The 251,655-nt window shown below is 35.4% G+C and overlaps 1 protein-coding gene across 2 annotated transcripts; it reads right to left on the reverse strand.

Moving 5' to 3' along the window:
- Positions 1 to 56,523: 56,523 nt before the first annotated feature.
- Positions 56,524 to 211,555, reverse strand: LOC149564727 (MADS-box transcription factor 23-like). Of its 2 annotated transcripts, none has more exons than XM_089818279.1 (7): positions 211,333 to 211,555; positions 130,557 to 130,635; positions 61,109 to 61,170; positions 60,899 to 60,998; positions 60,718 to 60,759; positions 57,564 to 57,599; positions 56,524 to 57,473 (listed from the first exon to the last, which is right to left on the reverse strand). In XM_089818279.1, exons 1-7 carry the CDS (start codon positions 211,512 to 211,514, stop codon positions 57,354 to 57,356), a joined length of 621 nt encoding a protein of 206 aa, XP_089674405.1. In that variant the 5' UTR covers positions 211,515 to 211,555; the 3' UTR covers positions 56,524 to 57,353. The 2 variants fall into 2 exon arrangements, with proteins under 2 accessions (XP_089674405.1, XP_089674404.1); XM_089818278.1 differs by having other exon boundaries at positions 57,564 to 57,605.
- Positions 211,556 to 251,655: the final 40,100 nt, after the last annotated feature.

A 251,655-nucleotide genomic window follows, 5' to 3' on the forward strand; every position in this document is an offset into this window, starting at 1 on the left:
CCTTAATATCCTTAATCATATCCTCAAGTGAATGTAGAAGAAAAAATGGAATGGAAATGAAATCCCTATTTCTAAAATGATTCAACAAGGGAAAATGATAGTAATAGCACACTCCAAACCTACCTTCCAGGGCGAGATACTTCATCAGGACCAGACACACATCATCCCAGGGCTCAGGTAGCTTATCCCTTTTAAACCCTCCTCTATAGCGAATTGGCTCCTCATTCTCCACAAAGAATTTTTTCATGCTATTCTCATCCGAGACTTTAGTGACTTTCTTCCACTTTTTTCCCTTCATTGTGAGTCCTGTTGCCATGGCAATAACCTCCTCCGTGACTTGAAAAGTAATGCTGTTGATTGTGACCTTCCTATCATCCCAATTATTCACAAATTGTAACACACAATTTTCATTGTGCCCAGCCATGGACAACATATATGGCAAAAAACCCCCTTCCTTCAGGAGATACCAATTCTTCATCCTATCCTTGAAGTTCTCAAGTCTCGTTGGTTCCAACTGATTCATATCACCTCCCATATCAATTTCACCAATATCCTGCCTCTCTTCCTCAGAAATACTCATCAGAACTTTATCGCTTTCCAATTCTCTATGGCTGCTCTCTTGCTTTAATCCTTTGGGGGAATAGGGATCAAAATTACAGACCCACGTATGATGAGCACCAGAATCCCATAACATCTTATTATGAGATTCGTGGTATTAAAAAACCTAAATTTCTCTCCACGTTGATTTCTGACATCCCAATCCATAATATCTATCATACTTCCATTTGGGAAGCGATTTGAAGCTTGCCCTGAGTTACCATAATTGCGAAAAGACAATTTCCTTAATTATAACATTGTTATAACATTGCTACGATTTGAATTATTATGTTATTATTAATACATTAAATAAATTATTGATATACCTTAATTGTGCTAAGAGTTAGTTAAATATTAACCAATGAAGTTTTTGTAAAGTTTCTCTAGATCAATTAATAATAGTTTTGATGAGTTTATTATTTATTAATGTTTGTTGGGTCTAGCAAACGATTATGTAAATAATAGTATAAATGGTTTAGATAGTTATTAATTAATCCGATTAAAGTTAATTTAGTTGAGATTAATTAATGATTGAAGTTTTGAAAAGATATTAATCAATCTGAATTGGTTAATAATTGGAGGGGAATAATTAATTAATTTATCAATCAACATACATAGGAAGAATTTATTTGAGATATTAATATTTGGTATTGGGGATTTATTATAACTTGTTATTATTAAAGTATTAATTTGAACATTGATGGAATGAAACATAGTTGACTCTTAATGTAAAAAATTATTATCAGATGATAATCATGTAGTTATTGACATAGCTACTAGTTAATTTAATCGTAGAATTAATTAAATTTAATTGATAATGGAGTTTTAATTGTTTAATTGATAATAACAAATTCAACAAATTTGTGGGTCACTTAATTGAAGGTGATAAGTCTTAATCTTAAAATTTAAATATTGAGAGATGCTTTAGGGAATGATTGGTGGCATTGATTTTGAGGAAGAATGCAAATGATATAGTTAAGTAATTATCTTCGTATTATTCTAGAAAATTATTTTAAAATAATGGAGAGATAATTCTATATTTTAATAAATGGGTTGACTTGGAGGTTAAATGAAGAGATTTATACACTTGAAATATACTTGGAACCAAAATTGAATTTTAGCTTAACCATGTGATTTTAGCAAACCAAAACATATGTTTGGATTGTGTTTTCTCTATGCTTCTTGTTTTAGATTTTTTGGTTGACTAGTGTTGACCAGTTATAGGACGTCTACCAAAGGCTCGAGGGTTATGATTGTGATGTCATGATGATGTCTTTTGATCTCAATTCTTTATAAAGCCAATCATGGTAATGTGATGGTATGCTCTATGAGATGTTTGTATTTACCGATTGTTATTGCTCATCAGTCTTCTTGAGTGAAGTTGAGTTATATGTACCTGAGACACTTGACTTAACCATTTTTTAGTCATTGATCAGTTATCCTTGGATTACTTTCTAGTCGCCATGATGGGATTGAAATGTTGATTTATTTCTTGATGATGTCATGTTGTGACATGTTTTGACTCAACCATTTTGGAGTCTTCGGTCGGTATGATTTTGAGATATATTTTGGTTATTGAGAACCAATCGATACTTTTGATTATCAGTGATACCCTCAGTTGCCAATAGAGAACTGTTGTGGTCATGATTATTAATGGATGCTTTTCAGTTGCTCATGGAGATTTGATACTCTTATTGTGGATTATATTTTGGTATTTTTCTAGTCACTTGTATAGGACTATGGTGATTTTGAGATTTATGATTCCATCAGCTTAGGGTAGGTTATCTACTTGTAGTGTCAGGAAGTGGCTTGTAATGGGAGCCGGGGCCCTAAGTGGCTGCCAGGGTAACTCATTGTAAGTTGTTTTAATAAGTGAAAACATTTACATTAAATGGAGATTAAATGAACCTAATAAGATAATTATATGTTCTCGCCCATGCCTCGAGTGCTAGTACATACTAGTATGGGAGTAGAGAGAACGCTTGGTTGTGATGTTGCATTCCGTAGTATGCCTTGTCAGTATGAGAGGATACTAGTGGCTGCACAAGGATCACTAGGTGGCCAGGGTCTATTGAGAGACTACCAGGGTAACTCTAGCGTGATCCGTGTGTTGACACTTTCTCGCTTGCATAGTAGGTTTCCTACATGTCTTTGTTGTGCCTCTGGGATTAGATGTCGATTTTGTGTTAGAACCTTTGAGTTAGTATACTTTTAGGATTCCTGGACTTAGAGAGTATTTATGCTATGTGATTTTGATAACCTATTTGAGACTTAAAATTATCTCCTTAGCGTGGTGGGAGTGGACCATTTAGGTTCCACGTAGTCAGGTAGTAGTGCTTTTTCACTCTTACCATTTGAGATTCGTTTGAGACACCATGGCTGATGCATTCCTTGTTGGTATTTATCTTCATTCTGTTCATGGATTATGATGGTGGACATGTATCCTTAAATTGATGATTAGCATATGATAGATGATGTTGTTTACTTATCTTATGCTTTATTTTGAATGATTAGAATTCTCATGTATAAGTAGTAGCATGTTAGATTTCTTTTTGCATATGATGTAGTATGATTTAAGAGTGACATTCCTACTATGTTAATACCGATGATCTCTTCGATGATTTGGAATGTTAAGCACAGAGGGATGGCTAGGATCCACGATGGTCTAATGATGCTATTTACGGTTGGGAGGAACCGTGCACTTAGTTAGTTGTGTTTATGATGTATGTTATACTTTACGATGGATGTTTATATCTTCTATGTTGATGTAACATGTATGATTTGTGGTTTCATTTATGTTATTGCATCATGGATTAGAGTAGGATGATGTACTTCATTTTCACACATGTATATTCTTATAAGCCTTTCATACCCTGTGGCATGTACAGCGGATGATTGAGCAATCAAAAATGTAATTTAAGAACATTGGACTTTTCATTATTATTTTATGTGGATGTAGTATTAGATGGATTCAATAATAGTTGATTAAGATGTAATTCAACGTTAAGGGATCCTTAAGAATGTAACCTGTTATGTTTGTATGTTCATGTTTATTTTTAATTAAATGATGTTGTTTCTTTCACTACTATGGTATGAATGGTCTTACTTTCATGTTTAAAAAAAAAATGCTACCAAACTTAGTGAAACTTTAGGTTAATTCTTTGGATCCTTTGGTGGGGCGTTACAAAAATCCTTTAATCAAGGTCGCATTTAATAGTGTGCATTGTAATCTTTAACAAGGCTAGCTCCTCATAGAGTTCACTTCAGAAGAGTGAAAAATGGTAGCTTGTTACTATTAGTTTTTCCAAAATTGGGTTTCCATGTAAAACCCTTGTGTCAAATTGTGTGAATGATTTTTTGGTATTTCATATTTACATTTTTGTAAAGTTCATTTGAGCTAAGACAGTAATATACTATGGTTTGAGATATTGGATGATCAATGCATGCTCATGTATTTGTTAAGTATTAGAAAGTTTTATTTATACATTTGGACCTTGGATAACTAAGTCACCCCCTCTCAGTTATTCTAAAGCATTCCAACAATTGGTTTTAGAGCATCAACAATTGGTTTTAGAGCATTTGGTGCTTGTGGAGGAAACAAGTTTGAAGGTACTTGAAGTTAGAAAGGAAAAATTTCTTGCATGGAATTTTTTGATGAAGATGCATCTAGGAGGACTTAGAGTTTATACATAGGCAACTATCACTGTTGAATATGTTGCAGTAGTTGGATCCCCACCTACTAAACAACTCAAATAGAAGAAAAGAACACAATTAGGCAATGTTGGAGATTGCATCTACCCTACGCTATTCAAAGTTTGAAGACATTAAAACATGTACCACTTCTAAAAGAATGTGGGATGCCCTATAGAAGATCTATGGAGGAGACAAGAATATGCTAAGAGCCAAAGTAGAAAGTCTAAGAGGAAAAATTGATGAAATGAGAATGCAAGAAGGTGAGACTATAGTCCAGTATTATGCAAGAATCAAAGATGTTGTAAAGACAATTAGAGGAGAAAATGGAGTTATTAAAGATGTGACTGTGATCAACAAAGTGTTAAGAACCCTACTTCCTATCTATGCTATTAGAGTCTTTGCTATACAAGGATTGAGGTGTACTCTTGGTAGTGATCTAATACTTGAAGGACTGGTTGGTAGACTCATTGCTTTTGAACTTGAAATTTTTGATAATTTCAAATGTGAGAATATTAATTATGATTTTAAAGCTAAGCTGACACTAAAAGAACCTAAAGGAAAGAAAAAGGTCAAGCATGTTGCTAATGAGAATGATACAGATGATCAAGATCTAGAAGAACTAGAAGCATTGTTGGATAGGAGATTTCATAGAGGCAAAGGAAAATACAAAGGTAAATTACCCATCATATATTTTTAATTGTAATGAAGTTGGTCATATTGCAACAAAGTGTCCTAAGAAGAAAAATAATAGAAATGAAGACAAATTCAGAGGTAGAAAAGATGAGAGTAGCAAAGGCCATAAAGACTAGGGAAAGAAAGCTTGTTACCTTTCTAAAGAAGAATGTAATGATGAATCAGATGATGATGATGATGAAGTTGTCTATATTTTTATGAAAGATGATTAAGATGAAGATGGGGCAATTACATTAGTATCTTATATAACCAAAGGTGAAAAATGGATCATTAACAGTGGATGTTCTCATCACATGACTAGTGAAAAAAGTAAGTTCATTACCCTTAAGCATTACAATGGAAATAGTGTTAGATTTGGTAATGATGCACAAAATATTATGTCATCTAAATTTTGACAACTTTTTTAGTATCTGTAAGATGAAAAGTGTCAAAGGTTTGCCAAAGTTGAAGAAACTCGATAATGTGATTTACAAACAATGTTAGCTAGGTAAGATGATAAAGTCTTTAAGCGTAAGATTCATACTTCAAAAGAAATTTTGGAATTAGTTCATACTAATCTATGTGAACCAATTGATGTGCAAAGCTACAAAGGTGAAAAATATTTTCTTCTATTTGTTGATGATTACTCAAGAAAGATGACAAATATGTTTTTGAGAGAAAAATTTCATGCTTTTCAAATGTTTAAGTGGTATCTGGAAAAAATTGAAAAGGAAACTGGTAAAAGCTTGAAATGTTTGAGATCTAACAGAAGTGGACATTTTACATCAAATGAATTCAATAACTTCTCCAATGACAGATGAATCAAAAGAAAAAATTTTGCACCTAGGATCCCTCCACAAAATGGGATAGTTGAAAGGACAAATAGATATGTGATGGATTGTGCTATAACACTAATGATGGAGAAGAATGTTTCTTTAAAATACTGGAGAGAAGCTTTCAATCTAGTACAATTGTTATACCTTCAACCGAGTACAAGTCAAGAAAGGTACAAATTTCACACCTTATGAATTATGGTATGGATACTCACCCAATGTCAAATATTTTAAGGTATTTGGAAGAAAGTGTTACATTCTTAAGGACAACAAAAATGGTAAACTTGATGCTAAAAGTGAAGAAGGTATATTCCTATGTTACGATACAAGAAGTAAAGCTTATAAGTGTTTAAATATTAATACTAACAAAGTTGTGGAAAGTGCCAATGTAAATTTTGATGAATATACAAAAATACATGAAGATGAACAAAATTAAAAAACCTAAGAATTACAAAACCTTTATGTACTACTATGAAGGCATGTTCGCTAATGTTGATGATAATGTATATGCTAATCAACAAGAATTAGTGACTGTTGAGTCACAAACAATGGATGTTGAGTTGCATTCAAGAGTCATGTTACAATCAGAAGCTAAGGTACATTTTGATGCCAGGATCAATTTACAAGAGAGTAATTTCAAATTACTTGATAAAGAAGTACACAGTGAACCTAAGATTAAACTTCATGAATGACCTATTTTTGAAAGAAGAAAAGAGCCAAGATTATCAAAATATGTCAGAAGACATTATCCTATTGAACAAATCATTGGAGAAAAAGAGGTTGGACCAATGACGGGGAATATATTAAGGAATGAGATATGTTTGTTAAGCATACATGAACCTGAATCAAAGAAGGATGCATTAGAGAATGAAGACTAGAGTCAATCCATGAAAGAAGAAATCGATCAAATTGAGAAGAAAAAAACATGGACATTAGTACCAAGACCAAAGGACAAGAATTTTATAGGAACAAAGTGGGTGTACAGAAATAAACTAGATGAGAATGGTAAAGTAATGATAAATAAGGCAACATTAGTTTGCAAAGGTTATGCACAAGAAGAAAAAATTTACTATGGAGAGACATTTGCCCCAATTGCAAGATTGGAAGGAGTAAGAACTCTTCTTTCTTATTCTTCCTATGAAGCATTCAAAGTTTATCAAATGGATGTTAAGTCAACATTTCTGAATGGTATACTGGAAGAGGAGGTTTACATTGAGCAACTTGAAGGATTTGCCACTCCAAAAAATAAGATCATGGTGTGTAAACTGCACAAAGCTTTATATGGTTTAAAGCAAGCTCCCAGACCATGGTATGAAAGATTACATAATTATCTTGTGAAGATTAGTTTTGAGAAGATTGATGACAACAACAATCTGTACTTGAAGACAAAAGGAGGTCAAATAATTTTACTAGCTGAAATATTTGTTAATGATATCAAATTTGAAGGAGAAAATGCATTATGTAAGACATTTGCAAATGAAATGATGAAAGAATTTGAGATGTCTCTGTTTGGAGAAATAAAGCTCTTTATTAGATTACAAGTTTATCAGATGAAATATGGTATTTATCTTACTCAATTCAAGTATGTAAAGGAAATCTTGAAAACTTTTGGTATGGAAGATTCAAGACCAATTAGTACTCTCATGGTGACAGGATATACACTATCCAAAACTAATGATTTTGCTGAGGTGAATCAAATATTGTATAGGTCTAAGATTGGAAAATTATAATATGTAGTTCATAGCACACCTGATATTACACTAGTTTTTGGGATTGTTGCAAGATTCTCTTCAAATCCTAAGGAGAATTACTTAATGGTGGTTAAAAGGATTATGAGATACTTGAAAGGTACAAAAGACTATGGTCTATACTGCAATAAAAAAATGACAAGTTTGAATTGAGGGCCTATACAGATGTTGATTGGACTGGAAATATTGATGAGTGAAAAAGTACAAGTGGAGGAGTATTTTTCTTAGGAAAAAGATTGATTACCTGGAATAGCAATAAATAGAATTGTATTTCACAATCTATTGTTGAAACTAAATATGTGGTTGTTGCAGTGAATTGTACAAATGTGGTGTGGATCAAACAATTACTCAAAGGAATGAAGGAAGAAATCAATTGAACCTATGCTAATTTATTGTGACAATACAAGTGCTATAAATACATGTATGAACTCTATGATGGATACAAAGAAAAAGCATATTAAAATCAAGTATCATTATTTGAGAGAGTTGGTTCAAGACAAAAAAGTGAGAATAGAATATGTGAGTACAAAGGAACATATAGTTGTTATATTTACAAAACCTTTACCTAAAGATGCACATGAATATCTTAGAGGTAAACTAAGGGTGATACCCCTATCCAGAACTACTTAAGAAGAAAGAGTAGTTCCCTACATCAACTGAGTTGAATGACATACTTTACAACTTGATGTAGTGGATCTTACTTTAGGAACTACCTGGAGTAAGGAAGGAGCTGGAATAGAAAATTGCTAGTCACATGCAAGGTGAAAGAGGGAGAACTTGAATTATTGATATCTACATGAGAAGATGTCAAGTCTTGGGCATTGTTATCAAAGTGGGAGATTATATTGAGGGATAATATACAAAGAGATTTGTATTAGCAAGTATGAGGGAGAGTTAGTACCAAAAAAGAGAGAGATTTGAAAGAGGATGAGTTACACTGAATATCTGAAGAAGAAGAGAGATCATAGCGTATACAGAAGAAGGACAAATACTGATAGAGGGAGAGATTTCGATACAAGGTATTAAGTTTCTTTTTGGTATTTTTGTTGGTATAGGTTTGCCATCAATACAAAAGAGGGAGACTATTGAAGAAGGTTGTTGAAGTATATAAATGAAGAAGATTGATAAAACCTATTATGGGACAATCATTCTTTTGTCACTGATGTCAAACCTCCTACCTGTTAGCGAGATAATTGCTAATTTAATCTGAATGCTATCATTTGATTGATTGATGAGCAAGATTTGGAAAGAAAGGATAACAAGACTACCTAGAGAAAGGTTGAGTTATATGGTGTATAAAAGAAGCACTAGGACCAATTAAGACTTTGATGATATAGTGTATTTTTTATCTAGTTAAGGCTACAATAAAAGGATACTTGAGATAAGACAAGAAGGTGGCTAAGCAAATAAATGTGTCTGCTAAGCCTGGCCGAGAAAATAGTGGAAGCTTAGCAATTTAGTGTAGGTCGAGCAAAAAGTTAGTTGAATCTGAGCAAAGGAAATTTAGTATATACCAAGCATAGAGAAATCTAGTAGGTTCTAAGCAAAGGAAGTTTAGTGTGTTCCAAGCACTAGTTAAACTTAGTGTATGCTGAGCAACCTAGTGTTGATCAATCATAAGAAGTCATATATTGTCTAGCAAACAAAATATTTTTTTCAAGTGCTATTAAAATGAGTTTGATTGAAGATTTGACAAATTCGAGTTGATAAAGTTGATTTATTGAATTGTGTGAAGTGTGTGGAAGAAAATTATAATGAGTTGATGGCATAGAATTCAAGATAAACCATTCTGAGATGAATTTGAAGAGGATTGTAAGAGAAGTTTCTAGAGGGAACAAAATGGAAAAGAGGATAGATTAGATCAATCTGGACTAACCCTAAGATGGACAATTGTGGTTAAGAGACAAAATATCTAAATTCTCTCTATAAGGAGATAACAAGCCAGAAGCAAAGTGTCATAGCACGAACTAGAGATAGACAAGGAGTCTTGAGGTGTTGCTTCATTTGGTGGCCGAAGGGATGAAACTGTAGTTGGAATATTAAGAAAGAAGGCTTAAGGAGGTGAAGGATTGAAGGGTGAACAAGCTGTCAAAGACAAAGGAGATTGAATGCCAAATAGAATGGAAGATTGAATAAGAGATCTATAATATACAAATGAGTTATTTTGTTATCAGATTAAGTCCTACAATTACTTTCTAACAACTATATCAGTCCGAATAAATCCTTTGGATTAAGGTTGACCTAATAGTTATGAGTAAATCCTTTAAGACGGTGACATTCTAATGGAATGTTCTAAAGTACTCTAACAAGACTCACTCCTAATAGGGTGATTGAAATATTTTAATCAATGTGATAATTAACAATGTGCATTGTAACCTTTATTAGGGTTGGCTCCTCACAAAGCTCACTTAAAAAGAGTAAAAATTGGTAGCATGTTACTCATTTTTTTTCCCAAATTGGGTTTCCATGTAAAATCCTTGTGTCAAATTGTGTGAATGATTTTGTGGTATTTCATGTTTACATTTCTACAAAGTTCATTTGACCTAGGATAGTAATATATTATGGTTTGAGATATTGGATGATCAATGCACACACATGTATTTGTTAAGTACTAAAATTTTTTATCTATAAATTTGGTCATTGGATAATTGATTCACCCTCCTCTCGGTTATTCTAAAGCATTCTAATACAAAATATTAGGAAGGCATATTAGTTTCAACTTTTTAAAAATTGTCAAACTTGCAAAAATTGCAACTTGATAACTTTTTGCAAAATTTGTTAAATGGAAACTTTTGGAGTGTAAGATAGAAGAGAAACAATCTTGGTGCCTTATTGAACCTTCCAAGAGTTGATTGTTATATATTTTTGATGTAGAAACATTGAGGTCGTAGTTTTGTGAAGGATTGAAGAAGTTTGGATTAGTTTTGTAAACAAATAGTTTAAGAAACACTAAATTTCCACATATTTTGTTGTTTGAAATCTTGGTACGTATGTGTACAAATTGTACTTGTTCATGGGGAAAATGACATCAATGACAACAATACAAAGAAAAGTAGGAAAGTTCAACACTTTCTCCCTAAGCTATTCAATACAAGAGAAAGAGGGGCTTCCAAGAATAGCTCTTGATAAGACCTAAATTTGATTATCAAAAGCCACAAAGAGAATAAAGGGATGCCAATACAAAATGTTCAAACTCATCAGGGAAGTATGCTAGCAAGTTATCTTTCATAAAATGTAAATAAGAGATATGAAAAATATAGATCTCAAATACAAATAAATAACCCAATAGATATTTCAAAGGAAATGTATTCTAAGAAGGAAGATAAAAGGTGAAGTACTCACCTTGAAAATGCATAGAGGAAGAGGTATTTTTTCTCAAAAAATATAGATCTAAACTACTTCAAAACTTTTGATCATGGATCCCAAAATAAAATGACGAAAGGAACAAGATCTAGAAATATCTCTAGAAATGGGCATTGAAAGTCTAGGTCAACTTGGAAAGGCACTCTTCTATAAAGTTGACATAGTCTGATGACCTATAACCAACTTCTCCAGAAAGCTCTTGAAGAGTAGATTCTAGATTTATAAGCCTCCTCCCACTGATATCCTTCAATTTTTTAACAAGTTTTGTGTGTGTGTGGGTGGCTATAAAGGGGTTTTTGTTAATCAACCCCCCATTTTGATGATATCCACCTCCACAAATAGCCATTACAAAAAGTGTTGTAGCAAGTAGTCCCACAATAATGGTTCCCACTTTTTGGCCAACTTTGACACTAAAACATAGTTTTTTTTTAAACTCTTCACTTCTAGATGCATATTACTAAAAACCAATAAAGAATTTAAAAGTTGATGTAAACTAGTGATTTGTAGCATTTTTTCTAGTTTCTAACAATTTTTTTTTTTAAAAATTGATCTTTAATTTTTTAAAGAAGTGGTTGAAGTCTTTTCTTTCTCCTTCATAAAGTGGTATATTTGAAAAATTAACATTTTAAAAGAGTGATGGTTGTTTTGAACATAACTTTAAAAAAAAATAAGATAATGACAAAATTATTTTAAGGATAGAATGGTAAAATCAATACTGTACGAATTTGCCTAAGGGAAAAATTCACCCAGGAACTAAAAACTCAAACACAAGCACACAGTAGACCAAAGAGAGAGAGAGTATGATCAGAATAACAATGTATTCAATAACTGGCTCATGAGAGTACACTAAGAGTGCCTGTATATAAAGGCCTCAGGAGAGCTTCTAGAATGTATAGAAGTTAGCATCATGATATGTCATACAACCAAGTACATGTCCACCAGATATGGGTTATCCTCCATTAAGCACGGAAGTAAGTGCAGTGATGAGAGGATAAGCCTACAAGGGTGTGACACGCAAAATAGTGTTGTAGACACCATCTGCTTAAATAGAGTTGCGTACTCCTGTGTTGTCAACATGACAACTTAAAAGGTGTGCAAACTCTTAAGTGTCTCACAAATAAAAATAATAAAATAATGCAAAATAATTAAATAATGCATTAACCTAAGTAAAATTAAATAAGTGTAATAAGTAAATACTTATTTAACCCAACACCCCCCCTTAAGTGCAACTTAGGAGAATGCCCTTAAGCTTACAAACTAGGATGAAGATGCATAATGGGTCCCAGCTACTAGGCCATGTTAGATACCCATGTACATAATGAAAATGCAATCTCCCATAAAGCGGGGAAAGAGGGAAAACCTCATGGGAAAAACCCTCCCCCAAAAAGAGAGATAAATATGGATGCATCGATGGATGGAGTAATCAAGACCCCCCCATTACGACATACATCCAGTATATACATAAGAGAATGAGAGAAGGAAGAGAGACAAAATAGGCTCCCCCCCCAAAAGAAGAATGCCGACAAGTGAAAGTTGCTCCGATGAAGAAGCTGGTCCATGAATGCAGAACAGTGTTCCTCCCCTTAGGAAGAAACAATGCCAAAAGTACACTCCTGAAGATGTATGGTGGCCCTGAAACCTGCTCAAGTATCCTTGTGCTAATGTTAAAGGTCACCCCTTCCAACTGTGTTGAAAAGAATGAATGCAGATCTAGCAAGGATGTCTGCTGAACCTGTTCCATTGAACCATCTGTCTCCTCAACTGACAAAGAGATCTCCATTAATTACTATTCATAAGGATCCACAATCATGCCAACCTAAGTAGATTGATCATGTAGAGAATGGACATGAGGGTCAAAGTGAGCCCTCACAACAACTGTAGAAGAGTCATCATCAATGAGAAGATGTAAGTCCTCAAGTCTTTCTCCCAAGTCAAGTGAAGCTGGAGCTGGAAGATGAGATGTACCATGATGTGATGGACCTTTCACTATGGTAATATAAGCACGTGGACTGGATTGATGTGACCTCTCATTGCAACTGTCGATAGAACCCCACGTGTCTGAACCTGTTGAAGCACTATCACTGGTGTCACTATCAGTTTCCACTGTGTATGATGTGCAAAGAGGATTAGAGGATAAGCTCGAAGAACTTTCCTCAAAGTGTACATCCTTCTCCACAAAAATCTCATGAGTCTCTGGATCCATGAGTCTGTAAGCCTTCACATTGTCTTCATAATTGATAAAGGTACAAGGCCTAGGTGTCGATGCCTTGCAACTCCAAGAAGAAAGGTTTGCCCATGCTGGACAACCAAAGACTCTAAGGTAACTCACAATTGGTTTTTTGCCACACCATGCCTCAAAAGGATTCTTGCCATCTAAGGATGGATGAGGAGACCTATTAAGTATGTGAGTAGCACTGCTAATGGCTTCAACTTCAAGTGTAGGATCAAGAGACTTGGCCTTTATCATGCAACTTGCCATGGTCTTGAGAGTCCTAATCCTCATAGTTGCAACATCTGTCTTGTGTGGACTAAATGCTGGTGAGTGCTGAAGATCAATCCCCTCAATTCTGCAAAAGTTCTTAAGTCTTCTGTCTACATATCTGTTCTCATTGTCCACCCTTAGTACCTTCATGGCTTTCCTTGACTTGTGTTCAACATGAGTCTTCAAGTCTTGAAACTTATGAACTACTTCATTCTTATGATGAAGGAAGAAGACCCAAGTGAATCTTGAAAAGTCATCAACAAATGTGAGTATGTAGCGGCCTTGGCTGACTGAAGTCACTGCAAAGGGTCCTGCTAATACCATGTGAACTAGCTGAAGAACAACTGGAGCTCGAGAAGACTTCCCTTTATCATATTTCTCCTTGAGATTCATATCCATTGAACAAGATGAAAACTCCCCCTTAGAAAAGTTGATATCAGGTAGACCTTTGACCATGCATTTTGAGCAAAGTTGCTAAAGAGAGCAGAAGTCAAGGTGACCAAACCACTCATGCCATAAGTTCTTTGAAGTAGAGTGAGTCAACAAGGCTTGAGAAGGACTCTTAGGCACAAAGTGGGAGAAGGAATAAAGCCTCTTGTCATCATTGACTTTCCCCACTGCGACCAATGAATCATCTTTGAGACTTCACACCATCACTGAATCTGGAAGGAACTCAACTTTATGACCATCTCCAAGGTGAGTGATTTGGTAAACTGATAGGAGATTTGAGCTTAGATTTGGAACGTAGAGAACATCTTTGAATTCCCCATCTTCCATTTCAACATGTCCTTTCCCTTCAACTTCCATCTTAGCATCATCTCCCACGAAGATGTGTGGCACCTTTGACTCCATCAATGAAGAAAAATCTTCCCTTGAAGAACTCATGTGGTAAGAGGCACCTGAGTCAAGTATCCATTTCGAAGAAGAATTTGTGTTTACCATAAGTGCTTGACCTTTAACCTTCGAAGAGGATGGAGCTGAATCCTTGGAAGTACTTGCACTTGAATCTTGTTCTTCTTGAGTAGATTTTCTAACTCATCGATTCTTTTTGTCTTGCAATGATGTTTGTCATGATTTGGCTTTTTGCAATATACACAAAAGAGTTTGTCCTTCTTTTCATTACTTCCCTTCTTATTTGAAGAACCACCTTGTTGAGAGGAGGATTTTTGTGTCTCAGATTGTGTTTTCTACTTCCACTGCTTCTTCTTGTTGTTGTTTTTTCCTCGTTGACTTGATTTGTGATCATCACTAGCCACCAAGGCTTTGGTCTTAGATGACTTGAGAAGTCCAAAATCCACCAAGTGAGATTGTTCAACAATCAACATATCTACAAATCCATCAAAGGAAGGCTTCTGGTAAGAAGATCCCATGGTTAACCTATAAGTATTAAAAATTGAAACAAGGTTGGCGTACTTAGAAGGTAGCTTCTTCAGGATGTGATGAATCAACCTGTCATCCTTCATGGGATTTCCACAATGTTTTAGAAGTGCCCTATACTCATTGACTTTAATGATATAATCTCGAAGTGTGTCATAATTCTTAGGATCCAAGAGAAGTAGATCATCCTCAATCTGAAATCTCTTTTCTTCATCTACCTTACCATACAACTGTTCAAGTTTATCCCAAGCTTCCTTAGATTCTGAACAATTTTTAATGTGAAACAGAAGATCCTCATGTACACAACTCCTAATTACACCTAAAGCTTGTCGATCTTGTCTTTGCCAATCAATGAGTTCTTTAGAATCAGTAGGTTTGGTAATTGTACCATCAACATATAGACTATATCCTTTTTCCATTAATCTACTCCATGCAATATCTTTCCATGTAGAATAGTTGTGTGAAGTTAAAGGAGGACATGTAAAACCCATGATGCAGAAATGAAAGGGGCACAAAATAAAGAGACACAAAAAAAACAATACACACCCCCCCTTTTCACTCAATCAAAAGACCCCCCCAAAAGAGATGCTTTGGCACTTTATAAGTAGTGTGTTTACAATGGGCCACTTGTCAAAATGAACAAAGTGGACTTTCTAATTTTGCTTTTACAACTACCTTATAAGGCTGAAATTTGTCACTTAAGCACTATAGCTCAGATTTACAAGAATTCTGAAAAAGAATCAAATCTTTACAATGCCAAAGAAGGCCTAATTATGAAAGTGAGAAATTGGTCCACACAACCCTAGAATCTAACTTCAGATCTAGAAAGTAGACGAAAAAATACACACTTTCAAAAAAATAGAACCTGAAAAAGTGACCAGATGTGCTCGTACGGAGCTTCTGAAGTTGCAAAACATAAGATTATGCAGGTACAATCACCAAAAAATGTAATTTCTACAAAATCTGCGCACCAAAACCAAAAATCAACACAACCACTTGAAAACTCAAGAAATTTTACTTGATTTCAAAAAAAATTGCACCAAAATCGGAGTTCGGATGTTTGAGTTATGGGCTCGCAAAGTCAGGCTGCCAAACTGGAAAGCAATCTAGAGAGGGGTCTGGAAGGAAAACTGCAAGTCTAAATTTGATGGTCAAATGACCGTCATTACAGTTGTAAAATACCCTGGAATGACGTTCAGGCGGGCGTCACTTTTAACCCAGTGTTCTCCTGATGTTAGCAAAAAATTCACGCCCTAAGATGACGTGGCAGCTGATTTAGTTGTTCGTACAATACAGTTCAACTTGTTTCTATCCGTACAGATGATGAGTTGGATATGGATATGTCCGCATGGTAGAACTGACACAGGGGTCTGTGGGCAGGAACCAACTATGAGCTTTTCACTGTTTCCACATGGAGCAACATGACAGGTTCCCAAAATTATGAACGTGGAAGACTTAACTTTGCAAGAGTTTAAAAAACTCACCGAAAATTGCCCTCGAATCAAAAAATGAGTGCTGGAGAAAACATGCACCGAAAAACTCGCAGATGCTGGAGTGTTTTGTGTGGCCAAAAAAAAACTGCAGTCACCGGAGAACACCCAGCCGCGGCCGAGAATGTTCCTGTTGCGGATGATTGTGCCTAAATGCAGAACACAACGTCGAAAAATGAATGTAGGATGCGGCGCTGGGATGTAGAACGGTTGCAGGCAGGAGTCTGAGAACGACGTCAACGGAATATGCGCAAAGGATGCCGCCTGAGTTTGACAGCAAGATGCCGAAGTTTACAGACGGGCGGGTGGGCTATGTATATAATCCCACATGCAGCAGGCATGATGTATTTCAATGTTTAAAAACAACCCCGCCGGAAAGGTAAAACAAGCAGCGAAAGGCTGAGTGGAAGCCGCCAGTGAGTGGTGATTCCTCGGTTGGGTCACAACGCTTTATGAAAGTTGGTCGACCGAGTTATTTGACAGTGCCAAACCAATGAGATACGCCCGCCAATTAAAAATATAAGCCTTGTGAACAAAAAATATACCCTCCAAATTGGTAGATCCCTGCTAAAAAAAATTTCTCTATGGGTTCCAAAAATACTGACAGAAAAAAACAGATTAAAATAATTTATCCAAAAATTAAATTACAGGTTTAAAAACAATCATACCCATACTGCAAATCGAGGCCTCCAGGGTCCAAATTGCAAAAAATTTTTGCCTCACGGTCGACTTTGGGCCAAGGTAACCAAGTTTATAGTCGATTGTCATCGGTTTAGCATTTCAGACGCAATGGCAAGGTCAGATCTGGCTCTAGACGCTCCCAATTTCAGCAATACTCCAGATTCAGGCTGAGGAGATGAAGCAAGCAAGATGTCTCGAACGACTTGTGATGAGAAAATCTCCAAGTTGCTCTGATACCATAAAAGAATTTGCCTAAGGGAAAAATTCAACTAGGAACTAAGAACTCAAACACAAGCACACAGTAGACCAAAGAGAGAGAGAACAATGTATTCAATAACTGGTTCATGAGAGTACACTAGGAGTGCCTGTATATAAAGGCCTTAGGAGAGCTTCTAGAATGCATAGAAGTTAGCAGCATGATATGTCATACAACCAGGCACATGTCCACCAGATATGGGTTATCCTCCATTAAGCACAGAAGTAAGTGCAATGATGAGAGGATAAGCCTACAAGAGTGTGACATGCAAAACAATGTTGTAGACACCATGTGCTTAAATAGAGTTGCGTACTCCTGTATTATCAACATGACAGCTCAAAAGGTGTGCAAACTCTTAAGTGTCTCACAAATAAAAATAATAAAATAATGCAAAATAATTAAATAATGCATTAACCTAAGTAAACTTAAGTAAGTGTAATAAGTAAATACTTATTTACACCAACAAATACCTATCAACTTTAGTTTGTTTCATTCAATTTTGTCAAAATTTGTAGATTATATTCAATGGTAAAGTGACATTAATGATAAATTATACATAAGTTGATTTTGATCAATATAATTTCTTTTGTACAAATCAAAATGGATTTTTTTTTGTTTTGTTAGAAAGATAACACACACACACCTTTGTACCACATATTTTCCAAAAAAATATTTTCTCTCTTTTCTATTTTTCCCAAAGCTTGGAACAAAGACAATGTATATTAAAAGTATAGCCATTGGAAATCTTATTTAGAGTACAAAAATATGGTATATTTAGTTTTTAAAGACAAACCTATTTAGCCCTTGTGTAAGCCCTTGTAAGGGAAAATTTTGATAGAAAAGTTAAGAAATTTGTAAGAATATGTATTTTGGGTCCTTTGAATGAAGCTCTTCTAGAGCCTTCGAATGAAGGGCGTTTTGAATGAGGCTCCTTGGGGTTACACAGGTGGCTTGATGGGGGTTACAAATGAATCCCCCATAGCACTTTTTGGCAACAATAGGGGAAATGAGGGCTTCAAATAAAGCCTTGGGGTGCTTATATAAAATAAGGATTATGAGTATGGCTTAGAGTATTTTAGCCTTGGGGGCTTGGTATGTTTTCTAGGTTATCCTCAAATCTATACATTGTTGCTTCATTATCATTCAAGTCCAAACTTTAAGCTAGGTTTAGATCTTTCTATTGCCCATTCAAATTGCATACATGAGTATCACATACAATACTATTGATTCAATGACTATTCATGGAGGTACAAACCACCAAAATTAGGGGGTTCACTAAGGAAATCCCTTACATAGTCACCAAAACACCCCATTTTTAGATATCAATATGTTGGCAATATGGTTAAGTCAATTGAACATTTAGTTGATTTGGTGTTGTCATTTATGGAGACACATATTTTGGTATTTTATTGTGAGATCAGAGACAAAAAAATGTGTAAGTGTTAGACAATTTGCATCATTACAGAGATAGATTCTATGAGTATGAATGACAAAGCTAGAGTTAACATGTATGCAGTTGAGGACAAATAGCTGATAGTATCATGATGATGTGTGCTAGTGTGCAAATGTGTATGAATAGTACGACGAAAGTTACAAAGGATTTACCAATATAGGTAATTAGTAAGGCATAATAGAAAACAATAGAAGATTGATTATTATGAATTAAGGAATTATTTTGGTAACAAAATAATTATTTAACTATGATGAGATGACATCCTAGATATTAAGCCTGAGTTAGTAGATGCTGACTTCAGAATTAGTCAAGTGTGTGGAAGCATCAAGGTCAATAGGACAAAGTTTTGCTAAAAGGCAAAGGTATAAGTAAAGATCTTAGCTTGTGAAGTTAAGTGTGGTTGTAGATCATATGAAAACTTATGTGAAGATTATATTTGTGATATGTAAGCCTTGTATGATGCAAAGTTTGATGTATGATTAGAGGAATTGTGAAGTACGACAGTGAGAAAATATTGTATGTATCTCTACTTTTGTAAAGAAGATTAATTGTATATTGCATATTTGCATAGTGGGCTCATCTTACATACATTGTATTTATATCACCAACTCCTAACAATGTTGAATCAACTCCTAATAGGGTTGAGGCTTTTAACAGGGCCTAGTCTTCTAACAAGGACCAAGAGAATATATGTAATAAAAGACTCCTAACAGGATCAATATCCTTACCCAAATATTTTTTTTAGAATCATTTTGTGGGTACCATTCCCACTAGGGTTTTCCCTTGGCCAAAGTTTCCCTAGTTAACAAAATATCATGTTATGAGTTCTCACTATGTATGTTTATCTTTACTATTTTGTATTATTGGTTTACTTTCTTATGCATGGTTTAAAGTAAGTAATAATATCCTCTTGTGGGAAATTTTTTGTAGAATACTGATTTGCCCCCCCTCTCAATCTTTCCTATTTCCAACAATTGGTATCATAACACAAGTACTCAAAGGAGGCTTAACATCTTGAGTAAGATCCCTATGGATATGGAAGAGTTACAAAAGAATCTTGAAGAAGCTCTTGGGCAGATTGATATTCTAAATGACAGATATGAAGATGCTAAGGTATATATAGGAAAGTTGAAAGATAAGATAGATCATCTTAGATCCAAGAAAGAGATAGAAGAACCTATCAAATAAAGTGACGAGATCTCAAGATAACAGAAAGAAAATGAAATTATGAGGGATGAATTAGAGATTATAAATATGAGAATGTAGATCTTAGATCCAATCTTGAGAAAGTCACATATGAATTTGAAACTACTAAGTTGCAGCATGCAAAACTTGAAAATCACAATATCATTATGAAAGTAGAATTGACACATACTAAGAAACAACTTAAGAATTTGTATACTAGTAGTGAGAAACTTGATGAGAAGATGTCAATAGAGGGACCTACTTATGATAAGACAGGACTTGGATATCTTCTTGGTATGTCAGCCAAGAAAATTGAAAAAGAAAGGAATAAGATCCAATTGTTGAAACCCCTAAAACTTCTACAAATAATCATGATGAAGGAGAAGCACCAAAATAAGATGAGCAAGTAAGTTAACTTAAAGAATGTATTGAGCTTAAGCAAGCAGAGCAAGTTGAACCACCTAAAGAAGTGAGACATGAATTCAAATGTAGATGTTTTACATGTGATGAAGTTGGACACATGAAGAGAGATTGCACAAGTAAGTCATTTAAGCATGTTAAAGATTTGTATTGTTATAATTTTCATGATATTGGTCATAAAATAGTTGATTGTAGGAAAGCTAAATTCGATAATGATAATAGGAATAGTATAGTGTTTAGAGGTACTAACCCTATAGGTAGTAATGAAAGAAGAAGATCCAGTGAAGGAACATCTAGAGAAAGAAGATCTAATTATGGAGAAATGTAGAAGTTGAGAAATCCAACTTCATAGATCCTCAAGAACACCTACATGCAAATACCCTGCAATGAAGAAAAGCCATAAAATGGAAAAATCAAAGCTTAGAAGTTCTCAAGAATGTGAGAGCAAAAATGTATTCTAAGTTATGAAAACAAAATACGAAAGTTCAACCTTTTAAAGTGAACGAAACCCTAAAGGAAAGAAAACTAGAATTGTGCAATATAAATAATATAAAATATGAATTATATGCACCTAAGAGAGCTAAAGCAACTAGAGTAATAAATGAATTACTCTAACACCTCCCCTTAAGCAAAGCTTAGGAGGAAGATAACCTAGCAAAGCTATGAAAGCAGGAAAATGGGTCCTAGCAACAAGGCCTGATTAGGTACCCAATACAAGGAAATCTTCATAAACTAGAGACAAAGGAGAAAACCCAATGAGAAAAACCCCTCTCCAAAAAGAGATGAAAAAACAACAAAAATAAAATGGCTCAAGAGACTCTTTCAAAACCATAAACAACCCCCCCATGAGAGAGAGACGAGACATCAAAGCCCCCCCAAAATGATGAAGCCGCTGTAGAAATGAACGAACCAATGGAACTCCAATGTGGAAGAAACAAGGACATAGAACAAGGAAACCACTGAATGATAGGAAGGCCTAACTGATGCTCAAAAGAGTAGACATGAGGATCCTGAAAAGGAATCCCTAATGCAGGTGTACTGACACTGTCATGAAAGAGGAGATGAGTGGAGCTGGAGGGTCTGGTAGAGCTGAATAAGAAAAGACTTCAACGGAATGAGGTGTGGTGAACACAGGAACCATACAAAGGTTCATGTGTCCTGACTACACCACATGATGCTCTTGTGAAAGAGAAGAAGTATTCTCCGATAATAGAGATGGTGGACCAAAGTGCGAGAAGGTGTAGAGATGGGTGGTATGATCAACTGTCCCTGTAGCAATAAGGCCTCCTGTTGCACTATCCCAAATGTAGATTGAATCTCCAGTGAACTCAATTGACTTCCCTGATCCACTGTGTGACAAAATAAAAAAGTTAACCTTTTAAGGTGAACGAAACCCTAAAGGAAAGAAAACTAGGTTTGTGCAATATAATTAATATAAAATATTAATTATATGCACTTAAGAGAGCTAAAGCATCTAGAGTAACAAGGAAGACCTGATGGAACAAGGAACTATATTGTATGTTATAAGTGTAACAACTTTAGACATATAGCGAGGAATTGCAGAGCACTGGGAAATTAGAATGAAACCAATCAAAGAAGTACACTTGTATGTCAGTTATGCAATAACTTTGGACACATATCAAGATTTTGTAGAATGTACATGAGGAACTTTAGTATAAATCAAAACTTTAGAAGGAATAACAATAGAAATGCCAGAAGGAATGATAGCATTAACAACAATTAGAAAGATGAAATAAAAGAACATGCAAAAGAATTCAAGGAAATTTGTTAAAGCTAATGAGTCATCAAGCTCAAACACAATATTAGAAGAATAATTATTTGATGCACCTGATGGAAGACTAAAGTCAACTATTGTATATGATTCATCCTACTTGAATTAAGAATTTCCTGTAAAGAAAGAACATCAATTGGTCAGAACTGAAGGCAAAGTTTGAATAAGAAGTTATAAAGTTAGCAAAAGATAGAAGACATGGTGAGGAAGCTATGGTTAAGTGTGCATACGTTTTCATAATCACAAGAAGTCTTACAAAAGAAATCAATCTTACTAGTAATCATAAACAATTTTTACGAATGAAGAAGATACACATTTATTGCAAAGTTAATTTTGAAGATATTTAAGGAATCTGAACTTGAGTAAGTGTACCATTCTATCATGTAAGGAGTTATAGAGCCTTTGAGAGAAAATTGATAGAAAATTAAGAGAATTCACAAGTGCAAAATCCAAGAAGCCCTAAATATGCAAGAGCGAGTATTTTATGATCTTTTAGTCAAATTTTCATGCATTAAAGATTGGAATACTGGAGAGTCCTACATTATATGATGTTAGTTAGAGGATGAGGTAAAAATTCAAGAAGCATCCATTTGTATCCTTAGTTGATGATCCTTTGGGGGCATTTTCACAAATCTTGCCCAATGTGTTCCATGTAGAAGATGTTAGAAGTTGCATTCACTGTAAATTTGAGTGTGTTGGAGATGAAGAGATTCAAAAAGAGTTGAACACAATTTTTAATGGAGATTTATCATTGGAACCAGAGTTCCCACATTTAAGTGAGTTGAATTTAATCAAGTATATGTTCTACACATAATTTGATAACCATGAATGGAGTAGGATTATCTTGATTAGAGTTCATGATGGAATATTTTGGGTAGGTGATATACCTGTCATGATTAAAAATGACCTAATTCACAAAGTTGCAAGACTGAGGAATGAGGATTGTAAACCTGTTAATGAGAAAAATGTCAAGAAGCTAGTTGAAGCCAATCTGAAGATCAAGTTTGATGGGACAAATATGAGACTTGACCTAGTCAAGGATACTAGAGTTAGATTTTTGAGAAATATAATTGGTTATAAGCTTAATCACAGTTCAAGGATAAAATTTGTGCCAACAAGATTTTTTACATGCAACATATTTGATGGTTGTTGAGAGGAAAAGGGTGAACATGTGTGAGATAGTCAGATTTGAATCTTTATTAACTTACTTTTTTTCCAAGATGAAGAAATCCAACAACATAGAAAAGCTAAAGAAATCCAAGAACGCAATCTTTAGATTTGAATCTTTATTGACCTACTTCTTTTCCAAGCAACTAGACAGTTTCCTAGAATAACAAATAGTGGTTGGGATATTGATTAATGTACCATGAAGTTGATCACTTAGTGTTATAGAGCCAAAGTTGAAGTAGTAAGAGATGAAGACATTGGTAGAATGATGAAAAAAAATTAGTTGAAAATGAAACAAAGATTTATAATTTCACTTTCTATGGTAGAGAAGTATAAGGATGAAATTTGTTTTATGGTAGAAATAGATACAACTTGTATGGAGGTTGTAGAGCCTAGAGTAGAATTCATAGAACCCATGAGTTATGAGATGAGTGAAGAAATCATAGAAGGTTATGAAATGATTATCATTGAATCTGAGAAGGATACAAAATGTCCTAGGTGGGGCACATATGGAGAAAATATGAGAGAAGTTCATATGAGACTTCATAGTAAACAAGCTGAAAAGAATGTGGAGAAGAAAATACAAGAGATTCTCAAGGTATCTAGGATAACTAGAGAGGAGTACAATGAGGCTTTGGGTATTGCCAATAAAATGAAAGCCAATGGATAGAATGAGATATTGGTAGCTACACCTCTTGCTGTAGTTGGACCCTACAAAGGAATCACTATAGTTGGACCATCAACACAAATTCCTAGTGTACCTTATGTTGTAGTTGTACAAGTACAACCTATCACAGTGCCACCTAGATAGAGAGAGAAGTTTGATGAAGATATTATTATCATATCTTCTTCACAGAGAAAATTAGAATGGTTGGTGAAGGTGAAGCAAGAACCTACACCATCTCATAGAAAGAGAACTAAGAAGACCACTAGTAGTCCAAGAAAGAGAAGTAAAACAATGTAGATCAATGAATCTAATGATTCAAAGGAGGAAACAAAGGAAACAGCAATAGAACAAGTATTTGGTGAAGGGAGAACACCATCTAGTAAGAAATCTTAGAAACCGAAGATTGAAAATCTGATTGTACATATTATAGAAAATGATAATTTTGTTTAATTGAATAAATATTATAGCCTATATAGTAATAATGACAAAAGGAAATTAGAGAATGCAATTATAAGAAAAATTATTTTGAGAAATAAGAGATTTGATCTTATTCAAAATAAGATCCCTGAAGACTTGTACAAGAGACTACTGAACAAAAAGACAAGAGTAGTAGAGGAGGATAGGAAATTAAGAGCAAAATTGATTAAGAAATTGTGTGAAGTAAACACTAATAATGATATAAAGAATATTTTGAAAGGTATTGAGCCTTTGTTGAGAAATAAGAGATGATAAATTGTTCTTATGGGAGGAAAATATGAAGAGGTAAATGAGGAGACTGAAGAAGCTATAGTTAGTTACATGACTTGTATCCCTAAAGCCAGTAAGAAGAGTTCACAGATAGAGGGAGCAAGCCCTGTGTATGTTGAGGTCAGTACACATATTGTTACTGAAGAACAGGTTGAGGAAACTCATAAAATTGACTCAAATCCACATAGAGTTATTGGGATTGAATACATGTAAGTGGATAACACTCATATAACTATAGATGATAAATAAGATCTCTTTGTAGAGTATGGGAGAAATATTGTTGGCAATATCACTACCTACTCTACCACTGATGAAGAGGATGATGAGAAGAGAAAAGTTGAAGTTTGAAGAAGAGGAAAAGTAAATTAAAGAACAAGAAAAAGAGATATAGATAGAAGAGGAAAGAAAGAAATAAGACAAGAGAAAGGAGGAATAAAGAAGGAAAGAAGGAGGGAAGGATAAAGAGAAAAAAGAGGAAGAGAGGAAGATCACTGAACTATAGCAAAAATGGAAGATTGCAGTGCAAGAATCAACATTTTTTCCTATTCTGAAACATGTGAAGACATAATCTGGTAAGGTAGACTTTTAGCATGAGGATGAAATAACTTATGTTGCACCAATGATTACTTCTATACAAATAATTCCACCTATTCTAGTAGCTACCCTAGCAATAAAATTTACTACATTGCCTATAGTATCTAATGATGATGATGATCAGAAGGGTCTGATGACTTCTTTAAGAAAAATTATTGGAGAAGAAAAAGTCTATCAAGACTTTAGAGAGAACTTTAGAATAATTTATGAAGAGGATACAAAAGACAATGTAGACTACTATTGTAAAGCCTAACATTCAGAAGAAGGCTAGGGACATGATAAGAACATTTGATGCAAAGTTCACTACTTTGTTTGGTATTGCTTTGGTGCAAGCTCAGACTAAGCATGATGCATCATTGTTTGATACAGTATGCACAAATTTTATAAATGATTTGCAGACCTTGAATGTGTTCATAAAGGAGCCGAGGAAAGCTATAGATGAAGGAAATAAATCGTATAGATAATGTACTATGTCATACAATTACTTGAAGGAATTTGATGATAAGATCAAAGTCAGAATGAGTGAGCTTCAAACACTCACTATTAGATTGCAGTAGCTAGATGTGAGCATTGAAGACATTGAAGCAGAAATGAAGGTAGCTCATAATGCTATCAAAGGCATTGAATTTGAAAAGGAGAAGGTAATAAAGAGATTCTCTGTCCTTAGAGAATAGTTATCTCCTAAGGTTAGTATTTTACAAATGCAATTGGATGAGTTTCTTACATCAAAGACATCCTATGAAGAATTTTCCCATATAGATGTGAGCATAGTGGAAGCGACATCATCTACATTATGTGCACTTCTTAGCATATCAAATGTAGTGAAAGATAACTAGAGGAAGCAACTTGAGATGCTGAAACGTGATATTGTAGATTACATATCAAGAATCTCAAGTTGCAACAGAGAAAGGTAACACAATTTTGTCTTGTACATATACTTTTGGACACTTTTTTCATTGATGTCAACTGGGGAGAAAAATGTAAAGGAAAATTGTATAAACTATATAGATGATATATGTATAAATAAAAGAAGGAATGTAAAAGATGCATATATATGTAAGGGGAAGTTTAGCTATGTATATAGGAAATCATTGTAATAGGAGAGATAAGGAAATATGGTAATATATAATCATCCAAGTTTTGAATAAAATTTTGAAGTTTTTGCAATTATCTTAAGGCCACATTTTTTATCAACATTTTGGGACTTAGCCAATTTTCCCATATGTTGCCATCAATGCTAAAGGGGGATTTTGTTGGAAATAGGGTTAAGTTAGTTGAATATTTAGTTGATTTGGTATTATCATGTATGGAAACATATATTTTGGTATTTCATTATGAGATTATAGACATAAAATTGATTAAGTGTTAGATAGTTTGCATCAACACATAGACAGATTATGTGAGTATGGATGATAGAGTCAAAGTTGACATGTACGAGGGCGGGGGCCCTAGCTCGGTTGGCTAAATCTTCCCTGTTGCAGGGGGTTGGTCACAGGTTCTAGTCTCCCCCATCCTTGTGGTACCAGTGGGCGTGTCGCGCCAGCGCTACTGGTCACGTTAAAAAGTTTACCAGGTGCACTGCAGTTTATAGGGGGCCCGTGTTGCACCGATTCCTGCAGTCTAAAAAAAAAAAAAAGTTGACATGTACGCACTAGAGAACAAATAGTTGACAGTGTCATAATGATGTATGCCAGTGTACAAACAATATGATGACAGTTACAAAGGATTTACCAGTACATGTAATTAGCAAGGCATAATAGAGCACAACAAAAGATTGAGTATTACGACTTAAGGAATTATTTTAGTAAAAAAATAATTAGTTAACTATGATGGGATGAAATTCTAGATGTTAACCCTGAGTTAGCAACTGCCAACCTCATAATTAGCAAAGCGTGTGGAAGCATCAAGACCGACAAGAAAATATTTTGCTAAAAGGAAATAGTATAAGTAAAGATCTTAACTTACAAAGTTAAGTGTAGTTATAGATCATTTATGAACTTATGTGAAGATTGTATTTGTGATATGCAAACCTTTTATAATGTGAAGTCTAATGTATGATTAGAGGAGTTGTGAAGTACAATAGTGAGACAATATTATGTGTATCCCTACTTTTGTAAAGAAAATTAATTGTGTATTGCATGTTTAGGCAGTGGGATCATCCTACATGCATTATATTTGTATCACTAACTCCTAACAGGGTTGAGGCTATTAACAGGGCCTAGTCCTCTAACAAGGAATGAAACACTATATGTAATAAAAGACTCCTAACAGGGTCAATATCCTTAACTAGATACTTTTGTTTAGTGGATCATTTTGTAAGTGCCATCCCCATTGGGGTTTTCCCTTGGCCAGGGTTTCCCTAGTTAACGAAATATGGTGTTATGAGTTCTCATTGTGCATGGTTATCTTTACCATTCTACATTATTGGTTTACTTTCTTATGCATGGTTTAAAGTAACAATATCCTTATTTTAACCCAATGAGTCTCAGAAGGAGGAATAGAGTACAAATTTGGATACCCTTTACACAAAACTTTGGAATTGTGAAATTAGATTCGGGGTTGAACACTACTTATCGGGGTCATATTTCTTCGCTACTAAGAAAAGTGACCTCTACTTAAAAAGATTAACTCTATCTAAAGGGAAAGATATTTTTGGATTTCGTAGATTTGATAGTTTTAGGCCTAGATTCATCACTAGGAGTAGAAAAACCATTAGAAATCCAGATTCAATTACTTGAGTTCTTCTTCAAGGTAAGTTCTTTATTTTCTTTTTGTCAATTCAATAATTTGTACTTTACTTTTCATTCTTATCACATAGATTTAGAAGTAATTTACTTGAATCTAACAAACATAGTGCATTCTTGGTTTGAGTTAGTGTGTCACTATCATTTGGATTGCATTGAACTACTGAGATTTAACATTCTTAAGGATTGGTTGGAAACAATTATTCTCCTTGATCACATCCTCTTGAGGTATTAAGCTATGTAATGAACTTAAGGTTTATCTCCTTGCTTCACATTTTTCCCTACATATTTTTGGTGAACTAGCTTGTGACAACTCTTTCTTTTATGGTGTTAGATTTAGTCTTGCATTTCATTTTATATTAGATATTACATGCATATTAGATTTCATTTCTTATATGTTTTTGCATTCTTTATATACACATTTAAAAAAAGAATTGAAAAATAAAAATAAAAATTGCGCATTGGTCATTTAGTGTACTTTCAAGATGTTTGATTCTTTTTATGAGTACTTTTATTATAGTTTTATTGTGTATAAGGATAATACTTTAGATAAAGACTTCTTATAAAAATGATATGTTGGATAAGGTTTTTCATGATCCTATTCTACTTTATTCCACATCTTTTTCGTCCAAACTCCATGGAATGTTGTGTGTATGACTTCCTTTTCCCATAACATTTTGATCCATTGATGCACCTCACATACACTATGAAAAATATTTGATAGTTCTTAAGGGTTTTCCTATGATTACTATTAAAGGTAAAACTACGAACCCTTTAAACTATTTTGTTGATCTAGATTATGTTGCTCATGCTTATTGCATAGTGAATAATCCTCAACCTATTCTTCCAGTTTATTGACCACCTTATCAACATGTGCTTCCTTGAGAACCTCAACTACTAAATAATTATGAGGAGTATGACTTGGTAGAACAATTGCAAGCAACTCCCGCTAAGATTTCTCTTTGAGAAATACTTCAAACTTCATCTACCTATCATGAGTCTTTGCAAAAGGTTTTATCTACTCTTCTCATTCCTTGACCAAAGAAAGATACTATTAGTTCCTTTTTTAAATGTATGTATATTGTGTCATCCATTCTTCCTATTGTCTTTAGTGAATATGATCTTCCTCCACCAGAAATTCAAAATAACTATGATGCTCTTACGGTAGTTGTGTTTATCAATAGGAATACTAACGTTACACTCCAATTGATAATGGTCTAGGATTAAATGTTTGCAACATGGATATGATAAAATCTATACATTATGATCTTTCCACTATTCAGACTTAACATATTCCTATTTGTGGATTTGGTAACATTGCTAAAAAAACTTTAGGTATTATTACATTACCCATTAAAGTTGGTCATGTGATCTTAGATACACATATGCATTTTTTCTTGAATTCTTGAACTATAACCTTTTTTAGGGTGACCTTGGTTGCATTCTATGCATGTTGTTCTTTCTACTCTTTATTGCAAGGTTTTTTTTGTTACAATAATCTCATGTATACTCTTCATGTTGATGATGCACCTAATCCTTGTCTAAATGTAGAATATGATCAACCTTCTTCTACACAAGAGCCTAAGACATTTGAAACAAAAAATGAACCTACAAAGAATATTCTTCCTCTCTTTCTGAGGATGATTGGGGTGCTTTATATTTCAATCTTATATAATTTATTGGATACTATAAGTATTCAAATTTAAATTTCAAAAAAATAAAATAAAAAATCTAACCATGAAGATAAAGCATCTAATTCCACTCCTCTTTGGGGAGAGTTGAAAAACACCTTTGTACATGCTTCTACTAAAGAAATGATAGAGACTATGAAGCTTGATTGCTATGATATAGAGACTTATGAATGACCTGTATCTCCTAAATACATGGCTTTGTGTTATGCTCCTAATTATAATTTTATGAGGAAATATAGATTTATCCTATATTTATACCCCTCTAGCAACCCCTACGTTAAGCCTCATTTGAAACCCCTAGTCTCAAGGCTTCAAAGGAAGCCCTAGGGGGCCTTCATTCAAAGGTAAGGCTTCATTCGAAGCCTTTGAAAAATGGAATTCACACTTTCCATTTGACTCCTTCATGATGGAAAGTGGGAACCATTATTATGGCCTCACCCCGTGTGTATGTGTGTATTCTTAGAAGTTTATATCTAAAATGGAAATATGAATCTACTTCGCAAGTGAAACCCTAGTATGTAAGTGTGCATTTATGTAAATGTATGAAGATGCAAAGAATCAAATCTGAAGCATGATGTAGAAATCATGTGAATCCCCCAAGGATAAATTACTCAAACCATCTTTAAGATCCCTTGGCAACTCCATGTTTGATATATTCACCTTTAAATTCTTGATCAAGAATAATGGCCTCAGTTAGCAATTAAAATAAGAGACCAACCCTTTCATTCACCTTGTAATTGCCCTAAGTCAAATTGGGGAGTCCACACGTTCTTTCTCCTTAATCATCTCATATAAAAATGAGGGATTGAATACCTTTTTATAGTAGATTTTTGGAATATTCGTGAATTTACTTCATAAGGGATGACTCACAAGTGAGATTTTACCAAAGGAGTTAAATGTGACCAAGCCTAGAATTACTGGAAGCTTCAAGACTAGGTCGACTTGGGTTGACCTAGTCTTGTCTAGGTCCACCTAGGTTGATCTAGTCTAGAAGGTCAACCTTTAAGGTCTTCCAATTCCAAATTCTAGAATAGTAGGGGTCAGCGGTGAAATATATGTCTTGTACTGTCAACTAGAGATCTAATCTAGGAGTTTGGGGTCCTAAGAAGAGAGGGATACTCATACATTAAGTCTTAATATAGTGAATGTGTGGAAAAGGGAAGTTGAGGAGAATTCATTAGGTCCTACCTTTGTTTCACCGAGGAGGAGAAGAAAAGAAGTGAGGTGTGTAATTAAGGTCTGAATTTATGAAATACAAACACAATAAAGAGGAGCTAAAACATCTTAAATCAAGGTGTGTCCAATTTAAGATGGCACAATATTTTTCTTGGAAGCATCATGCATGTATGGAGGATCTAGTTATCTCTAATTTACAACAAGTTTAAGGTCTTGATATGCCAATATACACGAGAAAACCAAACCCTTTGGAATGTGGTCTGAAACTACCCTGTGACTAAGAGTTTATTAGAAAATCATAGATATATCCATTATTCACCAACCAAAACTCATTGCCTCTTGGAGTTTAGTAAATTGGAGGGTTCTCTAATGGATTCTTAAACCCATTTTTTGTTCATGATGTTTCAGAATTTTGCCAATGAGCCCTACTAGGATGTCATCCCTATTTACTAGGAAAATAGAACTAGAAACACAAATATCTCTCCTATATGATCAAATCAGGGGTTGAAATTCATGAACTAAGGTATTTTTGTGTTTTCCTAACTAGTCCAATTATTAGTTTGGAAATTTCAAACCTTTTATTAGTAGTTGCTTCAATAACGAGGCCTAATTAAGCAAATTAGGTATTTGAACCCTTGTATAATTAATAAGGTAAATTGTAGAATTGGAACTTGGAATTTTAGAATGTGTTTTAAATCCTAGAAGTGTAGTTGTAACACCAATTTTTTGCATAGGTTAACTAGATACTTTGTGAACAAATTGAAGAAAGTTCTTTGGATAAGACTACTAGGAAAGTGGACTCCTAAAGAATAAAGTATTGATGTTTGGATTGGGAAGTGAAATCCATTGCTTGGAGCTTATTGTTTGGGTGGATTTGAGATTTTTAACAAGTTTGTAAACTCGTGTATGAAGTGGTAGCTAAGAATTGCCAATTTAAGCCATTATGCTTGCAATCCAAAGGAGTAATAGTTGCTCTACATAAGTCACAATGCCTTTCAGATTAAAGAATGCAGGTGCAACTTATCAATCCACTACATTTCATGGTTACATTCATAAGATCCTTAAAAAAGATGATGAATTAAATTTTAAGGTGATAAACTCCTTAGATAATAATTATGAGGATGATGAACTTAGATTTGTTCCTAATAAAGAAGAAAGCCTTGAGAAATAAGAAGTAATAATGAGAAAGCCTTAGTGTCACATGTTGAAAACAAAAAGTATGATTGGATTATAGACTATAGTTTCTCTCATCGAATGTCAAGAAGTATGAAATTGTTTTTTGGTTTTAATAGTTATGATGGAGGATTAGTTAGAGTTGGAAATAATGTACCATATCAAATTAAAGAAAAATCATTTATTACCCTTGATGAGAAAATGAACAATGTAGATGTCTACTCTATTGATGGATTGAAAAATAATATTTCTAGTGTTGAACAACTTGTGGATAAGGGATATTTATTACAATTCATAGAAAAGACTTGTGTAGTCAAAGATTAAGAATTTAAGATAATTCGAACAAGTACAAGGACAAGAGGTAACATTTTTCAATTGATCCCTACTGATCTGACATGTTTAGTTGCAAAAGTTGATGACAATTGGTTATGGTGTGAGAGATTTTTTTTATTTTAATAGTTATAATGGAGGATTAGTTAGATTTGGAAATAATACACCTTATCAAATTAAAGGAAAATTATTTATTACTCTTGATGAGAAAATGAACAATGTAGATGTCTACTCTATGGGTGAATGCACAAAGTTGGGTCGCAATTCCGCAGCAGTAAATTCTGTAGAATGGACCTCTTTGGAAATGGGTTTGGGTACTTGATCCGTATTCAAAAATCGGGTACTCAATTTTTAAATACGGATCAGGTACCCAAAGTGTGATTTGAAAATCGGGTACCCAATTTCTAAAAACTATAAAATTAGCTTTTTGCAGGGTTTTCACCCATTTTCGTTGGCATCAGAAAAGGAAGCCCAATTTAAGCTTAGAAACAAGAGCCTATTTTTGGATTTCTTCTTATCCCAAGCTACTTTTTTTTTTTTTCAGTGTACGAGGTATTTTACTTTGTTTTCTAGTATTTTATTTCATTGTTTTCAGTTTTACGCTTTATAATTCTGTCAATTTATTGTTTTTTTTCATGTTTAATAATTTTTAACATTTAAATTTCTATTGTTAATAGTTTTCTATTTAGATTATTATATCTATTAATTTAAATAGTTTTGTATCTGTTCATTTTTATTTTTATTTTGTAAATGTTCATTTAAAATTTATTATTTTAGATGTTTCAATGTATTTAATAAAAGTTTTAGCGATGAATGATTAGATAGATGTAAATTAGATTGTTTAAACATGTAATTACATTGATGTTTTAGAATTATTTCATTTAAATAGTAATTAATTGTAAATTAGTTTGTAAACCATATAACAAAAAAAGTAAAACTACTATATTCCTAAATCTAACCTCAACCTAACCATAACTTTACAATAATTTAATCTAAACCCTAAACATAAAATTAAGTATTTAATGTACTCCATTTTCTTAAAACTATAATTTGAACTCTAAACCCTAGATTCATGTAACTCTAATTGTAAGCCCAACTCTTTAATCCTAACAATAACTAAAAACTCTAATCCTAAACACTCATGTAACCAAATATTTAACACAACCTTAGCCCTAATTATGACATATAAATGTAGAATGTCTTATTTATTCTATTTGTGATTTTCAATAAGTAATTTTTCCCTTCAAATGAAATGCAATTTTAAATCCCATACTCCAAATTTTGTGTCCTCATATCCATTTATCATTTCATTGTTTAGTTAGATATACTTTACAACAAGATTTTCAATAATTAATGACCATATCTTTTTTTTATAAAACTACACACTAACCCTAAACATAGTATTAACCTTGATGTAAAATCTCACTCTCACCATAATTCTAAGCCTAGCCCTAACACTAATTAATTTATTTTAACCATTATATAATTAAAAATGAGAAACCTAACCCTAATCATTAATTCAAAACCCTAATACAAGTACCCTAACCCATTTCTTTAATGATAAACTTAATACTAAATGTTAAACCCTAATTCTAATTGTAACTTCAAATCTTAAACCTAACACTTGATTCCTTGCCAGGTAACCATAACAATAACCATAATGGAAAGTAATCTTAATCCTAACCATAATTAAAAATTGTAATCCTTAAACCTAGCACATGATCCTAAAATGTAAACCTTAATTCTAATCCTAATTTTTAAACACTAATTCTAAGTGCTAAACTATAATCTTAAATTATCATCCATCAATCCTAAATCTAAACCTAAACCATTATTCTAAATTCTAATGCCTAATCTTAAATGATAAGCCTTAAAATAGTAGGCTCTGTAATCCTAAATCTTATATTTTGTGCCCCAATTACTCTACCTTAATTCTAAATGGATAACCCTAAATCCTAACCCAAACCACAATCATATTTATGTTAAATCCTAATTGTTTTAATATTGAACTTTAATTGTAAATGTTTTAAAGCATAATCCTAAACATTGAAATATAAATGTTAAACACTCATATTAAATTTCCTAGAAAATATATACCATAATCCTAATCATATTTCTAATTTAATGATGTAAACCCATACCATAATCTTTACCCTAGCCCTAATTCTAAATGTGAAACCATGATTATAAATGGTAAACCCTAATTGCTCAATAATTGCCCTAAATGCTAAAATCTAGATTGTTAAACACTAAATTATCTCAATCTTAACCATAATTAAAAATTGTAATCCTTAAAGCTAGCATGTGATCCTAAAATGTAAACCCTAATTTAAATCTTAATTTTTAAACACTTATTCTAAGTGCTAAACTATAATCTTAAATTATCATCCATAAATCCTAAATGTTAACCTAAACCATATTTCTAAATTCTAATGCCTAATCTTAAATGATAAGCCTTGAAATAGTAGTCATAATCCTAAATCTTATATTTTGTGCCCCAATTACTCTACCCTAATTCTAAATGGATAACCCTAAATCTTAACCTAAACCATAATCTTAATTATGTTAAATCCTAATTATTTTATTATTGAACCTTAATCATAAATGCTAAAGCATAATCCTAAATATTTAAATATAAAAGTTTAAAACTCATATTAAATAAATCCTAGAAAATACATACCATAATCCTAATCATATTTCTAATGTAATGGTGTGAACCCATACCATAATCTTTACCCTAGCCCCAATTCTAAATGCCAAACCATGATTAGAAATGGTAGACCCTAATTGCTCAATAATTGTCCTAAATGCTAAAATCTAAAATACTATACACTAAGTTATCCCAATCTTAACAATAATTAAAAATCGCAATCCTTAAACCTAGCACATGATCCTAAAATGTAAACCATTATATAATTAAAAATAAGAAACCCAATCCTAATCATTAATTCAAAACCCTAATACAAGTATCCTAACCCATTTCTTAAATGATAAACTTAACCCTAAATGTTAAACCCTAATTCTAATTGTAACTTCAAATTTTAAACCTAACACTTGATCCCTAGCCAGGTAACCATAACAATAACCATAATGGAAAGTAATATTAATCCTGTTGGTGCTCAAAATTGCATTCTTGTTTTAAGTCTCTATTCCAAATTTTGAGTCACTTTGAGCCCCCTATGAACACTTTTCTTGCTTGTGTACCTCGCTATAGAATTAAGGCCTAAGTGGTGTTTTATGTTTCTAACACCCTTCATTCAGCCTATGCATATTTTTCGTGATGATAAACTGACATCTCGAACCATTCTACGAAGTCCCATTTTGAGTTGTCTTCAGTTCTGCATTTTTTGCTCGAGTATCAAACATCGACAGGAGGGCATGTTTTCCTTTGAATATATTTTACCTGGTTATGTTGCATGACTCACTACTTTGAGGATATGTAGTATGCATAACAGAGAACCTATGTTCCAAGTTTCAAGTCGTTTCAACTTGTTTTGACTAGGTTTCGAACCCCTCAAAGTTGGTCAGTTACCTCTGTTGTAAATCTGCATATTGTTCATGATTCCAGGTAGCCCTGTTTGACAAGCTATAACTTTTGACCAATTGACCCAAATAAGGAAATTCCTTTTGCATCATATTCTAGGGGTCAGAGACTTTCTACGCTCTAGTTTTGAGCTTATGAAAAATTTGTTTGTACAGTTTTCAAACGCAATTTCATTTGCAATTTTTAAAGTTTCACTGGTAACCAGAAGTGTAGATTGATTAGGAGCCCTCTTCGGGATGTCATAACTTTAAGTCCATGATTACTGGATCAAATGGTTCATTCCCTTGTATTCTACTCTAAAAATACTACAAGCATGCCAGTTTTCAAGTCTTGACGAATCCATCTGCACACTTTTCCAGGGCCATTCCATTCGCAAAAAATACTATTTTACTGATGTTCACTATCTTGCAAATCTAGGTAGCCAACTTCAGACGCTCCCCAAATGTGCTCCGTGATTCGTCATGAGCCCAAATCATAGAATTACATTCTCCTCATGACAATGAACCAATGTCCCAATTTTCAGAATCTCAAGTGCCCATTTGCCTAGTTTTCAAAGCTTCAACTATATGCAATTTCCAACTTTTTGACATGTTTATCTATAGGTGATTTTAAGTAGGCATGTTCGGAGGTCGATATATTTTGAACCCGATGTCATCATGAGCTACGATTTGGCAGGCCTGTTGAACGTGTCAAAGAGAACATAAGTGCAGAGTTTCGGAGCTCGGGCAAGTGTTTATGTCAATTTTTAAAGCCAGTCGACATGCCCTATTAGCATAGGATTACAGTTTGTAGAAGGGGGTGAAATGTGTTTTAAAGTTTCATTTAGGGGTTTGAATTTGATTCCAGTCAATAATAAGGTCTCAATGGAATAATTGGAGGAGTCAATTGTTTTAAGTTCAAAAAAAAAATTTAGTCGGACCCACCCTGGGGCCCAACTGCTTTTGTCAAATCGATAAGATAATGAGATAAAAATGATATAGTTCTCAAAGAGGCCAATGATATGATAATTAATTGTGTTTTACAAATCTTTTGAGTTCAAGCGGGATTTGCAAAATGAGCATGCCAATGTGGTTCTTCTACCACATTAATATTAAAACTACGTTTTTCCATTGGTCGACATGTTAATGATATTTTTCAAGAGAATAATGGTGTGCTACATTTTAGAGGGCGAATGGATTGCCATCAATGTGGGATCTAGTCAATCAAGGGCATGAGTATATCCCAGCAATTGAATTGGTTTGGGGGGCTTGATATATCCAATTTGATGTTTCCATGTTTTCAATTTGCAAGGACACATAATAATAATAATTGAAGGGATCATTCTGTTTCAAGGCACTCCAAAGGAGGAGTAATCTCCATGGTGACACCCATGATGAAGGTAAGGACTTAAAAAGCATTTATTCAAGAGCCCAAAGATCACAACAAATACAATAAAGCTGTTGAAGCAGGGACGCCAATAAAGTATGTTGAGATGCATGATAAAATAGGGTAGCCCATGCAATGGGCAAGAAGAGGAGGCTGCATGTGCAACAAGAGGATGATCCACATTTTTGTAGTAGCAAGGAATGCCGAAAACTAGGAAAACATGCACATTTGCTTTAGATGGAAGTCGTAGCTAGAGGCAAAGGTAAATGAAGAGGGAGCTTTGAGCAACAAGGGAGCCGCCCAAAGATTAAAGAAAGCCCACGACTTGCATATAGCTACCCACGTTTTATAGCAGGGATGACTCATGTTTTTTGGCAACAAGAAATGAAGAAAAAGACACCCCACACATTGTATGCAAGCCGCTATATAAAGAAACATCCATGGCGACATAGGCAATAGATAAAATAGGCCCTTGCACAGGAAAAGAGACCAAGCCATTTGGAGGCAGGAGAAGCTACAACCCACACCCAATAAGGAAGAAGGTAGGGCAGCGTGTAAAAAGAACCCCAACCACTGCATAAATAAGGAGGATCCCACACACAATAGAGGCAGTCAATGTTGTGAGGGTAGAGGAAGCAATCAACAGGGACTACTCACAATGTTAGGAAGCTAAGTTCATGCCTGAGCCAGAGCAATGGTCCGCGCATTGATTCGCTATTCAAAATGGAGCAGGGCGCAACGTTTACACAGAATGAGATTTTAGTTGGGCGCTTTTGTCCCACATACTAGGCAAGATTAGATATTTGTCATTTTATAATATGAGCACTTAGATCAGTTGGCTACTCAACCAGTCCACTTGTGGACATGCGGGCACATGTACTAGGTCCCATTCACAGCCTGTCATGGAGTCAGCATGGTTTGACCGCTCTTGTATGGTCGGGGCACATATTTTGGGGCCTTGCAATGTTATGAGGTCGTCGGAGGATCGGGACGTGAAGAGAATGGATGTCCGATGTCATGACCATGCTGTGTGATTGGAGATGTTTAATTTGAAGGCTCCGATGCTACGGTTGTGTTGGAATATTGCATGAAATAAGTTAAGGGTCCCTGATATTACGACATTAGATTGTCTTAGGATCAGGAGGATTTTTCAAATAAGATGTGATGCTATGAGGAGTTTAATGGATTAATATATTAATTTAATATATGTTCCTCCGACAACCGTGAGATCGTGGAATGACAACATTAAAGGCTTTGCAATGCGATATTACAATTTTCTCTTCATGGCGTGATCAGGAATTTCAAATAAATGGCCTATGATGTTAAGATTTCATCGTAATATCATAGACCCATAATATATTCAAATTTTCATACTTTTCAAATGGAAATATGAAGTGGGGCCCACTCAACGAATCGAGGATCGACAAGTGGACTTGGAGATATAAGAGGAAGTGTAAAATGATTATAAAAATCAAATTTTCAAAAGATTTAAATGCTGAGAATCTCAAGTCATAAAGATTTGAATTATTTTTAAAAGTTTATATAGTTCATACTATATGATTTTTAAAAAATTTCAATTTTAAACATGCTCTATTCAGTCCGGGAGGCAAATTTTCATAATAGTCTCAGAGGGGAGTTTTTAATCCAAAATGTATAGTGTAATATACCATCAGAACTGGAAAAGAGCGAATTTTTCATTTTTGAAGTTAGATTTAGAGTAGGTATCAGCCGGTAGCAGCTACATGAGGTTTTTTGATTTCGGGAGCTTCACAGTGAATTGTGCAAATTTAAAGTTGCAGATGAAATTGCAATCAGATATAGATATGTTTTCATCTGATTTGACTTCTTCAGCAATTGTAAGAATGAATTGAATGTTTTTGAAGGTGGTTGAAGAAAAAGTGCTTTTAACATCACAAGTGATTTTCACGGCAAAGGCAAAAGTGACATGCAAAGATTGAATTTTGAAGCCTCAGTATAGATCGTGATGATTTCTTGATATTTCTCCATGAGATACTTTGCAGATTATGTAGGTGAGATATATTAGATATTTTGGCATTATTTATGGTTTTCAAGTGTAGGCAGTTGAAGGAAGTTTAGTTTCAACAAGTTCAGATTGAGGATATTTTCAGTGGGACAGATGTCAATTCTAGATTACATTTCCTGAAAGATCTTCTCTCCTATATATCTTCCTTTGCTGCTAATTGTAAGGGGTCCAATTCTTTCGAGATTTTAGGAGGATTGTGAGACTAGTCTGGTTCCAATTTCTTGAGACTTTCTCATAGTTGTGATACCAATTTTCTTAGTGTTATCCTATTGTGAACAACATATTGTATTCCTTTCGAGGCATTTTTAATATTACACAGTCATTCTTTGTGTATTTTTTGAGTTTTGATATGCAGATGATGTATTGTTCTCAATGAAATTAATACAAGAACTTCACCTTTCTTAGTTTCATTCTGATTCTCGTCTCCTTTTGTTATTTGCAATCTTTTGTGTTTGAGAATAAGAGCTTGAACTCAGTTGCAATCCTTTAAGGTTGTATGTCAGAATGAATTTGTTGTTGGAACAAAGATCCATGTAAATGCTTGTTTATATTGACAGGGTTACAGGTTACACCAGAAGGATTTCATCATAAGTATGAGAGTTGTTATGAAGATTGATGTTTGTTTGCAAGTCAAATAGATAGATCATATGCCTGAATATATGAGTATACTTTAGGTATCCATCTGCATGTTAAGGTTTAGTTGATGCCTAATGGATAAGGGACTGGTCAGTTTGAAGGATACATGTTCTTTGTTGTTGCATACTCGGGTTATGCTAAGAGATCAAAACTTAAAATGAACATCAATTTCCCTTTTTATGTTTGAAGAACTAGAAGTGTAGGTCATGGCTTGTTTGCTATTACTTTCTTGGGTTGTGATTAGCTACTGCAATCAGGAAGTTTGTCAGCAAATTGTAGAAGAATATTGACCATTTCTGCTATAGGGGATAGTCTTGCATAGAGAAATATCAAGTTAATTAGACAGATCCCTTAGGTTTGCCCGCCTTGGCTTAGCAGTCTGATGACTCTGTTAATTGGTCCAGAACTAAGATGTAGCCTTGTTGAATATAGGATTTAGCTCATCCTTAGGCTTGTCCCTGTCTTTGTTTCCTGGTATCATGTTCAAAGCCACTTAATATGTTCTTTACAAGAAAGAACTCCAAAAAATCCTAACCATAATTAATATCGTAATCCTTAAACCTAGCACATGATCCTAAAATGTAAACCCTATTTCTAATCCTAATTTTAAAGCACTTATTCTAAGTGCTAAAATATAATCTTAAATTATCATCCATAAACCCTAAATCTTAACCTAAATCATATTTCTAAATTTTAATGCCTAATATTAAATGATAAGCCTTGAAATAGTAAGCTCCATATTCCTAAATCTTATATTTTGTGCCCTAATTACTCTACCCTAATTCTAAATGGATAACCCTAAATCCTAACCCAAACCACAATCTTATTTATGTTAAATCCTAATTTTTTTAATATTGAACCTTAATCGTAAATGCTAAGGCATAATCCTAAACATAAATATAAGTTATTTTTAGAATTCACATTTAATTTGATTTATTAATAGGATTTTGGAGTATTATTTTATGATTAGGCTTAAATTTGGTATAATGTTTAATTAGCCTTAACATTATAGCTTACTTAAGTATTTAACTTTATTTATATAATTGATACATGGTTTTAAAGATGCACATTTATATATTTCATATTTTAGATTTATTTTATTAAATAGTAATTTTGTGATTTTTTATGTTTATTAAACATATATGTAGATTATATTTAATTGACCTGCCCCCACCCCCTCCATCTCCACCTCCACCTCCACCCCCACCTCCATGACCACCTAGTCCTCCTCCAACACCTACCGCAGAGGATTTGAGGGAGAGCATGAGGCACAACCTTCACGACCTCATGAGCAATATTCAAACCATTAGGTGTGAGGCCTACCCTCAATCCCCCCCTCTCACGTACTTAACCTTGCACATAGTATGCAAGGCATTGTACACTCTATCAAACATTTGGATGGTGTCATCGATAGCTTTAGATTATGGAGGCAAAACATGTGTGCCTTCTATTCTGATGGCCTATCCTATAGAGAGGTCCATCAACTCAAATTAAATAAAGGACATTTTAAAAGATATTTTGTAAAACCTAAGACGAATCTTGAGATTAGCGATAAGAAGCCTCACATTTCTATTAGATGGTGTACACATCCATGTATATCAGTGCACTTTTGGGAGCAGTGGTGGATGGTATTTTACCATCCACCACACGCAAATTGTGAGGTCCAACTACTTTCTTAAGAAGCTTTGGGTTGAGTTTGAATTGGGTTTAAAACCCAATTATTTTGATATTAGATCATTTCAAGGGGTTGGTGGAGGAATTCCTCAGGATAGGCCTGGGGCAAAGTTGAGCGATAATACAAGGAATCACATGCGTCCTTAACCTCTTGTACCTCTTCTTGCACTAGTTATCCCAGTGCCTCACCATCATCGAGCAGTGTCATCTTCTCTTACTTTATTCAGTTCCCTTTCGGGCAATTTAGTAGAGCAGTTGACACAGGCGACATATATTCGTCCACTTGGATACATTTGTACTAGTTGTGGAGGTATATGCAGAGGCCCCCAGAGCGATGTCGATGTGGCACATGATGGCCATGATGCTGAGAGTGCTGATTTTGATGATGACACGTGCGATGTTCATGGTGATGGTAGTGATGATATTGATGTGTCATCATTTGTTGATCTTCTGTTTGGAGAGAGATATAATCAAGAGCAACATGTAAAAAATTGATTAAAATTGATTAAGTACATAATTATTTACTTTCTACATATATGCGTAATTGTATTAACTATATTAATGTATGCTAATTTTCAAGTAATAGAGGATGGATGATACTATTCCTCCTAGGGGGTAGTATAGTCTTTTTTTGAGACCTACAGACATTGGCATTCCTCATACGGTATGCACTTTGAATTACATTGTAAGTAATGTACATTCAAACTCGAATTTAGTAACATGTGCTCATATTGTTCTTTTTATCTGATTTTGTAGGGATTGTCGTCTGTTACATAGTGATCCATCGACCACTGAGGCACAACCTCAAATACCTACGGTATGAACTTTTGAAGACAAATAATTTTTACTATTTTTATGCACACATTGTTATTAACTTATCTTCAACTTTGATTCATGTATAATTTTATGTATTTTGGTTTTACGAATAGGAGATGGATCGTACTTATCCATATAGGCCTCAGTATAGTTTATTTTCAACTCCATCTTTTGACCATTTGAGACATGGCTATGATCATCATGGTAGCATATCTTTAGACACATTTGTGACACTAGCTACTACTTAGGTACGATATATATGTTTTTATTTCAAAAAAATGTAGTGTAACTTATGTTATTTTTTATTTACGTACTTTGTAATTCATGTATATATAATTTTGACACAAGGTTTATGTATCCATAATTTTAGGACTATGTCGCCATGAGTGTTCCTGAGACTATAGGACTAAGCCAGATGGAGGTACATATATCATCCTTTGAGGTTAGTATGTGATTTATGTACATACATAGTTCATTATGATTTTTATCAAATTTTAAAAATTTATGTATTGTAAATTATAGAACCTCACCACTGCCACATTTGGTAGCTTTCACAGTGCACCTCCTACTGTTACAGAGGGACACCCATCTCACATAGTATTATTTTTATTATATACTAAATATTTAATTTATTTGCAAGCTAGGATTTTAAACTGATTTCAATTAAGCATGTACATATTTTCTTCTTAGGATGTGACATGCAATGCCCCACAGGGTGTCCCACATGATGAGACACCTCATGTTACACAAGATGATCCATCTCAATCCTCTTTGCATGGAGTAAAGAGGACTACAAATCAAATAGTTTAGGTCTTTTGGCACCTTTAGATGGTGTTTTTATGACACATTGTTTATTTTGATACACTTTGTATTAGGACAGTTAACTGTATTATATGTATCTTTTAACTTCATATTATGACATGTTAGACCATGTACTATATTTTTATGACTTCTTATCATGCTAGTGTATGCAGTATAAATTATTACGTTATCATGTTGTAAGTATGAACCGTTTTATTTATTGTGACATATTTTATTCACGTTATGACACATTTTGTAAGTATATGTTACATGAACAATAATTTTAATTATTTATATAGAAACATTAATTTAAACATGTTTGAATGTAAAAGTAATGGAAAACAATAGGAGGTCATTACTTGAATTGATAATTAATTTTTAATATCAAGTGCACACTTGTAACTTTCAAATAGAAGTGAACTCTTGTTTTTAAATGTTTACAACATGTTTCACAATATATGTAAGACAATGTGAATGGCATAAATAGAAGTGAACTCAAAATATAAAATTGGTTCAACACCGTTCTTCAAATGAGGTCCTACAAAATAAAATTGTAAAACAAAAACATGTGTTAATAAAAGCATAAATTAATATGAGCTATCTGAATTATATAAATATGTGTAATGTATGTACTTACTATGTGTAATTGCACAAGATGTTGATGTTCAATCCACCTTAAACATTTAAATTTGCATAAATTGTAATTGAGACCTGAATAAGAGGTATATATAAGCTCTCTAATTTTCTATTGACGATGCATACATACATTTAATTTAATTTTATAAGTACATATATAAAAATAGCACAATAAAGAAAAAACTTACATGTGTTTGATTTAAATGTAGTCATCCCACTGTACCATCTGCATCCTCTCTCTTTTGCAATGCATCTATGATTGTCTTGTGATCATCCATTGAAATTGTCCATAATACCTTATTGGTAGGTCTCCCTTTGTATCTTTCTAATTTGATATTTGTTTCCATAACCAAATGAGAATAGTGTAAATCTTCTTTTCGGGTTGGTAGTCTTCAAATGTTGGTAAACCATTTCTTCTTGTTAGGTATGTACGTAGCCAGGTGCCAGCTACAACAATAGACCCAATTGGATACTAAAAACCATCACCATTTACTTGATGATATATCAATTTTTTCTTAGGTTCCACACATCTAGCTAGCCAATACTCAGTATGTTCATCGTTATCATTAGGTGCAATAACAACATAAATATGTCCTACAAGATAAGATAAAGTACATAAACACTTTAATCACATGTATACATATATAAATAATATATTAACAACATGTACTTGAATTATATTAATGACATGTACATAAATAAATAATATAAATTGAAGCATGATCACAATAAAATTTAATTAAATTGTGCATACCAGGTTGTATGAGGTCTAAAATACGACCATAGTCTTTTGATGCAAAAGTAACATTCCGGCCTTCATTTACTATATCATCTTGAAAATGTGTGTCAGGAGGTGCTAATGATTTATGTTGTCAATCTTCAACCCATTTTGTATTCTCGCATTCTTCCCATTCACCTACAATACAAAACTAACAAAAAAAAAGAAAGCTCCCTAGTCCATATAGTCCAAGTGTTGAGTCTAAAATCCTAAATGAATGGCATTTAGCTTACCTGCTGATTGTATCACAATCATATCTTGAAAGGATATTCTTCTCTTCAACTAGGTCGAAGAAACATATGATTGTAGAGTTCTGACTTGATCCTGTGTATAAATATTTCTTACTCCATTCCATAATCTCATGTGCATTTTTGAATTTGATTTTTTCCTCAAATTCTAGTTTCTCTCTACTAAGGGCTCTCTTCACACATGCAATGGCACCATCATATTCTCCTTTACCATGTCCAGCCTTAAAAATACTCCACACAAGTTGGATATTAGCTTGCTTATGTGTCCTACTCAACCAATAGAACATTCTAGCATTTTTGAATTGTCCTGTACAATTATCTGACCATATCTAATGTTGTGTCATTTGAATTTGTCTCTCTTTTAAATTATCATAAAAGACCTTGAAACAATATTGGACAAAATCATATGAATGAAGTTTATTATCACTCATATAGAAATGGTACTCTCTCAATATTTTTGATCCTGCTCTATACTATCAGGTGCATGCATATAAACTATATGAACATAAATTGTTACTTGCACTGAATTGTAATATTGCAGTTGTACCTCATCTTGTGGTGCAAGTGTGTTGTTATCTGCAAAGTCAACAACTAAAATTATAGTACTAATTGGAAACATATTCTTACATATGTGAAATTGTCCATCAAGCCATCTAGCATATTGAGAGTATTTAACATATTTTGGTATGACCATACTCTTAATCTCATCCATAAATGCATGACAACTAACTTTATCTGTAAGTAGATCACACCTTCTTCTAATCTTCCCATCCTTCAATGGATATTCAATAGTTTTGAATCTTTTTACAACAACTAATTGTTGTTCAAAAGTAGTCAAAACATTTTCATGAAACATTCCTCTAACAAAGAAAGATTGCCACACATATCACATGTACTAGGAAGACATGCATTGAAAAGAAACTATTGGTCATTAGGTGGCTTACAAAACAACCCTGATATGAAATTCTTTATAGTTTGAGGTGGTATTTTTATTCCACATTCCTAAAACATTTCTTTACTATTCATGGTACAAGGTATAGATCGAAATACATCATAATGGTAACGAAATTGAACATGAGTTTTACAACAACATGTGATTCTTTCCTTGTTAATCCTTACATACCATGGTTTACACTTTTCAAAAGATCTTTGGCTAATGGTAAAAAGTTAGCACCTTACCATCTAATTTTTTTTGAACAATTCAGTTTGAGTCATGTCCAAAAGGTGTTTAGGATGTGGATCACGTATTTTTGAATCAACTCTCAATTTAACATCTCTTGAATTAGGTGATACTCTTGTATTATCATGCCAAAAAATTTCAACCAAACTTTTGACTTCACTAGTAAGTTTCATATCAAATTTTGAGAGTCTACCACTAGAAGTCCGCAAACTATTTGCTGGATCAAATTCAAAGTTAACCCTTCTCTTTACAACTCTTTCTAAAGTCTTACGATTCACATTAAGATATCCACTTATGTTACTAATCAATCTTTTGCTAGTAGTTCATTTGTTAACTAAAGTTGTTGTTATTGCTCATCGTTTTGCATTCTTATCTTTAGAGTGACTTCTCTTTCCGATAACATCAAAGGCACTAGCAATAGTGGATACAGCTTGTTTTAAATACTTGTTTTTCTTACTTGGGTTTTGTATACATTCCTAACCTTTTCATTATTTTTCGTATTTTAAACATTTTAATTAGTTGCAACATCAACTGACATTGAAACCCAAATTTCATATTATAAAAAATGTCTATATAATCTATTAGCATGTGTCCTAAGTTGTCTCCAAGAAACCATCCATGAAGATTGTCTAGCACATCATTAGAAAAATGAAAATTATGTTCATACACTTCAGTATCATTCAGACATGTTTGTTCGGTACTTGGTGTTTCCATGTCTAAATTAATACCATTGTTATTTTCAATTGACATTTCATTTTCAATGTTATTTGGAATTTTAATCTCATTTTCATTTTTTCTTGATATTTATTTCGGGGCATGCATTTCGCTTGGAGTTCGTTGTGCATGATCATTTAGTAATATATTCTCATGAAGAAAATCTAAATAATTTAAATCGTAACTTGCTTCTAAAAAATTACCAATTTCATCATAAGAAAAAACTCAAGGGTCTGGAGACACACCTATATTGAATATTTGATTAGAATTTGCACTTGAATCTCCCTGTATAGGGTTCTCTTCTTCAACCTCTTCACCCATCGTGGTATCCTCAATGTCTTTCTCCTCTCAAACATTGCTCAACTCTCTAATTTTTTGTCTTCTCTCTTGTTGACATTTTGCTTCATTCTCTTCGTTTCTTGCAATCTCCTCATTTGTCATAACTTTTATTTTCTTCTTTCTTCATTTTTTTGATCCCATGTTTGCACTAGTTTTGAATTCGAATCAATAGCTTACAAATTGTAGAAGATGATAAGAAAACATAATAATTATGACAGAAATTCATTGTTGCATTTCAAAATTGCCATTCAATTATTGCTATCATTGAAAAATGCTTTGTGGGGCATCTTTTGGGGCCCAATGGGTACATTAGAATCGGGTACCCAGTTTTAAATTGGTCACCCAATTTTTAACTAACGACTAAATTCAACTTGGGCACCCGATTTTGGTGCCATGGGAGGGAATTCAGATCGGGTTTTGGCTTGGGGAAAGGCATGGCATAGGCTTGGTGGGGCATTTAATCGACAATTTCAAAGATTGTCGTAATTTTTATACAGTCGTCCCCATTGAATTTTTGACAAAACACAAACCCATTATAGGTCTTACTATTTTGATTTCAAAAATGTAAATATTATAATGTTATGAGTTCATTTGCTATTTTTCCATTATTTATTAATCAAAAGTATCTCTTAAACATAAAATAATGAGATTCACTAAAACCTTAATAATTTTTTAAATTTTTGATATTTTAAAAATTAATTTACATGTCAACAATTGTCACACAATTCTTTTGAAAGTTTAAAAAAAATCCTTTTTTTTTTTATTAAATTATGGCATCCGTACATGAGAGGCTTTAGAAACTAGCTTAATCGTCAGTTAAAAATTAATAATAAAAAATATATTCATTAAAAAATTCAAGAAATTTATTCTTATCAATCTTTGGTGTGTAAGGTAACTTCTTTTAAAAAGATTCACAAAAAATCATTTTGTTGTGTCAAATTATGGTGTCTGTACAAGAGTGTGGTATGGTCCTGAAACAAGCATTTTGAAAAAGTGGTTATTAAAGATCCATACCAAAAAAAATTCTATCATATGGGTATACAAATAAATTACATATTAAAAAAAGATATTACAGGCACTACAATTATTATTTCTGAAGTTTTTTGAATATTTAATCTCTAAAAACCTCAAATTTTGGCATCAATTGACAATATATTTCAAAAACATGAAAAACACCTCCACTTTTTGGCCAAAAGTGAGACCCAACTTCTTGCACTGACCCCTATTGATGGATTGAAAAATAATATTTTGAGTGTTAGACAACTTGTGGATAAGGGATATTTGTTAGAAATCATAGAAAAGACTTGTGTAGTCAAAGATAAAGATTTTAAGATAATTGGGACAAGTACAAGGACGAGATAACATTTTTCAATTGATCCCTACTGATCTGACATGTTTAGTTGCAAAAGTCGATGACAATTGGTTATGGTGTAAGAGATTTTGTTACATTAACTTTGATAACATTGTGAATATTAGTACTACACATGTAGTTAGAGATTTACCTAAGATTGTGAAACTATCTAACATGGTATGTAAAGAATGTATGATGGAAAAATAGAAGAAGAGTCCATTCCCCAGAAAAATATTTACTACATCAATAAATTTGGAGATTTCATATGAAGATTTGAGTGGTCCTACAAGAACTAGAGCATTCTATGATGAAAGGTACTTTATGTTTTTTATTGATGATTTTACAAGGATGATGCAGGAAGCATTTCTTAGAGAAAAGTCTTAATATTTTGATAAGTACAAGTTATTTAAGAATAGAGTATATAATGAATCAAGTTTGAGGATAAAGTGTTTAATATTAGACAAGGGAGGAGAATCCATTTCAAAATAAGTTAACATCTTTTGTGAGAACTATATAATAAAGAGAAAAAAAATAGTCTCTAAAATACCACAACAAAATGGAATAGTAGAATGAAGAAACAAATTAGTTGGTAAGGCGAGTACAATAATGTTTGAGAGCAATGTGTCACATATCTTTTAGAGAGAACTAGTGAAGACTGTAGTATACACCATGAATAGAGTACATGCCAGGCAAGGTATTGGTAAGACACCCTATGAAGTATGGTTTGAACATACACATGCTATAAAATACTTAAGATTCTTTGGAAGTAAGTGTTATATCAAAAGAGAAGATGACATTGAAATTTTTGACTCTAGAAGTGATGAAGGAATGTTCCTTTGATATCATTTGGATAGTAAGGCATATAAATATTTTAATCAAAGATTGAAATGTATTTTTGGAAGTGCTAATGTGAAAGTTGATGAGAAGTTCATAATTTAGGAAAGATTAGTTGATTATGATTCGAATGAAAATACTAATTAGAGGCCTAACAATTAGAATGTTGAACATGAATTATTTCATGAGACTAACATTGAATTACAGGTAGAAGAACCTAGATTTGAACCTGGAACATAAGTCATGACAAAAAAAGGAACACCTAGATTATATGTTGTAAGAAATCACCATGTGAATCAAATAATTAGAAGTGCAAACAAGGGGGTGAGACAAGAAATAAGGTATGTAAAGAACTATGTTTGATATCTCAAGTTGAACCTAATACTGTAGATGAAGCTTGTAAAGATAAATCTTGGATAAATGCTATAAAAAGAGGAACTTGAATAGATTAAAAGAAGACATGGAAATTGGTCCCTAGACCTAAACATAAGAATGTTATTGGCACAAAATGGGTATTCTGAAGAAAAAGGAATGAATGGGGAGAAGTGATAAGAAACAAAGCAAGGTTAGTATGCAAAGATTATTCACAATGAGAAGGAATTGATTTTGAGTAAATTTTTGCTCCTATTGCTAGACTTGAAGTAGTAATAATATTTTTTTCATATGTAGCTTACAAGAATTTCAAGGTTTATTAGATAGATGTTAAGTACCTGATGAATTTCCCCTAACAGAAGATAAACACATGGTTTGTAGATTGAAGAAAGAATTGTATGGATTGAAGCAAATACCTAGAGATTGGTATGCAAGATTCAACAAGCATTTATATAATTTCGAATATAAATAAGGTAATGCAAATAGTAACATGTACTTGAGGAAGAGTGAAGATGACTTATTGATTATTGTTGTATTTGTTGGCAACATTATTGTTGAAAGAAATGATGAAGCTAGCAACAAATTTTTAGAGGAAATGGATAATGAATTTGAGATGAGTATGATTAATGAGATAAAGTATTTTTGGGGATTACAAATAACAAATAATAAGGATATAATTTTCATAGCACATATTAAATATCTTAAGTATTTATTAACAAAGTTTGGTTTGAAGAATTATAAACCAGTTGGAACATCTATGGTTACAAGATGCAAATTATCAAGTAAGAATGAATCTCCTAGTGCAATACAAACCAATATACACATCTATGATGGGAGGATTGTAGTATTTGACTCATAAAAGACTAGATATAGCTTATGTTGTTAGAATTGTTGCAAGATTCCAAGAAGAGCTTAAAGAGATACATTTGGTATTAGTAAAGAGGATATTCAAATAATTGAAGATCTATTATTTTATATGCATGCACTAATATAGATTAGGCTAGAAATGCCGAGACAAAAAACTAAAAGTGGTGGAGCATCCTTTTTGGGAAATAGATTCATTTCATGGCCAAGTAAGAAATAAAATTGCATATCACAATCTACAACATAAACAAAGTATGTTGAAATAATAAACAATTATAATTAGATTATATGGAGAGTCCTAATAGAAGCAAAAAACTTCCAAAGAATGTGACTAAATGCATTTACTCAACAAGGAAAATTTTGTATCGACTATCAAATTGAAATATGAAATAGGAAAGAACGATATACTTAGAGGTTGCTATCTCTATAAAACAGATGTCTATAATAATCATGAAAAATAACTAGAAATGTATAATCAGTGTAAGACATGAATAAAGAATTTATATTTTATTGTCAACTATTTTCAAGTAATTTCTTTTTATGAAGATCAAAGCATGAAAAGAGATTCTAGGTGTCTTTGATGCTTGGAGGTTTCCTTGAAGATAGTGATATGATAATTTCTTTTGAAAAAGAACTTAAAATTGTAGAAGAGAAAAAGATTGTGGGTATTATTGGATAACTCTTACATGTCTTTAACTCACTGCACATGCACTTGTCCACTTTATTAAGACACCATGTAGAACATATCCTCGACAATGCTTGACCTCATCATCAATACAAAGTTTGTACAACCTCACTCTTTGTTTTCTACCCTATCACTCTTCATAGAAACAATACTATGTTGACATCAATGACAAACATAGTCATGAATGCAATATGTCAATTATGTTAACCATCTCTCCAATGCCTAGGATACTCCCCCAAAGGAATACCATTTTCATTCATGCTAATAGTGGACTTGCTCCTTACAATCCACAACATAATGGAGTAGGTGAGAGCAAGGACCATTCTATATTGGAGCCAACAAGGGCTATGTTACATGACCATGACATGCCTTGCTACTTATAGGAAAAGGCGTGTAGTAGAGCAGTATACATATAGAATAGGATTCCACACAAGGTACTAGGGAAGACACTAGAGGATTCCTTTACAGACAAGAAGCCAGATATTGGTCACTTCAAGATATTTGGAAGTTTGGCATATTGTGATACACGTACCAAATTAGATCAGATTGCAGAGAGAATGTACTTTGTTGGGTACAGTGAAACCTCAAAGGCATATAGCATATTTATTCTAGGGACCAAAAGAATTATAGTCAAATGTGATGTTAAGTTCATGGAGGATAAGGCATTTAGAAGGTCCAAATATTTTCCAACAAATGATCACCATGAGCAGCCAATAGAAGCTCCAAGGCCAAGTCAAGGATAAAAAAGCTCAAGTATAGTTACTAGTACAAGTATAGGCTGGAGTGGGTAAACATTCACGGAATATGGAGCAACCAGTGCAAGAGGAAATGCATGAAAAAGATATAGAGGCTAATATTTCATCCTATATAGTTGGCAGCAAGAACCGTGGGGTTGAAGATACACAAAGGGATACTCAAAAATTTGTGGGAGCTCCTAGGAGGACTACTAGAAAATAGAGACAACCAAGTTCAATGACTGTGGCATTACTCAATCATTTGGTAGATAGCGAACCTTATACATATCAAGAAGCTACACAACATCAAGTATGGTGAGATACTATGGTTGAGGAATATACCTCAATAATGCAGAATAATGTGTGGGAGTTGGTGCCTAGACCAATAGATAGGACAGTAGTTTGATCATGCTGGACGTATAAGATAAAGCGTGGTGTAGATGGAAACATCAAGAAATACAAGGCAAGATTTATGGCAAAGGGATTCTCTCATAAAAAGGGAATATACTATGAGGAGATATTTGCTCCAGTGGCCAAGTATACTTGTATACAAGTTGTGATCTCATTTGCAGTACATATGGGATGGAAGATCCATTAAATGGATGTAAAGACAACATCCTTTAATGGTGAATTGAAGGAGGATGTATACATAGAGCAACAAGAAGGATTTGTAGCACACAACAAAGAGACCCACGTGTGCAAATTGAAGAGAGCCCCATACAACCTCAAGCAGGCTCCCAAAACGTGGTATGAGTGCATTGATACATACTTGTAAAAGAGTTCAAGATGAAAAATTTGGAACCTATCCTCTATGTTCTAGGCATGGAGGTGTGACAAATAGATGATGAGATTTTCCTTAGTCAAGGGAAATATTGCATTGAAATCTCGAAGAGATTCAAAATGGAGGATTGTAAAGCCATGTCTACACCTATGATCACAAATTGGAGGAAGGTAGATACATCCAAGGAAAAGGATATAGATCCCACCCTATATAGGCAGTTGATTAGCTCATTCATAAATTTGATCAACACCAGGGCAGATATAGAATTTGCAATAAACTCTCTTAGTTAATTCATTGGACAACAACAAAGCATGTGTTGTGTTATTTGTGTAGTACAATTGAGTATGTGATCAAATATGTTCAAGGTGAAGGAATCAAGTTGATAGGCTATACTTAAGTAAATTGAACAAGCAGCCCAACGAACAAAAGGAGCACTTCAGGGTGTAGTTTCAATTTAAGATCAGGAGTTGTATCTTGGTTCAGCAAGAGGTAGAAGTATGTGGCCCTAAAAGTTCAACAAAAGGAGAATTCATAGCAGCTAGAATGGAAAAATGAAGCTATATGGCTTTGAAAGTTGTTAGTAGCCTTGTTTGGTCAAGGGGTTGAGACTACTATGATACACTACGACAATCAAAGTTCCATCACGTTCTCTGAGAATTAAATGTTTCATGATAGGTGTAAACATGTAGACATCAAATATTACTTCATCACAGATTGTGTATAATGAGAAATTATTCAGCTATAATACATACCTACAAAAGAGCAGGTAGCAACATTTTGACTAAGGCATTGGGGAAGGATAAATTCATCTTCTTTTGGGATAAGTTGGGTGTCATACAGAACAACTTCCTCGCTAAGAGGGAGTGTTATTTAATGTAGCTTGGACAATTGTTTGTCTAGTTGTAATTATTTTGAAAATAATTGTTTTCCTAACAAATTTGTTAGAGTAGGGACAATTATTTGTTAAATAATTAACCTCTTTTAGAAGCAAATAGAAATTAATTTTTTATTGGTTGCTGAATTGTTTTTAATCTCGATCGTCGATTGAAAATCAACCTCTGCAATTGGTTTTCCAACAGTAGTAGTATAAAAGGTGGTCAAGGGGCATTTTGAGAACACAAGTTTGAGAAGTATTGTAGTGATAGCAAATAGTCTTGTTGTGTTAGGAAGGGTGCAATGATAGTGTCAAGGATAAGGGAATATCAACAAGAGAAATTGGGAGATTGTCGAAGTTTTTCCAGTTAGAGGCAAGGAAATTTGTATCTCTTGATATGCTAAAGTTTAATATAATTCCTCATTTATAGAATTGATTTTCCCTTGGGGGCTTTTCCATGGACGATTTGTCTCAAAACATTGTGTTCATTGTCCTCTTCCTATATCTTCCTTCTCTTAAATTGTTTACTGTGTTTTTATAAGTTGCACGTGAATTAGGTATTAAATCCATCGAATTCAAGAAATGATGTTTTTATCAAATGTTTATATTTTAACTTTTGCAACTTTTATCAAAATTATAAATAGCTAATTGAAATGATTTCCTTTAGTTTATAGGCTTGTTAATTTTTGCCATAAGGGAAGAATATTAAAAAATTCACTTTGAATTCAACTAAATTGTATTTGTTAATAACAACTAAATTTTATTAGTTAATTATGTATTTGTTTTATCAATTTTATTTAAATTCTATTTATTATTAGTTTGGAATCCAAAAAAATTAATTCTAAAGTTAGAAGACTTTTTATATAAAAAATTTATCCTTAACTATTTATTTCTAATTTTGATTGGTTATTCATAATTTAGAAAAAAACAATTTTGAAATAAAGGAGAAGAGTAAATGTAATAAATTTTTCATATGTTGGAGTTGCAACTGCTAGGGTATGCACAACAATGTAGTTTCCTTTGGTTGATTTTATGTTTTTGTTCTTATTTCTTTTTGCAAGCCATCTCACCAAATTCATTTACTAAGTATCCTTCGAACACATGGCACAATATTAGAATAAAATTTAATATTTGATGTCACATTTTATTTTCTTTGTCATTTTGCAACCCAACCTAGAAAGCTCATGAATGACTCCTATAGCAACACCCTGTTCGTATTGACCAAATCAACAGAGTGGCACTGGCCTTAACCTGCTACTTTTTTCACCTTTCACAACATTGGCTGGTATCTTCTTCCACTTGATACACCAAACTAAACTTTACTTTAATTATTCTTTCCATTTTTTCCTACTTCCAATTTAATCTTCTCATTTTCACACACACACACACACACACACCTATATATATATATATATATATATATATATAATCACTAGAATTTAAAAAAACAAATAGATCATTATACTCCACATAAAATTCAAACTAAATATAAAATTTCATCTATCAAAATTCAATAAATTTAACTAAACATTCATTATTTACTCTCAACTATTAAATCCTAAAATTTTAAACTATTCAATTAAGTTCTTCCCTTATACACATTCTTATATATGCTAAAAGATATTCCTATCTTAAACATCTAAAGAAATTCTCTAAGAGGGCCTTTGTGTTAGTATTACCACAATCTTTGGTTTATTAGTATTACTCATTAAATCAACAATTGATAATTAGAGTTGTGTTATTGTAGATTGTATTTTTATCTTATTTTAAACAATAATTTAACCATTCACCAATATGCTAAAAGATATTCCAATCTTAAACATCTAAAGAAATTCTCAAGAGGTCCTTTGTATTAGTATTAAACATCATTTTCACCTACAATGATGAAGACAAAATTTAACGATTGTATAGAGGCGTACAATGTTGGTTTCAATCCATAATTTGAATTGAAATATGATTAAAGCTTTGGCCACAAGTTTTTTTTTGGTTGATGATTGATATCTGGATGGTAGGGTAACTCTGTCAAGAATATATAGCAGGAAAATTTGATATGATTTTTAGTGTGGAGAACTCGGAAAAATTAATAAGTGCACAACCTTTGAAATATAACTACAATTACAGAGAAGAAAATAAAGTATCTTAATGTGCCTCAGGAATAAGGATAGGTATATTTGGAGGAAGAAACATTTTTATTTTATTAAACTTGGCTAAAAGTTGTTGGCTTCAAAATATTCAGTGATTAGTTCTTCAATATTGCAAGGTTAAAAAAACGAATCAACAATATGGATTCAGAAGCATCAATTGAATAGAATAGATCAAAATGAATAATGGAGTATATTTGGTCACTTGTCTATGAAAATGGAACAAGAATGGTTAAGGGAAGATTTATAGAAAATAATGTTGAAGATATACAGATTTTTGAAGCAATGAAGATAATCTTATCCAATAGCTTATCGCATGAATTCATGCTATTAAAGTTATTTCCTCTCATCTACCAAGGGGAGGATATTCTATATATGTCAGATTCACGTCCAAGTAATCGACAATTTCAGATTCAAGTTCAAGTAAGTGGCAATTTCAGATTCATTTTTATATGGACAAAACAAGTTCACAACACCAGATGTGTGTTATTTTATTGCACCCAATGTGTGCTATTATCAAATTTTCATATGGACAAAACAAGTTCACAACACCCAATGTGTGTTATTCTATTGCACCCAATGTGTGTAATTTTCAATGATTATGCACCCAAAGTGTGCTAATTCCAAAGGGACAAAATAAGTCTCAAACTGAGACCTATCAAAGCTATAGACTCATTAACCCTCTCATTAACATATATATCTTGCTAAATGCAGTTGAAATTCACAGCGATTGAAATGAATTACAAAGAACCTCGTGAACAATTTAATGCCTTGTTCAAGCTTTCAAGAAAAAGAAAAATCAGTTAGCAATTATCATCATAAATGTATCAGAAATTCAGATGGAGACGTTGTGGCAATTACAGTATCCCTTTTGCCTATTAATACAAATAACATGGCATAGGCACAAGCTCTGTTAGCTAGTCTTATTTTAGCAAAACAAGGTAATTTTCGGTTGCTACATATTGAAGGGGACTCCTCTGTCATTATTAATGCCTGTATTCATAGGACTATCTTCTCTTGGAAGTTAAAATATATTCTTATTAAAATTTGGAGGCTCTTAGATGAGTGCTTGGATGTTTGTATTTCACACACCTATAGGGAAGGAAACCATGTTGCGGATTTTCTTTCGAATTTGGGTTGTGATGGGTTGTTGATTTCATCAGTTCACCCTTTTCCATAATTGAGAAACATGCTGCCCTCAAAAAATTAATTGAGGAAGATAAGTTTGCTGGATCGTGCTCATGTATACCAGTTTGAAGCAAGGTGATATTCAGTTCTAGATATACTGATGGGTGGTACTTGATTCACCCTTTGTAATTATTTGTTCAAAATATCTAAAACTATGTATACATTAGGGACGATGCTGGGTTTTCTTCACTGATTCTTTCCCAGTTGACCTCGTTGAATCAGATTAATAAAATATTACAGTGGCTTGCCACTTTTGCCTTTAAAAAAAAATTTATCATCATAAATGTCGATGAGGCCAATTACTTTAGTAGAATAATTTTAATTTCCTAATAATCTATGTGCTGTATAAATCTTGTTGACTTCACACAAACTTTGGAGATCAACAAGAATATATTAGCAGAAATTATCATCATGAAAATTACGTTATGTTAAGGTTAGTTTGAGACAATCTTGGCCAGTTAATGCAGCATCTATTTCCAATTTATCTTTGAATTCTTCAGTCGTGTCAATGGTAAGGTGGCATGCCTCGCGATTTCTACGAATCTGCATCATATATAGAAATACATATACAATGGTCAAAAGCGAAGGAAAGCTTATAATGGCAGTGAGGGGAAGGATAGGAAAGTTTGTTACCTTTTTATCCAGCCCGTCGTTTTCCAGCGTCAGTAACTTTTCCTGCGTTACAGTCAAATCATCAGCCATTGTCAAAAATGGCGTCAATGAATTGTGGCAGTTATAGCAAATTTAGACTTTAATTTATAAGGGCAGCAACTAATTTATAGTCTGTTTATAGTTTATTTTCTTTGTAAAAGCTGCAGCTTAATCTGATTTTTTTCTTTGTATTTGCTTATTGTAAGAGGGGCAGCTCTCTTTTTTGCGACTGAAACCAGTTTTGTGTATCTTTTCTCAAATTCTTATAGTCTCTTGACTTGCAATATGCTATATTTTCTCAAAAAAATTCTCAAAAGGACATAACAATTATGTTTTTAATTACAGGAAAAACAGGTTTTGAAACAACTTCTAATCATGAAAAAAAATCATAGATAAAACACAAAGTACCAAGAATAACAGCAGAGCATAGAAACATAACAAAACATAAGAAAGACCTTTAATATGTAGTTCAGAACCAACAAAAGGACTCACATTTCGATAGACTTAGTTTTGCTACTTATGCAGCGACCTTGTCTTTGATTCGGTCAACTTTATTATGAACATTGATTATAGATAAGCATGCTGGCCGTAACCAAAGGCTTAAAGTGTATTAGTTCTGAAAGCAAATGAACTATTTCATCTTTTTTTTTTTTTTAATTCATGCACATCAGGTGCTATCATTTATTCAGACCCGCATAATCATGTACAACATGACTCCATTGTAATTGTTTAACAGTCACTTGTAAAATGCATATCATGTACATAATACAGAGTTGGTTCCATTATATTTTATGAGGTCTACATCTGACTTATATAGTGGTATCACCCATATGCCATTGAGATAAGAATCGGATTGGAGGAATTATTCTGAATGAAAAGCTGTATGTATTTTTACTCAGAAATCTCCCAAGATGCACCCAAGACCAGAAGGGTCAAGCATAAATGGGTGAAGAGGAGAAGTGATGTAGAGGTGATCAGCACTTTCTTCTTCCTAACCCACAAACTCCACTTGTACCCTTCCTAGCTCCTTACTCTTTTGGGATATTATGTTTATCACCTATCTAAAGTGATATGGTCTTTTGGTCTTTTGTCAATTCCTCCAAGATGAGTACTTCTCCAATCAAGACTTTGCACCTTTGTGCTTTAGGGACACTAGCCCTATTCTAAGCAAAAGCTAAAACTCTTCACCAGTGGCTTTACCAATCCCAAGTTGCTAATGGGACACCCACCTTATGTTGTATAGACCAAGAATCAACTCTTGGTTTGACCCTCCGCTTGTCGTACAGTACGAAATGTTGACTGTACTAGAAACCCTTGTAGGTCTACTCCTCTGATTTTCTGGACATAGATTCCTCTTAGGCTGGCATCTAACAAATCTAAGGGTAGATTCAGATTGAACAGGCAGTCCAATGGACAAAAGGAGCACTTTAGGCTGTAGTTTCAATTTAAGATTAGGAGTATCTTGGTTCAGTAGGAAGCAGAAGTATGTGGCTCTAAAAGTTCAACAGAAGGAGAATTCATAGCAGCTAGAATGGCAACATGTGAAGCTATGTGGCTTTGAAAGTTGTTAGTAGCCTTGTTTGGTCAAGGAGTTGAGACTACTGTGATATACTACGACAATCAGAATTCCATCATGTTGTGTGAGAATTAAATGTTTCATGATAGGTGTAAACATGTAGACATCAAATATTACTTCATCGCAGGTTGTGTATAATGAGGAATTATTTAGCTACAATACATACCTACAAAGGAGTAGGTAGCAGACATTTTGACTAAGGCATTGGGGAAGGATAAATTCATTTTCTTCTGAGATAAGTTGGGTGTCATACAGAACAACTTCCTCGCTAAGAGGGAGTGTTATTTAATGTAGCTTGGACAGTTGTTTGTCCATTTGTAATTATTTTGAAAATAATTATTTTCCTAACAAATTTGTTATAGTAGGGACAATTATTTGTTAAATAATTAACCTCCTTTAGAAGCAAATAGAAACTAATTTTTTATTGGTTGTTGGGTTGTTTTTAATCTCGATCGTCGATTGAAAATCAACCTCTGCAATTGGTTTTCTAACAATAGTAGTATAAAAGGGGGTCAAGGGGCATTTTGAGAACACAAGTTTGAGAAGTATTTGTAGTGATAGCAAATAGTCTTGTCGTGTTAGCAAGGGCACAATGATAGTGTCGAGGATAGCAATGGGGAATATCAACAAGAGAAATTCGGAGATTGCCACAGTTCTTCCAGTAAGAGGCAAGGAAATTTGTATCTCTTGCTATGCTAAAGTTTAATATAATTTCTCATTTTTAGAACTGGTTTTCCCTTGGGGGCTTTTTCATGGACGTTTTGTCTCAAAATATTGTGTTCATCGTCCTCTTCCTATATCTTCCTATATCTTCCTTTTCTTAAATTGTTTAATGTGTTTTTAAAAGTCACTTGTAAAATACATATCATGTACATAATACAGAGTTGGTTCCATTATATTTCATGAGGCCTACATTTGACTTATATAGTGGTATCACCCATATGCCATTGAGATAAGAATCGGATTGGAGGAATTATTCTAAATGAAAAGTTGTATGTATTTTTACCCAGGAATCTCCCAAGACACACCCAAGACCAGAAGGGTCAAGCATAAATGGGTGAAGAGGAGAAGTGATGCATAGGTGATCAACACTTTCTTCTTCCTAACCCACAAACTCCACTTGTACCCTTCCTAGCTCCTTACTCTTTTGGGATATTATGCTTATCACCTATCCAAAGTGATATGGTCTTTTGTCAATTCCTCCAAGATGAGTACTTCTCCAATCAAGACTTTGCACCTTTGTATCAAATTAAGTCTTAGATATCAAATTTGACAATGAACAAGTCATTCAAAATTGAAAATATAATAAAACTTCTTCAATGAGATCCCAGACAGAATCTCTCTAATTTCTTGAAAAAAAAAATATCAAACTTATTAATATAGTTAAAAATTTGTTATTGATAAATCTTAAATAAAAAAATCTTCAAATAAACAAATTAAATTCATTAAATCTCCTCTTTTCCAAATGTATTTAGCTTGTACCATTTATAATCACAATATTTTTCAAAAGTCAAAATAATATATAAATGATATACTTCTTTTAAAAATAGGATACGCTACCTTCATTTTCAGATATTCGACATTCTCCAATAAAAATTTATCCTGCAAGATTTAGATTTATTAGACAATCTAATCTGATCGAAATTAATTAAAAATACTGTAACTTTTTAATTTTTTCTTAAAAATATAATTAAAACAACCTATTAAATTTTAAGCTAAATCAAAAGACTCTGTAAGATACCTTTCTTAAGCGTATCTTTTTGACACTCAAACTAATTTTCTTTTCGAGTTCTTGCAAATGGTTATAATTAAGTAAATGCAAGTCTTCCCCAACGATATGCCTGTAACAAGAGCAAGGTGTTATATATCTAAACTAGGTAGAAACATTTCTTGAATTTCGTGATTTATAAATTAACATTAAAATTTTAAGCAAATGATTCGAAGTTCTTACTTGCATACGGTTTCTGAATGTATTAACTCTTTTCGTAACTCCTCCAATTCCAAACGCAATACCTGTGAGCAGATAGAATGTTAGTCCGTAACCTACCAATAACTATTTAACATATTATAAATAAATTTGTGGCTTATGCATACAAGATCTAAAGCATATATTCATAATTTAGGTGAATAGAATTCATACGATTATATTATTTTTTTGCTTTTTGGGCTTTTGTGAATCTCTCCTCTTGAGTTTACTATCTCTCATACTGCATTTAGTGTGGGAGTATTTAGGGCTAGTTTATAATGGCCCCGGCCAACTACAACCCAGTGGTGCTTGCGTTGCTGCTTTGAATAGCCAGAGCGCCTCCATTGAACAAACATCCTCGCACATTCATCCCGAATGTCTTCCACAAGGTAATCCTGATATTATTCTTCCTCTACAAGAATTTGTTGCTACATGTGAATGGTTAGAACAACATACATTGATAGGGTATTTTGTGGGTAGGACTCCTCCTGAAGCTATGTTCAAATAATGAGTTACCAAGAGCTGGACTTCGTGAGGAGTCTACCTTGAGGCTATGCAAAAACTTACCAAAGGTTTTTTTATTCCACTTTGCTAACCTGTCCCAGGTCGATGCAGTCTTTGGCAATGGCCATTGGTCAGTTCGTTCCTCCTTGCTTGTGTTTCAAAAGTGGTCTTGAAATTTTATAGTCTCTGATGACAAAAAACTTAGGGATCCTGTTTGGGTTGAGTTCCCTAGTCTCCCCCTACCTTGTTGGTCGTTTATTGAGTCCATTGCCAACACCCTTGGCAAAGTTGTTACTAAGGAACATGATAAATTTTTCAATGCTTGCGATCAAACAAGCATTTGCGTTGAGGTTGATCTCTCCAAAGATCTCAAGGATTCTGTGGAGATTCATATTGGTTCCCACACCTTCTCCCAAAAGGTGTTTTATTTAAACCTACCAAACACCTGTTATAGGTGTTAGTCGGTGGAACACAAGATCAGGGATTGCCCTTTGGCAATATCTAGGGTTAAACCCCTACCCAAGGATACCTCCTGTCAAGCCAGTGGAAGGAAAACAAAAGAACTAGACCACTGCTGGGTGCAAAGGCAAGGCTTCCTTAGCCCCTAAACAATTGGATGTAGCATCAGTTTCCACCCATCCTGTACAATATAGAGCGCAAACCCTAGTCATTGCAAGTTTGACAAAGTTTGACAGGAGTCAATTCCTATTGTTTCACAAGTTTCAAACCCTGGTGCTCCTCAAGGGATCAAGGCGGCTATGAGGGCTACCACTCTTGTAGTGGTTCACACTCTGCTCGCTACGTCCTCCATTGAGACATAGACTTTGCGGCGTTCTCATAGTCCACCCAGGCATGCTGAGAAACCAAAAGAGAAGTGGCAGGTCATTAGTCCTGGGGGTTTCCCTCTAATTTTAACCCACTTTATACCTTCTTGCAAAATAGTTACTCCTCCCTTGAGGACGAGACAAATATGGAAGAGTTTTCATGAATTTTTAATCATGGAATGTGCGGGGTCTTACAAACCTCTCCAGAAAGCACTATGTTCGAGATACCCGTCATAGACTTGGTAATCTACATTTCCTTTGTATGCAAGAGGTTAAAATCTTTGGTTTCATTCTTTCTTCTGCTGCTTGTGTCATTTGGCCAGATGGCATTATGTTTTCTTCTCAGCACGAAGTTGGTAGAGGTGGTGTAGCTACTCTCCTTTCACCTCCTCTTAATTCTATTATTATTTCACATGGTTCTGACCCTATGCACAAAATTATTTGGGTTTTGCTTTCTATCAATAATCATTCCTTTGGTATAGTTGATGTTTATGGTCCCAATGATGCTATGGAACAATCTCAAGTTTGGTGTTGGATGGCTGACAACTTGCCTCTAGCTACTTGGTTTATGTGTGGTGATTTTAATATGATTGAGTTGGCTTCTGACAAGGAAGGTATTTTGCCTTTTGGCTAGACAAATGGGGAAAGAAAAGCGTGGTACTTTATGCGCAACAAATTGGGCCTTTTTTATCGCAATGCTAACCACCGCTATGTTGACATTTAGTCAAGTTTGTTATTAGTGACAACACTTATTCAGGTTTTGTATGGCTACCAAGTTCATTGAACAATCTACAGTATTTTCCATGTAATTCAATAGCCATCGAGCACTATAGTTCCTACCTAGCATTTCAGTGGTTACCAAGTGAATTCAGTCAGGGTGAAGTCCAGCAGTTCAACTCGAGCACTTCAGTGGTTACCAAGCTTTGCTGTTTCTACCAAGCTAGCAGTTCATGTAAAGCGAAGTTAGTGTTAACCGAATTGTATGATGATTAGTGTTTATCGAGTGTAGTCATGGTAAACAAGTAATTTAGTTTATACTAAGTTACACAATATCTATCGAATCACCAATGTAGACCAAATTCAAGACTACATTGAAGTGATTAGTATGGACCGAGCTTCTACTTCTACCGAGTGCATGACGATGCCAAGTAATGACAGTGGACGCCGAGTATCAGAACTTCACCAAGTCAGTCTTTACTCTTTAGAACCCGAGTATCTACATATGGGCCGACTTTATAATATTGGTGTTAACTTGTGTGATGGCCGACTTTGTAATTATGTAAATTGGATTGATATATATGTAATGTATTGTATCATATCCAAGTGTGACAATAATGTGAAAAAGAAGCATGCGAATGTGAATCAACAACAAACAAAGTATATTGTAAGGCCATATCAGAAAAGGAGCAGCAAAAGACAAATCCATCACATAAAGGTGATCAATACTTCAAGGAATCTCTATCAGCAATTTAGTTGTAAGTCAGAAATCCACTGCTTCATCCTAACAAGTGAACCAATCTAAATCCTTTAACAAGGTGGACTTAATAGTCTTTTCTCAAATCTCTTTACTGAGTGCATACTTCATTGTGTTTGTAAAACCTCTAACAAGGTCGACCTAGCAGTCCTAATTGCTCCTAACATGGAAGATCATCAGAAGTGATCAATGTAAGCCTTAACTGGCCAACTTTATGCTGCAATATTGAAGTTTAGTGGGTATCATCCCCACCCCAGTTTTACTTTCAATTTGGAAGGTTTCTAGGTCACCAAATCATTGTGTTCAAGTGTTATGAATGTTTTATGTTTCTCATGCATGCAAGTAGATCCGATTTGATGAACTAAATGGCAATTGGATTATTACAATTAAGATCTAAATCTAATGAAGTTTTTGAGGTTACTGATTCACCCTCCCCTCTCAGTAACCTAGCTAGCCTTGAATATTTCCAACAATTGGTATCAGAGCTTTTTGGTTCTCAAGAGAAAGTTTAACAGCTTGAGCAAAGATTAAGAATATGGAGATATTCAAACCTGATAAGACAATTGACAATGAAAAGTTGGATCTAGAAATGGCCATTGCACAACTCAAAAAAGCTAAGGAGCAACTTTCCCAATCCTTAAAAAGAAGGAAGGAACTTGCAAATCAAATGAATGATCGTTAGTACATTGAAGAAAGAATTGAAGATTGTTTCCCTTCAAGCAGTTCAGATGAAGCAAATGATGCAATCAAAAAACTCCTAGAGAAGAATGGTTTCCTGCAAGAAGTAAGAAAGCTCAAAAGAGAACAAGAAATTCAATCAGTAAGGCTATGTGAAATCTTGGAATAGAGGAACAAGATGAAAGAAGAAATAGATGGAAGAAACAATGAAATTTAGAAACAATCCCTTTAGCATGTAGATCTTATGGATCAAATCTCCAATGCAAATGAGGAAATCATGAGCCAAAGACAGATTAATGAAAAATTAAGAAATGATCTGAATTTGGAAAGACAAATCAATGAAAGAATAAGAAATGAGCTGAGGTCTGAAAAGCAAATCAGTGAGATTGAAAAATGACCTAAACACTAAAAAGCAAATCAATGAAAGAATGATGAAATCTCAAGTAGACATGAATCAATTAAATCAACTGAATGAGCAAAATCTCAATAGGCAAAAGGGTAAAGCAGGAATTGGATACAAAGAAGAAAGTCTAAACAAAGTACTCAAAGGAATCAAAGACCTACTTGCAATCACTATGGTAAGATAGGTCATACATCAAACAAATGTTGGAGTAATGGTAAAGCAAAATTCAATGGTAAATGCTACAATTTCAGTCAACATGGTCACAAGGCTAATGAATGCAAAGAGAAACCAAAATTTGAAGGCAAGTGTCACCAATGAAAGAAACAAGGTCAGAAGATATCTGAATGCAGATCTAAGTCATTCAATCCAACAGAACAAATTGTGAAAGCAATATTCGGTTGGGACTACAGCACTTGGTGTAGATGTCATTACTGTAGAGAATTTGGACACATTGGCATGACTTGTGTTAAACATCACATGAGAAGAAAAGATACCACCATAAGATGTTTCACTTGTACCAAACTTGGTCATCTAGCTAAAAATTGCATGAACACAAGCAGAATTGAAAATGAAAAGAAGACAAAAGTAAATATCATTCGAAAGAAGATGAGGCAACAATGGATTCCTAATACTACTGAGGAAGCTAGTTCAAGTAATGATGGTCATGTCACTCAAGAAGTGGGTGACTCCACCATTTTCAACTAGGTTTCCAATGGAGAACTAGAACTGCACTATCATGATCACATTCAAACAGTTCCAATTGAAAGGTGACAAAGATCCAAATCAGTATTCAAGATACAAAAGGATCACTAAGGAAGATCGGTATCAGTTATCATCGAGTTAACTTTTCTACCGAGTAAGGTTGGGTCATAGACTCTATCGAGCAAGGTCGAGAGTAACAAGTCACACATGGTTACCGAGTCACGAAACCTTCACCGTGTAATCAATTGAATAGTGGATGACAGGATTTCGCGCATAATGTCAAGCACGATGTCATCACAGCTACCTTCATACCAAGCATTAATGGCAAAATTTTAACAAAAAGTAGGAAATCAAATTCATTTTCACCGAGAAATCTAAGCGTTATTGTGAAGAAGCGAATTGCAAAGTGACCAAGCGACTTCGAGCGAAATTTGCAGCTAAGTTCTTCAAAGTTTTCACTGCTTAAAGCAAGGAAAGGGTCAGAGATGTTGGCCCGAGGAGTAGAATGGAAAGCACCTGATTTCAAACTTGTGCCGGCGATTGCTGAAACCCTCAACCCAAACGGAGCGCAATCACAAATTCCTCCAAAGGTACTTCTCATTAATGACATCCAAACTCATTTTAAGTGTGCAATTCAGGAAATTGGAACCCTAGAAATGGATGATGCCCTAGGTGAACTGTGTGTGAACGAGATCCTCAAACCTGAGCATAAACATTTGGAAGACAAGGGTTTAACCCACATTCCCCACCCCAAAGTTTTCAAATAAAATGGATCAAATACATCCTAAGCCGAGTTCACAACGGTTAGTTATGGCTTGAGCAACCAGTTTTGATTACCAAGAAAATGATTCATCTTATCACCGGCCTCCCCATGCTTACTAAAGCCAAAACCACCAAAATCCTAGGTTGGGTGGGGTTGGAAAAGAAAACCCTAGCCAAGTGGGACGACAGAGGCATAAAGATTAGTAGTGTAACTGATGCAAACTGAAATTCGGTATACATGTGATGGCCCACAAGATTTATAGTTCAAGCCGTCTCAATAGTGTGTCATGTGAAGCTGTTGACTTGGCATACAAGGTTGTGAAGAACAATCTGTCATATGACCTTGCAGATCTATTGTTGAAGCAATTCAACAAAAACATGTAAAGTATTAGAACTTCCAAGAACAACCCTTGCAAATTCAGTTCTGTGTTGACATGTTTATTTTTCTATGTTTAGAAATCCTTCCCTTCAAAAGGCATGGTAGTATGGAGAAAAGATGTGCCAGTATTATATCAGATTAATGAATATATTTCTGAAATGTGAGAGAATTTTGTTAGCATTATGGATAACTATTTTGATGTCTTCAAGGAGAAAATGAATAATAGATTCAGGATACCCAAGAAATTGGTAGAAGATTACAAAGATGATGTTTGCTTCATGACAGAGTGTGACAAAGTTTACATTCAAGCAGTAAAACCTAGAATTGTATGGGTAAAACCTCTTCCCTATTAGGTGAATATAGATGAAGCAAAGGACATAATTGAAGCCTTGATTAATGAACTTGTTGATCCAAAGGCATCACACTTTGGAACATATGATGAGGCAAAGACAAGGATAGAGCTTGAAATAAAACTTCCACAAGCGGTTAACAAAGGCAAGAGGAGGATAGCAAAACTTAAATCAAGCACACCTCTAACGTTAACCGAGGGCAAAGTAGAAGATATAGATGAAGAGGTAGAGGATGAGTCTGAAAAGGAAGAAGAACCTTTGAAGAAGAAAGGCAAGGTGATCATCACCAAGCCATCCACTGCAATTTTTACAAGGAGATCTAGGAAGAAAGGCAATGAAATTGTCTTTAGCAAACCTCTTCCCACCTTCCATAAAAAATTGAAACAACTGGAAGAAGGTGCAGGTATAACAAACTTCAAATCTTTGAAGTATGAAACCAGGATAGAGGTAGAAAAGAAACAGGTTGAAGAACTGGTGTTAACCAAAATGGGAAAATGGAAGTATTCGCTAGATCAGATAGCCTCCCAAATCTCTAATGAATTATTAGAGAAAATAAAGCTAAGATGGGACTTTGCTATGCAAACAGCAAAAGATATCTATACACAAACCCTGAGGCAATTGCTACCTAGCATGACAGATGCCGAGGTAAAAGAGTCCTTAAAGAAAAATGAAGATAAGATGACTCCTAGATTTAATACTTGTTTAATTTTGATCAAGGATATAGAGCATGTGGTTAAGAATGCCACAAGTATGTGGAAGAATGTTTATCATTTGCATAAACAAAGTGACTTCCTAGTAGATGTTAAGGATGATGACAATGATGATGAGGAAGAAGAAACTTACACTAAGCCCACACATTTTGACAATGAGGAAGTTGAAGAAGATAAAGAGGAAGAAGCTACCAAGGAAGATAAAGAAGACGATGAGGAGACTGACCCTATGAAGATAGCAGCCGCAGTCATTGCCTCACTTCCTCACTCTCTAGGTAAATCAGCAGCCATATCAAACTCAGAGACAACTTCAACAAGTTTGATTGTGACAACTATAAGTACTTCAAACGTCCAATCACTCTTCGCTCCCTCACAGCTCAACACATTACTGATAGAAGTGTCTACCACTTCATCTACCGAGCTGCAACATCCTTCTTCTTCAGCCACCGAGTCAGCATCATCAGCAATTGATATAGTATGCTCTACAATTTTGACTACTACAGTTTTGGATACTTCTGTAAGTACTTCAGTTTTGAATTCAGCAAGCATTCCTATTAGCATTCCATCTATTGGCACTGTACAAGTTTTCACTGCTAGTCCTATTATCTCTACTATTGTTTCCATTCTGGATTCAAAGGCATTAAGTACAAGGACAGTTGAACCTAAGGCTCAACCGAGTACAAGATTTTTGAGTAAAGGAAAGGAGATAGAGGAAGATATAGATTTAGATGAGGAGATTGAAATTCCCAAATGAGACTTTGATAACCTCACTGTGGATCAAATGCATATAGCTGGTCAACTCCTCCAAAAGAAAGCAAAACAGAAGAGATTGAGAGAGGAAAGAGATAGGGAATATAAAATTAATGATGATGCCAAGAACATTTTGTCTGAGGTAATAGGTATTTAGATAGATTCTTCTCAACCTATTTTATTGCAATTAGAAGAGGCAGTCCAAAAGTGCTTGAGAAAGCAGAAAAGAAATTTGATAATAAAGTGCTTGAGCACATTGCTCAGCAAATAGTTATCCAACAAGTGGAGCTTTCCTCAATTTTGACCAATCTTGAAACCTCTTGCACAAATGTAACATCACTTTTCGAAAAGTTGTGTGATGTTACCTAGTTCACGAAGGAGATAAAGAGCAAACTGACAAAGATTGATGAAGATCTAAAAGCCAGTGCACAACAATTGCAACTTGACCCTAGTTCATGCTCTGCACATCATATGAAAATCAGATTCTTGTCAGACATACAGGCAGAGTTGTTGAGAGAAGAAGCAAGGATCTGATCTACACTGATAGATATTCAGAATATGATCCTTCCCTCATGGATACAATGCAGAAGCACATTGTTTATTCAAAAACATTGCTCTATGACAACAACTTCTCCATTGCAAATCACATGATACAACTATCTGCAGAAGTGCAAGTTGCTCTACATATGTGCAAAGTTTTGCAAGAGAATTGAGATAAAACTCTAGCACTTAAGGTACATTCTGAGTTTCTTTCTCATTTTGGTGTTTCCGTGTAAATAAGTTCTGAATAAATCTTTGACATTATTGTCAAAAAGGGGGAGAGATACTTAATATGCTATATATGGGGAGAGATACTTGTTATGCTATGTATATTGTATGGGGGAGAATCATGCAAAGGGAAGAAGTGTTAGGATAAACTACGAATAGAAATAAAAATTACATGCAAATATAACCAATAACAAAAAATAGTAGATCACACAGAAATGAACACAAGGCACCAAAATTTAACGTGGTTCACCCAATCCCTGGGCTACGTCCACCAAACAGCAAGTCCAATATTATTACAATCCAATGATTACAACCTGATTACAATCTGAAATCCCTTACAGCTCAATACCGCCGCAAGAAGCAATTTCGCATCACAACATAATGAAAATACCTAACCCTAAACCCTTTTATACAAGTATTTTATCCGTTTTAGGGTTACAACATGTCGGCCATAATCTAACAGAAAGTGTATATATCAGAGAATTTGCAGATATAGTATACTATATATACTTACAAAGACAAATTTTGAAAAATCTCAATAAAAGTACCATACCGAGCTAGTATCACATTGTGATGTATACAAGTTTTGGCTGATAAGTGTTTTTGTCACTAATGCCAAAGGGGGAGATTGTTGATATTTAGTCAAGTTTGTTATTAGTGATAACATTTATTCAAATTTTGTATGGCTACCAAACTCATTGAACAGTCTACAATGTTTGCCATGTAATTCAGTAGCCACCGAGCACTATAGTTCCTACCTAGCATTTCATTGGTTACCAAGTGAATTCAGTTAGGGTGAAGTCCAGCATTTCAACCCGAGCACTTTAGTGGTTACCAAGCTTTACAGTTTCTACCAAGCTAGTAGTTCATGTAAAGTAAAGTTAGTGTTAACCGAGCTGTATGATGATTAGTGTTTACTGAGTGCAGTCATGGTAAACAAGAAATTCAGTTATACCGAGTTACACAATATTTACTGAGTCACTAGTGCAGACAGAGTTTAAGACTACATTGAAGTGATTAGTATGGACCGAGCTTCTACTTCTACCGAGTGCATGACGATGTCGAGTAATGACAGTGGACGCCGAGTATTAGAATTTCACCAAGTCAGTCTTTAGAACTTGAGTATCTACATATGGGCCAACTTTGTAATATTGGTGTTAACTTATATGATGGCCAACTTTGTAATTATGTAAATTGGATTGATATACGTAATGTATTGTATCATATCCAAGTGTGACAATAATGTGAAAAAGAATCGTGCGAATGTGAATCAGCAGTAGACAAAGTATATTGTAAGGCCATATCAGAAAAGGAGCAGCAAAAGACAAATCCATCATATAAAGGTGATCAATACTTCAAAGAATCTCTATCAACAATTCAGTTATAAGTTAGAGACCCAGTACTTCATCTTAACAGGTGAACCAGTCCAAATCCTTTAACAAGGTAGACTTAACAGTCTTTTCTCAAATCTCTTTATCAAGTGCATACTTGATTGTGTGTTTGTAAAACCTCTAACAAGGTGGACCTAGTAGTCCTAATTGCTCCTAATAGGATAGACCATTAGAAGTGATCAATGTAAGCCATAACCGGCCAACTTTATGCTGCAGTATTGAAGTTTTTTGGGTATCATCCCCACCCCAGTTTTACTTTCTATTTGGAAGGTTTCTGGGTCACCAAACCATTGTGTTTAAGTGTTATGAATGTTTTATGTTTCTCATGCATGCAAATAGATCATATTTGATGAATTAAATGGTAATTGGATTATTACAATTAAGATCTAAATTTGATAAAGTTTTTGAGGTTACTGATTCACCCCTCCCATCTTAGTAACCTAGCTACTCTTGAATATTTCCAACATGCTGGTAGAGTGGGGTCTAGCACACATGGTCCAACTTTAGAGCTAGCTTAGACCATATATTAAAATGTCTCGATCATGCCATTATTACTGCACAATCATTTTTCTCTTGTTCTGAAGATCGAGAGTTACCTGTCATTCCCCTATCGATTGTGATGTTGTCAGACCACTATCCCATTTATTTTACCATTTCTTGGTAAAGTTTTCTTCACTGATCTGTCAGAACACAATTTTTCCTCAACACATCACTGTTGACACATGCTTCTACTATTGCTCACATTATGTGTGTCTGGAATTTAGAGCCAAGACCCCACTCTCAAACAACTTAGATTCAATGGTGGAATGATGCTATTACCAGAACCGCTAGGTTTCTTCGCATCTATGGATGACAATTGGTTATTTTCAAAAGGTCTTATGAAGCCAATACCAAGGCTCTTAGGAAGGCTTCTGAAGCTCTTTCCCTTAACCTATTTGATTCTGATTCGCAAGTCCAACTTGCCAAGCTTCACCATGATAACTATGACACTCAGGGTGCCCAAATCAAGGCTCGCCTCCATTGGTTGAAGATTGGTGATAGAGCTTCCAAAGAATTCTTCTAGGCTCTCAGGGCCCATCATACCAACTTTGGGATTAAAAAGATTAAACAAGGCAATTCTTTTCTTTCTAATCTCCTTGACATCCTGCAAGCTTTTGTGCACTATTTTGAAAATGTTTTTGCTTCATAGGGAAATTCGTTTGCCCGGGAGGAAGCTCTCAGAAAGTGTATTTCTGTTACTCCAAACGACCTAGCGCTAGAGCAATGGGCTTTCTATGAGCAGCTTCTCACCATCAGGGACCTCAAGGAGGTTGTCTTTTATATGGCAGATGAGAAGTCCCCTGGGTGTGAGAGGTTCCCTTGTGGATTTTACAAGCACCTCTAGGAGTCTACTGGCCAAGACCTACACAAAGTTTATCTTGAAGCATATCATACTAAGAGTCTTGGAGCCATCATTAACAAATGAAACATAAATTCATACCTAAAGCTGGTGACCCTAAGGATATTTGCAATTGGCGGCCCATCACCTTGCTTAATGTGTCATATAAGATCGTTGCTAAGGCCTTAACTCTCAACATTCAGCATCTTCTTGCCTTAATTGTGTAATCTGAGCAAATTGGTTTTATCAAATCCAAGTATATTCTTGACAACATCATTGTTGTTTGGGAAGGCATTGAGTGAGCTCATAAGTCCAGCCAGCAGAATGTGTTTTTGAAAATTGATTTTGCCAAAGCTTAAGATCGAATTGAACAACCCTTCATTTTGGCTATGCTCCAGGCTTTAGGTTTTGGCCCTAATTTTTTCCAATCTACGGAGATGCTTTTTGGAGATGCTAATGCTTGTATTACCATCGACAACTTGCAATCCGTCGGGGTTTCCCTTTGGCTTCAGCTTTGTATATACTTGCTACTAAAGATTTTGGATACTTGCTCACTCTATTTCTTCTGGTTTGGTGTGTGGCATTTCTTTGCCTGAGTCTTCTTCCTAGCTTGTCAATGGTCACTTTGTTGATGACTCATTTCTCACTCTCCTAGAGGATGAAGAGAATATCACTAATGCCTTGCAATGCTTGGATACCTTTTGTCAAGCTTCTGGTTCGGCTATTCAATGGCACAAGACACTCTATTACAAGCAATCCTTTCTTCCGGCTCCGCCTAGGCTTGCTCAATTTGAGTGGGATTGGCTCATTTGTGGGGAGATTTTTTTCTTTGTGGGCGTCCCCTTTGCTTTTCAAGCTTCTCCGGTGAATTTGTGGAATGTTGTGCTCATGAAAATTGAGAAGAAACTTGACTAATGGATTACCAAACCCCTCTCTCTTGCGGGGAAATTACAGATTTTCTAAAAGGTGTTGGCTGCTACTCATGTGCATTGCTCCTCTTGTTGGGCTCCCTCGAAAGCCTCCTTCCTCAAGCTAGGATGCTTGCCTCATGACTTTCTTTGGGATTTTGGCTTTGATCATCATGGATTTCACAGGGTTAGCTAAGATTGTGGCTCTGATCATCATGGTGTCTCCCTAAAGAGTCTAGAGGTCTTGGCCTTCTTTCCACTCAGAAGCAAGGGTTTGCTCTTTGTGCTAAGTGGATTATTCATGCTCTCACTAGTGATGAAGCTTGGAAAGTGTTGGTTCAACACTGTATCTCCTCTGGATTTCGTGTTAACAGGCTTGCATAGAAGGGGATTGGTCTTCAGACCCTTCTCATTACACAGGAACCTATTCATATCCAGGGCTCTTTTGTTATCAAGAGTATTCGGAAAGCTTGGAGAACTATAAAGCCTTGGCTTCGCTGGGATGGTGATGGGCTTTCTTTGAATTAGTAGAACCTTTGGTGGTCCCCGTTGTTTGCCATTCTAGGTTTTCCTCTGGCCAAGACTCAAGGAGCCAATGCTTTGCATTTTTTCAAACATGACATCAAGACTCCTAAGGATCTTTTCTCCAAGGTCTCTATGAGTCTCAGATCTTGGGGGGATATGTAGGTCCAGTCCTATCTTGCTCATCCAGATCATCAAACTTTTAATTTGTTCCTCTCTGCCATTCTCAATCATTTGCTTCACAAGTTGGAAATCCAGTTTGTGCGACCTTGGTGGAAAGACTGGAAGTGGTATCCTGCGACGTCCTTCACCAGTTATAAGCTCAGCTTAGGGTATTGATGGCTTTTTCCCCATCTCCCTATGGTTGATACACCCAACTAGCGATGGCATCTTCAACCTTCTCCTCATCATTGGGGGGTTCAATTTGATACTATTTGGGATGCTATCACTAAGCCTAAGATTGCCAATTTTACCTGGCACCTGCTATTTCAAGGGCTTCCCCTTGGGTCATGGCTCAAACATCTTGGTGTTCCTAATCCTCAGTGTCCTTTTTATGGGCATCCTAACTCATTTTTGTAAATTTTTTGGTTTTGTAGGCATGCTCAAAATGACTGGTAATGGATACATGATATTTTTAAGCCTTTTAGGCCAGAACCCTTTTCTTGGCACATGATTGTGCCGGGTGATTCCTCGAGGATTCCTCATCAATTACCCAAATCTAGCATACTTTCAAGATGGAGATTTTCTTTACTTTGTGGAAAGATAGGAATGTTGTTCTTTTCACTCACATCTTTCTTGATATCAATTTTGCTATGTACAGTAAAGGATGCATATGTAATAATGTCATGTTGCAGATCCAGGTCCATGCCAACAAGGTGGCACTAGAGGTGGCCCACCTCCAAGAATTGCTCAATCATTGGGGTAACGCATCGTGCACAGTCGCGAGAGTTCTAGACTCTTCGGTTGACCACACTGTGCCCCGGGGCCACCGTTGGGGTACAATTATTCCGCTTGTCACTCGCATACACTATGCTTGCAGACTCCTCATCACCGCTCTCCAAGTGGTTGCGATGTTGGTTGGCAGCGACGCTCGGCTTCTCCACCTCACTGTGGTTCTGGCTGGTCCGCGGTTCCTGTTGCTCCTCCTGTTTCTGGTGGCTCCAAGTGGTCTTCCCTCGACTAGATCTGCCAATTTCTCCACTACTGGAAGAGGAGAAAGACAAAGAAAATGTTTCTAATGAAGACGTTGTTGATGGTTGGACTATTCCTAGTCCACTTGCCAATCCCAGGGATTCTTGGGGTTATAATGATCGTGATGAACCCCCTCCTTTGGTTGGCACTGCTCTTGCAGCCTAAGGGAGCTGCTTATATGTTTTTTTGGTGAATAGTTTTTGTTTCTGGCTTCTGTTGTGTGAACTTTTGCAGGGTGATTTTGTATCCCCCGACCCTTTTTTTGTGAATATGTAAAGTATATTATTTTATTAATAGAAAGGGACTATTCACCAAAAAAAAAATATTAACAAAGTTATAAGCTGAAAATTCTTTATTTAAGTTAAAATTAATTGATATCTACATTCATGAGGAATAAATTAGAATACATTCACACACACACACACACACACATATATATAATCAACAATTATTATTTATTAATAAATAAAACACAAGGTAATAATACTTTTATTCTTTCACTGGGCCATCATGGGAGAGAAATTTTCTTAGTGGAGAATTCTACCTTGAAAAGATTAGAAAAACTAGACCTTGGTTCCTTACCTAAGGAGGAGATAGGGTGTTTTTATATCTCATCCATCACTTGAGTATTCAAATTTAATCCAGTCCAACCATTGGATCTATTTTCCAATTAACACCCCGAGAAGGCTTTAGGAGAAATTTGAGACAAAATCCAACACTACAAAGCAAAAAGTCATTTTATACCTAAGATTTTTATCAGGCCAGATTTGAACTAGGTGCCAAGATGGTGGAGAAAAAAAAAAGAGGAATCATGTTGTCACAATCAAGCATGGCAAAACTAGGTGCTAAGATGGTGGAGAAAAATGAAAAAAGAGGAATCGTGTTGTCACAATCAAGCATGACAAACATATGATCTCAAAATGGCCTAAATGAATCCTACTAGAGAATCTAATTATGAGTGCTAACTATTTAGGACTATACAACTACCATCTATCTTTTGTATGATTCATGAACTATTCAAGTTATCATCTAAAGCTTATTATTTTTTTATGATTTCAAAATTTATATAATGTCTAATTGAGATCGATATTTAAAATAAATAATAAAATTATGGTGCTTGATCACAGTAGTCAAATATCATTAGAGTTATATTCGGACTTCAAATTATTATTATTATTACAATATGAATGATGTTATTATTAGTAAATGCATCCTAATTGTGATATTTAATTAGTGTGATTATTCCCATAGATGAATTGATAAGATATTTATCATCAGTATATAATATAATAGCTCAAGATTTCAAGCACTAATGCATTTGTGATATCTTAGTCTAACAAATAAGAGAATGTCCACTTATGTCCCTATTTATACACATCCCTCGAAAAAAGCACACACCCAAACATATTTATCTGCATTAAAAGACACCCATGTATCAACATGAGCCCCTAATTATGGGCCCTAATATATTGGCAGTGGGCCTCTACAATGTCCCTTACAAACCTCTACAAATTAATTCCATATATGTTCTTGTGTATCTTTTTAATTTTTAATATTTCTTTGTATGCTTTGTTATGAGAAAAGATGTCTTTTTATTTAATTAATTTACTATTTTAATTTTTATTTATATTACTATTATTAATATGTTATTATTTATCAATGGTAATAATATAATTATACATATAATTATATCATTATTTATATTAATTAAATTCATTTATAATTTAATTACTTAAGTCTTATTTTGGTCAATATATCACAATGTCTTTCCACGATTCATGACATGGTTTAACAAACCGTTGTGTATTCTATCTATCTAGTCACTATATCAAGCATTGGCTCATCGATCTTTTCGTATGACAATAACCCAAGATTCTAACAAGTTGTATCAGAGCTTGGTGACAGGTTTGAATCCACGTAGGCCGCAATAAGTAATGCGTAGAGGGATATTGTTGGTAGTGGGTCAACATCTTCTGAGGATTTGCGCGATAGTTTAACAACCTCTTGTGTATTATATAAGTCCAATGGTCGTATCAAGCATTGATATGTCAATCTTTTGATGCAACAATAACCCTAGCTTCTAACATAATATCAATTCCAATACATGCATAACTCCATTGCCTGCTGAAATATTAGCACATTAAATGCAAGCTCTCCAACAACAATTGTGTACTATACAAACTAGAAAAAGAAAGAAAATGTACACAATGGAAGACTTAAGTCCCTATTAATTATAGATAAGAAAGGTTAAGTACTGAAAGGGGAGGTGAATTAGTACTTAAGAAACTTTTTAATTTCCTTTCAATGTTTTAATCGACAGTTTATTCCTTCATTAATTCGATAGATCACAGATATAAGTCATTGTGTAATCATTAATTATTAATAGTTCATATGCATGAAAGTAAATAACAATACATGGAAGAAATTGATATGCACATAACACACAAATTTAGTATCGCAGAAAACCGTTGGTCAGAGGGCCAAACTGCGGTGTGGATGGAACCCACAACTTTTTTGCTACAGTAAAAAAGGATTGTCGATTAAGCATACAATAGTACTTCCTTCTGAGAAACTCACCCTGTGAGGAGTGATTGATACAATGATAATTGTATCATTAGTCTATTAAGACTACTCAACTAAGAAATTTGATCCTGCCTATCTAAGCATTCACCATGTTAGAGGATTTAAGAAAAGTTCATATGAAAATTTAACTAGCCCTGTAAATGACTTTACAAATTTTGTAGAAAAATTGATTAAGTATTTGTACAAGATAACTTCACCTATTTCGTGCTTCTTTTTTAAGCTCATTAGATCCCTATTTTCTTATATCCTCTCTCTATGATGACCTCTTGTTGTTCTCTTTGTTCGGCATTTTTACATGTCTCTCTATCTCTGCATATCTCTCTTTGTATCTCAATCCCTTTTATTATCTCATGTTTGCTTGCTAACCCTACACAAAATCCTAACCATAGTTCTTAGGACTAATCCCACTCTCCATCTTGTTGTTAAATTCAAAACCTCGCTCATAAGCTCCCAATAATATCAATGATACACTTCTCTGATAATACAAACTTCTAATAGTAACCCATATACTTCAATAATAACATTTCCTTAGTAATACCGACAAACAATAAACTTATTTGATTCATGAAATTCACCTTAGATATCTGGCATCAATGACAAAACTTGATCATCATACTTATCCATCTCCATGCAAATGCCAACATTCTCCAACAATCTCCCCATTCGACATTGATGACAAAAAAAAAAAAAAAAAAAAAAATCTTGTAAACTAACCATACCACCTTATTCATGTTACTCTTTGTATACAACGATCTTTGTTCCACGTTGAACTCTCGATTCCTATGGCCCTACCCTCTTTTGATCCTTGCTTTTCCTAATGATTCTTTCTTCAATTGAGATATCTGCATCATCTCCCCCTTTTTGATTATGACAGTCAATGCCAATAAACATGACCAAATAAAAATATGCAATAAATTTTTTTATAATCATCTACAATCTTCTCATAATAAATGAATACTTGGAATTAGTGAAATGCAATAGTATTTCCTTTGTCTTCTTCAAATCTTGAAGAGTGAGAATATGTTTTTGGAATTTTATAGTTGTATTCTCCATTCCACTCATTGTGTTTTGCTCTGGTGCCTCTACAATATTTTGCGTTTCTAATAGATTTTTCTTCATAACATCAATATGCAAGCTTATCATACCTTGTAACTCTTGCAATTATCTTATCTCTCTCAATTGTGAGGTCTCGTTCTTGTGTAACTAACCAGTTCATCCTTAATGAATGTTGTACAATATTTGTCGATGAGTCTAATCCTTCGATATGATTGAATCTTCCATTTTAAAATCTAATAATGTGGTTGTCTATCTCTGTAGTAAATGTGTCAAGATTACATTACAAAGTAGTATACTTGATGATTGTTGTATTTGCAGTCTCTTGTACTCCAATAATGTCTATTTGCAATTTTCATTTTAAATATGTAGGCTTGGTCAATAGAGTTTGCTCTGTTTGCTCTTCCAACTTGCATGCAGCTTCCTTGGCTAATTGTCCTTTGAGATTTGTTCATGCTGCTTCCATAGTGTCCAGATAAACTTTCAATTGTCTTTGAACTGGTTTCGCCTATGTTAGAGTGATTTAGAGTAACTAAGAGGGGGGATGAATCAATTATCCTCATGTCTAGATGTACCAAATAAACTTTTCCACACTTCAAACAACTTAGATCTAAACATTAAGTAGTTCAGTCTCTATATCAACTTATCAATAACATAAACTTGCAGCCCACCATCCCAATAATAACTAACTTGCAGAATGTAAAACATTAAACAATAAAAATCTCAAATAACATCCACACAAGTAAGAGACCAAGATTTAACATTGTAACCCGATTTGAGAAAAACCACGATAAACATGTCGCCAAATTTTCACTCTTCTAAAGTGAGCACTATTAGGAGCCAATCCGATTAAAGGTTACAATACATATTGTTAGGTGTGACACTATTAAAGGATTTAATCACCCTGTTAGGAGTGGCCTTATTAGAGGACTTAAGAATATTCCATTAAAATGTCACCTTAATTAAAGGATTTACAAATGATTGTTGGGTCAACATTGATTAAAGGATTTTAATTAATACAATGGTTAGAAAGTAACATCAGGTAGATCTAATAAATACAAATCACTTTGCAAATACACATTATAATTTGGTTCAATAGCTAATTCATTGGATGGCCTCTATTACCATGTTCACCACTGATTTGCTTGGCAATCCTTTAAGCAATCACTCTTCACCTCAACACTTCACTATTCAGCCTTTTGCTTAAGTTTGGTAACCAACAGAATCGACACTTTCTCCAACCTTATTAGGTTAGCCCTTATGCCTCCTTAAGTAGGTAGCTTGATATTTGTCGCTTAAATACCAATGTTGATCTTGTTTAGGTCAGATTCATTGAATCCTTATACCTTTTCATTTCCTCGTCCTTCTAGAAACTTCTCAAAACTTATAGTTAAATCCATGCTTAGAAATGCTCAAACACAGTTTCTCTTGCATTAAATATTCTAGCTCATCAATAGTTATCTTCAACACACTTTACATACTTCAAGAATTCAACTATGTCGGCAAGGAATCTCAGTTCCTTCACAACCTTTAAAATGCTAACACTTGGCCAATATTGTGTTCCTTGGCCTCAGTCATCACTAGATAACTCGGTCATCCCTAAACTGTCTTTCTCATATTACATTGTCTCCGCTCTATCTATTTTACTATCACTCAATCCAACTTTTATATTACTATATCTTTTACTTGTGCTCGATCAACAATACATTTGCTAAGCTTCTACTATTCACTCTTTCAACACTAGTACAACTCGACTTCAACTATAAGTTCCTTAATCTTCTGCTTTGAACTCAACTGATCACCTCTTCTAGGCTTCAACTCAACTATCTTCTCTACTTAGTATTATAATTAAACAATACATTATCTTGTCAAAGTCCAACTAATCAAGTGCCCATTGTAATTCCTCATAACTCAACCTTTCCACTAGGTCCTCTTGAACTATCTCTTCTTTTCAAATCCTCTTCATCAATCATCTTGATATGGCACTCTACTCAAGTAGCAATTCTCTCACTAATAAGGTTTGACATAAATGACAACATAACAATTGTTCCAATTATAATTTCCAACATCCTTATCTATAACAACATCTAATATAAGTCATTCAAACATACGTAGAGTCTTGTTTAATACCTGCTTTTAGATTCTCTTTGATCTTCTTTGAGCAATCTCGGTCTTAAGATCTAAAATCTTTTGAACTTTGCTTTGTCATTCTTCTACAATGTTAACATAATTTCTTTCAGTATATCAAATTAGTGGTCATTGTTAAGCGGGTCATTATCCTCCTCTTCTTTATGTTCTTCAAGTTTCCTCATACCTTTAACACCAATTTCTTGTAAGCATTTTTCATGATCCTTCTGCCTATCTTTGTCTTTGTCCTTTTCATCATCTTTTCCTTTGTCAGTTGTCTTCTCTGCTCAAATAGCTATCGGATTGGATTCGCTATGAACTTGGGTTTGAGTGCTATCGCTCTTCCCTTGTTCTTGTTGAGTTCCAAAATCTTTAGATTGACTCTTGTATGACCACTATCTTTTTGCTCATTAGTATTTCCTTCAATAACTATCAATAATTTTGTTTTTAGTGTTGAGTGTTGTTGTTCAGTGGAAGTAGGATTATTCTCTTTGTGTCTTCTCATAGTGTTCAATCCTTCTTCTGTTGATATCAATGATTGAGTAGTTAGATGAAGTGGTGATAGACCAACACTACTTGTCAATACAATTGCATGTTGGCTTTATGTAGCCTTGTTGACTATATCTATTCCACTTTGTTCATCACTAGCAATGATCCCAGTCCTTGTTTCATGTGTCCTCACCTATATTTGTGCCAAATATGCTTGTTCATTTCCTGCTGAATCAAATCCTACTGGTTTGTTAGTAATATCCTCAATGGTGACCTTTTCTTCCTCAAACTTCTTCTTGGGTTTTGTCATAGAGGTGCCAATTCGTTCACTGACAGTGAATACATTATTGACATTTAAAGGTCTTGCCTCTTCATAGGCTTGGTTTTGCTCTTTGTGTAACTCTTCATTCCACACATCTTTAATATTTTTAATTAAAATAGGTTCCTCATCAACTAATACCATACTAGTCAATACCTTAGTTCTAAATGCCTTGTGGTACTTATCCATCCAAATTTTGGTATCAATGATCGATACATCAGGACGTAGTTCTTGTAATATATTCTTTCTTAGTTCTTCTACTCTCTGATTTGCAGAATGTCATCTTGCTAGCAACGTAGCATACAATTTGTGTGGCACTTTATCCTTCACATCTCCACAATACTTGCAAGCTTCTTTGAAATACTTAATCAATTAATCTTCGATCATTTTCTTGTCAACTTCTATTATACATTGCTATGATATATTTTGCTAATTCCTTGGGGTCATAACGAATCTTATACATTCTCCTACTAGATTTTCTACCTCACGAACTCACTTCCTTCTCCAATTCAACTTCTGATTTCTTTGACGTTGATAGAGTCTTGACTTGACTACGAACTTAATTCCTCTATCAACACCACCAGCTTAAATCTTCCTTCTCTTAAACACTTTATCCTTGTGGGTTTTTATAACTCTTTCCTCGGTTGCCTCACCAGGTGCACTCATCTCAATTTCTTCTCCATTGCCTTCTTCACCATGCTCTAAAATAACAACAATAGCTTGTCCAGTAGACTGGATATCTTTCTCTTTTGTCTTCCTTACCAGGGTGGATAGTTGAAGTGACAACGTTGCTTATATGACCTCTTATCCGATAGGCTTCTAGATGCCTTATGTGCAATATCAGATGTTTTATTCATCCTATTTTCTTTCTTGACTATTGGGGCCTCCGAAGCAATGCTACTAAAAACTTCTTCATACGTCCCAAATTGTGTGGTTGAAGTATTCTTTGGCAAGCTCAGTATATAGTGAGCATAACTGACCAACTCCTCTTATGGTTCTTCATAATCTAGATATGGAACCCAGAAAATCCTTGGCTCAACTAACTGAATCATGCAATTGTCATCAACAAAGCATTAAGTATCTTTATACCTTTGCACTATGGCGCCTGGAATTTGATAGCTCTTCTGCATTCTCAGTTGAAATTCTTTGAAGTAACTCTACACGATTTCCTTTAATTCTCCTCTTGATTGCACAACATACTCATTAATTTGATAAATAATTGGTCTATTCTCATTCCATTCTACCACTTCTATATCATGGAAAAACTTCTTAACATAGAAGTAAATACATACAAGTGAGGCTCCAAATTTAATATCTTATTGTCAGTCCTTCAAACGTTCAATATTTACACTTAATTGATTAATAATGATACCTGATAGATCATATACTTTACCCTAGGTTGTGATTTCATGTGTTGTCTTGATAGTTGTTCTCATCATGTTGGGGCACCTTGATTGATATATCTTATAGCCTATTATCATTGCTGCAAATCTTGTACCTTCATGTTTCACCCTATCTATCCTCATGGATCTCTTGTCTAATGTTGTCTCCATTATTTGCCTCGGCTCATTCATATTACTAACTCTTAACAAATATTCATTTCCTTGTGCTAATAGGCTCGTGACTTTGTCGATAGTTTTCATTGTAATATTTACTCATTTCTCTCTGTCCAGCCAAAGTGCTTCATCGTGTACTTGGCTAAGCATCTATCTGATACATTCATCACCAAAACCCTTAGGCATGTATACTATATGCATAAGGCCTTTCGTTTCCAAATGCTTGTAGTCATCTTTTAGTGCTTCGTCTACACATAATAACTTGTGATACATCTCTTCGATTTCTACATTACCCAATACCACAATCTTGCTATGAATAAAGGTAATAATATCCCCAGTGAATATCACTCAGTGGTAGAGATGATAGAGCTCTTGTATCATCTCGTATGCTCAAATCCATTGGATAAATATTGCATTCTGGCTCTGGTCTTATATTAACACGCACGATTAACTCACATTTCTTTAGAAATTTGCTTGCTATAACGTATACACCAAACGGAGTATTTTCCTACTGCAAATGTTCAAGCACAAATCACTCTATGCTACTTCTTGCCTTTCAACACTTGTAGTAAATTGCTTCGCAGTTTTGTTACACTTAGTAACTTTTTGAGAGCAAGGTGTTGAATAAATTACCTTAGTAACTTTTTGAGAGCAAGTTGTTGAATAAATTACCTTTGCATGTACTTATAATCCTAAAAGTAAGCAAACAGTTAATAGCGTAATTAATGCTTTCAAAACAATAACATGCACGATTAACTCCCATTTCTCTAGAAACTTGCTTGCTATAACGTATACACCAAACGAATGTTTGAGCACAAATCACTCTATGCTACTTCTTGCCTTTCAACACTTGTAGTAAATTGCTTCACAATTTTATTACAGTTCGTAACTTTTTGAGAGCAAGGTGTTGAATGAATTACCTTTGCATGTACTTATAATCCGAAAAGTAAGTAAATGGTTAATAGTGTAATTAATGCTTTCATGACAATAACTTTTCCTTGATATTCTTCAAACAAATAGAATTTACCTTTTTCTTACCGATAGCATTGTAGTTTCTTACCTATTCTCATTTCTCTATCTTGTAGGGGATGCAATAGAATTTTACCATTATTAACATTCCCTGAGGGGGGTGAATTAGTACTCTAGAAACTTTTAAATTTTTTTTCAATGTTTTAATCAATAGTCCGTTCCTTCATTAATCTGATAGCTTATAGATATAACCGATAGTGTAATCATTAATCATTAACAATTTGTATGCATGAAAGTAAATAATAATACATCAAAGAAATTGATACACACAACACACAAATTTGGTATCGCTAAAAACCCTTGGTCATAAGTAAAATCCGTGGTGGGGATGAAACCCACAACTTTTTCGCTTTAGTTAAAAACAATTATTGGTTAGGCATACAATAGTAACTTTTTCTGAGAAAATCACCCTATGAGGAGTGGTTGATACAATCTTAATTGTATCACTAGTATGTTAAGACTACTCAACTAAGAGATTTTATCTTGCCTATCTAGGCATTCACTTGTTAGAGGATTTAATAAAAGTTCGTACACGAACTTACTTAGTCCTGTAAAAGACTCTTGTTGAACATTAATTATGCATTTGTACAAGATAACTTCACCTGTTTTGTGCTTCTTCCTTAAGCTTATCAGTTCCCTATGTTCTTCTATCCTCTCTCTATGATGACCTCTTTAGTTGTTCTCTTTGTTCGTCATTTTTCCGTGTCTCTATTTCTTTGTATAGCTCTCTTTGTATCTCAGTGCCTTTTATTATCTCATGCTTGCTTGCTACCCCTACACACAATCTTGACCATAGATCTTAGGATTAATCCCATTCTCCATCTTGTTGGTGACTTCAAAACCTCACTTGGTCATCTTCTCTGTTAATACAAATTTCTGATAGTAATCCATATACTTAGATAATAACCTTTCCTTCGTAATACCTCCATCACCCGAGCAAATGGGTTATAAACTAAATCAGCTACCGATAAAGAATAAACTTATCAGACTCATAAAATCCACCCGAGATACTTGGCATCAATGACAAAAACCTCATCATTATACTTAACTAAAAATTGCCATGCAAATGCCAAAACTCTTCAACGGTCCCCATCCCTTTCACAAAATATTGCACGTCACTGTTTCCTCCAAATTTTGAAACACCTAATTTTGACATATATAAAGAAAATAGTAACCCAAACCACCACCATTTGAGATTTGTTTACAACTTGCATTGAGGTTGAGAACAATGATACTTATTTAATGTGACTATTTCACCAAAGTCTTAGTGATCCTTCCATAGAATGGTTTTTATGTCTACCATCCTTAATACAATCATGGAACGAATTGGAAAAAAAACACCTATATCAAACTATTTTCATAACATTGTCACAGAAGTCTCATAACACTTTACACAAAGGGATATCTTGGAGATTGCTTCTAATATGCTTAACTTCAATTGGTAACAATAGAAATTCTTGAAAAATGATTCAAAAACATCTAAACATTGTATTAGAATGAAAATGAAAATGACTACTTACAATCATTCAGTGATGCCCAAGACACTTGGCTTACAAAGGAATGTTCTTTAGAAGCTCTTTCATACCAAGTTGATCTCAATGAAATCATAACACAATTATACAAATGTGAAAGGTTTATTATCTGTCACCCAAATAACTGCAACCCTTCAAGGGTTCTTTCACCACCTCAGTTATGCTTATCAATGGGGTGATCATTCCCAATGACTACGGTGTAACTTCGCAGAAACCCTTGGCTCTACAAATGAACATGTCAAAGTAATTGTCAAGAAACAGATGCTCAAAATCCTAGTTGTCTCCCTATTTATACCTTTCCTCCAAGAGGAGGTGGTTCCTTCAAGAAGCTTCTAGGAACATGAGGAGGTGGAATTTCAAGACGCTTCTAGAGAGATGATGAGGTGGATCTTTCAAGAAGCTTCTATGAACATGAGGGGGTGGATCCTTCAATAAGCTTCTCGATTCATGAGTTGGCTCTTTGGAAGAATCATCTAGAACCATAAGGAGAAGTGTCTAGGAATATGAAGAGGTGGATGCTTCTAGAGACATTTTATTTGTTTCTTTATAACATTAATTAAATATAAGGATATCTTTTAATATTCATTTAATTGACAACCTTACAAATAATTAATTTATTTCTCCCTTGTTTCTCCTCTTAGCCTTCAGAGAATAAAAGGTTAAGAACTCTACTAAGAGGCTGAAAACATGGTGATATTATAGTCTTCTGTTCCAGAAATTGCTTATCCCCAACAAATCTAGACTCTGAATGTTGCAGAAGCTCTTCACTCTCTCAAGTAGCATCCTCAACTGGCAGATCCCTCCATTTAATCAAATATTCCCTGATAAATCACCTTAGAGACTAATAATAACTTAACCTCATCATCCAAGGGTGGTAGAATAGTGGAAGGAATCACATGGTGTCCTAACGCCTTCTTGAAGCATGATAAATGGAAAAAATTGTGCACTCTGATGTTTGTCGGCAACTCTAGCTCATAAAATACCTTACCCACATGCCTAATTATCCTGACAGGTCCATAATATCATGGCTTGAACTTCTTTGCACCACTCTTCTTGAGAGTCAACTATCTATGGCAATGCAACATCAAGTATGCCATATCCCCAACTTCAAATGAGCGCTCAACTCTCTTATGATCTTTATACAGTTTCTACTGATTATGTGCCTTCTTGACAATCACTCGGATGCCCTCGTGATATCTTAATTCTTCTACAAGATATTCCTAGTACTAGACACTCTATTATCACTTATCAACAAATCAAGAAAAGTAGGTGCTTCATAATCATACAAGGCCATAAATGGTGTCATCTCAATAGAGATATGATAAATGGTGTTGTAACAATACTCACAAAGATATATCCACTTAACTCATCCCTTCTACTACCCTACAATATAGTTCCATAGATATCCTTCCATCCATTTGTTAACTGTCTATGTTTGACCATCTGTCTATGGGTGGTAACTAATACTTGGAGTGAGCTCAGCCCCACAAAGTCTGAAAATCTACGGAACAAAATAACTCATAAATAGATTGTCCATGTCACTAACAATACTCCAAGGCAATCCACGTAAAAAAAATATCTCACAGAAGAATAACTCTCCTATCTGTACAACAACTCTATCATAGCCAAGTCGCACTTGAATTCCGTGGCAAAGTAAGATTCCATTTAAAGAATGCCCAAAATTGTATGAAGATGTGCAATATGTTCTTCCCACGTTTTAGTATACATCAAGATGTCATCAAAGAAAGCTATCACAAATTATCTTAACTATGAGTGGAATACCATGCTCATTGTGGATTGAAAAGTTGTAGGTATATTGGTTACCAAAAACTCAAAATGCCCACAATGAAAACAAAAGGTTGTCTTCTCAATATCCCACTCCCTAACATGAGTCTAATGGTATCATGTCCTCAAACATATTTTGGAAAAATATTAGGAACCATGAAGCTCATTAATTAACTCATCAATCCTCAGAATAGGATACCTATTCTTGGAGTCCTCTTAATACAAACTATAGTCAATACACATTCATAAAGTGTTATCCTTTTGTTTGAACAAAACTACAGATGAAGCAAATGGTGACTTACTAGGTCTTATATGTCCTATAGCTAGCACCTCCTTAATTGTCTTCTCTATCCCATTCTTGATCCACTTGGGGTGCCTTTAAGGAGTGACTATAACGGGTTTAGCACCCTCCAACTCAATGATGTGCTCAATTCTTCGGTCTGGGGGGGTCTATCTTGTTGAATATCATTAAATATTGTCCTGTGCTTAATCCTCAATTCTCATATGTCTGAATGATATACTAGTTTATGTTGCTCCTCTTGTATTGTAATCAAAATACAGTTGGCTACCAACTCAACCATGTCATGATGCATTAGTCGTTCTATCATCCTGAAAGAAATGGCCCTACAACTAGTGTCTCTAAGTGCCTTCAACACATCAGTTTTCCCATCCATTTGAAATCTCATCTCCATCTCATGAAAGTGGAGGGTGAATATTCCTATGTCATGTAGCTCTATCATTGCCAAAACCATATTTGTGTCAGCCATGTTAGCCACTTAAAAATCTTCCTTGAACTCATGGTTATTCAAACACATGGGTAATTTGGAATCATTTTGTCACACTTTATAGTGTAACCATCACCTTAACTCTAATTCCTTCAAAGTTCTTTATTTGTATACCACATCTCCAGGGGAATCTAGCATCAATAAAATTATGGGTGGCACCTATGTCAAGAAAAGTGGTGATTTTTTCTCCTACTAATCTTCATGCATCTTGAAAGATCCTTCACGTTGAATGCTCGTAAGATGTGCTTCCTTAAGATTCACCTCAATCTCTACTTCTCCCTAATATTTGGACTTCTTTGACTCAGAATCTTCATTATTTGTTTCTTGATCCGAATCAGATTCATAATAAAGATCCCACATAGCTCAGTTGGCCTTCCACTTAAGTCTCATTGGACATTGATGATTTGCATCATAAGGAACTTTCCAACAGAAGCACAACTTCTTTCTACTCAAATTATTAAATGTCTCAAGGTCTAGTTGAAAGGTTGATTTCCTTTTTGGCTTATCTTCTTCCATGAGAAAGTTTTTGTTGTCCCTATACAAGGTAGATCCTTTTGATGAGAAATTGTTGGAAGGCGTTGCAAGTTCCATGCCTCATGCCTTCCTCATAGCCTAACATAGTATCGATGGATCAAAGGCTTTGAACCATCCCTTCAAGGGCTCCATCAAACCCTCAGTTGACAAGACCACCAATCGCCTCTCACTGATATCCAAAACCATTGCTAATAACATCAAAATCAGCAACGTATGTTTTAAGAGTTCCTTGTTGCTTCAATTGTGCTAAGTCTTGAAAACTTACTTCAAGATCTTTAACATCAAATCTCTCAATCAATCTATTAGAGAATTCATCATAACATGTAATAAGATTATGACGAAGAGTGGCAAACCCATGGTACCAACATTCATGAGCGGCTCCCTCCAAGTGTAGTGCCGTGAATTCATCTTCTTCGGGCATTAGTCTCAATGAAAGGTAGTTATCAAGTTTTTGTACCCGTGACCTAGTTGTACACATGTTACATCCATCAAAAGGAGCTAATGTACTCTTACCAAGAGCTTCTTTATAATTCATTCTTGCTAGAGATTGTTGTTCATTTCTTCCACTATTTTTCCCATTCATTTGATTCATGAACTGATCAAAGGTCCATTTCTCTCTCAAATAAGGAGGTAATATGCTATACTCCAAATATGCTTACCTTGATTCATCGCCAAAAGGTACAATTGTTACAGTGAGATGTTCTTCTCTTGCTATGAAGGTAGGAAAGACAGGTCTAGAGGTTGATCCTCTAGTAATTGTAGCACATTGAACAATTCTTTCTCTTCAATGTTGTGATGTGGCGGCTGCTGATATTGAGTTGTTTGCTGGTCCAATTTTTCCATTAAGTGTGGCATCATGTCAAGCATTGTATCAACTTTCCTTTCAACCTTTGTATCTTTTCCTTTAGTTGAAACTATTTGTTCTTCTGACATGTTCTTCCCCTAATTGCCCCTGAAAGTGTGCTTTCGTCTAGTGCTAGTGGAATGTTGTACTGCTACCTTCTTTTTTTATTATAGTATTTGATTTCTCTCTCACTAATTAGATGAATCACAGGTTGGTAGGAACTTGGTTCTGATACCACTATAATATCCCTTACTATATCATCTTAAGTTGGAAGCACTCCAATTTAATGAAGGTTTAGCACCTATTTAATGTGAAATCAGAAAACTCCTTCTTTCTTTCATCTCTTCTTCCCTTTTTTGTCCTTTCTCCTAGGTGGAATTGGGGTGAAACCTAATAGATAATCTTTAAATCTCCTACTTCATGGTGTTAATCTTGAGGTAGGATCTATTTACCCTAGGTTCTCCCTTCCTTTTATCTATCCACTCAGAATCTACTCTTTGCATCAAAATTGCTATATTTTGGACTTTGTACCTAATTTCGGGGATGTACAACCTATTTTGGGATCTCAGATGTTCTGGAACCTGGTCATCAGGGGTGCAATGCATCTCTGATGCATCAAGGCCACAGTGTGTCATATTTTGGGTCCTCTTCTTTGATCATGTGTCCAGTTAGTTTTGGGGTGCAAACTTCTAAGGAGATCGTCCTACAAGAGTATGCTATTCCGAGCCCTTTATAAACCCACCTATCTGCTCCATTCCTCATCCAAAAGTATTTGACGATCAAGAACTCGCGCTCAAGCTCTCAAGTTCTCAAGCATCCTTCAAGCACTCAAGGCATTCAAGCTCTCTCCATTCAAGGTCAAGGATTCATGCATTCAAGCAATGAAGGAGTTATGCAAGATTTGCCATTTCAAGTTTCAAGATCATCTTTCATACATACAAGGCATTTCTTCATATATTCAAGATCCTTTGTTGCATCTTCTACATTCATCTACATACATTCATAAGGAAAAGTTCAAGCACATTCATTCATTAAGATTTTGGTTTCACTTTTACTTCCTCTTTATGGTTTTGAAGTTGAGTCAAATCTATTACGTCTACCTACTTAATTACATTCCAAATTCAAGAACATATTCATAGATTTACATTGCTTCATGTTACATCTATCACTACTACTTGCTAGCATTCTATTTCAATTATTTTAATGCAAGGTTAATTTCTAAACTAGGGTTTGACTAAAGCAAACCCTCAAAAAACAAACTAACAAATCATTTAATTTGTAGGTTTTGGATCTTGGATTAATGAATAGGTTATAAATCTGAATACCCTTTTTGTCATTTATCAAAATTGCAACATCAGAATCAACATTAAACACATTTCATCAATGTCCCACTCCACCCTTGATGCTCATGTTTGCCCATGATGCACCAATTCGCCCCTAAAAGATCGTCGAATGATTTTTGGGTTTTGTTTGTATTGCAGTTTTTAATCTTGTATGTGAGAATGAACCCTTTCAAAGGTTGGTTGATAATTGGTTTTTAGGTTTTTCTCTCGCAAGGTGTTTCATCTTACTCTTTCATTTCTATACATTTCATCATTTTGTCACGTCTTTATATCTCAGCTCTATATTTTATTTCTTCTTGCTGAAATCGTCTTATGCTAGAGGTGAGAGGTAAATGAATCCAAGTTATTCATTCTTTCGTCCATTGGGTTTGCATTGATACTTCCTCTGGCATTGATCTAACCTAATCTAAGGGGTAGATCTTAATCGTCCCCCTTCTAAATGTGCTATGATAGTTGATTCCATTTTACCTTAGTACAGTTACTAATTCCAATTTGAATTTTAAGATTTTTGACCTTATCAAACACTTTAGAGAAAGGGATATCTTGTAGATTAGTTCTAATATGCTTAACTTTAATTGGTAACAATATAATTGCTCGCAAAAGTCTTCAAAAATATCTAAACATTGTATTAGAATGAAAATGCAACTGACTGATTACAATCATTTAATGATGGCCAAGACTCTTGGCTTACAAAGTAATATTTTTTAGAAGCCCTCTCATACTAAGGTGAACTCCATAAAATGTGAAAATTATTATACCAATGTGAAAGATTGAATATCGCTCACTTGAACGGCTACAACCCTTCAAAAGATCTTTCATCACCTTAGTTATGCTTATCAATGGGAGTGATCGTTATCAATGACAAATGATGTAACTTTGTAGAAACCCTTGGCTCAACAAATGAACATATGCATGCAATTGTCAAAAACTCAATGGTCAAAATCTTAATTGTCCCCCTATTTATATTTTTTCTCCAATTGAGGCAGATCATTCAAGAAGCTTCTAGGAACATGAGGAAGTCGATCTTTCAAGAGGCCTCTAGAGACATGAGAAGGTGGGTCTTTCAAAAAGCTTCAAGAAACATAAGGAGAAGCTTCTAGGAACATGATGAGGTGAATCCCTCAACAAGCTTCCAGAGACATAAGGAGGTGGCTCTATTTAAGAAGCTTTTAGAACCATGGGGAGAATCCTCTAGGAACATGAGGAGGTGGATGCTTCTAGAGACATTTTATTTTGTTGATTGATAACGTTAATTAAATATAAAGATATCTTTTAATATTCGTATTTTTTTTTTTTTAATTATTGGTAATCGGCCGAAGCCTAGATTAATTATTATTATTTGTTCGAATTAATTAGTATTATATGTTAAGCAAAAGCAGATTCAAACCCAAGACCTCCCACATAAGAGGCTCACAAGTTACCATTGTGTTGTAGGCTATTTCCTTTTTCATATTCGTATAATTAGTAGCCTTACAAATAATGAATTGATTTCTCCCTTGATTCTCCTCTTAGCCTTCAATGAATGAAAGGCTAAGAACTCAGTTGAGAGGCCAAAAAGATGGGGATATTGTAATAAGCTAACTTAAAATAACAAAGACACCAACAAGACCAATTAGTATAACAAAACTTCTAATATATCTTAATATTTTTTCTCAGAACATAAATATCCACCTGAACTAAATGTCCACCTAAACAAGAAGGATAGTAATGCATAGAAGGAAAATACTGATGGCCCAAGGAAAAGAATGAGGGGAAGACTTTATAGAAAGGAGACCATGATGCTAAAGAACACTGAAGATGATCCAGAGGTTATGGAGATTCATTCTTCTATGACTCTTAAGGACCTAGTCTAGGTTCGGTTTTTTTATTGTTTTATGATCTTAGTCTGGGCCTTGTCATTGGGTTTTTGTTGGTCTTATTCAATTGTTTGTTGGATATTATATTGAATCATCTATTTTTCTAGCATAGTTCTAATTTTTAACTCTATTGTTTATCTCATGTAAGTTTCTACTTTATAGGTTTCAGGTGCCCTATAAAACTTGCTTTTACCCAAATCCAAAAAAAAAATCCATATTTAACATGTTGCAACTAATACCTAATCAAAAAGTGGTCCTTCCCAAAGCTTTGCAAGAGTATTCTACTATGAATAACATAAACATCAATGCATTTTAGGCCATGGTCAAAAATATTTTCACTAGCTATTATGTCACATTCAAAATGTATGACATACCCACCCATATAGAGTAGGTCTCAATTTTTGTACCCTCAACTTGTTTAAAATGTTACGAATCTCTACAACTTGTGCGGACCCTTCAAAGAAAATAATTATCGAAGCTTATGAAAGTCTAGAATGTCATTCAAAGGGTATCATCAACTTACCTCTCAAAATTGGATAAGTCACAATGAGACAACATTCTAAGTACTTGATCTTGAGCTCAGCTATGATATGCAACTTAGTCAACCTTGGATACACTCCATGCAAATTACGATCCACTTATTATCTATTAGAGTAATTAGATATTTCTCAATTAACTCTAGTTTGCTTAAGCTAAACTTTAGGCATCTCATAATTAATTCATTTATTAATTATTATGATGCAACCTAGAATAGGCCTTTTTAGGGTTTCAATCTCTTTAATAAGGAAGATCTCACATTGTAAACATTCATTGAGATTAATTCATTGTTGATAATAGTAATCTCTTTTTTGCTTATCAAGAGTGTCTTGTCTATGGATCTGACAATTTCCGTCTCAATAGCTTTTGCTTCTTTCTTCTGTGATAGGTGTTTGCATGTAAGTGATTCTTGGGAGTTGTGGGGTTGATCTGTCGTCAACTTCAACATGGTATTAGAGCTCCAAATCTTCATGCCTTTGTTTTGTTCGTGAGAGATTTGGCATTGGTTTTCAAATCTGTGGCTTTTAGAGAATTTTTTTTTTGGATTTAAGGGAGACCTATTTTCTTAGCACTTTGAGCCCAAACGAACATCACTGTTGAGCTCAGAGTGCTTGAAAATCCCCATTACCATATCAAATATGTCCACTTTGGACATTGTTGAAATCCGAGGCAAAAAAAACTATACCCAAGCCATTTTAGCCTAAGCACACAAATTAAGGCGATATTTTTTAAATCTCTTTTAGATTTAAAAATTCTAAAAAGAAGTATTTTCTTTGTGTTTAAGAGGGTGATTTTTTTAATAGGGCTGCACATGTGATTTGGCAGGAGTTGGTTTTTCGTCCCTCACGTGGCTTTGCTTTGCATTGGAGGGAGCGACAAATCTGTGGTTCCCGCACCAAAGAAGCTCCCATTTCTTAGGTGTCATCCTTGGCCTCTCGACTTTAGTGGATTTTGGCGTGCTCTATTTTTTTAGGTTCTCTCTACTTCTACTCAAGGCTCTACATCATTGACAACTGAATTCTCCACCAAACGTGTGCTTGGAAGCCCGGCAATTTTTTAAAATAACTTGCTACATGCATAAGAACTAGTTGAGTCCTTGTTCAACGAGCCTCTTAGGCACACTACACGGGCCCTCTCCCGCATTTTTTGGTTTTTTTCAAAACCAGTGTAGTGGTATCTCGGGCATGGCATATGGACATTTTTATCATACCGTCGTTTTGAATGCATGAAATCATCGGGAATTTACTTACTTGGTTCCATGGTCTGGGGCTTGCAACTAGCCTGTTTGTACCTTTGAAAGTGGCATGTTTATTGGGCTCCCATGACGTGACTCCATTTGGCCAACTCCACCTTCTTTGGAAGTTTATGGCTCCATGTTTTATGGGGTCCCGTGCTTTGTGCTTTGTGCATCAGCGATTTCTTTCGCCTCTTTCTGCATATTTGGGAGCTCTGTTATAGATCGCCATTTTGGAAATTAATGGAATATCAACGATTTGTGGGTTGAGACACCTACAGGTTCTATGGAGTCTATGCTGTTTTTTGGAGTCTTGTCCATTGATTTCTGCACTTTAACTAGGCCTCCTTCCTTGCGTCTCTCACCAAGCCTTTTTAAGTCTCTCCACATGCGCTTAGCAAAAATTTTAATCGGGCTTGTTGCTGAAGAGTTTTTTGTTTGGGCGAGAATGGCCCCTCATTGGTGCTAGTGCAAATAATTTGGAGGCACAGTTTGTCCGTGCATGGTGGTCTATGATTTATTGAGTGGAACCCTTATTAGTAACCTTCCATTTTTTATTGGCATTTGGCACAAATTTTTCCTTGATAGGGCATTTTGGGATTGAGGCACTTTTACAGGTCCTTCCAATTGGACAATATTTCCTCGGAGATTGCGCAACATGTTTGGATGGTTTTTCCAAAACCAATTTCCCTAGTGCATGTCATGCTCCGATTCAATACTTGGTCACCTAGCTGTTGGCAACGACCCCACTTTTGCTTTGGTAGTCTGCCATGTGGCCTACTCCAACAACCTTTTATTTTTGGCAAACACGTGTTTTATAGATTTTTACTCTAGCACTGGCTCTTTGTTCGTCACAAATTGTTTTTTCGCCATATTTGATGTTTTATTTTCTGACATCACGAGTCATTTTCTAGCATTTTTGTGCCTTGACAATCATTTGACCATCAAATTTATGCTCGTCATTTGCTGATGTCAACATTGTATCAGTGCTTCTTTCAGGCTCTGTTGGGACCTACCTTCACATTTTTACTCATATCTTGAGCATACGGACTCCGTTTTCTGAAAATGAGATATCACCGGAAAGTTGGTTCTAAGTTCGTCTCAATGGTACAATTAGTTTTCAGTTTTGATGCTTTTTTGATGGATTTTTCTGTTGTCAAAGTTCGAGGTACATTTTTGCACTCCAAGGGGCATATCTTGAGCATCTGTATCTCCAATTTGGGAAATCTTTATATCGTTGGAAAGGTCTATCCATTGATGTTGGTTTTTTTTTTCAAATTCTGCTCCAAACACATTTTATTCAGTCTTTTTCTTTTTTGCATTCTATTGGATATCTTGTTTGTTCCAGGTCCAGGGATCAATTTCGTTGCTTCAAATGATTCATCATGACTTGTACTATCTTTTCTATTTGTCTTATGTCTATTTTGGTCTATTTAGACATCATTTGTATGCATTCTTCCAAACACACTGAGACAAAGTACCATGCTACATTTGTATTTTTGTTTTAGTTATTTTGTCTTGTTTTGCCTTCTGATTTAAGCAGTGTCATCTAAGGAGACTCATGCAGATTACTGTATTCTTGAGATTCACCATATCTTGTGCCTTATTGTACATACACTACTCTGGTTAAAGTGTCATGGGGGGATGATGTTTTTCCATTGTTTGTCATCTTCCTTTCTCTAGTGAGTGTCCCTTCTGTACACACATATATGCTCTTTTGTGCATCTTGATCATGGTTCCTTGACATGCAGTTCTTTTGGCCCACTTTTCCAATTATTTATCACCTCACCCTTGACTGCATTATGGGGGTTCTTATGTTGTTTCTCGTACTTCCTTGGTTCGATTCATCAGCTCTTCACACTTTGGTGTTTCATGCCATATGTATCTTTAAGTTCAATTGTTTGCCTTTGTGTGTCTTTTGATTCTATGCACATTACAATGTTCTCTACCTGGTCAAGTTCTATTTCAGTGGAGGTTCTTTAGATCAACGATTAGTTTTGACAGAGCTTTGTAGCTTCTACATACTTCAAGTGTTCTTCTTGATTATCTTTTGTTCCAATCTTCTGGGACATTCCCTAGTTTGGAGGCTTTTTCAGTCCTTCACTAGTTTCTTTTTAGCATGTTTTCCATCTCCTTTTGGAGTAGGGTTTTTTCCATGTGGTTTTCTCTATTTTTCCTCTTTTCAAAGATTTAATTGTGCTTAGGTACCTCATTAGGCCTTGTTTGCCGGGACCCAAATCTACTTTTAGTAGTTTCTAGGTTTTTACCTACTCCCTAAGTTTATGTTAAGGAAGGTTGTTAGAGTAATTAAATATTTCCTAATTAACTCTAGTTTTCTTAAGCTAAACTTTAGTCATCTCATAATTAATTATTTTATTATTTATTATGATGCAACCTAGGTTAGACCTTTTTAGGATTTTGATCTCCTTTATAAGGATGATCTCTCATTGTAAACATTTATTGAGATTAATTCATTGTTGATGATAGTAATCATTTTTTTGCTCATTGAGAATGTCTCGTCTATGGATCTAGCAATTCTTGCCTCTATAGCTTTTTTTTCTCTCTTTTGTGATAGGTGTTTGCATGTGAGTGATTCTTGGGAGCTATGGGTTAGATTTGTCATCAACTTCAACACTATCAATCCTTTTAATTTCCCTACAATGGGTCAAAAATTACAATCCCCATCGACATATATCCCTTTTAGTATTGTACATCAACCTAAAGGGGTCAACTATTAATCAAGTTCCTATCAATCAAGCAACTTCTGCTTCATTGCCTAATTATGTTGACCTGTCCACTTCGTCAAATTCATCCATGTCTTAATTTGAGCTCAAGATGAATGCCCATGTTAAAGGTTGTGTTGAAAACATGAGTTGATTCCCTTTGTGTGGGAAGGTTGCCTATCTCACTACCCACCTATGAAAAACCCAAAAAGTTCTAAAATACAAAAAAAAAACATATAGGCATACATGTAACACCTTTAGGTTTTAGGATATGGCAAGATCGTAATGAAGAATTGAAAGAGAAAGATACATCAAATTGCCTCTATATAAGTGCAGAACCCCTACACATAATACTTGTAAATGAGTATAATAGAGGCTATACTATAATGTAGGATTAGGGGTATAATAGGCATAGTGGCCTTGTTGTGCAGAAACATGGAGTAATAGACCCAATACTCCCAATCCTAATCCAAAACATAGAGGGTTAGAATATTCGTCATTGGATGAAAGAACCAAATTTACCTAGTTTCCTAATAAAAAGGATGTTTGTGCTACTCATATTAATGTCGAGACAAATGTGGAAGAACTATATGAAACCAATTCACGTGACTATGAGTGAGACGCCCCTTGTACATCGAGCATATATGAGTTAAAATCTCTTTACCAAGTTCACAGACCTATCATAGTACTAGGATTTTTGGTTAATGTTTCATGTTGTAGTGTATAAAGTAAATTATCAAATGAAAAAATCATATAATTTTTTGATTGTTAATAAGATAATTTCTATTCATATTTTGAAGAGAGGTTACATATTATGATGTGCCATATGAGGCATCAATACCTATACATGAACCATGATCATACCAAAAACCAAATAAAACCAGCCCAACAGAATAACAACCACCCCTCCTCCCCAAAAAAATACATCAAAGCATCTCATAACACGTAGCCAAATATGACCACCTATATAACAAGACTGTGATCCTTTTACCAGCCCACCAATGACATTATAGAAAAGGAAAAACCCACCTGAGCTTGGTTCACTTGAGCCACTGTGTTGCATCTTCTTTAGAGAATATATGGGATGCAACAGTCAACCCCATTAGTGCAAATCCAAACATGCACCCTCCTACCACTAAAAGTTGCTACACCACCTAGGAGCAACGAAATATCAACACCCATTTAAAATGCATACACCAATGGAGGAGCATCCTAGGGTTTTTAGCAATCTTGAATGTTGGAGATTTGGGCTTTGGAGTTGTGGACTCAGTCAACAAACAATGATGTGCTCAGTCAGTGAACGGTGTAGTTCTGGCCGAGGAGCTCGGTTGTTGAAGCGGGCTTGGTCGTTGTTGGAGTTTGGTGTTGTCTGTGTGCTCGACATGTATTGGCTGCTCGGTATGTGTTGGTTGCTCAGCATGCACTGGGTGCTCGACATGCACTAGGAGCTTGACAATGCTTGTGGTTTGGCTGATGCTCAGCTTGATTTTGTTGACACTCGGTCTTGTCTTGGTTCCTGTAGGTGCCAAGTTGTCTATGAGCTGACTTTGGGTATTTGATTCATGTTGTAAAAGATTTTGGGTATTTAATTTCTGTTGTAGCCAACTTGTGGCTCAACATGTATTTAATGTATGGATTTTAATTTAATTTGTAATGAACTGGGTTGACTTGTCGCTTTACATATATATTTAATGTATGGGTTTTAATATAAGTAGGGGGTCATGTGGAGTCTTTTAAAAAAGGGTGATCCATCTTGTAGAAGAGGATGCAAACTTTGAAGAGCTAGTAGTTGTGGCTTGAAAACTAGGAGATTTCTTGGTGTGCTTACGAGCACTAGTTAAGATTTCCTTAGGGGTTTTCTTCCATAGTGCACATCTGGACTAGCTGGGATTAGTGTTTGTGGTTGGATCTTATGGGATCTTCCAGAATTGGTATTATAACTTTTGTTGTAGTTGGCCCTAAACCAGAAGGCCTTATAGTCAAGCATATTACATATAATCAGTTATTTATGAATAAAGAGTTGTATTTGGTATCAGACCTTGCATTATTGTTGTGTGGTTATTTGCAAGGATCCAGATTACCTCCAATAGGGGTACCCTCAAATTCTCACTACATCAGATGGTATCAGAGCGAAGGTGTTCCTGAGTGTGTAGAAATATCGCCAAAGTTGAGGCAGTTTGCACCAAGACATGGTTGACGATTGGAAGAGAAAGTTGATCTAGTGGAACTAATTGATCTTCTAGATTTGTGGGGATCTATTGCTTTGGGTTTACAAAAATATTGAAAGATGCCTCCGAGAAGATTGGACCCTAGGGCAATTGATGTCCTTAGTGATGTTGTGGAAGAAAGGATCTCAGAGAAGGTTAAAACAGATTTTAGATATGAGATGGAGGAGATTAAAGCCAGTTTCAGATCTAAGATGGCACTGATGAAGAGTGACATGATTGCTGAAATTGTGAGTCCTTTACGTGGTGTACCTAGGCATGTGGGTACTGAAGATGGTTACAAGGAAGTTGTTGAAGATGTTGAAATTGTTGGATCCAATGGTTAGGACAGAATTTATCGTGTGGAGAGACCTATAGGAATTAGGGCTGGTCAATTTGTTTGACATAGATCTTAGTTGAGGCTGAAGCATAAGATGGAGGTTTGTAATTTCTCAGGTACTTTGACTCCTGAAGACCTGATTGATTGGATTGGTGAATTGGAAGACTACTTTGAGTTAGAGGATATTAGAGAACCACTCAGAGTAAGATTGGCACAAACTAAGCTAAAAGGACATGTTGCTCTTTGGTTGAAAGAACTACAAAGAGACAGAGAGAAGGAAGGTGAAATGAAGATCACTAGATGGAGATTGATGGTGACTAAGTTGAAGGCTAAGGTCATTCCTATTAATTATGAACTTGAGTTGTTTATAAGATTGTAAAATCTGAAACAGAAGGATATGACTATGAAAGATTATACTAAGGAGTTTTACAAGTTGACTATTCGGTTTGGGCATAGAGAATTGTCAAAGAAGAAGGTAGCTCGATGCATAAATGATTTGAGACTCAATATCCAAGATGAGGTTGGTATGCTGAATATTTCTTCAGTAAGGATGCTTATCAGTACGCCTTGAAGGAAAAAGATAAGTTGAAGAGGAAAAGTCAAGGTAATGCTAGAGGGAAGGAGAAGCAGGATAGCTTAGCAAAGGCTAAAACAAGTGCAAAAGGAGAACCAAAACCTATTGATCAGAAAATGAGGATAGGTGGAGGTAAGTTCATAAGTAATTTCTTTAGATGTGGCGAAGAAGGGAATAGAGCTTTTGAATCTCCTCATTGTAGGAAAGATCTTATTGTGAATGAGGTTGAAGTCCAAAATAGTCAAGATGAGCAAGGGGAGAGTTTACTAGCTCAGTGAGTACTGATTGGTCAGAAGACAATGGAATCTTGTTAGAGGACTAATTTGTTCAAGATTTTTTGCAAGTCAGGTGGTAAACTCTGCAAGTTGATTGTGGATGGTGGTAGTACTGACAACCTTGTTGCTGAAGAGATGGTTCAAAAACTTGGTTTGAAGAGATTAAGACATCCTTATCCTTATAGGATTGGCTGGTTGCAAGGTGAGAATGCTTTGGAGGTAAGGGAGCAGTGCCTTGTTTGTTTCTAGATTGGGCAGTATAAGGATCAAGTGTTGTGTGATATTATGGACATAAACAATTGTCATGTGTTGCTTGGTAGACCTTGGTTGTATGATTGTAGGGTTGTGCATGATTATGCAAGAATGTGTTTACAATTGTGAAAGGTGGCAGCAAGCATTCCCTGATTCCTTTGCAAAATGAAGAGCTCGGTAGAAGGAACCTGAGTATTGGTAGCTGAGATAAGTTGAGGGATTCTGAGAAGGTTGGAGATCAGCATGGAAAGCAAGCTTGTAGTACACCTAGGATGGATGTGAAGAAGCAAAAGTACAAAGGAAACAACGTACAAGTTGAAGACTTAGAGGATATGTATGTCAAGAACCAGTTTGAGATTTATGTGTTGAATCCCAAAAGATGTTCTTCTAGCTATTGAGAACATCTTTTTAAACCTGGGGTGTCTAATGCAAGAGCATCCTAGGGTTTTTAGCAATCCTGCATGTTGGAGTTTTTGGCTTTGGAATTGTGGACTTGGTTACCAAAAAGTGGTGCTCAATCGCTGAAGGGTGTATTTGTGACCGAGGAACTCAGTCGTTGAAGGGGGCTCGATCATTGTTGGAGCTCGACATCTTTTCTATGGTCGACATGTATTAGCTTCTTGGCATGTGTTGGTTGCTCGGCATGCACTGGGTGCTCAACATGCACTGGGAGCTTGGCAATGCTTGTTGTTTGGCTAATGCTTGGCTTGGTTTTCCTGACACTCGGTCTAGTGTTGGTTCTTGTAGGTGTCGAGTTGTCTATGAGCCGACTTTGGGTATTTAATTCATGTTGTAGTCGACTTGTGGCCCAACATATATTTAATGTATGGGTTTTAATTTAATTTGTAATGATTTGGGCCAACATGTGGCTTAGTTGGGTATAAGTAAGGGGTCTTGTGGAGTCTTTTAAAAAAGGGTGATCCATGTTAGAGAAGAGGATGCAAACTTTGAAGAGCTAGTAGCTATGGCTTGAAAACTAGGAGATTACTTGGAGGGCTTGCGAGCATAAAAAGATTTGCTTGGGGGTTTTCTTCCAAAATGCACATCTAGACTAGCTGGGATTAGTATTTGGGATTGGATCTTGTGGGATCTTGAAAAACTAGTATTATAATTGATGTTGTATTTGGCCCTAGCTTAGAATGCTTTACAGTCGGGCATATTGCATGTAATCAATTATTTATGAATAAAGAGTTGGATTTGGTATCAAATCTTGCATTGTTGTTATGTTTCCACTATGTGGTTATTTGCAAGGATCATATTACCTCCAATAAGGATACCCTCGAATTCTTGTTGCATCACAAAAACAATTGATCAAAGGACTTGGCTCCATTACACCATCTTGCAACCACCTTGGCAACCCAGAAGAGATTGTTGCCCCTAACGCTCTAACACCACCCTCCATACAACATACGACCACTTGAGGATCCCTTTTTCTCACCACACATTCACCATCCAACACTCATTCCATGTCCAAAGGGTGAAGGAAGAGCAACAACTTAAACCAGCCCCACCGAGCCACAGGGAGATATACCTTTGTGAGATCACTAGATGACCATACTAACAATAGTTGTAACTCACCCAACCCACCCTTGATCATCTACCATGGGTACAACTCCATATGAATACATGTGCCTACCTTACCTCCATGCACAATGCCATCAATCCCAACCCCAACTTTGGCTCAATACATTCTCTTGCCACAAACAACACCTCTAACTTTGACTCATCCACCATCAGTACTAAAGACAAAAACAACGACGAGATATCTAAGTTGGACCTTAGTGTCCACTCTGTCTCCAAATAATTTTCTCTGAAGATTAACATCAATGCCTCAAAAAACAACTCTCCATCCAACTTGAACACATTTCTTAGTTAGTTTACTGAGCTTGAACCCTTGAAGGATGGAACCATTGTAGACAATGAAAACTTTACTTCCTTCTTGCAACCGAAACACATTGCTCAGCCTCAAAAAATCAACTCATTTGCTAAGCACAAAATACCAAAAACATATTTTTTAACACTAGTCAAAGCCTCTAAAATGAATGACAAACAAGAATATTGCCATTATTACTTAGACTTGAATAATCTCACAAAAGCGTCCCAATGGTGTCGATTCATAAATAACCAATATCGCTCCCTTCTCCAACTACATTAAGGATTAGTATCTAGCAAAGATTTATGTGACAGTGGTCACATTCCTACAAGCCAAAAAAATGCAAATATTCTCCACTTTGTCAACCCACAAACAATCACATATATGGATCTACCAATTACAAGATATGATTGCCCTCCTTGCTTAAATTTCCAAATATGGCGACATCATTACACAATAGGATAAAACTCAATCTCAAGCCATCCCTCCCTTATTTGCCACCATAATGTACATATAATGCATAGTCATATCGCCTAGTCATTTGTGGTTCAATCACTACTCATAACCAGTAGGGGGTGTTTCGCTGAAGTATTCCCAAACTTCAAAATTTTCATCTAAAGATCCTACCACACTAATGTTTGATAGCTTATTTGTGAGGGAATTAGCCTTTCTTACTATATGGGTGATTTTAAAATTCATCCACTTTATCAAGCAGAGAACATTTCTTTTCAACCCTGATTGTCTTATCCAAGAGCATCTCAAGTTGTAATGTCATCATACTTAGTAGAATGTGTACTCGGATATAATTGTGGACCTTCTCAATGACTTTGTTGTTGAATGGCTTGGTTGAGGTGATTTTGCATTCGATTACTCAGTGGCTCAAGTTCTTCTTTCATCAAGTATTTCTCTTTTGTATTCACCAAGTTTTGATGTCTTTCACCGAGTTATTTGTTTGGTTCTCATTTGTGAGCCAACTTCTGTATTTAATTTGAGCCCATAATTGAAAATATTGGATCGACCATTATGATGTGTGTAGACCATTATGTGGTCAGCCTTCTGTTAGGATTAAAGCTCAAACAGAAATAATAATTACATGCAAATATAAACAATATCAAAAAATAATAGATGATACAGAAAAGAACACAAGACACCAAGATTTAATGTGGTTCACCCAAACCCTGGGCTATGTCCACCAAACAACAAGTCCAATATTATTATGATCCAATGATTACAACCTGATTACAATCGGTAATCCCTTACAACTCAATATCACTGCAAGAACCAATTTTTTCATCACACCTAACCCTAAGCCCTTTCATACAAGTAATTTTATGTCACTTTAGCGTTACAACATGTCGGCCATATGTCGGCCATACATTAGCCACAACTAATTTATGAAGTATGTACAATACTTCCCTGATCAGTGACCACAAACTAGCAATTCCCCAAAGAATTTATGAAGTATGTACAGTACTTCCCTGATCAGTCACCACAAACTAACAATCTCCCACTTGGGGACTGATCAGACTCCACACTAGACAACAATCTCCCACTTGGAGACCAATCCAATAGCAATACCGCTACCACATGGGGCTCCCACTGGATCAAAACACCCTGGACTCTGCTATTCTTTTATTCTGTTTAGTTTAGAAGACCAACCAAAGGTGAAGAGGAATTCAACATCTCCCTTGTCACTACCTTTGTAAACATATCTACTGGATTGTCATCTGTATGTATCTTATCCAGCTTTAACTATCCATCATCCAAAACTGACCGAATGAAATGGTACTGCAACTAAATGTATTTTGTTTGTGAATGCAAAGCTGAATTCTTTACAAGATGAATGTCACTTTGGCTATATGTAAACAAATAACTATCCCTCTAAGGGTGTCCCAATTCTTCCAAGAAGAACGGAAGCCATATCATATCCTTGGCTGCCTTTGTAGCAGCAACATACTCTATCTCTATAGTGGATAAAGCATTAACCTTCTGTAACCTAGAAACCCAGTTTACTGCTGCCTCACCAACAGTAAATACATAACCTGTAGTACTCTGCCTGGTATCAATATCCCCTACCAAATCTAAGTCAGCATAGCCCTATAAGTCAGTAGTAGAGTCCCCAAAGTGTAAACACTTACTGGATGTTCCTCTCAAATATCTGAGAATCCATTTAACTGCATTCTAATACTCAATTCTAGCATGACTCATATACCTACTAATGACTCCCACTGCATGTGCAATATTTGGTGTTGTACATACCATAGCATACATCAAGCTTCCTACAGCTGAAGCAAAGGGAAACTTAAATATCTTATCCTCCTCTTCTTGTGTCTTGGAACACATCCCCTTAGTCAACTTCAAATGACCACGTAAAGGTCTACTAACAACTTTAGCATTCTCCACAAAGAAACTTTGCAACACCTTCTCAACATAATCAGCCTGAGATAGCGTCAATTTGTTTTGCTGCCCCCAAATCCTTCATAGAAAATGCATGTGCTAACTGGCATTTCAGCCCGTTATGTGATCCATGTTAGACCTAGCTACAAGCATATCATCAACATATAAACATAAAATAATATAGTTCTCACCATCCAACCTCTTAAAATAAACACAATAATCTGAATGACACCTACTATTTCCATGCTCATGCATAAAACTGTCAAATTTCAGATACCATTGCCGAGGTGTTTGCTTCAAGCCATATAAACTTTTCTTCAATCTGCATACTAAATTCTCTGTACCATTGACCTCAAAACCGTGTGGCAAAGCCATGTATATCTCTTCATCCAAATCACCATGAAGAAAGGTTGTTTTAACATCATGCTGCTCCAAATGCAAATCTTCAATATCTGCAATACTTAAAACAGTACGTATAGAAGTCATTTTAACAATAGGAGAGAATATATGATCAAAATCAATGCCTTTTTCTATGCAAATCCTTTTAACACTAACTTGGCTTTAAATCTTTTCTTACCTCCATCCTCTTTTTTTAACCTATAAACCCATTTATTCTGTAAAACCCTTTTACCTAAAGGTAACTTGCATAAATCTCATGTCTTATTTTTTAGCAAACAGTCCATTTCGTCTTTCATGGTAGACTCTCAGTGAATCTTAGTATCCACCTACACAGCTTCATCATAACATTTAGGTTCACTAGCATCAATAAGTAAAATAGAATACAAGGAGAAAATCATTCTGGAGGTCTATGTAGCCTTGTTGACCGTCTAACATTCACGGGGTTGTATGGTATTTGTTGTTGCGGTTGTTGCACATCATGAGGAATTGCTAGAACATCAACTTTTGAAGTATCATCCAACACTACATTATCATGTTCTTTCTTCTCTTGTTGCTACAACAGATCTTTGTACAATACTTTCTCATTGAATATGACATCCCTGCTTTATACAATTTTCGATTTTCAAAATCCCAAAGCCTATAACCAAATTCATTCATGCTATATCCAACAAATACACATTTCTTTGACTTAGCTTCCAACTTGGTTCTATTTTTAGAATCTATATGAGCAAATTCTTTACAACCAAAGGTTTTGAGAAAAGAATAACTCACCTTCTTACCAGTCCATGCTTCCTCTGGAATACCACAACCCAAAGGAGTAGAGGGACCTCTATTAATCAAATATACAACAATATTGACAACCTATGCCCACATGTGTAAGGGCAACCCAACATGCAACCTCATGCTTTGTGTACGCTCCATTATTGCCTTGTTCATGTGTTCAATGATCAATCACTCCATTTTTCTGTGGATTCCTTGGAATAGTTTTCTGTCTATGAATACCATTACTGGAGCAATAATCTTCAAATTCATGATTACAATACTCACCACCATTATCAGATCTGAGACATTTTAATTTCTTTCCAATCTCATTTTTAACCAAGCATTTCCATTTCTTAAAAGTTTGAAATAGGTTAGATTTCTGTCAACGAAATAAACTCATACTTTTCTAGTTGCATCATCAATAAAGGTAACATAATAATGAGAGCCATTGAGGGAAGATACCTAAGCCGGTCCCCATACATCTGTATGCACAAGCTCTAATTTCTCCCTCTTATTTTCCTTCCCAGTCTTCACAAAACTCATTCTCTTATGTTTTCCATATACATAACTTTCATAGAAATCCATATTAACACATTTTAGACCTGGTAAAACTTTATTTGATTGAAGTGCTTTCATACCTTTCTCACTCATGTGCCCAAGTCTGTAGTGCCATAGTGCTATACCAGAATCTACAACACCTATTTGTTCTCTTTGCTCAACTGCAATGACTGTTCCTGAACATTCATTTTTCTCTGAAACAATTAAAGTAGAAAGAACAATATGACCTGTACAAAGATATAAGGTGCCTACTTTCACACCTTTTGCTACTACAAAAGAAATTTTTGAAACCTTTCAATTTTTATCACTAAAAGTAACTACACAACCCCTATCACTGAGTTGTCCTGCTGAAATTAAATTCCTACTTAGCCCTGGAGCATGTCTTACCTCATGTAGCAGCCAATGATTCCCACTTTGCAACTTAATTTTAACTTTTCCCTTTCCAGCAATCTTACAGGGTTCATTATCCCTCAAATAAACAAGCCCAAAATCCGATTGGACATAATAAATAAAATAACCTCTATGAGGTGTAGCATGAAATGAAGCACCAAAATCTAAAACCCATGAATCATCAACATTTTCTAAAGACAGACGCAAAGCATCCTCTTCGGATTTGTTGCTTACCACGTTTGCCTCCTTGTCTCCATCTAGTTTATCTCCATTTTTCTTTCGAGTCCAACAATCTTTCTTTTTATGCCCTGGTTTCCCACAGTACTAGCACTCGTTCAGTCATCTTGATTGAGACCTCCTCCCCTTTGACTTTCCTCTTAATTTCCCACGATTTTTGGAATTACTTCATCTCTTAGTTGTTTTGCCTCTACTTTGTGCGTTCACAACACTTCTTGATGTAGATCCACCTAAGGATTTCCTACGAGTTTCCTCACTCGAAATGACACCGATCACATCATCATATTTTAAGGTATTAGATCCAAAAACAAAATTATTCACAGCCATTACCAAGTCATTCCAACTTTCAGGCAAAGAACATAAATCAAGAGAGCCCTAATTTCTTCATCAAAATTGATATCCACAGATGATAACTGACTAGTAATAGTATTATACTCATTTAAATGATCTGCAATAGATCCACCTTCTGCCATTTTCATATTAAATAAATACTTCACGAGAAATACCTTATTTGAAGCGGAGGGCTTTCCATACAATTTTGCTAGGGTTTCCATCAACTCTTTTGTCGTCTTCACTTTTGTAATATTAAATGCCATTGATGGTGCCGAGCATAATTGAATACTTCCAAATACCTTTCTATCTTGGTTTTGACATAGATCCCTGATTCTTGGTTTTGCCTTCCAATGGCTTCCATAAATCCTTCTGATAAATATAGTATTCCATTTGCATCTTTTCTGCCCATTAAACTTGTCAACCCTCAGCTTACCCTCGTCTGCTATCGCTCTCACTCAACCATGAGACTCCCACTCAACCGTGAGACTTTCCTGCAGAGGATAACTAAAAATAACCTCGCTCTGGTACCACTTGTTAGGATTAAAGCTTAGAAAGAAATAACAATTACATGCAAATATAAACAGTATCAGAAAATAATAGATCACACAAAAAAGAACACAAGACACCAAGATTTAACATGGTTCATCCAAACCTTGGGCTACGTCCACCAAACAACAAGTCCAATATTATTACAATCTAGTGATTACAACCTGATTACAATCCGTAATCCCTTACAACTCAATATCGTTGCAAGAACCAATTTTTGCATCACACCTAATGAAAATGCCTAAACCTGAGCCCTTTTATATTAGTAATTTTATGTTGCTTTAGGGTTACAACATGTTAGCCGCGTCGGCCACAACATTGGCCAAACCCTAAAGAATTTATGAAGTATGTACAGTACTCTCTTGATTAGTCACCACAAACTAACACCTTCTCCATATGGTGATATAGAATCTTTTGTAAGTCATTCTGGCAAGTATAAATAGAGGGTCTTGGTTTAGATATTGTTAGAAAGTAAAGTCCACAAAGATAACTAGAGGAGGTGGGGGTGAATCACTTATCCAATTAAAACAACTCTTATTAACCCTATTAATTCTAAAATATATAATTATCAAGTGTAACAACCACAAGAAGGTAACCATACACAATAGCACCATATCTACTAGCTAGGTAAACCTTTGATCAAAAGGAAATGCCCGATTGATATGGTACCCACAAAATGATGTACTAATATGTAAGTTCCTTGTACAAGGAAGGACCCTTTTACGAGTCAATGAAACACATTCAGTACATATCAATCCCTGTTAGTAGACTTTGACTCCTTATGAGGAGATTCCACCCCTCTTAGGAGTTGTAGAATGGAGAAAGACCCTCTATCCAAACATATTTAGGCATAAGACCATTGAACTCACTGTCTAACTAGCCTTTGTACAATCCTTCATAGAATAATACCAATAAACAATTGTTCACTGAAATCTTTTTGCCAAATGCACTCTCTGCCAACTCATCATGCCTTATTCACACCAAACACTCCTCTAATCTAAATATCAAGTACACTGGATCTTATATCCGAGTTCACATGCTCAAATCACATAGAATCCCTTAAATCGCTTACTCACTTACTTTGCAATATTCATGTAATCAAAATTCACACTTCCAATTGCACCTAACCACAAGGAAAACAACTTTCCTTTATACGTAGTCCTTAGATTAATTATTGAGTCAGCCTTGAGGCTTTTTGAATTTTCAATTACTATAGTACCAAACTAAGATAATATAGTACATGCCATAATACATCATTTCATAATTACATAATATTGTCGGCTCATATTAGTCTTCACAATCCTTGACATGTGCAACCTTAAACTTAGCGCAATCAACCAAGCCATCTTTATCATGTCTTCTACATCTACCTAACTAAGCTTAACTTTGTTCTATCTCTTTTAGAAGGTGTAATCTAATTACCACAAACCGCTTCATAGAAACTCTTCCAGAACTTTGTCTTCAATAAATCTTGAATAACTGTCAATTGTTCACAATTCTTCATGTGCTCTTATCCATGTAATCATACACTGTAGAACATGTCCTCGACTACACTTCCCTCATCTGCAATTCTCAAGCCTCACAATCTCAATCTCTGTTTGTTGCTCTGTTAGTCTTCACAAAATCATTAGAATGTTGACATCAATGGCAAACACGATCATGAATGCAATACATGATCATGGGAACAATCTCCAAAATGCTCTAACAATACAAGGATACTTTTGTTAGAAATAGAATATATTGAGAAGGGGGGGAGGGGGTGTGAATTAGTATTCTACAAACTTTTGCCCACAACTAGATGTACTTTGCAACATGCATAAAAAAGTAAACCAATAATATTGAACAGTAAATATAACCATGCACAAAGAGAACTCATAACAACATTATTTTTTATCTAGGGAAACCCTGGTGGGGATGGTACCCAAAAGATGATATACTAAACAAAAGAATCTTGTTAAGGATATTGACCCTGTTAGGATTCTATGAATTACATATAGTGTCTCACTTCTTGTTAGAAGACTAGGCCCTGTTAAAAGACTCAACCCTATTATGAGTTGCTTCAACCTTGTTAGGAGTTAATATTACAACAACAACCATATGCAAGAAGAGCCCACTTCCATAACATGCAATTACACAATATAATGTCTTTATACAAAAGAGATAGATACAAAAACCTCTTAATCGTTGACTGTCACACTTCGCATATTTTGATCTGACGTCAGAATTCACATCACAAATCTCTCAGATAACTTCACATATCATAAATTTAGTTCACATATATATCATAAACTTCACATTCTTAGATATATCACATATCGCACACATCACACTACTTTGCATAAAGTAACTCTTTCTTATACTATTTCTTTTCACAAGACTCTTGTAGAGTTGGCTTGATGCAAACGCATGTTACACTAACTTAGGGAAAACATCTAGGATGTCATCCCTACAAACATAAGTAATTATTCATGACCAAAATAATTCCTTAACACATTATACCTCTTATCCTATCATACTTTGTTCTGTTGTGCATTTTTTTTTTACTGGAGTTTAGCCTGTAACTCTGTCTATATTGTTTGTACTAAACTTTGCACTTAGGTACATCATCATGACACTGTAATATACCTTTCCTGAACTTTGCATGTGCCAAATATCTCTGTAGCCTCTGCTATATCAAAAATAATCTCTACGCTGCTAGTAAAACTGTCTAACACTTGACAGTTTTCTATCTCTGACAGTAGAACCTTTAGACATATACATTGTCCTTTCATCTTGAAATATATGTTGCCATAAATGACAACCATGAGTCATCTTACCTAGCCATATTTCCAAAAATCTTCCCCTTTGGTATTGATGGCAACATATGGAAAAATTGGGCAAGTCCCAAAATGTTATATAAAACAAAAATAAGCATAAAAAATAAACTTCTCAAAATTGGCCTTCAAAACTTCAAAATTGTATTGATGTCTTGATGGATCATTACATATCATATTCCTTATCCCTCCTTTTACAATGATTTCCTATATACATCGCTAAGCTACCCCTTACATATGTATACAATTTTCTTACCATATTCTTCTCTCCTTTTGACATCAATGACAAAGATGTAAAAATTTATTTACATGTCAAAAATGTGTTACATTACCTCTTCTTAGGCTGATAAACAAGAGATACGGTCACCAAAACTAACTGCAAGACTCTTCATATTTGTTTCCCATGAGTCCTTAACTCCTTCTGAAATGTTGAGCTAAGCGCACAAACCATACGATGCTATCTCTACTGCATTCAAATCTAAATACACAAATTTGTCAAAAGATGTCTTAACTGACCAACATTCTTCCAACTGATACTCTATTGTGCTCAACTTCACAGATACATGTTCTCCTAGAAGTGAGAACCTCTTGTTTAACCTTGACTTCCTTTCTTCAATGAGACTTATCTCATCATGGGCCTTGCTAACCTGTTCAATTGTTTCAATCTGCACACCAGGTTGACTGATCTGACTTGCCAATACTTCCTCTTCTGTGCATTTGGCCTTATGCTCATTGTAATTGTCTTTTGTGTACAAGAAAGACATTGCACACTTTTCATACAGATCTTTTCCTTCAAGCTCGCACTTTCTTAACGTCTTGATGCAAGCATCAAGAGTCAATAAGTCATTCCTTATGTTTTGAAAAACAGTGTCAAACAGCTGTGCATCATGCTTTGTCTGAGTTTGCATTGTTGCAACCTCTAATAAACTTGTGAATTCAGCATCAAATGCTTGAATGACTTCTTTTTCTCTATCCTCAAGGTTAGGATCAAGTGATTTCAATGGAATAACTCCCTACAACTTATGAGTAACTTCCATGAGAGTTTTCTGCAAACTCTTTACCCATTTATTCTTGTTGATTATCTTGCTGAGAATCTGATTCATCATCATCATCTGAACTTGTAACAGCAGCAAGGGTGATAGATGTGTTGGGTGTACTAGGCTTCTCATCCTTTTTTGCTTCCTTCTTCCTCTATTCCTAATCCTCTTTCTTCTTCTCATCTTCTTTTCTTTTGATTTCTTTGTCCTTCCTCTTCTTTTCCTCTTCTTCCTTCTTCTTCTCTTCTACTTCCTTCTTCTCCTTCTATGCTTCTTCTGCCTTCTTCTTCTTGTCCTCTTCTTCTTTCTCTTCCTTTGTTCTGCCTTCTTCCTCTTCACAATTTCTTCTTCTTCCTTCCTTCTCCACTTTTCTTGTTCTTTCCTCTTCTTCTCCTCTTCTTGCTTCTTTTTCTCTTCTTTCTTCTTTTTATCCTCTTCTTTTTAGTGTCACTTTTCATCTTCTTATTTCTGCCTCTTCCTTCTTTCTTATTTCTTTTCATCTTCTTTCCTCTTTTTCCCTTCGGCCTCAATGTTCCTCTTCTCTTCCTCCTCATCAAAACTGGAGTGGTAAATGATATTACCAACAATATTTGGCCCAAGATCCTTAAAAGGATCTTCTATGATGTTTACGGATACACTTGCAGTACCAATTTGCATCGTATCTACTCCAATGGAGATTTGCGAAGATAGATCTACCATCTATGTATCCTAAGCTTCCACTACTATTGTTGGTGGAGTACTCTGTTCAACAGATATGGGGCTTACTCCCCCTAACTTCGCACTCCCTTTCCTTGGTACAGAAGTCATATATTTGATTATGGCTTCTTTTGTCTCTCTATTTACTTCTTCATAATTTCCTCCAATTAAAAGAATGTGTCTTCTTCTTTTTTGCAGCAAGGGATCAACTCCCTTTATAGTATCTTGCAAGTCTTCCTCATTATTAACCTCACAAAGTTTCTTAATCATGTTTTCTCCTATTTTCTTATCTTCTCCAATGACTCTTCTTCTTCTATTAATCAATCTACTGTATAAATCCTCATGTTTCTGCCATCTAATTTGGTCTTCAGATTTATCTCTACCATCTTCTTTACATTCTTTTCACTAATAGGGTTTCTGCCCTCATTGTACAAACCAGTTAACCTATCAATCATGATAGGTACCTCACCAATCCAAAACATTCCTTTGTGAATGTGACTTTGGATAATTCTACTCCATTCATGATTGTTGAATTCTGTAAAGAACATATGATTCACTATGTTCAGTTCTTTCAAATGTGTGAAATCTTGTTTCAACGACAACTCACCCTACCACACTAGGTCAAGGTCCTTGTGTATATCATTGTTTCTAATAGTCTCAAATTTACAACGAATATACGATCAAATATCCTCTACATGAAGAACATTTTCTAGAACTTGCGAAAAATCTCCTAGCGATCATCCACTTGGGAAATGAATGGATGCTTCTCTAATTTATATGTTGGTCTTTCACTTACATCAAAAATAGTAGGATTCATCATCTTGAATAATTCAAATACTTCAAAAACTTCATAAAATACCTGAATTTCATGAAACTAGGGCACTTTCAACTTTACGTAACATCCTGTTCATATCCTAAAAATCTTTCCAATCAAACTTCACATTAATTGTGCATCTACCAAAATTCATGAAATAGCTACTCTGTTAACCAACAAACTTGTTTGACTTTGTTCTTATTTATTCATTCACCAAATGACTTGCGCTCTTAACCAAAGCTTCCCTAGTAGCTTTCCTACTTCCTAAAAACTTCGCAACTCTTAACTCGACTTTTGACATCTGTTCCATCTTTCGGATGTTCTATTTTGATAAAATATGGTTAAATCAAATGGGTTGAATTACACACTATAGCTGATTTCATTCTTCCTTCACATGCATCAAAAAATTGTTCCTCCAAAACTATATATGAACATTCTGGATTGTTCGCTTTCAAAAATACTTCCTTGAATTCTTCAACATGCTCTTTGAGTGCTTCCTTCTGACTATTAGTGTTATCATTATCATTTCTTCTATCATTTTTGTTATTGTTCCTCTTGCAGTTCGGATTCCTAATGAAATTTCTTCTATCCATTGTGCAAAATCTCGTTGTGTGTCCAAAGTTATTACATAACTGACAGAAAAGTGCAATCCTTCTCTGATCGGTTCAATTTTAATTATCTAGTTCTCTACAATTTCTTGCAATGTGTCCAAGGTTATTACATTTGTAACATACAATCTAGTTCCTTCCTCCATTAGATCTTTCTCCATCATTAGATATGCTTTGTGATCACCCTCTTTCGTTACCTACAAGGTTAGTATTCTTATACATTCTACTATTTCCATTATAACTATCAAACTTTGTTTTCGTACAATCTACTACTTTATGTCCATAGCTATGACAATCATAACAATAGAAATTAATGATAGGTTTAAAAGACTTACATGTGCAATCTCTCTTCATATGACCAACTTTATTGCATGTAAAACATTTACCTTTGAATTCATGTCTACTCTTCTTAGGTGATTCAACTTGTTCTGCTTTCTTAGGTTCATCACATTTCTCAGATAGATTAACTTGCTCAACTTCTTTAGATACTTTTGTAGTTATACATGGTTCAATCCTAATTTGATCAATTTCTTTAGGCTTAGGGATTTCAACAACTAGTTCTGGTTCTTTCCTAACTTTAGTTTTCTAGGCTGATTTCTCTCCAATAAAATATCCAAGACCTATCTTATCATAAGAAGATCTCTAGTAAAATAGTTAATCAATTTTCTCACTATTGTAATAAAGGTTCTCTAACTGTTGTTTAGCTTTGGTTAATTCTCCTTTCACAATGAAATTGTACTTTTCTAATTTTAGTTGCTTTTTTCTAATAGAATCTAATGCGGATGCTACTTCAGTCAGTTGGGACCCTAGGTCTGCATTCTCAAATTTTAGATCTTGATAGGGACATGACCCAAGCACAAAATGGACACAACATGAAAGGGAAAATTTTATTAACTATAAAAATATGCTAGTACACGTAGTGCAGAGAAATAGACTCCAAAACATGCCCTATGGGCTTACAATAGCATAAATCTGGAGATAAATTCTTCTCCCAGTACCTTCTCTCAAACTTCACTCCGAACTGTCTTTTACAATGCCAGAAATATTCTTAAATAGACCCCAAAGGGTTAAGGATTAGGAATACATTCTAGAAAGTGCTAGTTGGCATCCACCGACCAAATAGAAGGCTCTAGAAGTTGCATTAGAAGTCAGCACAAAATTAGAAGAATCCAGAAACGGTAACCGAATTTCCGGGAGGCATAACTTTTGAACCGTAGCTTCGATTGACGAACCGTTTACATTTCCGGAAAGCTCTCGAAGCGCTCTATAGTCCTATGGACCAGCTTCGCTCGTCCCCCATTTTTTGGCCCTGTACGAGGTCATTTAATGCCTTGAACCTGACTTTGAAGCACTCTTAGGATGTCTCCAGAAATCAAAAAACTGCGATAACTTTCAAACCGTGGGGCCTTTTGACCTGATTCCTTTTTTGGAATGCTCTAAATTACAATTACAATCATCTAACCAATTTACACCTTCTAGTTCACCAAAATGATGGCTCAATTATATACTCCTATTTTTCTGGCATTTACACGTATCCCAAGGTGATTAAAAACTCTAACCCAGAACTCTAATAGTGGAGCTGTGAGAGTTGGAACCTTTATTTAACCCAAATGGGTATCCAAAAATGAAAACACATGAAACAGAAACTAAGTCTAAGTACATTTTTTTTGGGTGACATAGGATTGCCCTTATACCTCTGGATGCTCCTGCATCAAATTTGGTTCAATCTCATCCTTCTTAAGACTCAAGTTAAGTTCAATAATTTTCAACTCATTTTTCAAGATCTCATTTTCTTTCTTGAGGGTTCCTACTTCATCATTGTCACTAGTCTGGTCCTTTGATTCTTTACTAGATTTCAGGTAATCAATCTTATCTTTGAATTTACCAATGTAATCTTTTACATCTTTGTACCTTTCTTTCAGGTCATCTCTTTCTTCCATAAGAAGATCAATTTTGTCAAAAGCTTCTTCATGATTTCTCTTTAACTGTTCCACATCTATACAAATCTTACTCAATACGTTATGCCTGCTCTAAGTAACTATGCTCTGATAACAATTGTTAGAAGTAGATAATACCGAGAGTGGGGGGGGGGGGGGGGGTTTCAATCAGTATTCAACAAATTTTTGCCCACAACTAGATATTATTAATTACTTTGCAACATGCATAAGAAAGTAAACCAATAATGTTAAACAATAGAAATATAAACATGCACAAAGAGAAATATAATGAATTACCTATAGTGTCTCAGTCCTTGTTAGAGGACTAGGCCTTGTTAAAAGTCTCAACCCTGTTAGGAGTTGCTTCAACCCTATTAGGAGTTGGTATTACAATCACAATTGTATGCAAGAAGATCCCACCGCCCTAACATGAAATTATACAATATAATGTCTTTATACAAAAGATAGATATAAAAACTTCTTAATTGTTGACTATTGTACTTCACATATTCTGATCTGATATTAGAATTTGAATCACAGATCTCTCAGATAACTTCACATATCACAAAGATAGTTTTCATATATATCATAAACTTCACATTCTTAGATATATCACATATTGCAAACATTATATTACTTTGCATAAAGTAGCTCTTTTCTTATACCATTTACTTTTAAAAAACTCTTGTAGAGTCGGCTTGATACACACATGTTACACTGACTTAGGGTAAACATATAGCATGTCATCTTTACAAACATAAGTAATTATTTTGTGACTGAAATAATTCTTCAACACATTATATCTCTTTTCCTGTTGTACTCTGTTTTGCAGTGCATACTGTTTTTAGCCTGTAACTCTATCTGTCTTGATATGTGCACTTATGTAGGTCATCATGACACTCTAATATACCTTCCCTTACCCTTGCATGTGCCAAATATCTCTATAGCCTCCGCTTTACCAAAAAAATTCTTTGTGTGCTATTAAAACTGTCCAACACCTAGAATTTTCTATATTTGACCATAAAACTTTCAGCAGTATATATTGTCCTTTCATCCAGAAATATATGTTTCCATAAATGAAAACCATAACTCATCTTACCTAGCCATATTGGCAACAACTTCCGAATAGGAATATCATGAATATTCATGCTAACAATCTCCCCCTTTAGCATTGATGGTAACATAGATGAAAAACATCTAAGTTCCATAAATACCAAATGCATATCTTTGTTGTTATACTCTTTCTTTTCAAAACCTCTTCACTAATCAAATTCAAATCCTGTTTCTTTTCAAATCCTCTTCATAAATCAAATCTGAATCTGAGTAACAACTCTCCCCAATTGATAATCTTCCCGTATTGACATTGTAAATTGTTTCCTTAGGGAAAAATAACACCAAGATCAAGAAGCTCAAACACTCACACAATATGGACCAATAATGGATGATCAGAATAACAATAATGAGAATATCATATGTACATACACACTAGAAGTTCCTATATATAAAGACATCTAGAATGACTAGGTGTCATCAAAGTGATAAGCCTCACAACTAAGCAGATGTCCACCAAGAGTGGATTATCTTCCATTGAGCACAAGAGTTTGTGCGATAATGAGAGGATAACCTTATATAGGTGTATTTCGTAAAGAGATGTTGTAGACACCATCTGCTCAATTATAGTACAAACAACTATGTTGTCTACATCACAACTTACATAAAAATGCAAACTCCTGTCTTGTCAACAAGACAACTCATATAATTACACATACTCCTAGCTGTCTATATGATAAATAATAAAATAATGCATTTAATCTAAGTAAACTTAAGTAAAGTGTAATAATAATTAATTAATTATACTAACACCTCCCCTTAAGTGCAACTTAGGGGAATGCACTTAAGCTCACAAAAGCTATGATGAAAATGAATGATGGGTCTCGGCTACTAGGCCATGTTAGGTACCCATGTACAAATGCAATACTCTACATATAATGCACTGCAATGCAATGCAATCTCTCTGAAGCGGAGAAAGAGAGAAAACCTCATGGGAAAAACCCTCCCCCAAAAAGAGAGATAAGCACAATAAAGAAGTATGAGAAGGACAAAACCCCATAAGAGGAAAAGGTGCCACCCATAAGAGAGAAGTAGAAGAAGAAAGGAGACAAGGTAATCCCCCTGCAATACAGAATGCCCATTAGTGATAGCTGCTCTAAGATGAATGTAGAAGTTGATCCATGACTGTTGAATAATATTCCTCCCCTTAGGAAGAAACAATGCCATAGGTATATATGAGATGCTTCCCCAATGTGTAGAAAGAATCCTAAAGATGAATGGTGTCTCTAAAAACTGCTCAACTGTCCCTATGTCGATACTAATGGCCACCCCTTTCAACAATGTTGAAAAGAACAATTTTGGATCTAGCAAGGATGGATGTAAAACATATCCCAAAGAATCGTCTCCTCAAATGATAAAAAGACCTCCTGCAACTGTAGAGAATGGATGAGGGTTAGAGTGTTCCCTTGCAACAACTGAAGAAGGATAATCTTCATCAAAGAGAAGACGTATATCATCGATAATGTCTGTCAGATCTACAATGTAGGACTCCACAAATAAACCTGAAATATCTGTCAAGTAGTCATCCTCTAATGCTGGATCTGGAAGACAAGGTGTACCAACTATACTGAATTACATGGACCTTTCACTATAGCAATGTATGCATGTGGAATTTGTTGATGTTGTGACCGTGTCCTCCTAGTATCTAAAGGATTCCCCACCAATGAACCTACTGAATCAAGTGTTTGTTGTGCCCAACGAGGTGTAACGGAAGAAGAAGGGATATTTGTTTGTGGACTCTATAAAGTTGGTGTCCTGTGAGTCAAAGCTGAAGGAATATCATCTTCCAAGTCACTATCATCACTATCATCATTTTCCATGAAGGAGGAAGGAGGAGTTGAAGAAGCAAACTTGGACAGGTTTCTTCAAAGTGAACACTCCTCCCAAAAAAGATTTCATGTGTCTTTGGATGCATGAGTTTGTATGCCTAAAGATGGTCAGGATATCCAACAAATATACAAGGTTTTCTTTGAGGTTCCAATGCCTTCCATTTTTGTGGAGGTATCCTTGCCCATGTTGGACAACCAAAAACTTTAAAGTGTTTTACACTTGGTTTTATTCCACACCAAGCCTTAAAAGGTGTAATTCCATCTAAGGTCTTATGGGGAATTTTGTTTTGGATGTACTTGGCACAACACATGGCTTCTACCCAAAAAACTTGATCTAGAGACTTATGTTGTAGCATACAAGTTGTCATCTCCTTAAGGATTCTATTCTTCCGTTCAACAACACCATTTTTTTGTGGAGTGTATGCAACTGAACGTTGGAAATTAATACCCTTATGAGTACAAAAGTCTATAAGCCTTGAGTTCACATATTCCCTTCCATTATTTGTTCAAAGAATTTTGATGGCTTTCCCTGATTGCTTCTCAACTTGAGCTTCGAAGGTGATAAACTTATCAAACACTTCACTTTTATGAGAAAGAAAGAAGACCCAAGTGTAGTGTGAAAAGTCATCGATGAAGGTGAGAACATAGCGAGCCTTTCCAAATGATGGTACTGGAAATGGGCTAGCTACATCACTATAAACCAATTCAAGAACAATAGTAGCTCTCCAAGACTTCCCCTTGTCAAACTTCTCTTTGGGATGCTTGCCTACTTCACAACTTGTACATACACCCTCTGAATACTTGACTTGAGGTAGACCTATGACCATATCCTTTTTGCTAAGTTGTTGAAGGTAGCGGTAATTGAGATGTCCAAACCTCTCATGCAATAGTTTACTTTGTGAATTTGAGTGGGTCAACAAGGCAAGGGAAGTGGACTTAGACACAAAATGAGAAAAACAATAAATTATTTTATCATGATTAGCCTTTCCAATTGCCACCATATAATCAGCCTTTAGATTTTTCACCACAACTGAATCAGGAAGGAACTCCACTTTGTTGCCACATCTATAGTGAGTTATTTGGTAGATTGAAAGAAGATTGGTGCTAAGGTTGGGAACATGAAGAACATCCTTGAAAACTCCATTGTCCAACTCAACATTCCCTTTTCCTTAAAATTCCACTTGTGTGTCATTTCCCACAGACGTAAGGTACATGTGATGGTTTCAAAGAGGAAAAATGCTCCCTTGAAGCACCCATATGATGTGTAGCTCCTGAATCAAGAACCCATTCCTCAGAATTGTTTGTACTTGCTACCAAAGCTTGTCCCTTACCTTTTGAAGTGGTTGAAAATCCCTTATCCTTATAGGAATTTGGTACATCAATTTTAAGTTTCCTCATTAAGTTTAGAAACTCATCAATTTGCTTGTCCTTACACTCATGTTCATCAGGATCATTCTTCTTACAATAGGCACAAGTTTTCTTCTCCCTTTTGTTGAAGTTGTTCCCCTTCTTATTGTTTCTAAAAAAACACTTTCCTTGTGAGGAACATTATTGTGTGGAGGATGATTAATGTGTAGATGAAGATTCATGTGGAGAGGAAGATTGTTGTATGTAATCTTGTGGCTTAGCCTTCCATTGCTTTTGCTTCTTGTTGGAATTTTTACCACCTAGATTCCTTTTATTAGCTACCAAGGCTTTGGTCTTGGAAGACTGGAGAATTTACATACTCACTAACTTTTCATGTTCTAAGAACAACATTCCTAAAAATGACTCGAATGAAGGCTTAGTGAAGGTACTACCCATTGTTAACTTGTGAGTATTATAACTAGAAAAAACAGTTGCATTTTCAGGAGGAAGATGAGTGATCACATGTTTGATCAACTTTCCATCCTTGATGGGTTCACTATGATCCTTAAGTTGTGCCCTATACATGTCTACTTGGGTAAGATAATCTTTACTGGTGTCAAAATTCCTAGGATCCAATTTTTGAGAAGATTGTCCTCAATGGTGTAGGCCATACCTTCATTTACTATCCCATACAATGCTTCAAGTTTACCTCAGACTTCTATTGGATTGGTAAGGTTCCTAATGTGATATTTGACAGAATCTGAGATATTATTTAATAAGGTTCCTAGGGCCACTTCTTATTTTGATGCCCAATCTTCTTTACGAGACTCATCAACATCATCATTAGGTTTCTTTGCTGCACCAATTACATAATGCAATAAACCTTTTTCAACTAATGGTTCCTTTATCTTTTCTTTCCAAGTAGCATAATTATATGGTGTTAACTTAGAAGAAGAACCCATAATGTAAAAGAAAGAGTACAATATCAAGAAGACACAAGAACACAAGACACACACCCCCTTTTCACTCAATCAAAGAAATCCCCCCCCTAAATGAATGCTTTAGGCACTTTATATGTAGTGCGTTTACAATAGGCCACTTGTCAAAATGGACAAAAGTGAAATTCTAATTTTTCTACTTACAACCTCCTCTTGGAGATCAAATCTGGAACTTAGCAATGGAGCTCAGATATACAACAATTTTGAAGTTTAATCAAAGTAATATAATGCAAAAAAGGACCTATTTCTAAAAGTGGTATTCCTGTCCACACAAGTCTATAATCTTATTACAAATCTAGAAAGTAGACAAAAAATTATGCACTTTCAAAAAAAACGAAACTTGAAAATGTGTCCAAATGAGCCCGTACGGAGCAATTGAAATTGCAAAATGCAAGATTGGACAAGTATAGTCACCAAAAACTGAATTTTCTGACAAATTTGTACACCAAAACCAGAAAATAATAGCACCACTAAAAAATTCAAGAAATTCTAGCCTAAATCAAAAAAAATTACACATGATTTGGAGTCTGGATGACTGAGATATGGCCTCTCGAAGTCAGCGTGTCAAATCAAAACTGCATATGGTGAGGAGTCTGTAGAGGAAATTGCTAGGTTAAATTTGATGTCTAATTGGCCATCGTGGTAGTGTAATTTTTCCTACTTGTGACGGTCAAACGACCATCAATTTTAAGACAATGAAATGGTGACATCAGCAAAAAAGGGCCCCACCTAGCTTATGTGGTAGTACAAACTGTACAGATTTGCACGGACATTGCTGACTAGGAAGGTACAGAAAGCTAATGTGTCGCTGAATGGGCAAGCAACATGGCAGTGATGATGTGGATGCTGATTGTGTTATATGTGTCCGATCATAGGCTTTGACATGGCAGTGCCACATGTCTGCTAACGGGGGCACTAACTTGGTAGATGAGCTACCGTTGGCAGTGATGTGGCATCTTGATTGGGTGGTTGACGTGTCATCCTAGCTGGCATCAATGGAGTGGTCACCGGAGAGGGGATCGCCGGAATCTGTTGTCGTAGGTGGAGATTGGAGAAGCCAGCAAGTGTTGCCGGTGAGTGTGGTGTGCGACTTTAGTCCCACATTCACCACAAAACATGGTGCCAAGGTGTTTAAATGAAGGAAGCCGCAGTATGTGAAGCAGCTTAGAAGCTGCTGAAAGTTATGTTGAAGCCTGTCGGTTTGTGTGGAGGTTGATTCGTCGGGTTGTTGTAACTGTCGGTTATGTTGAATGTCGGTTATAATGTGATTCATCGGGTGTGAGGAATATGTCGTGGAATATTTCGCAGGCGCCAGGATTTAACCACCCGGTTTGCCTACAAAAAATGCTCTCCTACAGGCCTGATGGCCAAATTTTTTTAGAGAATTTCGGAAAAAAATAATACAAATCTCAAAAATAATTGTAGAGACACAAATTAAAATATGTAGATTTGAAAGATCATACCAATTCTACAAATCAAGCCTTCAGGTTCTAGTTTGCAAAAAAAAATTTACCTCAATTTTGACTATGGCCTAGGGTAGGCAAATTTATAGTCAAAATTCATCGAATCAATGCTCTGGACACAATGGTGAGATCCACTTTGGCTCTAAACACTCTTCAATAACTGTAGATACTCCGGATTTGAATCATGGCCCTCCGATAAGTGAAGCAAAAAATGGTCTCCAATGGTTATATGGAGAGAAACTTCTATGGCTCTGATACCATCTAAGAATTTGCCTTAGGGAAAAATAACACCAAGATCAAGAAGCTCAAACACTAGCACGATATGGACTAATAATGGATGATCGGAATAACAATGATGAGAATATCATATGTACATACACACTAGAAGTGCCTATATATAAAGGCATCTAGAATGACTAGGATTCAGCAAAGTGATGAGCCTCACAACTAAGCACATGTCCACCAAGAGTGGATTATCCTCCATTGAGCACAAGAGTTTGTGCGATGATGAGAGGATAAGCTTACATAGGTGTATCTCATAAAGAGATGTTGTAGACACCATGTGCTCAATTAGAGTACAAACAACTGTGTTGTCTACATTAGATAAAAATGCAAACTCCTGTGTTGTCAACAAGACAACTCATATAACTATGCATACTCCTAGGTGTCTATATGATAACTAATAAAATAATGCATTTAACCTAAGTAAACTTAAGTAAAATGTAATAATAATTAATTATTTACACTAACACCCCCCCTAAGTGCAACTTAGGGGAATGCACTTAAACTCACAAAAGCTATGATGAAAATGCATGATGGGTCCCGGCTACTAAGCCATGTTAGGTACCCATGTACAAATGCAATGCTCTACATGTAATGCGATGCAATGCAATGCAATCTCTCTGAAAATAGAGAAAGAGGGAAAACCTCATGGGAAAAAACCCTCCCACAAGAAGAGAGATAAGTACAATAAAGAAGTATGAGGACAAAACCCCATTGAATGTTTCGCATATACAATTCTTCCCCATTGACATCAATGACAAAGGCATTATTATATCAATCTTGCTACAAAAGATCTTTTACAAGCTCAAATATCCAAAGACATTGTTAAATACTAGTTACGAAGAATCCCTCATGACTTGGCTCAAACACAGATACTCCCCCATTAAGGAAGCATCAGGCATCCAATCCAGAGAAAAAATAGTGCTCTATATCATTGGACTGATTCAATCTCTATATCAATTACTCAGAAGTAGGTAGGGGCATGACCCCAAGCATACCTCTCAAGTACTCAAATGTATCCTTCAGCAAAGGCTTTGCAAATATATCTGTTATCTACTCTTTTGTACTAATATACTCTAATCTAATCTCTTTATCTACAACTTTCTCTCTTATGACATGATACTTAATAGATATGTCCTTTGCCTTAGAATGTAACACAAGATTCTTAGACTTGTGTATTGTACTTATGTTATCACAATGTATGATAACAGGCTCTATTACTTAACTCCAATGTCCTCCAATATTTACTTCATCCACATGATCTGATTGTAATTATTTGTTGTTGCTACATATTCTACTTTTGATGTGCTCCTTGAAATACAGTCTTGTTTCTTGCTTAGCCAAGAAACCAATCTTTCTCTTAAGAAAATTGTTCCACCACTTTTACTCTTTCTGTCATCAATACTACCTGCCCAATTTGCATTAGTAATTTAGTACATGCACAGAAGGTAAAGTCATTTGATCTATCATACCATATCCCATAATTAGGTGTACCCTTCAAATATCTAAAAATTCTCTTTACAATTGCATAATGTGATTCTGTAGGATCATTTTGAAATTTCCCAACAATGCCAACTGCATTTTCTATATCTGGTTTTATGTGAGTCAAATATTGCAACCCTCCAATCATAGATTTGTACTTCTTTTGTTCAACAGTATGTGCCTCATCTTTTCTCAATAACTTATGACCAATTACCATAGGTGTACCAAGAGGTTTACAACTCTCCAAACCAAATCTTTTCAACAAATATTTCAAATACTTAGTCTTTGATAGGAAGATACCATCACTATTCTGCACAATCTGCAATACCAATAAATACTTCATCTCACCAATCATGCTCATCTTAAATTCCTTCTTCATTTCACTAAAAAAAAAATTCACCTGCTTCATCATACCTCCAAAGATTATATCATCCAAGTACACTTCAACAAGTAGTAAAACACTGTTAGTCTCCTTCAGATACAAATTACTATCTACAGTACCTTTGGTAAATCCCAATTTTGCCAAATACTTATCTAACCTCGCATACTAGGTTCTAGGTTCTTGTTTCAATCCACACAATGCTTTTTTCAACTTACAAACCAATCTTCTTTTGTTGTCAAAGGAAAACCTTCAGATTGCTTAATATAATTTTTTTTTTATAAAGCTCTCCATTCGAAAATGTTGATTTGGCATCCATTTGATACACTTTGAATTTCTTGTTAGCCACATAAGCCAAAAACATTCTAACTTCCTCTATTCTAGCAACAAGTACAAATATTTCCTCATAATTTATACCTTCTTGTTGTGAATCACCTTTGCATAGTAGTCTTGCTTTGTTTGTCACAACCTCACCTTGTTAATGCATCTTATTTCTAAAAACTAGCTTAGTTACTATAACATTTTTGTCCTTAGTCTAGGAACGAATTCTCATGTATCATTCTTTTCAATCTGATCTAATTTTTCTCACATGGCTTTGAGCTAGAAATCATCTTTACTAGCTTCATCTGTAGTTTTATTTTCTACTGGTGAAATCAAACATATTTCTTTTGTTTGTACCTTGTTCCTTTTCATCACTCCTTTGTCTTTGCTACCAATAATCTGAACAGCAAGATGATTCTTTATCAGATTATTATTAGGTGTCACTTTCTCAACTCTTACTTCAGCAAATTTGTTTCAATCTCATAAAACAAATCAACATTCTCTTTCTTAGCCTTTGGATTAACCTTTTCATCAAAATTATAATAAAGCATTCTTTCTTGAATTCCAAACTTCTCATGAACCTTAACATTTACGCTCTCAAAAATAGTATTAGTTCTTAAAACATGTATGATTTACTTTTCAATGAATAATGAAGAAACATACCTTCATCACTTTTTGCATCAAACTTACCAATGTCATCTTCTCTCTTAATGTAACACTTACTCCCAAAGAAGTGCTTAACTGAGGGTGCATATCCAAACCAAAGCTCGTAAGGGTACTTACCAGTGCCTTGTCTGATTTGTACTCTTTTCATGGTGTATACTGCTGTATTAATTGCTTCCCTCCAGAATATCTTCGAAACATGATTCTCAAATATCATAGCTCTTGCTACCTCTACAACTGATTTGTTTCTCCTTTCTTCTGTACCATTTTGCTCAGGTGTTTTACGAGTTGAAAGTTGTCTTCTAATGCCATTTATTTCACAAAAACTAGTAAACTCATTTGAAGTAAACTCTCCACTTCTATCAGATTGTAAGCATTTAATCGTTAATCCAGATTCATTTTCAACTCTATCCTTAAACACCTTAAACTTCTGAAATGCTTCAAATTTCTCTCTAAGAAATGCTACCCACATCGTCCTAGTAAAATCATCAAAAAGAATCATGAAGTACCTTACACTAGAGAACACTCTTGTCTTTGTAGGACCGTACCATCTCCAACTTTGTTGATGTAGTAAACTTCTTACTTGCAAGGAACTTTTCTTCTATTTTCCCATAACACATTCTTTCCATACCAAGTTAGCAGGCTTTACGATTTTAGCCAAATCTCTGACAGTAAGTGTAGTGGTCACTTTCACAATGTTATCAAAATTTATGTGACAAAACCTCTTACACTACAACCAACAGTAATCAACCTCAAAACCAAAGCATGTCATCTCAGTAGGATTCAACTAAAAAATGTTACCTCTTGATCTTCAATAAGTACCAATCAGCTTACCATATTTATCCTTAATTATCATGTCTTCTCTGTTAATTGCAACTGATATCCCTTGTCAACTAATTTTCCAATACTCGAAAGATTATGTTTTAAACCATCAACAAAATAAACATCGTCGATGGCAATTTTCCCCAAAAGAGTAATAGATCCTATTCCTTTCATGTGATAGGTTGCATTGTTTCCAACTCTAACAATTCCTCCATCACAATTGTTAAACTCAACAAATTTATTCATATCACGAGTCATATGATGTGAACAACCACTATCTATGATCCATCAGATTTCTTCTTTTCAACTTATGACACTAATGTCTTTTCTTCTCTGGTTTCTTCTTTTTTAGGATTTTCCTCTTTGATTGCAAGAAATCCTATGTCATTACTTTCATGATCACTTTCACTCAAGAATCATTCTATGCTAGCTTCAAGATTTTCATCATTTGCATAATGACATTATCTAGGTTTCCTAGGCTTGATATTCCTCTTATATTTCTTTTCTCTCTTAGGACACTTAGAAGCATGATGAACACATTCATTACAAGTTCAACATTTAAAGATCTTCTTACCTTTACGTTCTCTTCTCACTAGTAGAGCAATTCCTTCTTCAATCTTCCTATCTTCTGCAAATCTTCCTTTGTTGCTACTAGCATAATCTCCACTACTACTTGCACTCCTTGTCAATGTAGGTTGAGCACTCAATGTGTTGAAAGTAGTCTCAACTCTATGTAAATAACCATGTTGTCTCAAACTTATCTCAACTGATTACAATCTTCTAGGAAGGGTCTTTCTTGTGAACTTTTCTATGCAAAGTATAACTTGCTTAAGCATCTGCGTTAACTTCTTATATGCTGGCGTCAAAGTTTTGAAGATCTTCCATACAATTTCATCTTCATCTTGTTCCATCACAATCCTTAATTCCTACAGCAATCTTTAATATTCTACAAAAAAATAACTTCTTACAAATTCACCTTCCAAATTAGAACATTTTACCTGACTATAATAATTTTTTAGAAAAAGTTGACAAAAGTGCTTCAATAGCAAGCATATTGCACATAAACAATTCTCTCTGAGGTTTAGTACATTCTTCACACTTATCTTCTTCAACTGCTTATTTCTCTTTCTTAGTGATCATCCAATATCCCAATCCCATACATATCAAATTTGTCATCATCTTCTCTTTCCAACTATCAAAGTTGGTTTCATCAAACTTCATAATTTCTTTTCTAAAATGACTCGCCATAGATCTCCTTAAGCTATTAAGCTTTTCGTTCAAGGATCTAATGCTTTTATGCCAATTGTTAGAAAGTAAGTCCACCAAGATAACAGATAAGGGGGGGAGAGGGGGGTGAACAAGTTATCCTATTAAAACAACTCTTATTAATTCTAAAACATATAATCAAAAAGTGTAATGACTAGAAGAAGATAACCATACACAATAACACCAGATTTGTTAACTAGGGAAACCCTTCATCAAAGGGAAAACCCATGTAGGGATGGTACCTACAAAATAATGTACAAATATATAAGTTCCTTGTAAGAGGATGGACCCTATTAGGAGTCAATAAAATGCATTCAGTACATATTAGTCTGTGTTAGGAGACTTAGAATCCTTGTGAGGAGATTTCAACACTGTTAGAAGTTGTGAAAGGGATAAAGACCCATTGTCCACAAAACTTCAAGAGCAAAACCACCAAACTCACCATCCAATAGGCCTTTGTACTATCCTTCACTAATACCAATAAATAATTGTCCATTGCAATCTCTTTGCCAAATACAATCTCTATGTCAATTCGTTGTGCCTTATCCGCACCAAACACTCATCTAATCTCAATATTAGGTTCACTGGATCTTATATCCAAGTTCACATGCTCACATCATACAAAATCCCTTAGATCGCTTAATCCCTTGCTTCGCAATATCAACTTAATCACAGTTCACACTTCCAATCACACTTAACCACAAGGAAATGAAATTTCCTTTGTACCAAGTCCTTAGATTAATTATTGAGTTGGCCTTCAGGTTTTCTTAATTTACAATTATTATAGGATCAAATTAAGATAATACAATACATAATTTCATAATTACATAATACTGTCAGCTCACGGTCTTCAAAATCCTTCAAATATGCGACCTCAAACTTAGCACAATCAACTGCACCATCTTCGTTGTGTATTCTACCTAGGTCTAACTGCACTTAACCAAATTCTATCTCTATTAGAAGATAAAATACAATTACCAAAAATTGTTTCTCAGGAACTTTGCCATAATTTTGTCTTCAATAAATCTCGAATAACTGTCAATTGTCTTCATAATTTTTCATGCGCTCTTAGTCACGTCATCATGACACTCTATAGAAGATATCCTCAAGTGTTCTTTTCCTCATCTTCAATCCTCGAACCTCACAATCTCAATCTTTGGTCTGCTGCTATGTGAGTCTTCAAAGAATCATTAGTATGTTGACATCAATGACAAACACAGTCATTAATGCAACACACAATCATGCTAAAAATCTCCCAAATACTCCAACAATACTTGGATACTCCCCCATAGGAATATCATCACCGTTCAAACTAATAGATCTAGGGATCATTTAAGAGGAGTTAGAATCTATAAAAGAAGATCATAGATCTTGAATGCTGGAGGTTATTTTCCTGTGTATTTAAATCTTTGTATTGGCCATAACCCGAAAGGCCTCACAATTAGGCATGTATGATGAAAATTTGATGAATCAATTAAAAGATTTTTGGTTTTATCTGCTTTCTAGTGTTGTCTCTTCGTTATTTGCTTCCATTGTGTTAACTTTACAAGGTTGGTTGATTGCAAGGTGTGCCTTTGGCCCTAGTTTTCATCTCTCGTTGCGTTGTAATCTATTTGATGTATTTGTTAACATACCAAGTCTCCATATTACCTTTTGCAAGTCCATTCACAACAATCTGAGAGTCCCCTTCAAGGTGTAGTTCTTAATGTCAAGCTTCACACCTAGTAATACTCCTTCAACAACCACTAGACACTCGATTGTTTGTTCCATCCGCTATCCTTTTTGCACAGAACGCCAAGATACGTACACTATCTGATCTAAGCCACTTCTCTAATGCCAGAGGGACCTGGATTTTCCTCTGTCAAAATTGATCCTAGTCCATCCCTGATTAGGCAGATTCCATGAGATGGAGTACAAGGTGAGAATCACTTCTCAAAGGCCCATTAACGTGCCAAAATTATAATTATTATTACATAAAATACTATGTACTATTTTATCTTCTTTAAGAAAAGACCTATCTCTCAATAAATATGATTTCTACAATCAATTTAAATTTCTTTGTTGGAGGATGATCTGAAAGATACAAAGGTTGATATTTTAAACTTTAATGTGTTATCTTTGATAAAGACTATATGAGATTTCATGTCCCCTAAAACCTATTTGTACACTTAATGCAGAACTATATCAATTTTATTTCTGATCAAAAAAATATTATAATTAGCTAAGAACATTTATAATACCTAAAACTTCCTTCAAATAATCACTAAGTTCCAACACCATAAAATACTATAATTAAATTTAAAATATATATAAATAGGAAAAGATGCATGCGTTTATCTAAAAAATATTAAGCATAGGTGTCATTAAATTTAATGGATTTGATCAAAATGGTAGGTATTGTACCTCAACATAATCGGGAAGCTGTATGCCACATCCAGTTGAAGCGCAACCTTTCTGATACTTTCCAATTATTTTGTCCATGCTTTATAAAAAAATTATTCCAATCAGTTCAACTTTTGAAAAGTAGTTAAAACTTCTGAAAATTCATTAATTTTTATTTTATTTTTCTATAAATATGAAAAGTTAAAATTAGTATTTCCAGACGAAGATTGTATGATATCATTTTATAATATTATATAGAGAAGAAATTTTTTTTATTGGTTATGAAAATTATAAACTGGTTTTTGTAGATTTAGATGATTTGTTTCAAATAAATATTATTTATGCTAAATAATCTCATTCTAAAAATTATGAACGTCATGTTGCTTCAAAGTGTAAAACAAAATATTATTTTTAAGATTTGAATGAGGTAGTCTCTAGTAATTTATTTACATTTAATCTATTTAAAAATCTCTTACTTAATATTAATTTAAATTGATTTAAAACATAAAATATTGCTATTTTTAAAAAAATAAGAAAAAACCTTTTAAATTTTTAAACGTAGGATTAAAAAAAGTTTTATATAATTTTCTTTAAAAAATCAATGTTTTAAAATTTAAATTTTCTTTTGTTTGTTTATAGTGAAAATTTGGTCAAGAAAAGTATAATATGTCTTACTAGGACAAAGTAATATTTCCATCATGATTATATGAATTGTCATAGATTTGAAATAATTTTGGGTTAACTTAAACGAATTATTATATAAATAATAATAATAAATTTTCCTACAACCTAATAATTTGTCATTGTAAGCATAATAGAATTAAAATACAAATTATTTCTTATCGAGTAAAATTCATTATAAGAAATAAAGATAGTTCACAATAAAAATTCAAATAGTGGAATAAAACTATTGAACACTTAAAAATATAATTAGTATAATGAGACATAGATTATATATGCATAGATAATTGATATACTTAGATTTTAAATATTGAATATTATAACATTAATACTCCAACTAAAAATATGAAGGATCTTTATGTACAATAAACAAATTCACATAATACTAGTCAATAAAAATTCAAAAACTCAATTATTTTTCTATATATATTATAATTAATTTTATGAAAACTAAAAGTATTGAAGCCAAAAGTTTTGGAAGATTAAAACTAGTGGTGTATTTTCTACACATACAAGTTTCACATAAAAATATGACCATGTAATCTCTTTTTATTATTTGGTGACAAAGATTTAACATCTATGTTTCTTTTTACCTTCTAAAACAGTATAACTCCGACTCTCCGACTCTTGAAATAGCTCTTGCCTTGAGAAAATATAATAATATTTGAAGTCACTTAAATTAATTTCATTTCTTAACTAATAGTATAATATTCTATAAAGTTATAGTATAATGTTCTATATACTCATTTTTAAATATTGTTAAGAAAAATCTTAACAAACGATTCTCAATCACTAGACATGCATATATCTTTCACATTAATCCTTTGGAAAAAAAATATTATACAAAGAAATCCAAAGAGATCTCTTAGCATTCATGTATATAAATGTCGCCATTAAAATAATGAAATAAAATAGAAGATACCCAAAAAGACAAGATATAAATATGCCATGTGAAAAATATGTCAACGCTTCTAGATAGAACTCAATGTATTATTGCATACGTAAAAATTTGTGCAAAGCTTCTACAAACAAGAGTTGTGTTGCAAAAGGAGTCCCGTCCAATGCTAAAAAGAAGCAGAATTATCTAGACTTTTGTACTTATGAAACACAATTTATAAAATCACTAATATGAAGCCACGTTTGTCTTATCAAACATTATATTAAACTCATAAAAAAAATTGTCTAAAAGTTCATAAAAGTTTATATAAAAGTTTCTCTAATCAACATAAAAAAAATCTTAGATTAAACTCAAAAAATCATATGAGAGATTGGGGTCATTGTCAAATTTAAGATAGATGAAAAGTTTTATAAGCTCTTAAAAACATTTATAATTTTATAATTTTGTTTGGTCCACACAAAACATTCTGATTTCTTGAATGGGAAAATGAAAAAACAACACTAGCAAAAATATAGAAAACCAATCAGAAAATAGATATATTGTTTTAAAACATAAAATAAAAAATAAAGAAATGTGAAAACATTAGCATAGTAGTTTAATTTTTTGTTAAAAGAAATAGTTTATAGGCAAACAAATAGTTAGAAAATGATATGAAAACATAAGTCTCCACCTATATAGGCATGACTAACAATACTTGAAAGCCATAGTCTTTTCGTGCAACAACCCTAGCGGTTATAAGTAGGGTATCAGATCTTGGTCACAAGTCACGATGAGCAACATTGGGAGGGGGATTGTTTGCAGTGGTCGAGTGTTCCTCATGTTGGATTCAATGACAACCCTAACAGTTAACAACAAACATATTTTCAATAAAATATAAAATAGGAGAGACAACCCACTACTTGAGCACTCTAATTTTATGGTTCTCAAAATCCAATGTGGAAATTTCAAATCACTCTAGATTCGTTACAACTTTTTTAGAAAGTTGGGCCTCTTATAACTACGGCTTCAAGTCCAAATCATCAATTTTGATGCCACATCAGCATGTTTTTTTACCAAGATGTCTAAAACAGTCCAAATAAAACTAAGACCAATGGTTATGCAAAAAGGGTACCCACACTTTCACACTTAAGTGGCATTGCATCATTCATTGCTTTTTACAACTAAGGGTACATTTCAATCAATTATGGGTATTCAGCATTACACAAACAATTTTAAAAGTCACAATAATTATTGAAATATTGTAAAAAAATTAGACATTCAATTATTAGGTATAGATATTGAATCAATAAATGTGGGTATCAAATTAAGAACTCCTATCACAACTATTGAAACATGTTCAAGTATTAAGTCCTATCCCCTTGAGGGGGTGACTATTAATGTGAATGCTAATGATACTCCTATGGGGAAGTGTCAAGTCATTGTTGGAGCATTTGGGAGATTGTTGGTATGACTGCATGTTGCATTTATGGCAGCATATGTCATTGATGTCAACATAGCAATTATCCTATGAGGACTGAAAAAGCAGCACATAGAGATTGAGATTGTGGGGTTGAGGTTTGACGATGAGGTCAGGTGCAGTTGAGGATATGTTCTACAAATTATCCCGATGACATGGCTATGAGCGCATGCAGAAAGTCAAAGAATGGTGACAATTATTCAAGATGTACTTAAGACAGTATATAGACAGTTTCTGAGAAGTAGTTTTTGGTAAATGGATTATATCTCCTAACACGAATAGAATCTAGTTAATCACAGTTAGACATAGGTAGAAGACATCATGATGATGACGTGGTTGAGAATGTAAAGTATGAGGTTGCACATGTTAAGATTTCTGTATATACTGTGAGCCAACAATATTTTGTAATTATGAAAAGATGTAATGTAACGTGTATTATTTTATCTTAATGAGGTCCTATTGTAATTGTAAAGTGAGAAAGCTTCAAGATCGACTCAATAAATTAATTTGAGGACTTGGTATAAAGGAAAGTTGTTTTCCTTGCGATTTAGCATAAAAGGAAGTAAGTGAATCTAAGCAAATTGTAAGTGTGAATTACATGTGAGTAAGCAATCTAAAAAATTGATGTGATGCGATTTTGAGGATCTGGTATTGAAATTTGAGAAGTGTTTGGTGCAAACGAGGCACACTGAATGAGTGAAGTGATTATATTTGGTAGAGAGTGCTAGAGGATAATTGATCATTTGGTATTGTTCTGAAAGGAATAATACAAAGGCCAGTTGGACAGTGAGTTCACTGGTATTACCCCTAAAGCTATTTGGATAGTGCGTCCTTATGCATTGCACAACTCCTAAGTACAACTCCTAATAGGGTTGGAATCTTCTCACAAGGATTTAAAGTCTCCTAGCATGGACTGATATGTATTGAATGTACTTCATTGACTCCTAACAAAGTCTGTCTTTTTATAAGGAAGTTATATATTAGTACATTATTTTGTGGGTACTATCCCTAGCAGTGTTTTCCCTCTGATCAAGGGTTTCCACAGTTAATAAATATGGTGTTATTGTGTATGGTTATCTTGTTGTGGTTATTGCACTTATTAATTACATATTTCAAATTTAATAAAATTTATAAGAGTTGTTTTAATTTAAGTTCTTGAAGAACAATAGAATAACGATATATGTTCTTGCATTTAAATGGGTTTCTCATAATGCACATGGCCTAAATACATTAAGAATACATGTTTAAAACGTGCTCATTATACTTAAACAAACTATATCCATTTAATCTTTCCTTTGTTGATCATCACTATAGCTCCAATTATATTAATTCCAATGTTCAAAATGTCATTCACCAATTTCTTCATGTGTTCATCCTTGCATTGTAGAAAGAGTGCTTTTTACTATGAACTCATCTCATTTTGTTTAATGTAGTTCTGGGAAGATTTGGTTTTGTAGATCAACCTTTCGATCCTCCTCACATGCCATGCAAGTTATATAGTCTACCTGCCTCCTTATTTTGAAAGTTGTATTAAACATAATTTTTTCTTTTCTTCTTTGGCTATGAGAGATTTGCATTTTCTCGCATCATAGTTGAACATTGGTTCCTAATGAGGCAATGTTGTCTCTTGATCTCTAAGCCTATGTTGTCTATTAGTGTCCAAACACGTAGACATTTGCAAGTCATTTACTAGGCAAGATTACAAGGTCATCACTGCAACCGAGTTATCTAGTAAAGGCTGAGCATACAACACTTAAATATCGAGTGAGATAATGATTGTCGATCATTCAATAGAGACTGAGCAAATATGTGAGCCAAGGAATATAGTATCAGCCAAGGAATTTAGTGAAGACTAAGTATATTGAAAAGTTATCAAGAGCCAAGAAAATAGTTATATAGAAGCCGAGTAACACCATGAAGGTTTATGCATGACTAAGCGTCAAAGCATTCAAGTGTCGGGTAATTTAGTTTTGATATGAAAGTTTGTAATGACACAAACTCATATGTAAACTTCTTTTGCTGACATTTCTATGACATTTAATATTTATAGAGCCATCTCATATGCTTATTGCACGTCATTACATAAGGTAATGATCCCTAGGCATACAATTTAGTCAATCAATAAAAGGGATGTAAATGGAAAAAGATGATGAAGTTTAAGTCATCGATCAAGGTCTAGAAACTTTATAGAATGTCTATTTAAAGAGGATTCTAACCCAGAATCATATGTATGAGAGACTGTGAAGAGTTGTTATCAAAGAGAGAAGATACATAAGGAGTGAATGCATGTGTGAAGGAGTTAAACAAAGTTTCACAAACAAAACCAACAGAGAGCAATCAGAGCAATGAAGAACTGAACATAAATATCAGATTAGGAAAATTAGATCAGAGATACAGGAAAGAGGAGACCCAAGATCAATTTATAGAGCAACCCAAGGGTGAGGTACTAAATCAATTAGTTTGTAAATTGATACAGGGTAAATCTCTTAACGGAGTGGTCCTAACAGGCCTATGTAACTCTCCTAACAGAGTCGTCACTTTATTGTGAGTGTAAAATCCATTAACAAAGAGAGACCTAATAGTCTCTTAAAATTTTAATAGGGAAGACCCCTCACAAGGTAGATCATATTTTATGATCAAACATTGTAACCTTCGCAGGTTAACTTTATTGTTGCAACAGTGAAGATTTGTGGATTTCATCCCCACCCCAATTTTACCTTCATCTTGAAGTGTTTCTGTGTAACCAAATCATTGTGTTATTTGTTGAACTTTTATGGATGTGATGCATGTCATTTATGTTTCAGCATTACAGTTTTATAAATAAATCTGTGAGATGAAATAGGTATGAATTAATGGGATTGGTTTTGAAGTCAAAAGTTTAATACTTTGATTTTCAACCCCCAAGCCCTCTCAATATCTTGTTTCCCATATTCCAACAGTTGTCAAGACTGATAATGCATCTTATATTGCATACTTTGTCGGTCACTAAAGCTAAGAGCATTGATTCCAATATGGACAATGTCAATCACCACATTTTCTATATGTTCATCACTGTATTATATACATGAATTTGTGTACCTTGGTCTCATTTTATTCTAATTAAGGCAGTTCATTGCATAATTGTTAGAAATATCTCTCTAATGAATGTTATTGATGTTTCACACATACATACATAATAACTCTAAACGGGGGACTGGTCCTTAGGAATGTTCTCTATAATTTTAAGTGTGCGTGCAAGAAAAGATAGGCCTTCCTTTGTCAGCTTCCTTCTCATTTCTCATTACTATTTGTTGAAATCGATCATGGACATAAAAGTGCGGTAGAAGGATTCGAAACCAAACTCTTTATTTTAACTCACTTGAAGTTTATTGTCTCTATTAGGAAAGCTACAATACAGAAATGCCTTCCTAATGCCAATTTATAGGGGAAATAATTGTTAGAATGATTTAGAATAACTAAGAAGTGGGGGTGAATTGGTTATCCTCATGTCCAAATGTACCGGTTACACTTTTCCAAACTTCAAATAACTTAGATCTAATCTTGAAGTAACTCAGCCTCTATAACAACTTACCAGTAACATAAAACATACAACCCACTCTCCCAATAATAACTAACTTGCAGAATGTAAAATACTAAATATGTAAAACATCTCAAATAACATCCACATGAGACACCACGATTTAATGTGGAAATCCAATTTGAAAAAATACACCAGTAATGTGTCACCAATTTTTCACTCTTCTGAAGTGAGTTTTGTTACAAGCCAATCCTATTAAAAGTTACAATACACACTATTAGGTGTGGCCCTAATAAAGGATTTAATCACCCTGTTAGGAGTGGCCTTCTTAGAGGACTTGAGAACATTCCATTAGAATGTCACCTTGACTAAAGGATTTATAAATGACTTTTAGGTCAACCTTGATTAAAGTATTTTAACTGATACAATGGTTAGAAAGTAATAGCAGATCAATCTAATAAATACAACTCACTTTGGAAATACAGATCACAATGTAGCTAATCTGCTAACTCACTAACTAAACTCCATTCATGTTTCCATTAATGTCTCTGATCTGCCTGGAACTCCTCCAAGCAATCGCTCTCCACCTCATCTCTTCTTCTTCTTCTCAGTTGATACAAGAGCATCCAGTGGTGTAAGGGTAATCCTATATCGCCCAAAATTATGCTTAGTGTTAGTTACTGTTTAAAATGTTTTTATTTCTGGATACCCATTTGGGTCAAATAAAGATTTCAACTCTCATAGTTCCACTATTGGTTTTTTGGGTTAGAGTTTTTGAGCACCTTGGGATACATGTCAATATAGAAAATGGGTTATTTTGTAATTGAGCTATAATTATGATGATTTAGAGTGTGTAAGTTGGAGGGATGATTATATCTATAATTTAAAACACTCCAACAAAAGAATCATATCAAAAGGTTTTACGGTTTGAAAGTTATTGCAGTTTTAAGTTGCCTAGAGACCTCCTAAGAGTGCTTCTAATGTGATTTCTAATGTGATTTTTAGAACCTTTGTTTTGGCGATGGATTCCACATGGCATATTCTAAAATGTATTCCTAACCCTAAACATAATTGGGGTTTATTTAACATTTTTGGCATTGTAAAGGCAGTTCTTGGTGGAGTTTGAGAGAAGGTACGGTGAGGAGGATTTTTCTCCAGGATCTAACCATTGTAAGCCCATGGGGCATGTATTTGAGCCTGTTTGCATGTACTAAATGTAGTAGCATATTTTACTAATAATAATATTCCCCTTTTCCCTTGTTGCATTCATTCTGGTTGTGGTTTGTGTCTTCATCAAGTGGTATCAGAGCAGGTTTTCCTGAGGGTACAGACAAAGCACCGACTGTAAGGCAGTTTGCACCAGAACTGTGTAGTTGTGGGTTTGAGACAAGAAAATGCCTCCATGAAAGGAGCGTGGTGGAAGGGCTGGAGTTATTACTCCTGAGGTTAGAGCCCTCCAGAGACAAGTCCAAGCATTGCAAAAGGAGATCCATTGAGGGATGAATGTTGCCGTAAGCGATGAAAGTGAAGAAGAAAATGAAGAAGGAAATATTGGGCCAAAAGGGGAAGGAGACAAAGAAGTCCTAAACTAGGCAAAGGAGAGGCTTGTTAGGGCCATTGCTAAGCTTGGAAAAAGACCTAAAATTGACGTGGGTATATTTTTCGGGAAGTCTAAACCCGGATGAGTGGATCAATGAACTAGAGGAATATTTTGAATATGAGGATATCGTAATGAAGAATATTTTGTGGTACCTGTTTTCATTGCAATGAAGAAGATCATTGTGCCTTTGAATGCCCTCAACACCAAGGAAGGACAAATAGGAGAGCTGATGGACAAGCAAGGGTTGCTCATGTGGATGAGGATGCACAGTCATCACATTCAAAGGATGCAGAAAGAGGAGAGTTTCTAGTAAATGAAAGAGTCTTACTAAGCGGTGAGACTGAACCTGGACAGGAGTTTGTTTCGTACCACATGCAAGTGTGAGGGTAAATGTTGTGATGTGATTGTTAATGGTGGAAGCACTAACAACTTGGTGTCAGAAGAAATGGTTTCAAAGCTAAAGCTCAAGAGGGAGAAACACCCCCAACCCTATTGGATTGCTTGGGTGAAGGATGACCATAAGGTTTTGGTTAGTAAACAATATTTGGTGAAGTTCAAGATTGGGAGTTACCATGATGAGGTTCTCTGTGACATCATTCCAATGGATGTCTGCCATTTATTGTTGGGAAGGCCATGGCAGTTTGATAGGCATGTTGTACATGATGGTCATGCAAATACATACTCTCTGACAAAGGATGGAGTTCACCACAAACTGAAGCCCTTGATAAAGGAAGGTGAAAAGGTATGCAATAGTGCTAGGGTATATCTTGTTGATGGAAGAAATTTTTTGGATGGCATGAAAAATCAACGTATGTGTTATGCTTTGATTCCTAGAAAAGATAAGGAAGTAGTGGGATTCCACTTGAAGTTTCAGGCCTATTAAGTGAGTATGGAGATGTCATCTCTAGTAATGTTCTAGAAGGGTTGCCACCAATAAGGCAAATCAGTCATCAAATAGATTTAATTCCTGGAGCTAGTTTGCCCAACAAGGCTGCTCATAGGATGACTCCTACTGAAACTAAGGAGCTAAATAGACAAGTTCAAGAGCTATTGAGGAAAGGTTTGATTCGGGAGATCCTAAGTCCATGTGCAATACCTACAGTACTGGCACCAAAGAAGGATGGAGAGTGGAGAATGTGTACAGACTCTCGGGCTATAAATAGAATAACCATCAACTATCGGTTCCTTTTGCCAAGAATGGATGATTTTATGGACTGTTTGAGTGGAGCTCAGTACTTCACAAAGATAGATCTCAAGAGTGGCTATCACCAGATACGGATATGAGAGGGAGATGAGTGGAAGACTACATTCAAGACAAAGGAGCATCTATATGAGTAGTTAGTCATGCCCTTTGGACTGACCAACGCGTCAAGCACCTTCATGTGACTTATGAATGAGATACTAAAGAAATTCTTGGAAAAATGTGTTATTGTCTATTTGGATGATATTTTAATTTTCAGCAAGTCTTTGGATGAACATTTATTGCACATTCGTAGTGTCCTTGAAAGGTTGAGGGAAAAGAAATTGTTGATTAATTTCAAGAAGTGTAACTTCGTCAAAAAAGAATTAGTCTATTTGGGGTTTGTTGTACCAGCTAAGGGTCTCAAACTGGATCCAGAGAAGGTAAAGGCCATCTTGGAATGGCCTACTCCAAGGTCTGCAATTGAGGTGAGATCATTCCATGGTCTGGTTAGTTTTTACAAGAGCTTCATTAGAAATTTCAGCGGCATATGTGCACCCCTGACTAAAACAATAAGGGGGGATAGAAGAGAGTTCAAGTGGACTACAGGAGTTGCAAGGAGTTTTGAATTGTTGAAGAAGAAGGTGATAGAGCAACTTGTGTTGGCACTTCCTGATCTCAATAAATTGTTGCAGGTGGATTGTGATACTAGTGGCAGTGCTATTGCGGCTGTATTGAGCCAAGAAGGTAAGCCTATTGCCTATTTTAGTGAAAAACTGAATGATGCAAAGAAGTATTATGTTTATGATTAGGAGTTCTGCGCAATAGTTCAAGCCTTAAAGAAATGGAGGCATTATTTAATGCCAAAAGAATTTGTCTTGTATACTGATCATCAGGCATTGCAGTACCTAAATAACCAAGGTAAATTGAATCAGAGACATTTGAAACGAGTAGAGTTCATGCAAAGCTATACATTTGTGTTGAAACATAGAAGTGGAAGGTCTAATAGGGTAGTAGATGCATTGAGTAAGAGACAGTTGTTGCTGATAGTAATGCAAGTTGAAGTGGTTGGGTTTGATGAACTCAAGAATATGTACCCTAAGGATCCTGATTTTGCTTAAGCATGAAAGGCTTGTAAAGAACTTGTTACTCTAGACAGGACCAGGTGGCTAGATTATTTGATTCAAGATGGTATGTTGTTCAAGGCTAGTCAATTATGTATTCCAAGGAGTTCTATGAGGGAGAACTTGATCAAGGAGAAACATAGTGAAGGAATGGCAAGACACTTTGGTCGAGATAAGACTATTACCATTATTAAAGAATATTATTTTTGGCCTCAATTGTCACAGAGTGTGAAGAAGTTTGTCCAGAGTTGTCAAGTCTGTTAGGCAGCCAAAGGATTTAGTCACAATACTGGACTTTATCGGCCATTGCCCGTTCCATCAAAGCCTTGGAAGGACATAAGTATGGATTTTGTTCTTAGATTTTTGAGGATACAAAGAGGTAATGACTCAGTATTTGTGGTAGTTGATAGGTTCTCCAAGATGGCGCATTTCATTCCATGCCACAAGACTCATGATGCAGTACATATTGCAGATTTATTTTTCAAAGAAGTGGTGAGACTACATGGTCTCCCAAAGAGAATTGTTTCTGACAGAGATACTCAATTTCTGAAGTATTTCTGGAGGACTTTGTGGAAGAAGTTGAGGATGGAACTGAAGTTCAGTTATACGCATCATCCCCAGATTGACGAACAAATAGAAGTAGTAAATAGAAGTCTGGGCAATTTGCTGAGGTGTTTAGTGGGAGATAAGCCCAAGGAATGGGATTTAATTCTACCACAAGCAAAATTTGCTTACAATAATTCTTTAAACAGGAGTAATGGTAGATCACCATTCCAAATTGTGTATGGGAATAGTCCAAGGACTGCACCAGAGCTAGGAAAGATGGAGCAAGGGGAGAGGACAGTACTGAGGCGGAAGAATTTTTTGAACATCTCAAGAATCTACATGAGGTACATGCACATATTACCAAGATGAACCAACAGTATAAGGCTCGGACAAATCAAAAGAGGAGACATAAAGAGTTCCAAGTAGGGGATCTGGTTATGGTATACTTGAGGAAGGAACGCTTTCCAGTGGGTACCTACAACAAGATGAAGATGAAGAAATTTGGTCCCTACAAAATTTTGAAGAAACAAGACTCGGGAAATGCATGAGGTGAAGTTGCCAGATGGGATTCACATTTCTCCCATCTTCAATATTGTAGATTTAACAGAATATCATGATGATGATGCAAATGAGGGTTGATGTTGGAGCCATGTCCAATTCCTACTTTAGTGAAAGAAGAGATTGAAGACATTTTGAATAGTCATGTGGGTCGGAGTACCAAAAACAGGCAATATGAAGAATACCTGATGAAGTCGAAAGGATGACCAGTAGAAGACTCAACTTGAATATCCGCAACGAAAGTTGTCCATTTGGGTTTTCCTCTACCAGTTATAAATTGATAGGGTCACTTTTCAATCTACCCTGGGTGTCTGATGCAAGAGCATCCAGTGGTGTAAGGGTAATCCTGTATCACCAAAAAACATGCTTAGTGTTTGTTTCTATTTAAAGTGTTTTCATTTCTGGATACCCATTTGGATCAAATAAAGATTCCAGCTCTCATAGTTCCACTATTGATTTTCTGGGTTAGAGTTTTTGAGCACCTTGGGATACGTGTCAATGGAAAAAATGAGTTATTTTGTAATTAAGCCATAATTATGATGAGTTAGAGGGTGTAAGTTGGAGGGATGATTATATTTGTAATTTAAAACACTCTAGAAAAATAATCAGGTCAAACGGCTTTATGGTTTGAAAGTTATTGCAATTTTAAGTTTCCTGGAAACCTCCTAAGAGTGCTTCTGAGTCAAATTTGAGGCATTAAACGACCTCGTAAGTGCCTGAAAAATGGGGGACAAGCATAGCTTGTTTATAGGGCTATAGAGCGATTTGAGAGCTTTCCGAAAATGTAAACGATTTTTCAATCGGAGTCCTGGATCAAAAGTTATGCCTCCCGGAAGTTGGACTGCCATTTATGGATTCTTCTAATTTTACACCGACTTCTAATGTGATTTCTAGAACCTTATGTTTTGGCAGTGGATTCCAAATGGCATATTCTAAAGTGTATTCCTCAACCTAAACCTAATTGAGGTTTATTTAAGAACATTTTTGGCATTGTAAAGGTAGTTCTTGGTGGAGTTTGAGAGAAGGTACGGTAAGGAGGATTTTTCTCCAAGATCTGACCATTGTAAGCCCATAGGGCATGTATTTGGGTCTGTTTGCATGTACTGAATGTAGTAGCATATTTTACTAATAATAATATTCCCCTTTTCCCCTGTTGCATTCATTCTGGTTGTGGTTTGTGTCTTCATCATTAGCCTTCCTATACAAGTTCACCAATCAACAAAACCAACAAACCACTCCAACCTCTCTAGGTTAGCCTGTTGGAAATATGAGGTAAGCAAGGTTACTAAGAGGGTGGGGGGTGGGGGAGGGGGATGAATTAGGAACCAACAAAACTTAATCTTATTTCACCAATTAATCATTCATATAATATTTTGATCTAATTGCATGCATGAAAGAATGAAAGCAAACATTAATAGCAATTTGACACAAGATATGGTGACCCAGAAACCTTCTAAATAGAAAGTAAAACTAGGGTGGGGATGATACCTACAAGCTTTAGTACTGCAGTATAAAGTTGTTCTATTAAGACTTACAAATGATCAATCTAATGATCTGCCCTATTAAGAGCAATAAGGACTGTGATGTCCACCTTGTTAAGATAAGATAAGATAATATTATGAATGTCCACAAAAAACCAACATGGTTTATGGGACTAAGCATACAAATAAAAGAACCAGCCAAAGCAGAGGCACCAAACGATGACTGAGAAGAAACAAAGCAAGAGATAAACAAGGAAGACAAAGTAAGAACTAAAGGTCCTTTCTTGCCAAAAAGAAATCAGTAATAGAGAGGTACATCCGTAGATGATCCATAGCCTTCAGATGCTGTGAAGAACTGCTATAGGGCTATTGTTGCCTGGAATGACTGGTACAATGTCTGACTGATCTAAAATGAGAAGTAGTGGAAGGCCTTTTCAAACCCCGCGGAGGAGACAAGGGAGAGAAAAAGGTGGTAATGAGCTGATCAGAAGTACGTCCCTGAGGAAAGGATTGCAGGGTATTCTCTCGAAGATGGGTGGCCTCCTGAAGATAAAGTGCAAGACACCACTAATCAATATAGCTGAAGAACATCAAGAGAAAAGAACAATCTCTGAAAAGGCAATAAAATCTCCCTCTGATCTCATAGTAAAGAGGACAACAAAATATGAAGTGAATCTCAGTGTCAACCTCCATCAGAGTACATAATTGACATAACCGATCAGCCCGATCCATATGGTGGTCAGTCCGAGTCCTAAGGCAATGAGAACCAACTCTAAATGAGCCTAAAGAGAACCATAAGGCATGATTCTAGCACCGATAGAGATAAGCAGGGCAAACAATAATACCATCCTAAATATCTAGAAAATGCTCAGCATAGAAGACCATCTTAGGTCACAGACCACTCGGGGGATGACACCAAGTAGTGGTAATGTACTGTCTATAAATATCCTGTCTGACATGCTCATTCAACTCCTAACGTGATGGGAGAAGATGAGCAGGAGCATCCAACAAAAATTGATGAGGAAGATGATCAATCTCAATCCCAATTGAACCCAACAAAGAGGTGGCCTGAGCGTACCAGCATCGAGACCTAGTAGAAGTGTCGAACCTCATAATCTCCACCAAAGAACAGTATGCCAAATGAGAGTATCTATGCCAGTTAACACATGTCTCCATAAAACCCCGAAGCCAATGAAGAAACCAAATCAAGTCAAAAATGACAGCAAGTTTGAGAGGATGAGCACCAAACTCAGCCAAGACAATGCTGTGAGGGGTGATTCTATGACACCCAATGATACGTTGCAACAATAGCGTCTGAACCCACTCAATAGAAGTCCAATCAGAAGCAATAAGAGAAGGTCTCCAAACCACGGAACCATAGAGAACTATCGGATGAACCAAAGAGTCGAAAAGGGATAACTTGAACAAAATATCCTGAAAATGATGCCTGAAGCATTGTCTCTCCAACAAAGCCAGGGAACCCATACCCTTACTAACTCTAGACTGAATAGCAGGTCTCAAACTAAAACACGGTCCCGAGAACTTCACACCAAGATACATATAAGAGGGAGTAATCTCAACCTCCTGCCCCTGAAAGAAGAAATGAAGATGAGAGGTCTTTAAATAGTTAAAGACCTCTCATCAAGGAGTCTTTGTAAGCTATCATGAGAAGAAGCCAAGAGAACCACATCATCAGCAAAGAGGAGAATAGAGATCAAAACCTTATGCAAATAACACCGATCTCTCAGTTGAGAGGATTTCACAACGAAATCCTCCAACTCATCAATATACAAACCAAACAGTGTAGGAGAAAGAGGACAACCTTGCTTCACTCCAATGGTGCTCTGAATCAGATCAAAAAAGCCCTCCGGAGTCCTAAGCCTACCAGTCACCTTCTCATAAAGCCTCATAATAGCAGTCTATAACATATCTGAGATCCCAATCTCCTGAAGTCGCTGAAATAAAGCCAACCTAGGAACAAAATTAAAAGCCATACGGAAGTCCACAAAACAAAAATAGACCTTCTGAGAGTGGTGTCTAGTCTCCTCAATGATAGCACATAGTGTAAAAACATGATCCATAGTTTAATAGTTTGCCCGAAAACCAGCCTGTCCAATGGCCCTACTTAAGTATGACAAAAGTATGATCTATCATAATAGTTATGTAATTACCCAGATCAGTAGCAGGCCCAGACTTGTGAATGGGGTAAACCACATGTCTAGACCAGGAATCAGGGAACTCAGTGCAAACCACTCTATTAAAGAGTGTGGGAAGGTAAGATCCAAGAACTGAAGCACCAAGATTGAAAAGTTCTGCCTAGAAACCCTCTTCACTTGCTACTCAGCTATATCTCAACGATCTGATGGCCTCCATCATACTAGAATAGGTGAACAAGTGGCAATGAGGAGGTGGAGTGGAGTGGAGAGGAGGCTGCCCAGGAATGTTGTAAAGCATAGTGATATGAGAGGTCAGAGAGTGATGGTCAAGAGTGGAGGACAGGGGGGAACAATGAGGGAAAAGGGTACGCCAGAAGATCTAGGGATTCTGAATAAGCGTAGAGCAAAGGGTTCTGCACTAACTAGAGGCAAAGGAACGTTTCTTACAACGAAGAAAATAGAGGTACAAAAGGCGCAGATGGGTAAAGCCAAGAGACTGAGCGTCAAAGGCAACACGAACAGAGTGATGGAAAGCTTTGCACTCAACATCAAACCATTTATTCATAGGACAGGTATTCCAACGATTACCTCTGAGAGAAAGAGGGGAACGATGGGGAATAGAAAAGAGAGCAGAATCCCATATGGCAGAGGCAAGCAAATCAAACATGTCCAAGGCAGCAAGCGACTCATTAAAGCTTGCGAGTGACAGAAGTCTCCTAAGGTGATACGTAAAAAGCTCACCATCACTCTTAGGGTAATGAAAGCGGGTAGGAAGGGAGACAATACCAGCTGGGCAGAGAAAAGCCAGGGATGGATGGGGTAAAATGCAAATAGAAATGCTAAGAAGAGCATGATCAGCCAAGGGGAGATGCGAAATGGTGAAACTGAGAATGGAAGAAATGAAAGAATGAGAGGAAATGACATAGTCAACAACACTCGCACCAACACAGTGCGGTCAGCAGGTAAAGAGGTCCAATCCAAGAAGAAAGGATAAACTATTCAAAATCAACAACCCAAAAGACTCACAGAGCTAGAGGAGGTGGCGACCATAAATAGAGAACGGCCCAAGAACATCCTCTGAGGTGTGTTGTAGGCCCATAGTAGTCAAATCTAACTCAGAAGTGCAGTTCGAATTAGAGCCACGATCATGTAAAGGGATCTGACAATCCTTAGTTTGAGCATTGAAGTCTCCAAGAATAATAGTATCACCCAAAGCCTCGAATTGTGAAATACTCTCCTGAAGGTCAAAATAGGGATCTTCATTCTCCGGGTCATGAATGGCATAGGGAGAGGATGTCGGAGGAAAATAACAAACAACAATAAAAATATCTCTCTGTCGATATTTTCGCCGACCAATCCGGACCCACATAAATCTGGCATAGGCATAAGAGTGAATAATAGAAGTAACATTGAAGATATCATCTCGAACCAAAGAAGCAACACCCCCAGACCCATGAACCCCACCAGAAGTCCGAACCTCATCTGTGCACACTAACAGCCACTGATAACCATGATAACCTGGAAGAGGGCGCATAGGGCTCTTGTGAGTCTTAGTAATGGCCAAAATATCTGAGGACCCCACCACATCCTAAAAAAGACTAGGTAATGACCATAAAGAGCCATTACTATTCTAGCAGTTGACAAGAAGAGGTCTCCTCTTGTCAGACTGCTATCGGGACCGTCATGCAAATTTGGAGTTTGTCCTCTCTACCCAACCAACAGGAAGAGAATCACGAACCACTGCTCTAAGATTCCTAATAACGGCCCATTCCCCAGCACACCTAGCCTCTGCCACAATACCCCAAGCCTGTTTGAGTTCTGTAACTTCTGCCTTAGTAAGATCTTCGTCCAGATAAATTTTAGAGGGGAGAGAGAATAACTTTCTCTTCACTCTAAGGGCATGAAGCCCATCTGGAAAAGAGAAGAATCTGATAAAAAGGATGTCCCGCACACCAAACCAGCATCTATCCAAGGTAATGTCTGAAATGCCAAGTTGATCAAAGAGAAAGGAATGTCCAGTAGCAGCAGGGTCGAAAGTGGGTGTAAGACCACGAATACGCAAGTTGAGCTCATGTGCCCACCGCACTCGCTCGTCATCAATCTTACCTTGAACAATCTTGTCTATACTTAGTCTTGGAGAAGTGGTATCAATATTGATGCAAAGTGAAGCCCATGATTTTACCTTCTGTTTCATTTCCGCAATCAGAGAAGAGTGTATTGTATAGCCATTTTGGTCTGCTAATCCTTAATTTTATCCAACCCATCAAGTTGTTCAATAACTGCCTCGATATTGGATTTCAGTACTACTATTTTAGAGATGAAGGTGTCTGAAAAACGTTTGATATTTGATTCAGTTGACCGTTTGAGGTTTGAAAGTTTTTCCGACAAGGTCCCAATCTATTCTCTCAACATGATGTTGTCAGCCTCCATCTTGACCACTCTATCACATAGTCTCTGATAGGTCAAAGTGTGAATTTGAACCTAGGGAGGACAGTTGTCTCCTTTCTTCATCGTAACAGGTGTCCGACACCCAATCAATAATGGGAAAAGTTGCAGAAATTGTAGGTACAATAAAAAAAAGAAACCCACACCAAAAAAGTTGTAGAAGTCACAGGGGTTAGCAAGTGCAAAGCCTCACATAAACAGCAGCATCCAAGAAAACAAAGAAACCCACACTAGTAAAAACTGTAGCCATGGACAAGGGTAGTCAGAAAATAATCTTAAATACCCAATATTAAGCTCTGCAAAACTCCGCTAGTAACCCTTAGACCCGACACAAACAGTGGAATAAAATCATGGTGGTATCCTTCAGACGCCGCAGTGAGATAAGGAAGAGGAAACACCAAAGCTTGAACAGTAAATCCAAATGCAAAAGCTGGATGAAAATCCCTGAAACCCGACGCAAACAGTGGATGGAAAATGGGAAAATGTAACCCTCAAACGTTGCGGGGAGAAGAAAATGGCGACGATGACACCTAGCAATAACTCGCACATAGTCACCCGAGGCCATTAGTGATTGCGAACGCAGGAGGAGAAAGGCTCAACCGTGGACGCAACGCAACAGTAGGAAAATTACAAAGGAAATATGCCGCGGGAGGAGGTCATTACGGTAGAGAATTAGAAGAATATAGAGATTTAAGAAATTGAAGCTCGATTAGGCAACTTCCTAGGGATACCAAGCACATCTTCGGCCTTAGCAAAAAAAGAGGAAACTTCAGGCTATTTTTTAATCTATGGATAAGGGAAAGAAGAATAAAAAATGAATGATCTACAAAATATACAATGAAGTATGCACTCGGTAAAGAGATTTATCAAAGACTATTAAGTCTACCCTGTTAAAGGATTTGACTAATGCACTTGTTAGGATGAACTAGTGGTTGATGTCTAATTTGCAACTTTGATTTGCTGGTTGAGATTCCTTGAATTGTAATGGTCACCTTGCTGGGATAGATAATACTTTGTTGTCCCTTATATTGCTTGTAGCCTTCTTTAATTCGCACTTTGGCTCATCATATGCTTACTCTTCTCTTGTTTGGATATGATATAATGCATTACATATATACCAATCCAAATCACAACTTACTAGAGCCGGCTACAATACAAGTTTCACCAAAATACACAAAGTCAGCCCAACTGCTGTAACTCAGGTTCTGAAGACAAACTCGGTGATGTCCTGATACTTGACAACCATTGTCAACACTCGGCATTGTCTGACACTCAGTTGATGAAGGGGCTCAATTCATATTGATCACTTCCAAGTAGCTTGAACTTGGTCAGCATTGTGTGACTCGGTGAATATTGTGAAACTTGGCATACACTGAATCACTCGGTTGACACTCCATGGCTTGCTCAACACTAGATTAACATCACTAACACTGCTAGCTCGGTAGACACTGGAGAACATGGTTTACACTATGGAACTCATTTAACACTATAGTTTCCATCACTTGTACTAAACAACTTGGAAAGAACTGCTACACTCGGCATAAATTGTACAAAAGTTTTGAAGCTAGGTAGCAACTGAGAAACTTGGTAGCGACTACATAGCTCGATAGAAATGTAACCAATTGACTGAGTGTGAGTCTTTAATAGACAAATTGACCTTAATGTCAGCTCATCCACTAACTCACTAACTAAACTCCATTCATGTCTCCATTAATGTCTTTGATCTGCTTGGAACAACTTCAAGCAATCACTCTCCACCTTATCTCCTGTCCTTCTTCTCAGCCTTCCTATACAAGTCTGTCAATCAACAGAACCAACAAACTACTCCAACCTCTCTAGGTTAGCCATTATGCCTCCTTAAATAGGTAGCTTGATCTTTTGTCGCTTAAACATTGCCTTTGATCTTAGATTTAGATCAGATTCAGCAAATCCTTCCATCATTTTATTTTCTCCTTTTCCTTCTAGAAACTTCTCAAAACTTCTCTTTGAATCCATACCTAGAAACACTCAAACATGGTTTCCCTTGCATTAAATAATCCAGCTCATGAATCCTTATCTTTAACATGTTTTAAATTTTCAAGAAATCAACTATGTCGACCTAGAATCTCAAGTCCTTCACAAAATAAAAAATACTAACACTCGACCAAAACTATGTTATTCGACCTCAATCATCACTAGGTTACTTGATCAATAGTAACTTTCTCACTCGGCTTACACTAACTTCGCAATGTCTTTTGTTGGCACTCAGTCCAATTTTTTGATACTTTATCTTTACTAGTGCTTAGTCAACACTATATTTGCTCGACTTTTACTGTTCACTTAGTCAACACTAGCATGGTTTGGCTTCAACTATAAGTTTCTTAATCTTTTTCTTTGAAGCTCGATTTAGCCTATGTATATGTTCTTCATTTATCATCTATTCTAGGATTCAACAAAACTATCTTCTCCGCTTAGTGTTATTATTAAACAAAAATTATCTTGTCAAAGTTTAAATGATCAAGTGGCCATTATAATTCCACTTTACTCAACCTTTCCACTGGGTCTTCTTGTTATCTCTTCTTTTAGAATCCTCTTCATCAATTATCTTGGTATAGCCCTCTACTCAGGTAACAACTGTCTCACCAATAAGGTTTGACATCAATGACTACATAACAATTGTTCCAATTGTAGTTTCCAACAATAATAAATATTTGAAATCTACTTTATGACATTGGGATATGTAGGAAAAACATGAACATAGAAAATATGATGCACACAAGATAAACATAGGAGACAAAATTTAACATAGGAAACTCTTTTAAGATAAGCCCACTACACAAGAACTTGTCACCTTTTGTATTACAGTAACCAATGTTTGATACAAACAACAATGAACTTTTACACAGGCTCAGATTATATTACAATCAATATGATTTTACACCACTTTGATACTCTACCCTCTTTCAACCTTCATAGCCTGTCATTCCTAATGAATTCCATAACCATTTATACACTCTTCAATTCATTGTGGAATTCGGTATATCAAATGTCCCATTACAAAATGGTCTATCAACTTCCATTAGCCCAAATGTCGACAAAAGCAGAACTACATGCTACCACAGACACTGCTCCACGAGCATCACCATTTGTCATCATGTCAAAACTAGGGTTGTACCAAAAGAATATACTTGACATTGTACTTGGCAGTGGTATTATATCATCTTCACCATACCATCTTCGCTATACTTGTACTCACCATTGTCGTACTCGTACTTGTCATTGTTGAACTCATACTTGTCATCACATCATCTTCTTACTAATACTCGTCATCATTGTACTTGTACTTACCATCCTCGTACACTACGCCATCAGTAATGGACAAACTTCATACTTTGGAACTGTACGGTGGACTCATCCATATGTCCTTCACCGTATAGTGAGTACAAGACCAATATATGAGTCACTCCCAATAATCTCCTACTTCACAAAGTATGGACTCATGTCCATCGAGTTACTTAACATGACCATGTGCGCCATTCAACTTAACTGTGTCCATTTGGATACCTCCAAGGTATATAACATGAATTCAAAATCATCATACTTAGACTCATACTCGTACTCACCATCTTTATACTTGTACTTTCTATCCTCCTACTTGTACTCGTCATTGGCGTGCCGTAGACTATGCCATTGTTGTTGGGGAAAAAATTTCTTCATACTCATCATCGTTGTATTCATACTCATCATCTTCGTACTCATACTTACCATCCTCGTACTTGTACAAGCAATCTTCGTACGTGTACTTTCTATCTTTGTAATTGTATTGTCTATCATCGTACTCCTACTAGCCATTGGTATATTGTAGAGTATGACATCCGTGTTAGAAAAATTTCATATGTTGGAACCCTTATGGTGGACTCATACATAAGTCTTATACTGTACAATGAGCACAAAACCCATGCATGAGTCACTCCCAATAGTTTTGGGGTGGGGCAAGGGGATACTTGTCATTTTGGTCATTTGTTTTTTTTCTTCCCGAGGGAGACCCAATGTTATATGAGCATCCCCCTTAGATCTTTGGTCATTCAAAGGTGTATATTTTGACTCTACCTAGATTTGATATCACGCTTTACCACTTCTAGATTGTCAACCATAGTTGTGTCAGAGCTGTAAAGAAATATCTGAAAAACTATGTTCAATCCTAACACTCTCTAGCATGACCATCATATTACAAAAGTTCGAGAATGTCACACTATTAATATTAACCTACTAGTTAGATGCAAGAGCATCTTGGGTCTTGGAGCAATCTCACATCAACCAAAAATATCTCTTGTTTTTTGTACCAGTCTATTGTTCACGATATAACCATTGCTGTTGTTGGTTTTGCATTATGCGTGGTTAACATGATGATGAGGACCTATCCTTTATCCTCCTCCTAATTGCGCAAGCCTTGATCATTTGTATTTCTTGTATTGTGAATTGTTGTTTTTAGTCTTTGTTTCCTATGTTTCTCTTACAGCGAAGCATGTTGTTTCTTTTGGTGTGGTTCTTTATGCTTGTTGACATTAAGGTCAATTTGTCTATTAGTGACTTAACACTTAGTTGGTTTCATTGCTACCAAGCTCTACAGTTGCTATTGAACTTACTATACTTCCAGTAGTGTTAACCAAGTGTTTCAATTGCTACCGCGCTAAATAGTCAGATTTCAATGCATGTCGAGCTTCATAGTATCCACTGAGCATCTGAGACAATTGAGAGTATTGCCCGAGCATAGAAAAGTCTACCAAGCTTTCCACTGCAACTAATGAAGATCTTAGTGTTAACCTAGCTCTGTAATGTTAACCAAGTATATCAGTGTCTATCAAGCTCACAGTGTTAACCAAGTGAATTCAGTGTTGACCGAGCATTATAGTGTCGACCGAGTGTTTCAGTATCTACTGAGTTTCTCAGTGTTCACCGAGTCATACAGTGTTTACTAAGTTCCTACTACTCCAAGTGATTAGTATGGACCGAGCTTCAACGTTAACCAAGTGGCACAATCTGCCGAGTGCTGACAGTATTTATCAAGTGTCATAACATCGCTGAGTTGTCTTCAGAACCCAAGTTACAGCAATGGGCTAACTTTGTGAATTATCATGAATTTGATTTTGTAGTCGACTCTAGCATGTAATTAAGTGGATTGGTATTTACGTAATGTATTGCATTATATCCAAATGTATAAAAAATGTGAAGAAGTAAGAAGCAAATGAGTGTGAATTAAAGAAGGCCACAAGCAATATAAGGTATAGTAAAAACTTATCTATCATAGTTAGGTGACCATTGCAATTCAAGGAATCTCATTCAGCAAATCAAAGTTGCAGATCAAAGATCAATGATTGGTTCATCTTAACAAGTGCATCAATCAAATCCTCTAACAAGGTGGACTTAACAGTCTTATTCCAAATCTCCTAACAAAGTGCATACTTCATTGCATGTTTGTAAATCCTTTAACAAGGTGGACCTAACAGTTCTTATTGCTCCTAGCAGGGAAGATCACCAAAAGTGGTCAATTGTAAGCCTTAACAAGCCAACTTTATACTGCAGTACTAAAGCTTGTGGGTATCATCCCCACCCCAATTTTACTTTCTATTTAGAAGGTTTCTAGGTCATCATATCTTTTCTCAAAGTCTTATGAATGTTTTATTGCTTTCATTCTTTCATGCATTCAATTAGATCAGAATCATATATGAAGGATTAATTGGTGAAGTAAGTTAATGTTTTATTGGTTCTTGATTCATCCCTCCCCTCTCAGTAACCTAGCATACCTTATATTTCTAACAATGTTAATGTACCGTGTTACAAAGTTAGGAGCCTTTGAGTGCGCATTGATTTATGTTTCGTTCGGTGATGGTTTTGGCATACTCTTTCCTATGTTCAACCTATAATGTAATTTAATGCTTGACTAGCCGATTTCTAGCCTAGAAGGTTATATAAGACACTTGGTTAGATGTAGAAAAGGGGGAAGGTAGCATGAAATATTGAAGAGAACGATAGGATATGAGCTTGGACTCTAATTTCCTAATTTCCTTTGTACATGGTCAAAACTCAAAAGGCCCCACAGTCAAGCATGTTAACATATTTCTTTTAACTATTACATCAGTGTGGTTGCCAATTGCCTAGCCTCATGTAAATCTTGTTTTCATTATTTCATGTGATATATTGCTTCCGTGTGTAACTCTGAGAAGGGCACTCCCTGTCCCTACGCCAGGTGGTATTAGAGTCGAGTTCTTTCTTGTGGATTAGATCATGGAGAACTTTACTGGATTGGTTGTAAGGTGGAAAATCGAAAATCTAACCTATAACTTGCAGAAGGTTACGATCTTGCGCGAACTATTGTCAAGATGGTTTGTGGTAGAGGAAATGTTGATAATGCTATAATGGATATGTTGAGGCAAATTGCAACAAGGCTTGAAGCTATAGAAACAGGCTAGAGAAGAGTTGTACATCTTGAAGATGTAAGTGATGAGGAAGAGGCAACACCTAATCCAAATCTTGAACCTGAAATTGAACAAGATGAGGAAAGACTTTTGAGAGTTTTGTCTAAGGCTAACTCTAGAACTGTTGTTGAAGTTGATTTCTATGATGGAAGACTTGAGACAAATGAAGTATTGAATTGGATCTTTGAGATGGATAAATATTTTGAGTATGAAGGTACTCCCAATAACAATAAGGTTAAGATAGCAGTCACAAAGTTGAAGGGTCATGCATCTCTTTTGGTGGGAACGTTTGCAAACTAAGAGACAGAAGAGAGGAAAGGAAAAGATCAAGACATGGAAAAAGATGCTAAAAAAAATGAAGAAGTTTCTCCCAGCAAACTAGCAAGTTAGTTTTTTGAGAAAGATGCGAAATTTGAGACAAAAGGATATGAATTTGAAAGAATATATTGAGGAATTTTACAAGTCGGATATCAGATCTAGACATGTAGATGACAAAGTTGAGAAAGTAGCTAGATACCTAAATGGCCCAATGACATCAATTCAAGATGAGATCAACTATGTTAAGATGGATAGTGTGGAAGAAGCATATCAATTTGCTTTGAAAGCTAAAGAACGATTGACAAAAAGACATGACCAAAGACAAAGAGGAAGAGATGAAAGATTTCAATGAATAAGAGGCACAACCTATGGAGAAAGTAACAGATTTGACAATGCAGAATAAGATAAAGGATAGATAGATGAACCTGCTAGCAAAAGAGGCAATTACTCTATAGGAAGCTATATGGGTTACTTTAGGAACAATAATGGGGCAAAGAGGGAAGAGAGATCTTGGTTTAAAGGTACTTGTTACAAATGTGGAGGACATAGAGATTTTGAATGTACTAACTCTGTAAAGAAGACTGGAGCTAATAGTAGAAAAATGTTAGCTTGTGAAGAAATTTATGAAATACCTAGTTAACCTGAGAATGGTGAGAATCCGATGTTAAGAAGGATCTTGTGGAGAGAGGAAGTTGATGAAGAACTTGTTTTGAGGAAAAGATTGTTCAAAAACAGATGTAAGATTGCTGAAAAATGTTGCAAAGTAATCATTGATAGTGAAATTTGGAGAACTTGGCATCTGAAGAGCTACTTAACAATTGTAGTTGCAAAGATTGAGACATCCTAAGCCTTACCATGTTGCTTAGACCCAGAAGGATCACAAACTACTTGTAAGTGAACAATGCCTTATCAAATTCAACATTGGGAATTATCTTGATGAACTCTTGTGTGATATTATGTATATGGATTACGGTCATATTATTTTGGGTAGACCTTGGCAGTATGATAGACAAGCATTGCATGATGGTAGATTGAATCAATATACTATTTGGGTGAATGGAAAGAAACGAATATTGTTGCCTTTGGTGGAAACGTTTAATGAAAGTTATTGTACTATAATCAGAGTATGCTTGATTGAAGGTAATAAGTTTGCAAGAGAATGAAAGAATAAAATATTTATTATGCTTTAATTTCAAGATAGACTAAGAAATAAGATGAGTTAGAACATGCATCTAGCATTGAACCTTTGCTGAAAGAATTTCATGACATCATTTCTAATGATGTACATGATGGCTTGCCTCCTATGAGAAGTATAAGTCATTGTATTGATTTGATACTTGGAGCTAGTTTGCCTAATAAAGCACCACATAGGATAACACCTGATGAAAAGATTGAGTTGAATAGACAAGTACAAGAATTTATTAAGAAGGGTTTGATTAGAGAAAGTTTGAGTCATTGTGCAATACCTGTTGTGTTACCACCTAAGAAGAATGGAGAATGGGAAATGAATAATATGCACTGATTCTAGAGCTATAAACAAGATAACAGTGAAGTACAAATTTCTTTTGTCTAGGATGGATGACATAATGGATAGTTTGAGTGAAGCAAATTATTTTACAAAGATTGATTTGAAAAGTGGATATCACCAAATTGGAATCAAAGAAGGAGATTAATGGAAAATTACTTTTAAGACTAACAAAGGTTTGTATGAATGGTTGGTTATGCCCTTTGGTCTAACTAATGCACCTAGTACTTTCATGAGGCTGATGAATGAAGTTTTGAAGAATTTCTTGAGTAAATTTGTGATTGTATATCTTGATGACATTTTGATATTCAGTAAGAGTAAGGAAAAACACCTTGAACATATCAAACAAGTATTATAGAGATTAAAGGAAGAATTGTTGTTGATTAATTTGAAGAAATGTTCATTCATGAAAGAAGACATTGTATACCTTGGTTTATGTTAAAGATGTAAGATCATTTCATAGATTAGAAAGTTTTTATAGGAAGTTTATCAAAAATTTCAGTTCTATTTGTAATGCCATGACTAAAACTATAAGAGGAGATAAAAGGGATTTTGAATGGATACATGATGCACAAAAGAGTTTTGAAACATTGAAACAAAAGATTGCAGAATTGCCTACATTGGCCTTGTCTAATATCAGTAAAGTTTTTCAAGTTGAATGTGATGCTAGTGGAAATGCAATTGGAGTTGTTTTGAGTCAAGAAAGAAGACCTACAGTTTTCTTTAGTGATAAATTAAACGATGTTAGTAAAAAATATTCATCTTATGATCAGGAATTTTATGCTATTGTTCAAGCTTGAAGAAATGGAGACATTATTTAATGCCTAAGGATTTTGTTTTGTATATTGACCATAAAGATTTGAAGTATTTGGGAAGTTAGAATAAGTTGAATCAAAGACATATGAAGTGGGTTGAGTTCTTACAGAGTTTTTCCTTTTCACTGAAGCATAAAAGTGCACAACTACATAAAATTCCTGATGCATTAAGCCGAAGAAGAAATTGGCTGACAGAGATGACAGTTGAGGTACATGGTTTTGGTGACTTGAAGTTCTTGTATGAAACCAATCCTCATTTTGTTGAACTTTGGAAATCTCATAAGGAACAAACAATGAATGATAAGTGGACTAATTATTTCATTGAGGAAAATATGTTGTTTAAGCAAATTCAGTAATGCATACCTAGAGGATCTATGAGAGAGTTCATAAAGAAGGAAATATAGTGGTGTACTAGTTGGACATTTTGGGATTGATAAGACTGTAAAATTAATTTTAGATAGATACTTTTGGTCATAGAATTAAAAGGATGTACAAATAGTGGTTGGAGATTGTAGAATTTGCCAAACAGCTGAAGGAACTAGTCAGAATTTGGGATTGTATTCACCTTTTCCTATACCTGATAAACCCTGGGAAGATGTGAGTATGGACTTTCTTCTTGGGTTGCCTAGAACTCAGAGAGGTGATGATTCTATTTTGGTGGTGGTTGACAAATTTTCAAAGATGACTTTTATTGTACCTTACAAGAAAACATCTGATGCATTACATGTAGCTGAATTATTTTTCAAGGACATGGTAAGATTACATGGTTTGCCTAAGACTATTCTTTCTAACAAAGATATTAAGTTTACTTGAACCTTTTGGAAAATACTTTGGAAGAAGCTGAATACATATTTGAAGTTTAGTTCTATATTTCACCCTCATATAGATGGACAAATTGAAATCGTGAATAGAAGTTTGGGTAACTTACTGAGAAATTTGGTTGCGGATAAGCTTGCTAATTGGGATTTAGTTTTGGCACAAGGAGAGTTTGAGTATAATAATTTTGTGAATAAAAGTAATGAGAAGACATCATTTAAGATTGTTATTGGATTTCATCCTAAGGGAACCACAGAGTTGAGAGATTTTCCTACTAAGACAAGAAGAAAGGCTGACGCTGAAGATTTTGCAATTTTCATGAGAGCTTTGCATTATGAAGTCAAAAGGAATTTGGAAGATAGTAATATAAAATATAAACTAACAGATAAAAGGAAGATCTACATTAATCTTTTGACATTGGAGATGAGGTTATGATTCATTTAAAGAACAGATTTCCAATTGGTACCTACAATAAGCTGAAAATGAAGAAGTTTGGACCTTGTAAGATTATGAAGAAATTTGACAGTGGAAATGCTTATGAAGTGGAACTACCAAAAGATATGGATATTTCACATATATTTAATATTGCAAATATCTTTGAGTACATTGAGACAGATTAGGAGATGGATGATAACCTAGATTATCCTAAAAAAAAGAAAGACAACATTGAAAAAATATGAATAGTAGAATAAGCAAAAGTACAAGAGGATAAGATTACATGGATTACCTAGTTCAGTAGAAAGACAAACCAGTTGAAGGTAGTTCATAGATTACAGAAGCTGAGTTAGACCTTCATGATTCAGGTCAGAATATGAGTAGTGCCTGAGGTGAACATTAGTTCTTTATTAACCCCAAGTGTCTGATGCAGGGCATCTTAGGTCTTGGAGAAATCTCGCATCAACCAAAAATATCTCTTATTTTCTGTACCAATGTGTTGTACGCAACTTAGTCGTTGTTTCTGTTGGTTTCGTGTTATGTACGATTAACATGATGATGAGGACCTATCCTTTATCCTCCTCCTAAGTGTGCAAGCCTTGATCATTTTCATTTCTCAAGTTGTAAACCGTTATTTGCGCTTCCTATTTCTCTTCTAGTGAGGCATGTTATTTCTTTTGGCGTAGTTTCTTATATGTTAACGTGGCATGTTGCGAAGTTAAGAGCCGACTCCTTGGACATGTGTGGATCCGCGTTTGAGTGCGCATTGATTTATGTTTCATTTAGTGATGGTTTTGGTTTATTCTTCCTAAGTTGAACCTATAATGTAATTAAATGTTTGACTAGCCAACATGTAGCTTACATGGCTATATAAGAGGCTTGGTTAAATGTAGAAAAGGGGGAAGTAGGATGAAATATTGAAGAGAAAGATAGGATGCGAGCTTGGACTTTAATTTCTTAATTTCCTTTGTACATGGCCGAAACCCAAAAGATGTCACAGTGAAGCATGTTAATAGAATTCTTTTAATTATTCCTACCCTCATGTAAATCTTGTTTTCATATATATATATATATATATATATTGCTTCTGTGTGTAACTCTGAGCAAGGCAATCCCTATCCCTACATCATGGTTTGTTATAATGACATAGAACAGATGGAGATCAAAGTGAAGTTATTGTTTCAACTTGATATCTTTGAAATATTTGATATATTTACCAAGTTGATTATCGAATATATATTCTAGAGAATTGATGTAGACATAATCAATTGTGTTGTCACTAACAAAAACCTATTGTGACTCTATTAGAATGTTTAAAGGAGATTATTGTAGTTGTTCATAGAGCTGTATGTGTATCGTCATTCATGGTAACCTATGATGAAGTATGTTGACTTATCATGAAAAGAACAAAGCGGTATGTTAGCTCATCACGAAAATCACAAAGCAATATGAGTTGCAAATTCTATCAACTGCTTCTAGATGACTCATCTTCATGGTTGGATCTCAAAATGATTGTTAATCAAATGTTCATGGGTGCTAATTTGAGGTTTACGATTTAATGTCAAATATATATAAAAATTAGAAATATTAGGCAAAACAAATAAAGAAAAATTAAATTTAAAAAAATAGTAAATGTTTTTCTCTCTCAGTGCATTTTAACAACTCAATACAAATGCATTTGTACTACTAGTAGAAACATATACAACAAAGTGATAGAAACTAGTTTTTTATGCATCCTAGCATCCCTCACTCTTATACATGAACACTAATTCCCAACACACCCTTTAGTATGAGTGTATGGAGAAAGAACATCACAATACTTGATGAGCACATATCGTAGCTTGCCAAACAACATGAAGTATGGTTAGAAACATAGACATCCTACTCATGCTAAGCAATTGTGAAACTCATCTCAATATGCTTAGTGTAGATGCATACAAGGATAGAAACAAACACATCTACCCATGGATCCTATTGGAGTTATTAGAATAGTTAGATCACTTTTGTGGAATTTCAAAACGAAATCCAATTTTCAAAGCCTTGAGTGATGCTCTAGAGCTACTCTTCAATATTTAGGAGCTTCCAGTAGCTTGTTCATTTTCTCCATATTTGACAAAAGTTGTCAATAGCTCTCAAAGAGCTTCCAGTGGCTTCCTAAAACTTTCTATAAGAGGTAGAACTCTAGTATATTAGGACTATGAAACAACTTCAAGAAATTTTTACTAAGGTTGTTCCTAAGAATCATTTTTTGATGCTACAAGATCTTCTTTTGAATCCTCTCCACATCAAAGGGGAGTATGTTGTAATGTGTAGGAATTAGATTTTTCTCGGTAGTTTCAAGTTAACTAGACTATTTTCTACAGTTTCTAAGTTAACTAGATAACTCTCTGCAATTTCTAAGTTAGATAATAGTTTACTAAGTTGTCTTTAGCAATATATTTTGGAAACATAGTTTTGAGGGAAATATTATAATCTTAATTTAGTTTATTTCTATTTAAAGCTTGTAGTGTTTTTTAGTTTTAGAGGCAATAAGTTCTCTCTATATATACTTAGATAATTTTCTGTTACAACTTGGTCTGAGGAGAGATAGTTTTGAGCTGCTCTCTATTGTTCAGATAAGGTGACTCAGCCTTACCATGATTTCTTATTTTATTTGTTCTTTCTTGAAAAGACGCTAAATGAAGCTGGAATCTTCCACAAGAAAAGACTCACAATAGAAAAACAGAAAGCTTCTTTTTTTTGGTGATTTATTCTCTTATGCTTTGTTTTTTATGCAAGAGTTATGCATAAAGAAGTTTCTAAAATAATTTGTAGATGTGTTGAATGCAAACGCTTTAGAAATTGTTTCCACTTGTACAAAAACTCTATAAGTACAAAGCATTGTTGTAGAGAATTATGAGATGGAGAGCATTGTTTGAAGAGTGTTGTTATGCTGCGAATATTATTCTGGATTTGATATCAGAGCTAAATAATCATGGAGAGTTGTGGCCTTATAGATTGTATTGTAACTATTGTTGTTCATAATACAATTGAGGTTGGCATTGGAGTGGTGGGATTTATCACAAAAAGGGTTTCCCACGTATATCTTGTGTTCTGTGTTTATATGTTGAATCTTTCTGTATATATTTATTTAATTTACACGAGGGTAAGGTTTTGTGAGATAATTTTAGCATCATCTCTCCTGTTAGATTTAGCATTTGGAAGTGTTTCCACACTTCGACCCCCTTTCAATTGGTATCAAAGAATGGCCAGCTTTGTTATTGTTGTTGGGTAGACATGCTTTTTTGTGCTGATATAGTTTCAGTAGGAGTTTTCCAAAGGATTTTTTCATAATATTATTACAGGTTAGGTATGACAAGCACATCCAACATAGTAGAGATGGATAAGTTCAATGGCTTTAATTTTGAGTTGTGGAAACTCAAAATGGAGGACATGCTTGTAGATAGAGATCTATGGGTTATGGTTTCCTCAACGAAACCCCAAACTACAACGCGGGAAGAATAGGATAAGATAGATAAAAACACCAAGGGTTTAATAAGAGTTTGTTTGGTTGATTCAGTGCTCTTGAATATTCATGAAGAGAAGACTACAGCTAGCCTTTAGAAGAAACTTGGGATATTTATCAAGGGAAATCGTTGGTAAATAAGTTATTGCTGAGAAAGAAATTGTATCTTTAAGAAGGGAGGAAGGAGGTTTTGTTGCTAATCACTTGAATATATTTAATATGTTGATTGCTCAATTGAATTTTGTTGGTGATAAGATTGATGATCAAGATAAATGCATGTATATGTTATGTTATTTGCCAAACTTGTGGCATCACCTTGTTATGGCTATCGGAAGCACAATAAGCACTTTCAAATTGGAGGATGTGGTTGGTTTTCTGTTATTTTAAGAGATGCAAAGAAAATATTCTGATATGGCTAAGGACGCCCTTGTTTCTCATGGTAGAACAATAGAGAAAAGAAAGAAAAAAGAAAAGAAGGGAAAATCCAAGTCTCCTAGTAAAAAGAACAAAGTAAACTCTTGAAACTGTAGAAAACCTAGTCATCTTCGAAGAGATTACAAAGAGGAGAAGAAAAAGAATGGTAGAAAGGATTTCTCTAGTTCTAACATTGATAAATCTTCTCAAAATGATGTAGATGCTTTTGTTGCATCCTTGGAAACACATGCATCAAAAGATGTGTGGTTGATAGATTCAGGTGTTTCTTTCCACATGACATCTCACAGAGATTGGTTTTCAAAGTATTAAGAGTTTGATGGTGGAAAGGTGTATTTGGGTGAAAACTTTGACTTGAATATTACTGGTTGTGCTAGAGTCAAGATCAAATTGTCTAATGTTAGAGTGAAGGGGATTGATGGTGTATTGCATATCCCTGGTCTAGCAAGAAACCTACTTTCAATAAGCAAGCTTGGTGATGTGGTGTGTAGGTTGTTTTCTCAAGTGATGGATGCAAGATGATTAGAGGCTCTATGGTGCTTGTTAAGGGTGTTAGGATGGACACCTTGTATTAGCATGCACGATTTAATGCAATAGTGCTTATGTGAAGTCCAAGAATAGGGCTTTCAATTCTTCATCCTTGCTAGCATATCAAAAAAAGATGAAGATCATCGTTTCTACATCTGATGGTTGTATTTTCTAGGCACCTAAGGGTCTTAATACTTTGGAAATGAAGCTCCTTGCTAAGAAGACAATGTTATGGCACCAAAGACTTGGTCAAATTGGTGAGAAGGGCCTTAGAGCCCTAAAAAATAAGACCCTTATTGAAGACCTTAATGATTGTAATGTGGAGTTTGAGTTTTGTGAACATTGTGTTTGTAATAAACCCAACCAGTTATAACTTCATCAAACACCAAAGTCTTTTATAATTCAATTGTTTGACATTTCGTCAAATACTTTGCAAGCAAGCTCTAATACCATTGTAATAAGCCCTACTGGCTCTCAAATAATTTGTGATGAAGAATTGATTCTTTTTTTTTTTTTTTGATGTTTTGCAATTTTTGATACAACAATATAGCAGCAAAATAGAAGATATTGCAATAGTAATTTGAACTCAAATATTTGGAAATTACATAGGGAATATATAGTTGAAATTTCCAGATTTTAATACCAATTTAGATACTGAGTATATTCACAAAATATCAACAACCCAGTTGATAAAATATCCCCTATTATCTAAATCAACAATACCCAGAAAAATTAGCAGTTACAGTCCATGAACTTACATATAGACATGCTTTGAAAACCCTTTGAAATGAAGACTGGCAGCAGCAAAAGAATTCTCCAACAAACAAATACAACTGCAGATATGTTGCTCCCAAAGTACAGATAGAAATCAATGCCTGACGACAGATATAAACAGTGTCCAACCATTTCCAAATTAACCAACACACAATTTATTATAACAATTCCAGCGAATGCCTTCACAAATTCCAAAACAATCTCTAGCAGCAAGAAAAATTAAACTTCTCTTTAGCAACAATTAATACAATAGGAGAAAACGGCAATTGTATACCTCAACACAATTGCAAATGCAATCCTCAGAAAGAAAATTCAGAATTAAATCTACAATACTTCAGCTGTATATCCCAAACCCTTATACTTCAGCAGAGGCGCAAAATTTCGGAACTTCGGAAGTGTCACAAAGGCAACAAGAGAAAAATAACATTCAATCAGATGCCTTGCTCATACAATGGGCTCATATTTATAACCTTCAAATGGCACAAATTTTACCAAATGAACCTCACTTAAGAAACTTCCAACACACAACATTAAAATATAATAAAGTGTTGTTATAATCTAATTTATTAATTTCTTTTGGCTCACCTTTTCCACCATAACTTAATATTCTGACAAGTAAGGCCACTGTTTCTTGTTCCCACGATTTAAAACTTTTTGTCCTAGTTCCAATGAGCTATGATACTAAGGTGACCAAACAAAAACACCAACAACAATAGCAACCTCAGGGTATTTAGATGAATAATAATAATAATTCACCCATCTTGTGAGAACAACTGAAGAAGCGTCAGAATTGAAATATGACAACACAAAGTGATCCTGATAATGAAAGATGATGAATGAACCTGATGGGGTGACTTACTATAAATAGACGCTCCCTCCAAGATTCTTGGAGCTCAAACTGAAAGCCCGAAATAAACACTGAGAGCATTCTCTAACTCCTATAACTCAACTGAGCTCATTGGAACCAACAAATTGATTTACTATAAATAGTAAGTCCCTTTAAAGGAACCAGACACATCATAGGCTACTGGAAAGCCTATAACCACACAACTGAGACCCTCAAATCCCACTGTCAGCTCACAAGGGTCGCAATGGTGAACTGACCTGGCCAACTACAGGAACCTGCTAAAAATGGGGACATTACAATGTTTATGGTGAACATTGTGTTTCCTTTTATTCAAGTTCTTATAAGTTTTCTAGGGTTTTGGATTATATTCATTCAAATGTGTTTGGTCCAATTAATGTTCCTTCGATATCTAAGTCTTTGTATTTTGTCTCATTCATAGATGATTATAGTAGGACATTTGTGTATTTCCTCAAAAGTAAATCTGAAGTTTTTAATCACTTTAAGGAATATAAATCCTTGGTTGAAAATTAGACTAATATAAAAATTAAGTATTTGAGGACTGATAATGGCAGTGAGTTTTGTTTATCAGAATTTAACAAGTTTTGCAAAGATCATGGAATTGCAAAACATAAGATAACAGCATACAATCCATAGCAAAAAGAAGTTATAGAGAGGATGAATAGAATGTTGATTGAGAGGGCTAGGAGTGTGTTGAGTGGTACCGGTCTTGAATGAAAGTTTTGCGCTGAAGCTGTAGTCACTCCATGTTATTTAATTAGCAGATCTCCTGCTTCAGCACTTGTTAAGAAGACACCCATGGAAGTGTGGTCTAAGAAAAAGCCCTCTTCGAGACATCTTAGAGTCTTTGGTTGTTAGGCATATGCTCATGCGCCAAGTGTAAAAAGATCAAAGTTGAAGAATAAGGTTGTTAAGTGTATCTTCATTGGCTATGGCGTTGATGTGAAAAGTTACAAGCTTTGGGATCCTATTGCAAAGAAGGTGCTCTACAGTACAAGAGTTATATTTTGTGAGCTGAAACCTTCCACAATTGATTTGCAACCCAGGAAGAAAGAGATGCCAAAAAAGGAAGTAGATTATATTCCTACTACCCCTAAGGAAGAAGAATTGCAAGCTCTTGATAGACCTGAGAATGAGGAGAGCTTAAGCAGCTCTGAAAGTTCTCAAGAATAGAAAGAACCTGAACCTCAAACTTTGAGGAGGTCTACTCATGATAGAAAGTGACCTGATAGATTCAGTTATTCACCTGAGAGGTTTGGATATTCTTTGTTGAATTCAAGTTGTATATTTGCTTTGATTTCTAGCACTGATGTGCCCAAGATTGTTAGAGAGGCTATGGGTATGAATGATGCAAATTCCTGGATAGAAGCCATGAACGAAGAGACGGAAGCATTGAAGAAAAATACTACATGAGATTTGGTACCTTTTCCTAGAGTGCAGGAACCTATTGGATGTAAATGGGTGTTAAAGAAGAAAGTGCATCCAAATGGCAATGGTGAGAAGTATAAGGCATAGTTGGTTGCAAAGGGCTATTCACAGATGGAGGGAATTGATTATGGTGAAATATTCTCTGTTGTAGCAAAGCAGACATCCATTCGATTCTTGGTAACTTGTAGAAGCTTATGATTTTGAAGTTGAGAAAATGGATGTGAAGACAACATTCCTTTATGGTGATTTGAAGGAGGAAATTTCTACGTCACATCTAGAGCACTTCATTGAAAAAGGTAAAGAAAATCTTGTTTGTAAGTTTAAGAAATCTCTATATGGTTTGAAGCAGTCTCCTAGAATGTGGTATCAAAAGTTTGACACCTATGTGCTGTCCTTGGGATTTTTGATATCTAAATCTAACCATTGTGTGTATTATAAATGTAAAATGGTCACATTCTTATCATAGTCCTGTAGGTGGATGATATGTTGTTTATTGGGAATGCTAAAATAATGATTTCAGATTTGGCGTCCGAGTTAGCAGCACAATTTGAAATGAAAGATCTAGGTGCAGCTAGATATGTTATTGGGCTTGAGATCATTAGAGATAGAGCTGGCAGAAAGTTTTGGATGAGCTAGAGGAAGTATGTTAACTCTATATTGGAGAAATTCAACATGACAGCTTGCAGGCAATTAGGATTGTCCAAAATCTCTGACACAGATGGAGGGCATGTCTCGAGTACCTTATGCCAATGTTGTTGGCAACTTGATGTATGTTATAGTCTGTATGAGACCAGAAATTCCCCAAGTAGTGGAAATCCTTACTCAATATACAACTAATCCTAGAAGGGTATATTGACATTGGGATGCAATTAAGAGAGAGTTTGGATATTTCAGAGGCACATCTGAGTATTATTTGTGTTTTCATAGTAACTCTTTTGTATCTCAATATTCTATTTACATTCAAGGATATGTGGATTAAGATTGGGCAGGTGACATTGATAGCCGAAGATCCACAAGTGGATATGTTTTCATGATGTTTGGTGGTGCAATTATTTGGATGAATAAGCGGCATTTTGTAGTTCTCTTGTGCACTATATCTAAGCAAAGTACATGGCAGCTACTCATGCTTATAAAGAGGTAATTTGGCTTAAGAGATTGTTTTATGCTATTGGTTTTGATGCAGGACAGATTACTACCTGTTGTAACATCCTGAGTGTTGTCTGTTTAGCAAAGAATGCTACTTTCCATGCCAGAACAAAGCACATTGATGTACAATATCATTTTGTTCGTGATATGGTGGAAGATGGAAAAGTGAAGCTAGAAAAGATTGCAACATTGGAGAATGTTGTGAATGCATTAACAAAGCCAGTGAACACTACTGAGAAGTTCAAATGGCATGTAAGTCTTATGCACCTTGGGGCCTATGCTTTCATATAGTAACTCCTGTGAGGTCTTCGTCAAGTGGGAGATTGTTAGGATAAGGTGACTCAGTCTTACCGTTATTTATTATTTTATTTGTGATTTCTTAGAAAGTTGCTAAATAAAGCTAGAATCTTCCACAAGAAAAGTCTTGGAGTAGAAACACATAGAACTTACATTTTTTGGTGATTTATTGTCTTATGCTTTGTTTTTAGAAAAGATTTGTGAATAAGGAAGTTTCTAATATAATTTGTAGATGCATTGAATGCAAATGATTTAGAGATTGTTTCCTCTTTTACGAAAATTCTATAAGTACAAGGCATTGTTGTAAAGAATTATGAGATAGAGAGCATCGTTTGGAGATTGTTGTTATGCTGCCAAAATCATTTTGGATTTGACATCACAACTAAATACTCTTAGAGAGTTGTGGCTCATTGTAATTGTTGTTGCTGATAATACAATTGAGTTTTGTTTTAGAGTGGTGGGTTCTTTTCCAAGAAGGGTTTATTACGAATGTCTTATGTTTTTTGTTTATATGTTGAATCTTTCTGAATGTGATTATTTAATTTGCAAGAGGTTAAGGTTTTATAACGTAATTTTTAGCATCATCTCTCCTGTTAGATTTAACATTTGGAAGTGTTTCCCACTTAGACTTCCTTTCATCTTTATGCAAATAATAAAAATAGAGTTGAATATCTAATCTAGTTTATAAAACTATTTGTTGTTGTTATTTTGTTTATTTTAGTTTTCTATTTAATATTCATAATTATCTTTTGAAACAATTACTCTTTATTATTCAAATCTTTGCATTGATTATTTATTCCTTGTAATTTGTGCTAATTTGGACAATGGTTAATGATAATTAATTTTATCAGTGTGCATTCGACTTTTTTTTTACTTAGTTTTTCTTATCATTTTTCTTCTAAATTGTACTATTCATCTACCGCTGCAAATTTTCATCTGCTTTGAATCATGTCCAATTAATTTTAATTATTATTTATTCCTTGTAATTTGTGCTAATTTGGACAATGGTTAATGATAATTAATTTTATCAGTGTGCATTCGACTTTTTTTTTACTTAGTTTTTCTTATCATTTTTCTTCTAATTTGTACTATTCATCTACCACTGCAAATTTTCATCTGCTTTGAATCATGTCTAAGGGTTGTAAATGTAGATATTGTGGAGCAATCTACATGAGTATCAATTGTGACATATTTCTCTAATAATGCTCGTCAACTCTTTCTTGAGAGATCATCAAAATCTGAAGTTGCTCCTTAAGCTAAAAAGAGGGTGTATCTTCGCTAACAGGGACTCTTATTCTTGTTAAGCAGGATAATTCATCTCTGTTTTCCTCATTGGAATTTGTTTTTGGTCAGACATTTGTTCATTGTTTGTGAAGTCTAATATTCAGATTTTGGGGACACATTTGAGATAACTTGTCTTCTCTTTGATGACAATTTTATCACAACTGGAGATTCTTCTATGCTGTCTTTAGAGACTCTCGTTTAGTTTCTTGACGGATCTCTTCTAATGGATAATAGCTATGGCACTAGTATTGTCCCTTTATTTTTGCTTTGGAGATTTGTTCAAATTCAATTTCCATTTTGTTCCTTACTGTCACCTTTTATTGTGATTGAGTCGGTATTAGTTGGTTTGTGGCATCTTCATCATCCAAGAACTTGGTGGTACGTAAGCAACTTTAGAGACATCATATATTTGGTTTTGATTTCCTTCCAATTCCTATCTAGAATGGGGGGCGTTTCTATATTTTTCCTTGCTTAATTTTTTTTCTAAACGAAGAAGTATCATTTGTAAGCATTGGACTATGTTGTATTCAAACACTCGCCATTTTTGCAAGACATTGCACATTGTGGATGAATACTTGATCTTTCCATGTCACTTCTTTTCAATTTTCACTTTCTTTGAGACCACCTTGAAATGGACAGTGCAACATTGTAGCTGCCATATAAAATTAGTATAAATTTTGAAACATTCCCCTCTGTTTTCTCTTCTCTTTCTTTTCATTAAGTTTACCTCTCCTTAATTAGACTTTTGGAGGGGTATGAACATAACATTGCTTTCTAATTCCTCCCATGATAAGCAAATAAGAATAGTTGCATCCATTAAGCTAACTATGTGGAGAAATGATTAGGCTCATAATCTCTCTTTAAGTACCAATAATAGCTATCCCTATTAGTTCCAATCTGCATGAGTAGTGTTAGAAAAAAGCATAAACTGATCAAAGACAATCACCAAAAAATATATGCTACAGCATTGATAATTTCATACTCTAATACGTGTATCACATAAATAAAATTCACAAACACAATTGCTCCAACAAATACCAAAACTCTTGGCACGCTGCTACAGAAGAATGAAAAAACTCACAATTTTATTCAACGATTGCCTAAACTGGATTACAATGTCTTTATATAAAGATGTCCATGCATGAACAACAGATTAAACTGAACTTCATATATCCTAACTATTACTATGACTAAAGGAGAGAATTTATTAACTATTAGTAACTACAATTCTAACAGCATGTATTGTTGGGTGTATATGTGAATTGTCTCTTCATTTCTCTTGAGACTCTATATATATGTGTATTCAAGGTTCATTATTTTACATTGTATTCGAAGAGCTGAAGCTACAGCTGTCTTGTAAAATTCAGTCTTTAAAATTAATAAGAGATCTCCCTGCAGTGTGGACGTAGCCACAATTTATGGTGAACAACGATAAAATTGTGTGTTTTTGTTTTTCCTCTTTCTTGCTATTCTGTTCTTTCTCATTTTGCACTTTCAGTGAACTTCACAATTAGTATCAGAGCTTGGCATAGTCGCCGGAATCGATTTCAGTGTTTGAAAATCCGGAGTGTGGTAGATTTGCGAGTGCACAAATTCTCAGGACAGAATTTCAGTTTGTAGAAAGTTCAGATGCATTTGTTGCTAGTTAAGCAAGACTTGGCAGTAGTAATTGATGGAAAAGCAAAAAAACCGGCTGCAATTAAGGATGAAGACTGGGATAAAACTGATGAGAAGGCAAATGCGACAATCTTTCTTTCTTTATCACAGAATGTTTTATTCAATGTACACAACTAATCTACAACCAAGGAAGTTTGGGATAAACTTCAAAGTATGTACGAAATAGCCTTAGCTACAAACAAAATATTTATTATGATGAAACTCTACAAGCTGAAAATGAAGTATGGGACTGCGATGTCTAACCACATAAATGATTTGAACACTTTATTATGTCAAGCAACCTCGGTTGGCATGACACAAGATGATGAATCTAAAGCTATCATCTTGTTGTTTTCATTACCTGACAGCTGGGATCCCATTGTTACAGTAGTTAGTACTTCTAACTCCTCAAAGAGCAAGCTGGTCTATGATGAAGTAATGACAACTCTACTTAGTGAGAATATGCGGAGAAGCAATAAGGAATCCTCATCCGGTGAAGCCTTAACAGCAGTTAGCATCAAAAATAGAGGAAGAAGCCAAAATAGAGGTAAAAACAATCTGTGAGAAATATATTAAAAATTAATTTAATACTCACAACCCTAACTCAAAAACTTTACTCGGCACTTGAAAAAAGCTCGGCACATGAAGGTGCCGAGTGCCAGTTTTGCTCGGCACTTGATGGTGCCCAGTGACAGGTTGCTCGGCACTTGAGGGTGCCGAGTGACAGGCAACAGGTGTCGAGGGAGCTCGGCACACAAAGGAAAATGTAGTAGATGCCGAGTTAGCTCGGCACTCAAAGAGGACAATGGATGCCGAGTAAGGTCGGCTCCAACTAATAAAATTTATAACTTAGAAATAATCTAATATGAATGCTTTCACGATTAAAACCAGAGAGGCGAGCTTTAACCTTTCAACCAAGTTTCTCAAATGCAAAGAATAGAAGAGGAAAAACAATAGATTCAAGTATGCCTACTTTCTTTTCTATTCAACTGAGATTTAAACTATTACAAAATCTTGGAGCATTCGGCTTCAACCAGAAAACCCTAAAATAACCCTAAACTGATAATATTTCAAACTTCAATAAGCTTTTAAACCTGCAACTCTAATGGCTGCATACAATGGTGCCTGGAGCAATTACTGCTTCAACAGGACAAATCCAAATAACAACAAACTTACTGAGTGAACAAGGGAAACACGTGCAACTGCAGGCACAAACTTCTTTCCTTGTTCCTTCTCTGCTCAACTCTGCAACTTCTTTCTGATCTGCTTTGATCTGCTTTTTTTTGCTTGAACACTCTGAATGAATGAATAAAACATTCCATTTTGTCATATCTTTCCCCCTCAACATCCAAATTCAAAATCTCACCTACCAAAAATAAATGCCTATCGTTCATGGATGCCTGCGGTGACCTGACAGGGTAGATGGGCGTGGGGCTCGAGGACAACCTGCTGGCTCTTCAACATTTAAGTTTTCCAACACTCCCCCTTTGTCCCGAGCCAAACAAACAAGGATCAGTGCTGATCCAAATCAATTACACCAAGACACTCTCTTAGGTGTACAAAAGGTCCAATGCCTAATGGCTTGGTGAAAATATCTGCTAGCTGCTGCTCTGACTTACAGAAATCCATCTTGATATCCCCATTCTCCACCAACTCTCTGATGAAGTGATATCTGATCTCAATATGCTTGCTTCTCCCATGAAAGACTAGATTCTTGGACAATGCAATTGATGAGATGTCACAATAAATTGTGATTCCATCCTCTTGCCTTTCATTCAAATCTATCAAGATCCTCCTTAGCCAAATTGTTTGACATGTTGCTGCATTTGCTACTATGTATTCAGCCTCTGCTGTAGATTGAGCAACAATAAGTTGCTTCTTGGATGCCCATGAAATTGTACCCGATCCCATATGAAACATGTATCCGGAAGTGCTCTTCCTATCATCTATACTTCCAGCCCAATCACTATTAGTGTAACCAACAAACTTTAAATTATCATTTGCAGTATATAAAATCCCAAATCCCTTCGTACCTTTCACATACCTTAGGATCCTCTTTCCCGCTTGCCAATGGGAATCCTTTGGTGTTTCCATGAATCTGAAAATTAGACTTACTGTATGCATTAGGTCTGGCCAAGTTGCAGTTAAATACATTAAACTTCCAACCATACTCTTGTATAATGTTGGATCCACTATCTTGCTAATGTCTTCCTTGCTCAATTTCAGACCTACTGCTGTTGGTGTGGGGGCTGCCTTACTGTTCTGCATTTTGAATCTCTCCAAGATCTGCCCTGCATATTTTTCTTGAGAGATGAAAATGCCATTATGCATTTGTTTTACTTATATGCCTAGAAAGTATTTCAAAAGACCTAGGTTTGTCATTTCAAATTCACTTTTCATGGCCTCTTTAAACTCACCGATTAGAACCTTATCATTACCAGTAAAAATCAAATCATCTACATACAAGACAACAATCAATACATTACCATGTTGCCTTGATGTAAAGAGTGGGCTCAACATTTCTTTTGCTAAAGCCATTGCTCATTAAATATGAGTCAATCCTACTGTACCATGCCCGTGGAGCTTGCTTGAGCCCATAAAGAGCTCTCTTCAATCTATATACTTTGTTCTCTTCACCTGCAACTTCATAACCAGGTGGCTGCTCCACATACACTTCTTCTTTCAATACACCATTTAGGAAGGCGAACTTCACATCCATTTGAAATACCTTCCACTTGTGCTAAGTTGCAATTGTTGTGACAGCACGCACGGTTTCCATTCTTGCAACAGGGGCATAGGTCTCATCATAATCTCTACCATACTGCTGTTTGTAGCCCTCGACTACCAGCCTTGCCTTATGCCTATCAATCTTGCCTTCCGCATTGCATTTGGTCTTATAGACCCATTTCACTCCAATCACATGCTTCTTGGGAGGCAATTCAGTTAGCTCTCATGTCTCATTTCTTTCTATAGCATCTATTTCCTCATCCATGGCATTACACCATTTCTTCTCCTTAATAGCTTCCTCAAAATATACTGAATCACTATGAGAAAATAATGCAAAATTAACACTCTCATCATAATCTTCATACCTTTCATCTTGGTATAACTCCCTAAGACTCTTGGTCTTTCTTGGTAACAGGGAGGAGAGTCTGGGATCAGAATCTTCACTGCTGTTGCATTGCCAACCAGCTCGGTCTTCACTGGTACTCGGCACTGACACTCGGTCATGCCTAGAGGAGCTCGGCACTGTCTGAACTTGCTTGCCTTTTCTTTTATTTGCTCCTTCTTGTTGTTCATTAGCATCTTCTTCACTCATAATTGGCACTTTACTTGAAGTGCTCGGTGACTCATCAATTGAACCATACCAAGACTTATTTTCAAGAAATTCCACATCTCTTCAAAGCATCATCTTGTTGTTCAATGGGTCATACAATCTATATGCCTTTGATTCTGGGCTGTACCCTGTGAAAATGCATTTCACACCTTTGTCATCAAATTTTTGCCTTTGCTCTTTAGGCACATGTGCATATGCAACACATCCAAACACCCTTAGGTGTTCAACTATCCATCTTCCTTGTGACCATGCTTCCATTGGAATTTTGTCACAGACTGCCTTTGTAGGACATCTATTAATTAGGTAAACTGCTGTTGCTATAGCCTCTCCCCAAAATTCAGTTGGGAGACCTTTCTCTTTCATCATGCTCCTTGCCATTTCAACAATGGTCTTTTCTTTCTTTCAGCCACTCCATTCTGCTGTAGTGTGTAGCTGGCTGTGAGCTCTTTCTTTATGCCATGTTTCTTGCAAAAGTTTACAAAAGAATTAGAGGTATACTCCCCTCCTCTATCTGACCTAAGGACTTTGATATAGTGTCCACATTCTCTTTCAACCTGGGCTTTAAATTCTATAAATTTTTCAAATGCTTCAGATTTATTCTTTAAGAAATACACCCATGTCCTAGAACTGAAATCATCAATGAATGTCATGAAATAAGTACTCCCCCCAATGGAAGTAACTTGCATAGGACCGACTAGGTCGGTATGCACTAACTCTAATGGATATCTAGCCCTCCTAGAATTTCCAGAATTAAAGGGAAGCCTGTGTTGCTTACCCAAAATACAAGCCTCACACTTGTCACAAGAATTTTCTACACGTGTCAAACCATCTACCATTCTTTTATTTGACAATAAATTTAAACGAGCATAGCCGAGATGACCATACCTGAGATGCCACAACCGTGAAGGCTCTTCAATCACACTCCTTAGAGCTGATTGTGTGTGAGGTGCAGCACAAACTTGAGATGAGAAACATGTCTCTATCCTCAAGGGAAACATTCTGTTCTTTGTCATTTGAACTGCTGCAAGTAAGTTCTTGCTCCCATCTTTTTCATGAATGACACACTTGTCATTTTCCATCAACACCTTGTATCCATTTTGAATGAGCTGACCAATGCTCATCAAATTGTGCTTCATACCAGGGGCGAAATACACATTTTGTATTTCCCTTTTCTCAGATTTCTTGGTGCAGACCATAATAGATCCTTTGCCCACAACTGGTAGGGTTCCATTGTTACCCATCTTAATCTCAGATTTGAAACTCTTGTCAATGAATGAAAACAAGGTTTCATTGCCACTCATGTGGTTGCTACATCCACTGTTGAGGTACCAAACCTCAAGGCTTCCTTCTTCACCAACATTACACATGATGAAGGCAGCAACATTGGGTCCACTTCCCATGTTCGCATCAGCCACATTTGCTTGTCCTGACTGATCATTCTACTTCTTTCAGCATTTATTTACATAATGCCCATATTTATGACAGTAGTAGCAATTTACATTACTCTTATTTGAGTTGTAGTTTTTCTTACCGCCTCTCGAAGTATTTTGTGAGCTACTTGCTCCATCTGCTCTTCCTGAGCTTTTTGCTGCAGCATTTCTTTGTCCTCCATTTCCTCGACCTCTACCTCTGGAGTTCCTGCCTGAGCTATTTCTTCCTCTCCCCCTTCCTCTTGGATTTGACTGAGCCTTGAATGCTTGCTCTTGGGAAGCAGAAGATGTAGATCTATTGATCATATGCTCATGGGTTTGAAGAGAACCCATCAACTCATCCATTGTCAAAACAGTGAGGTCTTTTGCCTCTTCTATGGTCATGACCAAATTGTCATATTTATGAAGTAAACTCCTCAATATCTTCTCCACTATCCTCTGCTCTTGATAGTCTTCTCCATTTGACTTCAATTGGTTAATCACATTGGAGGTTCTTGAACTGAAGTCTGCAACTGATTTATTTTCCTTCATCTGAAGGTTCTCAAATTCCCTCCTTATGTTGTGTAGCTTTACAGTACGGACTTTATCAGTCCCCTTGAAGTTCGTCTCAAGGATATCCCAAGCTTCCTTTGCATAATTTGTTGCTGCAATCTTTGGGAATACTGTCTCTGTCATTGCTGCTTCAATAAGACTTAATGCCTTAGCATCCTTCCTCCTTGACTTTTTCAAATGAGTCTTCTGTGCATTTGTGAGGGCAACATACTGAGTTGGATCAGTCACATCATTGAATCCATTTACCACAAACTCCCATAAATCATTTGCAACTATTATGGTCTTCATCTTCTTTGCCCATGTATCATAATTCTGTCCATTAAAGGATGGTGGCTGCTATCATATCTTTCCTGCATCTCCTGCCATGTCAAATATCCCAAGAAAACAAATGCCCTAACTCACTGTGGATGTGAGGCCTCAAAGCTCTGATACCATGTGAGAAATATATTAAAAATTAATTTAATACTCACAACCCTAACTCAAAAACTTTACTCGGCACTTGAAAAAAGCTCGGCACATGAAGGTGCCGAGTGCCAATTTTGCTCGACACTTGATGGTGCCCAGTGACAGGTTTCTCGGTACTTGAGGGTGCCGAGTGACAGGCAACAAGTGCCGAGGGAGCTCGGCACACAAAGGAAAATGTAGTAGATGCCAAGTTAGCTCGACACTCAAAGAAGACAATGGATGTCGAGTAAGGTCGGCTCTAACTAATAAAATTTATAACTTAGAAACAATCTAATGAATGCTTTCACGATTAAAACCAAAGAGGCGAGCTTTAACCTTTCAACCAAGTTTCTCAAATGCAAAGAATAGAAGAGGAAGAACAATAGATTCAAGTATGCCTACTTTCTTTTCTATTCAACTGAGATTTAAACTATTACAAAATCTAGGAGCATTCGGCTTCAACTAGAAAACCCTAAAATAACCCTAAACTGATAATATTTCAAACTTCAATAAGCTTTTAAACTTGCAACTCTAATGGCTGCATACAATGGTGCCTGGAGCAATCACTACTTCAACAGGACAAATCCAAATAACAACAAACTTACTGAGTGAACAAGGGAAACACGTGCAACTGCAGGCACAAACTTCTTTCCTTCTTCCTTCTCTGCTCAGCTCTGCAACTTCTCTCTAATCTGCTTTGATCTGCTTTTTTTTGCTTGAACACTCTGAATGAATGAATAAAACATTTATTTTTGTCATATCTTTCCCCCTCAACGTCCAAATTCAAAATCTCACCTACCAAAAATAAATGCCTATCGTTCATGGATGCCTGCGGTGACCTGACAGGGTAGATAGGCGTGGGGCTCGAGGACAACCTGCTGGCTCTTCAACGTTTAAGTTTTCCAACACAATCATCATAGAAGATCAAAATCAGCTAGACACTCGAAGTCAAAGGAAAGGAAAGGAGGAGAGTATTGGTTTTGTGGTAAAAGTGGTCATGTGAAAAAGGATTGTAGAGGTTATAAAAGAGCACAAGAACCAGTGTGCGAAAATTAAGCCAATACCGTCTATGACAAAGATGACAGTGTACTTATTTTATCTACAACTGAAACTACTCCAGCCTGATGGGTTTTTGATTCTAGCGCATCATTTCACGCCTCTCCATGTACGGAATACTTCTCAAATTATCAAGAAGGTAAGTTCGGTGAAGTATAGTTGGGTGATAATAAAGCATGTGAAATAGTAGGCAAAGGAGATATTTTATTATCTTTGAAAGGAAGTGTTAAATAGCTATTAAAAGATGTGTGTCATGTTCCAAAATTAAAGAGAAATTTAATTTCTGTAAGTCAGCTATATGCACAAGGTTTTGTCACTTCTCTAACCGATTCATGGAAAGTCACAAAAGGATCCATGTTAGTTGCAAAAGGAGACAAGATTGGGAGTTTATATATTGTAGAAAATATCGGTGAAGTGGGGGCTGCCATGATAGTTGAAGATAGCAATTCAAATTTGTGGCATCAAAGGCTCGGTCACATGAGTAAAAACAGCCTTGCTATTATGCATAAAAGGGAGCAATTACTGGGGCTGAAATCAGTTGACTTCCAATTTTGTGAACATTGTCTCCATGGAAAATAGAAGCGGGTCAGCTTCTTGAGGACCGGACATGAAAAGAAAGGTACTCCTTTGGCACTTGTCCATTCTGATGTGTTCAGACCCACCAAGGAAAGCTCCATTGGAGGAGCAAACTTCTTTCTCACTTTCCTTGATGATTGCACAAAAAAGATATGGATTTACATATTGCATAAGAAATCTGATATTTTCAGCAAGTTTAAAATCTTTAAGGCTTTAGTTGAGAATCAGATTGGCCACAAAATAAAGCGCTTGCAAACAAATAATGGCAAAGAGTTTTGCTCATTGGAGTTTGATTCATTTTGTGCAGATAATGGCATCCATAGAATTAAGATTGTCCCATTCACCCTGCGAGAAAATGGAGCAGAGAGGATGAATAGAACAATCCTTGAGAAATCTCGCTGTATGCTTTCTAATGCCGGTTTAGACAAGGAGTTTTGGGCAGAGGCTTGTAATACAGTAGTATACATAATCAGCCAAAGTCCCTCTTTTCGGTTGGACTTTGGCATACTAGAAGAAGAGTGGCTAGGAAAGAAAATCTCATACTCTCACATTCGGGTGTTTGGATGTGAAGCTTATGTACATGTTCCGAAGGAGAAAAGAAGGAAGCTTGATCCAAAATCACAAAAAGGCATAGTTGTGGGCTATGGTGAAGACCAGTTTGGTTTCAGAATTTGGGATCCAGTTGCGAAGAAAATTATCAAAAGTAGAGATGTCATCTTAAATAAGAAGGTATTTCCGGCTCTCAACATAGAAGAAAAATCTGCTAGTGAGTATATCCCTTTCTCCATTTTTTATAATAATAACGCTGATAGAAATCAGAACAGTGTTTCTTCAAATACTCTATCTCCCACTTCAGTTCTAGCTCCTACCCCTCTTTCCTCCTCGTTTACGAGTATGTGGAATCAATATGATGAACATGGTGAACAAAATTCAGATTATCAAAGTCAGAGTGATAACACATCATCCTCAAATACAAATCAGAACAGAGAAGATAACTCTCTGTTTGAGTACAAAGACACTGGAAAATACGTTGATCAAGGCACACTCCCTACCGATACACTTGGTCACAAGCACGTTACTTCCAAAGATCCCTGCATTGGAGACGTTGGCACATCTGGTCAATGCACCAAAGACTATGTCCAACTCGATGATAGACTTGGCACTTGGCGTCAGGAGCCCACAGTGGATCGCTGGCTTGGTTCCATCCCTCACGTTGGGCAATTTACTACTCCAACCGACAGTCAACATGTTTCACCCGCTTGTTCCTCCCACAGTGATCATTGCACTCCCCTGTCTCATAGTCCTATGCACAAAGATGAAGTGCGTTCTCACTTACATGCCAATGAGATTTCAAATCAAATCCACTTCCTCTCTCACACTGAGCCCGGTCGCCACTATCAACATGGTCTCCACACATCCAAGGGTGAATGCTGTGATCTCTCTAATCAAGGTCTTTGTAACACTCAGCCGCAAGTTCCCCATTACCACACAGCTCCACTCAAGCATAAATCGGGTGATATTGCTGTCAAATCCGTAGGTGAGTTGGATGACTCCCAATATCCTTCTCACATAAGTCCAAATCCATCCACAAATCAGCGTGAACCACACCAATGCAGCATGTCAAGTCACCATAAAGCAATTTCTTAATCTACAAATGAGCAAAGTCAGTCTCACAACAGCGATTCAAATATGGGGATTGTGCAAACAAAAATTAATCACACTATGCTAAGAAGAGTTATTTCACATCTTCTAAAGGTAGTGATTATGAATCACTGAGAAAGACTTCTCATGACATTGAAAAGGGACATGTTGATGACAATATACAAAATAGGGATAATCTCTAGGGGTTGAGAAAATCTACAAGACAGAGAAGGCTTCCTGCCTGATTCTCTGATTATGAACTCTTGTACTCTGAAGAAACAAAGCTGAAACTTTTACTTTTAGACCAAGTTGAACCAACAAGCTTCAAAGAAGCTCTCAAAACATCAAATTCGCAAAAATGGGAGGCAGCAATGCAGGAAGAGATGGATTCTCTATTGCAAAACAAAACTTGAGATTTGGTTCCTTTGCCACCAAATCGGAAAGCACTCAAAAATCAATGGATTTATCGATTGAAAGATGAAGGCAAAAATCAAAAGCGTTACAAAGCCAGGCTGGTTGTTAAAGGTTTCGATCAGCAAAAGGGCATAGATTTCAAAGAAATCTTCTCACCCGTGGCCAAGATGACTACAATCTAGGCTATTCTTGGTTTAGTTGCTGCTCATGATCTTGAACTTGAACAGTTGGATCTCAAAATGGCTTTTCTCCATGGTGATCTGAATGAAGAAATCTACATGATGCAGCCCAAGGGATTCATTAAACGTAGTAAAGAAAGCTTACATTGCAGAGTGAGGAAGAGCTTGTATGGTCTCAAGCAAGCTCCGAGATAGTGGTACCTCAAGTTCGATCAATTCATGACTAAAAATAACTTCATTCGGTGTGAATCTAATCCATGTGTCTACTACAAGAAATTACCTAGTTCCTTTATTCTTTTATGGCTCTATGTTGATGACATGCTTGTCCCCAGCTCATCTATGAAGTTGATTTCAGAATTGAAAGACAAGATGTCAGAAAGGTTTGCCATGAAGGACTTAGGGGTAGCAAAACGGATACTTGGCATGGGCATTATCCGTGATAGACACAACAAGAAAATAAAGCTTTCGCAAGAACACTATGTTCTCAAGGTATTAGAAAGATTTGGCATGGTGGATGCCAAACCAGTCAACACTCCTCTTGCTAATCATTTCAAATTATCTTCAGCCATGTGTCCCAAGACACAAGAAGAACAAAACTACATGAAGAACATCCCATATTCTTCAGCAGTGGGTAGTCTTATTCATTTGGATATCGGCCAAGTAGTGGAGGTTGTTAGCAAATTTATGTGTAATTTGGGTAAACAACATTGGGATGCGGTTAAGTGGATATTAAGATATCTTGGGCACTCCAGATTTTGTATTGTGTTTTGGTGGCAAAGACACTTCACTCAGAGGTTATACTGATTCAAATATGGCTGGAAATTTAGTTAATAGAAGATCTACTACTAGTTATGTATTTATCTTTGCTGGAGCAGCGATCAGTTGGGCATCGAAGTTGCAACAAGTGGTCTCACTTTCTACTACTGAGGTTGAATGCATTGCTTTCACTGAAAGAGCAAAAGAGTTGATTTGGTTGCAATGTCTATTTGGTGATTTTGATTGTCCTCAACAAGGATCAACCTTGTATTGTGATAGTAAAAGTGCCATTGACTTAGCCAAAAATGCAGTTTTTCATAGCATGACTAAGCATATTGAGGTACGGTATCATTTCATTCGAAGTAAACTTAACAAGGGCAAACTTCAGGTCTTGAAGATTAACACCAAGGAGAATCCAGCTGATGCATTCACAAAGGTTGTTCCATGAGAGAAGTTCGAGTTCTACCGAGCTTCTCTCAGTGTTGTGAACAAATAACAGTAGAGGAATTCAAGGGAGACTCATACATTACAGAAGTTGGACTTCAAGTGGTGGTTTGTTGGGTGTATATGTGAAGCCCAACAGTCTTCCATTTATTATTCACAATTTATTTATTGTTCCCCCCAATTGTTTGTCTCTTCATTTCTCTTGAGACTCTATATGTGTGTGTAATGGAGGTTCATTATTTCACATTGTATTTGAAGAGCTGAAGCTACAGCTGTGATGTAAAGTTCAGTCTTTAACATTAATAAGAGATCTTCCCTCCAGTGTGGACATAGCCACAATTTGTGGTGAACCACGATAAAATCATTTGTTTGTGTTTTTCCTCTTTCTTATTGTTCTGATCTTTCTCAGTTTGCACTTTCAGCGAACTTCACATGCATGACATACATAGAAATTTACTTATTTCATGAATCCTAAATTTTAACTTCAAACTGCTACTGAAGTAATAAACTCCTACTAAAGTAATGAACTTGGAGATGTGATTCTCTTTATTTCATGCATAACGGGATGCATTTTTGCATGTATTTTATTTTATCGCAGAAGTCTTGCTTCTTCAGCGATCGAATAAGGATGAGCTATCAGTTGAACAGCTGCATAGAAGAAATTATAACTTCTATCAAGTACTCTCTTCGTGAATTACGAATGACGTAAAGCCAACAGTAGGTAATATTTGTTTCTGTCCCTTCGCTACCTCATCATTTCAGCTTTCGAGATTATTTATTCATTGTGATTTATGCAGATTTGAACAATACCTAATGGTAGTCAATTCCGTTATGAAGCATTAGCCTCTGTTTTTTTCTTTTGTTTTGCTTACAAGGTTTGCTTCTATTATTGTGCAACTACAAGAGCAAAATTTTACACGAATTTTATGGTCACTTAATCCTTTCTTGCGATCTCCTCTTGTGAATCTTTTTCAATCCAAGTTGTTTATATACGATACTACTTTATAACCTTTGTGTAGGAAAAAACACAACCCCCTCTCCTTATGGCAAAGCAACCTACATAGGAAAGCTTAGGTTTATTATTACTTCTGTTTTGTCACCAAATGACGATATCATCGATTGTTTGAAATAGCAAGAGTAATGTGTTTTCAAAATCATGATTATCTTCCTCAATCATGCTGATTTAGACAGGTCTATGGTTCTCGTAACGCTGTCGATTTCTTTCGTGAACACCATGGGTAACCTAATGACTATCCTTTCAAATACAACCACAGGTTCTCGAGCGAGTTCTTACTATTCTTCTAAGTTCTAACACAAAATTAACTCGCAGGTAATAATCATTCCTTCTTTGTCCCCAGGGATTTAACTGTGAGATTGTCTTCTTCAACGTGCAGGCAGTCCGAATCTGGCTAAAGCACAGAAAAAAAATGTTCTCATGCAGCAACACAATCCTAAAACAGAATATGAATATAGGCAATTGTAACAAATTTCTGTTTAGTTTCCACAAGAGTTACCCATAATCTATTGGTTAATAATTTCTATCCATAGCTTTAAATATTGATACCACATACCTACAAATAAAAGACAAATTCACAACAGTTGGTTAGATTATGAAATTAATTCTCTTTTAAATTTATGTAGTATGAATCTTATTGTTACATCCTAATTTTTAACCTAATTTAAAATATAGTCGTTGAGGTTCACATGAAGTCAATTGACAATTAAATTTGTTATAATCCTGCAAAATGGTAAGATGGTTAGTCGTTATAATTATTAATCAAAAATTCATGAAATTGAATAGGCGGTTGGCCATTATGATTATTTATAACTTGTTACGATAATATGATTTAACTATGGAGAATTTCCTTGTAGGAAGCACGTCAAAGGGTTGAAAGCATTGTAAAAAAAGAATTAGACACGGGAGCATCATCATCATTGGGCAAATGGGTTGAGGACCTAGCGACTTAAACATCAGGATACAACTGAAAGAATCACGTGAGCTATATAAATAAATAATCTAATTAAAATATAAATCATACTTCAAAAGATTTTAATTGATCTTTTATCATATTATTATAATAAATATTTATATACGTGCATATAAATATAAAAATGAAATGGCATCATTATACTATAATAACTTAATATAATGATGTCACCCCATTGATATGCTTACATGAACGTATGCAAGTATATATTATAATAATAATATTCAAGATATAATAACATTCAAATTATAATAATATTTGAATTATAATCTTCCAACTCTATTCTTTCCATTTTAATATTCTTTGCTTTTAACCAATTAGCACTTGGCATGATAAATCGACAATAATCTTTCCAACTTTATCTTCTAACCATTTAATTTTTCTTTTCCTCTTCTTTGTTTTAATTGAATTAAAACATTTGGAATTTGAATCAATTATAATCTATTAAACCGACAAAAGCCAAGAAAGCGCGGCTCTTTTAACTAAGCCGTGTTTGGAAGACGGAGGATATATATATATATATATATATATATATATATCAACCCGATTGTCTTGTTGCGGGAGGTACTTTTCCATAATGACCTCTGCTACAACCTGACTCTTCCTCATTCCTCGTATAAGTTCCATACTCTTAGCTCGGGTTTCCATTACCATCAAACCTTTGGCAAACTCAAAACCTCTACTGATTAAGCATTGATGATTTGTGATGCTGTCATATATATTTTCTTTTGAAGTCGAAGCTGCCATTATAATCTAAGAGTTCGATTGAAGAAGGACGAATATCTAGTGTCCATCAAAGCTCAAGAAACTCCAGATAATATACCAGGTCATGTGAATGATCAGTCTTTCCGTATTGTTAAATTTATTCCTTCATAATCAATTAAGCTTTCCAATTTCCATAACAATAGAATTGCAAGCTATATTCAATCTTGAATAATCATAGGAAAACCTTGTTATGGTTCGTAGTAAAGTATCAAGTCTTGGAATCATAAAGTATTAAACCAATGGAAGCTAAACTACAGAGAGTTTCTGTAAGTTTTAAATCACAGAAATGTGAAATGCTAGAAGCAATCATTTTCCATTAATTTATATCTTGTTTGAATTTACAGATTGAACTTCTTTAATTTAGCATTGTTCATGGCCAATGATAACCAAGTAACAAAAATATAGATCCATAAATCATAATGCCACTGGATATTAGAATTAAACAATCAATTCAGAAATCTTTAAAGAATATAATCTTTCAAATCACAGATTGTGATAAATTGGAATATGTGTTAATTATGAAACAGTTGAGAATCAACAGAAAGAACCAGTTGTTTTGAGAATTCAAACACCTGGGACTCACCCAGCTGTATGGACAAGGAAAAGGGTGAAGAGGTAGGAGAAAGAGATCTGTAATATCAAGAAAACAGAATTAGATGTGATATAACAATGTTTATTATTTTTAGAAAGAAACATTTAATAGCTCATGCATGGTCATGTTTATTGTATTCTCCTGCTGTCAAGTTTAGTAGGGTAATTAGATACCAAGATGTTCAATGGATGACAAGATGTTCCTTGTCTATTTCAGGTAAGGAGGGCCTTTCTCGTTAGAGACTGTGTAAGGATAAGTTTGGTCCAAGGTTGAGTAGTTAAGCCCCTGACAATTTTTCCCCTCTCCACAAAATGTCGGACATGCATTAGACAAAGATAAGCTATGCATTCAATTATTTATTGAAAATAGGTATTTTTACTTTTATGATGTATATGCAAGACTAAGGTAAGATTAATTGAGTTATATCATTGTTACAGTTATTTTACATTTAATTGCAAGAGATGGATTTATCTGATGGATTGTTATGTCAATCTTTCATTTATATGAATAATAAATATGAGCATATCTTCTAATCTTATGTTATTGTCATAGTTAAACAATCAAAACGAAAGGAATGATACAATGGAATCTAGAGCCCTAAATGATACAATGGTATCTGAAGCCCTAATTGATTCAATGGTATCTGGAGCCCTAAATGATACAGTGGTATCGGAAGCCCTAATTGATTCAGTAGTATCTAAAGCCCTAATTGATATAGTGGTAACTGATGCCCTAAATGATATAGTGGTATCGGAAGCCCTAATTGATTCAGTAGTATCTAAAGCCCTAATTGATATAGTGGTAACTGATGCCCTAAATGATCCAACGGTAATCGATGCTCTAATTGATATAGTGGTATGTCATGCCCTAATTTTATATAGTGGTATTTAATGGTAATCGTCATTTGATTTTGATATAGTGGTATTGGATAGTAGTCATTATATGATATTGTTTAGTGGTATTTGTGTACTAATCTGGGTGATTGCAAAAACATTCTTATAATGATTTATTGGTTCAAATTCCATGCTATGTAGATTTTAATTTCTATGGTAAATTCATTTATGGTATTTCAATTCTTAGTTATAAAATTTTGTCTAACTGATTTTAACGGTAAATCTCATTCACATGAATATGACTGATATAACTATCTTCCTATGAAATTGAAGTAAAAATTGTATTTCTTTGAATATGTTAGTTGTTAATTAAGACCCGAGATAACTGGTTGTTACACTCATATAAATTTTAACTATTTAAATTTTCTATTGTATAGACAGAAAGATTGTATTTTTTTCTACCAGAAAGTAGCTAAAGTACTAACACGTATACATTTGTATGTAAAAAATGTTAGTATCTGTCACAAACATAAACAAAATGACCATCACTGTTAATGTACAACTCATAGATTGAAGCTAATATATGAGATGAAATCAAAATTTAAATACTGTAATATTGCGCCAAGTCACGGTATTAAAATGGAATTCAATCCAATGCACACAAACAACTAAAGTTGCAAATCAATAAGCGCCAACCATTCAGAAGAGAAAAACATACTAGACAATCCTATTTTAATCTAATATGCAAGATAATTCCAAAGATAATTGTCCCCTATTCATCATATTCCAACCCTACATTTGATCAAAAGCACATTTGGCCAAGCAAATTTGCTACTTTATTCCTCTCCGTAGGAATTTGAATAAAAGTAACAGATTCCAAAGAGCCACGCAACCTAAAAATCTATCTAATAACCAAAGCCAAGCATCCACTTACATCATATAGCCCTTGTTCATACAATAGCGGATGACTCAAAACTCACTTTTTCTACGCTTATTTTTTTCCTTAGTGTATGTTGTTTAAGGATGACCATTTAGTAGTCACCTTTGCTAGTTGCCTTTGCCTGAGAATCAAATTCACAAATAATCATTCTCTATCCAAGAATACAACTTCGCTCCACTACATACTAAACGACGAAAGCCTACATGTAGTTATTTGTATGAAAGCCCTCATTAGATGAAAAATAAATTTAACATCTCCAAAGCTCTCATGCTTAAATTTTTTGGTACTAGCATGACTAGGTTTCCCTTCAAAAAAATCATCAATGTTAATTTTTAAAGTTCCTTGAACAGGAAAGATGCAATCACCCTCTCATGACCTACCTACCACTCATTATCCCAAGAGATAGATGATCTCTCTGAAGAGGGAAATTGAACCAATTGCAGGTATCAACATCTCTTAGATCCACGCCTCCAACAAAAAACATCATACTTTGCCAAAACCATTTTACGAATAGAAAGAATAATTTTCCACCACAAGTGTTGAACAACTATCCTAGTGTCAAAAAAATCATAAAATTCCTCTTAAACCAAATATGCCGAATAAAGGAAGTGGGTCTAGAAACCTAGTCAATTTGAAGAAAATAAGTCTTAATTAGGGGCTCACCCTAGTAGGCCCACGCCCACTCAAAGAGGGGACATGTTAGCAAGCATAATTATAAAATCCCTACCAAAAGTGTCAAATCTCTCAAGAGAAAGAGCACTAAAGGAAAAAATGAAATATAAATTCCTCGTTGTTACAATATAAAACACACATAGGGGGAAATTTCAATCAAGTTTGTTCGCTCTGGTAAGGTTTGTGCCTCTGTGCAGCTTCCCTTCTGAGTTTTACCTGGTTGTGTCATAGCGCATTTATTGTAGGATTTTTGCGAGCTTTATTATGGCTCTGGCCAATTTAGGCAAAATAGTTGATGTTGGTGTTGTAGTTGTTGTTGCGAACATCAATGGTTCCTCCGAGCAAAGGCCCTCACAAGTTCGTTCTGGAGGTGTTCCACGAGGTAATTCCTCCCCTGACATTGTTCTTAACAAGCAAGACTTCAAATATGCCTATGTTTGGCTTGAGTAACATACCTTGATAGGGTATTTTGTGGGTCGTACTCCTTCTGAAAGCATGCTTAAAGAGTGGATCGCCAAGGCCTAGACTCTACATGGAGAAAGGTTGGACAGCATGTAAAACCTCACAAAGGGTTTCTTTATGTTTCATTTTGGTAACCCTAGTCTGGTTGACCAAGTCTTTTCTCATTGTCCTTGGACATTCAGGTCTTCCCTCTTAGTTTTCCAGAGGTGGTCAAAAGATCTTTTTATCTCAGATGATAAAACACTTTGTGTAACTATTTGGGTTGACTTTTTTGGTCTTCCTGTGTCTTGTTGATCCTTCGTGCAACCCATTGTTGAAACCATCAGCAAGATGGTGTGCATAGAGCCACAGAAGTTTTATAGCGCTCGTCCTCAGAGAAGGATTTGCGTTGAGGTAGACCTTTCCTGTGATCTCAAGGAAATGGTTGAAATCCAAATCGATAGCACCACTTTCACTCAGAAGGTTCTTTATTTGAATCTACCCAACATATGCTATCAGTGTCAGTCTGTTGAGCACAAAATCAAGGATTTCCCTTTGATTAAGCACAACAAGTAGCCACCTAAGGAGGTCCAACCAACTGCAACTCAAACAAAAGAATGGACGGTTGTTATCCATAAGGGTAAAAACCTAATGACCCCCAAACAAGTGGCCATTGTCGCAGCTCAGAATTCCACTCCAGCGATTAACAATGTGGTTTCATTTTTCTAACCAACCCCCTTGATGTTGCCTAGTTCAAACCCTATCACTTAGGAGAATAGAGAAGCGTCTACAAAGTGCTCCCCGAAAAGCGTGGGTCTGCACGCCACATGTAACTTCTATGATTATTACCAGTCTCTCTACCACTCTCGTAGTCCAAATGGACAGTTGGATGACATAAAGGGCTAGGAGAAATGAAGGTTAATCTCTTCAGGGGATTCTTCATATTTCAAATCCAAGGCGACTTTCTTGCACAATAGTTTCTCCTGCCTAGGGGACAAAGACAATATGCAAGAAATTTTATAATGAATTTTCTATCTTGGAATGTTCGAGGTCTCACAGACCTCCTGAGGAAATACTTGGTTTGTGACACCAAACTACGGTTGGTTCACCTTGATATCCTTCGTTTGTAAGTTAAAATTTGTGGGTTTCTCCTAACTCAACTCATCGCATTATTTTGTTGGATAGTGTCATGTTTTCTTTCCAGCATGAAGTTGGTCGAGGTATAGTCACTCTTCTCTCTCGTTTAATTTCTTCAGTTATTTCTCCTAGTTGTAACCCCATGCAAAGAGTTGTTTGGATTTTGATGTCTTTTAAAAATCATTCATTTGGCATAGTTAAGTTTATGCGCCCAATGATGTTGTGGAAAGGTCTTACCTCTAGTGTTGGATGGTAGATCAACTACCTCCTACCGCTTGGGTTACGTATGGGGATTTTAATATGGTGGAATTGGTTGCTAACAAAGATGTGATGTTGACATTTCACTAGACAACTGGGGGAAGGGAAGCTTGGTTTTACATGCATAATAAGTTGGGCCTTTTTTATCCCAATGCTAACCGTTGCTGCTCTAGTGGGGTTTGACATACTTGGTCTAACTTTAGAGCTAGCTCTAATAGAATTCTTAAAAGGCTTGACCATGCTATCCGCACAATCTTTTTACACCTTTTTTCAAGATTAGGACTTACTTATCATTTCCCTTTCTGATGTGACTTTGTCAGACCACTATCCCATTTTCTTTTCTATTGTTCGGTAGTCCGTCAGGTAGCATGCTCCCAAAACATAATTTTTCCTGAACTCATCTCTTCTTCATCATGACCCCACTACAACTCATATCTTGCATGTCTAGAACTTGGAGTCTCGATCCCACACCCAAGTTGGGTGGATTCAATGGTGGAATGATGCCATCACCCATACAACAAGGTTTCTACGTATCTATGACAAGTAACTTTCCATCTACCACCGAAGATCCATTTTCTTTTCTATTGTTTGGCAGTTTGTTAGGCAACACGCTCCCAAAATATAATTTTTCCTGAACTCATCTCTTCTTCATCATGACCCCACTACAACTCATATCTTGCATGTCTAGAACTTGGAGTCTCGATCCCACACCCAAGTTGGGTGGATTCAATGGTGGAATGATGCCATCACCCATACGACAAGGTTTCTACATATCTATGACAAGTAACTCGCCATCTACCACCGAAGATCCTATGAGGCCACTACCAAAGAGCTTTGTATCGCTTTTGAAGCCCTGTCCATGAATATGTTTGACACTGAACTCTAGCTTGCCAAGGTTTGACATCAGATGTAGATTGCTGACAGCTATGTTGCACAGAGAGCTCAATTCAAGGCTCGCCTGCATTAGCTTAAGGTGGGTGATCAAGCCTCCAAAGAGTTCTTTCAAGATCTTTGGGCGTGTCATACAACCGTAAGCATCAAGAGGATTAAGGAAGATCAACAGACTCTGTAAACTTCTTGAAATTCTCCAAATCTTCGTCCATTACTATATCAAAGTGTTAACTACCCAATTCCCCTCTAAGGTCAAAGATTAAGCCCTTCAGGCCTACATTTTTGTTGTCCGCAAAAGGCTCTAGGAGGAACATCATGCCTTCTATGAGAAAATTCTCACCATCAGTGACCTCAAGGAAGCCGTCTTTTCCATGGCAAATGACAAGGCTCCTAGGAAGCCCTTTTGGGAATTTATTGGCTGTGATTTGCACAAAGTTTATTTGGAAGCTTTTTATTCTAATATGTTGGAAATTATTATCAACAAATGGAATGTTAAATTCATACCTAAGGCTAGAGATCCTGAAGATATTTATAACTAGAGACCCATAATACTGTTGAATGTCTCCTACAAAATCATTGCCAAGGCTCTGGCCCTCAAAATTTGCCACATCCTACCTCTGATTGTGCATCTTGAGTAGACTAGCATCATTCAATCTAGACACATCTCAGATAATATCATTACTGTGTGGGAGGGTATGGAGTGGACTCGGCATTCCAAGCAACCAGCTCTCTTCTTCAAAAATGATTTTGCCAAAGCCCATGATCGAATTGAGTGGTCCTTCATTCTCGCAATGCTTAAAGCTCTTGGATTTTGGCCTATTTTTCTCTAGTCTGTTCAAATGCTTCTTGGGGATGCCTCGGTCTACATCACCATTAATGACAGGTAATCTTCTCTACTTTTGGTCTTTCTAGATTCATTTAGCAAGGCTGTCCTCATGCGCCGATTCTCTATGCCTTAGCAGCTGAGGGTTTTGGGTACTTGCTTGCTAATGTCGTCTCCTCTGGTTTGGTTTGTGGCATCTCCCTTCTAGATTCTTCCTCATAATTGGTTATGGGAATTTTGTTGACGAGTCCTTTCTCAACCTCATTGAGGATGAAGAAAATATTGCCAATACTCTTCACTGTCTGGACACCTTTTGTCTTGCTTATGGCTCAGCTAACCAATGGCATAAAACCCTTTGTTAGAGGAAATCTTTGCTTGCGACTCCTCCCTGGTTTGACTAGTATGAGTGGAAGAAAATTCAACATGGTGAGATTTTTTTGTTTCTTTGATAATCCTTTTTCTTTCTAGGCTTCCCTTGTTGAGCTTTGGAATGCGGTGCTAGCCAAAATTGAGAAAAAGATGGAATATTGAATTACTAAGCCTCTTTTCCTCACTGATAAGTTTCAGATTTGTTCCAAAAAATTTGTTGCTACCCATGACTACAATTCTTTGTGTTGGGTTCCCTCTAAGGCTTACTATTTAAAGTTGGAATGCCTTCTGAGGGATTTCATTTCGGTCACCAATTTCGAGCATCATGGCTTTCACAAAGTGGTTTGGGAGTTTTGTTGTCTCCCTAAGGAGTCTAGCAGCCTTGGACTCCTGACTACCCAAAAGAAGGGAATTTTCTTATGTGCCAAATGGGTCCTCTATGCTCTCATTGTTAATGAGGCGTGGAAGATTTTTCTCAGACATTGTATCTCTTCAATGTATCCAGTCCATGGGCAAACCTGGAAGGGGATTTGCTTTCAAACCCTTCTAATTACCCCAGAACCTATGCAAATGCCTGGCACATTTGTGGTGAAAAACATTTGGAAATCCTAGGAAGCCTTTAGGCGTTGGATTTGTTGGGTTGATAATGGCTTCAGGGATGGTCTTTCTATGAAACATCATAACATTTGGTGGACCCCTTGTTTAGTGTTGAAGGAGTCACGTTGGCTAAGGTTCCTGGAGTAAGTGCTCTTCATTTTTTCAAATGTGGCATTACGACTCCTAAGGACATTTTCTCCAAAGCCACCATGAGCATTTTCTCTTGGGAGGACATACAGATCTAGTTTTGGCTTGGCTGTCCAAATCGCCGAACTTTTGATCTTCTAGTTTCTGCGGTGCCTCCTCATATGCTTCACAAACTAGGGTTCATCCTGTTAAACCATGGTGGAAGGATTGGAAGTGGTACCCTACCACTCCTATGACCAACTATAAATTCAAGTTGGGCTATCATTGTCTGGTCCCTCACCTACCTATGGTTGATGTGCCCAATCAACGATGGCATTTGTAGTCTTCTAAAAGAATTGGAGCCATAGATTTACCACCATTTGGAGGGCTGTAAATGAGCCGAAGATTTCTCACTTTTCTTAGTGTATTCTTTTCCAAGGCTTGCTTCTAGGTCCTTGGCCCAAACATTTAAGCGTCCTAGATCCCAGGTGTCCTTTTTGTGGCTAGCTTGAAACTTTCCTTCACATCTTCTAGTTTTGTGGAAGGGCCCAATAATATTGGCTTTAGATTCATGATTTCTTCGAACCCTTTCGGCCAAAGCCTTTCTCCTAGCATATGATCTTGTTGGGGGATTCGCCTAGAATGCCCATCAAGTATACCTCGATTTGGCATGCTTTTAGAATAGAGATATTATTTACTTTGTGGAAAGATGGAAATGTTATTTTATTCACTCACAACTTCCTGGATATCAATGTCTCTATGTACACTAAGGCTTGTATTTGTAATAATGTCATGATGCAAATTCAAGTACAAATTGACAAAGTTGCACTAGAGGTGGTCCACCTTCAGGAATTGCTCAACCATTGAGGGAACACGCCTTGTACGGCTGCTAGAGTGTTGCCAGAATGTTGTTTCCATACAGCACAATCCACCCCATGGTTGCCAACATGCTTGCAACTATTTCACTCCTCACTCACAAATGCCACATTTCCAAGCCCCCCACTGCTCACCCAGTGGTGGGTCTGTTGATTGGCATCGTGGCTCTTCTTCTCCGCGGTGGGGATCTAGTTGGTCCCGGTTGCTCCTCCTGCTGCTCATACTAATGTTGGTTGGATGTCCTCCAATGTAGACCCCAAGTGATCATTCCCCTACCTAGACCTGGCTATTTTGCCTCCTAGGATGGAGGGAGAAGATGAAGATAAGAATGTCATTGTTGATGACGAGTGGGCTCCTCCTGAGCCACCCACTAGCCCCACTGATGTTTGGGGTTCTGGTGATCACCATGATCCTCCTCCCTCGACTAACACTGCTCTGGCCGCCTGAGGCTTTACATGTTTTTTTTATGAATAGTTATTTTTTCTTTCCGGCCTTAGGCTGTGTGAACTCTCACGGTGTAATCTTGTATCTCCTTGCCCTTTTTTTTAATATGCTACTTTTATATTTATATTAATAGAGAAGGGACCTATTCATCAAAAAATACACATAGAGCAAGCAAGGAAATCCCAATTCCATCGATTATCCCAAGACAGACATCAATTTTGAATGACTAGCCACAAAAAACAGTTGCAATTGAACCACAAAAATTTGATAAATAGTTGTTTATCAAGCTCTATGTACCCCACAATAACAAAGTACATACCAAATAAATCTTTTCCCCAGGTCAAAATATCTTGACCGAAAAAGGAGTTACACTCACAAGAAGCAAGTCTTGAGCCACCTTTAATGCACCTAGTGCCCATATACAGTATTCCTTTACTTTGTACCTAGCAACCAGCCCTGATTTCTTAAGTCTTATAATTTTCTACCATATTCTAACCAACTACAATAAAATATCAAAAACAAGATGAACATGCACACGCATGGAAAGAGTACAATGACTAGTATACCAAGGATGAGGCCAAAAAGAAGCTTTTTTTATCCCTTTTTGTAGATCCAAAAAAGCCCTCTCTAAATAAGTGGAGCTCCAACTTTCAAAGTGTACAAAATATAGAGCCCCTTCCCTCCAAATGATTATGAGAAACATCCAAAAAGTTAACTACTCTCAAATAATTATACATGAGAATGTGAACCGAAAACTAATTCTAGCTATACAGTATCACCAATATAATTTGATTGTGCAAGAAATTATCCATTCAAGATTGTTGTACAATAAAGAAAAAGGCTCCCTTCTTTCTTGGCCTATACACAAACTCTCACTAAACTAAGCTCCACTCTAAAGCTTGCAAATTACCACTGAAAAATAATTAGCATGAGAATGCATCAAATTTCTTAAGAAAATACACAAGATCCTACTAAATATAACTCCTATAAATATGAAGAGCTTGGAACAGAAATTAAAGAAGAGTTGCTAGGGCAACTAAGGATAGTCCAGTGATTAAACTTTTCATCCAGGTTTCCAACATGTCCTCTTAATATGCCATAAATTTCCTTCCAATAGCTAAAGTGGTGCAGAAATAGAGCATTAAGAGTGAACCAATTTGAAACCTCAAACTGTTAGCAAGCCTTATTTGAATATGCATGTGAGTGTTTAAAAATAGACAAGATTTATGGTTATTGACCTTCTAACCCAAAGTAACTAAATATAGATACCCAATCTTCGGAAACATTTGTATTCATGAAGATGAGTGATGCTTGTACGATTAGTATCATCCACGAACTAGAGATAAGAATGCCTAAGTAATCCATTCATTTCTCCAACCATAAATCAAGCCTTGGAAAACATAGGACTTGATAAATCTACCCAGAACCTCAATCATAATAATAAACAAATGGGATGGGGGAGAGAGATAATAGAGATCCCTTACCAAAGACCTCTAGAAGAGCCAAAGAACTCAAAAGGCTCACCATTCATAATAATAAAGAAGGGAAAAGTAGCAATACAACTCAGAATCCTACTGACCCACTTCTGACTAAACCAAAGGCTATGATATTTTTTTAGGGTAAGAACTCCCACTTAACTCTACCATCCCACTTAACTCGACCATAAGCTTTGACTATATCCAGTTTGATGAAAACAGATTTCTACTTAGAAACTAGCATAACCAGAACCCTATCCAATATTTGTCTCCCTATTTTAGACCCCTTGCTTATCAGCGATTAAAGAGGGGAGCCAAAATTTTAGCCTATCTGTAATCAATTTTGTAATCATTTTGTGACCTATCCTAGGCAACCCCTCTTTTATCATCCGAAGTACGCGCCAAAAAAATCACCAGCTAAAACCCAAGGAAGATATGGAGCACGCTGAACATATATTATAGGAGACCAAAGAAGAGTTTTCCCACATATATCAATCAGGGAGTACACATTGGTAGTTCTGAAATAACCTCCCAGAATTCCAAATTAGAGGCTACCACGGAAAGAGTGGAACGACTAGATATCCACCAAAATGGAATAATATTTCTTGCGTCCCAAAAAAAAGTGGTTAATCTCTAGAATTGCTTAGAGAATCAATGCACAGGCACTAAGGCACTAACTAAAACACTAGATACTAGAAGCTTGCTAGAGCATGTAATCAGCTGAAATCTTAATCTCCTAGATACAAAAAAGATAACACTAGATTAACTCCAATCAAATCATTCATTGCCTCTTGTAGAGGAATGTTATTCAACTCCCTGACATTATAACAAGAGAGAATAATCGCTTATGAAATTGGGGAAAGTGAGCATCAATGTGTTTTAATGATCCAAATTACACCAACAGTTTCCCAACTAATTTAATCTTCTCTCGATCCTTATTGTCGCCACCTTAAGAAGAGTTCACAAAAGGATGGACCTTAAGCGGGTGTTGTTGCAAATCCAATGCCTGAAAAGAATTTTTTTCATTTCCACAATCTAAGACATCCTTGGCATATTCTGCTAATATAATATTATCTTGTAAAACTCTAGAATCACGTAGATCTCACAAATCATGACCGCTAAGAAACACCCAAGGATTGGGAAGGTCTTGCAAAGATTGAAAATCTTGATTAGTCACTTATTGCACATCAGCAGTAACCATGACAATAGCCCCAAAAGTCACATCAATCAGAAAGTTTTCTAAAGTTTCCAACACATAGAAATGGTTGAAGCTCTCATCATTCCCAATGGAACCTCTTATGTCCCCTCCCCTTCACCCAAGGCTTAGTAGGAAGATAAGTATCCTTATTTAAACCACCACCAAAAATAGGAGTTTTTCTTTTGTCCACTTTATTCACTTTTGGAGTTAGGGAAGGAAGATAATTAGTAGCCTCTCTAGGTTCATTTACCCTTTGAAATTACTGCTAAAGGTAAGCCTATTAATTACAAATAAAGTCTAATAATTTATTTTTTGAAACCAAGGCAAAAATCCTAGACAAATCATCTTGAATCTGAAAAGGGACTATTCAAATTAATATTCGCACAACTATGATAAAATGTAATTACCCTTTTATTTTAGATTATTGAGTTGTTATAACCATCTTCCGAAATAAAGATGCAATTCTTTGCAAAATATCCTCTCCAAAATTCTAATGAAAGTTCTGAAGATGAAACCAGACAGGAAGCCTTGAGGGAAATAAGTTCTTTAGCCAAATTGAAACCTGCTTACCAAGGCTCAATAAATTATCCTATGTAATTGTTAAACTACCCCCCTACAACCATGAAATAACTATTTGCAGCCAACGTAATCTACATATCATGATCAAAATGAAAAGAACAATCGATCGAGGATACTAATGCAGACAAAGAAATACAAATCCCAAAAATAAATTCACAAATTACAACACACTTGAAAAATAAAGACATCCTCAATAGCCAATTCATGAGAAATAACAATGACAAGACATTCATGGCTCCTAAAAAGACCATTCACTTTATTATGTTTGGGACTCTCACCCACATAGAATGAATTCGATAGCCTCAAGTGCACACTGAAAAAAAGCCACCCTATGTCACACTACACACCATCACCTTGTGTCACACTACCAACCACCACCACACTTGAAGAAGCATGAAGCCCCTTAATCTCCAAGAATCAAATTCAAAAACCTAACTTAAGTGCAACACGCAACACCTGAGCAAAATAATTTGTAAGAAGTTATACAAACCCTAAACCTTACAAAGATACAATACCCCACAACACTTCATAGATGAAACCACACCCAAACTACCACTCACCTTGACACTAATGACTCATAAGCACCTCATAATCACACCCCAAATACAACCATTAAGAGATCTCCGCATTCAACTAGGGAACCCTAATCACACAACAATGTGAAGCCAACAAGCTGAATATCTTTCTCATTATCGATATTTTTCTATACTAGTCATTTGATGTCATTAATATTAACAGTGATGTATTATCAATGAATTATCCACTTTCAACATCAAGATTTCTTAGGTATCATGGTAAGCTTGCTGCCAAATTAAATCTTCTATCTTTAAATTTGAATTTTCTGCATTAATTTCTTTCTTCAAAGTAACCATATTATCATATATTTTTCTAACCTTGGTTATATATTTGTATCCATTTTCAATAGCCCTCTTAGCCCCATCCTTTTGTTGGTTTCTTAAGTGACATGTACTTTTGTAGTTCATTTACTATTTCTTTCTAGTGTAGTTTCAATGGAATCAAAAGATAGCCACAATTGGCTAATGGTTTGTGGTGAACATGCAATCAATGTTTTTACATATTGCTTGATTATATTTTTCTTATATCTTGTTCATCTTTTAATCTTTATACAATTTGCAAGTTAATCTTAAAGCTGTGACTTTGAAATTATGTAAATCTTCATTCCTATGGGTCCTGACATATAACTTTTATATAGTGAAGTCATTTGTACAAATTTAATAGGCTTCTTTTCACATTAATGGTTAGTTAAAATGAAAACCCAAAGTTTCCTATATCAATATCTTCCAAAAGGTTTGAGGTGGTTTTACGTTTCTTTGTTCCTGGAACTTTATTTTAGAGTTTTCCAACCACATCATAGTCAGATCTATACACAAGACCACTCATCTCTTCCTTGTTAAAGATTGATCTGATCAATAAAGGGAAGTAGGGGTAACTCCTTGAATTATTGACTTAGAACAAGGACAAAGATATGAAAATCTTCTTAGTGATGAGCTTTGATTAAGATTCGGTGGTGAAGTAAGTGATTGAGTAGAATAAACTCCTTGTAGCAATCCAAAAGAACCACTAACAAAGGGATTATGAGTTACCTATTGGGGTGAAGGTTAGGTTTAACATCCTTCAATGAGATCCTCTATTAAAAGCTCTTTTCGTACTTTTTTATTATTTGTATTTAAGGCTTTTGCATTCTTTGATAGACCATCACCATAAGTCTATGTTAAACCCTTCCCCCATTCAAGAGGCTCTTCATAATCACTATCGTCAGCAATAGAAATATTTATAAGTAGGAGATATTTTTAACAAGTCAAATTGGGATATTGCTATCAAAATTTAATTGTGTAGCTTTTGAGTCAAACTCATTCACCCATGGGAAAATGAGTTTAACTCATAAAATACATGGTTAAATCCTATTAGTAATATGACATAAAAATATTTTTATTTTGTTGTGTCTGATATGTTTCAACAATAACATGGGACTAGGAGCTAGCCAAAGAGGCCAAAGATTAAAGAGAGGGACTTGAACCAAGAACTAGGACATCAGAGGATGACATATCCAAAGCTCATGAAAAATTGAGGCCAATTGTGGCAGTTAGTTGTACTACTATGGAGAACAACTTTGATGGACTCACAAAGATGAACCCTCATGCTAACGTGTTCTAGGTTATGTTAAATGGTGCATCTAAATCCTTGGTTAACAGTGTTATTCAAAGAAGTTTATGACTAATTTTGGGTTGGCCTCTAGTTCTCTTCTTGTCTCATGCACAAGACTCCTCGACGAGCATAGAGACACTATGCCAATTAATAGAGTTCTTAATAGGTTTGTAATCTAAATGATTAACTAATATAAAATAATAAAAGTTTTCTAAAACATCTATAAGTGTCCAGGGCGTGTTCCTCTATTTTTATTGTTGATATTTTGTTGTTGTCTTGTGTTTGGCTCATTTTTGGTACCTTTTCTCTAGACTTTTATTCTATGAGAAGGTTTTAAATGCATTCAACACTTTCTTTCTTTAATCAAAAACTATCACATGGGTCAAAGTTTTTGTGTCCTTGGCTTAGCCTAGAGATGTCAAAGTTTTGTATGAGATTATCTTCTTGCTCTTTCATGTCTTTTTACTTTCAAGAATTTTTGTGTCCTTTTCTGGAACTGTGACAATTTTTTGATCTATATAAGTATAATTCTTCAATATCTTAATCTACCGATCCCAGAGGTTACAACTGAGCTCCATTAGAGTAAACAATCTATCTATTAAGTCGCATTCATCATTCTTAATACCTCTATATCCCATACTTTAAATCCAAAAGAAGCAATTTTCCAGAGGTTCAACCTACTCCAATCCCTCCTTCTAGCCTCAAAGTCATCATCCAACCAAGAGTTTTCCAAATGAGAAAAATTGGTGAACCATGTACCTAGCTTCAAATTAGCCTTCGCATTATGTTTGCTATCAAATGGCACTTATATGTCACAAGACTTCATGGGGTATTTGGCCATGATTACCTTAAGATTTAATGCATCAAAATTGGATTGACAAGAATAATATACAAGGAGAAAAGTAAAAGAGATTACTACTTTTGTCCTTTCTAAACATCTTTTGTTCACTTCTACTACTTGCCTTCATATATTAGTTAGCATGATTCTACCTTCAACATATTAAAGCAATTTGGTGGGAAAATCATCAAATTTACCTCTTTGCATGCAAGTAAAGGTTGAATATTGGACTATATAACTACCATTTTTATTAATTAGTTGCATAGCATTAGGGCATAATTCTTTAGTAATATTAACTTGTATTTCTTAACAAGTCCCATGGTAAATACATTATGTACTCTCCTATAATGATTATTATAACTCTGAGATATAGGGTTTGAATCTTGAGGCCCAAGTTTAGGCTTGAATTCGAGCACGGATTTGTTGCAGGTCCAGATTTCAAACTATGGGGACTCCAAGTCCGAAATCTAGACCCTCACCGGATCCATCGAGGATCTAGGTGGACCCACTAAGTCCTTGTGTGGACCAATGAAAATGGAGTCCATAAAGTTAAAGAAAACTAACACTTAAGACAATGCAACTTTTAACAGTCTTTTTTTACAACCCTAAAATGAGCCCAATAAAAAAAAATTCACTCATCTAATCTCTCATTTGCCTTCTCATTTTGCTCTCTCAATTTGGTGTACCCATTTCACAAGTTTGAGGAGAAGGTTGTAGAGATTGTTTGAGGAGTCTCAAATCCTTCCAATAATCAGTGTTGAGTGTTCTAGCTATGCATTTGATCCTTCCTTTTGCTTCTTTGATTGTTTTATTTAAGTTTTTTTATTGATCTAAAATTTATCAATTTTTTATATAAGTTTTAAAATATTTTATTTTATTTTTGTTATAGATTGTAAGAATGAGTAATTAGAGTTTCATGGGTAGGGAGGGATCCCAAAGATTAAAACTTGAAAACAGTTCTCCTTTGCAAAAGTGTGAAACAAGGATTAACTAATGTGCTAGAGAGAGAGAGAGGGAAGGGCCGGGGGGGGTCGTTATATGTAAATGTGATTTTTGCAAAACCCAATATAGAAGCTCCTATTACCAAGTTAAACATCATTTAATAGCCCGTGGGGGTAAAGGGATCAACATGTGTGAGGGCTTGGAAGGAGATAAGAAGGGTTCGTGGGCTGCTCAAATAGCAACCATGTTAAAAGAATAACAAGATGCTAATAAGTTAGTGTTACAGGGGAAACAAAAAAGATCACAGCACAAACCACCAAAACTACCCTCTCAAACAACCACTAGACAACATCCGTTCCTATCTACCCCTTACATGGATGAAGAAGTAGTAGAAACACCCCAAACCACCACCAACAAGAGAGGCCCATTAGATAGGGCATTTCAAAATGAATTCAGAGAAATTGCATTGATGTAGAGGTTGCGAGTTGCCTCTATGTGAATGGTCTTCCATTCAATCTAGTAAGATATTGAAGAGAGATGGTGGAAGCAATGAATGAAGCACCTCATGGTTACTGAGGCCCTGGATATGAAAAAGTGAGAACCACCTTATTGCATAGTGAGAGAAAGAATGTAGAAACCCTCCTCAAACTAATAACAGATTATTGGGTCTAGAAAAGGGGTGAGTATTGTCTCTGATGGATGGAAAGATTGCAAAAACCATCTATTAATAAATGTGTTTTTTATCTCCCCCAAGGGGGCCCAATATTTTTGAAGGCAGTTGATTGTGAAGGGGAAGTAAAGGATGCAAATTTTATTGCATAGATTCTCATTGAATCCATAGAGTCCATGGGAATTGACAATATTGTCCAAGTAATAACGAACAATGCTAAAGTTTGTAGAGTTGCAGGTGGTTTGGTAGAAGCACAATATGATAATATCTTCTAGACACCATGCACTACCCACTCCTTGAACTTAATGATGAAAGCAATTGGCACCCAAATTGAATGGGTGAAAAAAGTGTATGAGGGTGAGGAGATCAAATTATTTGTGACAAACCATCATACGTTACAAGCAATTTTAAGAACTTTTTCCCACTTGGATTTATTGAAGGTAAATTTTAAACTTTATTTCGTTTCATTTATCATTTTGTGTCATACTTTATGTAACTTGAATAGAATGTTTTGTTTGTTGTTTACATATTTAAAATGTGTTATTAACTTACAATTAAAATGGTAATAGGTTGATAAAAGTCAATTTGTTTCACACACAATCATCCTTAGACGACTTGTGAGGGTGAAAGATGTATTGTCACAAATGGTTATTAACAACCAACGGAGTGTATAGAAGCAATCCAATAAAACAAGGGCTCAAAAGGTAAAGACAATGGTTATAAATGATGATTGGAGGGGTTGGGTGGATTAAGTTTTAGAATTCACTAATCTCATCATAAGTATTTCACCTATTAAATTTTGCCTTCCCTATTTGAGTTTAATGCCCTAGCATAGTATTTAAATGTACATATATATATGATCTTTATACAAGATAAATTAGGGCTAAAAATTATGAACATCTAATTATGATCAATAGAGATACTATTCTGTAAAGCATGAGGGAAAATAGGAAACTTTTGATAGTACCAATTCCTATGCATTATTTAATGAGAAGAAAACTCTTTATCAAAATATCATATCCAAAAAATGGTTATTCAAACGTAAGAAAGGGAGATCACAACTTCTACATAACATGTAAAGAAATCACTTCTCAAATGTGATAGTGGATATTCTTGACCTACTATAAAAAAATAATGGTCACCTAATAGGTTATTATTGAGAGAGTTGTATGTATGTGTTTTTTGTTATTGAAGGGAAGAAAAGATTGGACTAGGCACAAATTACCAGCCACCAAATCCACTTATTAATAACAAGATTTCTTGTGAGTCAAAAGTTTTTTATGTCTTCATACTTATTCAGTTTCATAGCATGTATCAAGGAATAACAAGGACTCACACATATCCAATTAATTGAAGATATTCATATATGGTTATTGTGCCCAATTTCAATTGAAAATAGTTTTAACTAAGTTGTTGATTCAAGTTCAAGGCTGGATTCGGGTTCGAGTTCGGGTAATTGTTTTTTCCTATTTGGATTTGTGGGTGGGTTCATGAGTGTGTGTGTGTGTGTGTGTGTGTGTGTGTGTGTGTGTGTGTGTAAGAGAAACATGCATAATTGCAAAACCAAGTCATTTCATACGATGAATATATGTTGCTTGATCATTGATCAATGACAAATGTCAAATATAAATGTTAAATACTCTTTCATTAATCTGTGTTCATGATTGTAAAGAAAATTGTACATTGAATTACTAAATTAGAAAATAAAATTTCAAAACATAGACTACATTATCAAATAGTAAAGTTTGAAACATAATGATAAATATGTCAATGACAAATGTTTAATAATTTATCAATGATCAATAATCATAGTACCAACTGCCCTTCAAGGGTCAAATGGGTCATCAAAAAATGAAGGATCAATGGCTTCATCCCCACCTACAACTATATTTAAATCCTCATCATTGGAACCCAAACTGGTTCCCCTAGCACCAAATGCTGCCATATGCTCCTCCTCCTCAACATCTAGTAAGGTAATTCTAGCTAGACATTGGACGTTCATATCCAAGTCACCAGACTCGGGTAATACATCCCGCAAATTCTCAGGGCACTTCTTGTATTATGGATCTGTGCATGCCAAGAGACACCAACTATTGTGAATATATACCAAGTCCTCTACTTTCTTGGAACCCAACCAGTTACATTTCACTGAGCGGATAAGGGAGTATGCACTCCAATTCCACTCAGTAACACAAGAGCTCACAACCTAGAGAGACAACCAATAAAATTTAGATAAATTAGAAATTGTAAATTGTAATGGTAATTTAATAGGAATTGAAGAGTGTTGATTCTACAAGCTAAGTGGTTATAAAAAAGGGCAAAAAACCTTTAAAATTGTGACATGATCTTAATGGTAAGAGGTTGGAGGTACATATAATCTTGCCTATGTAGATACCACCATCCAAGTACATCCATTCTACTTTGGTCATTGATTACATCATGGTCTGCATTTTTTCTTGAGACAAAGCTTGTAAACTGTCTTCTGACATTCAATGTCATCTCAGGATCAATGAAGACTCTGCTCAATGCAATCTTATACCCATTAGCAGCCTCAAGATCTCTCCATGGTGGAATTCTACTAGGAATAACAATTATTTCACAGCTAAAATACCTACGCTTTATAAATTTAAATTGGGCACAATAACAATTTATGAATATCTTCAATTAAATGGATATGTGTGAGTCCTTGTTATTCCCCGATACGTGCTATGAAATTGAATAAGTATGAAGACATATAAAACTTTTGACTCACAACAAATTTCATTATTTATAAGTGGATTTGGTGGCTGGTAATCTGTGCCTAGTCCAATCTTTTCTTCCCTTCAATAACGAAAAACACATATATACAACTCTCTCAATAATAACCTATTAGGTGACCATTATTTTTTTATAGTAGGTCAAGAATATCCACTATCACATTTGAGAAGTGATTTCTTTACATGTTATGTAGAAGTTGTGATCTCCCCTTCTTACCTTTGAGTAACCATTTTTTGGATATGATATTTTGATAAAGAGTTTTCTTCTCACTAAATAATGCATAGGAATTGGTACTATCAAAAGTTTCCTATTTTCCCTCATGCTTTACAGAATAGTATCTCTATTGATCATAATTAGATGTTCATATTTTTTAGCCCTAATTTATCTTGTATAAAGAGATCATATATATGTACATTTAAATACTATGTTAGGGCACTAGACTCTAATAGGGAAGGCAAAAAAATTTAGTATTTTTCTCTCAATTATGCTTTGAGTGAGCGGATGATTATTGGGTTTATTACTCTTTTCCAAAATACATCTAAATTAATGTGAGCTAACGTTATGTCGCCTATATATCAACTATTGAGCTACAAAAGCTGGAAAATGTTCATACCCCTCATTATTTTATATTTCAACCTAGCTAAAGGCTGAATTCACCTAATGGAATTACAGAATTTGACAAAAAAAATCAATAAGGTTTGGACTGGGAAGTAGCAAATTTGAGTAACTAAATTTGAAAATTACATTTAGAAATACAAGTTTTACTGCTACAAAGAATGACCTTTGAGCACTTACTTGGTTATAGTGACATGTTTGCCAAAATTCTAGAAGTTCGATAATTTTGAGAGACCTTTCTCATGTTTCTCATGTTCCTTGTTTGTCTCTTGAATGCTATTTGAAAAAAAAAACTATTCCTTAAGACAATATGCGATTTGAAAAAAAAATCTATTCCTTAAGACAATAAGTATTTGAGTGCTTAAATTTCAGCTCCAATACTACCTTATACATGTGTTTTTATGTTGTTAAGGTGGCTCCCTCATTACTAGCAAGGCCCTCCGTTTACACTTCACCTTAATTTTCTCTTAGTAAAAAGTACCTGTAAGAAAGTAGGCTTGAAAATCTCTTTTAAACTTCTCGACCAATTTAAAAAAATTCTCATTTTCAACATAAAAATAAATATTTCTTTCCTTATTCCATGCCTCGTCGATAAATCAACTAAACTTTGAACCTCATTATCCACCAAGGTTACTTAGCTCACAGTTTTGAGCTTGATACCCTAAATATAGCTATTTATTTATCGAGTGAAAAGGAGCTTGTCGAAACGACATCGAGGTGCAACGAACCTTTCTTTCCCTGTAGCCTTTCGCTCTTTATAAGAACATTGTGACTTTTGGCAATTTAATTGGATGGATGAACCATGTCGGAAACCTACTTTGCTTTTGAAATAAAGTTATCTCTTTAAAGAACAGTTGAGCCTACTTGGATATACATTGCATTCCTTATGCTTAACAATTACCATTGGTCCCTCCAGGATAAAGAGTACCAAAATAAAAGACAACGGAGTACAACTTTCCAAGATCAAAATCTTTTTCGGAAAACAGTGAACGCTGTTAAAGCCTCTACAATTTCCACCTAAATTTAAAGTACTGGTTTAAAAGTAGTTTGTGTTGCGAGTTTGGCACTAGCAAATGACATAGGCTTTGTCGGATTGTTTGTCTGGATGACTTAGACATATCCTAAGATGACTTCCACGAAGGATTTTATCGGTGTGTGATAATTGGCTCGCAGCTTTTACTAAATCCATGATAATGAAAAGCTAAAAACATTTGTTGTCTCGAATGATCCTTCATTAAAGATGCAATGATATGTTGTCTATTATTTTTTAAAGTACGGTAAGATACATGGCTGAATGGGGGCATACCCAGCCATGTCGAACGAACTGGCTGGGTAGCCGTTGCCGTCCCATTGAAGAAATGTTTTCCCAGTGATTCACATAAATGGATGTACATGTCTTCTGAACGTACTACATATTTACAGATATCTGGTCAGAAAATGATGTCGTCTTCTTGCAGAGGAAGTTTCCAGAGGGCTTGGTTTGGGTGCTTTTAAACGCAAATCTTGCTTTAGTAGGTTGCATACATTTCCTCACCAACCCTTGCACAGTCTGCCTCACCTACATCTTTGACAAGATTTTTCATAATGCTTTCTACACGATTTATGTCATGACTTTTGTTTTACTTTCAGGTAGCGTTCCAATGGTTTCGACTTTGTCAGAAATAATGATGGTTGGCAGTTTGCAGGTGTGCTATTCGCTTTTTGTATATGCATTTACATTAGTATATTTTTAGGCAAATCTAGGCAAAAAAATTTCTAACTACAAACAATTATTCATATAACGGGTAGGAAAATTAATGCTTTTCAAACTAGGAACTCACATACGAAGAATCCTGGCCAAACTCTTTTTGGCTTGCAAGGTTGCTTGCGGAAAGTTCGTGGTTGATTGTTGTGCAGGGTACTATTTTGTGGCTGCTTAAAATATTCATGAATATTTTGTTTCATATTTCTATTACATTTCACTATAATTACTTATTTGAGGCCATGACTGCAAATTTACTTCTCAACCATAATGAACTCTTCTGGAGATGTTCTGATGAATACATTCGTTGCTTCTTATGCATACTAATTACATAAGTATGCCACATTTAATCCATTTCCCTGACCATTTGTAATTGAAAGAAAACTATCAACTTCAATAAAAATTGCTTTTGGGGGAGTCAATCAAAGCTATCATTGGGAATCTAATAAAAAATTACTTCTTTCGAGGGGATGGAGATCAATCTTCTTTATTTATCCACTGCAAGGAAAAAAAAAATTGGTACACTTTCATTCCGTATAGAAATCTATTTGACACAATTTCAGTGTGTAGTTGAAGCTTTTTTTTGTTTGTCTCCGAAACCTATCATTATTTCGTTAGTAGATGTTTCAGATCAATAGTAGGGTGCATGTTGTAATATCTATGGATGCTTTACATTGAATTTATAAGTCCATATATCATTTTAATTTATTTTTATTTCATTTGGGTTGTCTTTATTTTATCTATTCATGCTTTCCATATTAATTTTGAAGTGTTTACCTACTTTATGTTATGTGATCCGTTAAATAGGAAATAATTGTATGAAAGATATGTAAGATGAATTCAAACTAAAGAAAGATTATTTACATCGTTATATATTTGATATCCATAGCTGTTTCTTTATGTTGGTGTAATAAAATATTTGGTGTCTTAAAGGTTACCATTATATCCTTGGTAACAATGTATATTAAAATAATATTTATTTGGATAAATATTTACCCAACTCCCTTCATTATTAGCATAGGCAGGGGAATTAATGTTTTCACTGGCATAATTAATATTTTTCACAATCAAACCATATGAGATTCTAAAGTTAAAAAATAGTATATCTTTTAATTAATTTTGAAGTTACAATAATTTGTATTTTCTGATTGGCTAGTGGTAATTTTACCAGGGGTAAATATGATTTTTTTGTTACAAAAAATTTGGTTTTTTTCTTCTGGAAACTTCTTCGTCTCCAACCTTGTCATTGATGTGCCAAGGGGCTTTAAGTCCGTTTATCCCTGCCCAATGCTGCCTATTTTTTGTGGTCTATTGTCTTCAGTCTGCGCCTTGGTTGGATTATCACTCGCTACAAAGCATAGGTATTTTAGCGGTGAAATACTTGCTATTCCTAGTAGAATTCCACCATGGAGAGATCCTGAGGCTGCTAGTGGGTATAATAAGGCATTGAGTAGAGTCTTCATTGATTCTAAGATGACATTGAATGTCAGGAGAGAATTTACAAACTTTGCCTCAGAAAAAAATGCAGACCATGATGCAATCAATGACCAAAGTAGAATGGATGTAATTGGATGGTGGTATCTACATAGGCAAGATTATATGTACCTCCAACCTCTTACCATTAAGATCATGTCACAAGTTTTAAGTTATTTTCCCTTTTTTTATAACCACTTAGCTTGTAGAACCAACACTCTTCAATTCCTATTATATTACCTTTACAATTTCTAATTTATCTAAATTTTATTGGTTGTCTCTCTAGGTTGTGAGCTCTTGTGTTGCTGAGTGGAATTGGAGTACATATTCCCTTATCCACTCAGTGAAGCGTAATTGGTTGGGTTTCAAGAAAATAGAGGACTTGGTATATATTCACAATAACTGGCGTCTCTTGGCACACACAGATCCATAATACAAGAAGTGCCCTGAGAATTTACGGGATGTATTACCCGAGTCCAGTGACTTGGATATGACCGCCCACAATCTAGCTAGAATTACCTTGCTAGATGTTGAGGAGGAGCATATGGCAGCATTTGGTAATAGGGGAACTGGTTTGGGTTCCAATGATGAGGATCTAAATATAGTTGCAGGTGGGGATGAAGCCATTGATCCTTCATTTTTTGATGACCCATTTGACCCTTGAAGGGTGGTTGGTACTATGATTATTGATCGTTGATAAATTATTAAACATTTGCCATTGAAATATTTATCATTATGTTTCAAACTTTACTATTTAATGATCTAGTCTATGTTTTGAAATTTAATTTTCTAATTTAGTAATTCAATGTACGATTTTCTTTACAATATTAAACATAGATTAATGGAAGAGTATTTAATGTTTATATTTGACATTTGTCATTGATCAATGATAAAGCAACATATATTCATCGTATGAAATGACTTGGTTTTGCAATTATGCATGTTTCTCTTACACACACACACACTCATGAACCCACCCACAAATCCAAACAGGGAAAAAAAATCACCCAAACTTGAACCCAAATCTAGCCCTGAACCCAAGTCAACAACTTAGTTAAGACTATTTTCAATTGAAATTGGGCACAATAACCATATATGAATATCTTCAATTAATTGGATATGTGTGAGTCCTTGTTATTCCTCGATACATGCTATGAAATTGAATAAGTATGAAGATGTATAAAACTTTTGACTCGCAAAAAATCTCATTATTAATAAGTGAATTTGGTGGCTGGTAATTTGTGCCTAGTCCAATCTTTTCTTCCCTTCAATAATGAAAAACACATATATACAACTCTCTCAATAATAACCTATTAGGTGACCATTATTTTTTTATAGTAGGTCAAGAATATCCACTATCACATTTGAGAAGTGATTTTTTTACATGTTATGTAGAAGTTGTGATCTCCCCTTCTTACATTTGAATAACCATTTTTTGGATACGATATTTTGATAAAGAGTTTTCTTCTCACTAAATAATGCATAGGAATTGGTACTATCAAAAGTTTCCCATTTTCCCTCATGCTTTACACAATAGTATCTCTATTTTCCCTCATGCTTTACATAATAGTATCTCTATTGATCATAATTAGATGTTCATAATTTTTAGCCCTAATTTATCTTGTATAAAGATCATATATATATATATACAATTAAATACTATGTTAGGGCACTAAACTCTAATAGGGAAGGCAAAATTTTATAGTATTTTTATCTCAATTATGCTTTGAGTGAGAGGATGATTATTGGGTTTATTACTCTTTTCCAAGATTCATCTAAATTAATGGGAGCTAACATTCTATCGCCTATATATCAACCATTGAGCTACAAAAGCTGGAAAATGTTCATACCCCTCATTATTTTATATTTCAACCTAGCTAAAGGCTGAATTCACCTAATGGAATTACCGAATTTGACAAAAAAAATCAATAAGGTTTGGACTGGGAAGTAGCAAATTTGAGTAACTAAATTTGAAAATTACATTACAAGTTTTACTGCTACAAAGAATGACCTTTGAGCACTTACTTGGTTATAGTGACATGTTTACCAAAATTCTAGAAGTTCGATAATTTTGACTTTGAGAGACCTTTCTCATGTTTCTCATGTTCCTTGTTTGTCTCTTGAATGCTATTTGAAAAAAAAACTATTCCTTAAAACAATATGTATTTGAGTGCTTAAATTTCAGCTTTGATACTACCTTATACATGTGTTTTTATGTAGTTAAGGTGGCTCCCTCATTACTAGCGAGGCCCTCCATTTACACTTCACCTTAATTTTCTCTTAGGAAAAAATACCTTTAAGAAAATAGGCTTGAAAATCTCTTTTTAACTTTTCGGCCAATTTAAGAACATTATTATTTTCTACATAAAGATAAATATTTCTTCCCTTATTCTATGTCTCGTTGATAAATCAACTAAACTTTGAACCTCATTATCAACCAAGGTTTCTTAGCTCACAATTTTGAGCTTGATACCCTAATATAGCTATTTATTTATCGAGTGAAAAGGAGCTTGTCGAAACGACACCGAGGTGCAACGAACCTTTCTTTTTCTCTAGCCTATGGTTCTTTATAACAACATTGTATGACTTTTGGCAATTTAATTGGATGGATGAACCATGTCGGAAACCAACTTTGCTTTTGAAATAAAGTTATCTCTTTAAAGAACAGTCGAGTCTACTTGGATATGCATTGCATTCCTTAAGCTTAACAATTAGCATTGGTCCCTCCAGGATAAAGAGTACCAAAATAAACGACAAGGGAGTACAACTTTCCAAGATCAAGATCTTTTTCAGAAAAAAGTGAACGCTGTTAAAGCCTCTACAATTTCCACCTAAATTTAAAGTATTGGTTTAAAAGTAGTTTGTATTGGTTTAAAAGTAGTTTGTGTTGCGAGTTTGGCACTTTAGCAAATGGCATAGGCTTTGTCGGATTGTTTGTCTGGATGACCTGGAAATATCCTAAGATGACTTCCACGAAGGATTTTATCGGTGTGCGATAATTTGCTCGGAGCTTTTACTAAATCCATGGCAATGAAAAGCTAAAAACATTTGTTGTCTCGAATGATCCTTCATTAGAGATGCAATGATATGTTGTCTATTGTTTTCAGAACACCATGGATAGCCTTTGCTAATCTCAACAATCTAAAATTCAGCAAATTAGAGAAAAAAAATAGGTATAAATACCTCAACTAAACCTTACTTATTGGACATGTATGTGAACAATAACAATCCCTAGCTTAGAAACTTGGTGGAAGATAGGAGTATATGTAGTACTATTAATGTCTCTCAATGGTATGATTAGAATGATAGCTTCATGCTTTTCATAGCTTCACTCTACATTGGCTCCATGCTACCATGCTTTCTAGTTTCAGCTATATCCACTCTTCTAGCTTCATGCCATCTTGAATTCATGACACTATAGCTTCATGCTTCATTCCGTGCGTGTTAACATGCTCATGATCAAATGTTATGTCTCCTTTTTTCCTTATTTTCTAATCAATTGTATTTTAAAATATCTATGAAATGCTAGTCATTGAATGTCTTTATATTATAAGGTTTCAAGATAGATCAATCATTGTGATGATAGTGAATAAACAGAAGGCATGTTTCTGTGAATGAAAACTGCAATGCATTAACCATGAGGACCAACGATTTATCTAAAAAAGCCCTAAATACATTATTCTCTGGCTCTTTGTGTTGGACTTCATTCGACTTTTTCTGTAACTACTTGTTTGCAAGAATTCCATGATTTGGCTCAACAAAATCTGAAACACTCAAAATAAAACAGCTTCCTTTCCTTGCTTAGACACTACAATTCAAAGGGAAATTGGAAATTGCATACCTGGGTCTAGAAAACTGGTAGGGCTTCCCGGAGGGCGAGAAAACGATGAGCCCAACTTCAGCCTCGCAGAGAAGAGAGAGTTCGGCGGCCTTCTTCAACAATCCCGTTTTGCGTTTTGAGAACGTAACCCTGCGATTCAGAGGGTTTTCTATCCTCTGCAGATTCACCTTTCCCCTCGCCATTCTATTTGCAGAGCGCCAAAACAGCCACAGAAAACATGAACACCTCCCCCACCACTCAAATCACAATTTCAATGAGCATTGTCACGTGTCACGTACATTACGGGCGTAACAAATAAGCCTGCTGTCCCAACGGTTTGACGTGTTATGTCCTTTTTCTCTCCCCATTCAAGTTTCCCCATATTTTGTGTTTACTTTCTTTGGAAAACGCCGCCGGTGGTACGCTTTGTATTTTTCGAATTGCGGAAACGGTGAAAAAACTTATCAACGCGAGCTGCGTCACGACATTGATGCGGCTATACCCAGAGTGCAAGTGAAAAAGCGAAAATTGCCGAGTGATAGATAGATAGATAGGTAAAATTTTAACGTCTACAAGGCTAAAAATAGCCTATGGGACAGCAAGATAATTCAAGCAGACTTAAGTAGCACTGTTCACTTCTTGTGTAGGTTGATGATGAGTCCACCCAATTGCTCAATGTACTCTTCGTTGAATAGGTTATGCCAAGAACTGTCACATATAGTATTTGCAAATTTATCTCTGCTACTCTTGTAGGCCTCACATTCTAAAATAAAGTGTTGTTCAGTTTTCATTTTTCCAGAATTGTAGAATCTGCAAATTCTCTCTTCCCAAGCCTCCTTTGGCCTCTTCCAACGCCCAATCTCACAACAAAGTTGGTGAGAGTTGGTTCTCAACTGAGCAATAAGAATTTTAGCCCTCTAAGAAATGTTGACTCCTATGTATGTTTTTTAGAGTTGATCACAAGTGGGGTTGAACTCCTTTATATAATATAGTTTCTTCCTCTCGATCTCGCTTCTCCGATTTCTCTTATAGAATTTTTCCATAACAAAGACCTTTATTTCTTTATTATTTGTGAGGCACATATTGAATTGAATATTCCATTTACTCATCTATTTGATGTTTTGTTGCATCCATGTCATTTTTCACTTACATAGTGTGTCACTAAAGACAACTTTAGGCCATCTATCCTCTTCCATTTTTTCGATTATTTTTAAACAGCTTAGAAGGCGAACCATAGCAAGTGCCTCAATAAGAGCAGCCCCCATTTCACTTAGCATGATATCATATGGAACATTGTTTTTAATTTTAAACTTGCTTGTGATCAAGCGCTTTTGGATTCTTTCGATTTGTTTCCATTGTGCTATAGTAGTGTTGCTGGCCCATAATTCACACCCGTAAAAAACAACTAGCAGCACAAGAAAATCGAACAAGGTTTGAATAGTTTTCCAATCCCACAACTCCGCTTCACGACACCTATTCTGAAGAGCATAAAAAGTCTTCCACCCACCTAATATCCTTTTATACTTGCAGCTAGACCAACTTAGTTTTTTGTTGAAATCGATGCCAAGGTATTTATACTACGCAACTTCTTCAAGAACACTTCCATTGTAATAAAATTCATGTTGATGTTGTTTTTTATTATTAGAGAAAATCATAACCTTAGTCTTGCTGATATTGACCTACATCTCCACCATACCGCAAAAGCGCTCAAGAGAAGATAGATGATCTTGCAAACCACAGGCAGATTTGGCAATTAAAATGAGATCGTTCGCATATAGGAGCAGCTTTATAACAAATTCACCTAGCTAAATGCCTTCACCCTTTTGCATGTTTAACCACTCTTCCAATTTGTCAATATATAAACCAAACAAAGTAGGAGATAAAGGGCAGCCCTGTTTAACCCCGATATCGCTCTTAAAATATTCTGAAATGTCATCCAAAGTTCTGATTTTGACTTTCACCTCTTCGTACATCCTATGAACAGCAGCTCTGAGATGCATAGGAATCTCCAATTCTTCCATCCTGAACCAAAGCTTGTCTCTCGAGACGGTGTCAAAAGCCTTTTTAAAGTCAACAAAGCAACAAAAAACCTCTTCCTTTTTCTCTCACTCTTTTTCAATAATGTGTCTCAAAGTGACACAGTGATCCACTGTTGAGTGCTTTGGCCTAAAACCAGCTTGCCCTTTAGCACGTTTATGATTTTTTCCTGCCCATTTGTTGATCCTAGTTTCTATCATGCTACCAAAAAATTTAGCAAAGAGGGGATTGATCATTATAGTTATGCAGTTGGAGGGATTGTTAACATCACCACTCTTAAAAAGTGGTATTGCAAGGTTGATTGTCCAATCTTTCAGAAACCCTTCTTCGCAGATTTTGTTGAAAATTTCAGTGATGTGCGGTGCAAGAGTTTTCATACCCCACTTCAGATATTTTGTTTGGAGCGCAACAAGGTATTTTGCTTTACCTCCACCTAACTTCTTAATCCCTGTCTCTATCTCTTGCACAATGAAAAAATTTGTATCATTGTTGACCAAAGGTGGTTGTCCCACTCCACCCTCTTGTTCATAAAGTTTCTTAGCATATTCAAACCATCGGGTGGCAATAATATTATTTTCAGTTTGTTTTCTCCTTGGTTGGAGTTCTTTCCAAAAACATTTGGAGTTATTTTTGCCCAAGAAAATTAGCTCCTCTCTCCTTGTGAACATAAAATCAATTTTTTTCTTCTTTAGGATCTGTTTGTAGGCCTTAATGTCAAGGTTAGTTTTATTTGACTCCTTTAGGTTTCTCCTAGCCCTCTTGCATTCCTTATTAAACCAAGCATTGGCTAGAAAACAATTAGTTTTAGATTTTCTATTTTTTGCTCTCTTGCATTTTGAAAGAGCCTCATGAATCAGATTTGATAAATCATGACTGTTAACACCATGTTTATACATAGAGTGTCCCATACAAAGTTCATCAAGAGTAGCTCTAAAAGTGTTACTATTTTTTGAAGTTAACAAAATTCTGCCTTGAGAAGGGGGGTATTGAGGGCCTTGGATTTTTGCCCCAATCAGCCTATCCATTACCTAATACAAATTTACGTATAGCAGTCTATGATCTAATTTGAGATCCCAAATATCCTCTCCAATTTCAACTTCTTCAATATTTTCATACAAATTCTGCGAACAAATTACATAATCTACCACACTTGCCCCGTTGTATGTGTTGCAAGTGAAATTGCCCGACTTAGCCCATCTAGCCAAACCATTACAAATTATGAGATCAAATGTGCCACATAGAGTGATCAATTCTTCCCCAAAATGACTGCGGCCTTTAGCATCTTTGGATATTTGTTCTCATTGATGATTTCTTTCTTCTGTGAGCCAAATAGGGTTATCATTTACTTTGGAGCTAAAAATACTTGCTTGCCAAGTTGGTGTCCTAGCATTGAAATCTCCAACAAGAAGAACATCCCCACGCTGCGAAAAAATAGCAACATCTTTCTTTAATGCAGCATAGAGGATTATGATCTAAGCCACACTTTTTATAAGTTTTAGATACTTGTGGAGCAAAGTAACAGGTTGCGATCCTGAGAAGAGTGTTATTTTCCACAATTTTAAGCCATATAAATTGTTTATTAGAATCATCCTTTTTCAACTGAATGGCATGACCTTCTCTTTCTTTTACTAGAACCATTATACCTCCATGACCTTTACCATTTCCCACTACCTCATTCCACACTGCCATCTTCCAGTAGCCTTCAAACAATGGGGTCTTACATCCCTCATGCTCATGTGTCTCTATGAGACAAATAATGTCTTTGCCTTCCGCAATAGGTCCTAATCCAGGCCCACATCTCCACAGATAACCTCTGCAATTCCAACAAACTAAACTTAAGGATGCTTAGGTTAAGCTTGATTGCTATTAGTTTTGATGTGAAAGACTCGAAGTTGAGTTATTATCGCTAAGCATGATTGTTGATCTTGTTGTATCGTTCCATGCTAAAGAGTTTGTTGTCACAACTTTGTTGCCTTCTTGCTGCCCTTCATTGGAGCAATGGCTAAAATGAGCAATAATTGTTTTTCCCTTGAACATCCAAGCTCTTTTGCCTTCATTTCTAGCTGTTCTAATTTTTTCCATTTCCATCCTTCTTTCTACTTGTTGTCTCATGGTTAAATCCTCCTCTAAAATGAAGCAAGAATCCCTCAAGAGTTGTTTCTTGTTAAGTAGATTTTGTTTTTCACTAATGTTGGGTATGACTATCTTGATTGGCCTATTTCTCTCAACATGTGGTTTGCTAACCCTCCAAGCTTGACAAATTTTTCCTTGCCACAACAACACATCTTGTAGGAAATCCCTCGTTAAGTCGAGGGTATGTTTGCCTTCCCCGTAACCTTTTATCCCTTTGATAATTATATTGGATGCCTTACATTGCCTTTCCTTGACCTCTCCATCTTATGTGTTCACACGAATCTTTGCCTCTTCTCTTGCCATATCAAGGTGTTTGTTGTTTTTGTCCCAAGTTTTGGTGACTTCTAAAAAACTTCTCCTCTCCTCTTCAACCTCTGCCTTTCCCAGCGAATTAGTGTGAAGAATCGTTCTCTCCTTATAATGAGATGACTCAGTATTTGTTGTGACCTTGTTTGTTTCCAATGTAGCTTTTAGGTTTTTCCATTCATCCTTCATGTTCTGCCATTCAAGCTTCCTTGCTAAAAGTGTTTCTTGCAGCATTGAGATTTGAGCTTTTAAAATGTTGTTATTAGCTGCAAGAGTTTTATTTGCTGCAATTAGCACCTACATATTGTGGTAACTTTCTTTCTCCTTAGCCTCTAGGAGCTCCAACCTCCTCTTGGCCCTCAAAAGTTCTTGCACATAAAGATCTGGGCACCAAGCGAGAGGTGTGGAGGTAGGGTTGTAAGTGACAGAATCAACAAAGTTGCTGCTACCACACAAATGACTTTCACCACCTAAGTGTGGAGGAGGGCACATTTTGACAACATCTTTCTATTTCTTCTTTGGTTTATGCAATCTCTGCCTGTGTTTATGCTTTTCATGTGACCCTTTCAAACGGGCAAGTTTACGTTTTAAAATGCCCTTGAACTATTTAACGTTGACCCAAATATATTTCTCTGTCTTGCCAAGTGATGCCATTTTGACTTGACCTAAATGGTTAGTTTCAAAGTGCACCATAATTTCTTGACCCTTGTTTACCAATGAGATGGTTAGTTTTCCCATAGCTTACATATCCACCGTTTGTTTTCCCATTGTTTGTGTATCCACAATTTGTTTTTCCATTGATCAAAGGAAAGAAGGATGAAACAAAAACTAACAAGAACAAATATATAAGACAAAAAATTGGAAAGCGCACTTTGAAACCCCTGGCTTAAAGGCCTACCACTATCTTGCTGTGGGTTGGGCCCAATCTTCGTTTTGCCCTTAGAAACAAGCCTGTCTGGGATCTAAACCCTATCCGGTATTGTGTCTGTTGCCCTGGTCCCACTGTGATGCTCCAGTGTGATGCCCTGGTCCCACTATGTCTGTTACCTACCTAGTGCCATGTCTTTGTTGTGACCCCACACTTCCCTGAACGTGATTTACAAGCGTCTTGTTGATGCCTTGGTCCCACTGATGCCCTTGGGCATAACCTCGAACAGTAGCTCCTCGCTGGCATAAACCTCAACAGGAGCTACATAAGATTGAATGGCTATTCTATTTAATATAAGAGTGATATAATTTAATGCAAATTGGACTTATGTTTTTGGCACTTACCCATTAAGAATAGTTGTCTACATTAATGACATCATATCCATTGTTTTACGGCACCGAGCCCTGTAGCTTGTGTCATTAAACATAACATAATAGTTCTGTCTTCTCCGTTTCTACTCGTCAATATATTTATATATTCAAATTAAGTTCGTATTGTAATAAATTGTTAATACATTTAAAATATTTTCTATAATATAAATCTATTATTGTAATAGTTACACTATTAAATATTAAATTCTTATGATTATTGTAACAAATGATTATTAATATTAGTATTATTATTAAATATTAAATTCTTATGATTATTTCTATTTTTATTTTTAAAAAGTTACAACTAAAACTAAAATATTATTATTTATTAGAAATTAGAAATTATATTTACTTAGGAGGAAGGTTATTTGAAATTATCATCTGAATTGTAAATTTTGAAATTAATTGTAGTGTAATTATTTTTCCCCAAATCATTAGAAAAGTATATACTTATAAGTATTTAAAAAAATCTAAATTCTCACCAGTTAAAACTTTGACAAAGTTTGCAAAGTTTTAAAGATATCATTAATTTTATTAATAAATTACTATAGATACTAATTTTTTTGGATCTATATCAATTTTCAATAATTTTATTTATTTATTTTTCATAATAATAATATTCTAATCATTAAGTTATTTTTTCTTTATAAAATAATTATATCATTTTTTAAATTAAAATAATATTTATATTATTGTAAATTTTTCTCTTTCCCAGTGTCTTTAACTAAAAGTTTCTTTTAATTCAATGGCGAGCAGAAAGAAAAATGCGAAAAATGTGAATTTCAGCAAACGAGCAAAATTTCCTAAACCCTACTAAGAACAATGCAGGAAGATATCTTCATTGACACCCTCAGACCCCCAAACAATTTGGCATAGGTTCACATTACCCTTGAATCCAGAGCAAGGAGAAAGATTATGGGTACTCGGGCGCAGAGAGGATCAATACCTCAAATTACAGATTATGGGTACTCGGGCGCAGAGAGGATCAATACCTCAAATTACTATGCTCCGTTGGCAGATCTACAAATGGAGAGGGAGGAGAACACGATAGTAAGATTCAGGTAAGATATGCCATCCAAAATATTTTCGGTATCCAGTTTAGATAAATAGCTTGCAATGTTCAACTCCACGAAGTATGCAAGTCATAATCAGAATCCTCCTCGCTTTGGGCAAGAGGGCTTCGCTCACACTTAGCAACCCAATATTTCATCTCATTTGTTGATCTGCCCTTCTTCGTTTTCGTCTCCTCAATACATTGCCCCTCATTGCAGAGTAATCGAACATTTGCATCCAAACCCTAAATCCCTCCATCACCCTTCAACAGCTTCCGAAGACACAGTTCTCATCATCAACGATCAAGACAGCGAAGAGCAATGGGAAGACTGTCAAGAAGTAGGCCTTTTTGCCTATTGGAATGGCCCCATAGCTAACATGCATAAATTGATCGACTGGTTTGAGGAGTTTTGCGGTGCCCACATATGTATTTCTGAATTTTCTGATAGAATTCTCTTTTTTCATTGCTATGATGAATTAGTTAAAAAGTTTTTTCTTAGGGCCTCCAACTGTATGTTTAGAGGTCATGCTATTTACTTCTTTGATTGGATTCCTAACTACAATGAAGGTGAAGTAGATTTTACAATTCCTTCCTAGTTTGTAGTTAATTCTCTACCTCCATAATTAAAGCATATTAGCATTTTAAAAAGGATTGGTAGATCATTAGGAAATCTAATTAGATTGGATATGGCATTTGAAAAGCAATAATGTTAGACTCCTAATCAGTTGTCAAATTAACAAATCCAAAAACAAGCACTTAAAACTCATCACAAATAGATCCAAATATGATTTAGAATTTCTTAAGTATGAGGGCAGAATTTTGGATATTATAAGACTTGATGATGAAAGAAGGTAGTCTTTCAACATGCTGTCAAAAACATCAGATCTTAGCAGATTGTTACCTCTAATCAAAAGAAGACATCTCAAGATGCTTCATGAAGATCAGGTTTTAGGGGACTACTTCATAAGAATTGGTTCAGAATTGACTGATATGGAAGATCACAAGACATGGCAAAAGGCTAGGTGCCACCAAAATAGTTTAGACAAAACAACAATCAATGCGGATGGGCATCCTCAATCTGATAAGAGTTTTCTTGAAACCAGTGGCAAACCCTATCAAGAGTTTGCTATTGGAGATAAGGATAAAACCACCAAAACCTCAAGTAGACCCAGGTTGCAAAGCATCATTGTGGATAACAGGAAATAAAGCACGAAAGAAAAGAAAAGTAAAAGAAGGAAGAGTAGAGACAGAAAAAATCAGATATCACAGGAACAGGGATCTTTAGGCATAAGGGAGGCATCTCTTAGGACTATCTCAGCCAGTCAAAAGAAATTAGAGGAGATATCCACTAAGAAAGGTGCAGAAGAGAAGTTTCATCAAACATCCGAAGATATAGATCTGGAAGTGACCCCAGGTCTCCATCAAGCAGATGTTCTAGAAGTTAATCAAGAAGAACAATTAGTGGAGCTTGAGAATCTCATGCTGTTTACTTCATGTAAAGTAAACAAAGAGGAAGAGTCCCAAGAGTAAATACTCACGCTAGAACCTAATCAACCCAGGTTGTCTAATAGCAATTTGGATACCCCTATCAAAAATAACAAGTTCTGGCAAACTCAAGTTGCAGCAGGTAGTTCTCCATTCACACCTATCAGCAAGAACCAAGATAAGGAAAGGGACAATGAGCAAGGAAATAGCCTACCAATTAAAGAACTTCAAGAATTTTTGAACAAGGATAGCCATTTGGATCCAACAAATGCTAAACTAGACATGGTAGAAGCAATAGATGTCAATCTTGATCAGCTCACTGATGAACTAGTTCAAGTTTTTAGTGATGATAGAATTGACAAAACCTCAGTAGCTCAAACAGAAGAACTTATTCAGAGGATCCTCAAATTAGGTGGGAACAATTACACCTTTGAAGATCTCATAAGAGACATATTAAATATAGAACTGGAGGACGTTTATGCGAATCAATCCTAGTTGGAAATTTCAGATCCATTCATATGACAAAGCTATATTGGTAATATTAAGGATAGTAAATTGGGCCATGTCTCAGAGTTTGATAAGAAATCTGGTCTCTCTAATTAGATTAATTTAGAAGCTAATTTTAAGGAACATGAACAAACTCCAGCAGAGAAGATTAATATAGTTCAAGAGGTGAAAGCTAACCTAGATCAACTAGGTATCTATATGTCTCAAGAAGGGCTCAAATCCCCTAGTTGCGGCAAAGTAAAGGGCAAAAGAGGAAGAAGATCACTAAGGGAGCTCAGGGAAGCAGATGGTCTTAGCAAGGAACAATAGAAGATAGATCGAATCTTCAACAATGAGAAGGGGAAGTGCCTTCTCAATCAAGTATGAAGATCACTACTTGGAATGCTAGGGGTCTCAACACCCCTAGCAGAAAGAGGTTGTTAAAACATAACCTCAAATCCTTTAACTGTGATATTGTTCTAATTCAAGAAACTAAATTAAATGCAATACAAGTAGCTAAAATAAATAGAATGTTAGGTGTGTAGTATTCTGCGTTTCAAGAATCTTCAGGGGCATCTGGGGGTCTAGGTATCCTCTAGGACCCCAGGAAGGTCAGCATTAGTATACTCCACCGTACTAACAACTAGATTAGTGGTAATGTTCAAAGTTTAAAATTAGACCTTAAATTCACAATTGTTAATGTTTATGTTCTGATTAACAATTTTGATAAAAAAACTAGTTTGGAATGACATTGGTTAGTTTATGAATAAAAATAATAACAATTTATTTTTACTAGGAGGTGATTTCAACACAATCTTAGATATCAATGAAAAGGTAGGAGGCATTCAAATGTTATCACAAGCATCTAAAGACTTTAAAGAGTGGTGTACATTGCATAATTTGATTGACACCCCAACTACTAATGGCACATACACATGAAACAATAAGAGAAAGGACTCCGCTTATATTGCAGAAAAACTCGACAGGATTATGATAAAAGGAGATCTAGATGTAAACAATCTGAACATTCAATCTTCTATTCTACCTATAGTAGGGTCTGACCACTTCCCGGTCAGATTCAAAATTTTTGAGCCTCTCAAACCAGCTAGGAATCCATTTAAGTGTGAGAAAATGTGGTTCTTAGACCCTAACATCGTCAATAACATTAAATTATGGTGGGCTCAAGACAGTTGCGAAGGCTCAAAAATATTTGTCTTTGTCAACAAATTGAGAATTCTTAAAGAACATATCCCTAGGTGGAACAAAGAGCATTTCAATAACATATTTAAAGAAAAATTGGATATAGAAAATCAATTAAAAGATCTGAATTCTAAAGTTATTAGCAAGGGCATGGATAATAAAAGTTATCTTTTAGAAAAAGAATTGTTAGTCAGGCAAGAAGATGTCCTCTCCAAGGAAGAGATGTTCTGGAGACAAAAATCCCAAGAAAGATGGCTAATGAAAGGGGATTACAACACCAAATTTTTTCACAACTCCACATTATATAATAGAGCTAAGAGCAGAATTACAAGTGTTCAAAATCATCAAGGTGTTATAACTGATAAACCAAGAGAAATAGTGGATACCTTTGTTAAACATTTCCAGAACTTGTTAAATAACCATGAGGGTATTAACACAATAGCATAGGCAAATCTATTGAAAGTCATTCCTAAAGTTGTAACACAAGAAGATAATAAAAGTCTAAACAAACCGATCACCTTAGAAGAAGTCAAAAACGTGGTATTCGATATGAATCCGGATAAATCCCTAGGCCCAAATGGTTTCCAAGCATTCTTCTTCCAAAAATGCTAGGACATTATAGGTGTTGATCTATGGAAAGCAATTGAAGCATCCAGAAATGGAGGTTCTCTTCTTTTAGAAATCAACCATTCATTTATCACATTGATTCCAAAAAAGTCTGACCCTAAATCCCCAGGTGATTTTAGACGGATTGCCTTATGCACCACAATATACAAAGTTTTCTCCAAGGTACTAGCAAATAGACTCAAAGAGATCCTTCCTAAAATTATCTCGAAAGAACAAACTAGATTCATGTCGGGTAGATCTATTCTTGATGGAATCATAACCATTCAAGAAACCATCTATTCCGCATGCTCGAACAAAGAAGCCTGTATGTTCATGAGACTGGACATCCAAAAAGCATATGATATGGTTGACTGGAGGTTCTTATGTAAGACATTAGAAGCCTTTGGGTTTTCCCATCAGTGGATTAATTTAATTTTTAAATTTATATCTACCCCTAAAATTTCTATCCTAATCAATGGAATGCCGAAAGGCTTTTTCAATATTTCTAGAGGTATCTAATAGGGGGACCCGCTATCCCCCTCCCTTTTCATTATCATAGCAGAAGCCTTTGGGAGAGCAATGATAGACGCATATAACAAACAAAGGATCTCAGGTATTACTATCACCAAAAATCTGCCTAACATAACCCACCAACAATTTGCTAATGACACTATTCTACCTGGCAAAAGTTTGGTTTCAGAAGTGCGCTCTCTTAAAGGCATCATAAATATGTATATGGAAGCTTCGGGATAGAAGGTTAATCAAAACAAATCTGAAATTTTCTTCATTAATACTAAACCAGATTTAGAGTAGCAAATATGCACAGAAATGGGTTTCAAGAAAGGAGCCTTTCCTTGCAAATATCTCAGTATTGCCTTAGAAAAAGGAACAAGATCTAGTAAGGTCTGGGACAACACTTTAGAAAAATTGGATTCCAAGCTCTATAGTTGGAAGGATAGATGGCTATCTAAGGCTAGGAAATGCACTAAGATCCGAGCAATCTTATTAGCTATTCCAACTTTCACTCTATCATGCCTCCCTTTCTCTAAGAAGAATCTCCAAAAATTCGATTCCAAAATGCAGAATTTTCTTTGGAGGGATCAAGAAGAGGGGAAAAAAATGGCCCTCATCAAATGAGATAGCATTTGTAAACCTAAAGATTTAGGTGGTTTAGGGATCAAGAACATACAGTGGCAAAATGAAGCCCTAGGGGTGAAACTTTTTTGGCACTTTATAATGAAAGAAATTGTAAATGGGCTAAGATTCTCTATAACAAATATCTTAATGGGCATGATCCACTCTCAATTTTTAGAGTAATCAATCCACCTAAAGGGTCAGAAGGCTGGAATTTCATGTTAAGATGTTGTAAGTTGATTTGTAGTTTCTTAACTTGGGATGTGGGTATAGATGATGAGGCCCTTTTTTGGGAAGACTCCTGGGATGGCAAACCTCCTCTCTCACTCAGCAATACCACTCTGGACCTCAAAAACAGGTTATCTGATCTATGGGGCAACAAAGTCAAGGACTATAAGACATTGGTATATATAGATGGATCCCCTAAATGAACATGGAAATCTCTAAATGGTTTGGGATTTAAAGCTGAGTCGGTTAAAATTTTTGAGAAGATACTAGAAGGCAGAAAACTTAAGCAATCTAATAAAAAAGACACTTTAATTTTTGTAGCTTCCAATGATGGGAAATATAATGTTAAAAATGGATACAGGGCCATTGTAGAATCTCACAAACCAGAAATGGTGGATATCCCATTAAAGCTGTGTTGGGATTCCTCTTGTCTCCCAAAAGTTGGTTTCTTCCTACGGTTAGCAGTTCAAAATAGGATTCTAACCATGAACAGGTTATCCATACTAGGTATTCAGGGTTCTTCCAAGTGTGTTCTTTGCAAACTTAGTACCGACGACACATACCATTTCTATTTAATTGTCCTTATTCCCAAAGTTGTTGGGAGTGGCTCAAGCAGATCTTGGGTTGGTCTACCCCTTCCTAAAAGTTCTGTCTGACCTGCTTAAAGGCTGGCCCATGACTCTGGTAAAGGGTGTTTATAGCAACTTGTGGAACATCTGTCCTTCAATCTTAGTTTGGGAAATCTGGAAGGAAAGGAACCGTCACATTTTTTGAAATATTGAATTCAACCCTGGAGATCTAATTTCCAAAATAGAAGCTAGTATTGTGGAAACCACCAACTCTCATTTAAGAAATATGTGGTTGGAGGAAGGTTCCTTCTCAAGTTGGGATGGGCTAATGAAAAAACTATGGCCTAACTTGATCAATCCCCCTCATTCTATACGAAAAATAATAAAGAGGCAAGGAAAAACTGTAGATGGAAACCACCACCCATTGGCTAGGTTAAGTTGAATTTTGATGGAGCTACTCATGGTAACCTCGATATAGCTAGCATTGGATGTATCATAAATAATGATGTTGGGTGTTGGATAGCTAAAAAGGCCATGTCTATCAATCCTACCTCCAAAAACCTAGCAGAACTTGAAGCTCTTCATCAAGGCATTCTTCTATGTATCAAGCTTAAATTTACCAAAGTCATCATACTCCCAAATAATCCTAAATGCCATCAGAAAATGTTCCACCCCTTACTGGGTTCTCAATTCCCAACTAGAGGAGGTCCTAGCTTTAATAGATAAGCTAGAAGATTATAAGATTTGTCATATCTATAGCGAAGGTAATCAACTTGCAAACCAGCTAGCAAACTTGGGAGCGGATGGAGTCAATTCATTGATATTCAATGATCTCTTCTCTCTATCTATCTAATTTTGTGGTCTCTCTATGTTTTCATTTTTCATTTTTCTTTTATTTTCCCTTTACTTTATGATTTATATGATTAATATTTAGATGGGTAGATCCTTGTCTATGTCATGTTCCCACCCTTTTTACATTCGGCCAACAGCCTACGTTACATTTTATCCCATGTTTAATCTTTATTCACATTTGGCTACCCATAGTAGCATGTGCATTTAAAGTATATATAACATATGAGTGTTGTCCTACACTCAACTCTATCATTTAATTGACAGCCATAGTTTATAGGCATTTCTAAGTACTAAGTAATCATGCCCTCTCTAAAGGATCTTTGCATGTCATGGTACGCTGCTATTAAGTGCTAACTAATGATCTCAACCTTGTGACATCGCACTAGTGGTATCCATGATTGCATCTAGATGCTTCCAACTACTATTTTTGGGTGTCTACTCTAGCTTCCTTCATTTCCATTATTGCTGATTACCATGGATTCAAACACTTATCTATTCCATGCTATTGAGAGTCAAACCATGGCGTTTTGTGGGGTAGTGAAACCAGAGAGGTGGAATAGATTTCTACATCCTGTGGATGATATGTCTTGAATCGCAATTAGTTGAGCACTAGGGGAAGGAGTTTTTTATTATTAGTACACATGGCAAACCAATAGTGATATCATTGGGTCTTTTATAGGCTGCTTGGTAAGAGCCACAGTGGAGGTTGGTGATATCATTAGGTTGTGCTGTGATCTTTTTGTTCCAACCTAGAGAAGGGGCTTGGAACAAGTGGTGTATAGCATTGACAACAAGTTTAGGATCCCCTTACCAGAGAAATACATGAATTTTCCCTCGAGTCATCCGAATTTAGCAACTATCTATCGCCGCCCTTCCTTGGCTATACGCGAGGGCTCTGCATTCCATCGTGAGTGGCTTAAAATGGAGGCCAATATGCACTTTCTTCTTAGGTGGCATGAAATCATTGTTGATGAGAGCAAGGATTAGCTTCTCAACTACCTTCATATCTTCAACACGTATATTCAGCCACATGTGACATTTGATAATCTCGACGACTTGAAATTTTGTACCTCTAATGCAAAAAAAAATAGTAGAGCGAAGGTTGATTTCGAGTTTCCACCCAATTACTATGTGGAGTAGCCCAATGACATCCCTAAAGTGATTATGGTCTACTGGAAGAATGAAGAGGCCCAGTGTGACTAAGGGGAGCTTGCTCTATTTAGGGTTAGTATTCTAGGGTTGTATAGTTAAGCCACTTAGGTTGTGATTTTGTTAGTATACTAAAGTCTCTGCGACACAACCAGATCTTATGTATAAATCCTAAGTATGAGTTTTTGTTTCACTCATCTTAAAACTTAAGACTCTATCATATGTATCTTTGTGTTTAGTATTATATAGTATTCGATACTTTGACTATGCCCTGCTTCTATCTAAAGGTTTTGCGAGCTTTATGCATGTATTCCTATTCTTCAGGTTAAATATCTATCATCTCAATTATGTTTGGTTGTAAAATTTTGGTTGGATGGTTTACTTTAGTAGGGTTTTGGAAATGGTTTAGTAATCTACATATTACTTTTTTTTTAGTTTATTTTAATTCATAGTCAAATTAGCGAAGGCTTCACTCATTATGAGGATTCATTTTTGATCTAAGGAGGTCTTGTTTTGCCAAGACTACTTCCTTCTCCACTTTTAGTTGCCATTATATAATGTTGATTAGATATGTTTAAGTGTTTCTTTGTCAAGCCCTTGGTGCTGGGATCTATTGTGGGATTATTAAACTCTCAAATTTGATTGACGTATCTTCACAACTATTTCCCTCCCTCACTATCAGATTGCTTTGCTACATGTAGTTTAGTATGGTCTTTAAATCATGTTTTGGTTTAGCTATTCATTTTTTCTCTGCAGATGGAGCATTGGTTTCCATTCTCACAAAGAAGTAATAAAGATTAAAATTCTTTTAATACAATATAGATTAGTGCTCTGGAATTAAAATATGGAGTAGAGTTGTTATTCTGTTCTAGAATCTATAATATATGTTCATAGTCTCAAATTATCTATATTAAATTTAGGGCACGAAATGAATAATCTTCATAGAATCATTTTGTCCTTATAGCATGCAATGTGAGTGATTTATTGAATTAAGCTCTCCTTTGTACCTCGAAGGTCATGAGGGTTATAAGCTATGATGACCTCGACATTATCTCATTTTCTAATTATGGCTTAGATACGCCTTTTTTTAGCAGCTTCTAATACAAACTCTGGTTATTTCTATTCATGGCGTAGTTGAATCGATAATTTATATGACCTCTCTTATGGTCGTGAGGCTCTTTGGCATTTAGCTGGGTACATGGATTAAGGTCTGGATAGTAAGGCTCTTTGCGACTGCTTCTACTTTTATCTATCAGTGATGCTTTCTTTTCTAATCTGAATAGTGATCTTTTAGCTTCTATTATCTGATTTTTAGGGATCCTTAACTTTTTAGTTAAAATATGCATGTTTAGCTCTGATATCTTCCCTTGGGATTGATTGATTAGGAAATTTTCAATACTAAGTTGCAATAATTTCTAGACAATGTCTCTTTTTAGAATATTCCTTGTTCTCTTTCGGCTTTTTAGTAGGATATATAATGTTGGTCATGTTTTGATTGTTTCTTAAGGTACTAACTTATGAAATAGGTTATTATACTTTATCACAAAACAGAAACTAATCCCCTCTGAATATAAGGCTGGTGGGTTAATTTATGTTGGCTTTTCTTTGCTCTATCCTGCCGATTGCTCAAAGATGATTAGGAAGATGTGAGAATGGCATGAGCAAGATATCTACAAATAGGTGGTTCTCATATCTCGATGGCATAAGTTAATTAATGTATTGATAAACGAGACTCTGTCTCTATTTCTCTTCAGGGGTATGCCCCTGCTCATGATGTAAACTATTTTTAAATGATTTTACTGGGGTATGCCCCTTTAAAAATGTAATAATATAGGACATTTGTCTCGAACTAGATTGGAGGTTTTCTTCTCCGTTCTTTCCTACCAGTGCTTGTTTGAACGAAGCTGAGCTATTATAACTCTTTTTTAAATTAATAAAATTAATCAAGGCCTTGGCCATTTACTGATCAAATTTTTTTTTAAAAAAATATTAATATTAATAATTAAATTAATATATATTGTTATAATGCATCTAACTCAAATATCTTTTTAAAAATATGTTTATTCTTATAATAAACATACATGATTTATTTAAATTATTTTTATATAAAATATTAAATTAGTAATATTGAAATATTTTTTTTTTTAAATTAACAAATTAATTGAACTTATGAATTTATAGATAATAGCTTTTATTGACTTATTAAATATATCTTTATTTCTATTAATAAATAATAGGAGAAATACTATTTTGAAAATAAAAGATTAATACACTACATCATTTATCTCAATAGTTTATTTTAAAACTTTACAAACTTTGTTAGAGTTTTCATTTGGTGATCATTTAGATTTTTTAAATACTTTATAAGTATATAATTTTCTAATGATTTCGAGAAAAAACAATTACACTACAATTAATTTCAAAATTTACACTTCAAATGATAATTTCAAAAAACCTACCTCATAAATAAATAAAATTTAAAATTTCTAATCAAAGATCAATATTTTAGTTTTAGTTATAATTTTTAAAAAATAAATGTAAAAATGATCATAAGAATTTAACATTTAATAGTAATACTAATATTAATAACCACCTATTACAATAATTAATTAGACAATTTATAGTATAGAAAATATTTTAAATGTATTAACAATTTATTACAATATGAACTTAATTTGAATATATAAATATATTGACGAGTACATAAAATGGGATTGTGCATGTATTAGATGAAATGACGAAGACAGAACTATTATGTTTAACCGGTGCCTCAATTATTTGGCACTCAATTATTTAGTATAAATTCTAAACATAAAATCTTTAGAGGAGATATTCCAAATATATTATTGGAAGACTGACCTGAGAAAAGGATTGAAATCAATTTTAAATTTGACAAGTTAAATGTAGGCAGAGATTTGAAAGATCATTGCAGAGGAACACTGACGATTTTTTGTAGCCCAAATCACTTTGACAATGATTTTATGAAGATAGTAATAGATTTAGTGAAAGCCCATGTCTAACATGATCAGTCTTGTCAGTTGGGTCAAAAATTCAAAATGCATCAAAACATATTTCGTATTGATTTGATGTAATTTGGATGTATTTATTGGCATTGGCTACGGTGCAACTTATTTGCACTAGCCTCTTGTCTCGTCAGAATGCCCTGCCCATATTCAAACATTGTACTTTGCCTACAACTGACACAATTCTGACACGGCTGTGGTAACTTTAAACCAAAACAAAAATTACAACTAGCAGTTGCATGATTATGTGCTTGCAACGATAAACTAATAGTAAACTTATTTTTTAAAATATAATCTTATGTGAACAAATTAGATTATTAATAATTTTCAATTAAAATAACATACTATGTACTAAAATCTTTTAAATAGATTAATAAATATTATTTATTTAAATTCAATTTATTGAATATGAAAAATAATCATTTAAAAAAACCCCATCAAAAAAACTATTATGAAAAATTAATAAGAGAAATACAAAAAATATATGTTAAAAAATAAAGTCTTCAAACAATATTCTATTAGCTAAATAAATTATAGAAACTAAAAAACAATATTTAAAGAAAAAACTAAACTAATATAAAAAAATAATTTAAAAATTAAAACGTAAGTCAATTTAAAAATCAAAAGTTAAATAATAAAGATCATAACATGAGCTAATATGGAGATCAGAAGTAATTATTTTTTAGATAAATAGGGGCAAAAAAGAATAGTTAAAAGTGGAGATTTAAAATATAATCTTATGTGAACAAATTAGATTATTAATAATTTTTAATTTAAATAACATAATATTTACTAAATCTTTTTTTTTTGATGAATAGTCCTTTTCAATTAATAAAATTTACTAAGATTACAATTCACAAAAAAGGGTCGGGTGATAGAGGATCACCCCGCGAATGAGTTCAATTGGCCAAAGCCGGAGTAAACAACATGGCCGCAGCCAGCAACTATAAACTATTCATCAAAAAACACATTTAAAACAACCTCATGCTGCCAAGGTAGTACCAGCAGAGGGAGGAGGATCATCTTTATCAGGAAATCCCCACGCATCAGTGGGATTGTGAGGCGGACTAGGAACAGTCCAGTCGTCAGCAGCATCCGCAGGATCTGGAGTAGTTGCAGTCTCTGCATCCTTCTTGTCTTGCTGCGGAGGAGAAATTTCCAAGGCCAGCCGGGGAAACTTGCCAGAGTGCGCTCGTCCAGGGGGAGGAGCTAGAGACTAGCCAGAAGCCCGCCTAGGGGAGGGAGCCGGGGACCAGCCAGAACCACCGCGTGGTGGGGAAGCAGAGTGGCACCTCCAACCGCCATGACCACCACTGGGAGAGCGGTGGCGGGGATCCTGGGAGTGCAGCGTGTGTGAATGGCAACCAGAGGACTGGCGTCTGGAATGGCAACCGCGAGATGAGGAGGCATCAGCCGAGGCATCCAGAGGCACTCTGGCAATGGTACAAGGAGCATTGCCCCAGTGGTTTAACAATTTTTGTAAGTGGGCAACCTCCAGAGCAACTTTATTAGCTTGCACCTGTATCTGCATAATGACATTGTTACAAATGCATGCCTTAGTGTACATTGCAATGTTAACATCCAAAAAACTGTGAGCGAATAAAACTGCATTCCTATCTTTCGATAGAGAAAACAAAATTTCCATCCTGAAAGTATGCCAAATCTGGGAAAACTTCCGAGGAAATCTGGGGGAATCACCCAGCAAGATCATGTGCCGTGAAAAAGGTTCAGGCCTGAAAAGCTTGAAAAAATTATGGATCCAGTGCCAATAATTCTGAGCACGTTTGCAAAACCAAAAAATATGCAAAAATGACTCAGGTTGGCCACAGAAGGGGCATCTGGGATTAGGAACCCCAATGTGCTTGAGCCGAGGCCCCAAGGGAAGACCTTGGAAAGCAAGGCAGCAAGCAAAGTGAGCAATCTTAGGTTCTGTAATGGCACTCCAAATGGTGTCGAATCGTTTTCTCCATTGAGAAAGCGAAGAATGCAAATGCCACCGTTGATTAAGCGTGTCCACCATCGGAAGGTGGGGCGAAAGCCATCTGTATCCCATATTGGGCTTATAATTGGTAAATGGAGTGGAAGGAAACCACTTCCAATCATACCACCAAGGTCGAACAGATTGAATTCCCACTTTATGAAGTAAGTGCACAGGGATGGAAGACAACATAAGCTCATAAGTCTGGCGATCGGCATGTACAAGGCAGTATTGAACTTGCATATCTTCCCAAGACCTGAAATTCATGGTGACTCTTGAAAAAATGTCCTTAGTAGTGCGAATGCCACGTTTATAGAAATGCAGAGCACTGGCACCTTGAGTCTTGGCAAGAGGAATACCCTGGAAGGAAAATAGGGGAGACCACTAAATGTTTTACTGATTTAAGGACAGCCCATTGCGAAACTCATTACCAGCCCAATGAAGCCAAGGTTTAACAGCTTCCCAGGCTTTCCAGATGCTCTTTATAACGAGAGAGCCCTGTATGACCACTGGTTCACGCATAGTGAGAAGGGTCTGAAAACCAATTCCCTTCCACGGCGGTTTGTTAGCAGGGAAGCCTAAAGAGATGCAATGCCTAACAAGAATTTTCCAGGCTTCATCTCCAGAAATAGCTCTGATAATCCATTTAGCACAGAGGGCAAGGCCCTGCTTTTGAGTGGAAAGCAGGCCGAGACCCCCAGATTCCCTTGGGAGACAATAGAAATCCCAAGCAACTCTGTGAAAACCATGATGGTCAGAACCAGAGGCCCAAAGAAAATCTCTAAGAAAACGTTCTAATTTGAGATAGGAAGCTTTGGAGGGAGCCCAACAAGAAGAATAAAACACATGGGTGGCAGCCAAAATCTTAGAACATATCTAGAATTTACCAGCAAGAGAAAGCGGCTTAGTGATCCAATAATTAAGCTTTTTGGTAATCTTTGTAAGCACAACATTCCAAAGTTCCATAGGGGAAGCCTGGAAAGCAAAAGGAATGCCAAGAAAGCGGAAAATTTCTCCATGAGTAACCCATTTCCATTGGAGTTGGCTGAGCCAAGGTGGAGCTGGCAAAAAAGACTGTCAGTAACAGAGTGTTTTATGCCATTGAATGGCAAAGCCAGAGGCTTGACAAAAAGTGTCAAGACAATTTAAAGCATTTTTGATATTTTCTTCATCTTTAAGAAGAGTAAGAAAAGAATCATTAGCAAAATGACCATTGACTAACTGGGAGGAAGAATCAGGCAAGGAAATGCCACGGACCAGCCCTGAAGACATAGAGTGAGCAAGTAAATAACCAAAACCTTCAGCAGCAAGGACATAAAGCGCTGGAGCTAATGGACAACCTTGTCTGATGGAACAAAAAAGTCCAAAAGCCTCAGATTGCAAATTATTGATGGTGATGCAAGCATTAGCGTCACCAAAGAGCATCTCCACGGACTGAAGGAAATTGGGACCAAAACCCAGAGCCTGAAGCATAGCCAAAATGAAAGGCCATTCAATGCGATCATAGGCTTTAGCAAAATCTATCTTTAAAAAGATAGCTTGTTGCTTGGACTTACGGGCCCATTCCATACCTTCCCAGACATCAATGATGTTGTCAAGAATATACCTGGATTTGATGAAGCTAGTTTGTTCAGGCCGCACAATTAGATGAAGCATATGGCTAATTTTGAGAGAGAGCGCCTTAGCAATGATCTTATAAGACACATTCAGGAGGGTGATGGGCCTCTAGTTGTAGATGTCCTCAGGATCACCAGCTTTAGGTATGAATTTAATATTGCCTTTATTTATGATCACTCCTAAGCTTTTAGAATGGTATGCTTCAAGATATACTTTGTGCAGATCAGGACCAATTTTCTCCCAAAGATGTTTGTAAAATTCACAGGGAAATCCGTCACACCCAGGGGATTTGTCATCCGCCATGGAGTAAGCTGCCTCTTTAAGGTCTCAGAGGGAAAGAAGTTGCTCATAGAAAGCGCGTTTCTCAACCGCAAGGCGGTTTGGAGTAACAGTAATACACTTTTTGAGAGCCTCCTCCTGAGCAACTAAATGGCCCTGCGAAGCAAAAACGTTCTCATAGTGAAGAACAAAAGCTTGCAGGATGTCTGGCAGACTGGAAAGAACATCAGTTCCCTATTTTATCTTTTTAATCTCAATATTGGTATGACGGGCTCGGAGAGCCTAGAAGAACTCCTTCGAGGCTTTGTCGCCAACCTCCAACCAGTGGAGACAGGCTTTGATTTGAGCTCCTCGGGCAGCATAGTTATCAGCAATTTGCTTTTCATGGCGAAGCTTGGCAAGCTGAAGTTGAAGATCCACATCAAAGGGGTTGAAGGTGAGTGCTTCAGAGGCTTTTTTGAGGGCAAGGGTGTTGGCTTCATAAGATCATTTTCTGAAAATTGCTAGCTGACGCCCGTAGATGCGCAAAAAATGAGTCGTTCTGGTAATGGCATCATTCCACCATTGAATCCAACCTCGATGAGAATGTGGACGTAGTTCCAAATTCCAGACACGTTGTATGTGGGAGATGGTGGAGGCATGCAATAGCACAAACGTGTTGAGGAAGAATTGAGACTTAACCACTTTGGGGACAGCTGTTTGCCCAGAAATGCCAAAATAAATGGGATAGTGGTCTGACAACGTCACATCTGTCAGGGGAATGACAGGTAGATCACGATCTTCAAAAAAATAAAAAAAAGATTGCGCCGAGATCATAGCACGATCAAGACATTTCAATATGCGATCAAGACCGGCTTGAAAATTGGACCAAGTGTGCCAAGCCCCATTATCATGACGACGGCTAGTATTGGGATCAAAGAGGCCCAATTTATGACGCATGTAAAACCAGGCTTCTCTTTCCCCAGCTGTCCAACGGAAAGGCAGAATGCCATCTTTGTCAGAGGCCACTTCAACCATATTGAAGTCCCCACATAGGACCCAAGTAGCTGGTGACAGGTTGTCAACAAGCCAAACCCACATTTGCGCCCTTTCCATAGCATCATTGGAGGCATAAACATTAATGACTCCAAAAGAATGATTGTTAATGGAAAGCAAAAGCCAAATAATACTGTGTGTGGGGTGAGAACCGTGCGAAATAATAGCAGAATGAAGGCGATGTGACAGAAGAGTAACTACACCACCTTGGCCAGCTTCATGCTGAAAAGAAAACATGACGCTATCCTGCCAAATGACGTGGCATGCAGCAGAAAGCATGAAACCAGAAATCTTAACTTCTTGCAGGCAAAGAAAATCTAAATTCTCAAGTCTATGACGGGTATCCCGGACATAGAATTTTCTGGGGAGGTCTGTAAGACCTCGAACATTCCAAGAGAGGAAGTTCATGAAAACTCTTCCATATCATCCTCATCCTCGAGAGAGGAGTAACTATTCTGCAAAAAGGTAGAAACTGGGTGAAAGTCAGACGAAAAATCCTCTGGACTTACAGCTTGCCGTTTGACCCCTGGTATCTCTACACGTCCAAGAGGATTGCGAGAATGCCTTGTTGCTGGTGGTACTATGGAAGAGACTGCAAGAGGAGAACGAGCCCTAGCCAAGGACGAGGTCCTGGCGGCTGCCTTAATCCCCTGCGAGCCAGCAGGGTTTGAAACCTGTGAAACCGAAACTAGTGCAACAGAAGCCGCTGGCGTCTCCACGCTAGCAGGCGCTGATACTTCGATGGAAGTAGGAGGAATCGCAGTAACGGCCGCATAGGATGGCTTGGGGGCCAAAGGATTCAAGGAAGGCTTGCCTTTGCGCCCAACAGTAACCCATTCTTCTTTTTTTCCTTCAACCTGCTTGATAGGCGTCGCTTTAGGCTGGGGTTTGACCCTAGGCGTGGCCAAAGGGCAATCCCTGATCTTGTGTTCCATAGACTGGCACCTATAATAGGTGTTAGGTAGGTTCAAGTAAAGCACCTTCTGTGCAAAGGTTTGAGCGCCAATATGAATTTTCACCGAATCTTTGAGATCTTTAGAAAGATCAACTTCAATGCAAACACGCCGCTGAGGGCGAGCATTAAAAAATTTCTCTAGCTCCTTGGTAACAACTTTGTCAAGGGCTTGGGCAATAGACTCAATAAAAGGCCAGCAGGGCAAGGGTAGACCTGGAAATTCGACCCAAACAGGAACCCTAAGCTTTTTATCGTCCGAGACAGAGAAGTCTCAGGACCATTTCTGAAAAACAAGTAGAGAGGAATGCACAGACCAAGGGTCGTTGGTAAAAACTGCGTCAGCTTGCAACGGGTTAGCGAAGCGAAATAAAAAAAAACTTTTGGTAAGGTTTTGCAGAGCGTCAAGGCAGACGCCATGAGGAGTCCAGCTTTTGTTGACCCATTCTCTGAGCATAGCTTCAGGGGGAGTCCTACCAACAAAATACCCTATCAAGGTATGTTGTTCTAACCAGTCACATGCAGCATCAAATTCTTGCAAAGGAAGGACAATATCAGGATTACCTCGTGGAAAACCTTCGAAACAAACTTGCATGTGCGTTTGTTCGGTGGCGGCACCATGGCAGTCTGAAGCAGTAGCGTGAACACCAGAAACAATTGGTTCACCGCTGGTCGGAGCCATTATATCCTAACCTAAAGCTCTCGCAGTAAATGCGGTATGACAAGTGCTGACAGAAGGGGAGTGCAAGCGAAAGGCCGTATGCAAAAAAAATTGAAAGTTCGCATTAAGCAAGAAAACCCTAGTAGAGCGAAAACTCTCCAACTCTTATATTTGAATACATTGTCCTTACTAAATCTTTTAAATAGATTAAGAAATATTTTTTATTTAAATTCAATTTGTCAAATATGAAAAAAAAAATCATTTAGAAAAGCCCCATCAAAACATTTATTATGAAAAAATAATAAGAGAAATACAAAAAAAAAAAATGAAAAAAAAAAAGGTCTCTAACTAATATTCTATTGACTAAAAATATTATCGAAACTAAAAAATAATATTTAAAGAAAAAACTAAACTAATATAAAAAATAAATTTTAAAAATTTTAAAACTAAAATCTTAATCAATTTTAAAAATGAAAAGTTAAATAAATAGAAATCACAACATGAGCTAATGTGGGCATCACAAGTAATTAATTTTTTAAATAAACAGAGAAAAATAAAAATTAATAAAATTAAAAATTAAAAAAAGAAGATAAAAGTGGAGTGAGATAAAAACTGAATGGTAAATATTTAACAGGAAGGATTAAAAAATTTCCGATCAAATTGACAACTGACAACTTTTCCAGCCAAGATAACTTTTCTGTCAAAAAAATAATTTTAGAGAACAAAGTTCCCACAAATAGCCTATTGGCTTAAAAATGAGATGGAACAATTTGTAGAAAAAAATTGCCAAGGAAAAAATACGGATTTACTTTTAAATAATTTTTTTAATGGAATTTTTCATATAATATTAACAAATATTATAATTTCTTTTTTGACATGTAAAAAATTATTTGAAAAAACTTATTTATAGATGTACTTTCAAATTAATAATTATAAAATATTGAAAATATTATGTTTTATTGAATAGTTAAAGTGGCATGTAAAAATTTATTTATTAGTACAAATATAGAATAACATTTTTAATTGATTAGCTAAAATGATATGTAAAAAACTAACTTGTTAATTTTAATTTAAATCTATTTATTTAACTTTTATTTCTCAATAATTTTTTATTATATAATATTTCAAAATCTTTTTAAAAAATTAATGTTTAATATCTATTTTAAATAAATTCAATATTAGATTGTTAAATTTTTCCCTTTACTTTTATTTTTTTAGTTTTTTCATTTTTAGCAAAATAAAATTAAGTAATAAAATAACAATATATATAATTTATGATAGTTATTTTTTCATTATATTCTTAAATATTTTGTTAAATTCTTTGCAAAATTACAAAATCTCATATAATTTAAATTTGTATAATTTTAATTATTTTTCTAATAATGCAAATCATGCTAATAAATGTTTTTTCTTTAATTATACTATCATATCATATCATTTTTAAATTTTCATTAAAAATTTATTATAAATATTTTATAATATAAAATATTAAAACCAAATATTAAATTATAAAAATTAAATTAAATTTTAAAGTTATATTCAACTTTTACCATCTCAGTATATAAACTTCAAGTTTAAATTATTTAAAAAATAGATTATAATATTTGTTAATATTATATACCAAAATGACACCAAAAATAAAAACTATTTAAAACGCGGATAAAATAATTTTACATCCTACTTTAATTATAATTTTTACTAATAAATAGATTTTTAGATGTCATTTATCTATTCAATAAAATATGATGTATTTTATAATTATTTTTATCGAACAAGATCTATAACTAAATTGTTAAATGTCAAATTCTACCATCATAATATATAAATTTATAATTTAAGTTATTTGACGAAAAAAGATTATAGTATTTGTTAATGCTATATAAGAAAATTATATCAACAATAAAAACAAATTAAAAGTAATCGGTAGTTTTTCCATTAAAATATCTAATTGTCATTGTATTTCAAAACTGTATCAAATCATGTAAATTGCGGCAAAGTATGACATCTGAATACGAGTAGCATAGGGCATTCTGAATATAGGCAAGGCCGAACAAGAGGCTCGGTGCAAATAAGTTGCACCATCGTCGGTGCCTTGTTTTACACATCCTATGTATATTTACATATTCAATACACATATTTTTCAAACACATGATATCACCTTTGATTTGACTTCTTTTATGTTCAGAGTCTAGTTTGTTCTTGTCTAGGGGAAAGAAATAAGTTATTGTGGATTGTAATATTAATATTAATATTTATTAATTTAATATCTACATTAATTGATTTAATGTTTAATTTTTAAAATGATTGTAGAGGTGGTTGTGACTAAAAAGTTGTTATTTCTACTAAATCAATTAGTCATATTTGAATGAAATGTGCCTTTACTTACACATAAGTAATCAATCATGTTATGTCATATCAACTACACAAGATGGAGCCCCTTGTGCACTTTTTATTCATTTGTGTTTGGACACTTTAACAAAAAAACATGTTGAGTTCTCAAACCTTTCTTATAAGAAAGGGACTTGCCAAGTAAAGGAGTGATTTGAAATGGAGCTGGCTAATCTCCAAGGAAAAATGCACCAAAGACAAAAAAGAGTCAAACATTATTATTTTTTAGATTCATGAAAATAGAGCGAAATTTTATCAAAAATCTTGTTGTTTTCGATCACCAAATATACTAATCATGAAGATCAAATGCTGAAAATTTCAAAAAAATCATTGTTTTTTTCATTTTTTGGGAAGTTAGTCAATGGTGCAATTTGTAGGGAGAATAACCACGGCCTCAAATTTCCATGTAAGTATTTGACAAGTACAAAGCTAAGGTCTCTCTCCCTTAATCCTTCCCAATGCTATTTTTCAATTATATGAAATATATAATGAATATTGAGTATATAGATACCTTGTTGTGGCTAGTCTTATAATAGTACTTCAAGCTCTTTACTTTTATAAATTTATGTATCCTACAATTACAAAAGGAATTTCTTATGATTTAGATCATCACATGAGAAAGTTTCTTTAAATAAATAATCTTTGGAAAGCATGAAATCTGATTAAATTTTCCAACCTAAAAATAAAAATAAAAAAATGAAACCTTCCCTCCTTTCTTACTACCAAATTATATAGGAGCTAGGTGTGTTGGAGTAGATTTAATGAAATGAAACTCTTCCATATATTGGTTTTTAATTTAACAAATTTCAAATTGATACCAAGGAAAAACAAATAATATAATACCTAGGGTTTGGCTACTTCCCATGCTTGGTACATCCTATTTGAGCCTAGACCAACTTAACAAAGCAATTATGCTTTCTACTTTTTAGGCTCTTCTAAACCAAGGTGGCTCAATCTAAGGCTTTAACAATTTATGAATAATACTTTATCTCATAAATCCCCTACAATAGACTTTGGTCTTGAAACTTCTTGAAATTGCAATTTTAATGACAAATCAACAATAGCCATTAATAAACTTGACAAATTATTGCAACAAGTGATGACCAACTTTATATCCCATTCTGACAGCAATATTTAATGGTTTTGATTTTGTAAAACGCAATTCATACAAAGCTAAGACTGTTTAGCTTGATTCTTCAACTAAATGACTAGTGCCTTAATCCATTGCCACAATAGAGTCATATCAGATAATATTAATATCTATTTAATTGGCTTGAAATTAAATGTATCAAGTGTTGACCTCTAAATTCTCTACTCACAGTATCCCTATCATACTTAAAATGACCCTATCATTCCACATAAGGGTATGTGCAGGATCATGGTGTGTCAAAAAGTGGCAATGTGAAAAAAATAGAGTTTGAAAATATCTAAAAGCATTTCAAAATCCACTCTGACTTTTTTTCCACCCATCCTGATATGAAAGCTAAAAATTTAGGACTAAGCCTTATCAGGTATCTAATTTGATATCACATACCTGATACCTGCGACTTTGATTTAAAAAAAAAAACAACCCGGGCTTTGTTTTACATTATGTTTTTGTTGTTGTTTGAAGCACTTGTTTTCGGTATCCAATCTCAGAACGAGTATACAATATTAGCGAGTATTTTTTGTTTTTTTAAAATGTTTAAAATGAATTTTATTATAAATTAGTTATTTTTAATTGAATTTGTTAAAAATTAGGTTTTTTTAATAGAAATAGTTGAAATTTAGGTTATTTTTAATAGAATTTATGTTTTGTAAATTAATAGGTATGGCTAACTGAAATGATGATTTGAGGAAAGAAATAATGTTCCTCATAACCCCCCACCAAACGATCCAGTGCCCCCTCAAAACTATCCACCGAACAATCCCCTACACCCTCGAAATCCTCCTCGAATCAAAGATTTTATATTTTGAAAATCTTGTTGAATTGAGGGCTTTGTGAACCACATATAATATTGTACCTGCATTGGCTCCTATGTTATCCACGTTAAACATCATAGCAGATAATATTGAAATACTTACCAATAAACAACATGCTGCTCTTCGTTGGCATGACAAAATGCATGCCATGTTTGATGATGGGTTGGACTATGATGAGGTTTCGGCCCTCAATATAAGTAAAGATGATGTGGTTGCCCTTTCTGCAAACCCAAAAATTGGTATACAAGTTGACCGCAAAAGGCCCAAACTATCAATTAAATGGTGCACAAATGATGCTATACATAAGAGCTTTTGGGATCATTGGTGGACGATTTTTGACATCCCTCCACACAACAATTTAGAGGTGCCATTTTATTTCCTTAGAAAATTGTATGCATAATTTGTATTGGGCCTCAAGGTGAACTATTGGAGCATGAAGCCCAACATGGGTGTAGGAGGAGGAGCTCCTCAAGATAGACCCTTTACCCAATGGAAGAAAGCTGGCACTTTTATCCCCCCTAATGAGGTCTCCCCCCTCCTCGAGTGCAACATCTTGATGTCATTGTAGAGGCTAGCTCTCAAACTATTAGAGCCATCCATAGATTGAGTAGCCTATTGATATCCAAGGCTAGGTCAGTGTTGCCTCCCCGTGTTGATGATGTTGGCATGAGTTCATCATCAACAAGCTCATCACATGTTTGTGTGCCCAATACTTACATAACATGCAAGAATATTTGTCTAGGTCCCATATGTGATCCTTCTAAGTATCAATTTGTATTTGATGAGGATACACCAGACGCACATACAGAGGCTACACAACCTGACACGAAAGCGGAGGGGCATGCAGAGGCATGGACTCCTTCTGTGTCAGTATGGGTATACATTATTTTGTTATGACATATGCGATTTAAAGTTAATCTTTATAATAGATTGATTTTAATTTTTAACCCATACTGACTTACACATGTATGTGATCTTCAATCATGTTTAGTTGATGACTGAGGAGGAGCTCCAACAGGTTGATGATGTCACATGACTCTTGACTATTTAATTTTTCCTTGAGACATCTACGGTACATTATGTTGTGTTTTCATTATTTTTCTATTTGATATTGTAGCATATATGGTTTCTAATCTTTCTTTTTTCTTGCAGGTATCATCTGTTAGTGGGGGATAGAGTGTGGGGGATGAGGTAGGACCCATTGACAAGAGAAAGGTAATTAGGTGCTTTCTATTTAATTAAATATCGATGCATTCTTGTAAAAATTTTGTGGTAATAAAATTTAATTACATTATTTATTGTATAGGGCATGGCTACTAGTGATGAGCCCATGTAGATTTCATATCGTAGACGCTCTGGCATTTCCATTTTCACTGAGAGCCCCATTGTATTTATAAGCATCATTTATTTTTTATTTTCCTTATTTTCATAAATAAATTCAAAACTAATTTTCGTGATATTAACAACTAGTATTTTGTATCTCATAGGAAACACCTAGTGCACAAGAGGTTGGATGACAAAGTTTTGTATCTTCGCTGATGTAGCCATTATATCCTAAGGAGGAGTCGACATAGGTAAGTTGAAGTTTGAATTCTTGATTATATGTTATAAATTGAGCATGCTATGAATTATATTGTTATAGTTTAAGTTTTAGATTCATTTGACAAACATATTTGAACATATGCATGCCACAATCAACGAGGTACGAGCATTGTCAAGGACATATGAGAGGATTCATGACTGGCGCAAGAGGTCAATGAGAGAGATATTTATGATGAAAGTTTAATACTATAAATCTTCATTAAAAAAAAGAGCATTATGCATTTGAGTAATTCAAAGTTAGATACAAAGAATCATATAAATTTAGTAGTCTAACTTTGGGTTTTCCTTTTTTGTTTATGTAAGAGGCATCTGATCCACCTAGTGTAGTGAAGAGGTTGCATTTTGATCATCCACCAGCAACCTAGGATAGTATAGTTGTCATAGGATGTGTCATGAGACATTTCGAGATGGAATATGCCACATTGTTTACAAAAACATTGATATTATACACATTCCGATGGCATGATCAACCACATTTTGTATATGGATCTATGTATTTTGATATATATTTGTGTAATTTGTCTATGGATACATGTATTTTGATATATATTTTTGTCATTTATGTGCACAATGATATACATATTAATTTAGTATAGTATTGTTCAATTTATCTTGGATCATGTGTATTGTTCATGTTTATGGAATATTATTCATTTTGATCATGTTTGTTATATTCGATTCAAATGCAATAATTTGTGAATAACATTTTAACAACCTTTATTATCAAATTTTGATGCAATGTTTAATTTGAAATTCTATCATATAATTTTAATTTGAAATAATCTCTGCAATCCACCTCCTTCACCCTGGTACATCAACTTTACAAAGAAAAATGAGAACAAGTGTTATTATAAGATTTTACTGCACATTTGGCTTACCAAGCCCACATGACATTTTGGCAATGCAAGAAAGATTCAAGGTTTCAATCAACATCATGACATTGACATGTATGAGTTTGGATCAACCAACAACTCTAAAATAACTAAAAATCAATATCTCAAACAAATTTCCACTAGATGTTGTTGTTAGCACATTAAAATCAAAATGATAGTAAGGTCATTTCACACCTTATATAAGTGTTTCCAACCTTGTATGGTCGTGCTCAAACCCCTAACTAACTCTTTGCACTCATTTTTACTTTGCAAGAAAAAGTTACAATTTTGAGCAATTTTGCTATAACTTAAAATTCTTAATTAGACGAGTTCACAAAACTTGTTAAGGGGTCTTATTAGGTTGATTTAGACATTCCAAGATGGTTTTTGACCATTGGTCAATTTTTCTACCACTTTGGTCAACCTAACCCCTATTGAGCAACTTATAGGCATAACAACAACCTAGGAGCAAAAACCCACTTAGCAACTAAATTAACCTTACCTAAGGACCTAATAGGTCTTATTAAACCACTAGTGATGTGACTAGCATAACTACAAGCCAAAATGACAAGAAAGAAGCACTAGGTGCAAACTAGACTACCTAGGTGCTCCTGCACTAGGGGTGGCCGCAAACGATGGAGACTTTGTGGCTGGAACAAAGGTGTTAGTAGGGTTCACCTACTCATCCAAAGTTAATGGCATTGATGATTGAATGTCAAGATAAGCGGTTTCAAAGTTACATTTTGATGCACCTATGAACTGAGGCACACTGTGAGTTTTGGCATCGAGCGAGCTCATTGTGTCGAATCCAAATGAAATGTGATCTCTCAAAAATGAGATAGGTTATTTTAGGCCTCAACATGACCATCATTTAGCATTCAAAATTTTTTCAATAGCCCTCACGAGCTCTGAGTTACGACCCTCAAAAAATCAACCTTGATATGCACTTAGAACACCTTGGAGACTCTTTGGTACGGGCTGGCTGCAGACAATGGAGGCTCTCCATGATTATAAAAAGGGTGTCACTAGGGTTCACCTACCCATCTAGAGCTAATGGTGCTGAAAGTTTGATGCCAAGATCAGCAGTTTCAAAGTTACACTGTGATGTGCCTATGAAATGAGGCACATTGCGAGTTTTTGCATTGAGCAAGATTGTTGTGTTGAATCTAAATGGAATGCAATCTCTCAAAAATGAGATTATTTATTTTAGGACTCAGCATTATCATCATGTATCAATCAATATTTCAGCAATAGCCCTCACAAGCTTTGAGTTATGACCCTTAGAAATTCGACCTCGATACACACTTATAGCACCTTGAAGACTCTTCGATATGAGGTGGTCATGGATGATGGATGATCTCTGCAGCCAAAACAAGGATGTCACTACGGTTCACCCACCCATCCAAAGCTAATGGCATTGACGATTTGATGCCAAGATCAGTGGTTTCAAAGTTATGATATGATGCGCCTATGAACTGAGGCACACTGCGAGTTTTGGCATTGAGCGAGATCACTATGCTAAATCCAAATGGAATGTGATGTCTCAAAAATGAGATAGGTTATTTTAGGCCTTAGCATGACCGTCATGTATCATTTAATGTTTCATCGATAGCCGTCACGAGCTTCGAGTTACGACCCTTGGAAGATCGACCTCGATACACACTTAGAGCACCTTGAAGACTCTTTGGTACGGGGTGGCTGTGGACGATGGAGGCTCTTCGTGGCTAGAAAAAAGGTGTCACTAGGGTTCACCTACCCTTTTGAAGCTAATGACACTGGAAATTAGATGCCAAGATCAGGGGTTTCAACACTGTGATGCACCTATAGTTGAGGCACACTGCGAATTTTGGCATTGAGCGAGATTTTTGTGCCAAATCTAAACGAAATGTGATCTCTAAAAAGTGAGATAGGTTATTTTAGGCCTTGCCATGACCATCCTAGAGAATTCAACATTTCATCGATAGCCCCCACGAGCTTCGAGTTAAGACTCTCAGAAGATCGACCTCAACATGCACTTAGAGCACCTTGGAGACTCCTTAGTATGGGGTGGCTACAAATGATGGAGGCTCTCTGTGGTCAGAACATGGGTGTCACAGGGTTAGTATTAAGCAAAAAAAAATATTTTTTACCTCTCTCAAGTTTTTGGCATTGGGCACAGTGCAAGCTTGGTGTTAGTATGTATTAAAATCATCATTTTTTAGGTTCCTCCACATAAATTGCATTAAGTAAAATCATCTTCATTTCTTACATTAAATCAAAAAGTTTACATTTACAATATCTCAAGTGTTTCATCATTATTACATCAATACACAACTACCAAAAATCATAGTGTCAAAAATAGTAGTGTCAAAAATCGTAGTGTAAATAAAAGTATTGTCAAAAATCATAGTGTTAAAAATAGAATAGATTTTTCTTCATTCTACTCCTTATTTAGTTTTTAATCTTCATGCATGGCTACTCTTCATGATGTACCTACATTCCAATATCATAAAAAATATTAGTAACTTATTGTATTAAACAAGATAATCATAGGTTCACTGAATCATTATGAACAAAATAACATAAGAAGTAAATATACCTAGTTGATTGTTCTAGTAGGGTCCTCTCTCTATTTTAGGGTCTCCAATAGGGCTTCATGATCATCGTTAGTAATAGTAAAAAGTTCTTTTAGTTTTAGTCTTCCTTGATGCTTCAACAACTTTACATTTCTTGCTATAGTAAGATGCGAATATATGATAATTATTTTGTGCTTCTAATAGTCTTCGAATGCAAAAATTTCATTCCTTCTAAGCATGTATGTATGTAGCCATGTTCCAACGACAATCATTGAACCAGTAAGATATGTGAATCCATCATCATCTATGATCGGTTGTGCAAACTTTTGTTTACCTCTTATACAATGTGCTAACCAATAATCTGATTTCTCATCATTCCCCTATGGTGCAACCAATGCAAAGACATGTCCTAACATAAGAAGATCTGATAGATGGTTATGATCAAGTGAACTTTCCATATCATCATTTCTAATAGAGGTTATGATAGACAATGGAGTAAGATAATGTAGATCCCATGTGTCCACCCACTCACTTGACTCATAATGATCCCAATCACACTGAAAACAACTAGGACAAAAGTAAGCTAGTTGTTGTGTCCAAATGGTCCATGTACTAGAATCAGAGCTCCAAAATGAATGCATTTTTTATGAGTCTCTCACTATAGACAATCTAATCTATCACCTATGGACCATTCCTCAACCAACCAAAAGAACCTGCATACTATTGAATCAAGAGTCCCCCCTGTGATAATGTTGAACTACAACAATCAACAATGCTACGAGCATCAAAAAGCTCTACTCTTGAAATATTCAGTTGCTCCTTAACTAGAGCTCTTTTCACACATGCCACTGCTCCATCATGTTCCCCTTTCCCATGGCCGAACTCAAAAAAACTCCAAATATGAAGCACCCCCATCTCTACATGCATCTTACACAACCAATAAAATATGCAAGCATTCTTGAATTGACCTATACAATTATCTGACCAAATGATATGTCTATCCATAGAAATTGCATTCTCCTATAAGAAATCAAAATAATTCTCGAAAAAATATCGCACAAACTCATGAGAGTGAGATCTATCATCACTCATATAAAAATGGTACTCTCTAATAATCTTCTGATTATCTTCCGCACTATTAGGGGAATGTCTATATGTTATGTAGACAAAAATAGTAATGTAAATGGAGTTGTAATACTGATATCGTGTCTCATTTTGAGGCTACAATGTGTAGTTCTAAGAAAATTCAACAATTGATATAATAGTGCCACTAGGAAAAGTCTCCTTACACATTCTAAATTGTTGATCCAACCACTTAGACTTGTGACTATGTCTAGCATACTTGTAGAAAAGGGTTGTCTTGAAATAAATAAAACTAGCCACACTGATTTCTTTTGCAACCAATTCACATCTAGAGCCCTCACCCCCACTCTTCAATGTGTATTTCACCATTTCATATACCATTTTTTTCACTATTGTCTTCCCAAGATCTTGTTCGCACCCCTCATGCAAATATTTGTCAAATTTGGATAAGCCACCACATTCTGAACACTTCTCATTTAAGAAAGCATTTCTATAAAAGAAACAACCATCAACTCTACAACATAAAAATTGATCTAGTAAGTCTCTCAATGATTTTGGAAGACAATTAACACCACAATTCTCCAACATTTCTTTACTATGAAAAGTAGAACAGATGGAGCGTAGTAGTTCATGGTGCATAGAAAAATCCACATGATAATTGCAACATGTATTTCAAATTTTAAGTGGTACACAATAAAATGGCTTCAAAGATTCAAAAGCCCTTTGTGATATATGAAAACTTGGATGACTCTCTCTAAATTGTTTGAACAACATAGTATGAATAACCTCCAAATCATGTTTAGGATGTGGCATGTGGTCTCTAATGCCAATTCTCAACTTTAACACATCTTTAACATTGGGTGATACTCTTGAGCTAGAGTGCCAAAATTGTGTAATTTCTTCCTTGACATCATTAGATAGCTTCTAATCAAAACATGGAAGTCTCTCACCAAAAGCCCATGTTTCATTTTGAAGAGGATCATCAATTCTCTCTCATCCAGTAAGTGCTCTTCTCAAAATAGTACGATTTAGGTTCAAGTCAATACAAGGTTGTCTCATATATCTACCCTTTCTCAAATGATGACTTACCAAAGAGGTTGTAATAACCCTTCGAGTAGCTCTCTTATGCTTCTCCCTACTATTTTTTCCAATGTTATTGAGAGCACTGAAAATATTCTTCACATAATGGTATTTCTTTCCAATTTTTTATTGACAGGAATCTTCAATTTGGAAAGCATAGGTCTCATCTTTTGCATCTTTAATAAGTGCATAAAAAGTTGACATTGCTCCACCACTGTCTTGTTGTCGAAAAACATCTTATATAGTCTTGAAGCCCATATCTAAATGGTTCTTTCTGATTTTTTCCCTTCCAAATTGGTAATAATTATTTCATCAATTTCAATTATCTATTTTGGTGTTCTAGAACCTTCATGTCGATTACAATTAGGAGATATGTAAGGTTCCTGTGCATTGTCATTTTCGACATGGTCAATCATGCAATTTACATTATGACCTGATAGTCTTTCATTCTCCAAATTTTTGTTCTCTAATTTTTTAATCCTGACATTATTGTTATCAATTGGTACATTTTCATTCCCCAACTACACATATTCATTATTTGACTCTACGATTTCACCTTCAACCAATACATTGTCAACTTGACTCACATTTAACATACCTTGTCTCTTCCTTTGGTGATTTAGCTTGTCCCTTTCCCTATATGTTGCAATGTCTTCATTCGATACCTTCCTTTTGTGTTTAGCCTTTCAATGACTACTGCTTCCCATTCAGATAATAATATCAGACACCTAATCATATACTATCGAACCTTTTTCGATCATTTGGGCCCTAAAAAGTCAGTTTTCTCCAAATCTGTGGAAATGGCTTGCAAAAAGCATGATTGTCGGGTCTATAGTGATAGGGAATATGTTGGGAAAATCATGCTAGTATTATCGAGTATCCCATCTCCAATCGGGTATCCGATATCAAATTGGATGCCCGATATGAGATCAGGTACCCGAAATTGATTCTACAATTTTGGAGGGAAGTGAACAAATTTTATGGGCAATGTAAACAAATTTGATTATTATATATGATTATTATTAAATATGATTATTATATTATATTATTGTTAAATATAATATAGTAATATATGTTATTATTATTATGCCCTATAAATATAATATATATATGATTATTATATTATATTATTATGATTTTTACTATTATTATTAAATATAATAATGTAATATATGATATTATTGTTATAATTATAGTAAAAATATTATAATATAATATAATAATCATATATATATGATTATTATATTATATTATAATGATTTTTACTATAATTATTAAATATAGTATAGTAATATATAATTTTATTGTTATTATTATTATTATTATTATTATCATGATCTATGATCCATTTGGTTGGTTCGAATGCATCAACCTATGACCCCTCTAGACACATTTCATGACAACATACATTTGGTTAGTTTGAATGTGTCAAGAGGGGTCATAGGCTAACCTATGACCCCTCTCGATGCATTTCATGACAACGTATGTCCCTAGGGGCCCTAGGACCCCTAGGGATGCATTTGGTTGATTCGAATGTATCAAGAGGGGTCATAGGTTAACCTATGAACCCTCTCAATGCATTTCATAACAACATATGTCCCTAGGGGCCCTAGGGCCTCTAGGGACGCATTTGGTTGGTTTGAATGCATTGAAAGGGGTCATAGGTTAACCTATGACCCCTCTCAATGTATTTCATGACAACATATGTCCCTATTGGTTAGTTCAAATGTGTTGAGAGGGGTCATAGGCTCTCGATGCATTTCATGACAACATATGTCCCTAGGGGCCCTAGGTTTTAGGAATGAACCATAGACAGAAATAACAATTACATGCAAATATAACCAATATTAGAAAATAATAGATCACATATAAAAGAACAAAAGACAACAAGATTTAATGTGGTTCACTCAATCCTTGGGCTATGTCCACCAAACAACAAGTCCAATATTATTACAATCCAGTGATTACAACCTGATTAAAATATGCAATCCCTTACAGCTCAATTCCACTGCAAGAATCAATTTTGAATCATAACTATGAAATAATCCCTAACCCCAAGCTCTTTTATACAAGTATTTTTATCGCTTTAGGGTTATAATTGATAATTACATGTCAACCCAAAATCCAGATAAAATAGGGCCCAATTTTTTTTTCCCTGAGCCCCAAAGAATTTATGAAGTATGTACAATACTTTCCTGATTAGTCACCAGAAACTAACAATCTCCCACTTGGGGACTAATCAGGCTTCACATTAAACAACAATCTCCCACTTGGAGACTAATCTTGTAGCTAGGCCACTATGGCATGAGGCTCCCACTAGATCAAACCACCCTGGACTCTGTTGTTCTTGTAGTCATGTTCAGTCTAGAATACCGACCAAAGCTGAAGAGGAGTTTAGCTTCTCCCTTGTTACTACCTTTGTAAACATATCTATTGGATTGTCATTTATATGTATCTTGTCTAGCTTTAACTGTCCATCCTCCAAAATTGACCGAATGAAATGGTACCGCAGCTGTATATGTTTGGTCTTTGAATAAAGCTGAATTCTTCGTAAGATGAATGGAACTCTAACTATTTGTAAACAAATAATTATCCTTCAGAGGGTGTCTCAATTCTTCCAAGAAGAACTAAAGCCATATCATCTCCTTGGTTGCCTCTGTAGTAACAACATACTCTGCCTCTATAGTGGATAAAGCATTAACCTTCTGTAACCTAGAAACCCAACTCACGGCTGCCCCACCAACAGTAAAGACATAACCTGTAGTACTCCACCTGGTATCAATATCCCCTGCCAAATCTTAGTCAACATAGCCCTATAAATTAGTCGTAGAGCCCCCAAAGTGTAAACACTTATTGGATGTTCCTCTTAAATATTTGAGAATCCATTTGATTGCATTCCAATGCTCAATTCATGGATGACTCATATATCTATTAATGAATCCCACTACATGTGCAATATCTGGCCTTGTACATACCATAGGATACATCAAGATTCCTACAACTAAAGCATAAGGTACCTTGGATATCTTATCTTCCTCTACTTGTGTCTTGGGACACATCTCCTCAGTCAACTTCAAATGACCAAGTAAAGGTGTGCTAATAACTTTAGCATTCTCCATAGAGAAACGTTGCAACACCTTCTCAACATAATCAACTTGAGATAGCGTCAATTTTCAGTTCTTCCTATCTTTGCAAATCTTCATACCAAGGAATTATTTTCTTGCCCCCAAATCCTTCAGAGCAAATACATGCGCTAACTAGCATTTCAGCCCCATAATATGATCCACGTTAGACCTAGCTACAAGCATATCATCAACATATAAACATAAAATAATGTAGTTCTCATCATCCAACCTCTTAAAATAAACACAATGATCTGAATGAAACCTTTGGGGCAATGCCTTGAGCCCCAAAGAATTTATGAAGTATGTACAATACTTTTCTAATCAATCACCACAAACTAACACTAGTACCCCTAGGGACGCATTTGGTTGGTTTGAATGCATCAAAAGGGGTCATAGTTTAACCTATGACCCCTCTCGATACATTTCATGACAACGAGTATCTTTAGGGGCCCTAAAGCCCCTAGGGACCCATTTTGTTGGTTCAAATTCATCTAGATGGGTCATAGGTTAACCTATGACCCCTTTCGACGCATTTCATGACAACATATGTCGCTAGGGGCCCTAGGACCCCTAGGGACACATTTGGTTGGTTCAAATGTGTCGAGAGGGGTCATAGATTAACCTATGAACCCTCTCAATGCATTTCATGACAACATATGTCCCTAGGGCCCCTAGGACCAATTTGGTTGGTTCCAATGCACTGAAAGGGGGCATATGTTAACCTATGACCCTTGTCGATGCATTTCATGAAAATGTATGTCCCTAGTGGCCCTAAAACCCCTAGGGATAGATTTGGTTGGTTCCAATGCGTTGAGAGGGGTCATAGGTCAACCTATGACCCCTCTCAACACATTTCATGACAACATATGTCCCTAGGGCCCTAAGGATGCATTTGGTTGGTTTGAATGTGTCAACCTCGGTCATAGAATAAGCTATGACCCCTATCGATGTATTTCATGAAAACATATGTCCCTAGGGGCCCTAGGACCCCTAGGGATGCATTTGATTGGTTCAAATGCATCGAAAGGGGTCATATGATAACCTATGAGCTCTCTCGACACATTTCATTACAAAATATGTCCCTAAGGGCCCTAGGGATTCATCTGGTGGGTTCAAATCCATCGAGAGGGGTCATAGATTAACCTATGATCCCTCTCAACACATTTAATGACAACTTATGTCCCTTGGGCCCCTAGGGACCCATTCGGTTGGTTTGAATACTTCGAGAGGGGTCATAGGTTAACCTCTGACCCCTCTCGACGCATTCCATGACAACAAATGTCCTTAGGGGCCCTAGGGATGCATTTGATTGATTTGAATGCATCAAGAGGGCTCATAGGTTAACCTATGACCCCTATCAACGTATTTCATGACAACATATGTCACTAGGGGCCCTAGGGCCCCTAGGGACACATTTGGTTGGTTCAAATGCATCGAGAGGGGTCATAGGTTAACCTATGACCCCTCTTGACATATTTCATTGCAACATATTTTCCTAGGGGCCCTAGGTCCCCTAAGGATGCATTTGGTTGGTTTGAATGCATTGAGAGGGGTTATAGGTTAACCTATGACCCCTCTTGATGCATTTGAACCA

Source organism: Cupressus sempervirens, chromosome 3 (genome assembly GCF_028749045.1).
Source record: "Cupressus sempervirens isolate cs-2001-9-10 chromosome 3, ASM2874904v1, whole genome shotgun sequence".
Taxonomy (NCBI): domain Eukaryota; kingdom Viridiplantae; phylum Streptophyta; class Pinopsida; order Cupressales; family Cupressaceae; genus Cupressus; species Cupressus sempervirens.

Excerpts from the sequence above, each read along its gene's own strand:
- LOC149564727 (XM_089818278.1), bottom strand. The coding sequence starts at position 211,514 with ATGGCGAGGGGAAAGGTGAATCTGCAGAGGATAGAAAACCCTCTGAAT. Across the intron at positions 60,999-61,108 it reads CATTCAGAAACCGTATGCAA|GCATATCGTTGGGGAAGACT; the intron begins GTAAGAACTTCG and ends CTCTTGTTACAG. Across the intron at positions 57,606-60,717 it reads TCGAATATCTGAAAATGAAG|GAAAAGTTACTGACGCTGGA; the intron begins GTAGCGTATCCT and ends ACTGTAACGCAG.